Raw genomic sequence first — 288,358 nt, 5'->3', positions numbered from 1 at the left:
CGCGTGCATGTTACATTGGCGTAGCTCACGTACTCAAAGCAGGAAGAGGTGGGATATAATGCAACATAATTAATAGAATATATAAATATAAATGCATACACACACAGTATAGGTATATATACACAGTCGTCCCTTGCTACATCACGAGTCAAACATTGCTCCCTCACTCTATCACGGTTTTTCACAGATGAATGAATAAGTGATTGCTGTTTTGTGGTTCCTAGTGAGGATAAACGGCATAGAAAATGTCTTGTGGCCTATTAGTCCAAAAATTCAGAAAGACAAGTCATGTGTGTCACTGTGGTCAGTGTGCATCAGTCATGTTACATTGACGAAGCATTAGCTTAGACTTCATTAGCTTAACAGTGCGTGGAGTCAGCCATTGCATGTCCGACATGATGGAGGGGGAAAAAAAGTTCCCCTCTCATTCCTTGTGGAAGTGGTAAGTTTTTGGTTTCTTATTTTTTTCTTCTTCCCCACGCCGTTTGAAACCCTTTCTTAAATTTAGAAGAAATTAATTGGAGACTAACTAGTTAGCATGCTATGCTTACAGCGGCGGCTGTCTGGTGTCCCTGCAGTGATCCCTTAGCCTGCACATTAGCGTTGCACAATGTGCTGTACGCAATGAATAATAGGAGTGTAATGGTGACTATAGGGGTGTTATTTCATATCTCCAGGGCTCTAATCATGATAAAAAGCATATTTACAGGTTTTCTAGGCTCTAACTACAAAAATATTCTGTTTATTAGTATTGAATCCTACTTCACGGAAATTCACTTATTGTGGTCAGGTCTGAAACCAAATAACCGCCATAAATGAGGACAATGGCATATATTCTATATATAAAAACAGAGCAGTACATTTCAATGGAAGAAGACAGTGCATAGAGTCCCTTGAACAAAATTACATTTGGGAACAACATGCCTGAAAAGGAGGCGAAAGAAGCAAAGCTTTATACCCCTTCTCCGTGTCTCAGTGTTTAACATGTTCATCATATTACCAAAACTTGCATAGTGAATAACTATACATACACCACAACAAAATAACAATCCTACATTTTTTGGATCAGCCTTTGATATTTTATAGAACCTGTTGATCGAAACTTGTCCTGCATTGTTTTTTCCAAGTGCGTTGACCATTTTTTGTGGAGTTATACGCAAAAATGCCAAAAATGATCCTATCTCTCAATGTTAAAGAATCCTTTAAAAAAATCCTGAATCACCCCCAAAATGCAATCAGTTCTTCCAGATCCCATTGCCAACAGTTCCTGAGAATTGCATTCAGATCCATTCAGAACTTTTCAAGTTATTTGGAACACAAACAAACAAACAAACAAACAAACAAACAAACAAACAAACAAACAGATAAACACAAAAATATAACGTCCTCGCTGTGCTTGCACTTTGCACTGAGCTTGGGGGAGGCAATAAATAAACACATGAATTGAGGAATCTGTTTTTCAGCATTGTGCTTCTTGCATATTGCCTGTATACTGTGTGTGTGTGTGTGTGTATATATATATAAATAACATAATGAATCAAGTGTGTGGTCGTCATCTGTAATCTGTGATTCTTCAATCAACGCAACATAACCAAACACTGAATGTGAACTGAAATGTCAAGGAAATGCTGGTGGAAGTAGCCAAGTAGCCAAGTAGCCAAGTGAATGTAAGGTTTATTTTATTGAAATGGGTGTTGGGTGCCCACCCTGACGTCCTGTTTGCAGACAAGGAGCCAGATAGGAGCCCACCTTCTGTTGCTAAATGGCTTCTTAAATGTGATGGAGTGTATGCTCATAAACACAAAGATGTTCCAGCCTGCTAACCTCGCATGAAGCCATGGGGGAGTGCTTAGTGAGGTGGGCCAAGTCAGACCTCAAAAGGGGGACAAAGAGGTGGTTCTGCTCCAGCTCTCCCAATGCAAACACCATACCAGCGGCGACATGGAATGCACGAGCACCCAGGGAGGGCACGGCTTGGAATTAGGTTGAAGTACCCCCCCAACACACCACCTCCTGAAGTGCGGGCCCCTATCATCTCCCCTCTCATGAGCACACACACACACACACACACACACACACACCCACACACACAATGATGAGGCCATTATAGCTGTCTGCGCTGGGAGTGACGGCCTTTGATGGTGGGCAGTGTTGAAGCCAAGTGGTGATCACGTATGCACATGCACACATGCACACATGCACACATGCTGGGATGGGCTGGGGTGTCGTCTAATTAGACATAATCAATGCTGGATACATAAAAAGCATTTCATTTTTTTCCAATTGATTTTCTTCTTACTATTTCCGCTGTGAGTGACTTGTGAGCGCTCAGGGATTGACGGGATCAACAGAAAAAAAAGATGGTTGCACAAGGGGTGGGGTGATAATTATTTCATTCATTCTTTATTTATTTTAAAAGTTTCCCCCCGGGGTGTTGACGTGCTCCACGACTGTTACAGCAGACGGAAAATTACAGGCCGGGAGACAGTGAGTGACACGCCAACAGAGGCGGCGTGGGGGGGTCAAACAAAGTCAGTGGGCATGGAGACAGTGTGTGTGGGAGTGTTGGGCGTGCCAGCCAAACATGCCCGTGCCATGGCAACATCACCCACCCCTATACATCACATTCCATTTCAACTAAAGTGCCATATTATTCATGCGTGTGCGAGATGGGGGATGTGTGTGATTGGTGGTGGTGTGTGTGTGTGTGTGTGTGGGGGGGGGGGGGGGGGGCATTGCTCCATTCAAACTTCCAATTTTCCCAGAAACAATCCTCAAAATGGCAACAAATGACAGCCAATTTATCGCAGCAAGGGGGCCGAGTGTCCACCACAATGAATGCAAACTGCAGAAATATCTTCCCCCTCCTCCCATAAAACCCCCCTCTCCCAAAACCAATAAGTAGGGCATGCAGAGAGTAGGCCACTAAAGAGCGGGTCATTATTGATTTGACAAGTGAGTGAATAATTCATCTCCAGTTGAAGGCATCAGCTGGGACCAGCGGTCAAGCCCAACAGCACTCCAAACTTCGGGGGGCGTTTGCCCAAATTTGAGGTCGGCCTGCACCTCATTCTGCAGTCTGTTATGTTGTCTAGCGCCCCGTTAGGGAACAGTCCCAATGCTCCACCTCTGTGAGCCCCCAACACTTCTTTATGGGGACCCCTCTACTGCTCCCCAAATGCATCCATTTTTTTACCCCCCTTCCAGATTTTCTATGATTTTCTCAGCCAAGTGCTGCTTAATTTACGATCATTTCCAGCTTCCCTGAAGCACTTGGCCAGCGGGACACAAGGACAGCTTTATGCACGGGTGTAATTCACACACTCATTGGCGTCGGCCCCAGCAACTGCCTCCCTGCACGGGAACACTCATTTACACGCCGCCATTGCCCGCCAGAAGAAGGAAGATGTCAGAAAGCAGACACTTTGGAAAAGACAGATTTACTGAGCCATTTACTCTTTCAGGTTTAGAGTATGAGGACGCAGAGAAAACCAAGTCAAAACCCATTTCTTTCCACAGATGACAATGGATATCAGACAGATCTGCACAAACACCTGAAAGTTAAAAAGGCTGTAAGGAGCGAGGCAGATGTCAGCGCCTGCTTGTCCTGGCTTTGTCTGGAACACAACACAAGTTAGAGGCAAACTTAGGGAGTAAAGTTGTGAAAAAGGTCCTTTGGGCTGCTGGCACCTTACCTCCAAACAAGTCATGTGTTCATTTGTGACGCCACCTATGGGTTGTGCTCAGAATACTTTGGAAAACATGTTATCATACATGGAATACAGAGATATGATAACATTTATGGACAATTAGTTGCCTTTTTACAAACACGTGCTTGTCACTCCCTTAAACACATGTACCAAACACTCACAAACACAACTTATTTTACTTGACTTACTCAACTTTATGTGACTTTTACACTGGAACTTCACTTAGTAGCATCACTAATCCCTTCCACAAGGTCACACTCTAACCCAAACATAGTGGAGTCTATTGCATTAGTCTATATACGAGTATATACACACACACACACAGTATGTAATGAGCCGCAATGGAGCCAGAGAAAGTTGCAAGTGCCCACACCTTGATAAAGGTGACATGAAGAAATAACTGCTTAGCAAAACTCCAAGGTTGTATCAGTGTCTGCACATTCTTCATTGTTGCCTCGTATTACATACTGCTGCTGTCTTATGTGTGTATACATACTGTATATGCATAGACAATCACATCTTCAATGCAGATAAAATGACACAAAATGATCATTTATCTCTTTCATTCCTCATGTATATGTACATGTATACTGTAAATGTGCATATGTATATGTAAATGTATTTGTAAATGTATATATTGCTGCAAAATATCAACTATGGAATGCATGTTTCTTTGTTTTTCTTCCAGCCTATAAGCATACTGATAGATCATGAAGAGCAACATAGCCAGCATGGCAGTATCACCATACGGAAATATTCTGGTGATTGTGTTTTGTGAAGTACCCTGACATTCCCAGTCCTCCAGCACAGTGACATTGATGAGGTTTCTGTTTTTGACTTATTTATTTATTTCCATTGCTACACATAGGATAGGGGATATTGGTGATGCATAGGATAGGGGATATTGGTTATACATAGGATAGGGGATATTGGTGATGCATAGGATAGGGGATATTTGTTATACATAGGACAGGGGATATTGGTGATGCATAGGATAGGGGATATTGGTTATACATAGGACAGGGGATATTGGTGATGCATAGGATAGGGGATATTGGTTATACATAGGATAGGGGATATTGGTGATGCATAGGATAGGGGATATTGGTTATACATAGGATAGGGGATATTGGTGATGCATAGGATAGGGGATATTGGTTATACATAGGATAGGGGATATTGGTGATACATAGGATAGGGGATATTGGTTATACATAGGATAGGGGATATTGGTGATGCATAGGATAGGGGATATTGGTTATACATAGGATAGGGGATATTGGTGATACATAGGATAGGGGATATTGGTTATACATAGGATAGGGGATATTGGTGATGCATAGGATAGGGGATATTTGTTATACATAGGACAGGGGATATTGGTTATACATAGGACAGGGGATATTGGTGATGCATAGGATAGGGGATATTGGTTATACATAGGATAGGGGATATTGGTGATGCATAGGATAGGGGATATTGGTGATGCATAGGATAGGGGATATTGGTTATACATAGGATAGGGGATATTGGTGATACATAGGATAGGGGATATTGGTGATGCATAGGATAGGGGATATTGGTTATACATAGGATAGGGGATATTGGTGATACATAGGATAGGGGATATTGGTGATACATAGGATAGGGGATATTGGTGATGCATAGGACAGGGGATATTGGTGATACATAGGATAGGGGATATTGGTTATACATAGGATAGTGGATATTGGTGATACATAGGATAGGGGATATTGGTTATACATAGGATAGGGGATATTGGTGATGCATAGGATAGGGGATATTGGTTATATAGTACATAGGACAGGAAATATTGGTGATACATAGGATAGGGGATATTGGTTATACATAGGATAGGGGATATTGGTGATACATAGGATAGGGGATATTGGTGATGCATAGGATAGGGGATATTGGTGATACATAGGACAGGGGATATTGGTGATACATAGGATAGGGGATATTGGTTATACATAGGATAGGGGATATTGGTGATACATAGGACAGGGGATATTGGTGATACATAGGATAGGGGATATTGGTGATACATAGGATAGGGGATATTGGTGATACATAGGATAGGGGATATTGGTGATGCATAGGATAGGGGATATTGGTGATACATAGGACAGGGGATATTGGTGATACATAGGATAGGGGATATTGGTTATACATAGGATAGGGGATATTGGTGATACATAGGACAGGGGATATTGGTGATACATAGGATAGGGGATATTGGTTATACATAGGATAGTGGATATTGGTGATACATAGGATAGGGGATATTGGTTATACATAGGATAGGGGATATTGGTGATGCATAGGATAGGGGATATTGGTGATGCATAGGATAGGGGATATTGGTTATATAGTACATAGGACAGGAGATATTGGTGATACATAGGATAGGGGATATTGGTGATACATAGGACAGGGGATATTGGTGATACATAGGATAGGGGATATTGGTTATACATAGGATAGGGGATATTGGTGATACATAGGACAGGAGATATTGGTGATACATGGGATAGGGGATATTGGTGATACATAGGACAGGAGATATTGGTGATACATAGGGTAGGGGATATTGGTGATACATAGGATAGGGGATATTGGTGATGCATAGGATAGGGGATATTGGTGATACATAGGATAGGGGATATTGGTGATACATAGGATAGGGGATATTGGTGATGCATAGGATAGGGGATATTGGTTATACATAGGACAAGGGATATTGGTGATACATAGGATAGGGGATATTGGTGATACATAGGATAGGGGATATTGGTGATGCATAGGATAGGCAATATTGGTGATACCATGTGTTCATGCCGCTTATGACTATGAAGTTAACAAGCATAGCAAGACAACATAAGGGAAAAGCCGAAAGGAGAAGAAGAAGAAGAACAAGACAACATAAGAAACAAAAACAATATTTTTGGCCTTGGTAGATGTGAGCCTTGTGTGTGTGTCATTGATAGGGATGTCCGGATCCGATCTTCAGGATGGGATCGGCTGCCGATCTGCTGTAAGATCGGATAATATCGACTTCTGACATGAGATGGGGCCAATCCGGTTGCCGTATCACATTGGTAACTCTGGGCCACACTCCAACACGATAGGTGTGGCAATGCGCCTCATAGCTGGTTGCCATTCAACTCCCGCCACCCGCAAGAAGAAGAAAAGGCAACACCACCATGCAGACATGTCCGTGGTGTACCGTGTTGAACTTAGTTTTACGTTGGATGTTGAATATTTGGCCCCGTAGCTACAGCGGTAGTTCCCCCTCACTGTGCCTGGACTGCCACCCCACTGGCCATCGAGACATTTCAGGTATCAACTTATTGCCACCCCTATGTGAGTAATGGTTTCACCTTGGCCACCCCAATGAAACATTTCTGGTTCTGCCACTGCTTGCAAGGGAAGTGCTGCTCTAACCGCTGGTTTTTCATACTAGGGACCATCAATAAATTACTATTACACTAAAAGTCATATAGTATATTCTAAATCACACCACAAATTCATTCACTGATTTGTAACCATGTCAAATAAATAATCCTACACTAAAAGTATTGGCAAAGCTATAAAAAAATCAGATCGGATCGGAAGCCAAAAAAATCTGGATCGGGACATATCATTGAGATGAGAAAGACGTAGAAAGCAGGGCCCTATGTTTTTTGCATTAACGGAATCGTGGACGGATGGTGGAATTGGTCAATAAAAAAGGAATTTAATGTTAAACACAGAATCTTGCGGACTGCTTTAATGTAAGCCATTTATCCTCAACACACTTCTGGCCAACCATGTATTGCATCAATAAAAGTAAGGATTTTTGCATTTAAATCATGGATATTTTATTCACTAACCCAAAAAGGACACACTGGTAAAAGAAGTGCAAAAGGTAAAAATGAAATTAAAAACTCACAATTTGTAAAAAAAAAAAAAATAAAAATAAAAGGGATTTCACAGGGCTGTAAGAAATGTTTAACTAGGGAAGCTAAATGCAATGAATGATTGGTCCAGCAAGGAGTTTGTGATTCGAAATGAAAGCAGCATAAGAACAGGACAGCATCAACCTATCAGCACACAATGAAAGAGGACTCTTGCAATCTAGTCAACAATAAAAAGGAACTGGTGCCGCTCTTCAATGAAGCACTGGTGGTGTGCGTGAGTTACTTTCAATCTGCACTCCAGACTACCTGCTGTGTTAGCGGCAGACGGCTTCTGACTCAACACTGGCTGCCACCACCTCCACGCCGCGTCCTGATTTATATTCCGCAAAGATGAAGACCGGTGGCTTGCTGCAAGATTTGCTTGACGCTGTGTTGCTGCATGGAAACAACACTCACACAGCCACTTTAACCAGCACCTACTTGGATGAACACTCACTGACCGCACACATCAATGACATCCCAAATCCACCAACAATCATAGAGGTACTCATTTACAAATAGCTTTACTCTTTTTATCTTATCGTGTGTTATTTAGCTTTAGAAACATTGGGAACTGCTCAGCATGCATCAGCATGATGCAGCAAAACTTAGCCCTCTGGAACTATAACTAATAAAAATAATTGAATTTCCACTATAGACCGGATGTATAATTCTATAAATAAACAATTAAAGAATTAGATAGAATTCTATGAATTATAGCATTTTATATATATATATATATATATATAACTGTATGAAATGACAACAGTATACGCAACAATAGCTAAGCTGCAACACTATGTAACACTTGACCTTTTCAGAAATCATTGTGATGAGTTGACTGTACATCTATAGCATTTCATATTGGTGGACCAGCCAGGACATCTCTCAGGTTAGCATTATGCTACTGTTAAACAATGTTAGCTTGTAGCTTTAGTTGAGTCTTACATTTTCTTTCATATATCTTCAATAGTCAACAGCTTGGCTCAAAAGTATGCCATAGAACAACAACAAAGATACACAGCATATCAAACTGTAGCTGCACTTTTAATAACTTAGGTCATGAGGAGCTTTTAGAAGCAAATGGTCATCTTATCTTCGAATAACAGCAAGTAAATGACACTTCCAAAGTAGGGGGAGCGTAGGTGATAAAGCCAAACAACTTTTCCCTACTGCTGTTTTAATATGTGTACCAGGGCGACCATCATTCCACAAACGCAAACAGAATTTTATCTCATTTTATGTTCTCATCACTGCAGGCTTAACAAGGAAGCAGCTGTGTGGCCTTTCTTTCGTGCTGGTTTCCTTTCTTCCCCTTCTCTACAACTGCAAGCTCTCACATGCACGCGCGCGTACGCACGCACGCACGCACGCACGCACACACACACACACACGCACACACACACAAGGGCCAGAGGCAACGCCAAGTTTCCATTCATGCTTCTCATTATCAGGCCATGTCTATGCTTTACGAGGCCGTGTAAAGCAGTGAATAAGTGCACTTTAAAATGCATCCTGACACTATTACATGGCCCTGCTGATGGCCTGTGCTGCGGCGAGGGCCCCGAAACGCCAGCAACTCCACCACTCCTTAATTGTTTTTAACTGTTTTTAACTGGCTGATTTTGAAAAAATGATTCTGTAAAGCAAAGGGAAACAAATCACATCTACAGCCAAAGGTTAGAATAAAAGCAGGCAGTCTAAGTGGAGATAAACTACACCACTGACCTTGTACCCACACACACACACACACACACTTTATGCAGTCTGACTGATTTACATGATAAAGGTCAATCCTAAAACATAGTGTGATATCAGAGCAAAAAAGAAATAAATCCATGACGCTACGATTACATGCTGGTGAAAATATTACTTTTCTTTTCATTCATCATTCATTCATTCATTCATTCATTCATTCATTCATTCATTCATTCATTCGTTCAATCATTCACTCACACAGGCTTCATTTAATAACAAGTCAAAACATTATTTTATGTTTATTTCAATTAAATGAGGTGCGTTTCATATGCAACTTTACAAACGTGTGTGTGTACACATGCGTGTGCAAGCGTGTACAAGCCAAAAGGCATAAACTCCAGGCAGGAACAAGCAGAAATAGCTCCTGCCTTGTTAAATAAACCAACCACTCGCATACAATCCTCATCAAAATGTTAAGAGCAGTTTAAAAACTGCCAGAATTGACATTTTGCACTGTTGGATCTTAAAGAGGTTCTAAGTAGAGCTTCAAAATGCAAAAAGAAGAAATGGGAGGAGACAAAAAAGCAACTTATTGCAAAGAAGCATTCAAGTGAAATAGGCTGTTCATCAAAAGTGGAAGAGCACAGCCTTTAAATGTTGGTAAAAATGTGGATTGAATGTGATGTAGTGTCAGGTATTCACTCTGTCATCATCTCTTGATGGCAAAGGCAACAAAGCTTTCTGTCTTTGATTGTTGAGCTGCATAAGCAAGGCCTCTCTCTGGCAGCCACCATTGCTGCTGAGGTTGGACGCAGTAAGACACTCATTTCAACTGAACAAAAACATCCTGAGGCTGAACAAAAAAGTCAAGCGGTAGACCCAAAAAAATGAGCCGGAGGATCCCATTGGCTGTCCAACAGGACACGGGACCATCCTCGGTCCAAATGGAGGTTGTTACTGGTGCCGAGTGCAGTCCGATAACCATCAGACGTCATCTGCCAGAGAAGAAACAGCATCTTCAAAGGCCTCGTGTCCTTCAAGGTTGGAATTTGCAGGATAGCACCAAACATGGGACATTGAAAGGTGGAAGAAAGTTTGATTCTCCCTTGACGGTCCTGATGGCTTCCAACGTTACTGGCATGACAACCTGAGATGTTTTCCACCATCATGATCCTTCAGTGGAACAATGGAGCTTCAGGTCGCGCAGGGGCGTCAACCGGCAGCCGGCTATGTGGAGATGTTGCATCCCTCGTGACTGAAGGCCCTCGTCTGTGTGGTAATGACTGGCCTTTTCAACAGGACAACGCTGCACTTCACTCTTTTGGACCATCCTGCGTGTTCCCCTCATCCAAATCCAATGGAGAACATTTGGGGATGGATTTACAAAAGTGGACATGAGTTCCAGACAGTGAAGCCATCTTCAGCACCTGGAGCAACATTCCCACTAGCCTCCTGGAAACACTGGCATCAAGCACGACCACAGCCATGTTTCACCTCATCAACAAGAACTGTGCAGCTACTCATTACTCACTCCTTTTCTATACATGTTTTTTCTATGTCAGGGTTTTGGTTGAGCTCTGGTCTTAAACTTTTGATCAGCCGACGAACAGCCTATTTCACTTGAATGCTTCTTTGCAATAAATTGCTTTTTGTCTCCCTCCTATTTCTTCTTTTTGTATTCTGAATCTCTACCTGGAACCTCCTGAAGACCCAACAGTGCGACATGGACATTGTTGCATATTTCAACTGCTCCTAACATTTTGATAAGGACAGTTTGTGATGTTTCTTAGAACGCTGACATTGGTGAAATATTAGCTTCCAGATAAAGAAGTGGACACGGATGAGTTACAGTTAGATTTGAATAGATTAGATGGATTTGAACTCACATGAGATCTGCTCGGTAGAGAGACCCCTGTGAACGATGCTTGTGTTTTTAATGATTTATCTGCGTGTAATTTATTGTCTTAAACTTTCTTGATTTTTATTTCTGTATTTATTATGATGTGTGCTGTTGACCTCTTGGCCAGGTCCCCTTGTAAATGATGTCTTGATCTCAATGGGATTCATCTGGTTAAATAAAGGTTCAGCAGCAATAAAAACTACAAATATGATGAGAGTACATCTTAAGTAGTTTTACTCATCTTAAAAGTACAGTACATACTGCAGCTGCTTTGAAAGGGCTTTTGATTTGATTTTGATGACATACTATTACTTCAACTTTAGAGCTCCTTAGAGGACACCTTTGTGGCTTTTGGGTAAAAAGAAAACGTCCTGTTTTTCATTGAACTGTGAAATAAAGTATCAACAAATTGTTCAAAGCTGTACAAATGTCACACTTATTGGACCGGCTGCTCAATGAAAGCAAGAACGACCATACAGCAGGAATGTGGAAATGGAAACCTTTTCCAGCAAGGGCCGCATACAGGAAATGGATGTGGGGGGGGAGGGGGGGGGGGGGCACTTTGATACATGATGTACAGTAAAGATGCTAAACGCAATCCTATACACATGCTAAGCATCTTAGCTTTGTGAGTGTAATATGTAATAACATATCTTATTCATCATTAATTACTGTGGGGGGGTTAGAGTCATTCCTTTGAAACTAACTAAACTAACTATGGGTTTTTCCTCATATGAAATGATGGTAATCCAATTCATCCATTCAACACTTGTAATAGTTTTACATGCAAAAAGAATTGGATGAAAATGCATATGAACGTATTGAAATGCCCAATGAACATCGAACATCACGTTTACCATGGCTGCTGACAACGACGGCTATGAGGGACGAGCAGACATGGACGCCACCTTGGTGTTTTTTTATGGAATGCAGTAGTGTTTATCAAATGCTGGCACTTGTCAAAACTTTGGCTCCATTCTGGTAGTTAGCAAAGAATACAAAGTCGACCGCTGATGGCATCATAGATGGGCGACGGCGCTGAGGCACAGTGACTCCTGCTTCTGATTCCTGGTTTTGTATGAAAGACACATAACAAACACAGTTGGACTCATGCAGTGTATCAACAACACGACAAGATGTGCCATATTGCACGTGTGACATCTCCACCAGCTTCATTGTCTCTTCTTCTAGTCTGAAAGGTGTGATGATAGAGTGGAAGTGTTGCACGGACTGTATGCCACGCTGGCCATGGCACTTCTCTCACATCTAAGCAAGCAAGAGTTGACAATGCGAGGTGGCAGAACAGTCAAAACAAGGTCCGTTTCTTGCAGACTGGGCCAAAGTGCCGCTTGAAGAGGTTCTTTTGAGACGTTCCTTAATGTGGTTAAGTGATCTCCTCCACAATTGGGACACTCCAAGAGGCCATCCCCGACAAGCAGACCAAAGTAAACTCCCTCCTCTCTCGCTTCAGGCCTTGTCACTTTCCATCTCAGCGTGTTGGCGTGGATGCGGCTCAGCGACGGCAGAAACATCAAGTAACCCTGGAGGTAGGAGGTGATAGCACCACTCGTGTGCAATTGAAAAAAAGCCCTTTTCAAGTGGCACTTTTTAATTACCCCTCCCAACATCTAAGCGGCTCCTGTCTTGTTTATTGCGTGCGACGGGGACGTGATCCGGCACGGTAACCGGGCCAGTTTGCCAGGGTAACGTCAGGCGAGGTTGACATGAACAGCCTCTGACTTTGCAGAGGGAAGTGAATAAAGCAAAAGGGGGGCCCAGGTTGAAAGGAAAAAAGGCAGACAGTGCCCAGAACACGACGACAGCAGCAGCAGCAGGGCCCAGTTGGCTGCGGGACAATTTGGCTGGCGGTACCAGCAGACTTAGTACTCACTCACTTTTTTTTCTTTTTTTTCTTTTTTTTTTTTTATAAAAAAGATAGCCTCAAATTGCTTCTCTCTTGTTGGCACTGCCCAAAAATAAAAGACCAAAATGGGCAACTTATTGGTGCGCAAGTGATCCAAATGAAAGCAAACTTGGATGCTAACCCTCTGAAAAGCCTCCATCTAGAACTTTGGGCTCATCTCGAAAGGAAAGAGGTGGCAATGGTGTGGAATGAGGGTGCTGGAGAGGTGGGCGTCTTTTCTTTCTTCCTCCTTTCTCTCTTCTTCTTATCCTCGGTCTTGTCTGTTGAAACATGTGGTCAGCTGTTAGGCTTCCATGTGGTCAGATGATCAAAGCTGGAGCAGTAATTGTCCCCCTGCCCAGGCCCTGCCCCGGCCCGGGATCAGGATCCCAGCAGGTGGGGATGGGGATGGGGATGGGGGGCGACATCCATGAGAACGGAGGGAGGAACGCAAGAGGCCCAGCCTGGCAAAAATAAAGACTTCCTAAGGCTTGCCCGCCGCTGACAACACAGACCCAAAGGGAGAGTGAAAAATGAAGCCTACACACACGCACGCACACACACGCACGCACACACACACGCACACACTCTCTCTGGGAAAGGGGGTCGCCAGTGGGGTGAACATTAGGGAGAGGGGCAAGATGGAAAAGCATAAGAGAATGGGATTATAATATTTGCTCAGCGCAAAGAGGAACAATTGTGCGCCCATTTCACAGTATCTTTACAACTGAGCCTGTGTCCAATCCAAGAAGGGATTTCTCTTCTTTTTTTGGACGGAGGGGAACAGGGAGGGGGTGTGGGGGCTTCATGAAAAATGGATGCTGTTTGCTTCACCTGCTAACCTCGACTGCTCTGATCTTGTATTAGCTGAAGAAAAACTTTCTTGTCCGGCATAAAAGAGACACACTGGCGGCAGAAATGGATGTGAACACAACCTACATTAGCATACACAAACAAGAAGTAAAGGGGTGGGGGGCGCATACCTCCACCACTCAGTGTTTACCTGAGAGCCAGAGGGAGCTGTGAAAGCTCACAGGTTGGACTACTTTGCACGTACGTGGGAGCCCGCAAAACACCCCTCGCCGCTGTCCGTCATCTTGATTGCCCAGCATGACTCCTCCGCCCAGAAAACAACCCCCCCATCCACCCGCTCACCCCGAACACTCCCCCCACCTCACACTACACACATCCTCGACCAGATGGCTTTTTTTTGCAACTGTCTTCTTCTCTCTTCTTGCACCTCTGCTCCAACCAAACTAAATCCCTGCCATAGTTGGGGGGGGATTCATTGGACAAACGGCTGGAGGTAGCAGAGCAAATAAAATGGATTAAGACAAGGCTCTTCACAGATACTTTTGGCGGTGAGCCATGCACCCTCACTACCCCAAAAGCATCAAACATGCTTCCCCTTCTAAAAGAAACATCACACACTAGAAACATAGATGTGCAAGCAATAGAATATTCTGGCATGCAGCCAGACTGTGGAAGACTTTACTAGTCAGAATATATCCTCTTCCATTTTGCTTTGTTTTAATTGCACCTTAAAGCCACGATAAAATGCAACTAAACCTAAACAGGTGATCTTCAATGAAAATAAAGGTGCAGCCGCAGATACAAAGTACTGACAGCTAAGATGTCCCAAGCACATTGTCTCCCTAAAGAAGTGATTCTTTCAATGAAAACATCTATAAAGGTGCAGCCACAGACACAAAGTACCAACAGCTCTGTCTAGCTCGAGTAAAAAGGTGATTCTTTCAATGAAAACAACTCAAGGTGCCGCCGCAGTGCATGAAAAAATACTATGAAGGAAATTCAAATGTCACCTCTTGGCTCCATCCAGCCAAAGGTTAAATTCTTGACTCCCCGCTGTCTCCCATCATTAGGTTGCCTAGCAACCAGCTGCAAGCTATAATTAGCTTGGCAAAAATCAAGATTTCCATTTTGTTAACACAAAAAAACACTTTTTTGCAAAGTGTCACATGGTCTTTTGAAAGAGATTCCAAAAGGCATGTGTTGAAATATGAGGGTGTTTTGGAGTGAAATGTGCAGCTGTTACAACATATTTAAGTCATCAAAATCCCAAGATGGCAAGGCGAGATAGCAACCTGTGAGCATCCTTCAAGTATCATTAGCACACTCGCTGCCAACTTCTTTTTCACAGGTTTTTTCACTTCCTCAATTCAGTCGTCATCTTTGCAGGGGTAATATTCCTAAAGGGGTAATAAACGATGGACTTCTCTCTAAAACGACTGTATGCTTCCACCCACTCCGTCATTACGTCCCAGGCTGGAGTTGTGTCGCATCAAAGAATCAGATGCAGTTTGAATCATAGCAACAATTCAAAGTGGGCTATTTTAAAAAGGAGTGAAAGCCAATACTTTGGGTGCATTCATACTCTCCGTGTTTGACTGTGGTGCGCTTGCTCTGCTAGGACAGTTGAGACCCTGGTGTGGACCACCACTACAAAGACGGGGCTCGGTTCACTTGCAAGTAAATTCACCTGAGCTTAGGCCTGTCACCATGACACATTTTGATGGATGATAACTGTCCTACAAATGATTGTATAAACAATATTATTGTCAACATCCTATTCTCATGAATGAAATGATAATATCATAAAATATCCTAACTTTAATTTCTCAAGGGTATTTAACATAGTCATTTGGGATGTCAAGAGCTTTTAAACAAAGTGCGTGTAGTTCCCCAATGTGTAGTGATCAGAAAAATAGAAAACCAAAATGTTATTGTGATTTTGGTTACCGTCTGAATATTGACAAGTAAAAAGAAACAAGTTGGAAATACTGTGAAGCTGATGATGATTGACTTCTAGCAACACTGTATGAGGAATACGCTGTTTACCTTTAATGAGGTGGAACATTTGTGGGAGTTTGGTTAAAGTACATGTTTTGGCTGCAGCAAATTGTGTTTTTTTATGAAGCTGTGGTGGTGGGCTGCAAGGCACTGCTGCATTGAGTTGTGCTGCTGCTGCATTTTTTTATCATGACAAATCATTTTTATGACTTATTATTTATTTAACTTATTTAATGTTTTTCAACATCCAGCAGAACATTGCAAAACTGTTCATTTAATGGCAAAGTTGCTGAGAGCACTTAAAGTGAGAGTCTAAAATGTCCAGCTTCCTTTTTAGTTCAATAGTACTATGTGACTATCAGTACAAAAGTACACCATTTTGTACTATTTCACACAAACCTAAATTTAATACATGGGAAATGAATTGTTCAGTAATATCTTTTTAGTTCAAAACAACACAATGAAGAAAATACAAATAAATATGTGTGTACATATTTTTGTTATAGAAATGTGTGGTGTATAAAGAGATCAAGGTTATGATAGCACAGGTGTATCCAGCTTGCAGCATTATTAAAACTAAAAGAGGAAAGAGGTGAGCTATTTTATGTGACTGCCAACATTTAATTGTAGTAGTATAGTTACAAATACACAAATTGTAGTACAAAGCACGTCTCCCCTCAGTGTGCTCATGCGTCATTAAAGACAGGCGTCATGTTTGAATAAAACAACTAAGAGGCGAGGCAATCATTCTTTGGTGAACTCCTCAACATCAGCGGGTGATCCCTGTGATAGCATCACTGTCCAAAGCTGCTCACACCACAGGCACACAGCTAACGTTTTCAAGGCGAGCCATACGTATTGTAATGATAACCACAGCAAGACTGTTAAGTGACACTTTAAAAAAAATAAGTTAGCATGAATGTGACTTGGAGCTCGCCAGTCACGAGACAAAAACGAGCTAGCAAGCTGCCGCAGTGACAGGCGAAATGTGTAAACAAAGATGCCACAAAGTGGAATGAGATTGAAACGTCAGCAATGACACACGCTGGCTTTGCCTGTGATGAGCTGGCATCAATTCTCACAATAATAACATTGACACAAGACACGTACTTTATCTGGTCAGATGTGCACAAGTGCCAGCAAGGCAGACAGATGCATTCCGGTGGATGTGTCAGGAGTGGCGGATGCCACAGCAAGAACAATAGGATCCCAACGCAAGACGAGGGCAACTTCTAAATATAAAAATAAAGTTTAATAACAAAAGGTGACCAAACAGGCAAAGTACAAACAAAGAAAAATCCACTACGGGTAAGAAACACAAAACACTGACAGCAGAATGCCCTCAGGAAAAAACTGGAAGTAACAACGAAAAAACACTTTAGGCAAACCAACAGGAAAACACTACGAAAGTACAGAGCAGGTAAATGCAGGCAAAGGTAATGAGCCATAGAGCAGGGCAAGGGTAGTGGAGCCGGACTGAGCGGGAGCAAGAAACAGGAGGTCAGGGAGTACAATCTGGCAAGGATCAGGTGCTGCTGCCTTGCTTAAGAGGAGTCCAGATTGCTGATTGCCCGCAGGTGCGCTCCAGCGTCTCCGCCCACGCCGGCTGAGGTGCACTGCGGACAAATGGCAGACAGGCGGCAGCAGAGTGACAAGCAAAGCGTGACAGTATGTCCCCCCCTCATAAGACGCCTCCTGGCGGCTTACCTGGCTTATTAGGATGGAGATGGTGGAAGTCGCTTATGAGTGACGGGTCCAAGATAAGGGAGCGGGAGACCCAAGAACGCTCCTCAGGGCCGTAACCCTCCCAGTCGACCAGGTACTGGAATCCTCTGCCCCTCCTTCGGCAGTCCAAGATGGCCTTCACCGTGTATGCTGGATGGCCATCGATCAGGCGCGACGGAGGAGGCGACTCGACCGGGGGGCACAGTTGACTGGAGGACACAGGCTTGAGGCAGGAGACATAGAATACCGGGTGTACCTTGAGTGCTGGTGGTAGTTTAAGTCTGACGGAGGAGGGACTGATGATGGAGTCAATTTGGTATGGTCCCACAAATCTGGGTGCTATCTTCCGGCTGGTTCCGGCCAGTGGTAAGTCCCTGGATGACAACCAGACTTCCTGACCGACCTGGTAGACGGGTGCCGGAATTCTGTGGCGGTCGGCCAGGCGTCGATTGCGCTCCGCCGTGCGGTTCAGTGCGGCTACCGTCTTTCGCCATACTCTTCGGGCACGGCGAAGGTGGATCTGGACCGATGGTACTGACACTTCCGCCTCCTGAGACGGAAAAAGAGGAGGCTGGTATCCATTAGCGACCTTAAAGGGTGACATACCTGTGGCCGAGCTTACAAGGATGTTATGCGCGTACTCCACCCAGGGGAGGTGGATGGACCAGGATAACGGGTGTCGGTGGCAGACGCAGCATAGGGCGGCCTCGAGGTCCTGGTTGGCTCGCTCTGTCTGGCCGTTCGTCTGGGGGTGATGACCGGATGATAGGCTCACCAATGCCCCGAGCATTTTGCAGAAGGACTTCCATACCTTGGAAGTGGATTGGGGTCCCCTGTCGGAAACAATATTGAGTGGAATGCCGTGGATGCGGAAGACATGTCTCACCAAGAGTCGAGCTGTGTCCAATGATGTAGGTAGTCCAGGTAACGCTATAAAATGTACCATCTTCGAAAACCGGTCAACAATGTTCAGAATAGTGGTGTTTCCACTGGAAGGGGGTAGTCCAGTAACGAAGTCCATTGCTATATGTGACCAGGGACGGGTCGGGATGGGTAGAAGTTGTAACAAACCCGCCGGAGGTCGATTCGATGACTTATTTCTGGAGCAGGCCGCGACAAACTCCTTCACATCCGCCGCCATGGAGGGCCACCAAAACCTCTGCGCCAATGCCAACTGAGTTCGTCTGGTTCCTGGGTGATAGGTAACTCGAGATGCGTGACCCCACTGCAACACGTCTGATCTCAGTGTCTCTGGAACAAACAATTTACCAGCCGGGCAACCCTCTGGTGACTCCTCCCCTTCCGTTGCCTCCGACACCTTCCTCTCCACCTCCCACCAAACAGCGCCCAACACCCGGGCCACAGGTATGATGGTTTCAGGTGCTGTTCCCTCCTCTGTGGAGCTGAAGACTCTGGACAGGGCGTCAGGTTTAATATTGCGTGAACCGGGTCTGTAGGTGATGGAGAAATTGAAGCGTGTTAGGAACAGTGACCAGCGGGCTTGTCTGGCATTGAGTCTCTGGGCGGTTCTGATGTAGGATAAGTTCTTGTGGTCGGTGATAACTATAAAAGGATGAACTGCGCCCTCCAGCCAATGCCGCCACTCCCGCAGCGCAAGAACGATGGCCAACAGCTCCGTGTTGCCCACATCGTAGTTCCCTTCAGCCTGTGTGAGGCGACGCAAGAAGAAGGCGCAGGGATGCAGTTTCTGGTCGACCGGGGACCGCTGGGATAGCACGGCTCCCACTCCCGTATCAGAAGCATCAACCTCAACAGAAAATTGTAAATTAGGATCAGGATGTACCAGAACCGGAGCGGATGTAAACAAGGTTTTGAGTGTGTTAAAAGCAGAATTAGCCTCTGGGGTCCATACAAACGGAATCTTAGGGGATGTAAGCCTAGTCAGAGGTCCTGCTTTGCTCCTGAAATTACGTATGAATCGCCTGTAGAAGTTGGCGAACCCGAGGAACCTGTGCAGGTGCTTCCTTGATTTAGGAGTAGGCCACTCGACCACAGCCTGGATCTTGGCGGGATCGGCACACAGTTGACCCTTTTCCACAATGTACCCCAGAAATGGCACTGAAGTGACATGAAAGTCGCACTTCTCCGCTTTCACGTAGAGCCTATTCTCCATTAATCGCTGGAGAACTAGTCGGACATGAGTGGTGTGGTCTTGAAGGTTCCTGGAAAAGATAAGTATGTTATCCAGATATACGAAACAGAATTGATTTATCATGTCGCTGAGGACGTCGTTAATGAGATTTTGGAACACCGCCGGGGCGTTAGTGAGACCAAAAGGTATTACCAGATATTCGAAATGCCCCAGCGGTGTGTTAAATGCGGTCTTCCACTCATCTCTTTAAGTCATGGTACTCGCTAGGAATTCTTGTAAGCTCTATTACTTCCTCTGGAGATATGGAAGAGGGAACATCGGATCTAGCCGAACGGAGGCAATTGGCGTGGCAAAATGGACTCCAACTGGAGACGTGCAACTTGTTCCAATCTATGAGTGGGTTATGAAGCTTAAGCCAGGTTAGCCCCAGAACTAGTGGCGCGGACTGGGAGGGCATGACATAAAAACGGATGGTCTCGGAATGGTTACCGGAGAGATGTAGCATAAGCGGTTCGGTTTGGTGTGTAATGGCCGCCAGGAAGCGCCTATCCAATGACAAGACCTCTTTCGTAGCAGGTAACTTAATCATACTTATATTATGTTTGAGAACAAACGCTGTGTCCAAGAAACAGTCATCAGCGCCCGAGTCAATAAGGGCGGTTATGTTAATACTTCTACCCCTATTTATGATTACTCCTTTGATTTGGAGTCTCTTGAAGGGACCCTCCTTAGCTGTAGTGGCTGAATTCTGGGTATACTCACAGCTACCCATGGCTGAATTGTCCTCAGGAACCGGTTGGTGGCTCCTGGATCTTGGCTTGAGTTCCGCTGATGATCCAGGAGTCGATCCCTGGTGACGAAGAGGTCGGATGGGATATTGGAGGAGTCGATGCCCCGGATCACCACAGTAAAGGCAGAGGTCCAGCTTGCGACGACGTGCTCTTTCCTTGGCGGCGAGGCGGCGTCCTCCAAGCTGCATGGGAACCTCTGGCAGTGCGGTCACGGCGTCCCCGGTCCTGGTTTCGAGCGTCTGTCCCTCAGGAGGTGGTAGTGGTATCCTCGTAGGAATCGACACCCTGCCGTAGTATCCCTCCTTGGTGTATTCTCTCACTCTCTCCTTTATACGGTTATCTAACTCAATGGCTAAGTTTATAAGGCCGTCGAGGGAAGTAGTGTTGTCCTTGGCCACCAACTCATCCTTAATATGTACATCGAGTGCTTTGCGAAAAATACTTCGGAGGACGGTATCGGGATACCCACCCTCCACAGCAAGCACTCGGAAATCAATAGAAAAGTCCGCCATCGAGCGTCCTTTCTGCTTCATATCTAGTAGTTGACTAGCTGCTTCCATTCCCCGAATGGGATGATGAAACACTCGTCTGATTTCTTCAAGAAACCTGGGTAAGGAGGTGCGTATGACAGGCATAGATGTGCTCGCGGCCATAGCCCACGTAGCGTCTCTACCCGAGAGTAAACTCAAGATAAATGCTACCTTTGATTGGTCCGATGAGTATGTGGTGGGCTGCTGGTCAAACACGAGAGAACACTGGTGTAAAAACTGGTTGCAGGAGTCCGAATCTCCAGAGAAGCGAGAGGGGTGAGGGATATTAGGCTCTCGCGGCTGATGAGGAACAGGTGTATACGCAGCTGCGCCATTAGGTGTGTCTAAGGCGCGTGGGGACGTACCGACCTCTGGTGGCGGGAGAGAGGAGGTGCTGGCAAGTCGTTGGTTTAGGGCATCCATGCCAGCGGACAGAACCGAGATGGCCTCCATGATGCCTTGGAGAGTCTTCTTGTGGCCTCCGACTAATTGGCCGTGATGTGCCAGGGCCGATCGGAAGTGCTCCATGTCTGCGGGATCCATTTTGGCCAGATTGTTCTGTCAGGAGTGGCGAATGCCACAGCAAGAACAATAGGATCCCAACGCAAGACGAGGGCAACTTCTAAATACAAAAGTAAAGTTTAATAACAAAAGGTGACCAAACAGGCAAAGTACAAACAAAGGAAAATCCACTACGGGTAAGAAACACAAAACACTGACAGCAGAATGTTGTCAGGAAAAAACTAGAAGTAACAACGAAAAAACACTGAAGTCAAACCAACAGGAAAACACTATGAAAGTACAGAGCAGGGAAATGCAGGCAAAGGTAATGAGCCAGAGAGCAGGGCAAGGGTAGTGGAGCCGGACTGAGCGGGAGCAAGGAACAGGAGGTCAGGGAGTACAATCTGGCAAGGATCAGGCGCTGCTGCCTTGCTTAAGAGGAGTCCAGATTGCTGATTGCCCGCAGGTGCGCGCTGGCGTCTCCGCCCACGCCGGCTGAAGTGCACTGCGGACAAATGGCAGACAGGCGGCAGCAGAGCGACAAGCAAAGCGTGACAGGATGTTTCTCAAAATAAAGAGCAGTGAAACATTTTTATTTTATTTTCAATTGTTTTCAAAGTAATTGCTGCGTAAATAATAAGCTATATATGTATCTGTATGGCATAGACAGTATATCCATTCCAAAAATATAGTACTTATCATTGTTTCAAGTTTTAAAGAAAATAATTTTGAATGTGTGGCACGATCAATTACATGTAGCAGAAACCCTGCGTTTGGTGCACAGAGAGGTGTCGTACTTGGGGAATCACGGCAGCGGAAAGTAAGCTCCAGTTTTCTATTATTTATTTAATTGTCTTTCATGCTGACATTGACATCAGATAGCATTTTATACACAACAGAGACCAAGAAAGTATTCCATCATGTAGCAAACCATACACGCAGTTAGCAAGTAGTGCACTCCCTAGCGCCCCGCCTCTCCACACTGGCACAAACTGGTCATCCAGCCTGTTTGGTAGAAAGAGAGGAGGAAAACAAAATCACATGCACATGTCAATATATCCATTATCTACTTCCTTTTTAAGCCAGCAGTTAATTGACTTATTGATTATTGTGACAGGCCTACGTCAGCGCAAACATGAACACTGCATGGCCCAAAGTCAGGGACGTACTTTAAAATAGATGCACAAATGACATATCTGCTCTGCTCTTTCCGTCCGTGTGTGTGTGTGTGTGCGCGTGTGTGTGCGTCCCAACTGCACGGTTTAAAAACATAATTTAGAAGCTTTTGATGAAATCTTGACTGCTCGATACATGTGGTCCTCGGGTTACACATGCAAAGAATCCTGGGATACGTGTGGCAAAGACAGCTAGTAGCTATAGTTTATGCATCCTAAAAATACATTTATTTATTTATAAAGCACATTTTAATGGAAAAAGGAGGTCAGGTTTAAGTGAGCCTTTGAATTGGAGCAGCCTTCACATGACAACCTATGAAGGATGCAACGCCCTAAATTGGGACACTGGTACCATGCTGGCCCACTATGTCAGTTTTTACCAGGCTATCCCGCCCCCACAGCCTCCACAGCCTGAATAGGGTCTAACTGATCCAAACCGTACCGCTCATTGGAAACCCCACTTTCAGTGTTTTTGCATAAGCAAGAATGGCAGCTATTTTAATCAGGCTTGCTGCACCTCACCTCCAATATGTAGGCCAGTGGAAGCCAATTCTGATTGTAGGAGAATGCACACACACACACACACACACACACACACAGCAAAAGTAATAAAAATAATAAGACTTTAAGAAAAAAGCAGGCAACAACTCTAGTCTTTCAAAGCCTTTTGTCAGTGAGAGTGAGGAGGATTTTAGAAAAATCACACATGCACTACTTGCATTGTGTACGTGTGTGTGTGTGTGTGTGTGTGTGTGTGAAGTGTTTAAGGTAGCTCTTGAATCCTTAGAAGGGTTTTTACAAAGACGAGTCAAATTCTTTAAGCTTCCAGCGTGCTTGATGTTTTTCTATTCAACGTGGTTTTCCCTTCTCTAGATCTCTGCTACTGTCACTCAGCACAGACGCAGACATGTGCCATGAAGCTATTAGAACTCTCTGGAAAAGCCACAACAATACCAACAACAAGGCCCCAAACAGTAAAAGCTGCCTGTTGCTCAGGAAAATACCGTAAGATTTTCATCTCAACTAAAAAGTGGAGCAAAACAATTGGATTATTGCTTTGGGATATGTTTGAACAACAAAGAATATGTGGAAAGTTGTTATATAGTTGGAGAAATACTGTAATGTTCAACACTGAACACAAGACTGTTGATAACAGCCGTCTATATGCTGTATATACACGTTGTATATACGCTTACGCTGTATATACATGTATATATACTGTACTGTATATACAGTATGCTGTATATACACGTTGTATATACGCTTACGCTGTATATACATGTATATATACTGTACTGTATATATGCTGTATACAGTATATGCTGTATATACATGTTGTATATACAGGTACATGTTGTACTGTATATACATGTTGTATATACATGTTGTACAGTATATACATGTTGTATATATATACATGTTGTATATACATGTTGTATATACATGGTGTACAGTATATATATGTTGTATATACATGTTGTACAGTATATACATGTTGTATACACATGGTGTATATACATGTTGTACAGTATATACATGTTGTACAGTATATACATGTTGTATATACATGTTGTTCTGTATATACATGTTGTACTGTATATACATAATGTACTGTATATACATGTTGTACTGTATACACATTTACTGTATATACATGATGTACAGTATATACATGTTGTACTGTATGTACATGATGTACAGTATATACATGTTGTACTGTATAAACATGTACTGTATATACATGTTGTACTGTATATACATGATGTACTGTACATACATGATGTACAGTATATAGATGTTGTACTGTATATACATGTAGTACTGTATATACATGTTGTACTGTATATACATGTAGTACTTTATATACATGTTGTACTGTATATACATGATGTGCTGTATATACATGATGTACAGTATATACTGTACATGTTGTACTGTATATACATGTTGTATATACATGATGTACAGTATATACATGTTGTACTGTATATACTGTACATGTTGTACTGTATATACATGATGTACTGTATATACATGTTGCACAGTTTATACATGTTGTACTGTATATAAATGTTGTATATACATGTTGTACTGTATATACATGATGTACAGTATGTACATGTTGTACTGTATATACATGTTGTATATACATGATGTACTGTATATACATGTTGTACTGTATATACATTTTGTATATACATGATGTACAGTATATACATGTTGTACTGTATATACATGTTGTATATACATGTTGTATTGTATATACATGTTGTACTGCATATACATGATGTACTGCATATACATGCTGTACTGTATATACATGATGTACTGTATATACATGATGTACTGCAGGGGTCACCAACGTGGCGCCCGCGGGTACCAGGTAGCTCCCACGACCACAAGCCTGCTTTTCATTCAGGTTTTCAGTTAATAATGAAAGAACAGTAGAAAGAAATGCATTGTGAAATACAACATGTGAGTTGTGGACACCAGCATTTTGTTCATGTTCTGGTAAAACAAGCATATTCGCTTTGTTTGGGTTTAAAATAAGCTCTGAAAAGAAATGTTACAAAAATGCGTAGCTCTTGGCCATTTTCATTTTGTAAAAGTAGCTCTCACAAGGAAAAACATTGGTGACCCCTGATGTACTGTATATACAACATGTACTGTATATACAGTACATGTTGTATACGCTGTAGAGATGCAGCGTGTTAGGGCATCTTTGCTTCATTCACACCCAGACAGGCATCGCACGTCATTAATGGTCTCCTTTTGGTCCCCATGAAAGGTTCTGTCAACACGTCTGTTACTGGCGACACCACAGAGCAGACAAACTGGCCAATGAACTTTTGCCTCCAGTTGAGCATTATTGCAAAGAATCGCATTGTGATGAAAGAAGGGAAAAACTGAGCATTACCGGAATTGTAATGCTTTTCATTTTCACATGTGATTGTTAGTAGAATTAGAAAAAAGACGCATAATTAATCGCAGTGCTACTCGTTTCTGTGGCCTGATGGAGGACAGTGGTAAGCAGACAAAGACCAGGGGGGCCAAAGGGGAGTGTAGCACCTCTGTCTTTTGACCCTGTGGAGTATTTAATTAGCCATAATCCAATTGAGGCACATGGCTTCCTGTTAAGGTTTGAAATAAAGAGCTTATTGGACTATTAAAGCCTACAGATATAGCCCACAGCCTGGAAGGACAATAAAGCCCCAATGCTCAGGTGGGACCCAAACTCAATGCACTTGCATTTCAAATCCATAAGCTAAACGTACCATACAAAGTCAAAGAAGGGTGGAGACTTTACATGCAAATGCAAATTGTGCCAAGCTGAGATGCGTGCATGCACGACAGCCTCAATAGGTCAAGCACAACAAGGCCAGTGAAGAGGCTGAGAGGGGGCATCGTACCAACAGTGGCAGTGGAGATGGACATTAGGAACATCCATTTACATGTACAGTAGACTGGGACAATGCCAGTTGAAAGCTAAGCTTGACTAAATGGTCGCACGGATTGTAACTGGCTTGTTAGGATCCATTTCTGTTGAAGCTTTATCTCCAAAAGCTGCAATGAGCCAAAGGTGTCAGCTTGTAAAGATGCTCCCTCTCTCAAAAGCATCCAGACAGGCAGACATTCTCCCTCTCTTTGCAGATCAATTGGTGATTTGTAGCACAGTCAGTGCGAGGGGCAGTTGGGCAACAGTTGGTTGGTGCAGAAGGCACAGAGGGCTTTATTGCGGGAATAACTAAAGCTAAGTGGTCAAAACTGAAATGAATAAAAGCCTGATTGGAACATGGTTGACTGCCACGGCAACAGACGCCTGAGAAAACACTTGATGAAAGCCCAGTAGGGAACCCGGTGGTCGTGTAAAGACGGCCTCGTGCTAATCACCGCATACCAACACCTCCAAAGCACAAACCTCTGAAGTGCTCAGGAACGGATCGACCACCTCGGTGTTGTGCTTGGGGCCCAACACAACTGCATCGCTCAAAGTTGACGAAATGAAGTCTGTATGAACACAAACACTAGCCAATCAAATCATACCCAAGACAACAGTTGCATCTAAACTTCTGTCTTTCTAAAAGACAAGGAATGAATACGTGATATCTCCCAGTGACCTGATGGAGGAGTGGTAAGAAGACAAAGGCAAGGGGGCAAAGGGGAGTGTGACACCTCTGTCTGTTGACACTGTGGAGTATTTAATTAGCCGTAATCCAATTGAAGCGTGCGCCTTCCTGTTAAGAAGAGGTGCAAAGGGCTTGCAAAGCCTACAGATATAGCATACAGTCTGTAACGAAGATAAACCGCCATCATACTCAGCTGGCCAAGGGAAATAAAGAAGGACTTCAAGGTTCAAGTATGTTTATTAAGGGTAATACTCCCAATCAGGCACAAATCAAACAACAATATTTCTTTTCCAACAAGAGTGGAAAAATGCCACCTGAGGGAAAATCTGTATGAAAATGACATTAGCGAATGCATAAGCAATGTCCTCACATGAGCCAGTCTAAAACAGTGACATGAAGTTGGATGACATCCCCATCAGCAGTGTAGTACATCAACCGTGACTTCCCCCCCACTTTGTTCCGTGAGCGGAGTTCTGGACGGATTTCGCTGAGGAGGAACGTAGTTCCGGTTCGTTGCTGGGGTCGCTTAAGTAAAGGGTTTGGCTTCTCAAAACAAAAGTAATACATTTGAATCATAAATCCATTGCTCACAATAAAGTCAGTCCTCTCAGTCGCTCGTCGTTATTTCCTCTCCGTTCGTATGACTACGCCCTCTCGCCCATGCTCATGTGCGGATGGAGACTGCTGCGACGGCGTGTTCACCGCTGATGTACTACACTGCTGATGGGATGTCATACATCTTCATGTCAATAAGTCCTAACTACCCCTTGAAGCATATGTTACGTTCCTTATTGCTGAAATAAAAACATAAACCCATGAGATAAAAATGGATGAAGGCAGGTACATTGGGTGCAGTAGTACTGCAGTACATGCACTTATCATGAGAAGTCAACGTAGCGGTGTTGCTATCTGCCAATGTGGTTTTGGTTTGAATGAATACGCATTTCCTCCATTCCCACCATTGTTTTTAGACAAACTCATCTTTTCCAACAGCTTGGACAACCTGAGCTTCTGAAAACAAACAGCCCACTGTAAACATATTCAGTAATCATCAGCACTCTACAGGCCACGCAAACCTCAAATGAAGCAAAAAAACCCAACGGCACGGACATGTCTTCCTCTCCCTATCATTTAGCAAAATAAGCATTTACTTGGCGCAAATGGAGAAGGTGACACATGACGAGGTCATCAAGCCACAGTGCTGCAGAGCAAGGCAGCGTGTGTGAAGGATATGGTACAGCCTGCAGACAGACCGCCTTGCCTGAGAGCCACCAAAGCTGCCCAAGACTAAGACAAGCAGTTTCCATCACCCCTCCTCATCCTCTCCCTCCCATCACCATCTGTGAAGCGTGCACACACACACACAAGAAAGTCGAGTACAGTAGCGGGGACACTATGCCTTCATAGGAGGCTTGCAAAGACCACTGTGACCTGCAAGAGTCCAGGGAGCAGACCTGCTGAGGCAGATGGTTCCAGGTTAAGCTAAGATTGACAAGTGCAGACAGGTGATATTTTTTTGACAGGTGGGCAGAGGAGAGCCGTCTGCCATGTTTTCAGAGCTAAACGGTGCCGTGTGGCACGATGCTGGGACTGTTTTATATGTGCGTGAATATGGATGTGTATCTGCTTATGCGCGTCCATATGGCTGCAGTGTACACAGCCAAAATCACCCACTCCCTTTTAAGGTGATGGTTCTGTTCATTTTCAGTACCGAAAGGAAACAAAATGCAAAACAAAACCATCCATGATTTTGAAAGTGGCCTTATTTTGCTCATTTCAGAATCCCAGTGGGGCATACGCCTCTTTGAAGAGAATACTCCACAAATCTGCATTCTTCTCCTCTTGGCCTAAACGCTTCAATTCTGCAGCCTGCTCTCCCAACCACGCCGACTTTGTTCCCATTGGTCAGGAGTTGGCTCAAGCCCCACCCAACTCAACTTCCTCCGCCTGCCACCAGCTGCATAGAGATACTCCCCCCTTGACCAGGCGGTTATGTGCTAATATTTATCAGCAAACAGTAACCAAGTATTGCATACTGGATGAATATTAAACTTTGTTCATGAAACAGCTAGTCAGGGAGGTCTTTAGCTCCCCAAAAACAAAAAACGTCTTTCCTTGCTGCCTTACTCTGGTTTAAAAAAGCTTCCTGGCTGCCATTTTACAGACTAGTGCAACAGTAACAGCTGCACTAGTATGAATTATCATTTGATTTTTAGGAAATGAAAGTTGTTGATTGCATGGATTGCAGTGCAGTCGTCTCTACTGAACAAGGGCGTTACACTGCTTTTATCTTACCCACTTGGCTTTCTTCGTTTAGGTATTTCACAAGTGTTTCCAAACAGAAGAGGTTCAAGATGGAAGAGTGCTTTCCAGCTCGCCAAAGGCTGGGCTGCAGTCCATTTCTTTAGCAAGACTATGGCAGTTACACTTCCTGTCCCTCACTTCAAAGAAATGTGCACTTTTGGAATGTTGCCCATCATCCACAATCCTCATGTGAAACATGAGCACACGCGTCTTTCAGATAAAAAGAGGCAGGTAATGAATGTACGTAACGGGACACACTTATTCCGCCTATGAAAGCACGTCCAACAAGGTGTAGTGGTTTTCTATCCGTGCTGTGAGCGTGTAGTATCAGCTACATTCATCATAACATGGAATACTTGTAGCATTTTGGGAACGTCCTTCCTGGGTTCATTGATGTCACATAGCAACATAGAAAGGAACGCTACACCTAGCATCAAAAACAACAACACAGCAGCAGTGGCGGCAGCTCCAAAATGTAGCGTTACCTTTGGCTAGTGGCCTGAGGCTTTGTGAGCGAGTGTGTGGTGAAGCCAGTCGCTAGCCGCTGTGGTGTGGCGAGGTGTCACTACGCCAGTAACGGAGCTCAATCTATCTATCTATCTATCTATCTATCTGGGCGTAACAGTAATAACAGTAATAACAATGTGGGTCATACGCAGCTCACATTATGGAAACGGAGCCTGGTTGGCGCTTTTGGAGGTTTATTCAGAAGGTTTTATAGGCGGAATAGGTGTGTCCCATTACGGGCATTCTTAGCTGTCTCTTTTTATCTGTTTTTATATGTTTAGAAGGCACAGAAAACAGAACGATGTGTTCATGTATCATAAGGATTGTGGATGATGGTGCACTTTTCCTTGAATGTGTACAGTGCAAATGTTGTGTACCAAACCATCAGATTAGGTACATGTGCACACGTGTGCATGTGTGCATGTCAGAGGATGGTGGTACATTCAACATGAATGATGGACGAGTGAAATGAATGATGCCTTTGATTTGTCAAACAGGAGAAAAGCTTTACACTTTTCCTACTTCTTGAAGTTGCTTTCCTTTTCACCTGCCAGCTCGCTTGGCTCAAAGGCGGCAGCGCAGGAGAAAAAGTTCCTTTTTCGTGACTGCACAAGTTGAATATGAACTTCAATGGCGAGCTTTTAAGCTACTTCAACTCCAGAAACTCTTCATTGGGTACATTTGTCTAATAGGATCCAATAGAAGTGCTGTGGATTTGTGCCTCAGTGTGAAAAAGTGTTGAACAGAAATCCCTCCTTTATGGTGGTTCATTGGTTCCAGACCCGACCGTGATGAGTGAATTTCCACAAAGTAGGATTGCTTCTTTATAAATACAACAGTTGTTTAGTTATGGCATAGAAAACCTGTTTACAATCTTCTGAATACACTTTTTAACATGATTAGAGCCCTCCGGACATGAAATAACACCCCTATAGTCCCCTTTACACTAGTAGACAGTAGAGAAAATAAGACATATGAGACACTGAAAACCTGTTTACCACCTTCTAAATATGGTTTTTAACATTAAAGCCCTCTAGACTTGAAATAACACCCCTATAGTCCCCTTTACACTCGTATTACCCAATATAGTAGACATAATAAAAGAAAATAGACATATGAGACATAGAAAACCTGTTTCTGATCTGTTTATAACTTTATTATTATTGTGCCTGTGTGAGATTACTGACACGCTAGCATGGAATCTCATGTCATCCGGCAGGTCCACACATTTCTTCTAAATAAGTGATCATATTGGTCTTTGTTGTCATAGCAACCACGTTTACATTTTCCATTTGATGACTTAATCGCCGCTGACCCCTACCATCAAAGATCATTTATTCAAATACGTGCACACACACATGCTCAGCTATAAAGGCCATGTTTTACAGTCAATGTCCCAAATCACAGGCCTAAAAATCATCTCCTGTCAGCAGATTTCTACCCCCATAAATGACAAAGCTTGCGTGAGCACTAAAGACTTCAAACATCACGGAAATCAGTAGTTTGTCTATTTGGCAAAGCTAATATATTCAATTCTATTTCTCTGCTTCCTCCAAAAGGCTTTCAAAGGAAACTAATCATGAAATTTCAACTAAAATAACATTTTTATTAACATACAGTATAGCTTCTTTCAAATACTTAAAACTTGAAGGCAAGTTTGCAACTCGCTCCAAATTACATAACATAAAAACTATAAGCACGCCCCAGCTAGCGTACGCTCCCTTTAGCCGCTGAACAAAAACACTTTTCACAATTAGAATTCCAATTGGAAACAAACTGCTGTTTGACTCAAATAAGATGACAAGTGTACATGGCTGCCTCTTACGTGCACGCACGTACACGTGCATGGTCAGAGGAGCAAGTAACACTTCAGTCATGCTGTTTCTACAGGCTAACATTCATTGACGGCTAAAAACTGACAAATTGCTATCATTAGCTGACAACTATCATAATGTGTGTGGGGGGTTGGAGGGTAGGCTGAGGGCAGGAAGAGGGTGGGATATAACACTTGCAGCACGTTTGGCAGCCATTGCAAACACTACACATCTTCCACGACATAGTTTTATCATATTTCATACTTTTCATTCATTCCATTTCATGGTAACCTATTTATCTTTCATTGCTGATTGGCTGGAAGAAATCACATGGTCATGATGGAGCGCAGGGTGTCTATTTGGACTTTGAAGTACACCAAGTATGCATCATAGGTCTATAAAAGGCTACTAGAGTTAATAGCTCATGTAAATGTCATTACATATACGATCTTAACCATCAGTGGGCCGCCATGCCGCATCGATCTGGGCGGAACACCGGGAGTTAAATCTGCCGTTAATAATTAATTATTAGTCTGCCAGATGAATCCATTCCGTGATCACCTTGGCCAGTGGAGACTGTGCACATTTGCTCACAGCGGATAAACATGCTCTCGCACAGATGAGCAGTCCAGACACACACACACGCACACACACGCACACACACGTATACGTGCACACGGCTGCATTGGCTGTAATCCGAAATGCACCCGACGTGGAGCATCGGGCCGGCACTCTGGGAGGTGAAACTACACGGCAGACACACAAACCTGCACGCTAGTCTCCATTTATCCATCCAATCAGCATCTTCCATGGCTATGCTGCCAACAGGGCCAATCAAGTGGCCCAGCTACACCCAAGCCCCCCCCCACCACCCCAGCTGTTCATCTAAGCAGCCCTGTCAGACACAACTATGCAGCGCAAGGTGGCATGTGCTAGTGATAACATCATGGTCAACCCTGCACCATGACATATACATCCAGTAGATACGTATAGACATCCATACTGCATAGAACATCATGTTTGTCCTGCACCAGATTCAAGATTCAAGAGTTTTATTGTCATATGCATAGTAAAACAGGCAGTTATACTATGCAATGAAATTCTTGTTCTGTTCATTCTCCCAAAAAAAGAAAGAAAGAAAACACAAGAAAATGAATAAGAACAGAAGTAACATTAATACCAATAAATTAAGCAACAACAACAGAAGAGACATTAATACCGATAAATAATACAAATAAATAAATCAATCGATAAATAAATAAATAAATAAATGAAACATATAAATAAATAAATAAATAAAACAAATAAATAAATAATACAAATAAATAAATAAAAGTGCTATGAGTGTGCGTGTGTGTTGCGTGCGGCGTGTGTGAGTGCTTCATTGAGAAGCCTGATGGCCTGTGGGTAAAAACTGTTTGCCAGCCTTGTGGTCCTGAACTTCAAACTCCTGTAGCGTCTGCCTGACGGTAGGAGTGTGAATAATGAGTGTTGTGGATGTGTGCTGTCCTTGATGAGGTTGTGTGTTCTTCGTAGGACTCTAGTTTTATAAATGTCTTGCAGTGAGGGGAGGGCTGCCCCAACAATGTTCTGTGAGGTCTTGATCACCCGCTGGAGTGCCTTCCTATCACGTGTTGTACAGTTACCGTACCAAACAGTGATGGAGGCGGTAAGGACACTTTCCATAGTGCATCTGTAGAAGCAACTCAGGATTGTGGTGGACATGCCAAATTTCCTCAGTCTTCTCAGGAAGTACAGTCTCCTTTGGGACTTCTTCATAATTTGTTGGGTGTTGTGAGACCAGGTGAGGTCCTCGCTGATGTGTGTGCCAAGGAACTTGAAGGTTTTCACCCTCTCCACCTCAGTCTCATCAATAAACAGGGGTCTATGCGGCTCCTTTTCCCTTGTTCTTGGGTCAATGATCATCTCTTTAGTCTTATCTGTATTGAGAAGGAGATTGTTATCATGACACCAAGCTATGAGGTCCGCCACCTCTCTTCTGTATGATGTTTCAACACCACCAGTGATCAGACCGATGACTGTAGTGTCATCCGCAAATGTAATGATGCTGGTGTTGTTCTGGGAGGCCACGCAATCGTAGGTGAAGAGCGTGTAGAGGAGCGGACTCAGCACACACCCCTGTGGGGTCCCAGTGATCACAATTCTTGAGCTGGATGTGATATTGTGGACTCTGACTGACTGGGGCGTGCCTGTTAGAACGTTAAACACCCAGTTACAGAGGGAGGGTGACAGGCCAAGTGTGAGGAGCTTATTTGTGAGTTTGTGGGGGCTGACTGTATTAAAAGCAGAGCTATAGTCTATAAATAGCATTCTGACATATATGTCCTGGCCCTGTAGGTGAGAAAGGGCTGTGTGGATGGCAGTGTTGACTGCATCATCCGTGGACCGGTTCTGGCAATATGCAAACTGTAGAGGGTCCACAGTTGCCAGGATGCTGTTTTTGATGTGGGTCATGACTATTCTTTCAAAGCACTTCATTACAATAGGAGTGAGTGCTATAGGGCGATAGTCATTCAAGCAGGTCACGTTGCTCTTCTTGGGTACGGGCACTATGGTGGTGGACTTAAAGCAGGTCGGTACAGATGCTTGTGCAAGCGACAGGTTAAATATGTCAGCAAGCACATCAGCTAGCTCTGATGAGCAAACCCAAAGTGCACGTCCTGAGATGTTGTCTGGGCCTGCTGCTTTTCGTGAGTTTGTTTTGTTCAGAACCCTGCGCACATCAGCTGATGTCACCATGAGAGGTGAGTCCTGTGTGCTCCCCAAGTCCAGCCACCCTCTCTGCTCATCAGGAGTTTGGGTGTCGAAGCGGGCGTAGAACTCGTTCAGCTCATCTGGAAGTGTGGTTTGGCTGGACGTGGCTACGCTACTCCGCTGTCGATAGTCTGTGATGTGCTGGAGCCCCGCCCACATGCGCCGAGGGTCTGAGGTGGAATAGTAGCCCTCCAGCTTCTGTCTGTACTGTCTTTTGGCCTCTCGTATGGACCTCCTCAGGTCATATCTGGCCTTTTTGTAGTCCTCAGCGGTGCCCATGACAAATGCAGTCGAACGAGCACGTAGCTTAGCCCTTACATCACAGTTCATCCACTGTTTTTGGTTAGGGTATTTTCTGTAATACTTGGTGGTGGTAACAGTCTCTATGCATGTGCTAATGTAGCCAGTAACAGCAGAAGCATATTCATCCAAATCAACAGTACAATCTTCCCTCCCAGTTTGTGCAGCCAAAGCAGTCCTGAAGTACTTGATCAGTTTCTTCATTCCACACTTTAACTGCTATACTTACAGGGGGAGCTTGTTTAAGAAGTTGTCTGTATGTTGGATAAAGGAATATGGAGATGTGGTCGGCCTTTCCAAAGTGGGGTCTTGGAACAGCCTTCAAAGCACCTTTCATGTTGCTGTAGACTTGGTCCAGGATGTTATTTTCCCTTGTGGGAAAGCTCACATGCTGGTAATATTTGGGGAGAACAGTCCTCAGGTTACAGTGGTTGAAATCGCCAGATATAATGAATACAGCGTCCGGGTGTTTGGTCTCGTGTTTATCAATGATGTCATGCAGGAGGCCTTGTGCGTTAGCGGTGTTAGCTTGTGGTGGAATGTAAACAGCAGTTAAATACACAGCGCTAAACTCACGAGGTAAATAAAAAGGTCTGCATTTCACCATCAGCAGCTCAATGTCCTGCGAGCAGTGCTTTTCCATCGTTTGTACGACTGTGCACCACCGTTTCTTTACATAAACACAGACACCGCCACCTCTGTGTTTACCAGACGCTAAAGTCCGATCTCCCCGGTAAGCAGCAAATGTTTCCAACTGGATCGCCGAGTCCGGTATATCCTCCGTCAGCCAGGTTTCTGTGAAGGTGAGCACACAGCATTCTCTGATCTCACAATGAGCTGTAATCCTTGCTCTTAGTTTGTCCATCTTGTTTTCGAGGGAGCGGACGTTGGCTAGCAGCAGGCTTGGTAGCGGTGGCCTAGTCACTCTAGCTTTTAGCCTAGCATGCAGGCCGGCCCGCTTGCCTCGTTTACGCCTCAGATGCTTTGCTCGCCGGGTATTCAGCTCACCAGGCCCGCAGGCTGCTGCGTTCTCCCGGCGCAGAAGAAAGGCAAAGTCTGAGAGGCTAAATGAAAGTTCATGATGAACCCTGCCGATGTTCAAAAGTGTCTTTCTGTTGTAATGTACTGCATGAGTGTGTTGAATGTCCAAAATGAACAATAAAATAGCAAAAAATAGAAAAAAACGGGAGAGTGTCACAGAGACGTCTGCCACGGAGGGCGCCATTCGGACAGTTGAGTCGGTTCAACATTGGCCAAGAGAAGCAAGGCCATGGTCTGCTGGGACGTTTCTTATCCGGAAGAGGTCAAAGGCATAATAGCTTGTAATCTCCTTGAGAGCAACCTTCCACTGCTACGTCGAACAAAGACCTCGGACCGCCGCTCCTTAGCCGCCTGTTAGACAAATTCACATTTCACATGTCAGTGAAATGAGTGATTAGAAGATCCCACTAATTGTCCTCTCCCTCCTCCTTCTCCTGGTTCTTGCCTCGCTCCAGTCTTCCTCGGGAGGTTCTCCTGCCATTTTCCACATGGAGGAGCAGGGAATGGGGGCTTTGTACCGTCGGGCCCCACAAAACACCCCCTTCCCCACCCCCAGCCACGCTTCCTTGCTCATACGCTCTGATCCTCACCTTCTGATCTGCAGTGAAGTGGACACAGCATTAGGAACACCTGCCACAAATCTATATTGTAATAACGCCCAGCAGCCCAACTTTGGCTGGGTCTGAAGCACGTGACCTGCAGGCAACCCGTACGGCCACGTATGAGCGCGCACGGTGTGCGCATGCAAACATAAAATAGTTGAAAACAAGACAATGGAAAAGCAGTGAAAGCTGATCTCGCCATCAGACATCATGGCAATAATGATGCTAACGTGTCATTTGGCGTTCTTACAGCCAATCAGTGGGCATGAATACAATCTTGTATGTGTCCTTCATGGTTTGGCTGCAGTGTTTGAGCTCCATAGCCAACGTTTAGTCTGATTTGACACACTTTTCTAGACATTCTTCCAGGTAGCTACATTTCACATGCTCCACTTCCAACAAGGGTTGAACTTTGTAGGAATTGTGCTTCTCGTTGCCGACTGTAAACCGGTGCCACCAGAACCACACTATCTCAGTGATAGCGTGTTCCCAAACTCATACTGGAATGATTTCCACAGGCGAGAGCGACGCATCTATGCCGTCTTTTTGCTCTGATTTGACATGACTTTTAGTGACGAATAAGCTTGTTTGCCCCCCATCTCTTTAAGGCAGGGCTGACAACAAATGGATGTGACGTCATGTGAAAGCCAGCAATACATACAGTGGTCGTGCCCCCTTACTGATGTCTTATTTTTTGCGTGTTTGTCACACTTAAATGTTTCACATCATCAAACAAATGTACTGTACATATTAGTCAATGACAACACAACTCAACACTTGATGCACTTTTTGAACAAAACTTTTTATTATTAAGGGAGAAAAACATCCAAAGTGTGAAAAAGTGATTGCCCCCCCTGCTAAAACATAACTTAAGTGAGATGAATTGAGATCTATCAGTGTGGAAAAGGTTATAAAGTCATTTCTAAAGCTTTGGGACTCCAGCCAACCACAGTGAGAGCCATTATCCACAAATGGCCAAAACATGGAACAGTGTAGAACAGACTCATCCGAGAGGTCACAAAAACCCCACAACAACATCCAAAGAACTGTAGGCCTCACTTCACCTCACTTCATTACACCTCAGTTAAGGTCAGTGTTCATGACTCCACCATAAGAAAGACACTGGGCAAAAACAACATTAAGGCTCATATGAGTTTTTCCAGAAAACATCTTGATGATCCCCAAAACCTTTGGGAAAATACTCAAAATTTGTACTTTTTGGAAGGTGTGTGTCCCATTACATCTGGCGTAAAAGTAAGGCCACATTTCATAGCAACAGTAAAATATGGTGGTGGTAGTGTGATGGTCTTCAGGAACTGGAAGACTTGCTGTGATCAATGGAAGCATGAATTCTGCTGAAGGAGAATGTTGGTGACCTCAAGCTGAAAGCAACTTGGGTTCTGCAGCAGGACAATGATCCAAAACACACCAGCAAGTCCACCTCTGAATGGCTGAAGACTTTGGAGTGGCCTAGTCCAAGTCCTGACCTGAATCCTATTGAGATGCTGTGGCATGACCTTCAAAAGGAAAAGCCTCCAATGTGGCTGAATGACAACAATTCTGCTAAATTCCTCCCCAGCGCTGGAAGAGACTCATTGCAAGTTGATTGCAGTTGTTGCTAAGGGGGCCCAGACACTTGAAGTGCATGAAGTGTTGAGTTGTGTTGTCATTGACTAATATTTACATGAGTTTGATGACCTCAAACATTGAAGTGGGACAAACATGCAAAGAATAAGGAACCAGGAAAGACCAAACACTTTTTGACTGTGCATGATTGTGTGTGGTGGAAAAGTGCACTGAATCATATTGAGTGAGAGCTGTCTATTTGACCCCTAACATCAGGCCAGAATATTAGGAACAGCTCCCAGCGTGACGTGATGCAAACAACAAGCACAATATGTTCCTTGATTTTCCTATACATTCCCACCCTAGTCGTCTTTGCTCCAAATGATTGCCTATTACGTGAGTGACGCAGTCCAAGTAATTAGTGCAGGTGCTGCATGAATGCGCTGAAGTCAAGTGACTTCCTGCACGCACTTCAGTACCCCCACGCATGTGCCCCGCTCTGATCACTTCCAAAGGGTGTCATGTTGACATGGCTCTTCACTATTTGGGATGAGTTGGTGCTCCTCCAGTCTTAAGTAGGGTTCACTCCTTCCCTGAGCACAATGAAACCCTGCAGACAGCAACTTTAAACGCAGAAAATCATGTTCAACGTGAGCCTAGCCCACCCAGTTCACAGCATGGACCAGAACAAGACACACTACAGCAGGCCAGTACAGCCCAGATGGTAGTTTGGACTTTAGCAGAGCGTAGACAACACCTCAGTGAGCTGCTAGCTTCCTCTTCTGCAGGAGCACAACAAAACACGAGGGCAGCCTGGACTTCATTTCCATGCCAACGACACATATGCACACACACATGCACGCACACGTGCACACAACCACAGCAGAGGAAGTCAACAAACACTCCATACGCCATGTTTGCTCATAAATTGACGAGCAAATCACAGAAAAAGTGTATTTTTCAGCCACGGATTATAATCCAGCACTTTGCATTGCAGTTGTCTTTCAGTCAGTTACTTGCATGATTTATTTTGGCTTCATTCTCATGCCGGATGCCATCATTGCCTGATGCAACCCTCAACCCTGGCTGGAAATCCAAGCCGCACTGACTGCAGCGTGTACAACTACACGACCATCACTATTTGTTCACTCACTTCATCTATTTTTAGTTTGCAATAAAACATTGATTTTATAATATATGGTATTACTATGTAACAATTCCATTATTGTAGTACTGTTATTATATTATTTATTCATATCTGTTATTATTCGATATTTGATGACATTTGCAATATATTTTATTAAAATGTAAAAACAAATACAATTATTGTGTTATTATGTTTGCAATATGTTATTATTTTGTAATAATAAAATGATTTTATTATCTTTATATATGGAGTATGTTGTATTACTTTGTCATAAAAAGATTTTATTATATGATTTGCTATACAGTATATTTGAGTATTATTTTATAATACCATGTATTTATCATTATTGTTACATGATTTGGAATACATTTTAATGACAAAAATGGGGATAATAATGACTTGTGCTGCTTTTGTGTGTGTGTTTCTTTGAAATATCCTTTTTCTACAAATTTCAGTGCATCATTTTTTGTACAAAATCTGAGTTTGAGTTTAGTTTATTAGGGACAGTGTGCAATGTGTGCAGTGTGCAGTGTGCAATACAAATACAAGAGAGTACATATAAATACCAGGTACAAAAAATGCAATAAAGTGAAATACAAGAAACCACATCTAAATACAAGGTACAATCATTAAAAAGCTAAATCTGCTATGAAATGGTTTTCTTTTGCAATGGAAATGTTGGGTTTTGCCACACTTACACAGCATTTTCATCATGAAGCTGTCTTGCGCTGCACTGAAGCAAAGAAATGCGACCAGTTGGGAGCTGCAGCCTTCAGCTTGCATTCAAGTGCAACTGGAAGGTGACAGAATACACATTATTTAGGTACCCTTTACAATCTCTAAACAATGGAAATACAGAAAATAGTGAGCCAAATTGTGCAGCTCATTGCATGATCGAGGAAAAGGCTTCTTGAGACGTCATCTGTACTTCTGTGAAAAAGGTGTCGGACGTTTCGCTCCTCATCCGAAGAGCTTCGTCAGCGAACTAATAAGTGCTGGTAGCTTAGGCCTTGCATGATGTGGTGCAAACTGGGCTTAAAAGGTCTTAAAAGGTCATGACCTCCTGGCTGGGTCACAGACATGACAGCATTTAAAAAGGCCTTGGGGATTAAAGACTGGTGTTAGGGCAGCCAGTCCACTCTCATCTCCATCCTCTTTTCTTTCTACTACCACCACAGAGCATGAGCCAGTCAAGGTGGAGGTCCTGAGAGAGCGTATGAATGAGCGCCTCCTTGCCTCCTTGTGTCCTTGCCTCCTTGGCTCGTGCTGCTGAGGGAGGCACGAGTAACTCTAGCGACAAGGCCAGGCGTGTGCATTTTGGGGAGTTTGCACGCAAGACGGCGCGAGAAGGGGGGTGATGCAAATGACACGCTGATGTGCTGGAAGGATGCGGCCCAACAAGCAAAGAGCAAGCAGATGCTTTGCAATGCAGACATGAGACCTGCCTCATTAGCATACAAATCCACATCAAAAGACTTCCTCCGCATCGGCGCATCCGAGGCTTCCCTCAAAGAATTCCTTATCAGAGTCAAGTCAAGTGAGCCCCCCCACTTCCATCTCCTATCCTCCATCACCGTTGCACTGCAATTTGCAACAAGGGGAAATTATTTGCCCTGAAGATGCTGAAAATATTCCTGGATGAGGTTAGCCCCGCCCACCCCCATTCCATCCGACTCCACCCTCATTTTGCTGTGCCCGCCTTTTCAAACCGTTGTAGCTCATGCATCAATAAATAAATGACAGGCAACCATTTTATTACAGCGTATTTTCTCACGGGACAATAAATGATGCATTTTAGGGTAGTCAGTGTGCAGTTTGTGTGGATTGAGCCAACACAGACGTAGTTGTCTAAATAGTTGCTAGCGCAAGTGAGTTGTGTCTTGCCTACAGCCACGCACAGTCGTGGTAGCATCAGGGTTTGCTGGGAGAACTGTGGTCCATTTAGGGGTTTCCCGTGGTTTTTCCAAAATGCTAAAGAGTCCTAACACACCTCCAAGATGACAAGTGCATTGCTGAGGAAGCATAAGGTGAACCACAGCTTCCCAGTGCTGGCAGTACTCGTGCAGCCCTACATCATGATGCTCTGACTGTAGGCAAGACACATTTATCTTGCTACTCTCTTGCTGTGCTGCTAGTACAGCTATACTGCTATACAAGCTGTACACTGACTACTCTATATCCAGGTCTACACTGTCCCTTGGGAAGATATAATAAAAGTGCAGGAATGTGGGGGGTTAGCTAGTAAACAAGGCAAGATGGTGAAAGGTAAAAGGAGAAATGGGAGTATGTATTTGGTCAAAGGTTAGTCACTGTGTGTTGTCTGTCATCATTTTCTAGCTGGAAGTGATGGTTTGCAGTGACGACACAGCAGGGATACTCCTGGTTTGTCACATCATGGAGCCTTCCAAGGATGATGCCCTTAAGGTCAGGATTAGAAGTGCAGCGTTTAGACGGGACGACTGAGGACGGCGCACACGCGCTGCTTCCTGGCCAAGGGTCAAACAAGCGAGACATATCAGGTCAGCACCCATTTCCTTCCCTCCTTTCAAGCTGCCACATACATCTCAACGTCGCTCGGAAACACATCACCATGCATGATATCATCAAAAGCAGATTGGGTATCACAAGTGGATGGAGCGCCTGCAAAAGACAACATCAAAATGCATAAGCAGAGGACATCAATCATGGGAAGGAAATAGCTCTTCCATATGCAACCCCCCCCCTGCATGACAATAATCCATTACATCATCACTAAGGTAGGTAGGGTGGGCCCACCACGTAAACGCCACTTTGGAGAGCTCTTGCTCCCCACGGCTAACATGACGTTTCCGTCTGGACCTTTCTTTGTATATTTATAAACCTGACCCTCTCTTTGTCCGTTTAGTCCATCCATCATCCATCCATCATCCATCCACTCACCCATGCATCCATCCATCATCCATCCACCCACTCACCCATCCATCCACCCATGTGCCCACCACCCATGCATCCATCCATGCATCCATCCATTCACCCATGCATCCATCCATCCATCCATGCATCCATGCATCCATCCATCCATCCATCCATCCATCCATCCATCCATCCATCCATCCACCCATGCATCCATCCACCCATGCATCCATCCATGCATCCATCTTTCTCTGATAAAAATGTTGATGTGTTGATACTGCAACCCCCCCCCCCCCAGACCACCTTTGTTGCTCCCCAAAGTGAAATTAAGAGAGCAATTTACATTGTAAACACAAAAGTGCCGGCCTCCTTGACCTCCTCCAACGGGACTTGTCAAATACGATTCAACACCAGGTTCCCAAATTCCTTTGAGGTGATAATTATTGTAGCTGCTGACAGGGGTGGGGGCATCAGGCACTACGTAAACAAGCTGAAAACACAACACGAGTACCAGTGTGCTCGGTAGCGACCTGTGTAATGATGCCGTTAGGCTTGGTGTGACAGTGTGTCACCTACAGCGCCAACATTTTGGCATCTGGGCTCCCAGGTGGCACCGTTAAAATCGCTGATTCAATCCCCCCCCCCATCCAAAGAAAGATCAAGTCACTAGTGATGGGAATGTGGGCTCTTTTAAGGAACAAAACCATTTGGGGGCTGAGAGAGTCGGTTCTTTTTCTTTTGGCTCCCAAATGTTGGCAATGTTTCAAGAAAAGACTGCTTTGGGTTAAAGGTGAGAAAGACATCACATAGTCCTCCTGTTTATAACGTTTTCATTTGGTGCCATTAAAAGATAAGGCACGGGTTGCAAATGGCCCCCAGGCCAGACTTTGGACACCACTAGTACACTTACTTGACACTCCAATGAATAAGATGAGACTTTTTGTTTGCTATTGAGTCAATCATCTTGTTCATCATTGGGGTGATTTATCTTCATTCATGTTCAGCTTGAGAGCAACAGGACATAGTTTGCATTAGTAGAAAAGAAGCAATGCTCTATATCTCTATATCTACATCTGCATCTATATGTGCATCTTGTGTATTGTTAGTGGTGCTACGTTTAGTTCAAGGGTGGCTCTGGCACCGTGTCATTTCCTTGTCTTTGCCCACATGTGCTTGCACCCCCCAGCCACACACCAAGACTTGGGGAGGTTATAAAAGTGGAAGGGGTGATTAAGAGGCAGGAATAATGGCCCCCACAAACACAGGAATGTGTTTAACCGCCACAGCCACCAGGCTATATGTCTTCATCGGACTACCGCGGTCGGTATCGCAAATCATCTTCATCTTCTCAGAGATGGTAAAACATGAGAAGATGCGCTGCAGCTCCATGATTTATGTCCAAGGCTGACCCCCGAGGGAGGATTTAGGCTGGAGCTGCGCTTGACTTGTGCATTGTTGGAGTTGAGTGGATCCTTCTAAATCCCAGATTAGAAAAGTCCAATATCCAAACACCTTCACCTCGCCTCTCGTAGGCCACAGCCAGGCAGTCAGTGAATTGAGGCGGCCGTGCGCTAAGCATGCCCAAAACCTCATCACTTTCTCGTCACGCCTTCTTCCCGAGGTGTTTGCTGCAACTGCTAGCAATAGAGCAGGAAAGCAGGATGGGTTTATGTCCACTATTTGTCATTTTCAATGGATTTTGGCCTGGAAAACTACAAGAAAATTGTGTTCTACGTCTCTCAAAGGAGGATTTTGGGGAAACCAGCATGCCAGGGTGACCACTTTCCATGTTTTTTAGGCTTGTTTCCCACGTGAAGTTGATGCTATGATTCCATATTTGGAGCATTTGTGGGTTAACTAAGGGTTCATCTTCATTTGGTTTCTGGAACTGTGTGGTGGCTTGGATTAATTCATCAATGAAATGGGCCGTACATGGACCGTACTTGGTAATGCTTTAATTAATCTTGAACATGCACACAAATTACACTGGAGCACATCACATAACACAATGCACAACCGTACATCGGCTGTACAAAATGCTGCTATACTTGACTGTCTTGTGTTTGTTTTCGTAAACCAACTCGTCTCCTCCTGAACTGCTGCACACAAAAGGATGCAAGCATGCACCCCATAGTGTTGTCTGTGATATTATTTTCTAACAAATACACCACATGGTGGCGCTGTTATTGAACCCCAAAGTTTGACTCTTGAAGTCACATTAACTTGAAACTTCTCCTACAGCTCAATGACGTCAACAAAACAATAGTCTTCACTAAAGGTGAGCATGTTAAATGTTCATGTTGTCGTTTAGAATGATTCCCCAGTGTTTTATATGAAGAACTACAATGTCTGTGGGAGTCTCTCACCAGTCCATCCCATTATTTCTATTGTTTGGGTTTCATTTCATCTAAAGGTTTGGATGAAATGAATGAAAAGCAAAACCTAATCCAAACTCCTAATCCTAACTCCTAACCCTAACTCCGAATCCTAACTCCTAACCCTAACTCCTAATCCTAACTCCTAATCATAATCCTAATCCTAACTCCTAACTCCTAACCCTAACTCCTAATCCTAACCCTAACTCCTAACCCTAATTCCTAACCCTAACTCCTAACTCTAACTCCTAACCCTAACTCCTAATCCTAACCCTAACTCCTAACCCTAACTCCTAACCCCAACCCCAACCCCAACCCTAACTCCTAACCCTAACTCCTAATCCTAACCCTAATTCCTAATCCTAACCCTAACTCCTAATCCTAACTCCTACCCCTTACCTCTAATCCTAACCCTAACTCCTAACCCCAACCCCAACCCTAATTCCTAATCCTAACTCCTAACCCTAACTCCTAACCCTAACCCCAACCCCAACCCTAACTCCTAACCCTAACTCCTAACCCTAATTCCTAATCCTAACCCCAACCCCAACACCCTCCCACGGTATCATGCATCATACACTGGCCTGACATAGTGACTGGGGGGTCAGTGCGTGTGTGAATGCTGTCTTGTGTGTAGAAGTACAAATGAGTGTAGTTGTACACGTTGTACATTGTGTGTGTTTTAATTTCTAATTGAGAGGAAAGCAACAAAAAGCCTTTAAAGTTGTCCAATACGATGCTGCCAGTAGTGGTGCCCACCTGCCCTTACGCCCACAGGAGCGCCCGATGAAAGCCCTGCCAGATGCTGCCTCCTCGCTGGGTCCCAAGTCAAGACAGCAGATTAGGAATATCTGCAGGGATTGTTGCCTTCAAGCACAGCAGCCAGGAAGTGCAGGAAGTGCAGGAAGTACAGCAAGTACAGGAACACATCACACGGTCGCCAATAAAAACGGACACTACAATGCCTCGCGTCTATGTGTCTGTGTGTGTGTGTGTGTGTGAGATTGCACAGCAGAATCAATGTGACAACTTCGGCCATCAAACATGTCCAAGGCCATCATGGCAGCATTTCTTCAGCGCTGCTGATCAAAGCGCCTGACAGGGGGGCGCTATAATAGTAGTGGACACACAAAAAAGTGTCCCCAATGTTCTTTGTTTCGGCGTCAGCTAGACGTGGTACGACAGCTCAAAACACGCTGGTGACCCCCCAACAAACCACACCACGCACATGCCCATGCACGCTCTTCGTTAGCGTGCAAGGCAGGAAGAGGCTAGCGGTCAGGCAACATGTGACCTCCAGAATGTGGAGATGATGTGGCGCGGCCTCATCTCTGGTTTCCATTCCAACACAAGCGCCTGACGCTTCGCCTCGCTCCCCTTTTGCACCTGTCGGGTGCCAATAGACCCCTTGCTCGCGCCCTGTCACCACAGAGACTATACCGCCCGCTCCATTGGTCCACTCCGCTTTCAAGGCCCGCTCGTGCACCGTTTCCTCCCCAAAAACAGAAAGGCCTGAGCGGACAGTGAGAGCTTGCTTCCGGGCCGGCCCATTCATCCGCGAGATGAAGCGGCGGTGGCCCAGGCGGCGTCTACACGCACACGTGCCGCACCCACAGACAAACACGCATGTGCGCTTCATGCACTTTCTGACTTTGTACGCGAGTCAGCCAAGTGTGTATTATTGAAATATTAGAATAGAAATAAACAGAGGAGTGGTTTTGACATAATATTTGCTAACAATTATGAACTCAAGAGGCTTGAAGGCTATTTGTTCCATCATGTTTGGCTGTGTAACACACCCGTGTTATCGCTAGTTGCTACTTGTTCATGTAAGTTGATGTGATTTGGAAGTACGAGCCCTGCAGGCATCAAACACGAACAATACATGTGGAAAAAACACAAAACATTGCGGGAAAAAGGTGGCGAGAAAGTATTTTGCACATATTCTCGAGCACAATCAATGCAACTGGATAACGTTTTCATGCATCGTAGCGTGCAAAGCAACATCTCAGCAGCCTTGCAAGCAGTAGCCGTGACACCAATGATATCACAGTCTCTCGAAGGCCCATAAATAATCATTATGACCACTTGAATATGACCTCTCCAGCACCAGGCCTGCAGACCAGCAGGTGTTGAGGTTCCTGTTTAAAGTTCTTTCCATTTGTGTTTGTTCCACCGAGACACCAAAAGTGCAAGCGTTTTATTAAGACGAATGACCGAGGCTGACCGAGAGTGTAGTTCTTATTCAGAGCGGTGTTTTAAAACATGGAGGATGGTAACACAACTATTTGACCCCAAACTGCAATTGCCTTTGAAACTGCATATTATGCTATTGCTATAATGCTTGCTATTGCTCCTCCCACCGGTTATGAATGATAAACACCACCTCGCACAACGCAAATAAGCACAACCAGCGGAAACAAGCCACAAAGTCAGGAACACTTAAGTCATTCATTGTTGGAAGAAAACAACTTCACAAGGACAGCTTGGTTAAAAAAAAACAAGCAGGCTTTGCTACACGTCTCGAAATAAAGCTCTGCCAACTATACATCAGACAGCTACAGATGAAGTTTGATCATTTAGTATTTCTTCAGCAAATATGTTAACCTAGCCTGATGCTAAAATGTAATGTTATAGCTCTAGCTGCCATAGCTATGCTAGTGTCGCTAATGTTCTATAGCTATGCTACTGCTACTAACGTTTGCTAACTTCTTCATGTTGCTTCATGTTTTATAGCTATGCTAGTGTCGCTGACGCTGCTAACGTTGTATAGCTATGCTAATGTCGCTAACGTTGTTTAACTATGCTAGTGTAGCTAACATTTGCTAACTTGTATGTACACTGCGATTTTCAAACCTGTACAATTTCAGCAACTTAACAGTGCTTTTATTTAGCATCATTTCAAAAACATAGCAATAAAAAAAGATCAAAAGGATTTCTTTGTGTCTGCTTAACGCTCAGTACTTCTTTTTTTTTAACTTATTTTCTTGTTGTTTTGAATGTGATAATAATATTATTACAATGTTATTTAAAACATTGTTAGGATGAGCACAGATGATTTACATTTTTGGCTTCTACTGTTGTTTGATGGAATTGGACTGATTATGAATATTCATACCATATTGATAATGATAGGAAGGTGCATTTTGTCTTATTGTGTGTCCCTAGAGGCACAGTACAAGAGTATAATTGTATTTTTAACGAATGTGCTGATGTTTCCACACACGCACACTCCCTCCGTGCACATGGGCAGATGACCTGACGAGATGGAGCAGACACCACGTGACTGCAGCACTCTCTGTCTGGGTGCTCGTCGGGAGGAGGAGCATCGAAAACACGCCACTCGCATGCATGCACGGGCGGACATTTGACTGCCATGCAGCTTGCATGCTTGAAAGACGGTCGTGTTTGAAAAAATAAATAAAGTTACAAAAAATACGTGTAGGGATTATTCCCCCCTCCTTTTCTGTTCCCCCACTCCCGTCAGAACCAGAATCCCTTTTTTTTCTCATTGTGGCAAATACACAGAAGAAGGAGCAGAAATGACTAAGCAGACGACAGAAGAGAGAAGTTGCATGCAAAAAAAGCAGCCAGTCAGCGACTCACTCAGCCTCCAGTGCGCATCAGTCAGCCAGTCTGGCTGTCTGACTCCTGCATCCTCGCCTCAGCATCACTTCTTCCAGCGCATCCTCGCCTCAGCATCACTTCTTCCATCCCGCCACAGCATCACCTACAACACGTCTTCTCGTGGACGTCCACACACTCCATCCTGCCACAGCCTTGCTTTTGCTCTTTTTTTCCCACTTTTAGTCCTCGGTGATGTCACTTCCTGTGCTAGAGGAAGTGGATTTCCGGAGGTCAAAAGTTCATGAGGTCATGCAGAGGATGATGCAGGCGTACAGAGAGAGAGAGAGAGAGACAGGGATGCATTTCCAAAATGAAAATAAGAACAAGCATCATTGTCATCATCATTATCATGCATTCCAAAAATACTTGATATCAACGCTCTGCTGTTTTTAAGAATGTACTTACTGCAAAAACGCCAGTCAAAGATCCTCTATGTGACAGGAAGCCTCTGCTGCGCAGCCAGGACAAAGATGCATGTGATGCAAGTTTCATTTCCTGTTCTGTGGTTATCGTCACAGTTTAAGCCACAGGAGAGTTGGAACTCCAACATTTGAAACAAAGGCGTATTTCCACCTTGGACACTTTGAGGTCACGCAAGTGTACCTAATCAAGTGTCCTCTGTGCTGTGGGTCATGTGACGTGTTGGTGGTCAGCATCAGAAGCACTTCGACTACTGATGGCAGACTGGTGTCACAGCAGCATCTCCTGGGGGGGGGGGGGGGGGGGTGTCTCTTCTGATACTACAGTCTTGTGTTCTTGCATGTTTGAGGTCATCAACAAAAGTAAATGTTAGCCAATGACAACACAACTCAACACTTCGTGCACTTTTTATATGAAACTTTTTTGTCAGCTTGGGTGTGCATCCCAGAATGCAGAGAAACAGGTTCTGTAAAACAACAAGGTATTTATTAACAAAAAAACACAAAGACACTGCAAAAATAGCAAGCAGGGCAACAACAGTCAAAAGATAAGAACCAAGGACAGTGCTGGAAAAGCCCAAGCAGGAAATTGTTACCTTTAGCTGAACTGAGGACACCGCTGAGCAACACGTGGAATCGGGGGGTACAACCAAGCACGGGTCAAAGCCAGAAAGCCAGGACAGGATCGGAGGCGAACACACAAAGCTGGACTACTGTGCGGAGAACCTAGCAAGCATGGGAGTACTAGTAACCTAGTAGTACCAGTAATCAGTGTCTTCTGCCGCCATGCCAGGTGATTAATGGAGGCTCCGTCTCAGTTGGGCAGCAGCGCACCGCTATGAAACAGCAAACAGGCGGCAGAACATGACATCTTTATCATTAAGGGAGAAAACAATCCAAAGCTACATGGCCCCGTGTGAAAGAGTGATGGCCCCCTAAAGCTAATAAGTGGTTGGCCCCCCCTTTAGCAACAACTGCAATCAACTTGCAATGAGTCTCTTCCAGCGCTGGGGAGGAATTTAGCAGAATTGTCGTCATTCAGCCACATTGGAGGCTTTTCCTGTTGAAGGTCATGCCACAGCATCTCAATAGGATTCAGGTCAGGACTTGGACTAGACCACTCCAAAGTCTTCAGCCATTCAGAGGTGGACTTGCTGGAGTGTTTTGGATCATTGTCCTGCTGCAGAACCCAAGTTGCTTTCAGCTTGAGGTCACCGACATTCTCCTTCAGCAAGTCTTCCAGGTCCTGAAGACCATCACACTACCACCACCACATTTTACTGCTGCTATGATGTTTTTCTTCTGAGAGACACACACCTTCCAAAAAGTTCAACTTTTGAGTATTTTCCCAAAGGTCTTGGGTCTTGTTTTCTGGCAAATTTGAGAAAAGACTTAATGCTGTTTTTGGCAAGTGAGGCCTGCAGTTCTTTGGATGTTGTTGTGGGGTCTTTTGTGACCTCTCGGATGAGTCGTGGTTGCACTCTTGGGGTCATTTTGGTTGGCCAGTCACTCCTGGGAAGGTTCACCACTGTTCCATGTTTTGGCCATTTGTGGATAATGGCTCTCACTGTGGTTGGCTGGAGTCCCAAAGCTTTAGAAATGGCCTTATAACCTTTCCCACACTGATCTCAACTCATCTCACTTAAGTTATGTTTTAACAGGGGAGCCATCACTCTTTCACACAGGGACATATAGGTTTGGATTGTTTTCTCCCTTAATAATAAAAAAGTTTCATTTGAAAAGTGCATGAAGTGTTGAGTTGTGTTGTCATGGACTAATTTTTACATTAGTTGATGATCTCAAACATTTAAGTGTGACAAACATGCAAAAAAAATCAGGAAGGAGGCAAACCCTTTTTCCCACCACTGAAGATGAGCATCAGCATACTGTATGACCAATACTCAATTATATTTCTATTTGATTTATTATTGATTATATTTCAATCTGGTGAAGCACAAAGAGGGACTTTGGGGGTCTGGTGTGCTGAGGACAAGGCCCAGACCACAAAAGCAAAAACAAAAGGAGGAAGTGGGGGAGAGAAGGATGTTGGCTAAGCTGACATCCATCATGGACAACACCTCTCACCCGCTACATGACACTGTTGTTTCCCTTAGCAGCTCCTTCAGCAGCAGACTGTTACACCCACGGTGTAAGAAGGAGAGGTTCCGCAGGTCCTTCATACCGACCGCTGTCAGGCTCTACAACACCTGCACCACCTGAACCATGTTGTAGTCACTATGTATTCTTTACTTGTGTATCTTGCTTGCTGCTGTAACAAGTGAATTTCCCCGCTGTGGGATAAATAAAGTACAAATACAAATACAAAAAAGGAGCTAGAGAACATTCCACAAACCCGAGTTGAGTTTCTTCCTGTCCGTGTCAGCTTTGAAGACCCCCAACACCGCCGCCCCCCACCAAGATGAGAGCAAAGTGAGTTATTTCATATTTTTATTATTTGACAGGATTATTGCTAACTATTCCAACTTCACACAAAAAGCAAACAATGATTAAAGAATCAATAATAATAATCGTATTTATCATTGATTTATTAAATATCACGTGATCAGGTTTAGAAAAATCATCTGTGGATTTTAGCATTTTATTTATGAAGAACATGAGAAATTAATCCATATTGAAATTCCCCCCCCCCCCCCCCACCCCCAACCCCCAGGCGATGTCATTCATGATGATGATTTATTGCAACACAAAAAGATAAACATTCATTTCGTCACTTTTTTACCAAAAAAGAGAAATGAATGAATTTTGGCGTGAATGAAATATGAATCCACTTTATTTATCAATTTTGAAATCTATTTTATTTTGGTAGCCAACAGTTGGTTTAGTTTTTAATAATGATTCATGTTCTTTCTTATTTGGAGTGTTTCTACATTTGCATTTACAATAAGCTAATATTTTGTATGCATTCATTGTGCTTGCAAAGCTTCGTTTCAGCTTGTTTCATTCTCGTCGTGTGAGTGTGAGAGAACATTTGTGTTTTTTATTTTGCAGATGTATTGTATGCTTCAGTCGGCTCTGCTCGTGTGCTTGTTTATTGTATTTGATTGTACTGGGGGGGGGTTAGGAACATAACGCAGCCAAGGTTGCAGCCAACATGCTAACATGCAGGAGATGATCGCGTGTATTGCGTGTTTGTGCTGTATTGTCTATGTGTCGCGTAAGACGGCATGCGTAGATAAGAACACAGGGCAGCGTGTGCAGTTTAGTACTTTCTGATTGGCTGGGCCTCGGATTTGAAGGCTTGCCATTGGCTGGCTGAGTGAGTGGGGGCCTAAGAGAAAAGCAGGCAGTGAAGCGAGGCAGGGGTGGCGGGCACTGCAACCTAGTGTTCAGGGAAGGGAGTGTGTGTGCGTAAGATAAACATAAACACACGCCTTGTATCTTAATGATAAATAGTGTAGAACGTGCACGCACATGTATGTGGACCAAACACACACGCTCTTATGAAACATAACCTTCTATGATGTCATGCATGACAAGGAGCCCACATGTGAAAATAAATAGATCATCAGCAGAACACGTCATCCTGAGCAACATCGCGCCCACGCGTATGACACACACTCAACTACGTATTTCTTGTTACATCTCACACACACACACACACACACACACGATCCATGTTGTTACATCCATATCATCCATATCATCCATATTGTTATATCCATGTGATCCATATGATCCATTACATTGTTACATTCCTTCTTTAAATGTTGTGTTGAAATCCGCTGCAGGGAAAAAGAAATGTAGCATAAATGATCTGTGGGCCACACTTTGGACACCACAGCTCTACTGTATGCTTTTTTTGTTGCTATTAGAAATGCTCATATTTCAAAGCAGGAAGTGAAATAAGTTATAGAAGTATAATACTTCTATAAGTTATAGAAGTATAATACTTCTATAACTTCTATAACTTATAGAAGTATTACACTATTACTATTATACTATTATACTATACTATAGTATAATACTATAGTATAGTATAATACTTCTATAAGTTATAGAAGTATTATACTTCTATAACTTATAGAAGTATTGTACTTCTATAACTTAGAAGTAGAAGTAGAAGTATTATACTATAGTATAGTATAATAGTATAATAGTAATAGTATAATACTTCTATAAGTTATAGAAGTACTATACTTCTATAACTTATAGAAGTATTATACTTCAATAACTTATTTCACTTCCTGCTTTGAAATATGAGCATTTCTAATAGCAACAAAAAAAGCATACAGTAGAGCTGTTTGTCAGTAGAGCTTCATACAGTTATAGAAGTATAACACTTCTATAACTTATAGAAGTATAATACTTCTAATGTATTATACTTCTATAAGAAGCAAGGAAGGAAACAAGCTGTGCTTCTTTCTACTCCTGTTCACAGTGGAACCATGTCATCTTCCAATGCCCCCCTCCCTAAATAAATCGAATGATTACCCTTCTAGATGTATTGCAGAGGAGATTGCAAGTATTGATGGCTGATGGGAGGGGGGTTATGCATTGGGATGGTCACCAAATTTGGTGGCTCCATCAGAGCCCATTTTGCCTTGAAGGGGATTAATAATGAATTAACACACACCCCCTCCCTATATCCATGCATGTTAATGCATGCATTATTTATATTGTGATAGAGGCAAGCTAGTGGTGGCCTCATGCAAGTAGGGGGTAGTGGGAGGGGGGTGGGGGGTGCCTCCTCCTCAACACTTCAAGGCCTCACTCTGTGCACCCCAGCAAGTAGGATATAGTTGGGGGTTGTTGTGGGCTGGTGCATGGGGAGGGGGGGGTCTTCTCTGCCAGACAGGCAGCTCGTGCATCAGGAGAGTGGCCGCCAAGTGTCGTACAGGGGGAGGGGTGGATTAAACAAATAAATACATGATAAGAAATAATCAGGAGACAAAGAGCCTAAAAGGGGGAGGGTGTACACTAAGTCGGGATTTACTGTCTGGACCAAAATAAAGACTTTGGGGGAAAAGAAGAGCAGGGGTCCCCAAACTGAAAATATTTTTTATTTGGTCACCAGAGTTATTTTATTCACAATCAAGCAGGAAAATACTCTCAGCAACCTTTGTCAAAGAAATCATCCTGAATCCATAAGAAACACTCATGCAGTATCGCTCCACCTTATTGGAATACACCTCCACGTGACCTTTGGTCCTGGGTTGGTCTCAATTCTCATTTGGAGCTGAAAAAGTCAAAGAACTTGTGGTTTTCTACGAGCACCATCAATATCTTTGCAGAGCTCTTTTAGGGCATAATTCCAATATCACACCAATATCATTCCAATATCATTCTAATATCATCCTAATATTCCAATATCCATCCATCCATTTTCTATGCCGCTTCTCCTCTTTAGGGTTGCGGGGGCATGCTGGAGCCTATCCCAGCTGACTTGGGGCGACAGGCGGGGTACACCCTGGACTGGTGTCCAGCCAATGGCAGGGCACATATAGACAACCAATCACATTCATACCTATGGACTATTTAGAGTCTCCAATGAAGCTAACCTGCTTGTTTTTGGAATGTGGGAGAAAACCGGAGTACCCAGAAAACCCACACACACAGGGAGAACATGCAAACTCCACACAGAAATGCCCAAGGGAGAATCCAACCCAGGTCTTCCCATCTCCAGACTGTTACTGTGTGGCCAACATGCTAACCACTAGACCACCGTGCGGCCATTCCAATATCATCCTGATATAATCTGAATGTCATTATAATATCATTCCAGTATCATATAATATCATTCCAATACCATTCCAACACTATTCTAATATCGTTCCAATATATTCTAATATCATCCTAATGTTCCTAATGTAGATATTCTAATATCTAATATCATTCCACTATCATTCTAATATAATTCCAATATCATTCTAATATCATCCTAATGTCATTCCAATATTATTGTAATATCATTCTAATATCTAATATCATTCCAATACCACTCCAATATCATTCTAATACCATTCCAGTACCATTCCAATATCATTCCAATATCATTCCAATATCATTCTAATATCATTCTAATATAATTCCAGAATCATTCCAATATTCCCATGTATGTAAAATGCATGTATGAATGAATGTAAGCGGTGTGATTTCCAGCCAAGTGAAATGAAAAACATCAGTTCAGTGTTCCTATGAATACGCGTCCTGGGACAGCAAGCGTTTCCATTGTGTTTGTGACGTCGCCAGCTAGTGGCCTGGCATGCATACTACAACATGTTCACGCATTTTTGTTTTTGATGTTTTGAGTGTAGGGCCGCAGGGTGGTTAAGCATGTTGGCCACACAGTCGGGAGATCAGGATGCGTGCATGTGTGGGTTTTCTCCGGGTATTCCGGTTTTCCTCCCACGTTCCAAAATCATGCATGTTAGGTTAATTGACGGAGGATATACCGGGCTCGGCGATCCACTTGGAAACATTTGCCGCTTACCGGGGTGTTCGGACTTTAGCGTCTGGTAAACACAGAGGTGGCGGCGTCTGTGTTTACGTAAACAAACGGTGGTGCACAGACGTACAGACGATGGAAAAGCACTGCTCGCAGGACATTGAGCTGCTGATGGTGAAATGCAGACCTTTTTATTTGCCTTGTGAGTTTAGCGCTGTGTATTTAACTGCTGTTTACATTCCACCACGAGCTAACACCGCTAACGCACAAGGCCTCCTGCATGACATCATTGATAAACACGAGACCAAACACCCGGACGCTGTATTCATTATATCTGGCGATTTCAACCACTGTAACCTCAGGACTGTCCTCCCCAAATATTACCAGCATGTGAGCTTTCCCACAAGGGAAAATAACATCCTGGACCAAGTCTACAGCAACATGAAAGGTGCTTTGAAGGCTGTTCCAAGACCCCACTTTGGAAAGGCTGACCACATCTCTATATTCCTTTATCCAACATACAGACAACTTCTTAAACAAGCTCCCCCTGTAAGTACAGCAGTTAAAGTGTGGAATGAAGAAACTGATCAAGTACTTCAGGACTGCTTTGGCTGCACAAACTGGGATGCGTTTAAAACTGCAGCGGGGAGGGAAGATTGTACTGTTGATTTGGATGAATATGCTTCTGCTGTTACTGGCTACATTAGCACATGCATAGAGACTGTTACCACCACCAAGTATTACAGAAAATACCCTAACCAAAAACAGTGGATGAACTGTGATGTAAGGGCTAAGCTACGTGTTCGTTCGACTGCATTTGTCATGGGCACCGCTGATGACTACAAAAAGGCCAGATATGACCTGAGGAGGTCCATACGAGAGGCCAAAAGACAGTACAGACAGAAGCTGGAGGGCTACTATTCCACCTCAGACCCTCGGCGCATGTGGGCGGGGCTCCAGCACATCACAGACTATCGACAGCGGAGTAGCGTAGCCACGTCCAGCCAAACCACACTTCCAGATGAGCTGAATGGGTTCTATGCCCGCTTTGACACCCAAACTCCTGATGAGCAGAGAGGGTGGCTGGACTTGGGGAGCACACAGGACTCACCTCTCATGGTGACATCAGCTGATGTGCGCAGGGTTCTGAACAAAACAAACTCACGAAAAGCAGCAGGCCCAGACAACATCTCAGGACGTGCACTTTGGGTTTGCTCATCAGAGCTAGCTGATGTGCTTGCTGACATATTTAACCTGTCGCTTCCGCCAGAACCGGTCCACGGATGATGCAGTCAACACCGCCATCCACACAGCCCTTTCGCACCTACAGGGCCAGGACACATATGTCAGAATGCTATTTATAGACTATAGCTCTGCTTTTAATACAGTCAGCCCCCACAAACTCACAAATAAGCTCCTCACACTTGGCCTGTCACCCTCCCTCTGTAACTGGGTGTTTAACTTTCTAACAGGCAGGCCCCAGTCAGTCAGAGTCCACAATCGCACATCCAGCTCAAGAACTGTGAGCACTGGGACCCCACAGGGGTGTGTGCTGAGTCCACTCCTCTACACGCTCTTCACCTACGATTGCGTGGCCTCCCAGAACAACACCAGCATCATTAAATTTGCGGATGACACTACAGTCATCGGCCTGATCACTGGTGGTGTTGAAACATCATACAGAAGAGAGGTGGCGGACCTCATAGCTTGGTGTCATGATAACAATCTCCTTCTCAATACAGATAAGACTAAAGAGATGATCATTGACCCAAGAACAAGGGAAAAGGAGCCGCATAGACCCCTGTTTATTGATGAGACTGACGTGGAGAGGGTGAAAACCTTTAAGTTCCTTGGCACACACATCAGCGAGGACCTCACCTGGTCTCACAACACCCAACAAATTATGAAGAAGTCCCAAAGGAGACTGTACTTCCCGAGAAGACTGAGGAAATTTGGCATGTCCACCACAATCCTGAGTTGCTTCTACAGATGCACTATCGAAAGTGTCCTTACCGCCTCCATCACTGTTTGGTACAGTAACTGTACAACACGTGATAGGAAGGCACTCCAGCGGGTGATCAAGACCTCACAGAACATTGTTGGGGCAGCCCTCCCCTCACTGCAAGACATTTATAAAACTAGAGTCCTACGCAGAACACACAACCTCATCAAGGACAGCACACATCCACAACACTCATTATTCACACTCCTACCGTCAGGCAGACGCTACAGGAGTTTGTAGTCCAGGACCACAAGGCTGGCAAACAGCTTTTACCCACAGGCCATCAGGCTTCTCAACGAAGCACTCACACACGCCGCACGCAACACACGCACACACTCATAGCACTTTATTGATTGATTGATTGATTGATTGATTGATTCATTGATTCATTGGTATTAATATTTCTTCTGTTGTTGTTGCTTAATTTATTGGTATTTATGTTTCTTATGTTCTTATTCATTTTCTTGTGTTTTCTTTCTTTTTTTGGGAGAATGAACAGAACAAGAAATTCATTGCATAGCAGAACTACCAGTTTTACTGTGAATATGACAATAAAACTCTTGAATCTTGAATTGGAGACTCTATCCATAGGTATGAATGTCAGTGTTTGTCTATATGTGCCCTGCCATTGGTTGGCCACCAGTCCGGGGTGTACCCCTCCTCTCGGCTGAAGTCAGCTGGGTTAGGCTCCAGCATACCCGCGACTCTAATGAGGATAAGCGGCATAGAAAATGGATGGATGCTTTCAGTGTTGTTGTTTGAAAAAGCCAGCGGGTGTTAAAGTAACCTAAATGATGAACTATACAGCCGCAGCAGATAAATGCCATGTGCCACGGTGACTGGTCGGAAGAAGTGCCACCTTCTTCCCATGTGCACAGCATGGCAGGTACATGCGGCAGGGAGCGGGGAGGCGCGTCGTCTGATAAGATAAAGAAGTAGCACGAGCCAGATGACTTTTCCAGCCGACTGATCCCCGTATTAGCATAGATACGTCGGTGACACCTCATCCCCATAGATATGACCGCATCAGCCTTATCTTTGCTATGTCTGCCAGCTAAACTTACAGCAATCCCTTAAGGCGGGGGCGGCTGGGCAAACTTTGTCACCAAAGGCTGCATACTGACAAATGTAAGGATTCAGGAAGCATTTTGATATTTGTAGTTTTGTAATAAACTTCTTTACTGCCATCCTTTTCAAAAAGATATTATTTATCAGTCATCACTGTTTCATGGTACAATACAGCCAAGCAGTAGCCCCAGATTATGCACATTTAAGAATAATTTTTGCCTAACGTAAGCATTTTCAAGCGTCAAAATAGAAATATAGGACATTAACAAGATGCATTCAAATACATTGTGATGATATGTAGTATTCTACACTGGTCACTAGGTGTCAGTAATGTTAATGTAATGTTGATAAGGCAATAGCCACTACAGGAAGTACTATACCGAACAGGAAGTAAAAAGAGAACAACAACAAGGAACTCTCCCCATGCCAACATGTGTGAATCTATATTATGTCTTATTTGTGTCTTATGATGTCTACTATATTGTGTAATAGGAGTGTAAATGTGGCTATGGGGTGTTATTTCATGTCTGTAATAATGTTAAAGAGTGTATTTAGAAGGTCTTAAACATGTTTTCTATGTCTTATAGGTTTTATTTTCTCTTATTATGTCTATATTAGAGTGTAAAGTTGGCTATAGGGGTGTTATTTCATTTCTAGAGGGCTCAAATGGGGCCTAAGGAAGTTGAGTTTGACAATGACAGTGAGAAAGGCCATTGAATTTGACCTGGCCATTCGACATTTGTGATCATTTTGCTTTGTTTTCTGCATGTAAAGCTATAATTACTCCCTAAAAATGTATTTTTTTTCACATTTGTGGGTGTCTGGAACAGATTAATATTGACATTATTTCCTTTGGGAAGTGGTTTTTGGTTGTTTCTGTTTCTCTCTGACCTTTTGGATTGAAATAACAACCAATAACAATACCAATTAATAAATTGATTAAGTCAATTAAGCCCCAAGACAGCCCCAGACATTACCAATTAATCATCACTTTTTCCTTGTTACATCACGCCTTTACTTTTTCTTGCTGAATTGTATGTTTTATTTTTTTGGAATGCACCACAGGCACCATGAACACTCCCGTCTTAATGCGTAAAACATAAAGAATAAAAAGGTTTTTGTGGTGTAATTGTAGCTAATCCTACGGAGGCTACTTAGGCGTCATTGTTTGTCTGGTGCTTCTTGCGTGTGCATGTGGATGCAGTATCTGGGCTAAGAGATTATCAGTGTGGCTTTGCAAAAACCAGTTTGACCAGGATTGCAAAGTGCAGCCCTGGTATTTCATCCACGACATGCTCCGCAAGTAAATCCCCTAATATGGTGGTTATGGATTTTGGGTTATGAGCGGATCACATCATCTTACATGAAGCTGTTCAGCAACAAGGCAGGTAACACTCAGCCCCCCCTCTGTGCACCCCCTCATCTATTTGATATGTTTCCCATGCAGAGGCTAGACCTCCCAGAAGGGAATGAAGCAGTGTTGCAACCTTTGTCACCCCTGCAAACACAGCATGAGGCGTTTATTTTAATAGCCAAAATGCAATAAACATGAAACATCACAAATAAACATTACAGTGACGGTCAGCTTGCTTTTATGACAAATACAAGCACAGCAGCTTCATGATGCATGCCAGCCCCAGCATTAACAAGCACCTTGTAAACACAGCACGTGCTTGGCTGGCATTTTCACTTAGCAGCTGTCTGATGTGGCACCATTTACAGCAAATACTGGCCACTATCAGCTACTGCTGTATTTGCACACAAAGACGACTGCAGGAGGAAAAGCATCTCCTCCCGCGTCCCTGACCCGCCGCGGTGCACCCAAAGAGGAAACTTCATCCTTCGTCTACCGGTCAACTTCCAGTCTTTCCACCAAGAGCCTTTGCTTGTGCTTCAAAGGCTTCCTGGTTTCACCTTACTGGCCAAACACAAAGCGCCCACTCTCGCTGCCATCGGACGGCAGGCAGAGGGAGATCAGGCACCCCCGCAAAGCCAAACACACCGCTTAAAGCAAAGATACTGGGGGTGACAACGTCACACCACCCCTGCATCAAACTCACTCTCATCCTTTTTTGTCACGTGTTTTGTCACCTTCCACACAGCTTCTGTCATATAGAGCAGGGGTCCCCAACCACCGGACCTGGGCCCAGTACCGGTCCGTGAGGGGGCCCAACTGGGCCGAGGAAACTTTTCAGGCGCAATGACAAAAAAAATACACACACAAAAAAAAAACGTTTCTAAATAACTCAATACAATTTTAAGTAAATGCATATTAATTTTGAAATATGGGCCATTATTTTAGTCCAAAAAATAATATAGTTAATAATAATATAGCATGTTTATGTTGTTTGTTGCGAGTGTCCCATTTTGTTTGACAGTCCTTGAACGCACCACCGTACGTGCGCCAGTCTCCCCCACTCTGCACAGATTGTCAACTATACTGTATTTTAAAGAGGGGGTTCACTTCATATTTGCTCCCAAATGCTGATACTCTGTGGGAATGCATCAAGGTAACGTTTAATGGCGTTATTGAGTGCTAATGTGTATTTGTTGTGTGCACAGCTTCAAGGTAGTCCATGCTAGCACGCTGCCTGTTAGCACACATCAAGCAGCGGTGCTAGCATCTTCAAGCTCCAAGCTTATAGTGGTGATGGTGGCTCTGGATCCACTTTGTGCTTTTCATTCATGTTGTTCCTGTCTTACTTTTACACAATACACACTAAATGAGATCCATTACATCGCTATACGACCCCCCCCCCCCCCACCCCCCACCCACCCCCCACCCCCCCACCACCACCCCGGTCCACGGAGATTTGTGGGAACACGAGCCGGGCTGTAGGTCCAAAAAGGTTGTGGACCTTATATATATATATATATATATATATATATATATATATATATATATATATATATATATATATGTATACAGACCCTTTCCAAAAAAATAGAATGTCATGGAAAAGTTGTTTAATTTCCATAATTCCATTCAAAAAGTTAAACTTTCATAGATTATAGATTCAGGGCCCAAGTATTTAGTATTTATTTGTTTATTTGTACATAATTTGGGCTTCCAGCTCATTAAACCCACGAAAACAGGAATTCAAAAAATTAGAATACTGTGAAGAAATCAGCCCAAATTTTGCAGGGCATGAATGTTCTAAACTGAGTGTCACACACTAATCATCTACTAAACTCAAATCACCTGCACAGGCTTCCCCAGGTGTCATTAAATTGCTTCAGTTTGGTTCAATTGTCTCAGTTGGGTTCAATATGGGGAAGACTGCAGACATGACAACTGGCCAGAAGACCATCATTGATACCCTCCATAGGATGGGTAAGCCACAAAAGTTCATAGCTAAGGAGGCTGGTTGTTCACAGAGTGCTGTGTCCAAGCATATCAATGGAAAGTCTAGAGGAAGGGCAAAATGTGGCAGGAGAAGATGCACCAGCAAAAGAGATGACCGTGGGCTTCAGCGGATTATCAAACAGGGAAGATTCAAGAATCTGGCAGAGATCCAGAAAGAGTGGAATGAGGCGGGAGTCACAGCTTCAAAAACCACCACATTCAGACGCATCCGGGAGATGGGCTACAACTGTCGGGTTCCTCGGGTCAAGCCACTTCTGAACCTGAGCCAACGTAGGAAGCGTCTCCACTGGGCCAAGGAGAAGAAGGACTGGACTGTTGGCCAGTGGTCCAAGGTCCTCTTTTCCGATGAAAGTAAAGTGTGCCTTTCATTTGGGAATCAAGGTCCAAGGGTTTGGAGGAAGACTGGTGAGGAACAGAACCCAAGCTGCCTGAGGTCCAGTGTGAAATATCCACAGTCCGTCATGATTTGGGGTGCAGTGTCCGGTGCAGGTGTTGGTAAACTCTGCTTTCTTAAATCCAAGGTCACCGCAACAGTCTACCAGAATGTTTTAGAGGACTTCATGATTCCTTCTGCTGAGGATCTGTATGGAGATGCAGATTTCATCTTCCAGCAGGACCTGGCCCCTGCCCATACCGCCAGAAGCACCAAAACCTGTTTTGATGCCCATGCCATCACAGTGCTTGACTGGCCAGCCAACTCACCGGACCTAAACCCCATTGAGAATCTATGGGGTATTCTCAAGAGGAAAATGAGGGGCACCAGACCCAACAACAAAGAAGAGCTGACAGCAAGCATCAAGGAAATCTGGGCTTCCATAACTCCCAGGCAATGCCACAGGCTGATTGCTTCAATGCCACGTGGCATCGAGGCAGTGATTAAGGCAAAGGGATTCCCAACCAAGTATTGAAGATTGACATATCGTTTTGAAAGTACCATATTTTGATTGATTTGATGTGATCCTAATTTCTTTCTTTTTTTTCCTGCAAAAACTGAGAAGTAAATGGTGATTTCTTCACAGTATTCAAATTTTTTGAATTCCTGTTTTCGTGGGTTTTATGAGCTGGAAGCCCAAATTATGTAAAAATAAACACTTGAAATCGTTTAAATTGTGGGCCCTGAATCTATAATCTATGAAAGTTTAACTTTTTGAATGGAATTATGGAAATTAAACAACTTTTCCATGATATTCTAATTTTTTGGAAAGGGGGTGTGTGTGTGTGTGTGTGTGTGTGTATATATATATATATATAGAGGATCTTTGACGAGTGAAAACAGAGTGCTCTCGTCACCAAAAGGATCTTTGACTTGCATTTTTCCAGCAGGTCCTTAAAAACAGCAGGGCACTCCTGTTATACAGTATAGAAGATCTTTGAATTGCCTTTTTAGCCGGCTGTTAAAAACAACAGAGCACTCCTATCAGTGGTTCTCAACTGGTTTGTCTGCGAGACCCTTGTCAGCCCTCAATGACAAGCGATGATCCACATTGTGGATGTTTTTCAGCTTGTGCAAGATGTTGGACTTAAAGGGACTGTTAGCAACACAACATGAGCTGCAGCAGTGAGACGCTGTCTCGCTTGATGGCGTGCTCTTCTGCAGCTGTGTGTCGCCCGATGTCCTTCCCTTCCCGCTCAAGCATGACAAAGTCGGCCCTGAATGTGGCGCTCACCGCATGGTGGCGCAGCAAGCCAATAGCACAGGCAAGAACGCATGGTGCATTCATGGACATCAGGTATTTTTTCCCAGGCAAAGACCCGTGACCCACTGAAAACGGCTCCTTGACCCACTTTTGAGTCATGTTGGAGATGAAATGCTCCACAACGTACGAAAGGTCAAAGGGCCACTTTAGAAATGAATGAATCTAATGTCACCTCCCCCTTACGTGTTCTTCATGTCCAGTTACGAGAAGGAAAGAAGACTCACACACCAGATTAAGTCAGAATTGTATTGACAATAAATCAGACAGAATATTTTAACAGTTTTATGGAGCCCTGGACCCCGTCTCATCCACCGGACCTCCTGCTCCTCGTTTTGCTCAGACCCGTCTCTCCAAAGATAATTTTCTCCTGAATTCCTTGACAAAGCTTGTGACGCCAGCAGATGATAGCCAGCTCCTTCGCTGACCCGATAGCACTTGTAACACTTGTCCTTGCACGTATCAGCACATATTTTTTCCCAATCATCTCAAGGCTCAAGTTCGTTCTGTCTGTTCCCTTACCAGTTTGTTGACCCCAGCTGGCCTGCATGTGTGAGCTCTCAGTCTTGAGCCTTTGACACACTTAAAGAGTTGTCATCTATGTGGCTGTCATTTCATGTGGCATCACTTCTACAAACTACTTGTAATCACTCTCAGTAATTACATTCATCGATTTAACAGTTATATCTACACTGTACTTATTTGAAGGCACTCAACAACAATTCAATCAATGCAACCAGTTATGTACTTGGAATCATTACTTACCCACTCAGCAAATTCATTTTTTCCAACAGTCACAACCCACCAGCTAAGAATCACTGACATAAAGGATCTTTGACTAGCGTTTGTGCAGCAGGGCCTTAAAAACAGAACAGCAGCTTGCTCTTGTCACATAGAGCAGTGATCCCCAACCCCCGGCCGCGGCCCGGTACCAGGCCGTGGGTCATTTGGTACAGAAAAAAAGAAAAAATAATTTCCATGATGTTTTATTTTGAAAAGTGACCGGATTCTCTCTGTTACATCCGTCTCACTTGACGCATGTCCATTGTGGGTGCGCTAACTTTATCTCATGCTGCAAATACGTATAGACTGCTACTGTATTTGTTGGTGTCAAATGCTGATACCATGTGGGAATGCATGAAGGTAAGTTTGGATGACTTATTGAGTGCTAATGTACACATTTGTCTCAAGTGAATTCATGCTAGCACACTGCCTTTTACCACACACGTCAAACAGCCATGTATCTCTCTGGAAAAACTCCAGAGAGATGATAAATTAGATCGATATAATGTACGAACCCAAACACCCCCCACCCTCGGTCCACTGGAGATTTGTGGGAACACAAGCCGGTCCGTGGGTCATAAAAAGGTTGGGGACCACTGCCATAGAGGATCTTTGACTAGCGTCTGCTGGAGCATGTGAATATTTCATAGTCTTTGATCCAGGTGAAGATATACGTACGTATAGCATACGGACGTGATAGCACTTGTCAATCTTCACTGACACAATGCAAGCCCCCCCCCATCCCATCCCATCAAGGGGGGTTTGCGTGGTCCAATGTTAAGCAAATGCTTGCCTACTGAATACATGAGCTCTCCACCGCTGCTCGTTGTCTTAAAGGCTGCTTTGCGTCGGAATGAGCGGAGCAACTGGCAGGGCGCTCTTTAACATGTCAATGGCGCTCGGCCCGCATGCATAATTCTTCTGTGTGATTGTGGCGGCCGCTGACAAAACAGGCAAAGTGGAGGCACGGGGGCCTATTGTCACGGGCGCATCCATCTGGATCAAGGCCATTAGAGGATATTTGCACTTCCTCTGTGGCTCCTGGCTTTTTTTTTTTGTTCTGTTTGACATGCGGCAGAAGGAGCACGCCTCACCCACCAGTACCGGACCCAATTGAGGTGCAGATTGAGCAGGAGGGACAGTGGAGAAGGGGCAGCGCTCCTGTCAAATCCGGTGATGGACACCCACGTGGGGGCCCGTTGCTGCATGGCCTGCGGTTTTCGGAGGTCCTACGGCAAATGATGGGACACGGCGAGGGAGGCGCGCTGGTTTTCATTCTTTTGTCCCTGGAGATGCTGGAGGGTGCATTGCCATGCTTTCAGCACACTTCTGGTGTCAAGTGCTCGAGATGTACAACCAGCACACAAAGTCACTGGGCCCAAAGTCTCTCTCTGCAGCACTAATTCCTAAAAACCTATAGAAACCTTTCTTTTCCCTTTACTGCACTTTACTGACTTTTTATTAAAGGGGCTGTTTGCACAGCGTAAATGCTTAGCTTAGCTTAGTTTAGCTTAGCTTCGCGTGTGTGTGTTTCTTGGGCTTGTGTGTTTCCTTTTCTTGTGCTCGGCACAAGAAAAGGACGGGACGTCAAGCTTGCGACACCTTCAAAAGTTAGCGCCCTCTGGGCAGTCGCTTAACCGTCTCTTTAAATTCAACAAATGTCATTTATGAAATAAATATGATATTGGAGAAGTTTGAGTGGGTGCTGGTGGGTCCCGCAGCCAAATCAGCCGAGGAGAAGAATCATCTCGTGACATGTTGAGCTACGTTAAGCTAATTCCATCCGAACACAATTACTGCAATGAAACAAGAGTTCAGAACATTCCTTAATCTCTTTTGATTTTTAGTCCACATGTGGAGAAAGACCTAACCCTTGGAGACGTGTCCAATAGCAGCACTTGAGCCCCCACACGTACACACGGCAGCTGTCAATCTAAAGTTGCACGCATGTAACGTATACGCTTGCTGCTGTGCGGGAATGCTGACATGTCTCTCTTTATTTGATTAAGACTTGAGGCTCCCACAATATCTGGGGGCTGACACCAAGGGGAGGGTGCAGAGTTTGACAGCAAAACCGGGAAGGGTAAGTGGGGAGGGGGTGAGTTACCTGTGGCCCTGGTTCTCCGACTGGGCGTAATTTGGAACAGACTGTTCCCAATGTGTTCATTAGGTGCTGATTGGACAGTGCGCAGGTGGGGAGGGCTGGGGAGGGCTGGGGGAGCTGCTCAGCCTGACGCTCAGCCTGAATAGTCGTGATTGTGCCCAGCATAAAACGCCATCTGTTTCAATGAGGGGGGAGGGAGCCACTGATGAGGAGTCATGTTTTATGATTTTTACTGTACTCCACATTGCCAGCAAGTTCAGTACTACAGTACTACAGTACTACAGTACTACAGTACTGCACCTCTCCACACAGGCAATCAACAAATATGTACAGTATTACATAAATACACTTCCTATTTCATGGCTTCACTCCATCACCGCTTTTAGAAAATATACTGATGAATCAATGGTGCTGTTCTATTGGATGCATGAAGACATCAATATGTAGTAACGTACACTGGCCACTAGGTGTCACTAATGTTACTGAAATGTTGGCTTTTTCTGCAGCTTTCAGTGATCTCACAACAGCTGCAATAATTCTACTGTTATTGCTACTGCTGTGGCCGTAACCCACCCCAAGCTAAAACTCAACTATGAACCCCTGACGTCACTTCCTGTCTGTGCCACTGGAACACATTTACAGCAGCACACACAAGCAGAAGTCTTATTTATGTCGTATATGTCTGATTATGTTTACTATATTGAGTGTAAAGGTGACTATGGGGTGTTATTTCATATCTAGAGGGTTCTAATAATGTTAGAAAGTGTATTTAGAAGGAGGTAAACTGGCTTTCTATGTCTTATATGCCTTATTTTCTCTTATTATGTCTAGTATATTGAGTGTAAAGGTGACTATAGGGGTGTTATTTCAAGTCTAGAGGGCTCTAATCATGTTAAAATGCATATTTGCTGTACAACGTGGTAAACTGGGTTTCTATGCTCGAACTACACAAACAAAAAATTGCATTTATAAATCAGCAATACTGCTTCGTGGAGATTGATTTATCATGATGGGGTCTGGCGCCATTTGTGCTAGTCAGTCCTCAAAAGATGCTTAAGAAATGTTATAATGATTCGACTAAGATTCACACTGCCCGTGCCGGGGCTCGAACACAGGACCTTTGGAATGGGAGACGAGAGCGCTAACTATTGGGCCAAAAGCCCGAACTGTCAATGTGGCGTTCCAGCGGTCAATCCTCCCCCTTAAGGCAGAGGGAGTGACTTTTACCAATGTACACTTGCACAGCCGCACTGGCTGGCATCCGGTACACATGTGATGCATGGCATTGATTAGACAAGCGCATCCTTACAGGAAGTACGTACTTACAGTGTATAAAACGTGGATCAAGTACACCAAATGTTTCGTAGTTGTATGTGATATTTAGCATTGTAACTGTGCCCTTGTGGAGTAGATGCCATATATCACATACAACTAGGTACTGTATGTACGTACGTATGTAACAGTAGCTGTGTAATATCTATTACACAAGTGCATACTTACAGGAAGTACGTACTTACAGTGTATAAAACGGGGATCAAGTACACAAAAAGGCATGTTAGAGACACACACTCTGCTGTGGATGCAGCTCATTAGCGTTAAGGCTACAAACACACACGCAAGCTTAGCTTGAATTGTATTCTTCATATTGTACTGTGCAGTTCCATTTCCTGTTCTATGGTTATCATCACACACTTCTAGAAGTTTTCCAGAAGCTCACTGAGATCCCAAAGATCAAACATGGGACCGGACCACTGGCAGCATCCGCCTGTCATCTGAACAAGGGTTAGTTCGCGTTGATGTTTTGTTGTTTTGGAGATGATGCTGATGATGTTTGGGATGTGCAGACGTCTCGATGTTAATCTGCGTGTTTGCTTACTTTCCAAATACCCTCCAGCTTTTTCACTCCCTGGGAAGTAAAAGGCAACAGTGTTTGTTTGTAGGCCCACTTTGAAGCGTCTTTATCGGGCTTGGCAGCACGGTCTCTGCGTGTCCAAAAGCCTGGTCGTGATTTTCCACCCGTTGTGCTCCCCAAGGTGTGTCCAATGCACTGGGCTTTGTGAGGCCCGCCGAGATGACACATTGCATTCCCTCTTGTGTCTTGAGCGAGTCTCGAGGCCGTGGGGTTATACAACAGAGGGAGGGGTGGACAAAAGGGGGTAAACTTCTAGATCTTCAAAGCCGGGATGCACAAAGGCTTCTTAAAGCGTTACTTCATGCATAGTCGTGCCAGATGTAATTGCGTGATTCCGGGACATGCGGCCGAGGAGGGAGGGTGTCGGAATTGTCTTGCGTAAATAAACCGGCGGGGGAAGAATGCCCGTCCAAACTGGACTTGGGGTCTCTAACGTATTTAATGGAGGTGGACCCCTACGCCTCCCATCGTCCTGACTCATCCTCATCTGTTCCCACCCCCCGCTGAGACGGGACAGGTGTTGAGTGTGCATTGTTAAATCTGTTCTCCAGGCACCACCGCTGCCACTGGCTCGTACATTCACTCAACCACTTCTCAGCGTGCACGCCAAAGACGATGAGCGGTGAGGGCGGAGGAAGGGGCGGAAGGAGCGGAAGGGGCGGGGACGTCACTTTAAGGCCCGCAGATGGGGTTCCCACGGGAGGGACACGCCCCGGCGTGCTCTGAGATGGAGATTGTGGCAAATTGTGGCCTATTTATCTTTGCATCTTAACGGTTCAGCTTGTTTGTTTTTTATAGACAACAATAAGGTGACTTGAGATCATCGGTGCGTTCTTGTAGCAACACCTTAGCATTGCAATACTGGCATGTATAGTATACTACGGTATGTATCACTCAATGCAGCATTACTATTTGTTACAAATACACTATAGAGCATTCCTTTTTGTGCTAAATCCTACTAAACTAATGAAAATGGAGCATCTGACATCAACACTAACCAGTGCAATAGCAATATTCAACACACAAAACAACAACAAACATTTACTGTTATTTGCTGTAAGTACAAATGTAGTCGTTCACTACGAAAGGAGCATATTCAAAGACCCCCTGTTTTATGTCTCCTTATATGTGTCTTATATGTGTCCACATGTCTTATATGTGTCCTTATATGTGTCTTATATGTGTCTACATGTCTTATAGGTGTCTTATATGTGTCTTATATGTGTCTTATATATGTCGGCATGTCTTATATGTGTCCTTATATGTGTCTTATATGTGTCTGCATGTCTTATATGTGTCTTATATGTGTCATTTATGTGTCCGCATGTCTTATATGTGTCTTATATGTGTCCACATGTCTTATATGTGTCCTTATATGTGTCTTATATGTGTCTGCATGTCTTATATGTGTCTTATATGTGTCCACATGTCTTATATGTGTCCTTATAGTACATGTCTTATATGTGTCCACATGTATATTGAATGTAGTACAAATACATTATGTGCATGCACATGTACACTTTCAGGTGGCACAACAAAGGGCGAGGGAAAGTGAGCAGGTGATCTTTCTTACATGAGTCTCCTTCAAGAGTCTCCCTTTATGAAATATTTCATAAAGGATTTTTCATTGGGCTCAAAGCAGCTGCAAGGGAGGTTCCACCCCATGAGAGGTCATTACCGGTGACCTCCGTGGCCTTGTTAGCTTGGGTTTTTGTACACGCACGCACACGCACGTTTGAGTTAACGTCCCACGGGGTGTGGATAAAGTGATGCATTTAGAGCCACCGATCGCCTCAACAGTCAACACGTACCCCCTGGGGTTTGGGTTCTTAGCCACTCATTGTCGTGTTGCAGCAGAAAAGTCCCACAGAAGTTAAGGTGCTCTGTGTCTCTGTGAGCAGATTCCATTTGATCCCACATCAAGGCCTGGAAAGAAGGCGGCGTGTTTCAGTCCAAGCAGCTCAACGACAGAGAATTAAGATGTTGCAGCCTCGTGGAACCCGGCAGTTATGCATATATTACATGTCGAGCACCCCACCCCACCCCCACCCCCAGCTGTGCCGAGGCACGACAAAGCCGCTCTAACTGCAATACCTCTGGGACAGCTAATGATTAATTAGCTTGTGTGATTAAGTCGGGCTAATGTCAGCACGGCTTCCTGGGAAGCTGTCACACCATCTCACTGGTTTGCCCCCCTCAGGTCCTACTAGCAGCAGTAGTGCTGCTGGGGGGGCGCGAGAATACGAAGCGGGGCTTTATTACGAAGGCAAATCCTGACATCTTGTGGACGAATAAGGAACTCACCTGAAATCCATTCAACACGCAAATCAATCCAACATGTGCTTCTTCTTCCACGTGCATACCCGACCACTTGCTCTTTTACACACAGGCGCACGCACGCACGAACACAGCAACATCATTTCCACTTATGATAATATAAACATAACTTACTGACAAGTAACATGTTACGTGAAACTAACGTGAAATGTAATGTGTTGTTTGCTAAGTCTAAGTTGTTGTGTAGCGATGACAGAAATGCAACTGAATTTAACATGCAATCAATATTCACACAATGAGGTGACCTCATCTAACATGGCGCTGATGTCAAATTAAAAGCCTTCTTTCCACGTAACCAGCACAATACGTTTCAGGAAAATGTCACTTTTCTTAACACATGTAATAAAGCCACAGCAAATACTGCAAATACTTGCAAATACATGTGGCAGCACTTGTTTCATTTCATTTCAGGGAAAAGTAAATTTATGTTTAGGGATCAAAATTAGAACAAAAAAAACAATGAAGTTAGGCTGACCTTTGACATTCAAGGGTCACCCCCCGCTGATGTGAAAACAAACAACAAGTCATGCACCATATGTTTCAGTTATGCAGCAAAAGCAAAAAAATAAGTAACTTTTCTTACCAGATATCCAAAAGTGAAGGTGGTTTGATGAGTTTTGTGGCAGGTAGGGCTGTGTGCCCCCTCCAGATGGACGACTAAACACCCAAACGTCATCCTTCCTTGCCGTGCACACCTTATATTATTATTATTATTGTTATTTTTATTATTATTATTATTGTCTTTGTTGCTAATGCTAGCACTCACTGCCAGCACCAAATGTTACAAACCAGAAAGAGGAAGAAGAAGAAGAAGAAGAAGAAATGAGAAGGGCCGTCACTTCAAGCAAGCAGGGAGTGTGCAGTGTAAAACACACACACACACACACATGCACACGCACACACACACACACGCATGCACACGCACACACACACATTCATATCTGCACTCCCATAGACTTATAACCATACAAAAGCACACCTGTCAGGGTCTTTCCACTGTGTGAGCAAAAAGTAAAGAAGTGTGGCCTCCCTCGCACACACACACACACACGCACACACACACACACGCACACACACGCACACACATGCACAGAGAGAGAGAGGGAGAGAGAGAGTATGTGGTATCACGTGTGCTATTTTAAAGCCAAGCCATTCAGCTCCTTGTTTCACTGTGAAATGAAGGAATGAGTGATTTTCACGTTAGGACGCATGCAGTTTCTCTCTGTGGCCATAATGAATGGGCTGGGCTGGGGGTTGGGGGGTCTAATCTGCCTTTGATGGTGAATGGTGAAAGTGAGGAGCTAAATAAGTTTGGTGTATTTGCACGTGTGATTGCAATGGGGTGTGCTGATTGGAGGAAAACGAAAGGCGTGTTCTCCAACACGTCATTGGCCGGAGGCCTTCTGACCTGGAGCGTGTGCTGAAAAGAAGGAACGAGCCATGTGCTGCTGGAAAAGGAAGCACCATGTCTTTACACTTGAGCTTTGTTGTGTTCTGTGAGCCTTATAGCCATTGGCCGTTTGGGTTAAGAAATAAAGGAGGTGCTCAGGTTGCCTTATTGCAAGGTCACCTCTGCAAAGAAAACCCTCAAATTACCCCCTCCCCTCACACTTCGTCAGTGGAACACTTGTCTGTTGTGGGTGGAAAGAGAGTTGGTGACAATGGCGCTAAGTGTGGCAGAGTAATCACCTTTCTGGAGGAAAACACCAGTAATGACCTGGAAACTGTTTGTGCTCCTGAGACAATAAAAGGCTGTTTTCACGCTTGCTCCCAATCTCTGTTTGCTATCACTTTTTCCTCCTTTTCATGCAACTGTACACTACCATATATACCTTTCCATTTTCCTCCGCTTCCGGGTCCGGTCCGGGTCTGGTGGTGCACGATACCATTAGTGGTTATGGCACCACACCTGGTAGCATTTCCTTCACGTTGGCCCGGGACATTGCCAGATGATATTTCTCCCTCTCCGTCTTGACTCGGTGAGGTTGAATCCCAGCTCATCCGCACAGGTACACCGTATTCATGCAGGATGGGGTGGGCATCCGTCTCCAATGTTATCACGATGGATCAGGATGTGCGCATGTGGCATTTTCATTGGGTGTGTTTGAAGTAGGAAGTCAAGTTGCTTCCTGATAGCTTGTTGTGTGTTAGGTAGAGAATTGTGAATAAATGAAAAACAATTAGCTCATGGTGTTGCTGATTTGATGTGCAGTTGTGAAGTTTGAGTCAAAGATTTTATAAATTGTGTGCTACACAAATGTTTTGTGTGTAAGCAATTGAAAAAGCTGTAAAATGTTAATGAAGTCTTGAAAGGGGCCTCCCCAGCCTGCACACTGTTTAGCATGTACATAGCATGTATACTGTACATACAGCGTTGATGTGAAGATTGAAGCGTAAAAACAAGCAAAGCATTGCTATAGTAAGTATAGTAAAGCATATTGTGTGCAGTATTGATTTTGTGTACTGATAAGTCCTTTGTTTGAAATTGGATGCTACTTTACTGTGAGGGCGTGGCCGATGTAGGGTCAAGTTGATGTATCTTTGTTGTGCCAATTGTTCATCCACCAATAGACTTATTCATTACACGAGGCAAATAATGACGCCTTCAACATGGGGTAAGTGTGTGCTCGTGCAGAAATAAAAGTGTAGTAGTGAGCCCTGCTGCGTGTCTTTGTGGTGACCAGTAGGTGGCAGTCAATGGCAGGAAATGAAGGGGGAATAATTCATGTCATACGTTGTGTGTGCTTGTGTGTACGCCCGCGTGTGCGTTAATGTAATAAGTCCATAATGCAGCACGTCTTTGAAGCACAACGGTGGCACTGAGCAGAAAAAAGAGACAATTTGCATGTCCTTTTGTGTGAGACCTGCATGTCATTTACAATCTAAATGCATCGCACGCACACACGCACACACACACACACAGACACACACACATGAAAAGGCTTTGGGATGGACTTGTAATCATGACAAAGTGTTGCTTCGTGCCGCTGATTGCCCACACGACGGGGGCACGGCTTTGCTTTGTTTCCATATGCAATTTCAATGTGTAGCGTGACAAATCAAAATGCATAAACCCACGGTAGGAAGGCAACGCTGTTATTTTGACATTTGAACCTGCTAGAATTAGTTAGTTTGGTGTTTTCTGCATGCTAAAAACTACAAACTGTTAGTTGAGTGCTCAATGGACCAATGTGGTTGTTTTTGACAATCAACTGCGACTAAAATGTGTCAAACGTGTCTCATGATGGAGGTGTTTCTAATATTTTGGCCAGTCTACTTGCCAACATGAACGGGACAAATCCTTTTTCTGGAATAATTTACTTGAAACGGCAACCCAACCTCACAAGACTTCATGTCACTGCGAGTGTACAATAACTCCACACGTGTTTGCTGCTACAGAAGATGACCAAGAGTGTGACGCTAACCATAGAACAGTCATGGGGAAGGGTCTGGATAGCTCCCATATTATAAGACTTCTCAACGGCTTGTTGAGTTGAATGTAGACAATGCTAATGCTGATGCTAATACTAATACTAATGAGCTGTGTTTGTCCACACCTGTCTGCAAATTTGTGTTGTATAATGTTGAGTTTGCAGGCAAAGATATTGAGCAGGCATCTCGTACTTTAAAGGCAAATGATGAACTCCAGCAGCACCCATAAATGACCAACTGGTGGTCACTGCTGGCCACAATAAAAGGCCCACGGTGAATGTGCAGATGAATGATGGAGCACAATGCCACAGATGTTGTAAGTGTTGAGGGGGCGTGTCGAGTGCATCCATTCCAAACCACATGGACCCACACCAGCCCAGGACCTCCACATCCAGCATCTTCAGAGACCAGACACCTAGACAGCAGCTGCAGCGATGGCTTTGCAGAAGCAAAGGATTTCTGCACAAAGTCTCATGGAAGCTCATCTGCATGCCATCCTCATGTGGCTCTCAACCTCACTGCAGTTCCTTCTCCTAAACCACTTGAGTGGGCGAATGCTCACATTGGATGGCGGCTGGCACCCTGGAGACGTGTTTTCTTCACACACCCATCCCACCTTCACTCTTCAGGGCAGATGGCACACAGCCTGGGTGGTGTCGTGGGGGTGACTGCTTTGCTCATGTCAGCGTCGTGGATGGCCCACGGTCCATGGTGGGGCTGGGGTTGCGGTATGGATGGATGGTCCATGGTGGGGGTGGGGTCGCGATATGGATGGATGGTCCATGGTGGGGGTGGGGTTGTGGTATGGATGGATGGTCCATGGTGGGGGTGGGGTTATGTTTTATTATATTTAAATATTTATGTATTTTTATTTTGCTTTCATTAATCGGTGCTTTACTTTTTTTTACGGCTGTTGAGGGTGTTAAAATGTTACTTGAAAGGTTTTATGAGTCTGCATCTTAGCCAGTAGTGTCTTTGTAAAGGCATGCAGGCATAATGCATTGGAAGCTATCGAGTAGTATTATTAGGAGTGTATTTAAAGTACCTGTGATAATACTACTCAACATCACAGCTACTTTAGTAGTAGTACTACTTTTAGTAGTACTGATAATACTACTCAACATCACAGCTAATTTAAATACACTCATAGGTTGACTTTTGTGGACCAGGAAGTAGCAAAGATTAGTCAGGATGAAGTGAGGAGGGCATTGAAGAGGATGAAGAGTGGAAAGGCCGTCGGTCCTGATGATATACCTGTAGAGGTTTGGAAGTGTCTAGGAGAGGTGGCAGTAGAGTTTCTGACTGGGTTGTTCAACAGGATCTTAGATCATGAAAAGATGCCTGAGGAATGGAGGAGAAGTGTGCTGGTGCCCATTTTAAAGAACAAGGGAGATGTGCAGAGCTGTGCCAACTACAGAGGAATAAAGCTGATGAGCCATACAATGAAGTTATGGGAAAGAGTAGTTGAAGCTAGACTAAGGGCACAAGTGAGCATTTGTGAGCAGCAGTATGGTTCCATGCCAAAAAAGAGTACTACAGACGCAGTATTTGCTTTGAGGATGTTGATAGAGAAGTACAGAGAAGGCCAGACGGAGCTGCATTGTGTTTTAGTAGATGTGGAGAAAGCTTATGACAGGGTGCCCAGAGAGGAACTGTGCTATTGTATGAGGAAGTCTGGAGTGGCAGAGAAGTATGTTAGAGCGGTGCAGGACATGTATGAGGACTGGAAGACAGTGGTGAGGTGTGCTGTAGGTGTGACAGAGGAGTTCAAGGTGGAGGTGGGACTGCATCAGGGATCAGCTCTGAGCCCCTTCTTGTTCGCTATGGTGATGGATAGACTGACAGACGAGGTTAGACAGGAATCTCCATGGACTATGATGTTTGCAGATGACATTGTGATCTGCAGTGAGAGCAGGGAACAGGTGGAGGAGAAGCTAGAGAGGTGGAGGTTTGCCCTGGAAAGGAGAGGAATGAAGGTTAGCCGCAGTAAAACAGAGTACATGTGTGTGAATGAGAGGGACCCAAGTGGAAGAGTGAGCTTACAGGGAGAAGAGATCAAGAAGGTGGAGGATTTGAAGTACTTAGGGTCAACAGTCCAGAGCAATGGAGAGTGTGGAAAAGAGGTGAAGAAGCGTGTACAGGCAGGATGGTACGGGTGGAGAAAAGTGTCAGGTGTGATGTGTGATAGAAGAGTTTCAGCTAAAATGAAAGGAAAGGTGTACAAAACTGTGGTGTTGTTTGGTCTAGAGACAGTGCCCATGAAGAAAAGACAGGAGACAGAGCTGGAGGTAGCAGAGATGAAGATGCTGAGGTTTTCTCTGGGAGTGACCAGGAAGGATAGGATCAGGAATGAGTACATCAGAGGGACAGCACACGTTAAGTCAGAGAGGCCAGACTGAGATGGTTTGATATGTCCAGAGGAGAGATAGGGAATATATACTGTAGGTAGAAGGATGCTGAGTTTGGAACTGCCAGGCAGGAGGCCTAGAGGAAGACCAAAGAGGTTTATGGATGTAGTGAAAGAGGACATGTAGGTAGTTTTTAAAGTAGCTGTGATGTTGAGTAGTATTGTTAGGAGTGTATTTAAAGTAGCTGTGATGTTGAGTAGTATTATTAGGAGTGTATTTAAAGTAGCTGTGATGTTGAGTAGTATTGTTTGGAGTGTATTTAAAGTAGCTGTGATGTTGAGTAGTATTGTATTTAAATAGCTGCATGTTGATTAGTATTACTAGGAGTGTATTTAAAGTAGCTGTAATGCTGAGTGGTATTGTTAGGAGTCTATTTAAAGTAGCTGTGATGTTGAGTAGTATTATTAGGAGTGTATTTAAAGTAACTGTGATGTTGAGTGGTATTGTTAGGAGTGTATTTAAAGTAGCTGTGATGTTGAGTAGTATTGTTAGGAGTGTATTTAAAGTAGCTCTAATGATGAGTAGTATTATTAGGTGTGTATTTAAAGTAGCTGTGATGCTGAGTAGTATTAATAGGAGTGTATTTAAAGTAGCTGTGATGTTGAGTAGTATTGTTTGGAGTGTATTCAAAGTAGCTGAGATGTTGAGTAGTATTGTTAGGAGTGTATTTAAAGTAGCTGTGATGTTGAGTAGTATTGTATTTAAATAGCTGCATGTTGATTAGTATTACTAGGAGGGTATTTAAAGTAGCTGTGATGCTGAGTAGTATTGTTAGGAGTGTATTTAAAGTAGCTGTAATGCTGAGTAGTATTGTTAGGAGTCTATTTAAAGTAGCTGTGATGCTGAGTATTATTATTAGAAGTGTATTTAAAGTAGCTGTGATGTTGAGTAGTATTATTAGGAGTGTATTTAAAGTAACTGTGATGTTGAGTGGTATTGTTAGGAGTGTATTTAAAGTAGCTGTGATGTTGAGTAGTATTGTTAGGAGTGTATTTAAAGTAGCTCTAATGCTGAGTAGTATTATTAGGACTGTATTTAAAGTAGCTGTGGTACTGAGTAGTATTATTAGGAGTGTATTTAAAGTAGCTGTGATGTTGAGTAGTATTGTTAGGTGTGTATTTAAAGTAGCTGTGATGTTGAGTAGTATTGTTAGGAGTGTATTTAAAGTAGCTGTGATGCTGAGTAGTATTGTTAGGAGTCTATTTAAAGTAGCTGTGATGCTGAGTATTATTATTAGAAGTGTATTTAAAGTAGCTGTGATCTTGAGTAGTATTATTAGGAGTGTATTTAAAGTAACTGTGATGTTGAGTGGTATTGTTAGGAGTGTATTTAAAGTAGCTGTGATGTTGAGTAGTATTATTAGGAGTGTATTTAAAGTAGCTGTGATGTTGAGTAGTATTGTTTGGAGTGTATTTAAAGTAGCTGTGATGTTGAGTAGTATTATTAGGACTGTATTTAAAGTAGCTGTGGTACTGAGTAGTATTATTAGGACTGTATTTAAAGTAGCTGTGGTACTGAGTAGTATTGTTAGGAGTGTATTTAAAGTAGCTGTGATGCTGAGTAGTATTGTTAGGAGTGGATTTAAAGTAGCTGTGATGTTGAGTAGTATTGTTAGGAGTGTATTTAAAGTAGCTGTGATGCTGAGTAGTATTATTAGGACTGTATTTAAAGTAGCTGTGGTACTGAGTAGTATTATTAGGAGTGTATTTAAAGTAGCTGCGATGCTGAGTAGTATTTTTAGGTGTGTATTTAAAGTAGCTGTGATGTTGAGTAGTATTGTTAGGAGTGTATTTAAAGTAGCTGTGATGCTGAGTAGTATTGTTAGGAGTCTATTTAAAGTAGCTCTAATGCTGAGTAGTATTATTAGGACTGTATTTAAAGTAGCTGTGGTACTGAGTAGTATTATTAGGAGTGTATTTAAAGTAGCTGTGATGCTGAGTAGTATTGTTAGGTGTGTATTTAAAGTAGCTGTGATGTTGAGTAGTATTGTTAGGAGTGTATTTAAAGTAGCTGTGGTACTGAGTAGTATTATTAGGAGTGTATTTAAAGTAACTGTGATGTTGAGTGGTATTGTTAGGAGTGTATTTAAAGTAGCTGTGATGTTGAGTAGTATTATTAGGACTGTATTTAAAGTAGCTGTGGTACTGAGTAGTATTATTAGGAGTGTATTTAAAGTAGCTGTGATGCTGAGTAGTATTGTTAGGTGTGTATTTAAAGTAGCTGTGATGTTGAGTAGTATTATTGGGAGTGTATTTAAAGTAGCTGTGATGTTGAGTAGTATTGTTAGGAGTGTATTTAAAGTAGCTGTGATGCTCAGTAGTATTGTTAGGAGTGTATTTAAAGTAGCTGTGATGCTGAGTAGTATTGTTAGGAGTGTATTTAAAGTAGCTGTGATGTTGAGTAGTATTGTTAGAAGTGTATTTAAAGTAGCTGTGATGCTGAGTATTATTATTAGAAGTGTATTTAAAGTAGCTGTGATCTTGAGTAGTATTATTAGGAGTGTATTTAAAGTAACTGTGATGTTGAGTGGTATTGTTAGGAGTGTATTTAAAGTAGCTGTGATGTTGAGTAGTATTGTTAGGAGTGTATTTAAAGTAGCTCTAATGCTGAGTAGTATTATTAGGAGTGTTTTTAAAGTAGCTGTGATGCTGAGTAGTATTGTTAGGAGTGTATTTAAAGTAGCTGTGATGTTGAGTAGTATTGCTAGGAGTGTATTTAAAGTAGCTGTGATGCTGAGTAGTATTGTTAGGAGTGTATTTAAAGTAGCTGTGATGTTGAGTAGTATTATTAGGACTGTATTTAAAGTAGCTGTGGTACTGAGTAGTATTATTAGGACTGTATTTAAAGTAGCTGTGGTACTGAGTAGTATTGTTAGGAGTGTATTTAAAGTAGCTGTGATGCTGAGTAGTATTGTTAGGAGTGGATTTAAAGTAGCTGTGATGTTGAGTAGTATTGTTAGGAGTGTATTTAAAGTAGCTGTGATGCTGAGTAGTATTATTAGGACTGTATTTAAAGTAGCTGTGGTACTGAGTAGTATTATTAGGAGTGTATTTAAAGTAGCTGCGATGCTGAGTAGTATTTTTAGGTGTGTATTTAAAGTAGCTGTGATGTTGAGTAGTATTGTTAGGTGTGTATTTAAAGTAGCTGTGATGTTGAGTAGTATTGTTAGGAGTGTATTTAAAGTAGCTGTGATGCTGAGTAGTATTGTTAGGAGTCTATTTAAAGTAGCTCTAATGCTGAGTAGTATTATTAGGACTGTATTTAAAGTAGCTGTGGTACTGAGTAGTATTATTAGGAGTGTATTTAAAGTAGCTGTGATGCTGAGTAGTATTGTTAGGTGTGTATTTAAAGTAGCTGTGATGTTGAGTAGTATTGTTAGGAGTGTATTTAAAGTAGCTGTGGTACTGAGTAGTATTATTAGGAGTGTATTTAAAGTAACTGTGATGTTGAGTGGTATTGTTAGGAGTGTATTTAAAGTAGCTGTGATGTTGAGTAGTATTATTAGGACTGTATTTAAAGTAGCTGTGGTACTGAGTAGTATTATTAGGAGTGTATTTAAAGTAGCTGTGATGCTGAGTAGTATTGTTAGGTGTGTATTTAAAGTAGCTGTGATGTTGAGTAGTATTATTGGGAGTGTATTTAAAGTAGCTGTGATGTTGAGTAGTATTGTTAGGAGTGTATTTAAAGTAGCTGTGATGCTCAGTAGTATTGTTAGGAGTGTATTTAAAGTAGCTGTGATGCTGAGTAGTATTGTTAGGAGTGTATTTAAAGTAGCTGTGATGTTGAGTAGTATTGTTAGGAGTGTATTTAAAGTAGCTGTGATGCTGAGTAGTATTATTAGGACTGTATTTAAAGTAGCTGTGGTACTGAGTAGTATTATTAGGAGTGTATTTAAAGTAGCTGTGATGCTGAGTAGTATTTTTAGGTGTGTATTTAAAGTAGCTGTGATGTTGAGTAGTATTGTTAGGAGTGTATTTAAAGTAGCTGTGATGCTGAGTAGTATTGTTAGGAGTCTATTTAAAGTAGCTGTGATGCTGAGTATTATTATTAGAAGTGTATTTAAAGTAGCTGTGATCTTGAGTAGTATTATTAGGAGTGTATTTAAAGTAACTGTGATGTTGAGTGGTATTGTTAGGAGTGTATTTAAAGTAGCTGTGATGTTGAGTAGTATTGTTAGGAGTGTATTTAAAGTAGCTCTAATGCTGAGTAGTATTATTAGGAGTGTTTTTAAAGTAGCTGTGATGCTGAGTAGTATTGTTAGGAGTGTATTTAAAGTAGCTGTGATGTTGAGTAGTATTGCTAGGAGTGTATTTAAAGTAGCTGTGATGCTGAGTAGTATTGTTAGGAGTGTATTTAAAGTAGCTGTGATGTTGAGTAGTATTATTAGGACTGTATTTAAAGTAGCTGTGGTACTGAGTAGTATTATTAGGACTGTATTTAAAGTAGCTGTGGTACTGAGTAGTATTGTTAGGAGTGTATTTAAAGTAGCTGTGATGCTGAGTAGTATTGTTAGGAGTGGATTTAAAGTAGCTGTGATGTTGAGTAGTATTGTTAGGAGTGTATTTAAAGTAGCTGTGATGCTGAGTAGTATTATTAGGACTGTATTTAAAGTAGCTGTGGTACTGAGTAGTATTATTAGGAATGTATTTAAAGTAGCTGCGATGCTGAGTAGTATTTTTAGGTGTGTATTTAAAGTAGCTGTGATGTTGAGTAGTATTGTTAGGTGTGTATTTAAAGTAGCTGTGATGTTGAGTAGTATTGTTAGGAGTGTATTTAAAGTAGCTGTGATGCTGAGTAGTATTGTTAGGAGTCTATTTAAAGTAGCTCTAATGCTGAGTAGTATTATTAGGACTGTATTTAAAGTAGCTGTGGTACTGAGTAGTATTATTAGGAGTGTATTTAAAGTAGCTGTGATGCTGAGTAGTATTGTTAGGTGTGTATTTAAAGTAGCTGTGATGTTGAGTAGTATTGTTAGGAGTGTATTTAAAGTAGCTGTGGTACTGAGTAGTATTATTAGGAGTGTATTTAAAGTAACTGTGATGTTGAGTGGTATTGTTAGGAGTGTATTTAAAGTAGCTGTGATGTTGAGTAGTATTATTAGGACTGTATTTAAAGTAGCTGTGGTACTGAGTAGTATTATTAGGAGTGTATTTAAAGTAGCTGTGATGCTGAGTAGTATTGTTAGGTGTGTATTTAAAGTAGCTGTGATGTTGAGTAGTATTATTGGGAGTGTATTTAAAGTAGCTGTGATGTTGAGTAGTATTGTTAGGAGTGTATTTAAAGTAGCTGTGATGCTCAGTAGTATTGTTAGGAGTGTATTTAAAGTAGCTGTGATGCTGAGTAGTATTGTTAGGAGTGTATTTAAAGTAGCTGTGATGTTGAGTAGTATTGTTAGGAGTGTATTTAAAGTAGCTGTGATGCTGAGTAGTATTATTAGGACTGTATTTAAAGTAGCTGTGGTACTGAGTAGTATTATTAGGAGTGTATTTAAAGTAGCTGTGATGCTGAGTAGTATTGTTAGGTGTGTATTTAAAGTAGCTGTGATGTTGAGTAGTATTATTGGGAGTGTATTTAAAGTAGCTGTGATGTTGAGTAGTATTGTTAGGAGTGTATTTAAAGTAGCTGTGATGCTCAGTAGTATTGTTAGGAGTGTATTTAAAGTAGCTGTGATGCTGAGTAGTATTGTTAGGAGTGTATTTAAAGTAGCTGTGATGTTGAGTAGTATTGTTAGGAGTGTATTTAAAGTAGCTGTGATGCTGAGTAGTATTATTAGGACTGTATTTAAAGTAGCTGTGGTACTGAGTAGTATTATTAGGAGTGTATTTAAAGTAGCTGTGATGCTGAGTAGTATTTTTAGGTGTGTATTTAAAGTAGCTGTGATGTTGAGTAGTATTGTTAGGAGTGTATTTAAAGTAGCTGTGATGTTGAGTAGTATTGTTAGGTGTGTATTTAAAGTAGCTGTGATGTTGAGTAGTATTATTGGGAGTGTATTTAAAGTAGCTGTGATGCTGAGTAGTATTGTTAGGAGTGTATTTAAAGTAGCTGTGATGCTGAGTAGTATTGTTAGGTGTGTATTTAAAGTAGCTGTGATGTTGAGTAGTATTATTGGGAGTGTATTTAAAGTAGCTGTGATGTTGAGTAGTATTGTTAGGAGTGTATTTAAAGTAGCTGTGATGCTGAGTAGTATTGTTAGGAGTGTATTTAAAGTAGCTGTGATGCTGAGTAGTATTGTTAGGAGTGTATTTAAAGTAGCTGTGATGCTGAGTAGTATTGTTAGGCGTGTATTTAAAGTAGCTGTGATGTTGAGTAGTATTATTGGGAGTGTATTTAAAGTAGCTGTGATGTTGAGTAGTATTGTTAGGAGTGTATTTAAAGTAGCTGTGATGTTGAGTAGTATTATTGGGAGTGTATTTAAAGTAGCTGTGATGTTGAGTAGTATTGTTAGGAGTGTATTTAAAGTAGCTGTGATGCTGAGTAGTATTGTTAGGAGTGTATTTAAAGTAGCTGTGATGCTGAGTAGTATTGTTAGGAGTGTATTTAACGTTGTTGCACTGACAGCCATACTGCTGTTTGACGTAAAGATGACATAAACAAAGCAAGATTCCCACCAGCTCCTGAAGCACTGGCATCAAGCATGCCCACAGCCATGTTTCACCTCATGAACAAGAATGGCACAGCTACTCATTACTCACTCCTTTTCTATACATTTGATTTCTATTTTAGGGGGGTGTCTGGGTATCTGTTGCGCTCTGGTCTTAAACCTTTGATCAGCTGATGAACAGCCTATTTCACTTGAGTGCTTCTTCTTTTTTGTGTCACTCCCATTTCTTCTTTTCGCATTTTGAAGCTCCTTAAGATCCAACGGCGTCAAATGAACATCGCTGCGTTCACTGGCGTGTGCATGAGCAGTGAATGTGTCTTTGCTGTATGTTCGTACAGTGGAGTAAAATGACGAGAATGTGGAGAATGTGTTCTGTCAGACAGGCAGAACGGTGCACAGCACACAAAAAGGAGGGGGTGGATGTTGCATGTTGATGATGATGATGATGATGGGAGGGGGCTGGTGACAAATCTCCAGCGGGTGCTTGCATGCAGGTGTCCTCGGCGACAGAAAAGCAGACCCCCTAAATCGGATGCGAGGGTTAAAGCGGATGTGGTCTGATTTTGTTTCATGAGGAAAATCCATGAAGGAGCAAGGCTGATCTTGTCTGGATGAGAGGAGGACCCCCCACCGGGTGAAGACGCGCAGCATCTGCTCTAGCTGCCATCGACCAGAGAGGAACACACACACACCCCACCCCTCCCGAAATGAAACTGTGACGAGGCGGAGGAGGATCGAGGAAGGATCGTCCTGTGTTGCGCCAAACCTCTTTTTTTCTTGTCTTTTTAGCACCAATCGTCCGCCGATGTTGCCGTCTTTGTGTGCGCGTGCTGGAGCATCCTTCGTGCTCAACGTTTGCGTGTGTGACGCTGCAGATGTGAGCTGCTAGAACAATCAACAGAACCTTTTGCATCTGGACTTCATCATGACCCTAGCTGGACCATCATGAGGATCTTATTTCTTCTCCCCACGAGAAGCACATGTTCCTCCAGTATGTTACGTTCATCCTGCTAGTGGGGCCCATCACGGCTGCTTCTGTGTGACGGGAGGCGGGCACACCTTGGACTCATCACCTGTCAATCACAGGAAGTCCTACATAGTTTTGTAGGGTATGTTGCCATGCAAAAAACACCTCATTGATGTACGTAGTGTAATATGCATGCCAAGCCAGCAGATGCAGGGAAACACGTGCTTCCGTGGAAGGTGCAGGAGGACGCGAGTAGTACAGGCGTATACAAGTAGTATAGGAGTACAGAACTATACGAGTTGTATACTAGTATACAAGTAGTATAGGAGTACAGGACTAGATTCAAGAGTTTTATTGTCATATGCATAGTAAAACTGGTGGTTCTGCTATGCAATGAAATTCTTATTCTGTTCATTCTCCCCAAAAAAGAAAGAAAACACAAGAAAAGAATAAGAGCATAAGAAACATAAATACCAATAAATTAAGCAACAACAACAGAAGAGACATTAATACAAATAATTAAATAAATAAATAAATAAAGTCTTATGAGTGTGTGCGTGTGTTGCGTGCGGCGTGTGTGAGTGCTTCGTTGAGAAGCCTGATGGCCTGTGGGTAAAAGCTGTTTGCCAGCCTTGTGGTCCTGGACTTCAAACTCCTGTAGCGTCTGCCTGACGGTAGGAGTGTGAATAATGAGTGTTGTGGATGTGTGCTGTCCTTGATGAGGTTTTTTGTTCTTCGTAGGACTCTAGGTTGACTATACGAGTAGTATCATAGTATACAAGTAGTATAGGAGTACAGTCCTATACGAGTAGTATACTAGTATACAATTAGTATAGGAGTACAGGACTATACGAGTAGTATACTATTATACAAGTAGTATAGGAGTACAGGACTATACAAGTAGTATACTAGTATGCAAGTAGTATAGGAGTACAGGACTATACGAGTAGTATACTAGTATACAAGTAGTATAGGAGTACAGGACTATACAAGTAGAATACTAGTATACAAGTAGTATAGGAGAGTTACTCCTTTTTGCAACATTTAATGTCTTAGTTTATTTCGAGCCAAACTAAGCCAGCATGCTTGTTTTACCAGAAGATTAACAACACGCTGCTATCCACAACTCATGTTTGCTATTTATTTCTAGTCTTCTCACATTAGTCACTGAAAACCTGAATGAAAAGCAGCCTCATGTGTTCTTGGGGGGCTACCTGGTGCCCGCGTTGGTCTACACCCTTGGTGTAAAGCAGGGGTGCCAAACTCATGCCATGGAGGGCCGAGACGCTGCAGGTTTTCTTTCCAGCCGGTCACTAAAGCAGGTGATTTTAATGATCAACACCTTCAGTTTGAGGGAAGGAGCTCATCAGTTAAATCACCTGCTGAAGAAACTGGTTGGAGAGAAAACCAGCAGCGTCTTGGCCCTCCATGGCATGAGTTTGACACATGTGGTGTAAAGCATAGCAGTACAGGAGGAGAAGGACTATATAGGAATATAGTAGTATAGTAATACAGGAGTACAGTAGTACAGTATAGCAGTATAGGATTGTAGTACTATAGGAGTATAGCAGTTTAGGGGTATAGTATAGGGGCATAGTAGTACAGCAGTAGAGTAGTACCCCAATACAGTGAGGTCCACCTTTGTTGTTCTGGTTGTGAGGCTCATTAGCATTAAAGCTACAGGCACATAATAAAGAATGTGTAAGATTTGTAAAGGTTATGTTTTAGGTTAGGTTTTAGGTTATGTTTTAGGTCATGTTTTACGTTATGTTTTAGGTTATGTTTTAAGTTATTTTTTTAGGTTATGTTTTAGATTATGTTTTAGGTTAGGTTTTAGGTTAGGTTTTAGGTTAGGTTTTAGGTTAGGTTTTAGGTTAATCTTTAGGTTATGTTTTAGGTTATGTTTTAGGTTATTTTTTTGGTTATGTTTTAGGTTATGTTTTAGGTTATGCTTTAGGTTATGTTTTAGGTTAGGTTTTAGGTTATGTTTTAGGTTAGGTTTTAGGTTATATGTTTTAGGTTATTTTTTAGGTTATGTTTTAGGTTAGGTTTTAGGTGAGGTTGTAGGTTATGTTTTAGGTTAGGTTTTAGTTTATGTTTTAGGTTAATGTTTTAGTTTAGGTTTTAGGTTAGGTTTTAGTTGAGGTTGTAGGTTATGTTTTAGTTTAGGTTTTAGGTTAGGTTTTAGTTTATGTTTTAGGTTAATGTTTTAGGTTAGGTTTTAGGTTAGGTTGTAGGGTTTTGGACAAGACTACTGTGGGGCCTGTGAGGCTTATTGAACTTTGTGGAAAAGTCGTATAATAACTTGCATTTTCAGACTGAAGTACGCTGTGCTCCTGTAAAGCAACAGACCAACCTCCAGCGTTTATCAGTGGCCGTCAGGTTTTGGACCGCTGGAGAAAGGATCTCTCGTCCTAAAGAAGCTAAGGAAGTGAAACATCTCCGTCGTTCTTCACAATGAACTGAGCATCCCAACAATGCCGACCTCTCAGGCACCCACCCTGGTCCCGAACGTAAGCGACACTCCCTGGGACGTGCAGTACGACTTTGTCAGCCGGGGTCCGGCATGGACCAACAGCGTCCTGAAGATGGCACTAATCTCCCTCATCGTGTGTGTGTCCTTGTTTGGGAACGTCATCGTTCTGCTGGTGTTCCAGCGGAAGCCTCAGCTCCTGCACGTGGCCAACCGCTTTGTCCTCAACCTACTGTTGGCCGATCTCCTCCAGACCGTGTTGGTCATGCCCTTTGCCATCGCGGCCGCCGTGCCCGGGGTGTGGCCCCTGGATGCCCGGCTGTGCCAGGCTCTGGTGGTGCTTATGCATCTCTTCGCATTTGCCGGCGTCAACACCATCATCGTGGTTTCTGTGGACCGCTACCTTGCCATCATCCACCCTCTGTCCTATCCCACCCGCATGACCCCTCACTTGGGCACCAACCTGATCGCGTGCACCTGGGTGCTCAGCTTTCTGCAGAGCACGCCCCCGCTGTACGGCTGGGGCGCCATTGATTTTAACCGGCATCACAAGATGTGCTCGGTGGTGTGGTCCTACAGCTTGTCCTACTCCATCGTGGTGGCCACCTTCTCCTTCTGGCTGCCAGTTCTCATCATGCTCGGGTGCTACTGGATGGTGTTCCGAGCTGCTCGGAGACAGAACGCGCTTGTGCACCCAATACAGACAAGATCCTACTCCCAGCCTTGCCCCCAGGATTTCCAGGGAGCCCAACCCCAGCAGGCAAGCTCACCGAACAACCCGTACTCGTCCAAGGGTTACCCCGCTCGTGTGAGGCACCGACGCTTCCACTACCACTGCAAGGCAGCACGTGTGGTCTTTGTGATCATGTCCTCTTACGTCCTCAGCATGGGGCCCTACAGTGTCCTGAACACCATCTCCATGAGCGCCAGAGCAGATGTCCCCTCTTGGTTGTCCTCTCTGGCCCTGGTGCTCTTCTTCCTACAGTGCTGCCTGCACCCGTACATCTACGGATACATGCACCGCAGCGTGAGGAAGGAGTTCCTCGCCTTGCTCTGCGGGATGCTCTGCAAGCAGGGTCGCCCCAGCCAGAGCTCAGCTGCCGAGACTTGCCTCACCACTGCGGCAGGGGAGGGGCGTGGATCTGGGGGGCGAGCTCACCTGCCCAGCCTGGCCGCCGGGGTCTTTCCGCTCCAGACGTGGGAGGAGTGCACCACGTCGTCTTCGCCCGCTTTCGAAAGGAGGTCCAAGGACAGCCGCAAGGAGCCCACCTCGACCAGCGTCAGCTCAGACAGGGAGCCCACGGCTCACGGGAAGCCAAGTACATAGAACTCCTTGAGGACTGACAAACCCGACCAAGGTAGCTATGGGACTGTCTGTGTCAGAACGTTGGAGGTGCCCGTTGTTGCTGAGGGTCTGAAGTACATTCTTGTACCTTTTGGGGTTTTGGAGTCCAGTAATAAGCCTTATATTGTAAACTAGTCTAGACTGTACTACTACTTCTAAAAGTGTAGACACTACTTATGGTGGGTTCACACTAGTCATGTTTGATTTGGCTGAAAGGAACTCTGGTGGTTTTGGTGTCACACGATTCATTTGGTTGAGTGGGAACACAATCATCTGAACCCTGCTGCACACCAAACAAGCAAATCAAGCCAAATGGCAGCAAAAACACAGTGGAAGTCCTCCCTCTTTGTGTGTGTGTGTGACAACACCAATCTTTAAAAGTATATTTTAGAAGCTATTTGTGAAATCTAAGATGCTAAATATACCAGAATATAAAAATATCTTACATATCCCACCCAGCAGACGGCATTGTTGTTTGGAATATTGGAGTTAGGTCACGTAATTTGTCAGGAAAGCTGCCCAACCAAGTCCTTACGTTATTCATTTCTTCTTCTTCTTCTTCATTGGTCCCATGACAAAAATACCAGTGTAGACGCTAAGTGAACCATACCACAGCATCTAGTTTAGTGAACGCAGCCTTACAATCTGCCTCTACACCTGTTGCTGTGTAGCCTCTACCAAGCAGTCATTCTTTGCTTTTCTATGTTCTTTGCTGAATTCAGGGTATTCAGGCAGAGTGACGCCATGTGGCATTTGAACTCTATCTGGTTGAGCAAGAAAGCAATGAAGAATTGTATTTCATTGATGTTAAGTGGTGTCAAAGGGATGATTCATTGTGCCTGTCAACACACAAAAGGACTTTGCCTTATTTTGTGTCTTGAAATCAAGATGTTTCTAACATTTCCCCAATACCCCAAATTAGACCAACATGTGCTAAAATACACTATACATTTCTATAAAACACACACACATCCTGTACATAAACTAATGGTGAGGTCCCAATCAGCAACCCATTTTGGGCCCAACCTTCAGTTTGGACAAGCTTGTTTTTCTATGTAAGGTGTTCCCTACAGACAGAAATATTATAGATTTTTTTTCTACTACCCAAAGCAAGAAGCCTATTGATTTTTAAAGAGATTAACTCAAGTGGACTTAAGGAGCTGTGGTGAAAGATTCAAATGGATTACTTATATTTATTTCATGATGTGCAAGATTCCAGATGATTTTGCCACAGGTCAACTTGGAAACCGAAATGTCTTTTTAGTGCACATCACAGCAAGGTCATGCAGTCCAAGGTAAAACGAACTTATTTCAAGTGCACCAGAGGTCCTATCACAATTGTGGAACATTCAGGGGTTTTACGGCTACATCATCCCAAAGTTTTGAATATCTGGCCCATGTCATTAGGCAAGGCATTATTGCATCTTTGTACGAACTTGCTACTGAGGTTTCCCACAAGTGTTGTGCTTGGTGACACCTGCTAACATTATGAGCTGCTTATTCTAGACAATTCCATTGTAGTGTTGCTAAATTGGAACAGCATCATCACACACTTCTTTGCTTTAAAGGTGATTTTCAACTTTTTTTTGTAATTTTTTGGTTATTATTCCCCCCCCCCCCCCAAAAAAAAGTCTTCTTGAGTGTGATTTCTATTTATGGTTACATGTTATATGTACTTTTATACTTAACAAATGTTGATTAAAAAAAAAAATCCTTGAGGCACTGTTTTGCTTTTTGGATATGCAGGACAGTCAGAAATAAGACGCTAGATGAGGCGTGTCCAAGGGTCACTCTTTTCAACTCCATTAGTGGAAGCCAAAATATGCCAAGCGGTTCAACAAATTTAAATAGCACTACAGGGAACAAAGCATATAGTTGTGATTATTGATAATTCACAATATAACAATAGCAGTAATAATAATAAAGCTACACTTGGACACGCCCGCACTAGCTTGTGATGACAAAATGACACCACTTGCCAACAAGGAAGAATCACATAGTGTAGAAATGTTCATCATATACATTCATATTATTCATTGGGTATATTTGCAAAACATCAGAGATTGAGTGACGAGCTGCCACTCAGTGTTGCAAACGAATGCAATAATAAGCAGCAGTCAATCTGGAAACACCCCCTCCCACTGGATTGAATGATGAAATAGAAAAGGAAAAAGCAACAATGTCAGTGTTTATGTCTCCACTACAATACACGCTGATATAAAGCCCAGTTTTTTACCTAAAACAAGCCTTCTTTGCATCTATACAACATATGTACAAGTACTTTCCCATCTTTACAGTACATACAACACAAAGAAAAGCCCAAAACATTTGACATGTCATGGAATAGAAAATCTAAATAGACATCTTTCCAAAAAAAACAAACTTTAACCCCACCAAACAAACAATCTGTTCACTATGACAAGAAGATGATCAGCTCAAAAAGAAAAAAAAAAAAAAAAAAAAGAGCAACAGAGGTTTAAAGCACAAAAAGAGGACGGGCTCGACTCTTCGGGTCTTGTGATTTAATGATGTCTCAGCTCTGGTCCTTCAAAACACATTGCTGTTATGCCGACGCCTCCAAGCAGGGGCGGCACTCTCACAGCTGCGATTCAAGTCTCTCTCTCGCTCCACTCGTCCTCTAGTCCACCTTGACCACGCTGTAGATCTTATTTACAAACCAGAAGCACGCAAAGAAGCCAATTGTACCTGAGGAAAACAAGAGATGAGCAAACAAACAACAACAATGGAGGACAACAAGTCCAAGTGGAGACAAAGTAAAGTAAAAGCAAAGTACTCCCCCTCCTTTATGGCACTTCATTGGTTCCACATCAATTTCCACTAAGCGGAATTCCTTCTTTTTACACGGAATATTTTGGTAGTTAGAGCATAGAAAACCTGTTTACCACCTTCTAAATACATGATTAGAGCCCTCTTGACATGAAATAGTTACCTTTACACTCCTATTAGCCAATATAGTAGACATAAGACAGAAATAAATGCTCATGCGTGTTGCTATAAATGTGTTCCCTCGAGGAGCAGAATGAGTGGCAGACAGGAAGTGACATCGGGGGTTCAGAGTTGAGTTTCAGTTTGTTCTGGTTTACAGCCACGACATTAGACCGTGTTGTTATTAGTGATTTTTTTTATTAGGTATGATTGTGATTTCATTCAAAGCTGCAATAAAAGCTATCAAGTCTGGTGCTTGTGTGTCTCAGCCAACGTTATTACTGAAATAGGAAGTGTGAAGTGGTGACAGATGACCATACTAAGATAGCCTTTCCATTGTGTGTTGGTCAGATGACTTTTATTATACAGTGGGTCACGTGCGTGTGTAATAAACTAAGATAGCTAAGCTTTTATGTGTGTGTAGGTTGCGATTGACAGCATCCACAACAAGCTACATGTCACATGCAGCACCAAGTTGGAAAAGTTGAGGGGAGAAGCAGCCAATAAAAATGACGTCGTCAGCAGACATTGTGCTAATGTTAGCAAGGCAGTTAGCAGACATTGTGCTAATGTTAGCAAGCAGATTGGTCCTAATCTGTTCTGCGACGATCTCCCCCCTTACTGTGGTGAATTAAGTTGACATCTAAGTTTGGGAACTGGGTGAAAGAGACAAAAATAAGGGGGGTTAGAGGGGTGAAATAGTGGAGATTAGGATTATTTAGCTCAAGAATGAGGATAGTTTTTCTTGAATCCTTGGATTATTTCCTCTACGATAATCTTTTGACATCTCGCCCCTCACGGCTTGCGGCTTGGTGTTTAGATAACGTCCACATGTTTTTGGCAGCTTTACTTGATCTATCTGAGAAACATTAGTCTTCCTGGGTTATCTATGCTCTCTGGAGACACTTGGAGGGTGTGAACGTAGCGTGGACCCAGACTGAGCCACACAATCCCGTGTTTGGTGTTGGGTTTAGGATTAAATTCCGACTATTTGAATCTAGCTAGAAATACTGACTTACACTCCAACTGTCATACAAATGCAACTTGTATGTTGACCTTGGACCTCCTGTAGTGATTCTTTTAAGTTGTACAAGTCAGTTTTCCAACCCTTCAAATCCTCACTGTTCACAAATTGGGCACAGCTGCACAGGCCAAAGCAGAAATTCGGCTCGCTTGCATGCACACGCACGCACAAAATAATGCTAAATCCAAAATATTAGCAACACATGTCAACTTGTACATCACATGCAGTACATCAAGAAAGGAATACCTGACAAGTGACAATGATTGCATTTTTAAAGGCTGAATTTTTGCTAATAATCTGCGTGAGTGTACCTAATGTAGTGGCTTGTCTGTGACTACTTCCTGGTGGTATTATATGGATCTGGTAGTAGGATGGAGGACACCCCCCTTTGAGGCTCACCTGTGAAGAGGAAGAAGATGAGGACCATGATCATGGTGTATCCGAAGTAGAGGAAGGTGCTGGCCGCTCCAATGATTTGCAGCTTGGAGAAGAAATAATGCACAGCGTATATGAAGAGGTAGACCGCAGTGAAGCCGCTGGTCAGGAAGGAACGCCACCACCAGTGATAGTCCTGCACACAAGAAGAATGCCCATTGAAGATGGAGTATGTTTATCGCTGGTAGATGACCATCTTGTACCTCAGCACATAGGTGGAAGTAGCAGAGCAGAATGGTGGCCTCCGAGCATGTGATGAGGAGAATGATGAAAACCAGGAACAGGAAGCCAAACATGTAGTACATCTGGTGGGACCTTTCAATACAAACATTGGACAAGACCAGTGAGACAAGAGAGTTGAGGATTCCTACCAGGAAGGCTACTTACCAAATGCTGTTGAGGATGAAGAAAAGCTGAATGAAGATGCATCCAAAGGGCAGGATGCCGCCCATGACTATTCCAGGGATGGGCTTGGTGAAGAACGATTGCTCAGGAATTTGACGAGGGATTTGATTTGTTCTCACCGGCTGCTCGATTGCCTGCATGGGAGCAAAAAGGTGATGTTCCTGTAGTACAACCTGAAAACTGACAATATTGACACTTGGATGGTTTTAGTTCCCACATGGAGAGCGATGAATGACCTTTGTGGTAAGCACCTGCTTAACACGCACGGTTTGGATAAAAGAATTTATTTCATTCCAACTTAAAAAAAAAAATCTTTGTGTACTAAATATCTTAAGTCCAGACATGGACACCTGCGGATTATAGGGTTAAGGTTGTGGTCTATATACTGTATGTGTGTACAGTATATATAGCTTATAGGGTTGGGGTATGTATGTACGTATATGGCTCTTAGGGTTGGGGTCTATATACTGTATGTTTCTATTTATATGTTTTAGTGAGTAAGGCTAAAATACCGATGTGCTCTATAGTTCCATACAGCAAAGCTGTGACTTGCTGAATGTCTAACGATGCTAACATGTTTACACTTAGGAATGCTACACAAAACACTGATATTAATAAAAAGGTTATACACTCCTGATCAAAATGTTAAGAAAAATGTCAAGAATGTACATGTTGCACCGTTTGGATCTTAAGGAGGTTCTAAGCTGAGCTTCAAAATGCAAAAAGAAGAAATGGGAGGGAAACAAAAAAAGAAGCATTCAAGTGAAATAGGCTGTTCATCAGCTGATCAAAAGTTGAAGACCAGAGCGGCAAAAAAACCCAGAATGAACAGCCTGTCTCAAAACATGTTTGTCTCCCTCCCATTTCTTCTTTTTGCATTTTGAAGCTCTACTTAGAACCTCCTTAAGATCCAACAGTGCAACATGGACATGCTTGCCATTTTCTCTGGCTCAGGAGTGCATGATGGCAATAGCTTCACCCCACGCCACACGTACAGCCTTCTTGAATCCAAAGTAGGCACCAATGAAGGTGAGCGGCACGGAAATTCCAAACCACAGTGCCAGGATTGCCACCAGGGTCCCGAAGGGGATGGCTGCCGAAGACCCTTCCACCCAAAGGATCAGGTTCATCAGGAAGAAGTCTGCAAACACAATACTGAAGAAGAAGAGTCAGCAGTTCTTAGGAAAAATGGCAACACATAGGACACTTTGCAGCAGTCAACAAACCCCGGGCACAACAGCGCTGTCAACAGGACATTTGTCTTCCACTTTTCACCTCCAAAAGCTGAAAAATATGTTGAGAAAATTAACACACGCCAACTTGTCTTTTGCACATAAAGCTTCCCCATCTCACTTTTGTAAAGGCGCGCCGACACATAGCCAGCGGGGGTGCCCAGCAAGACCCACAGGACCACGGCGCACGTCATCAGGGCACCTCTGTTGGCTGGGGACAAGAAGCCCAGGCAGGCCAGGACTACGCAGGGAGAAGAGTGTTATCATCGCTGCCACACTAATACTACGCTGCAACTACTCTTCTTACAAAGAGTGATGAAGGTCATGATGAAGATCTGTGTTCCCTGTCCCAGGAATATGGAGAGCAGCATGCCTTTCCTGGGTGGCCGGAACACATCCCCATGCACCTGCTTCCACCCCGACTCCTCCTGGGCGTCTTCCTGTAGGAAAAAAAAGAGAAAAACCCACAAAGCGTTGAACCATCCACCACAAACTGGATTAAGGTGAGTAAATGTTGGGAAATGTGGTATGCAGTGACCCCAATGAATCCTTCCATTTATTGCTACATGCTTCAGACCTTCACACCAGATTTGACATTCCTCTCCCATGTGCGTGCTTGCTATCACACACACACACACACACACACACACACACACACACACACACACACACACACACACACACACCTGATTAAAGTAGCACAACAGATGTACGCTTACATAAATGGGAGAGGATTTCAGCATGGTCGGAGGAACCTTTATCACGTCTGCCTGTGAAATGTGACAAGACGTTCAGGACTTTCCTCTAAGGATATTTATTATGCTTCTAGTCAATCTAGCTGGGAATTTCCCACAGCCAAGACATTGCTGCCAATGGACGCTTGTGACTGCTACCGTGGAAATGAGACGTGCCAATGTAGCTCATTGTGGCTAATGCTTCTACCTGGTCCACCTGGTTGTATCTGGCGATGTCCTTGTGCAGCGTTCTCAGCATGATCATAGCAACCATGCCGGACAAGAAGAGGACGATGACCAAGGAGTTCATGATGCTATCAGAGACACACACATATTTGTGTTACAACTACAAACACTAGTGTGGGAATGTGTTGTTTTGATGGCAAACTGACCTAAACCACTGAATGTTTGTGTGGGGCATGGAGACCAGGATGTAGTCCCACCGGGAAGCCCACTTGATTTTATTGTTTTCCTGGGAAAAGGAGGTGAACATTTACCATTATGACAAAATTCATCAACACATGCTTCTGTTTTCCCTTTAAAAGACATCCGGAGTACAAAGGCTTTACCTCAAAAGTCACAGAGTAGCTGTAAACAATGGAGACATCGCTGTCAAACTGGCCGGGTACCTCCATCGGGGTGACACCGTCACAATTTGGGTTCTTCTCATCTGGGTGTTTGATGCTGTTAAAATGTACAAAAACTTTGAAAAGGATCTCCATTGATTTCTTTTTAGCCATGGTCTATTTGTCCTTTTTTGTGATGCTGTCAGAGTGATGGAGATGGTAACTATAGAACCTTAAATCTTGCACATTATTAAAGTATCATTATTTACCTCCTGGGCTCCAGGGTGGCAGCAACCAGCCGAGCTCCTCTCCATCCATCGGCCTCTCCGCTGTGGTAAGTGATCTTGATGTCTACGTGGTTGAACACGTAAAATGTGTTCCCGGTTTTGAACTCGGCCTGAAATGCATACATTCATAACTTAACTCACAAACACCTTTTGGCGTCTCTATCAGGAATTGTATGAGTGTACTAAAGCAAAAAGCATGCAAATTGATCAAACTCACATTAATGACACAAGCATCCTTAGGTCTGCCTTCAGCAGTAACCAGGCAGCCAATAGGGAAGCCCGGGTTGCAGTATTTCTGATTATTTTCCACATCATAGCACCATGTGACGGGCATGTTGTCTACAATCCTGAAACAATGGTGCGTGCCACTCAAGCCAAAGTCCTCATTTTTCCTCACGTCTGTCATCCTAAGAGTAAGCAAGTAACTCACCAGTGGTGCTGGTAGTTGAGCTGCATTCCCATCTTAAGGAAATCCAGCTTGGTTGTGTCGTCTTGGCTGTCCTTCTTGTAGGTCTTTGTGCACACAGACTTGCACTTGACATCTTGTTTGAAGTTGAACTGCAAAAGAAAAGGAGACGGTCACACTGAATCAACAGCATCCTGTTCAACACAATGGAAGATGAATGAATGGTGGAAATAAATACAGAATTCCGGAGAGCTTGGTTTGACACCCACCTTGTACCGCGAGGACTCGATGCGTTCTCCAAACAACACCTGTCCAAGATTCTCAGAAGGTCTCATTTCCTTTGCATCCTTGCAAAAGTCAAACCTTTAAACAATTCAAGACTAGGGATATAGGAGCACTGAATCTTTACAAAGGTGCCAAAGACATAAAAACAATTCAAGATTAGGAATATAGGAGCACTATATGTTTACCAACGTGCCAAAGACATAAAAACAATTCAAGATTAGGAATATAGGAGCACTGTATGTTTACAAAGGTACCAAAGACAAAGACGTCACTTACACGTCATATTCATAAGGCAAGACTGACTCCACAGAATCCAAGCGATTGACAAACAGCTGTATCTCGGTCTGTTGACAAAAACATATAAATGGTATGCTTTATTTGGTGCAGACGTGCTACACGAGTTACATAACGCCATTACATTTGCACAATCAACTTGTCCGAAAAGGAGTACAGTTGTCTATTACTGATCATTCAACCCGCATCTTTTACACGTCCATACAATATTCTGTTGGCCGACAAACCGACGATGCTATAAGCGTTTATTTTCATCAGGTAAATGTATTTAGTAGCACACCAAAAGCACAGACAGCTCAACGTCAAAACGTGCAACAAACACAGGTAGCATAACGAGCACAATGCTCATGCTGTTTGCAGGCGATTGACGGGGCCTAGGAGGAACGGCTAATGTTAGCTAGCAACACAAATCACCACACAAACACAAGTTACAGCTCCTAAATTCAAAATATCAAACAATAATTACAGAGTCTTATCGAGTGTTCATACCTGGCAATCTTCTCCACCTTTGCCTTCTTCACAAAAACTAACAGGGGCTAAACCCGGAAGATAGAACGCCGAGCACGGACACAAATGCCAAACTAGCGAGCAAAGCAGCCCCAAACCAAACTCGATTCGCCTTCTCATCCTATTGTCCAGTCGTCAAATGTCGCCTCGCGTTAAATTTCAAGTCTTCTTCTGGATAAAGACGACGATCTGATTCTTTCACTGCTTCAAAATGCAGCAACGTCAGCTAACTTCTTCTTCCTCCTCTTCTTTATCGTTTAAGGGCGGTTGCAAGCTATGTTAGTGCACTACCGCCACCCTCCGAATGTCAATGATCGCTATGGTTTACAAGCTGTATCGACAATATATAAAAAAGAACATACAACTAAAATTGGATTATATTCTAATGCTAATTGTGTGAATGCTTTCGTTTTACATATACCATTACATTTTTGACATGTAAAAAAAAATCGGTATCGGCAATACCGTTATTACATGGTATCGAGTCGATAACAACATTTAAATTGCGATGACATTGAGATGACGTCTCAAGAAGCCTTTCCGTCGAACAACATTTAAAGTATCGCTCACCCCGACTGCCTGGTGACGTTCTTCTATGAAGAAACGCGGAACTGATTTGATCAGCAAACGGAAGTCGAAAATATACGCCATTCACAACGAAAATAACAATTTTGCCTTTAAATATTTGAAACTCCTGTGTATGTATGCGTAGTTAAAATAGGAATGCTTGTGACCTTTCCATGCTTGTGTTCCGAAACACCAAAACCGAATCCCGCTGTCAAAGCACCACTCCCAGGGTTGATGATTTCTTTGCAAAAGGCGTTCAGCATTTTTTGACGCACGTTAGTAAGGATCACTGTTTTCTTTGTGTATAAAATAAATGTCATTATCGATGTCCTGCTGCAATGCGAACAATAAAATGGCAGAAGACCAGGACAACGGCTTTTAAAGGCATAAAGTATGGATATTATTTAAGTGCCACCTGTGAAACATGCATTTTACAAATACTGTAAGTGGCAGAGTTTATATGACAAGAATCATGTTGGGCAATGTAATACTTCCTCGTGACTGGTAGGTGGCGATAGACAGCTTCTGTATTTGTTTGCTATTACACAAAATAACAGACGACTTCAAGGGGTGGAGATGGATGAATATTGTATTCTTTGACATTGAAATGGATCATTACACCATGTTTACTAATTAAGATGAATTTGATGCCAATTAGAAGTAGCTTTTATAACTGGGTTCTTGACTTCTTATCTGACAGAACATTTAGAGTGAAAGTTGGATCAGAAATGTCTGATGAATACTGTATAGAAAATGGTATTCCACAGGGGAGTGTAGTTAGCTCAGTTTTGTTTAATGTAATCATTAATGATATGTTTATGAATTTGGACAGAATGATTGGTAGATTGGTAAAAACCTGAGGTAGATGTAGATACAATAGAGCTAAAAAGTAAGTGGGAGGTTGGTGAAAAAGGACCCAAAACAAGTCAATATATATGAAACAAACATTACAGTTATTTAGGTATGTATACAGATGGATGAAAAAGTGAAAAAGGGAAGGTTGGGATTGGAGTCTATGTACCATCAATGAGTTATAGCATTGCTAAAAGATTTCAGTTTGTACAGCAGGAATGATGGCAATTATCATTGGCCTGCAATGGCTAGAGGAAATACTGTAAGAGGAGATAGAGTTGTATGTTGTGTGGAATCTGGCATCCTTATACAGTATAGCATTAAAATATGGAATCAAGTGTAGAGTATTTATTATTGGAAATACACTAGGTCCCCAACTTACGAACACCCGACTAGCGAACATTCGCGGATACGAACACAAGCCGACTGGTCTATATTTTATTTTATTTTGCCTTGTAGTCGCTCAATCAGTATTTATACTGCTACTGTACATGCTTGACCAGTAGAGGGCACTGTGACACTGCTAATGGGACCAACAGAGGCAGCATTAGAGCTAATGGGACCAACAGAGGAAGAGTTAGACGCTGGGGAGATAAAGCTAAATGGAAAGCTAAATTATACAACCCGGACAGAGCGTGTGATTAAAGTTTATGAAGAGTTAATAGGCCTGCTTAATTCTACACCACCCACAGAACACTACCTCTTTTAGAAGAGTCTAACGACAACGATTTGTCCTTTTTTTCAATAACTCCCCCTCCAACTCTTCCACAACGACGTATGCTCGACCACTCCTCTTCAAAGGTAAATAACATTTATCATTACGTATTATTATATCACTTTTATTATTGTTTTTTTCATTAATTATCCTGGTTTAATATTACTACTGCACCCAAACTCATATTTACATACATACACATATACTGTATATGTATACACGTACATGTAGTACCTATATCATTGGTAATATTACCTTTTCCCCGACTTAAGAACAATTCGACATAAGAACGGTCGTCTGGAACCAATTGTGTTCGTAAGTTGGGGACCTAGTGTACAACAAAGTCTACAAATGATGGAGAAATGGCAAAGCAGGTGGAACGGGGATACTAGTGGAAGGGAATATTACAAAGTACAAAAATCAATCAATGCACGAGGGGTGAAGAGGAAAAACAGAAAAGAGGAAACAGTTTTTAACTAGACTACGGTTCGATCACACTGGGTTAAATAAAACAATGTTTTTGGTAGGTAAATGCAAATGAGAAGTACGTGTGGAGTGTAAAACTATAGAGAATGTGGAACATATATTGTTACATTGCAAAAAATATAGGAAAGAGAATGTAAAACTAAGGGAAAGGAGTGATAAGATAGGAACAGAATGGAGCATTGAGGGTATTTTAGGAACAGTCGGTGAGGGAGTTAGTGATACACAGAGTATTTGAAGGACACAGGACTATATCATAGAATATATATTATTAGTAGTATATTTTATACTATTATTATTATTATTATTATTATTATTATTATTATTATTATTATTATTATTATTATTTCTCTCTCTCAGTATCTGAGTTAATATCAAGTCAGCTACAGTACATGGCCCATCTTGCATACTCCGGTTCAGCAGGTGGCGGTGTGCACGTTTGAAGTCATGGTTGCACAACGCCATTGAAGAAGAAGAAGAAGCAGAAGAAGAAGAAGAAGAAGAAGAAGAAGACGACGAAGGCGGGGCGGAGAGCTGTCCTCTATGCAAGTGTGGTCTCTTGTGGCTACATTCGTCTTGTTACACTTCAGCGGTATTCTACAGCCATTTTGGCGTCATTATAAATATACGAAGTGGTCGAGTGAAAGGTATCTTATTGTTAAATAATTGCCTGGTACGATTCGTAAGTCGAGAAGAAAACAAGCTGCGATTCAGGGGAGCGCGGTAATCGCCATTTTGCGCATTCAACAATCGAAGGTACTGTGCCAAATATCTCGATAAAATAACTCTGTAACACAGTATCATACGCTGCTTTCTTTCTGCACAGTAATGCTTGGCTGACTCAAACAGTGTTGTGTTTCAGGAGGATTTTATTTTGCAACATGGCTGAAGCAGACCGACCGGGGAAGCTGTTTATCGGTGGGCTGAACACCGAGACCACCGAAAAGGCCCTCGAGCAGTACTTCAGCAAATATGGCAGAATTGCTGAGCGTAAGTAAAAAAGTATTCTACTTTCAACTTAATAAACTGCTACAAACTAAAGACAAATCTAATCAATTCAACGGAACGCAAGTATAACGCACTTGTAGGATATCGTCTTGTCCGGCTAGGTGGCAAAGCTAATTGTGGATCCATTTCACCCGCTGTTGAATGAACACAACACAGGTGAAGAAGTCCAAACTACTGAGCCTCATTTTGAATCGTCTTGAGGAATCTCCTTATCAGCCTGTGATCTGACTTTCCTGTTTTATCTTTTAACATGATTCTGAATCCAGACGTCAATGAGTTAACTTTGATTTCCATTTACGCATTCCATTATTTAATATTTGTAATTGAACTCTCGGATTTTTCATGTTCTCTTTTAGTTTAGTTTTTAGCTATTTAATTGGTTCACAACTTAGTGCAGCCGTGATTTAACATGAATACTTTTATTTCACGATTCGCTTTTAAAGTCAATTATCAAAAGCTATTTGTGCTTCATATCCAGTGTCCAAATGCCGGTCACTATGAAAACATTGGGTCTCATGGAAACTTATCCACATATTAGCCACAGTTAAGGTTGTAAATACTTTTATGTTCTCTTTATACTTTTCCAAAACGGCCATTTTGAGTATCAGCACTGTTGCAGTTTGTGGTTTGAAGAAAAAAACAAGTCAAACAAGTTAACCATGGATGTATTACAAATGATGATCCAGAGCTGTCTGCAACAGCACCAGACATTGATTTGTACAACCAAGCTTTGTATTATGTGATTTTATAGTAGGGATGTTCGAAAACATCGACCAGCCGAACAGCCACCGTGAAGTTCGGGAGGCACTTTTAATTAGCACACATCCTTGTCTCGGACGCACAACACAGCCATCAACAGCTCAGACAGACGGCACACTTTCAGCCTATAAAAGCACTCTTAAGTTACATTCTGTCAGATAGCATTTAACAAAATAAGGGTCTCAGGAAAAATGTCTATACTATGCAATAATTGCTCTGGTTATGTAAGTGGGAAGTTAGGAGTCTTTTAATTGGTCACGATTTTATGACTTTTGATTAAATGTTAAATAAACATGGCCCATTTTCTATAATTGACGTTTGTCTTATTTTGCTCAATGCTTATTTGTGAAATGCTTCTAGTGGCATCACAGTAAAAGAAGCATAATGTGGTAATTGATGGCACATTTAATCCAATAGAAGTATTAACATCGATTAGAGTACAGGATGTTATTGATAATGAATGCTGGAAAATATGGGATCAGTAAAAAGCCTATATCCAGCATGTCTGCTAGAAAGTGTTGAGTAGCATGGTCCTTTTTCTGTTCTTACTCTTAATCTCTTGGTTCCAGTTCTTTTGATGAAAGATCGTGAAACCAACAAGTCGAGGGGCTTTGCCTTTGTGACGTACGAAAGCCCAGCTGACGCGAAGGACGCGGCACGTGAGATGAATGGAAAGGTAGAGGTTTTTACAGGACACAAGTATAAAAAGAAAAACTTGTCTTGATTGTCATTGTGCCACCGCCATCTTCCTCTACAGTCTCTTGATGGCAAGCCTATCAAGGTGGAGCAAGCTACCAAACCTCAGTTTGAGTCGGGGAGTAGACGAGGACCACCCATGCACTCCCGCAGTCGTGGCCTGCCAAGAGGCATCCGTGGTTCCAGGGGTGGTATGAGGGGCCCTCCATCCAGAGGTAAGAGTATTTTTCTTAATCACATGCTGGATGTATAAATGCATTTGTTGTGCTTGCAGACTACTATGATGATGGTGGAGAACCCTTCTTTAAAGGGATGAAGAGAGGACCCCCTATGCGCAATGGAGGTCCCCCACCTAAGATGAGCAGACGTAAGACACCCCCCCACCCCCACCCCACCCCACACACACACACACCATTTTCTTAAATATTTTTTGGATGACCTTTTCATGTCATGCGTTACTGTCATTTTTCAGCCCCCATGTCAAGGGACAGGGACCCCTATGGCCCCCCCCCACGCAGAGACTCTATGTCCAGGAGGGATGACTATCCATCACCTAGAGATGACCACTATAACTCAAAAGACAGGTAGGGCCCTCAAATGTTTTACTGTGGTAGTACATCTGGCCACCAATTCCAATCCTGAATTGAATATGTTTTTGACAGCTACTCGAGTCGAGATTATAGCTCAAGAGATTCAAGGGACTATGGACCGCCTCCCAGAGATTTTTCATACCGTGACTACCCCAGTTCCAGAGATGATTATGGCTCAATGTCAAGGGGCTACAGGTAGGAGTTTCAGTGCATCAAAAAGCTTGGAAGAAATCTGATCTGATTCACCACCAACAATTGCACCTCTTCCAGTGACCGTGATGGAGGCCGGGAGTCCAGGAGCTACATGGACCGTCCAAGTGGTGGTGGCGGCTCATACAGAGATTCATTTGATGGTTACGGTAAGATATTTCCACACAGGTACAATTCAGTAAGACAATGGCACGAAGAGGAGCTGCAAAAATAACCAACAAAGACCAACCCAAAGGAAACTGGCTTTCAGTAAACTTGTCAAATGTTTTGTCCCGAAACTGGTTGTTGAAACATTGGCGTCTCTTACCCCATATGACCACTATTTGCCTCAAAAGAATAAATGTGCCTCAACAATATTGCAGACTAGTTAGTGGCCAAAGTAGGCTACAATTAAGAAGCATCAAGTCCTTGGAAGTGTCCACAGACCACAATAAGCACTCCCTCAAGGAGTTCCTTCACAAATAACCACCAAAGGACACTTGGAGCTCTAAAAGGAAAAGTGGCTTCTGAAATCAATGATATTGCTCCAGCACTCCATGTACCTGGATGTTTAGCAGCCACAACTATTTGCAACAAACGTGTTCCGTATAAAAGCACCCCCAACAAAATCTGTTGAATTGAAATCAACAATTGAAATCCCCCATCTGTTGAATTGCTTAGTTACACAATTCCATGTAATGACAGAGCAGCAAACCCTGCAAGAACAAAAACAATGTGTCAAATTGAACCTTTCCAATTACCTGACCCGTTGACCCTGCAGGTAACTCTCGCAGCGGCCCACCTTCACGGGGCCCCCCACCGTCCTTCGGTGGGGGCAGCGGAAGCAGTCGTTACGATGACTATGGCAGCAGTTCCCGGGATGGCTATGGCGGCCGTGACAGTTACAACAGCAGTCGGAGTGACCCGTATCCACCTCCCCGAGGCGAGCGAATGGGTAGGCAGGAGAGGGGGCCCGCTCCCCCTGTCGAGAGAGGATACCCTCCTCGCGATTCATACGGCTCAAGCCGGGGAGGGCCGCGCGGCAGCCGTGGAGGCAGTCGAGGCGACAGAGGCATGGCTCGCAACAGATACTAAAATGGACATGGAGGTCTCCCTAAAAATACATGTTAAATCTTCGTGCACCGGTCACCATGTCTAAACCTGTGAAATATGAAGCTTAGCTTTCAATTGTATCGTTTGACTTCCCCCCCCCCCCCCCCCCTTTTTTTTTTTTTTTTTTTGGTTTTAACATTTGATTTGCATTTCTTACTCATAACAGTTCAGTAACCGAGTGTTTTTGTACATCCAATGATTTTACAACCTGCAATGCCCTACAAGTCTGGCTTTTCCTACTCCAAATAAAGCTTTTAGTTGTACCCTGACCACTGAGCAATGGCATCAATATTCCGACAAGACCAAAGACCGGGACCTTAATGAATGTTGACAAAGTGAACTATCCCGTTAAACAAGTTTTCTGTTAAGTTGGTGAGTCTGTGCTCTGGAGCCTGAGTTGACTCTGAAAAACAAATGTGCTTCCCACTCGTCACTTCTGTGTTAGGCGAATGTCACTGTCAAAATGTTCCAATGTAGTTTCCTCGGAAATGGATCCATCATCCTAGAGCCATTTGATGGCATGCAACGACATAACCAAAGGCAACAGCAGCCAAATGCAAGGTCCTATCCTACAAGAACCCATAGTCCACAGCTGGTAAGCAAAGCAAACCTCTTTGTTTCTCATCTGTAAACTGACTTTGACTGTCATGTATTACAATCGTCACTCAATTCAAGACACGTTTTTCCCCTCAAAGGACTTAAGACAAATGGAATGTGCCTTTTGGTTATAGCTAAATTTGTCAAAAAGGAAACCAACTCCCTAGGCAAGACCTTTCGTCCCTTGCCTATCAAAATGTAACAATTTTTGCCAGCTGAGCCTTTTTCCCTACGTAAGCAATTGTCTAAGCAGCTTTGACATACAATAGAAAAACTATTAAGACCTTTGTTGTCAATGTAAAATGAAAGGAAAAATGAACATCCATTCTCAGTCTGAAAACCTTTTCCTCAAGCATGCCAGTACAAACAAAGGAGACCTCTGGAAGACACTGCAATTGCAAGCATCCAACTGGAAATCGTTCAAGCAAACTGGACCGAGGACTTAACAAAATCTCCTTTTTTCAATGTTTTTTTAATACAAAACAAAGCGAAGGGCATGGAAGTAAATGTGTGTTGTCATTGCAGGATGAACACTCTTCAAACAACGTCTCTTGCAGCTAAAGTTTGTCCTAAAGGTTCTAAAATACATTTGGACCAATGATGATCACAGCACAATCTGTACAGGTAAGTAAGCACAATAACTATTGTAGAAAGCATTGTGTATTGATAAGGGTTATCCATGTATATGTCTGCAGATTGGTAACCACTTGTTTTGAATGCCTGTTGTCTTTTAGGATGTGCTGCAGGCCCAAGACGGCTGCTAGAAAGACTCACAGGCTGAGAATTGGCTTGAACAAAGAAGTGTTAAATAAATACCTAAAACTAAACCCTGGTTTGTGTACTGTCTTATCAAGACTTGAAAAAAATTCATTGCATGGTTGTCTCACTCCCTTCTGTGCTGCAGTACTTTTGTAAGTTGTTGGGCTTCTGCTGAGTATTTCCAAATGTTGTCTTCTGTAGCTTTCAGTGCCATATAGCATTTTCCCAACAGAGCATTGGTAAAAGGTTGTACAGTGTTCTAGAGAATTCCGAAGACAAAACCGGCTGTTACTCCGTTTCTGCAAGTTAGGATGGAGGATGAGCATGCCTACTTTTGGAGCGCAAAACAAATCAATTGTCTTTTGTTCCAATGTTACTATTGGTGCTTTGGAACTATGAAGAGTAAACATTCTCACATCAAGGACAGAAAAATATAACATTGCCGCAAAGTGCCACTGCTGTATTCAAACACTGCACCGATGTTAAAAATCTTTATTTGTGCTTATGAAGGTTTTTTTTTTTTTTTTAAAGAATTGATCTCTCATTGGGGTGTTTCGGGGACCGTTGCTAAAAAGCATGGGCGTTTTTCCCCGCCCCTTGTAAGACACATTGTTTTGAAAAGCACATTCGTTACCCCGAACCATGACTAACCCATATGGTTTGTTGCTTTATAACAGTACCTGGGAAGTGCAGCCGTTTGAAGAGCTAATTTCACTTATGTTAATATCAACATTATTAGCAAATTCCGTAGCAAGATTTCAGTATCCTAGCAAGTGTAAAATGAGTGTTAAAGCACACAAATGAGCACTAATCATCAGTCATGAACTGGCTTGATGCAACAGTATTTGGTGTATTGTGCAAAAGATGCTGACACTCCCACATTGGCTTTCTATTGAAACCCTTGCTCACAAATCTTCACATGTTGCTATGTGAGGAAGACACCCGGATGTGCAATACTTCGTTTGCATGGAACTCATGCTCTAGTCTGCCTATTGTTGAGGTGCCTACTTGCCAGTAGGGGTGATCAGCACTTTTTGGCATGTAGTAACAGCCCTCCTTCCTTCCTTTCCACCCCCTTCTTTCCTCTGACGCCTGTAGCCGAACTTGAAGCAGAAGTGCGGGCTGCGAGTTGCATACTCCCAGGCATGAGTGCTGTTTAGGCGATGACCGTTGTGACGGCGCCATGAACCCAGAGGAGCAGACCGTAACGTGGTTAATATCGCTGGGGGTGCTCAGCTCACCCAAGAAAAACGTCGCCGATCCGGGGGAGTTCTTGAAAACCTCCCTGAAGGATGGCCTCGTCCTGTGCAAGCTGGTGGAGCGACTTGTGCCTGCCTTCACTGCCAAGGTGAGTTATGGAGAAAAGTTATTGCAAAAAAGATCTATAGCCCACTATTGACTAGGAGCAGAAGGGAGGGGTCTGATGTCAACACAGACAACAAGTCAGCGTAGGCCGCCTGTTTTTAAAGTTTAAACTAGCTATCTTTTTCATGACTTAATTATTATAGCTGCTTAACTAAACTTTGAGCCAGTTTTCAACTGTTTAAAGAAAATGTTTCGCATTCTTGACACGAGTGTGACTTGCCACCAAAAAAACAGGAAGTCCTTTCCTTAAAAGGAGTATGCATGGGTAAGGACAGTTTATTTACAGTGTATATACATTATGCAGTGTGTTTTTTCGATGTAAAACGTGCCTGGAGATGGGTAAGTCGATAGCAGTTTACAGGGAAGAGTTCGTCACTTCCTCCTTGAAACTGCTTCCCGATTCGACCTCTTGTTTTGTAAAGATGGCGTCACAACAGGAAATCGCTTTTTTCAGTGCGTAAAGTGACTTTTAAAAACAGTGCTTGCATATCTCTAACACGCAACGGAAGCATCAATTCGTACAAAGACAAATCGCGCCATTTCACAGAGGGACAATCCTCACAGTTTTCCATCCCAGAATTCGAACTGTAATATTTTATTTTGAAAGTCGTCCGCATAAGCGGATGTTTGTGTCTGTCGGCGGTAATTTGGCGCTTCAGCGGCATTAATCGTTTATGTCTCCATGAAGGGGACGCTGATAGACACCATGTTTCATAAACTTACATTACAATAACCACGATTGCCGAACTTTAAATGCTATTGAGTTATACTAAATGCCACAAGGTTCGATTTGGGGCGTTTAAAAAGTGTCCACACATATATTTGTATTATTTCGTGTGTTTGTGCTCTCAGTACTGCCCGGATCCCCGAACCGAAGCTGACTGCATAGGCAACATTCGAGAGTTTTTAAGAGGATGTTTGTCCTTGAAAGTGGAGGTAAGTTATACATATTATATATGTCCATAACCACCTTTTCGTTATTGTTAGCCCTATTAGCCCAGCGCATGTCTCCCCTGAGTGGACTTGTGTGCTTGTTGTATCGTGTTTCCCTCCATGTCTAGTGAGGTGAGACACGAAGACAGAAGATAAGCAGAAACAACAGCTTTGTGTTTGAAATGACTAGAAAACGTTTCAGTGTTTACTTCACTGACTATTACTGCTTGTTTGCTGATACTGGCCAAAATCCTTCCAGATCAGAGTATATGATAGCAACACCTGCACCAGCAGTTAGGAGCCACCTGACTGGACGCTCATGTGCTACATTCAAGACTAGCTGTAAAGTAGGAAATATCCTACTTTGGGCTTACAAGGTCCCAGTAAAACAAACATGAGCGACCATGATAAGTTATTTTGTAAGTACTTTTGTGTGTGAATAGATTTGACTTTATAATTATCATAGTTGAGAGCTGAGAGTCTGGTTTTAGTAGGAACACCTCACTGTTCTATATCGAGGTTGGAAATGTCCAATTTCCAATTTTTTTCCAAGCACCATATAGTTTAGTTTAGTGGTATACTATCTAGTATATTGGGGCTCAAAATGTCGTACAATCTAGTTAGTAGGTTGCAAAACCTACTAAAGCTAACGCGTGACAGCAAGCAGTGGTACTTCTGTAACGGGCGCCAGCCATTGAGGCTGTGCAGACATACACTGGTAAACCCCAATCCCTGAGTCACGCTGGACGTCGGGTTCACAGTCTGGGTTTTTAGCTCGATAGCTAGTGCTCTCGACTCTCATTCTGCTGACCTTGGTTGGAGTCCAGGGCAGAACACGCAGTCGGCTGAACCACACACATGTGTGACTCTTGCAAAGGTAAATATTTTTGAGGTGGCACTTGGTGTAAAAAATTTGGTCTAGTTGTTGGTCTACTTGTGAAATATTCATATTTTGGAGTGGAAACACCCTGAACAGTGCTGAATATGTCTAAATGTTCACTAATATATACAGCAAAACTGCATTTATTAAAATATATTTGATGAATTCCTCGTCCTCACCTGCTATACGGTGTCACAAGATCTTGCCAGATTAAAATGTGACAAGATTTCTCGTTCAGAAAAATATCAGAATAATGTCTCGTGGGCACTAGGCCTGGGATGAAAATAAATAAATAAATCAATGAATTAATCACACAGTAAATGTAATTGAACACAATAATTTTGCCAGCATCAATATACTGCCATGTGCGTGCGTGTGTTTTCCTCTCGGCTCCAAACAGGCATTGCTTTCCGCACCTTGGCACATTTGTTCCCGAGAACAGCAGCACAAACGGAGTGAGCCCTTTGTCAGTCATACAGTTTCTTTGTGTCAGTGGGTGGAGGCGGGGCCGCGAGCATACACACAGAGTGCAGAAGAGTGTAACGGTACAAATGATGTGAGTGGATTGCAATTTATTCTCATATTTTTTTAGATTAGTATTTTTCTTAAATGTAATCTCGGACACCCAGTCCCGTGTATCATCTTGTCTCATGAACTGAGTGTCTCATGACAACCCTAGTCAATAATGTAGAAAATATTGTTGAATTACGTTGGAATAAGCCCACAGTGCATCCTGAACCGTGCTGGAAATGTCTAAATGTATGCCAAACTGCGTTTGGTAACAGAGGATTTTGCTATATGAGTGAAGAATATTCACAAAATAGTTCATTACATAGGGATATGATATGGTATCCTACAGTATTTAATTTCTTTTTTCCTACAGCATCAAAATCCAGAACAATAGGATATTAGCGATGGCATTGGTTAGGGATAGATGTACTCTTGTTTAAGTTGAGAGAGAATGTATCGGAATATAATGGGCTTGAATGTGTGTTTATTAACGAATGGTAATGTTTCTTTTTCCAAAAACAATATTTAGGCGCACATCTTCCAATATCCTGTACGTATTTCGGATTTTCTCTTTTTTACACAGGGTCAGAAATACTGATAAGGCCATGTTCTATTAACTTCTCATCAGTGATCATGATTGGCTGCAGCTGGTAGTGTCTCTCTGGCTGCATAAAAGGTTACATTGGTGTATGTAAACTTCTGAGCGGACTGTATGTCCTCTGGTGCTGTATGCTTCCATTATCATGAAGGGAATGTGTAGCAGATGTTGGGAGTGTCACACCGGACAGTAATGTCTCCCTCCCTTCCCTTCCATCGTTATAAATAATCTGGTCTGGTTTGGAGTCACATCATCTGGTTTGTGCCAGTGGTGAAGTACTCGCTGTTGCCCAGCTGGCTTGTTATGTCTGGGAGGTTCCCCCCTGGTCCCCCAAGCCCATAATTAGACCTTATGAAGCCAGAAGCTCATGGCCAGCCAGTCTGAGGCACATCTTTTACTCACTGATGTCCCATCCCATCCATCCATCCACTTTCTATGCCACTTATCCTAATTAGGGTCGCGGGGGTATGCTGGAGCCTATCCCAGCTGACTCCGAGCGAGAGGCGAGGTACAGCCAATGGCAGGGCACATATAGACAAACAACCATTCACACTCACACTCATATTCATACCTATGGACAATGTAGAGTCACCAATTAACCTAACATGCATGTTCTTGGAATGTAGGAGGAAACCGCAGTACTCGGAGAAAACCCACGCACGCATGGGGAGCTCACTGATGCCATCATGCCTTTTTCTTTTCTCCTCCTCCTTCAATATCGCAGCAAATATGATGACTGCTCAAAGAAGACGGTCATACTGTTTTCACTTCTGCACTTGGTTGAAAAAAGAGGAAGTAGCAGTAACAGCTCAAGGCTCCTCTTGTCTTCTTGAATGAGAAGATTTATTAGTACGTGGTCACGATTGAGCTTCAGTTTGTCTTAAATCTGGCAAAATAGGGGCTGCTGCTCGTTCACCAATATGTCATGTGAGCTGCTGCGGTTATGGATTGCCCCAGTTTGCATGGAGACACAAAAACACATGTGGAGGTGAGCCAAGGCCAGGCAAGTGATTCTAAATAGAACATGGAGATAAAGCACTGCAAGGATATTGATTTGGACTTCATGCCTGTACGTTCCGTTAGCTGAATGGTAATTAACATTTTTTCATGTGTTATCTGTACATTGGCTAGCCACCAATCCACTCCAGTACCCCGCCTCTTGCCCAACGTCAGCTGGGATAGGCTCCAGCATACCCTAGTGAGGATAAGCGGCATAAAACATAGATGGATGGATGACAACAGAGAGGTTGTCTTGGCAGGATGTAATGATGCTCATGAAGAGGATGTGATGGTCTCCACTCTCTGAGACCTGACAACTAGCTGCAGCACTCCAACTCTATATTTAAGATGTTTTATTTAAAATGTGCAACCATATACGCTGAAGGAAAGCAGATAGCTGTGTGAGACGCTGCAAGACAGCAGCAGTGTGTATGTGTGCGTTTGTTGTGTATGCATGTGAGCAGTGAGTGTGTTTTATTATGGGCTGCTAATTCGCAGAATGTAGGTCATGCTTAATATGTCTGTCGTTATCAGCGTGAGGGCCATTTGTGCTTCATTGTTCGTGCAGCCCATTGAAATATTTTTTCTGTTCACGATGTTTTGTGCAGGGGTTTGAGCCTGAGTGTTTGTACAGCGGAGAGAATTTTGGCAAAGTCCTGACCACTTTGGTGGCTGTCAACTTCGCCACCCAAGGTAAGAGCTGGACCGTCCTTCACCGACCTTCCCCGACCTTCTCATAATGCCTTGCAAACAAGGGGGCTGCGGTGATTTTACACTATTGATCGCTCTAACAGTTTTCCACATTTAATCAATTATTCAGGTGGGCTGTGTAATTGTCAAAGGAAAAAAAAACTCATCAGCGGTAACGGTGACTTCTAACTAATTTTTGTGGACTTTCCATCCTCAAGCACAAAGTTGTTTCTGAATAAGAAGTAAAAGCCAGCACAGACCTTACATTTCACCAGGCTTGGTTATTACAGTACCATATGGATATACTTTGGAGTAGCCGGTGTACAGCTTGTAGAGCAGCATAGATTTGAAAATGACTCGACAAGCACCAATACACTAGGTCCCCAACTTACGAACACCTGACGAGCAAACATTCGCGGATACGAACACAAGCCGACTGGTCTATATTTTAATTTATTTTGCCTTGTAGTCGCTCAATCAGTATTTATACTGCTACTGTACATGCTTGACCAGTAGAGGGCACTGTGACACTGCTAATGGGACCAACAGAGGCAGCGTTAGAGCTAATAGGACCAACAGAGGAAGAGTTAGACGCTGGGGAGATAAAGCTAAATGGAAAGCTAAATTATACAACCCGGACGGTGCGTGTGATTAAAGTTTATGAAGAGTTAATAGGCCTGCTTAATTCTACACCACCCACAGAACACTACCTCTTTTAGAAGAGTCTAACGACAACGATTTGTCCTTTTTTTCAATAACTCCCCCTCCAACTCCACCACAACGACGTATGCTCGACCACTCCTCTTCAAAGGTAAATAACATTTATCATTACGTATTATTATATCACTTTTATTAGTTTTTTTCATTAATTATCCTGGTTTAATATTACTACTGCATCCAAACTCATATTTACATACATACACACACATATACTGTATATGTATACACGTACATGTAGTACCGATATCATTGGTAATACTACCTTTTCCTCTACATAACAATTCGACATAAGAACGGTCGTCTGGAACCAATTGTGTTTGTAAGTTGGGGACCTAGTGTATTGTCTTAAGTGAGTACCATGGGAATGGTCAAGCATGGGGGGGCTGCATCATGGTCATGGTCTAGGGCTACACGAGTGCTGGCTGCGTTTCAATGAGAGCAAACATGAATTCCAACATGTACCGTGACATTGTGATTTGTTCCCTTGGGAAAGTTTCTAACTTTTCTAACATGAGGAGCCCAAACACACCTCCAAAATGATGAGTGTCTTGCTACCAAGGTTGAAGGTGATGGAGTGGCTGAGTATGTCTCCTGCAGACCTCAACCCAATCCCCAAGCAGAATTGTGGAGGAGTGCAAGGTGTCTAACATCCATCAGCTCCACCAGTGATGTTATCTTAGAGGAGTGGAAGAGGATTTCAGCAACAATCTGTGCAACTCTGGTGAATTCCATGCCCAAGAGGATCAAGGTAGTGCAAGATAACAGCTTTGAAGAAGATAAATGAAGTGTACTGAAGTGTAGTGCTTGGTAAAACAATGCAATATAGTCCTTTGTTCCTGTTGGTCAATATGTCCCATGCAACACTTGATCATGGTGATTGTCTTTACTAGTTGTGGCCAGCTGGCATGACAGCGTGCCATCTTTACCTCCTGAGCTGGATACATCCTGACATCCTTTGTTGATAAGTGTAAATGAGGGCTTGGTGTTAGACAGAATGACTATGTGAAACTTAGTATGAGTTTATGGCCTTGAGAGACAGCACACAACAACCCTTCAAGGTTCTGGACCTCATTTCTCTACTCATGAATCGTTTTTTTTTTTTTTTTTTTAATTGGAGCAAACAGGCAGAAGAAGTCTCTGTTCATTTTCTTGTTCCAGCCTCAAAATGATTTTGTCAGCGCTTTTTCCCCCTTTTGTCAGCTTCTTATGCCCGTCACTGAATGCTGCTACCAAGTCTAAGCTATGCCGACACACTTTACCCACCTTCCTGTTTGTTTTTGTCTGTCTCATGCATGATGTCCACTCTTAACACTTGAATTATTTGAATTATTTTGTGGAATTCTTGAGTCTCAGACCAAATGGCTATGACCTGTGAGGTTCCCCAGGGGTCAATCCTGGGATCCCTATTGTTCAGTCTGTACATGCTTCCTGTAGGCCAGCTAATACACGCCTGCAATGTGTCCTACCACAACCATGCAGACCACACTCACATCTACGTGTCACTGAAGGCGGTGAACATGGTCCTGTAGATTTACTTTGTCACTGCATCAAACAAATCAGTGTGTGGATGCAAAACAATTTTCTCCAGCTAAGCCAAAACTGAAATCATTGTCTTTGGCCCACAGAAGCAAAGAGAAAATGTTATTAGCCACCTTGAGATGCTTTCTCTAAAACCCATCATCAGGTTAGAAATCTAGGCGTAATAATGGACTCAGATCTGAACTTTAACAGCCAAATTACACAATGCTGCTGCTGGAGTCCTGACTAAAAGCAGGAAATATGAGCATATTAGTCCAGTACTCAGGTCTCTGCACTGGCTTCCTGTGGCTCAGAGAACAGCTCTGCTTGTGTACAAGTCTTTCCATGATCTAGATGGCCAAAGTACATCTGTGACATGTTAGAGCCACATGAACCATCTTGGACTCTGAGAAGCTCAGGGACAGGTCTACTGCGGGTGCCCAGAGTCAGGACTAAACACAGTGAGACTGCGTTTCAGTTTTATGCTACCAAGATGTGGAACAGTCTTCCAGACGATCCTCAACATTGGCAACGTTCAAATCCAGGCTGAAAACAATTGTATTCAACTTCACAACTCAAACTATTTCATCTGCACTATTCACTTTTATAGTCATTTGACATTTTTTATATTTTGTGGGATGATTTTAGGGAATTTAATGTCATGGTTTTTTGATTTATGGAATGATGTTATGAAGTGATTGTACCCTTCTTTTCTGTAAAGCACTTTGAATGATCTTGCGTGTGAATTGTACTGTAGAAATAAACTTTCCTTGCCTTACAAATGTAAAAACAAATCATGATGAGGACAGTAATGACGAATGATGTGAATGTTAGTTTGTGCATGTCTCATTCTCCTGAAAACATTGTAGACATTTTTACATGTGCTTGGATAAACCCTCATGGAAAAGTCACACTGTGCTCTCTTATTTATTAGCATTTATGATGGCGAGGCTTTGTCTGTCTTCCCTCAATGAACCGCAGCTCTGTCAGTGCCAGAAGCACTCGTGCCACCCCAGACCATGCCACGGAGGCAAGACGCCATGATCTTGCTACTCACTTGTGTTGCCAGCTATTTAGAAAAGAATGCCTGTGTGTTGTCAGTGGATGGTAAATCGACACTGCTATACGGGTTGTACACTGACTGCTCTAAAGGAAGCAATTGACTCTGCTAACACAAGTATTGTATATGTTGCAGGATTCTGTGTGAAAGCGGCAATACTTGACTTGATCGGGTTGTGTGTAAAAGGCAAAGACAAATAATGTGCTAATTAGCTAACACTAATTCATGTGCTAATGTTGCAGCAAAGAATAAAAGAGTGTGCATATTGTGCATCCACAGACAGTGCTGCAGAGAGGTCATGTCAACAACCCGGCACCCAATCTCTTAGTCAGTCCTTGCACACGACCTCCTCTGCCAAATCCAAAGGCTCTCTGCGGCGGCAGTCCAAACCAGTGGTATGCACCGCCGCCTCTCCTCTCCTTATTCAGCCATTAGGCTCCACAAATGCATGAGGTATAAGTTTTTAGCATTTATTTAACCAGGTTAGTCCCATTGAGATCAAAGATCTCCTTTACAAGGGAGACCTGGCCAAGAGGGCACCAGCATAGTCACATTAAAAACAATAAACAACACAATATTAAAAAAACTTGCTCACATAAAACACTGGCACACAGACAAGGTAGACTGTAATGATTTCACCAGAGCTTTAAACTCATTCAGTGTAACAAGGGCTTGAAATCGAAGTTCAGATTGTAAATTATTCCAAGCATTTGGTGCTGAAAACCTAAAAGCTTTCTTGCCCAGTTCAGATCGTACTCTGGGGACGACAAATTGTAGAGTATCCATAGATCGGAGATGGTGACTTCCATGTTTCCTTGTTAAAAGACAAGACAAATAGGAAGGAGTAATGCCCACAATGCTTCTGTAAATAAACACCTACCAATGACTGAGGCGTCGGGCACATAAAGATGTCCAGTTAACTTTGGAATAGAGTATGCAATGGTGAGTAAGGGGACCATATTTGGTGATGAACCTCAGTGCCCCGTGGTACACACTATCCAGCCTGCTAAGACAGCTAGCAGAAGCATTCATATACAACACATCTCCATAATCAATAACAGGCAAAACGGTTGTTTCCACCAATTTCCGTTTCACACAAAAAGAAAAGCAATTTTTGTTTCTCAAGTAAAATCCTAATAAGAGTTTCAGTTTTTTGACCAAATACTGAATGTGCTCCTTGAAAGACAAGTCACACCTTTTCAGGAGATGTCTGAGAACGGCGGGGGCGGTGGTGTTGGGGGTAGTGGCGGCCAGCTGGTGGTGAAGGCCCGCTTCAACTTCAAGCAGAACAACGAGGATGAGCTATCCTTCAACAAAGGGGACGTCATCGCTGTGACGCGGCAGGAAGAAGGCGGATGGTGGGAGGGTACTCTCAGTGGGAAGACGGGCTGGTTCCCCAGCAACTACGTGCGTGAGGTCAAGTCCTGCGGTGAGTTGATACAAAATACAAACACAAGACTGCTGTTGGACTGTATGATCTTTATTGCCTCCTCTGTAGACAAACCAGTGTCTCCTAAAGGAACCCAGCTGACCAAAAGCTACTACAGCGTGGTGAGTTCACACTGGATGCTTTCTTTTTATTAGCATACAACACCACTTGATATCTCAAAATGGACAGAAATTGTCTCTTCGGTCAGTTTTTCTCATTCTGGTAATGTACAAAAATCTCCACTGGGCTGAGAAGCTACACATCTTTTTGGCTTGTTGTGATTTCATTAACATCTTTCATTTCATCATTATTATTATTATTTATTATTGAAATGTATTATTTATTTCAAATGTTACATTTGGATTAAAATTAGAAGAAAAAGGACAACATTTTTAGTCTTTTCTTTGTGTTTGGTGCTTGCTTATTGTTTTAAAATGCTGGTTGTATTTATTTTTTGCAGCAAAATCAGACATTTTCAGTCAAATTAGAAGCAAAATTTGGTTTGGTGTTCTGGTAGTGGTTTAAAATGGACATTTAGACTTATTGTGTGTGTTGCAGGTGGTACAGGACATCTTGGAACACGAGCGAGAGTTCGTCAAAGAGCTGCAAACGCTGCTGAGTTGTTACCTGCGACCGTTACACACCAGTGACAAGTAAGAGACAGCCTTAAAAAAAAACAAACAAAAAAAAACAACAATTTGATGATTATAATCGTTAGCAAGTCTTTGCATGTAAATGCATATAGACCTTGTGTTAAATGTGAATCTAATAAACAGTCCACTGCCTCTTTTATACACTTAATCTACACATGTGGAAAAACTGAATTTGTATATAATCTTGGCTTTATGTCTTCTTCTGTGTAACCTTGTTATTATTGCGTCTGCAGGCTGAGCAGTGCAGACAGCGCCACCTTGTGTGGAAACCTGGAGGAGATACTCACCTTCCAGCAGGGCTTGTGTGCCTCATTGGAGGAATGTGCAAAGTAAGTCTGACTGAATATTTATGCAGCAGGTTCATCATTAGGCACACCACCAATTAGATAACCAAAAGTGTTATGCAGTCCATTTTTTTTAATCCTGGGAAAGGCAGGTCGTAGATTTGATTGTCCAGGTGTGTTATCTTAATAGACATGTTCCTCTCTCTTGACCCGAGCTTGACTTGAGCTCCACTGTCACCACAGAGTACCAGAGGGTCAACAGCGTCTGGCGGGATGCTACTTGAATGTGATGTGTCAGATCAAGTCTCTCTACTTGTCCTACTGCTGCAGCCACCCTTCGGCCGTCTGCATCCTCACTGACCACAGGTAAGCACACGCAGCAGCGTAGGGTAGCATGTCATTGAACATTTGGAACATTGGCTCTCAGATTGTGCAAGGGTGCCTAATGTTGTGTCTGATGAGTGTGCACAGGAATGTTTTTGTCCCGTTGCAGTTAGTCTTAACGCCACTGGGTGTCAGGCTCACATACAATATGGTATACTCTCATGGCATAACTTGTATTGGATGGTGCCCATGCTGTCACGAGGACCGTAGTAGTGGCTCCATCACTATTAACTTTGCATATGCACAGTGGTGGTTATGCCGCCATTTTATAACACATCTGTCTTGGAAGACACTACTTGATTGCGCAGTGTTACCTAATGTTGTGTCTGGTCAGTGTAGAAACAGGTGGGCTTTTTGGTCATCATGACTCCATAGCATATGAAGTAAGTTCACACCCTATGTAGCATAAAAGGTCATATCCTTTGTGATTTACTATGTTAATTAACTCTCATAATGAAGTTATGTATAGTCTGTCAAAAAGGTGTTTTTATTAGTTGTTCTGTGGGCTCTACGTTGCTTATAGCAGGTGTCCCCCCAAGACCCACATTGGAAATGTGGTGTATACATAAACTAATGCTAAACAACACAACAAACATGAATGAAAAAGCCCTTAGCCAAGAAATTGTAGGACTGGCTGATGATCAATAAACTTTTCATCATGAATACAGTATGGTTGACAAATGACATACAACAATGTAACATTAAGCAGTGGGACATGAGGACACGAATGTTAGCAACACTAGCTAGCATAGCCAAAGTGCTAACATTGCACTCCCATTTGAACAGCAACATAATGTTAAGTTAGCCTATTTGCCCACATCTGTAGCTGACTGACAGTTGGCAGAGCGCCAAGCTGTATTGTAAGATATGTAGCGAAGCGGTCATAAGTCGTGTTTATGAATAGTCGCGAAAAGCCAAAACCTGAAAAGAGAGTGTTTGAACGCATCAAAGGTGGCACAAACAAGTGAGGAAGATGATACTGTAGATATTTCTCACATTTGTTTTTTATAAACAGGCTGTAAGGAGACTTATGACTCTTAGAACATCATTAAAAAGACATTTTTATAAACATTACCAGCGAGGACCTTGACAAGTTCATGGAGATCCAAGGAGCCAGCGCCCCAGGCATCCTTACGCTGACCACCAGCCTCAGCAAGCCCTTCATCAGGCTGGACAAGTACCCCACCCTGCTGCAGGAGCTGGAGAGACATGTGGAGGTATGTGTCATATATGGAGGAGGGCAGTGGTTCCCTAACCTTTTACAGTCTGGTAGCCTTCAGACATGATGTACCCCTTCTCCTGCATTCTTCAAAAAAAAACATGAACCTTTTATCTTTGTTTACTTAAGATATTCAGCATCGTGGAATGGTTCATTCTTTTTATAGTCATTTCAGGTGAAAAATGTATACTTCCAAGGTGACATTTTAATGAAGTTAGTCATGAGCACTGCTAAATAGATATGATAGAATAGATTTAAATAGAAGTTATCATCTTACAGATCTTTTATAAATAGATACGTAATCATCCTTTTATAAATACATAAGCAATCATCCTACATGTCTTTTATAAATAGATACATAATCATCCTTTCATAAATAGATAAGCAATAATCCTATGTAGCTTTTATAAATAGATACGTAATCATCCTTTCATAAATAGATAAGCAATCATCCTATTCACGATTCAAGATTCAAGAGAGTTTTATTGTTATGTGCATGGTAAAACAGCAGTTATACTATGCAATGAAAATCTTATACTGTTCATTCTCCCAAGAAAAGAAAGAAAACACAAGAAAGAATAAGAACATAAAAAACATAAACATATATACCAATAAAGTAAGCAACAACAACACAAGAGACATTAATACAAATAAATAAATAAATAAAATGCTATGAGTGTGTGTGTGTTGCGTGCGGCGTGTGTGAGTGCTTCGTTGAGAAGCCTGATGGCCTGTGGGTAAAAGCTGTTTGCCAGCCTTGTGGTCCTGGACTTCAAACTCCTGTAGCGTCTGCCTGACTGTAGGAGTGTGAATAATGAGTGTTGTGAATGTGTGCTGTCCTTGATGAGGTTGTGTGTTCTTCGTAGGACTCTAGTTTTATAAATGTTTTGCAGTGAGGGGAGGGCTGCCCCAACAATGTTCTGTGAGGTCTTGATCACCCGCTGGAGTGCCTTCCTATCATGTGTTGTACTGTGCCTGGCTGCTTGGCCACCAGATGGTGGCCCGACATCCATGGCCGTAGGCCAATGAAGTGCTCTGCTGGGAATAATGCATTATGGGAAGATGTTTTTTATTTGAAACTCGTATTGGTACTCTCTGAGGTATACCTTTTAGAGTGTTAAGTTGCTGTGTGATGATTTTAGCCTTATATCTAAGATGACACCATGAGTCAGACAGTTATACTGACTAATGTCCACCTGCGGTTTCTGATTTCCGTTGACAAGCTTGTTGTGAGTTTAGTCATAGCTCATGATGGCCACTGTCAAAGAGCTCCCTGGTCCTCACGGATTCGTGCGTGCCACAATATGTCTTTTTTATGGCATAGACATGCCATATGTACAAATTTGTTTTTTCCTCTAAATCTAGTGGGTGTGGCTTAAACACCGGAATGTACGGTATTTATTTATATGATGCATGCAGAGAAATGAACAACTTAATACTCTGTCTGCTGTCTGCTCCATTCTCCTTGTGCCATGAGGCGTTCAGGCATACTCGTAATTGTGTGTGTTAGGTGTTAGGAGTGTTAGGTGTTAGGTGCTAATTGTTTTTTATTTTTATTCATGTACCCCTGTCACAACTGGCGTAGCCCACCCAGAGAAGAAGATAGAAAGGTATCAAATGTACTTGCAACACTGGAAGTGAACAAATGTATTGCAATTGATGTGGAACGGATGGGAAGTCGGAACATGTACAACTGTGACTTGTGCTATGTGATGTATTCCAATGTAACGTATATGCACGTTGAAAATCAATGAAACCATGACCATTATCCAATGCTAACCTCTTTGCCTTGTGTTTTATGTGCTGGCCACAGGAAGCTCACCCGGACTTCCTTGACATTGTAAAGGCCACGGCAGCATTCAGGAGCTTAGTGGTAAGTGTGTGGTTCCCAATTCTGAAATGAGCAATCAAATAGAGTTTCAGCTGTCCTGTCAAAGCGAGTTGCTCACTGTGTCGGTGAGAGAGATCTGTAGACGTGAGCAAAAGAGGAAAAGCTTTTCAATTTCCTCAGCGAAGCAGCACACGTCCTCGTAAGAATACACAATGAGGTGATTCAGGCAAGGGGAAGGAAAAAAAACATCATTGTGACTGAAATGTGCACATCTTGTTTAAACTTTGCAGGTTCGGAAGGTGTGGTCGGGTGGGCCGGCTTGAAGTGTGACTTTGCATGTCCTTACGTGTTCTTTTGCAGTGGAAAATGGCAACTTTTACTGTGTCGTTTTTCCTTTTTGAGTAGGAGGTGGCCCTGTTAAATGTCTGAAAATGTCACCAAAATTGAAATACACTGAATATGATATATTCAATATTGTGTTGTGTAGAATGACTTTTCTGGGAGGACCTTCAAGTCTGACCAAAATAGACACCAGTGAAAGCATCTTGTACAAGTTGTAAGGAGGCGCAATTAATGCCACATCACAGCCTCTGTCGGCATGCCCAGATCTCTCAATTTGGCTCAGTATTATTACATTAAGCAAGCACCACTTTAGGTGTTTGTTTGTTTGTTTGTTTGTTTGCTTATTTATTTATTTATTTATTTATTTATTTATTTATTTCAGTGATTGTGAGTTAACATTAGGTCAACCTCAATCAAAGAACACAATGTCTTTTTCCACAAGAAGATCAAAGATTAGGCAAAAAAGCAGGATCATAGGATTGACTAATCATGCAAATTGCTTTTATTTATTCACAATGTTGCTTGCTAGGGGATATAGTACATGTGCAATCCAAATTATTCAACCCTCATTCTGAATTACATTTATTTGCAAACAAATGTCATTGAAGCTATTTCATTCAACAATTTCAATATCTTTCATATTAGAATTTCTAATATTAGAAACTTACAAAAAGCAAGGTAATGGTACAAAAAAGCCATTTAAATTGGTAATATAAAGATAAAAAATCTGAAAGATTTGATGTATAATCTCATCTTTCGGTCATATTGACATCCATAATGAATTAAAAAGACACATTGTTGTTGTACTGTGCCAAAGCATTCCATGATATACTAACATAAGAACATTTAGGCATCTCAAGTGGATGCCAGTATCCCTCAGACTTGCCATTCATGATCTGATGATGTTTTTACTCAAGATGCAGAGCCAGGACCTGCGAAAGCGCAAGAACCTGGAGCTCCAAATTTTGTCAGAACCGGTCCGCGACTGGGACGGGGACAGTATGAAGAGCCTGGGTCATGTGGTCTACATGTCCCAGGTCCACGTGAGGAATGGCTCCAGCAAGGTGAGCGAGAGCCATAGATGAAGGTCACCCGGCCAAACCATTTGTAAGATTTAGCTTCAAAAGGCTAATTGGCATTAGCATGAGCAACTACTTTCAGCTCTTATGTTGCTTGATAATAGCAGGTTAAACATATGATGGTCCAATTAATACTACAAGGTACTTAATTACCTAAACTGCAAACAGGATGCGTCTGTGTAGGCTCTCAGTCATGCAGGAGTTGTCCAACGAGGGAAAGGCTTCTTGAGACGTCATCTCTACTTCTGAGAAGAAAGTGTCAGATGTTTCGCTCCTCATCCAAAGAGCTTCGTCAGCCCACTCTTACTGTATTGAAGGCCTAGGCTACCAGCACTTGTTAGTTCGCTAACGAAGCTCTTCGGATGAGGAGCTTCACTGTCTGGAACTCATGTTCATTTGTGTAAATCCATCCCCAAATGTTCTCCATTGGATTTAGATGAGGGGAACACACAGGATGGTCCAAAAGAGTGAAGTGCAGCGTTGTCCTGTTGAAAAAGCCAGTCATTACCACACAGACGAGATTCATTAACACTGACGTGTCTCTTTCAGGATAAAGATGAGCGCTACTTGATGCTTTTCCCCAATGTTCTAGTAATGCTGTCCACCAGTCCACGGATGAGTGGCTTCATTTATCAGGCAAGTGGTGGTTTCATCACCTGACTGAACCTTGATGGATTGCACTGAAAGTTAGGTTAGGTGAGGTTAATGGTACCCAAAGGTAAAGTTGTTTTGCAGCCAGCAAGATGAGGACCTCCCTTAACATACAGGGAAAAACACAGACATGCCATAAAAAGAGGTGAACTTTGACATAATATTATTATTATGTTTGTCTAGGGAAGGCTGCTGCTGACGGGCACCACAGTGACGAGACATGCAGAGGATGCAGACAGTGCACACTTTGCATTTGACATCACAGGTTTGGATCTGAAGCACCGCTGCAGCTTCTACAAGACACATGCAGCCTTGCCAGAAGCGCTCTGTCTTGACTCTGATTACCCTGAAAGGAAGTGTGTGTGTTGTGCAGGAAGCATGATGGAGCGCATCACAGTGTTCTGCAGCAGCGCCGCAGAGCTGCAGGAGTGGCTCGAGCACCTGCAACCATTTAGCAAAGGAGGCAGCCCAGCGGGCACCATCTTAAAGGTTAAAAGACACATGAGCACATAAAGCACCATGGATCCCACACCATACATAACCCAGTGTGTTGTGGAAAACTGTTATCACTGACTTGGTTTATTCCATGCAGAATGTAGAGGGCAAGTCAGTGAGCATGGTGGGTGCCCCTACCCATATGTCTCACCTTGGCAGTCTGGGTGGCCTCAGCCGTGGGCCCCTGGAGCCGCCAAAGATCAGCAAGCCCTGGTCGCTCAGCTGCCTGCGCCCAGCACCGCCCCTCAAACCCTCAGCTGCACTGGGCTACAAAGAGGTAGGAGCAGAACTAGCGGTGCCTGAGGTGTGATTACAGTAGTGAAGAACATTCAGTTAACTGCACTTATAACCTGCTCTGCTCTTATTATCCTCCCTTTAGTGGTTAGGCATGTGTTATGTTAGGGCTGGGCGATATCAAAAACGAGCATATCGTTCATATCGATATAGACTGCATTTGATACGGAGGTCTCATGTTTCAAGATGGCGCCGCCCGAGTGGCAGCTAGTTACAGCAGCTCTGTATTTTCCGCAGCGTTTTTAGTGGTTAATAGTGCATTATTTGTACTTTCTTATTGTTTTTTTGTGCCATTGTGTGGATGTTGAGAGGCTGTCTTGGTTGACACGTCTCTTCAACATGACGTGGAAGCCAGGAGGTACCCCTGGATTGGCAGACCAGGGTGGTCCCCCTTTTCAAAAAGGGTTGAGCAGAGGGTGTGTCTCAAGTACAGTATAAGGCTACCTGGGAACAGGAGGTGCAATGTGGATTTGGTCCTGGTCGCAGAACACTGGACCAGCCCCTGTGACCCAGACCCGGATAAGCGGAAGAAGATGGATGGATGGATGGATGGATGGATGGATGGACAAAATAAATGCCTTCAGTCTAATAGGTGCCTGGTACCTTTTGCAGTTCAGTACACACGTCTCCTGGCCCCAATATGAGCAAATGCTGTTGGTAATTCTTGCTGTTGTAGTGATATCGAGCTCGTTACTGGTTACTGTTGGCAACATATTCGGAGAATATTTATTCCGCCTAGAAAGACTGCTTATGAAAACACCTCCAAAAGGCTCCAACAAGGTTCAGTGGTTTTCTATCCATGCTGTGAGCGTGTAGTAACAGCTACATTCATCATAACATGGAATACTTGTAGCATTTTGGCAACTTCCTTCCTGGGTGCATTGATTTGGCCTGAGGCATTGTGAGTGAGTGTGTGGTGAAGCTAGTTGCTAGTCGCGAGGTGTCACTACACCAGTAGCGTACTTCTTGGGTGTAACAATGCTAATAACAATAATAATAACAATGTGGTTCATATGCAGCTGACATTGTGGAAATGGAGCCTTGTTGGCGCTTTTTAGAGGTTTTTTTCAGAAGGCTTTATAGGAGGAATAGGTGTGTCCTATCACGTGCATTCTGAGCTAAGTCTTTTTGTCTGTTTTTATATCTTTAGAGCGCACCGTAAAGTGTTCATGTCTCACATAAGGATTGGGGGTGATGGATTAAATTTTCCTTTAAATGGCGCTCATTAGATTATGCAGGTGTACCTAATATAGCGACCATTGACTTTAGACTTGTATTTCTTTGCTTTTTCAGAGAAAAGTCTCATGTTTGGTTTCTCTTATTCCATTTGTGTACACTGAATTCCTCTTGTACGTACTTATAACTACTTGCATGACTTTACTAAGCCACTGCTGTTCATTAATAAGCAGTAACCTTAAATTATGTTCTAATCCCACAATTCATTGCCTTTCTCTCCACCACACAGATCATAGAGGATGTTTCTAGGGTGTGATAATATTATTTTATTTTTATTTTATTTTATCTCCATCACATCCTTCTCCTGTCATATTTTCATGCACTTTTTCTTCTTTCTCCACTTTTTGTTGTCTGTAGAGGATGTCTTATATCATGAAGGTAAGGTTAGAATTCTGTGTGTGTCTCTCTTTGTGTGTGTGTGTGTGTGTGTGTGTGTGTGTGTGAGAGACTTCACATTGTGGTTTCCTGTTAAAACTTGCATGTCTGCTATATTCTGGGTTTCCTGCACTAAATGTTCCTTGTTTCATTAAAAAGAAAAAAAAAAACAGCAGCTCCACTATTCAGATTGACACAGATAGACTTTGTTCTGTCAAAACAAGAACCTAACAACCTGTAGATTTTCTTAAGCCTATCTGATGCCAGATGACGAAGGTTGAAGACCTTTTAAGCTGAAATAGATTGAACTTTTAGGTGTGGTTTGGTTGGTTTAGAGCAGGGTGGACAGCCTACAGGGCAAGAGCCATATATAAGAACATATGATCCCACCCTTATTGCTGAAAGTAAGGAAGGGCCTTGTTTAAACCCACTAAATGATAATAATACCTTGGATCAAAGCATTTCCTATGGCCGTTGGAGGACTTTATATAAAAAAAAGCAGCATTATATCTAGAACTTATATACTCTGCGGTGTATCAGTTAACCGTTTTAAGTCTTCACTTTTCAGCTTTTTAAGGTGCTTAGAGAGGAAAACTGCACAAATACTAGGAAACCCCTCCCAACTGGTTGATGAATTTATCAATCAGCTGGGCTTTCATCATCTTAGTTGGGCCTTTTGGACTTGTATGCGTCCCATGTGGGAAATGTTGGGGGACATCCCCTTTTCTATGTTCATCAAGCTCTGGGTGGATGAGTTTGGTGTGGAAGAACTTCAGAGCCCTGACTGCAACCCCATCAAACTAGAGCTCTCTTAGCTGAGGTCTTACCTCGGGAATATTCCCTTCAGTATCTTGTGGATTGCTACATGACCCAATACTTTTGTCCATACGGCCATAACTCCTGTAATGATTTGAGTGTGAATAGCTGCATCTCGGTGGGAATACCTGCCTGCTTTGTGTTTGCTGTGTGTTTGTTTGGAGCCTTGGCTTTCAAGAGGAGCGTAGCGTCGCTAGGAGACTCACTGGCTGTATTCCTGCTCTTCCAGGACTCCAGCAAGAGCCCACGGCCCATGAAGAAGTTCCTGCCTGGAAACAGGAAGAAAGAGAGGAAGCCATCTGATGATGAGGTTCACACCAGGAAAAGTAGGACTTACTTCCTCTTACTGTACAACATTGGCAACTTCTGATGTTTGTTTGTGATGACGGGTTACATTTAGAGGGTTTTAAACCACACTTGACCCTTCAGGACTCTTTCAAGATAATTCCTTTTCCCCATAGCAGAGAATACAAATACAGATGATCCGTCTCTGTTGTGCCATGCAGAGTGTTGACCTGAAGAGTTAGCTGGTCTATGTTGTGCCATGTGCCTGCTCAGTGGCCGCTTGCTTTCCCTAATGTAAAAATGTGTGCATGCCTCCGTGCACATTGCCATTGCTTGCACATTTACTTCTTAAGGCCGTCACACCTTGACGAATTAGCCAGCTTACGCCAACGTATGAAAAATTTGGCCAATACGCTGGCGTACGTCGAATAAGTTATGTGTAAGTTTTGTATAAGTTAAGAGCACGCGGAAGCACGCCGGCATACGTCGTAGTACGTCCAAGTCGTCCCAAAATTTTTCCAAACTTTTTGACGTATGTCAACGTATGATTCATACGCCCCGCATCCACGGGCAATAAGTGATGCGATTGTTGATGCTCGTTCACACACGTTATTTGTAAGTTACACACAAGTCGTAATACGTCAACATACCTTGAGACAAAACTGAATCTTCTTGCCTCTCTTACGTTGGCTGAGAGGAGATAGAGACCGCTGGGGATCTTCAAGCAAGCGTTGGATGAGAGGAGATGGAGTGCTGTTGTGTTTGCATTAGCGCAGGGGTCTCAGACTCGCGGCCCCCGTCTTAATATGAAAGATTAATATTCGTGTGGCCCACAAGTTTGATATGAATGACACTTGTTGTGTGCGGAGCTGAACGAAACAATCACGGTGAGGTATATGGTTCTCGAGGGCGGGACCTCGGCTGAACGAACCAATCATGGTGAGGTATATGGCTCTCAAGGGCGGGACCTCGGCCGGGCAGTAAGTCCAACGCCTCACCGCCTTTCGCTCATTCATTCATTCCTCCACTCAGCTAGGCAGAGGAGAAGCCGTGAAGCCGCTGATTCCGCTCGGCGCCGCTACTTCTCCGCCGATCTATTTATTGGTATTAATGTTTCTTCTGTTCTTATTCATTTTCTTGTGTTTTCTTTCTTTTTTTGGGAGAATGAACAGAATAAGAATTTCATTGCATAGTATAACTTCCTGTTTTACTGTGCATATGACAATAAAACTCTTGAATCGTTGTGAGTCGAGTCGTTGTGATCTGTGATGCAGCCTATGTCTGCCTGTCGCGATCTCCATCATGGCCGATGGCGCTCAGAGAGCTGCTGTGCGTTTGTTCTTCTCCGAAACTCCGACCTATGTAACAGTGCACTTTTAATTTCTCCTTTTATGTGCAATTACACAAAGATGGGTTTGTTTTGATACACCTTTACAGTACATTACTTCATGGATGTCTTTGGCGCTTCCTGCCCCCCTCCTCCTATCCCCCTTGTTTCTGCTTTTCTTCATTCATATTTCATATTCATATTCCTTCTTGCCTGTTTCTGTAACCCTGGGGAAGAACGTATGCTTTCTCCATATTCCACTTTTCATAATCTATCATTAATCTCCTTTACATACTGTCATCCATCCCTTTTTGCGGCCCAGCCTCAACCAGACTCTGCCTCCAGCGGCCTCCAGGCAAATTGAGTTTGAGACCCCTGCATTACAAATTACACTAACAGTGCATCAAACCATGGGCATTAAGAATTAACAGTTGGATAACAAAAACACGGAATGGAACCAACCTGAGGGAAAGGCGCTTCTGATGGAGATGACGCAGGTTCTAACGCCTTTCTAACGCCTAATAATAATTAAAAAAAAAGTTGGTTCCATTCCCACTGTCACAGTGTCCTCTACTGGTCAAGCTGCTAATGCAAACACAACAGCCTCCATCTCTTCTCAACCAAACGCTTGCCAAGAAGATACAGTTTTGTCTCAAGGTATGTTGACGTATTACGACTTGTGTGTAATTTACAAATAACGTGTGTGAACGGGCGTCAACGATCGCATAACTTATTGCCCGCGTATGCGGGACGTATGAATCATACGTTGAAACATACGTCGAAAAGTTTGGTTCATGCACCAAATTTTCGTACTTTGACGTACTACGACATATGCCGGCGTGCTTCAGCATGCTCTTAACTTATACAAAACTTACACATAACTTATTTGATGTACGCCAGCGTATTGGCCAAATTTTTTATATTTTGGCGTAAGCTGGCTAATTCGTCAAGGTGTGACAGGCGTTGGGCACGTTGGGCTGTGAGCATAACGTGAGCACGTTTTTATGATGGTAGTTATGTTTCTTTAGCGCAGTGGTTCTTACTTATTTATTTTCATGAAATACTACTGAGAACCTGATGATATTCCTTGATTTATCTGTACAAACTACTGTATGGGTTGCTGACACCAGCAGTCTGCATACAACCACCTAATTATCAAAACAGATGAATAAAATGAGCTGATGACATCTGCAACAACTGAAACCAATTTCCAAGTTTTAGTAAGTGTGTTGTGTTGTGTACAGGCACGGTGGCTCTGGAGGAGGATGCTCAGATCCTGAGAGTGATTGAGGCCTACTGCACAGGAGCCAGCCTGCACTCCACTAGCACAGGTTAGTCCAGCGGGCAGTGCCCATCCATTTTCTTCAGTGTCATTGGGGAGTTGGAGCCTATCCCAGCTGACCTGTCAATCATAGTCAGACAACCATTCAACCAGTATTAGTCATGTTTTCAGACAACATGGAAACAGTCCGTCTGAAATGGAAAGAGTCAAAGCAGCTACTGTGAGGCTTGACCGTAAACCATATGCACCACCGTTCAGCCTCCAGGGCATTTCTGACTCTCACATCTCCACACGTTAATGTTTGAATGGTATGTTTATGTTTTCAGCAGTGCGTAAAGAGTGTGTGCCTCAGGTGCTCCTTCCAGAGGAGGAGAAGATCATTGTGGAGGAGATGAAGAGCAACGGGCAGACTGTCATTGAGGAGAAGTAAGAACACCAACGCATCACTGATGTTCCTTCCACTAATAACCTTGAATAGGAAGTCAGATAATAATGCTGACACTGTCAGATACAGTACCACAAGTAAACGCAAGTACTGCAACAGTCAGGCAAATATGAGAATATTGATTGTTATTGTCTGCAGGGCTGTTTCCAATATTTTGGTTAAATGAGAGAAACAGCTTATAGGCCACTAGAAACAAAGTAATAAACATACTACATACATGTTTTTATTGAAAGGTACGTTAGTTTGCATTCATTTGTCCTGTTGTGTCCACTATTTGAAGTACAGTGCTTAGGGATGAATGATATTTATTTTTAAAGTCCATACCGATCACTTCCTGCTTCTCAAGACTGATACGGATATTTTGTATCTTATATTCTATTAGTTTTTACATTTGGATTTCTTTGTAGCTTGTGCACACCTGGTGGTAGGAAGGACTCAAACAAGTAGAATTTGACGAAGTGGAGCTGTATATTTGTCCTGAGTAGGCCTGTCACCATAAAACATTTTCCTTAACAATAATTGTCCTACATATTATTGCAGATAAACAATAATATTGTCAACCTTTTTTGTGGGCATTTTTTTATGAATGTAATGATAATATATGGCATAATAATGCCAGTATACCGTATCTAAAGCAATAGGCTTTAATTTCTCAGGAGTATTTAACACTGTAATTGGAATGTCAAGAGCTTTAAAATCAGATCAATTTAACAAACAAACAACATAATAAAATAAACCAACCAAAAAAAAACAGTGAAAATAATATGGACTCACAGTCTCTTTTAACAAAAATTGCACTTAAATAAAAATCACGATCACAGCCAAAAATAAAATGGAGTATCAAGTCTGTGTAAATAAAATGGAATGTGAATAAATAATGAACATTGGGTATTATTCTTGAACAGGGACATGAGTAAATGAAGCTATGGGGTGATGCCTGCTGTTGCGCGGCGTCATGCGGGACACAGAGGGACCAAGTAATGCTGGGGCTCCTTCATGGATGCAGGAAGTGGTGACAGTGCATACCCATGCAGGAACAATGCACGTCATCTATACTATTGCCGTGCACTAGACGTAAACACTACTTGATGAGGTGTAAATAAGTGTGGTCAGTTTGTGCCAATGCGCACCATTTTCAGTGCCGGGTGTGTAATTTATGCGTAACCAGAAGGCAAACAGTGCACTAACTCATCTTCACGCTGTTCAGGCCATAAATACATAAATAAATCACACACATGCAGAGGCAAAATGCTTGCAAGCTTAAGCACCACTTTACTTGCACCACTCTGTGTGTGGACTGGCCAGCAGCCCCACCTCCACCCACAGTTGGGTGTGGAAGCAATGAATTGAAATCAAATAAACAACATGAGTAAAGGCATCATAAAACCGAGTTGGGAGAATTCTAATGTATAAAAGTAACATTTCAATCTTTGAATTGATTGGTCAAATCCTGATGTCATGCAAACAATGGAGGATTGGCCAAATGAAAAGGTGTGTGGCAAGTGTCACTTAGTATCACTTGAAAGCTGAGAAGCTCCTCTGCTCCGTGCAGATCCTGCATGATTGTCCCAATATGTCATCCAATTTAGCTAGCACAACAAATACCGCTTTTCTACTTCCACTATGCTGTTTGAGCCTATCCCCATGCTTCTGTGAACTCACTAGTAAGAAATATTCCTAACGCTGTTGGCATGAACTTTATACATGCAATTAGCTCCATTTTACCCACCGCTGGGCAAATACGCTCCAAGAGGTTAAAGTTCAGGTAGCAACATGTTAAGTGCTAAATATCTTCATCTATTTTTCTTCTTCCAGGAGTTTGGTGGACGCGGTTTATGCTTTAAAAGATGAAGTTCACGAACTCAAAAAGGTATTATGTTAGCATGCACCAATGGCTCTAATATTGTTTATCTACACGCAAATGATTGCAATCACTGTGGTATTACAGTATGTTAGCGTGTATGAATGTTTATTATCATGCTTGTACTGAGATGTTTGTAAAAATAATAATAATACTATAGTGGCCACTAGAGGGAGTCTGCAAAAGTGGCCGCTATAGACAGGTGGCCTCTATAGACAGGTTGCCATCCAGTTTGAATGTTGATCAGTAGAGAGAAAAAAAAGGGGGGGGAATAATAATGTTGACCAGTAGAGGGCACTGTGGGACTGCGGATAAAAGTTGTACAGCACTACTACGCTTGTTATTATTATCCACGACCCACAGAACAAAGCTGTGATAGTAATGTCTTACGCTTGTTTTTAATATTTTACTTTTTATACGGCAGAGTGACATTACAGCTTTAGTTCATCAGGAAGTGACAGTGGGCGTCCCGAGCAGGAGAGCTAGGCTCAGTTCTAGCTGTGAGTTTGGAGAGAGTTGGGAAGTGTGTTTATGTTGGCGTGGATGTAAAGTCCTGCAGTGTTCTCCGCTGTTAATAAAGCCATTAAAGTGCATCGGCGACGTGAGTCTCTCCTTCCCCACAACAAGCAGCATTACAGTATTGACACACATTGTGCACATTGTCTCACACCAGGAAATAAACGTTGTCACTTGTTACAGGCATTGCCTGGACAGCTATGTAGTGGGGCTTGTTTAACCTTTGCCTTGTGGGCAAGCAGGAAGGAGAGACGAGACGTGTGTGTGTGTGTGTGTGTGTGTGTGTGTGTGTGTGTGTGTGTGTTCTGTGTCCTCTCTGGTGGCCGCGTTCAATAAATAAAGTTGGCAGAAGCAACAGGAGAAGTTTCCTTCTTTGCTTCGGAGCTGAATAACACCGACAAGTTAACAGACTAGTAGCGAACGGAAAAGAAGACAGCTTTTTTTTGTGTTGGATACAGAAGATGAGGACTTTGATGGATTTGTGGATGAGGATTGATCAAAAATAACGTGAGTACATTCTAAAATACTTCAATTAAGGACAGCCGAACTCAGTTTTGCTCCTTTTTTTATTGTAGCGTCGCTGGGAGCACGTCCTGTTCCCAGCCTACTTTGCGGTAATGTTTTGGTGCAAATGCTCTTAAAGTTACATGTTTGACCAGGAAATAGCAAGCTCAAAAGAAGACGGCTTTTTTATGTGGAACAACTGACAGTTTGTGTGGATCTTGTGAATGATTGTGACTGAGCTAGGACTCAGTAATTAAAGTCTACACACGACGGCTTCATTGATTGAAAAACAAAAGTTTTTCGTGCATGAAGCTTCTACTTGAGTCGGTAATTTGGCCGCTATATGCGGTCAGATATTGACCAAGGGAGAAAAAATGGGTGGCCGCTGGCCGCGTTGGACAGGTGACTGCTATACACAGGATCTATAACATGTACATTTGCTGCAGGGGATTTTTCAGTGGCCGTTCTATAAAGGTGGCCGCTAAGACAGGTTTGACTGTATTAATAATAATGACCGTGTGTGATTTGCAGGAGAACCAATGGATGAAACATTTCCTGGAGGAGGAGCAGAAGTCTCGCAAAGAGCTGGAGAAGGTGGTCCGCAAACTAGCCAAGCAGAAGAACGACTGCACGTGGGATGATGGGGTTGGTCATTGAACACATCCAGCAGCCAGACTGTGTGTGTGTGTGTGTGTGTGTGTGTGTGTGTGTGTGTGTGCACGTAACACACACACACACACACACACACACACACACTTGAAATGCATATGGACATGATTCTAGCATGTCCTTACATATGTCCCATGTTATTAATATAAGCATAATGGTAGCTGTCCAATGGAAAGCATGCATACTTTCCAGCTGGACAGTTTTACTTGCTTGTGATTGGACGCTATGTCATCACCAGAACGTCCACTTGCATTTTTAAGCTTAAAAGCAGGACGCTATGGAGTTCTGTTACCATGGCAACTATTTCTACACTCTTAGCGTCATTTTTTTTTTGCTGCCAGGACCCTCATAATGGGAATAATAATCAGCTTTCATAGTGTTTAGCTTTTCAATTCATATCAAAAGCAGCAAGAATGTTCCTTAAGAGGGGTGTGCAACCTGTGGCACATTGGGGCTTTTTGGCTGGACCACTATGCAATTGTAATAAGACATGCTCACAATGTATAATAGGAAACATTTGATTTCATTGTTTCATTGAGATACATTATAACCAAGAGAAAAATAATGCTTCTTACTTACTGGAAAAATCAATATTCAATAATTATAACATATATACTATAATGATTTTTGGATTTTTTATGCATTATTTATTTATTGTTTATCCATTTGTTTGTGCTCACTCTGTGGGAGGTGCAAAGAACCACAGGAAATATTCTTAAGTAGGATTGGAGGTGGTGCAAAGGTAATATTATGAATGGTTAGCTTCAATATGTAGCTTTTAGCAGATGCAACCTTGAGGTCTTCCATGGAGGATAAAAGAGGGGGTGTGTAATAAAGCCTAAAAGGTGCCTGCAGATGAGCTTTTTCAGAGCAGTGCATGTTTTCAGTGATAGTCCAAGGATGCAATAATTGACCTTCTCACTGCTGTGCATGACTTGTTATACTGCACAGCACATCGTAAGAGAGCAGTGCAAATACACCTGCTAACAAAGGTTGTATGCACTTGTACCGTGCACGTGCAAACTTGCAGCTAATAAGAATAATAATTGTGGGTACGAGGCAGCATGTTTTCAGGTGTAAAGGCAATCTTACTTCCTGTGTAAATACTTTCTTAATACCCTACAGCCTCACTGAGCACTTGTCTTCATCTCCACCTATTCTTTGAAAAATTCTATGCAATTATGATTATTATTATTATTATTGTTTTTTTTTTTTTCTAAGCACTCTGTACTTTACTGTGTCATTCTTTTATTAAAAATTTCCTATTCTAAACCGAGCAGCGTCACTGAAGGTGGAAACATTCCTATGGTAGACGTGTTGACGTGTGTTTTCCCCGCAGCATCTCTCAAAGCAGGAAATGCTTTTTTTAACCCAGTGTGGAAGGTTGTGTGAGAAGACGACGCTCACACACATCCTGTCGGCGTGCGACAATCTTTCCAAACTGTCATAAGTCAAAGAAACACCTTTGCTGGCTTGGTGCAGGCTGTCAAAATGTGGACACAATATTCGGCACACCTACACGATCTCATGACAGCTCTATCAAAAGTCTTGTCTTCTTTATTCAACATTTTTGTTCAGTTTAAGGAAGCATTTCTAGATAAGCTGTAGGGGTGGAACCATTCCTTCACTACATGGATTTATATTCCTACCATTCAACCACATCCACCTTGGTTCTCAAGTTTCCATTCAGGACCACATTAAGTATATATCCATCTCACATCGTTTAAAAGGCAATCAATCGATTGAATGGATACTAGCAAGTAAAGCATTGGATTTAAGCACGGCAGGCTTTATATGGATGTGTTTTTCATCACTTCTAATGATAAAGACGTTAAACGTTACACGAGTCACTCTGCCTGTCTGCTGCTGCTGCTTATGCTGAGCCGTACTCAACGTTGCTGCCATATTGGATGTGGCAAGAGTAGGAGCGGAAAAGACGCCTCATTCATGTGCTGCATGGAAGTGTACGACTCGTTTTACTGCCCAAATTAAATCCCAGGAAATAACCTTTCACAGGTAAGACTTAACAATGACCTTTGATAGTGTTTGGCCCATAGACTGCATGATTTAGCCATTAGAACATCCTTTTGGGTGCATCATTTGCCTGCACTCTATTCCCGTGCACAATTCATTCATTGTCATCTCCCACTCTGACTATTTTCAGACACACTCGCATTGTATCCCTGGCACACGCACACACGCGGTGCTGGCAGAACAAATGTGGAGTGGAGTGATGAGATGAAAAATGTGGGCTAGTTGACATGACTATTACATGAGTGTAATATAAGCATGAGTTATGTATAATATGTTGATTGAGCCTGTACGGGTGAGGAAGTTTCAACACCTACTTGAAGATACCATACCGCATTCATTTGCATGATGTTGGGTGCAAAGCGCAGGGTTGGATTGCACTATTTAATGTCAGTAATTCACCATGGCAAGCTATACCACCCTCTGTTCATCCTGGTTTTCTATTGCATTTTTAAGTCATTTGTTCTACTCATTGATCATTTATTCTTAAGTACGTCAGCATTATTAATCATTTAAACGTGATTGCCTAAAAAAGCAACTTCAACTAAAAGTCACTGAATCCATGTAAAGTTGCTGAATCGTTTCCGATCCTGTCATTCTAAATGAACCAAAATTGTTTTTCACTTGTATCGGCAACCACGGATCGTGATACAAAATGAATTGTTGCACCCCTACTAATCTGTATTCACACTTCTCATTATTGGAACTGCTGAGAGCAGCTTGTGCGTGCGTGCGTGCGTGCGTGCGTGTGTGTGTGTGTATATAGTGTAGGTTATTGAAATTCCCTCTTAAAATAAATGATATTTAATGATGTTAAACTCTTGAACTATAGATTTGCTAGAAATAATATAAGAATTGCTTTCTGTAGTAGTGAGCATACTCACGGCTCATGGCATAGTTTTCATTAGTCATAATAGTTGAATCGTGAAAATATGTCACATTTGAAGACTCCATTCAAATGTATCAACCAATTCTCTCATCCTAAAGATGTTTAGGATAATATGCAAAACTAAAAAACTTATGTGTACAGTACATTCTTTAAAGTCTATATGATAACATGGTGTGAAAATAATCCAAATTGATATAAATACATGGATAAATAGGATGATAATGAATGTGCTAAATACATTTTAAAACATGTAATGTAGGGGGTTAAAATGTGGATTCCGTTATTAAAAGGTTAATAGAGCTGCACACCTCATGACTAGTCTGTGCTGTCAAATATGCATCCATCCATCTTCTACACCACTTATCCTCACTAGGTTGGCGGGGGTACGTTAGAGCCTACCCCAGCTGACACCGCCTCTCGCCCCAACTCAGCTGGTATAGGCGCCATATGCCTCTTTAAAAACTGAGGTATGAAAATAATTGTGTGTTTGAAAGGTGTAATAACTTCATGTAATGATGAGGAAGTAATGATCATATAATATTTATTACATAAACATTTTAAATATACGTTTTAAAAATACAGGAAATAAGGATTCAAGAATAAAGCATTTCTTAAATTTTGAAAAATAGACTATCTAAAAACAAATCAAGTGATGTGCTAGAATAACTGAAAGGCATTAAGATTATAATCTTTAATAGGAATTATTAAACCTCATTGCATTGCTTTTTTGCTGCTTGGTTGCATGAAGCATTCCAATGCAACAGTCTACCGCAGGGGTCACCAACCCGGCCTTCGTGAGCTACCAGTCGATCTTTGGGACTTTGCCGGTCGATCGCGAGAACGGTTGAAAAGCTGTATTATCATATCAGTCCACTGAACACACCCGTACTCCTTGCTGCTATCCAGCCAGCAACCAGCGAGCCCCAGCAAGGAGCCCAGTCCCCACCATCACTGCATGAACAAAATTAAATTCTAAAAACAGCAAAAATGATAAAAATACAGCAAAAGGCTCAATTAGAAAATAATACCACAAAGCATATATTGTATATCCATATCCTGCTTGTTTGGGGGGGGGTTGGTAGATCTTGTGCAGGTTTACGGCCGAGATCTTGGTCTCAAAAAGGTTGGTAACCACTGGTCTATTGACTTAGTCCTCATTCCAATCAACAAATGCACAACTATCTATTGACTTTGTCCACAGAGAAGACGTTGAAAAGAATAAATACAGAAGAATAAATTAAGAGTTGATCCAAGTCTACTTTGTTCATGTCAAAGTTTGTACATCCCAAAGCTTGTGGCGGTGTCGCTGTAGTCCACCAGTGACAGGTCCGCCACCCACACACTCAGCTGGTTCCCCCTCTCCAGTGACAGCACCTCCTCCTGTGAGGCTGTGCACATCTGGGGGATGGATCTGGACCCGCTCCCCCACCCAGACCTGGTCTCTGTCCCACTCAGGCTGCAGTAGGCCTGCATGGCCACCGTCTCCTCGGCCGTCTCACTCCGCTTTAGCTTGACCATGCTGGCCAGGGGAGCCTGTGGGTCTCCCTTTGAGAAGGTCACCCGGGAGACCACCAAGTAGTCTCCAGGCTGCAGGATGGTCAACCAGTTGTTCTGGTGGAAGTAGTTGATGTTCCTCCTCACCGAGTGCTTCAGGTCCCACTGGAGGTAACCTGCTGGGGGAGGAATGGCGAGTCTTTTAAAATCCATTTCATGATAGCACTTCCTGTATTCTTTAGGGTGCGTTCACACTTGTCATGTTGGCTTCGCTTCAGACCAGTTCTGCTGCCTTTCCTCTGCTAGTTGTTTGGTCAAGTGTGAACGTTCATCTGAATCCTTGCAGGTGTCACATAAAATGGGCTGAGACCGCTTAATAAATGGGTCTTGGTGCACTTGCAAGTGAACTCTGGTGTGGTTCACTTCACGTGAGCTCAAATTTGAACGCAACATGTACCAAAATTTAAAAAATTGAAAATTTTAACATGTTAGGAGCAGTTGAAATATGCAACAATGTCCATGTCGCACTGTTGGGTCTTCAGGAGGTTCCAAGTAGAGATTCAGAATGCAAAAGGAAGAAATGGGAGGAGACAAAAAGCAATTTATTGCAAAGAAGCATCAAAGTGAAATAGGCTGTTCATCAGCTGATCAAAAGTTGAAGCACAGACAGCCCCCCCCCCCCCCCCCCCCCCCCCCAAAAAAAAAAAAAAAACTACACATAAAATGTTGCAATAGCTGCACAGTTCTTGTTGATGAGGTGAAACATGGCTGTGTGGTCGTGCTTGATGCCAGTGTTTCCAGGAGGCTAGTGGGAATGTTGCTCCAGGTGCTGAAGATGGCTTCACTGTCTGGAACTCATGTCCACTTTTGTAAATCCATCCCCAAATGTTCTCCATTGGATTTGGATGAGGGGAACACGCAGGATGGTCCAAAAGAGTGAAGTGCAGCGTTGTCCTGTTGAAAAGGCCAGTCATTACCACACAGACGAGGGCCTTCAGTCACGAGGGATGCAACATCTCCACATAGCCGGCTGCCGGTTGACGCCCCTGCGCGACCTGAAGCTCCATTGTTCCACTGAAGGATCATGATGGTGGAAAACATCTCAGGTTGTCATGCCAGTAACGTTGAAAGCCATCAGGACCGTCAAGGGAGAATCAAACCTTCTTCTGTGCTCTCCTGCAAATTCCAACCTTGAAGGACACGAGGCCTTTGAAGACGCTGTTTCTTCTCTGGCAGATGGCTTCTGATGGTTATCAGACTGCACTCGGCACCAGTAACAACCTTCATTTGGGCCGAGGATGGTCCCGTGTCTTGACGGGCAGCCAATGGGATCATTTTTTTTAGTCTACCACTTGACTTTTTTGTTCAGTTGAAATGAGTGTCTTACTGCGTCCAACCTCAGCAGCAATGGTGGCTGCCAGAGAGAGGCCTTGCTTATGCAGCTCAACAATCAAAGACAGAAAGCTTTGTTGCCTTTGCCATCAAGAGATGATGACAGAGTGAATACCTGACACTACATCACATTCAATCCACATTTTTACCAACATTTAAAGGCTGTGCTCTTCCACTTTTGATGAACAGCCTATTTCACTTGAATGCTTCTTTGCAATAAGTTGCTTTTTTGTCTCCTCCCATTTCTTCTTTTTGCATTTTGAAGCTCTACTTAGAACCTCTTTAAGATCCAACAGTGCAAAATGTCAATTCTGGCAGTTTTTAAACTGCTCTTAACATTTTGATGAGGATTGTATGTCAGCGAAAATGCTTTGGGAGTGTGTGAGACTCTTTGGAAGTGTGCTCTTTAAAAGTATATTTTAGAAGCTTTTTGTGAAATCTAAGCTGGAAAAAAAGAATAAGGGGTGTCATGGGACAGTACACAAGATTGGGTCTACGATTTTAACTTGACTTGCAAGAAAAGTAGAATGAAAATATCTATGCCACTGTACTGCAATCTACTATTTTCATTTCTACAACGTTGCACTCTTCTGCACTCTGTGTGTATGCTAGTGGCCCGCCTCCACCCACCAAGACAAAGAGACTGCATGAGTGACGAAAGGGCTCACTCCGTTCGTGCCGTTGTTCTAGGGAACAAACACGCCAAGGTGCTGAAAGCAATGAACCCTCTTCTGCAGACACGCATGCACATGAACAAGAAATCTTGTCACGTTTTAATCTTGAAGCTCTTGTGACCCCAACCCCCCAAACCAGAATATAAAAGGAACTTGTGTGTTCAACATTTTGGTCTGGAAATTTGGCTTTTGTCACATGTCATAAGGTGGCCAATCAAGTGGTTGCGTTCCGCGTGCGATCTTTCCTGCACAGCCTTTGGTCACATGACAGAAATACCAGCGTGAACCGCAACAAAGTCTCTTTTCTTTTTTGGTGCGGTAAGTGTAAAAGAAACTTACATCTTTTGTGTGCAGAGTGCGATGGTTTGTGCACCAGCATGCGGGCCAATGTTCTGGAGGAACTTTGCAGGTTCTCTGATGAGTGAAGAGCAGCTGGAAACAAAACACAAAACGTGTATGCTTGTCTGTCTTTTGACAGAAATGAAGGTACAACATACCTTTTCCTTTTCCTTCAGATAATTGCAGCATTTCCTGCAGGATAAAAGAAATATGTCATAACAGATCCGACAAGGGCTTTATCCAAAATGTTGACATCATAAGAAGGTAAAACTGCTCAGTTTACAGCAGTGGCAAGCAAGTTGTTTCCATGTTAAATATAAAAATACACCATCATAATAATAAATATACATACAGTACTTTCCTCATTGCTTCAATTCAACCTGACTAGCATTAGCGTCTTCCTAAGAAACCCATTTTCGAAAGGATATTTCACAATTTTCTGTTGATGTGCTAGCATAATGTAGTGGGGCTATTAACGTCATATAAATGTGCTAGCATAATGTAGTGGGGCTATTAACGTTATATAATGTGCTAGCATAATGTAGTGGGGCTATTAACGTCATATAAATGTGCTAGAATAATGTAGTGGGGCTATTAACGTCATATAAATGTGCTAGCATAATGTAGTGGGGCTATTAACATCATATAAATGTGCTAGTATAATGTAGTGGGGCTATTAATGTCATATAAATGTGCTAGCATAATGTAGTGGGGCTATTAACGTCATAAATGTGCTAGCATAATGTAGTGGGGCTATTAACGTCATATAAATGCTAGAATAATGTAGTGGGGCTATTAACGTCATATAAATGTGCTAGCATAATGTAGTGGGGCTATTAACGTCATATAAATTCTAGAATAATGTAGTGGGGCTATTAACGTCATATAAATGTGCTAGCATAATGTAGTGGGGCTATTAATGTCATATAAATGCTAGAATAATGTAGTGGGGCTATTAACGTCATATAAATGCTAGAATAATGTAGTGGGGCTATTAATGTCATATAAATGTGCTAGCATAATGTAGTGTGGCTATTAACGTCATATAAATGTGCTAGAATAATGTAGTGTGGCTGTTAATGTCATATAAATGTGCTAGCATAATGTAGTGGGGCTATTAGCGTCATATAAATGTGCTAGCATAATGTAGTGGGGCTATTAACGTCGTATAAATGCTAGAATAATGTAGTAGGGCTATTAGCGTCATATAAATGTGCTAGAATAATGTAGTGTGGCTGTTAATGTCATATAAATGTGCTAGCATAATGTAGTGGGGCTATTAACGTCATATAAATGTGCTAGCATAATGTAGTGGGGCTATTAACGTCATATAAATGTGCTAGCATAATGTAGTGGGGCTATTAACTTCATATAAATGTGCTAGCATAATGTAGTGGGGCTATTAACGTCATAAATGTGCTAGCATAATGTAGTGGGGCTATTAACGTCATAAATGTGCTAGCATAATGTAGTGGGGCTATTAACGTCATATAAATGCTAGAATAATGTAGTGGGGCTATTAACGTCATATAAATGTGCTAGCATAATGTAGTGGGGCTATTAACGTCATATAAATTCTAGAATAATGTAGTGGGGCTATTAACGTCATATAAATGTGCTAGCATAATGTAGTGGGGCTATTAACGTCATATAAATGCTAGAATAATGTAGTGGGGCTATTAACGTCATATAAATGCTAGAATAATGTAGTGGGGCTATTAATGTCATATAAATGTGCTAGCATAATGTAGTGTGGCTATTAACGTCATATAAATGTGCTAGAATAATGTAGTGTGGCTGTTAATGTCATATAAATGTGCTAGCATAATGTAGTGGGGCTATTAACGTCATATAAATGTGCTAGCATAATGTAGTGGGGCTATTAACGTCGTATAAATGCTAGAATAATGTAGTAGGGCTACTAACGTCATATAAATGTGCTAGAATAATGTAGTGTGGCTGTTAATGTCATATAAATGTGCTAGCATAATGTAGTGGGGCTATTAACGTCATATAAATGTGCTAGCATAATGTAGTGGGGCTATTAACATCATATAAATGTGCTAGCATAATGTAGTGGGGCTATTAACTTCATATAAATGTGCTAGCATAATGTAGTGGGGCTATTAACGTCATAAATGTGCTAGCATAATGTAGTGGGGCTATTAACGTCCTACAAATGTGCTAGAATAATGTAGTGGGGCTATTAACGTCATATAAATGCTAGAATAATGTAGTGGGGCTATTAATGTCATATAAATGCGCTAGCATAATGCAGTGGGGCTATTAACGTCATATAAATGTGCTAGAATAATGTAGTGGGGCTATTAACGTCATATAAATGTGCTAGCATAATGTAGTGGGGCTATTAACGTCATATAAATGTGCTAGCATAATGTAGTGGGTCTATTCATATAAATGTGCTAGCATAATGTAGTGGGGCTATTAACGTCATATAAATGTGCTAGAATAATGTAGTGGGGCTATTAACGTCATATAAATGTGCTAGCATAATGTAGTGGGGCTATTAACGTCATATAAATGTGCTAGAATAATGTAGTGTGGCTGTTAATGTCATATAAATGTGCTAGAATAATGTAGTGTGGCTGTTAATGTCATATAAATGTGCTAGCATAATGTAGTGGGGCTATTAACGTCATATAAATGTGCTAGCATAATGTAGTGGGGCTATTAACGTCATATAAATGCTAGAATAATGTAGTGGGGCTATTAATGTCATATAAATGTGCTAGCATAATGTAGTGTGGCTATTAACGTCATATAAATGTGCTAGAATAATGTAGTGTGGCTGTTAATGTCATATAAATGTGCTAGCATAATGTAGTGGGGCTATTAACGTCATATAAATGTGCTAGCATAATGTAGTGGGGCTATTAACGTCGTATAAATGCTAGAATAATGTAGTGGGGCTATTAACGTCATATAAATGTGCTAGAATAATGTAGTGTGGCTGTTAATGTCATATAAATGTGCTAGCATAATGTAGTGGGGCTATTAACGTCATAAATGTGCTAGCATAATGTAGTGGGGCTATTAACGTCATACAAATGTGCTAGAATAATGTAGTGGGGCTATTAACGTCATATAAATGTGCTAGCATAATGTAGTGGGTCTATTCATATAAATGTGCTAGCATAATGTAGTGGGGCTATTAACGTCATATAAATGTGCTAGAATAATGTAGTAGGGCTAAAATAAGAGTATATTGATGTTAAAGTGATGTTGGTAGCATTCTTACCGTATGGTAGAGTAATGCGAACCCCCCCACAGTGATGAGTAAATGCAGCAGCAAGATGCTACAGAAGATATTAATGCTGCGTCTTCCGCTTGATGGCTGGATGAGGACGGGGGCCTGACGGGGGCCATGTTGACGTGGAGGCAGTGGCGGCCCCAAGCTGCTGTGGTACGTGTCGATCATGGTGGTGGATGGAGATGAGCGTTCTGTGACATCCCGGACGCTTGATGCTCTGATATGTTGGACACCCTTGCACCGCACTTTTCCCTCCTCTTTTTCACCCAACGTTCTTTCTTCTTTGCATTTCCTCCCACTGAGGTCACGCTTACATCCTCCACAGAGGTAAAAGAAAAGTCTTTTCATTTCTTCCAGACTCATGAAAAAGCTTGATTAATGTAACATTGTTACATGTAACATGTAACACAATGTAACATTCATAACTGTATAAGTTAATAAGTGTAATAAGTGTAATAAGTGTAAAAAGAAGTTCACCACTGTTGAGCAATACTACTTTTTATAGGTATTGCTTGAATTGGCACGTGTATGGTAAATGTATTTACACCGCATTCATGCATGGAATTGTTATTAAATTCATTGTATTGTCCTATTGTACTGCCCTATGTCTATTCTCAGTTCTATGGTTATCATCACCCCAAGCCAACAACAAAGCAAAAGGCTATTGTGTCTTTATGGGCTATTTTCTCCAAAGAAAATAATACACAATCTTTGTTTCCTTGTCTTTATGGACTACTTTCTTACAAGAAGATAGATGACACATGGAAAATAAGACAGGCTAGGAGTAAAAGACAAGTTCCGAGTGTTGTTGTCATTTTATGTTTGCTTCCATGGAATCTAAGAATTGGACTTTATCGCCCTTGCGTCCGGCACACACTGCTTCTATTTTGCTGCCCGGAATCTCTTTGGCTTCTTTATCTGACACATCTCAACACTTTTACTTTCTTTTTTTCAAAGGTTGTTAGTATGATTCTTTTGTTTTATGGCAGCAGTGTTCATGCTTACTCAGATTAGCATTTGTGTGATTTATCCTTTGCAAGTTCTTTCTTGATTATTGAACACAGCTTTTCTGGAGCTCACGGAACGACGTTCATCGACATTTGAGACATTCTAAAGTGTAGCACAGGAACCAGGAACCAGTAACCAGGATGATGATGGAAATACACTATTATTTTGCATTATTGCATTAGATTTTGAATGCAGGTCTACACTACAGAACGCCAGCGTCTCTGCTGCCAGTTCTTTGCTGTAAAATGAAGAAACACAGAAATGCTGACTCTGGGTGTCATTTCATGGAGGGCTCTAATAATTTTAAACAGCGTATTTGGAAACAGGTTTTCTATTCCACATATTCATATTGATATTAGCTATTTGATAGAACTGTACTTAGCAAAGACGCCGCCATAAAGCAGGGACGGCTGTACCTCACCAAAGCAGTCATTCTTTCACATGCGGTGCACCAATTCACAGACAATGATGTACAGTAGTCGTAAGAATGAGGCCACGCGTTGTTTGCACTATGCTGCAGAAGATGCAAACTGCACGAGAGCCACTCTGGTGGCTCCGTGTGCCCGCACGGCCCAAACACGCTAAACAAATGTGAAACCTTGACAATCGGCACACCCGGCTTGGCACAGCCTGACTTCTACTGTGGATACCTCCATTCATCACGCAAACGTTGCTTCACCTTTTATTTGTTCAAAATCATATTCTTTGCTTTTCACTCACTTGTTTGCAACGCGTGTAGTGAACAACGAGGGTGTGGCGCCTGCTCTGCAGTCCATTTCCTGTGCTATCTCTTGGCGAGGCTCGTCTGTTCAGTCGCACAACCTTTGTGACCTTGGTCTTAATATTAACAGGGGTTAACTTATTTTTACACTTGTGTGACCATTTCTAGTAAAAACTCAAATATGCAACAGTAAATGTGACGCAGTGAACGTGGGGTGGAGCCTATAGCTTCCTGGCATCCGTACATGCAACAGAAACTGTCACGAGCGCCGTGTGACACGGTGGGAGGTTAGGATCCCAATGCAAGACAAGGAGCAGTTTGTAGATAAAAAGATTTAATAAACAAAAAGAGTCCACAAGAGCAAAGTACAACAAAGGAAAATCCACTACGGGTAATACTAAAGAAAAGCACTGACAGCAAAAGGCTGTCACGAAAAAAAACACTAAAGTAACAACAAAAGACACTGAAGGCAAACCTATTAGGAAATACAAAAATGCAAAAGAGCAGGTAATGGTAGCAAAGGGTTGAGCCAGAAAGCAGGGTAAGGAACAAGGAGCCGGACTGAGCGGGAGCAAGGAGTGGGTGGTCAGGAAGTACAATCTGGCGCTGGTCTGGAGCTGCAGGTGTGACCAATTAAGTCCTGGGCAGGTTCAGGGATGTGCTGCAACACATGAACGACAGAGGGCAGCAGAGCAGCACACAGAACATGACAGTATGCCTCCCCTTTATAAGACGCCTTCTGACGGCTTACCTGGCTTATCAGGATGGAGATGGTGGAAGTCGCGTAAGAGGGACGGATCCAGGATAAGGGAGCGGGAGATCCAGGAACGCTCCTCAGGACCATAACCTTCCCAGTCGACAAGGTACTGGAATCTCCTGCCCCTCCTTCGGGAGTCCAAGATGGCCTTCACTGTATATGCTGGGTGGCCATCGATCAAGCGCAGCGGAGGCGGGGACTCGACCAGCGGGCAAAGGTGGCTGGATGACACAGGCTTGAGACAGGAATTGTGGAACACAGGGTGAACTTTGAGTGCAGGTGGTAGTTTGAGTCTGACAGAGGGGGGGCTGATGATGGAGTACACCAGGTAAGGACCCACAAATCATGGTGCTAACTTTCTATTCGTCCCTGCCAAAGGTAGGTTCTTGGACAAGAGGCAAACTTCATCTCCGACCTGGTATGCAGGGGCTGGGATCCTGTGACAGTCTGCTAGACGTCTGTTGCGTGCTGCTGTGCAGTTTAGTGCAGCAATTGTCTCTCTCCAAATCCTTCGTGCCCGGCGTAGGTGAACCTGCACGGACGGCACTGCGACCTCCGCCTCCTGAGAAGGGAAAAGTGGAGGCTGGTATCCGTTAGCTACTTTGAATGGTGACATACCTGTGGCTGAGCTGACAAGAGTGTTGTGTGCATACTCCACCCAGGGGAGGTGGATGGCCCAAGACGATGGGTGCCGGTGACAGACGCAGTGTAGGGCAGCCTCCAGGTCCTTGTTGGCCCGCTCTGTCTGGCCGTTGGTCTGTGGGTGATGACCAGAAGAAAGGCTGGCCGATGCTCCAAGCATCTTGCAGAATGCTTTCCATACTTTGGATGTGAACTGAGGTCCTCCGTCAGATACGATGTTGTAAGGTATGCCATGAATGCGGAAAACATTTCTCACCAGTAGTCGGGCTGTGTCTAAAGAAGTAGCTAGACCAGGTAAGGCGATGAAATGTGCCATTTTGGAAAAACGATCTACTATATAAATATATATATAAATATAAATATATATAAATATTATATATTTATATAATATTATATATTTATAAATATAAATATTCAATAAGGTGGTGTTCCCGCGTGAAGCAGGTAATCCCGTGATGAAGTCCATCGAAATGTGTGACCAGGGCCGGGCAGGTATGGGAAGTGGTTGTAGCAGTCCGGCCGGGGGCCGATTAGAAGACTTACTTCTGGCGCAGACAGAGCAGGCCGCAACGAACTCCTTAACGTCCGCCGCCATGAAAGGCCACCAGAACCCTTGCGCTAGGACCAGTATTGTCCGTCTGACTCCTGGATGACAGGTCACCTTGGAAGCGTGCCCCCACTGAAGTACCTCCGATATTAGATCTTCTGCAACGAACAGTCTTCCCGGAGGACAACCTTCTGGTGGTTCCCTCCCCTCTGTTGCCTCCGACACCTTCTTTTCCATCTCCCACTGGACAGCACTCAACACCCGGGCCACAGGTATGATGGTCTCTGGCGTCCTTCCCTCCTCTGTGGGGCTGAAGACTCTGGATAAGGCGTCGGGCTTGATGTTGCGGGAACCGGGTCTGTATGTGATAGAGAAGTTGAAACGGGTAAGGAATAGTGACCAGCGGGCTTGACGGACATTGAGTCTTTGAGCTGTATGGATATATGACAAGTTCTTGTGGTCGGTAACAACAACAAATGGAAGAACTGCGCCCTCCAGCCAATGACGCCACTCCCGCAGCGCCAGAACAATGGCCAGCAGCTCCCTGTTGCCCACATCGTAGTTACTTTCCGCTTGCGTGAGGCGACGTGAGAAGAAAGAGCAGGGGTGCAGTTTCTGGTCGACCGAGGATCGTTGGGACAGGACAACTCCCACTCCCGTATCCGAGGCGTCTACCTCTACAAAGAATTGTAAATTAGGATCAGGATGAATGAGTACAGGTGCGGAAGTAAATAATGTTTTGAGAGTTTTGAAAGCTGCCTCTGCCTCCATACAATGCGAGTTTTGGGGGATGTAAGCCTAGTCAGAGGTCCTGCCTTGCTGCTGAAATTACGGATGAATCGCCTGTAGAAGTTGGTGAACCCTAGGAACCTCTGTAAGTGCTTCCTTGATGTAGGAGTAGGCCATTCGACCACCGCCTGAATCTTGGCGGGATCAGCACGTAACTGACCCTTCTCCACGATGTACCCTAGAAAGGGCACTGATGTGACGTGGAAATCACACTTCTCTGCTTTAATATAAAGTCTATTCTCCAATAGGCGTTGGAGGACGAGCCTGACGTGAGTGGTGTGTTCTTGCAAGTTCCTGTAAAAAATTCAAGATTAGTAGTAGTAGTAGTAGTAGTACTTTATTAATCCCACAGCAGGGAAATTCATCTGTTACAGCAGCAAGCAAGATACACAAGTATGTACACAAGTAAAGAATGCATAGTCATTGACAATGCATGCAATGCATAGACATAGTGAATAAAAAATGGTTCAGGTGTTGTAGAGCCTGATAGCGGTCGGTATGAAGGACCTGCGGAACCTCTCCTTCTTACACCGTGGGTGTAACAGTCTGCTGCTGAAGGAGCTGCCCAGGGAAACAACAGTGTCATGTAGCGGGTGAGAGGTGTTGTCCATGATGGACGTCAGCTTAGCCAACATCCTTCTCTCCCCCACTTCCTCCACGGAGTCCAAAGGACCGTCCAGGACAGAGCTAGCTCGCCTGATCAGTCTATTTATCCTGCTCCTGTCCCTGTCCGTGCTGCCCCCTCTCCAGCAGCCCACAGCGTAGAAGATGGCTGAGGCCACCACAGAGTCATAGAAGGTCCGTAAGAGAGTCCTGCACACACCAAAGGACCTCAGTCTCCTCAGCAGGTGGAGGCGACTCTGGCCCTTCTTGTAGAGGGCGTGGGTGTTGACGGACCAGTCCATTTTGTTGGTAAGGTGAACACCCAGGAATTTGTAGCTGTCTACCAACTCTATGTCCGTGGGATGTTTTCCTCTGGAAGTCAATGATCATCTCCTTTGTCTTGCTGGTGTTGAGTTGCAGCTGGTTAAGCTCACTCCAGCTGACAAAGTCCCTTATGACCGTCCTGTATTCCAGATCATTCCCCTCCGAAACACAACCAACAATGGCTGTGTCATCGGAGAACTTCTGGATGTGACACTGTGGGGAGTTGTGTGTGAAGTCCGAGGTGTAGAGGGTGAAGAGGAAAGGGGAGAGCACCGTACCCTGAGGGCCACCTGTGCTGCAGAGCACCATGTCAGACACACAGTGACGGAGCCTCACATACTGTTATCTGTTGGTGAGGTAGTCTAAAATCCATGCAGTCAGTTGTTGGTCCACTCCCACACTCTCCATCTTCACTCTGAGCAGTGACGGCTGGATAGTGTTAAAGGCACTGGAGAAGTCAAAAAACATGACCCTCACAGCGCTCCCGCTGTCCTCCAGGTGTAGCAGTGATCTGTGCAGCAGGTAGATCACTGCATCGTCTACTCCGATCCTAGGCCGGTAAGCAAACTGCAGGGGGTCCAGCTGAGTGCCCACCAGGGGTCGCAGGTGCTGCAGGATAATCCTCTCCATGGTCTTCATCAGGTGAGAGGTCAAGGCAACAGGCCTGAAGTGGTTAGGCTCCTTGGGACGTGGTGTCTTTGGTATCGGGACCACACAGGAGGTCTTCCACAGGGCCGGGACTTTCTCCAGGCTCAGGCTGAGATTGAACAAGTGCCTTAACACTCCACAGAGCTGGTCAGCACAGTCCTTGATGATTCTTGGGCTGATGCCGTCCGGTCCCGGGGCCTTCCTTGCCTTGATCTTCTTTAGTTGACTTCTCACCTGATCATCAGTTATGGAGAGGGGGGTAGAGGATGGCTGGGATGTGGATGTAGGGGTGAAGAGTGGTGAGTGGGTAGGGGATGGAGGGGGGGCAGACTCAAATCTGTTGAAAAACAGATTGAGCTCATCTGCCCAGATTTTGTCCCCACTGGCTTGGTCCTTCCCCTTCCTGATCTTATGCCGGAGTTCCCTCTGGACTCTGCGCAGCTCCTCCTTGTCCCCCGAGTTGAAGACCCTCTTCTTCTTGTTCAGCAGGGCCTTGATCTCAGAGGTCATCCAGGGTTTGTTGTTGGGAAAACACCGCACCACCTTGGAGGGCACAGTGTTCTCCACACAGAAGTTGATATAGTCTGTGATGCAGTGCGTCATGCTGTCAATGTCACTGCCATGGGGACTACAGAGCGCTTCCCAGTCTTGTCTGGAAGCAGTCTCTGAGCCTAGCACTGCTCTCCTCAGACCACTGCTTCACAGGCCTCTTCACAGGGGGTTGTCTATTCACTACTGGAGTGTAGACGAGATGGACGAGGTTGTGATCAGAACGACCCAGCGGGGGGAGGGGGGATGAGGTGTATGCATCCTTGATGTTTGCATACAAGAGGTCCAACGTTTTATTGTCTCTAGTGTGGCATTTGACATACTGGGTGAAGGTGGGGAGAGCAGAGGACAGGGAAGCATGATTGAAGTCACCGGAGATGAGGAGGAGGGATTGGGGGTGCTGGTTCTGAAGTTGAGAGACGATGGTGTGGATCTGCTCTATAGCTGCAGCAGCGACCGCTGAGGGGGGGATGTACACAGTCATAGCAATAACATGTGAAAACTCCCTCGGAAGGTAGTACGGCCGCATGCTAACCGCTAACAGTTCCACATCTCTGGTGCACAGTTGCTCCTTCACACAGATGTGTCCCGGGTGGCACCATCTATCATTCACAAACACAGCGATTCCCCCTCCCTTCTTCTTACCGCTCTCCGTTGCATTCCTGTCCGCTCGTACCAACTGGAATCCGTCCAGTGCGACATGTGAATCCGGAGAAAGCTCACTCAGCCACGTCTCCGTGAAGCACATGAGGCTGCATTCCCGGTACTCCCTCTGCAGTCGGGTCAGCGCCGTTAGCTCTTCCATCTTGTTGGGGAGAGATCTTACGTTCCCCATGATGACAGACGGTAGACATGGCTTGTACCGTCTTTTCCGCTTCTTACACTTCACTCCCGACCTGCATCCTCTTCTCCTCCTCTGCAGCTCCTTGGGGGTCTCCGGCCTCTCCGTGCAGAGAGGGGGTGTGTGGCACAGGGCTAACAGCTGATCCCGGGTGTAAACAATGGAGCCTTGGTTGAATGGGGAGCTGTGGCTGAAGAGGTTTCCCACAGTTGAACTGAAAAGTTCAAAGAGCATCAAGGCGCAGATTACAAAAGTAACAATATTAACCTCCATAGCTGCACACTCGACAAAATGCGACCAAAAAAAAAGTAAAAAGAAAACTACAATACTATACAAAACCCTAAAAGGTGGAAGAAAAGTACAGAGCTGCTGTAACTGGCAGCCACTCAAGCGGCGCCATTTTGGAAAAAAAAAAAAAAAGATTCAAGAGTTTTATAGTCATATGCATAGTAAAACAAGCAGTTATACTATGCAATGAAATTCTTATTCTGTTCATTCTCCCAAGAAAAGAAAGAAAACACAAGAAAAAGAATAAGAACACAAGAAACATATGTACCAATAAATTAAGCAACAATAACAGAAGAGACATTAATACAGATAAATACGTAATACAAATAAATAAATAAATAAAGTGCTATGAGTGTGTGCGTGTGTTGCGTGCGGCGTGTGTGAGTGCTTCGTTGAGAAGCCTGATGGCCTGTGGGTAAAAGCTGTTTGCCAGCCTTGTGGTCCTGGACTTCAAACTCCTGTAGCGTCTGCCTGACAGTAGGAGTGTGAAGAATGAGTGTCGTGGATGTGTGCTGTCCTTGATGAGGTTGTGTGTTCTTCGTAGGACTCTAGATTTATAAATGTCTTGCAGTGAGGGGAGGGCTGCCCCAACAATGTTCTGTCAGGTCTTGATCACCCGCTGGAGTGCCTTCCTATCACGTGTTGTACAGTTACCGTACCAAACAGTGATGGAGGCTGTAAGGACACTTTCAATAGAGCATCTGTAGAAGCAACTCAGGATTTTGGTGGACATGCCAAATTTCCTCAGTCTTCTCAGTAAGTACAGTCTCCTTTGGGACTTCTTGATAATTTGTTGGGTGTTGTGAGACCAGGTGAGGTCCTCGCTGATGTGTGTGCCAAGGAACTTGAAGGTTTTCACCCTCTCCACCTCTGTCTCATCAATAAACAGGGGTTTATGCGGCTCCTTTTCCCTTGTTCTTGGGTCAATGATCATCTCTTTGGTGTTATCTGTATTGAGAAGGAGATTGTTATCACGACACCAAGCTATGAGGTCCGCCATCTCTCTTCTCTATGATGTTTCAACAGCATCAGTGATCAGGCCGATGACTGTAGTGTCATCCGCAAATTTGATGATGCTGGTGTTGTTCTGGGAGGCCACACAATCGTAGGTGAAGAGCGTGTAGAGGAGCGGACGAGATAGACGAAGCAAAACTGGTTTATCATGTCATTTAGCACATCATTAATAAGATTCTGGAACACCGATAGGGCATTGGTGAGACCGAATGGCATAACTAAATATTCAAAGTGCCCCAGCGGAGTATTGAACGCGGTCTTCCACTCGTCCCCATCCTTAATACGCACCAAATGATAAGCGTTACGAGTTTGGAGAAGATATGTGCGGAATGTAGAGCGGAGAAGGCCGAATCCATGAGAGGAAGTGAGTAGCTGTTGCGAACTGTAATGCTATTAAGGCCATGGTAGTCGATGCAGGGCCGTAAGGATTTGGCTACAAAAAAGAACCCTGCCCCAAGAGGTGAGGAAGAGGGTCAGATAAGACCGGCGGCTAGTGAAGAGGCAACGTATTCCTTAAGGGCTTTCTGTTCTGGACCGGAAATGTTATCAAGTTTGGCGCTAGGTAGAGTGGCACTGGGTAGGAGCTCAATGGAGCAGTCATAAGGACGGTGAGGTGGAAGTGTTTGGGCGCGGTCCATGCTGAAAACCTGTCTTAGATCATGATATTCAGCGGGGATACCCGTGAGGTCAATGGTTTCTTCCGGAATAACGGGGGCTGGATTGTCGGAAATAGCAGAACGAAGGCAGTTAGCATGGCAAAATGGGCTCCACTTTACAATGTGCATCTTGGTCCAGTCAATGGAGGCGTTGTGGAGTTTTAGCCAAGGTAGTCCTAAAACTAACGGAGCTGATTGAGATGGCATAATATAAAAGCAAATTGTTTCAGAATGATTAACGGACAGGTGAACCGAAAGAGGTTCAGTTTGGTGCGTGACTGCCGCCAGGAAACGCCCATCCAGGGATAATACCTCTTTAGGAGAGGGTAATTTCCATTCCATTTTCCTCCGCTCATCCGAGTCCGGGTCGCGGGGGCAGCAGTCTCAGTACCAGACTTTCCGGTCCCTGACCACCTCCTCCAGCTCCACCGGGAGGACACCAAGGCGTTCCCAGGCCAGCTGTGAGACATAATCCCTCCAGTGTGTCCTAGGTCGTCCCCGGGGCCTTCTCCCGGCTGGGCATGCCCGAAACACCTCACCAGGGAGGCGTTCGGGAGGCATCCGGACTAGATGTCCGAGCCACCTCAGCTGGCGCCTCTCGATGTGAAGGAGCAGCGGCTCTACTCTGAGCTCCTCCCGGATAACCGAGCTCCTCACCCTGTCTCTTAGGGTGAAAACTCATTTCAGCCGCTTGTATCCGCGATCTCGTTCTTTTGGTCATGACCCAAAGCTCATGACCATAGGTGAGGGTGGGAACATAGATCGAACGGTAAATTGAGAGCTTTGCCTTCCGGCTCAGCTCTCTCTTCACCACGACGGTCCAGTACAGTGACCGCATTACTGCAGACGCTGCGCCGATCCGCCTATCGACCTCACGCTCCAACCTTCCTTCACTCGTGAACAAGACCCCGAGATACTTGAACTCCTACACCTGGGACAGGATCTCATTCCCAACCCGGAGGGAGCAATCCACCCTTTTCCGACTGAGAACCATGGCCTCGGATTTGGAGGTGCTGAGTCTCATCCCAGAAGCTTCACACTCAGATGCAAATCGTCCCAGTAAACGCTGCAGGTCACAGCTCGATGAGGCCATCAGGACCACATCGTCTGCAAATAACAGAGATGAGATCCTAGTGCCCCCGAACTGGACTCCCTCGACACCTTGGCTGCACCTAGAAATTCTGTCCATGAAAATTATAAACAGAATTGGTGACAAAGGGCAGCCTTGGCGGAGGCCAACTTTCACCGGAAACAGGCTTGACTTAACACTGGCAATGCGAACCAGGCTCCTGCTCCGGTTGTACAAGGACTGAATGGCACGTAGTAACGCGGCACCAATCCCATACTCCCGGAGCACCCCCCACAGGACACTGCGAGGGACACGGTCAAATGCCTTTTCCAGGTCCACAAAGCACATGTAGACCGGTTGGGCAAACTCCCAAGTACCCTCCAGTACCCTTGCAAGGATGTAGAGCTGGTCCAGTGTTCCGTGACCAGGACGAAAACCACATTGCACCTTCTGTAGCCGAGGTTCGATTAACGGTCGTACCCTTCTCTCCAGCACCCTGGAATAGACTTTCCCAGGGAGGCTGAGGAGTGTGATCCCCCTATAGTTGGAACACACCCTCTGGTCACCCTTCTTGAAAAGGGGGACCACCACCCCAGTCTGCCAAACCAGAGGTACTGTTCCCGACTTCCACGCAATGTTGAAGAGACGTGTCAGCCAAGCCAGTCCCGCAACATCCAGACTCTTGAGGAATTCAGGGCGAAACTCATCCACCCCCGGAGCTTTGCCACTGGGGAGAATTTTGACTACCCCAGATACCTCAGCCACGGTGATGGAACTGTCCACGTTCGTGTCCTCAGTCTCTGCTTCCTCTATGGAAGGTATGTCAGTGGATTGAGAAGGGCCTCAAACTATTCCTTCCACCGCCCAACTATATCCTCAGTCGAGGTCAGCAGGCCCCCGTCCCCACTGTAAACAGTGTGGACCGGGCACTGCTTCCCCTTTCTGAGGCGCCGGACGGTTTGCCAGAACCTCTTCGAGGCCGACCGAAAGTCGTGTTACATGGCCTCACCGAACTCCTCCCACACCCGAGTTTTTGCCTCGACCACCGCCGAAGCTGCGTGCCGCTTGGCCTGCCGGTACCTGTCAGCTGCTTCAGGAGTCCCACAAGCCATCCATGCTCAATAGGACTCCTTCTTCAGCTTGAGGGCAGCCCTGACCTCTGGTGTCCACCATCGGGTTCGGGGCTTGCCGCCACGACTGTCACCGACCACCTTGCGGCCGCAACTCCGATCGGCTGCCTCAGCAATGGAGGCACGGAATAGAGTCCATTCGGACTCGATATCCTCGTCCTCCCCCGGGATGCAGGAGAAGCTCTGCCGGAGGTGAGAGCTGAAGACTCGATGAACAGGAGACTCTGCCAAACGTGCCCAGCACACCCTCACTACACGTTTGGGTCTCCCGGGTCTGTCCGGCATCCTCCCCCGCCATCTAATCCAACTCATCACCAGGTGGTGATCAGTTGACAGCTCAGCCCCTCTCTTTACCCTTGTGTCCAAAACATGCGGACGCAAGTCTGATGATACGACTACAAAGTCGATCATAGACCTGCGGCCTAGGGTGTCCTGGTGCCATGTGCACTTATGGACATCCTTATGTTGGAACATGGTGCTTGTGATGGACAAACTGTGGTTCGCACAGAAGTCCAACAACATTACACCGCCGGGTTCAGATCGGGGAGGCCGTTCCTCCCAATCACGCCCCTCCAGGTCACATTGTCATTGCCCACATGGGCGTTGAAGTCTCCCAGTAAAACGACAGAGTCACCAGTTGGGGTGCTCTCCAGCACCCCTCAGATGGACTCCAGGAAGGCTGGGTACTCTGAATTGCCGTTTGGCGCGTACGCACAAACGACAGTCAGGACCCTTTCCCCAATCCGAAGGCGTAGGGAAATGACCCTCTCGTTCACCGGGGATGACTCCAACACAGAGGCACCGAGTCGGGGGGCTATTAATAAGCCCACACCAGCTCGCCGTCTCTCCCCTGCAGCAACTCCAGAGTAGAACAAGGTCCAGCCCCTCTTGAGGAGTTTGGATCCAGAACCCAAACTGTGGGTCGAGGTGAATCCGACTATATCTAGTTGGAATGTCTCAACCTCTCTCACAAGTTCGGGCTCCTTCCCCGCCAGAGAAGTGACGTTCCATGTCCCAAGAACCAGATTTGGCCACCGAAGACCAGGTCGCCTAGGTGCCCGCCCTCGACCGCCACCCAAAACGCAATGCACTGGACCCTTATGCTTGCCCCCGCAGGTGGTGGGTCTACGGGGGGGAGATCCCATGTGGCTTCTTCGGGCTGAGCCCGGCCGGGTCCCACGGGTGAAAGCCCGACCACCAGACGCTCGCCTGCGAGCCCCTCCCCCAGGCCTGGCTCCAGGGTGAGGCCCCGGTATCCCACTTCCGGGCGAGGTGCGGTCTCTCCTCGTGTGTTTGTTCATACGAGTCTTCTGAATCACTCTTGGTCTGGCCCGTCACCCAGGAACTGTTTGCCTTGGGAAACCCTACCAGGGGTATATAGTCCCAGACAAGATAGCTCCTAGGATCACTCGGGCACACAAACCCCTCCACCACGGTAAGGTGGTGATTCACGGAGGGGGAGGGTAATTTAATCATCTCAATATTATGCTTTTTCACAGAGTGTCCAAAAAACAATCATCCGTGCTGGAATCAATGAGGGCGGTTACAGTCACATTTCTACCCCCGCCGGTAATAGTCCGTTGATTTGGAGTCGTCTCAAGGGCTCCTCCCTCTGTGTGCAAACTACTTCTTGTGTGTACTCAGTCACCTGACGCCGAACACCCTCTGGTGGCTGGAGGATTAATACTGGATACCGATGGGCGCTCCGGCGCTTATCCCGAGGTCGACCCATGATGACGAACAGGGCGGATAGGACAGTGAAGGAGTCGATGTCCCGGGTTGCCACAGTATAGGCACAGGTGCAGCTTGCGACGACGTGCTCTCTCCTCGGCGGCCAGGCGTCGTCCTCCAAGCTGCATGGGAACCTCCACGCTTGTAGCTTCGGTGTCCTTGCTGGTGGTGCTGGTAATCCGTTTCTCTATGGGTGGATGTGGTATCGACGTTCGCTCGTAGTATCCCTCCTCAGCATAATCCCTGACTCTCTCCCTCGCTCGGTTGTCCAGACAAATAGCTAGATTAATGAGGTCGTCGAGGGATGTAGTATTGTCCTTGGCCACCAATTCGTCCTTAATGCGAGCGCTAAGCGCTTTACGAAAAATACTACTGCAGCAAGCACACAAAAGTCAATAGAAAAATCTGCTACTGAGCGTCATCTCTGTCTTAAATTTAACAGCCGACTAGCTGCTTCCATACCACGAATGGGGTGATGAAAAGCCTCTCTTATTTCTTCCAGAAATGAAGGCAAAGAAGAACGAATTGTGGGCATTGAGGTACTTTTGGCCAAGGCCCATGTAGCGACTCTACCAGAGAGTAAGCTCATAATAAACGCTACTTTGGATTGGTCTGTAGAGTAAGACATAGGTTGTTGGTCAAAAACAAGCGAGCATCGGTGTAAGAACTGATTGCACGAGTCTGTCTCACCAGAGAAGCAAGGAGGGTGCGGGATACTAGGCTCATGGAGATGATGAGAAACAGGTGTGAGCACAGCTGCAGCATTAGGTGCGTTACTGCTGATTGGGGGTGTACCGACCTCTAGTGGTGGAAGCGGAGGTGAACTCCCTAGTCGCTGGTTCAGGGCCTCCATGTTGGCGGACAAGATGGATGAAGTGTCTTTTCATGGCTGCCAACTTGTTGTCCATGATGTGACAGAGACGAACAAAAAAGCTCCATGTCCACAGGATCCATGTTGGCCAGATTGTTCTGTCATGAGCGCCGTGTGACATGGCGGGAGGTTAGGATCCCAAGACAAGGAGCAGTTCGTAGATAAAAAGATTTAATAAACAAAAAGAGACCACAAGAGCAAAGTTCAACAAAGGAAAATCCACTACAGGTAATACTAAAGAAAAGCACTGACAGCAAAAGGCTGTCAAGAAAAAACACTAAAGTAACAACAAAAGACACTGAAGGCACACCTATCAGGAAATACAAAAATGCAAAAGAGCAGGTAATGGTAGCAAAGGGTTGAGCCAGAAAGCAGGGTAAGGAACAAGGAGCCGGACTGAGCAGGAGCAAGGAGTGGGTGGTCAGGAAGTACAATCTGGCGCTGGTCTGGAGTTTGGCTGCAGCTTAAGAAGGCAGGTTGTAATGAGCTGCAGGTGTGACCAATTAAGTCCTGGGCAGGTTCAGGGAATGGCAGAGGGCAGCAGAGCAGCACACAGAACATGACAGAAACACAAGTACAATAATAATACAATAATAATAATGATAATAGTACAATAATAGTTTGGACTGTTTCAGCTCATTTATTTTATCTGATACTTTGAACATCCAGCACAGCTTACTAAGATATTATCATTATTATTTTTCCTATTAAAAATGCAACATTCATTTGTTCTTGAACATTTTGGCCCTTGGAGGCCACTCGCTCCTGAAAAGTTATGCAAGGTCACAGCTGCAGCGCTGCAACAGACATTATTTGCATATTTACATGCACACAAAACATGCAGTACTGAGCTACACACACTGTAGTAATACCGGTCCTTTTTCTGGTGACGATAGTTGGCAAGAAAATAATCAAAGCAATACAATTTCCTCCGTCTACTCGGCTGCAAAAGGAGCAGTGAAGGAGCAGAGGAAGGACACAAAGTAGCACAGCAGGTTTTCCTGAGGTCGTATCACTGCCGTGAGGAAGACAATCAAAGCTCCTGCTGGTGATGACGATGACTCCTAGTCAGGTGGAGCCTCCATCGCTGCCCTACGTCGTCCCCTCAGTACCAGTACAAGTCTTTCTTGTCCACACGTTGTCCTGGAAGAGAAGACATGATTTCTTAGTGTATGCTGTCATGACTCAAACACCATCAGTCACGATGAAACAATGTCGGACGAGGAGTAGGGAGGTGCTGCGTGACCGTGTCGGATGAGGAGTAGGGAGTCACCAGTATTTTGCTTGCTTGGACTCATGTAGTGGACCAGCCAGGAAACCAGTCCTGTTGTGTTACCTGTGCTCCTATTCTGTAGAGCTGTGCGGTGCGTGTACAAACTTTGTGGCGTCCTAAAAATGATCAGTCAGTGTTTATTTAAGAAAAAAAAACAACAAAGCTTTGAACTTGCGGATATCACTGATGTTGCCTTTGTCCAATCAAAAAAATGCCCAAATAAAAAAGTCTAGTTAGATATACAGATAGATAGATTTTCTTCGCTGTACACTGACAAACTGCAAGTTTTTATATGTTACTAAATTTTTTTTAAATGATACTACTTTGTCAAATATATCATTCAGCCTTTGGAATGTGAGGTTCACTTCCCACCTGTAAGGGGGGGCCTGTGAGCTGTGAGCGAGCACTACTTCTAAAGGTGTGGATGAAATGACACCAAACGTTTTCTCATTCCTTTGCAGTAGAACGCGCTCACACACACTTACCGTGAAACTGGATATGCGGTGAAGCTCCCCAAAGACTTTATGATTGTAGAGTTTTCATTGTTTTTGTGGGCCATTTAAGAGCTGGTTTAGTTTGCACCCCAAAAGAAAGTATGCAAATATCCGAACATATTCTGTACATATCCAGGTTTGCTCGTTGAATGACTTACCAGACTCAAAGCCTACAGCGGGCTCCACGGAGTCCCTAAATCCTTGGTGCACCATCCAGCTGGGCACCAGTTCTGTCTTTGAGCTGGAGGCCATGCCGGGCCCCATCTCGCTGCGGTCGCTGTGCAGGAGGTTCAGCAGGGACGAGGCATACTGCTGCCCCGTCAGACTCAAGTCTTCCGGCGACATGGAGTACGCAGCAGACGGCAACCCAGAGGCTTCTTCTCTGGTCCTGGTGATGAAGGAGGGCCACGGCCTGCAGGGATCGTCCATGGCTTTGAAAGCCACGTGACAACCCGACGCTGGAAGAGGCTCAGTGCCGTTGGCCTGACAGGAGCCACTCTCCTCTTAAGGGAAACAAGCATGACATTATTTGTAAGATAACTCTTCTACTCCTGAACCCCCGCACACAAAAGAATGAACATTTGTCAAAACATGCACCGCTCCTGTGTTGCCTGTGCTATTATTTTTCGGACAAAAATGGCAAGTGGTGGTGCTGTTATTACACATAAACATAATTTGGATTGACTTGAAATTTCTCACAAAATGTTTCTACTAAAAACACACTGTGCCCTTAGCATGTTTCACCAAATCACCACAACATTTGGTCACACCTTTAGGGGACTGACAAGCACATGTTTGTGAAATTTGAACAAAATAGTTTGAAAAACATGGCTGCCGTAAAGCACAACATTTTACAGAGCATGGCGGCATTTAGACAAGCAATTGTCCAGAAGTCGTTGACCGTTTGCCTCACGATGATAAAGCTTTGAGGATATCTGTACTGCATGCTAGCATACATGCAGTACAGATATCCTCAATCACTTTCAACACAACCCAGAGGGAGCGCCACAATGTCAGCCATGTGGCAAAATTGACTCTTTGTTCACTTACCTAATTTAATGGTTTTGCGTATTTTCTTAGCCTTGCCTGCCGGAGTGTTGGCCTTGCACACTCTGCTGAGAGCACGGCTGAAGTGAGCGTCCACCATGCTCCCGATGTCCCCCCGGAAGTACCTCAGGATGATGCATCGAGAGTGGCCCTCCACCTTCACGGCCACTGGACTGTCTGTACCGTTCTCGTCCATGGGTCAGTCTCACTGAGAGGACAGGATACACGAGATGAAATTAGAACTATGCCATAATAGGCCATAGAACCATAACTACAGTATTGTGCTGGTGTAGCGTTATTGTGATCGTTTCATTTGGATTAAAAAGCATTAAAATGTGCTCAAGTCAAAAACAAAAATCACATGTACTTGATTATAAACATTTTGTCACGTTAGGATTTTGAATTTCCAATTTGCACCAAATTCCAACATCCCTATGACGTGTAAATACACCATACACTGCTCATCAAAATGTTAAGAGCAGTTGAAAAACGTGAAGAATGTCCATGTTGCACTATAGGGTATGATTGTATGTCTCAGACTAATCTAAAAATGTTGGCAGTTTCTAAAGGATGCCTGAAAATGAGCTTAATTAGGTGCAGTTCCTCAATGTAATTTTGTTATGCAAGTCCGAAACAAATCAAACCAGCTTGAATTTATAACATTCACCCGTTCTAAATAAAGGTGTCAAGCACAATAATGTCTTACGCTTACTGTGCATAAATCCCACTTTATAGTGACATGGTAACTCACCAAAGGCACAGTAACCTTGACAAAGTCAACAGTGGGAAATAAAGTGTGAAATGAATCTGCAGGATGTTTGAGTAAGAAATGATTATCTCAGTAATTTGATGTAAATAATCTGATATAGTATATTGCACAGTGCAGATAACAAATATATCTATCTATCTACAGTATATGTATACTAAATGTACCTTTGAAGAGTTCTTACCTGACCTGATGACCAACAAGTGTCTCCTTGCTTTGACTGCAAAAGCTGACGTGCTCACCTATACATGAATTAGTAGCTACCAAAATTTTGGAAAAAATATCACTGGGCTTCTCATTGATCGTTCATTTATTGGGTTAAAAATAACAAGACTAGGTCTGCTTAGTGAAAAGACCAAACATATCCCTCTCAGCCTTGGTATGTAAGACTGGAAGGGTGTGTGAGGCCTCTTGTACACACACAGCTATGAGCAGAATGTCATTCAGCAAGTTCATCCACAATCCCAAAGACTTACATGAAAATAAACATGTTGCCTTCAAAAAGTTCCAAAAACCTGTACACACAGAGGAATCAAACAATCAGTGAACAGCCAGTACGTTAGGAATTGGGGAATAGTAAATACGTCTAATCAAGAATCAGGAAACAATTAGCTCATGAATAATGATTATAACTTTGATGTTTCCAGGTCTCGAAAAGTATGGAAAATGGGAACTCAAGTATGGAAGAATGTTCATGTTTCCAAGGCTGCTACCACTGTTCTGTTTTCTAAAAGAGAAATTATGAATAAATAAATAAAGAACCAAGGCCAGCTAACATAAGATGTTTGTGTGTGAGCACGCGGTGGGCAAGGCATCCTGGAAAACATTTGGGAAGATTGACAAGTTGAATGGCAAGCCCTCTGCTCTTATCCTCCTCCAAGCCTTTGTATAATCTCCTGGAAATGATATGCTGATCTTCACAATCAGGAATGATTCCATACCGTACTACAGGCAGTGCTGCAAGTAACCATTGTTTTCTTCATCCATTCATCTGAAGCTTATAGTTTGGCTTAATGGAGTAATTAAGTCATCGTTCAGGGCATCAAATCAATATGAAGTAAACACAAACAAGTTAGTGGTTTAGTTTGCAACGCAGCAGAAAAGAGGCAAAAATGTGATGTGTGTGAATATTTTCTTTTGCCTCAAACACAAACACGATAGCTGCCATGTTCTGCTGGCACTGCTCTGCTGCCATCTGTCTGCTCTGTCTTGCGGTGCACTGCTGGGCCTGAGCCACCTGCACACGCCTGAGAGCCATCCTGATCAGGCCTTGTTAAACCGTGCTGGGAGACTCGCTCATTGCCGACACTTTTCACAAGAAACAAGTCAGAAAGTGATAAGCGTGAGATATTCCACCTTAGAGAGATGGAGATTAAAGGTGAGGATTGTGGAAGCAGGTAGGGAATGGAGTTTAGGAAGTGTTTTAGGCTGAGAAGAGAACCAGAGGCGGGTATGGGAGCCCGGCAGTTTTTGAGTTGTAGTTTGGTTTTTGGTTTTGCTTACTCCGTTGGAGGACACTTTGTTTTGTATTCAACTTTTCTCGACAATTGTGTTTCCGTCTCTCTGCTATGGCGGTTCGCCAGTCGTAACAATAGCTCTGATTTCACGGGTCAGTCAGGAAATCTAAAAAAAAAAAAATCATTTGAGAGGCTGAAATCAGAGGATCTTTAATTGTCTTAAATCAAAAAATAATTCATAGAATACCAAGATAGTAGTCGATTAATTGGATAATCACTGATTTCATTTGAAAGGTTTTCTGTTTTACATTTATTACTGAGTCTGGAAAAGGTATGGAATTTTCAAATATCAAATTGGTAGGAACCCTGTAGTAATGGAACGAAAAGACATGACCCATTGTTGTGAATATACATGAAGACGGGTAGCAAGCAACACAGAGATGGAGAAATACACAATACATCTTTTCATTGAGACACTATTTCATAGATTAGGACAGAACAGGCTTTACACATGGAGAAACATTTGCAAGTCACTTGTTTCATTTCAAATCTAAAGAGAACACTGTAGTTTGACAGTATGTGCTTTTTCAAAGCTAAGTAGAAAGTTATTTAGAATTTAAGAGCCATGCTTACGCCGCCTTGTGGCTGTTGGATTCAGTAGAGGATTCAGAAATGTTCCTGAGAGAGGAGGTGTTGACAGAGTCGGTGTTAATAAGATGGTCTTTTGTGCAGCGACCGCCCGGCATCATGGTGCGGCTCCAGTCTAAATGCACGGAAGCAGACGTCATGTGTCACTTCATTAATCACACATCTGCCCCGATGAAGACCTACCTGAATGCTCACTGAGTCTTAAAGCGCCACAACAAACGTGCATCCTCCATTGTTTCCTCACATTTTCTTTCATCAGGCAGTGGAAGAGAAAGACGAGGAACCCTGTGGCAAACACACTTCTCACCGTCTTGACACCACCTCGACAATACAGTACGTTCGTTATTGTTCAAATTGAGCTTTTGTACTCCACAAACGATGAATTCATTTACTCAGTCAGTAGTTTGCAAACCTTTACGCCAAGTGAGCTTTGAACGTGTGACTTGTATTGGCTTGTGCCGTGCAATCATTTCATACATATGCCGATGCAATGATGCAACCCCCATTGTAAATGGCATGTATTTGCTAAATGTACACATTTCAATTTAAAAAAAAGGGATTAGTCATTTTTTACAGGTTTTGTCGTGTTCTGTGTTGTCACTCTGCTGTCGCCTGTCTGCCGTTTCGTTACTGTTCTGCAGAGGCAGACACCTGCTGCCAATTACTCATCCGTGCTTCATATGCTGGACTCCGGCACTCATTGGGCACCAGATTGTTCCTTGCTCTTCATCTGCCTTGTGCTTGCATTCGTGTGTTTCACTATCTGGTCGGTCCTGCGTGTTTTTGCGTATTTTTTTCCTTTGCTTGGCTTCTCCAGCAGCGGCGTATTTAGCACTTCTGGCTACTATTCTTTCCTGCTCGGTTTTCAGCAGCGCCTTCGTTACCTAGTAGAGTTTTTTTGTTTCTTCGGTTAGTAGTATTTTTTCCCCTGCTATTGCTTTACTAGTAGCGCTTTGTGTTTCTTCTTTTGGCCTTTGCCCTGTCTTTTTATTATCGGACAATTTACATTGTTTGTATTGTTGTAGCTTTCCCCCCTGTGGAGGGCTTTTTGTTTTAAACCTTTTTTTGCTCACTCTGAGTGAGTTGCCTCTGCACCCTGGGATCCAAACTCTTAAGTTGTGTTGAATTGTTTTTGTGTGTTTAGTATTAACACTTCAACTTTCAAAAGTGACAAAAATGCCTTTTTTGTCTTTTTTCCATATTTGCTGTTTTTTTTGGTAGTTTTCTTGTTTAATTAGCTTTTAGAAAGTGCAGAGGGCCACAAATGGCCCCCGAGCTGCACTTTGGACAGAGTGCCAAAAAGCTGTACAGTAAAACCTTGTTTCCACCTCTCGGTATGGGCCAGCTCACGAACGTTCCTATCATTTTGGATAAAAAGAGGTAGGGTGTTTTGGTTATGAGTCTAATTAGGATTTATTGTTAAGAAGTAATGTGATACAAGCCACATAAGGGTTCATTGATCCGATCCGTACCATGCTGGAAACTTCTTTAATGTTCAGCTTTCTTTGTTTTGTTTTTGAATCTAGCTTCTTTACCCTGCAGGGTGTTGCAGATGGTGAACAGATACATCATGACCACTCTGCCCGGTCCAAAGGAAAAGAAGCCCATCAGCCAGGTGAGGCCCAGCAGCACTGTGAGACTGGCCACCGCCCTCAAGTCCTGCAGGGTGCCACGGCTGTTGACCGACGTTTTTTTGGCACCCATCCGTCGGATCTGAACCAGGACCAGCACAAACACGAAAGTGTTGCCTAGGAGGATGAGGAGCACGAAGGCCACCACCGTCACATAGAAGAAGATGTGGTTCTGCAGCCAGCAGCTAGGAGGCATAGCAAATTGGTATGTGCAGTGTGAACAACTTCATGTGTTATTAGAAATCCTCACAAAGGGTCAGTGGAATGAAGCGCCATTGCAGACTGTGTGGGTGCGGTGCTGCCATAGGCATCTTTATCGATGGCCAGCACCAGGCACACTAGAAGCAGTGGAACACCTGCAAGGACACAACACTTGATTGACAGTTCAAGAGCAGATTAAACACCTTCACTACAGGATTTTAGTGTGAGGCGGCTGTCTGCCTCGACCGCTTTGGTTGCGATTCAGAGGCATTGTAGACGGAGAGAGTAGATCAAACTGAGGTCTTACCCCATCCGACAACGCAGAACTTGAGGATGTAGGAGGGCACATAGGTGTTGAAGACCTTGACCAGAGCAAAGTACATGTGCACGGCTTCCAGGCCCATCCAGGCGAAGGAGGCCAGCAGGAAGTAGTGCAGCACGGCAGCGGTAACAATGCACAGGCTGTAGTTGGAAAAGGACGAGAGCCAGGAGTCCAGAAGGAAAAACATGCTCAGTCCCAGCAAGGCGGCTGACAGGTTAATGAGTATCTTAGATGGGTAGTCCCCACGCAGCTTCCTGGATCGGATACAGGTCATAGAGTTTTCAAGTAATATCTTATTGGGAATGAAGTCATTATGTTTCAAAATGTCCAAATTCCTTACCCAAAAGCCAGATATGTGAGGAGTGTGATGCCCAGAAAGATGGAGGATAAACCACAACCCATGTAGGAGATGACTGTTAAAATCTGACTGTCAGCTTCACTAATAGGTTCTCTGGACACATCCTGAAATCAATACACAGGAAAAAACGATACTTTTCTTATGTTAAAAGCCATATGGGACATTTTAGACTCAAATAACTTCACTTAAAATATGTGTACATCTATAAAGTCTAGCTACTAAATACTACCTAATATCTATCTACCTGTATATGTTACAGCTCTATTGGACCTGAAAATTTGGGCGGTTGGGGACCCCAACTTTACAGCCTGCTTGGGGATATGTGCTCTTTTGCACATTTGGAAATACCGTAAAAATGACACTTTTATACAATTGGCTTTTATCATGTAGAAAGTCTACATCAACAAATACTAAAAGTAGAATTGAATATCATTTGTACCCTGTATCGAATCGTGCTGTTGTTACAATATACCGATTTTGAATGGCATTGCAATCTGTGTGTGTAGATGACAATTGAAGAATTGAATCGTCCGTCACAAAGACATTGACTTATATTTATTAGGGATGCTGTGATGGATCGGCCACCGATCTCTGTAAAATACACGTGATGGGTGTATGCCGATGAATGCCTTTCAAAGCCGATCACAAAAATCAATCGCTGTGCGGCGGCGACATGACAATTCATGTCATGTCATGAATGTGCATGCGTGCGGTGTCACGCAGGTTTGACACCCGTATTGAGCCAACAAGGAATGCACTTTGTCCTGTATTGCTGTGAGAATCAACACTAGTTTGTAAAACCTGAATGGCTTCAGTTTGACAACTTGACACAGACGACTCCAATTCATGCCAGCATGTTCGATCACTCCCTTGTCAAAGCTATTGGCTTTCGACTTCTCTTGCATCTTTCTAGACACGCTTTGCCTAGCTGTCCACAGCTAGCTAGCTAGAATTATCTGCCTAACTTCTCATCTTCAGACTCCAAATGTGACATTTTGTTGTTAAAACAAACAAACAAGCAATGCTGTTAATTTGGAGCTTGTTTTTCTCCCACGGGGAAGTCGCTATTACATCCATCGGGTATGTACAAACTTTTTCAAGTGTCTATTGTCATTATAATCTATGTCTTGTCCTCCAAACACTATTTGTGTGTTGTTGTTTAATGAACATTACCTATTTGCCAGGGGCCCTTGGAATTGTCAAATGGCAGCCATGGCCAATAGCACTCATCATAAATACATTGACACGCACTTATCTTCTCCAAGTGGTGAAGATATATATACACACACACACACATACAGTCAAACTTGTCTATAGCGGCCACTAGAGGGAGTCTGCAAAAGTGGCCGCTATAGACAGGTGGCCTCTATAGACAGGTTGGCGTCCAGTTTGAATGTTGACCAGTAGAGGAAAAAAAAGAAAAAAAAGGAGAAAAAAATAATAATAATGTTGACCAGTAGAGGGCACTGCGGACTGCGGCTAAAAGTTGTACAGCACTACTAGGCTTGTTATTATCATGGTTTATGGTTCATAGTTTTAATTCATCCTGAACATGCATATGAATCAAACAATAACACATCATATAGTACAATTCACAATTTTGCATGTCCAAAAAGGAGTAGGAAGAAGCAAAGCTTATTTAATCCTACCCCTCATCAGTTTCACATCAGTTGCAATACATTTATTCACCTCTTGTTCTTCCAAGTGTACTTTGTAGGTCTACATGACAATGTAGTGCAATCATAGCCAAGGTTTTTACTTACTAAAAGGAAGCTACAGGCTTAATAATAACTGATAGAATATATCCACGACCCACAGAACAAAGCTGTGCTAGTAATGTCTTACGCTTGTTTTTAATATTTTACTTTTTATATGGCAGAGTGTCATTAAAGCTTTAGTTCATCAGGAAGTGACGGGAAGTGACGGTGGGCGTCCTGAGCAGGAGAGCTAGGCTCAGTGCTAGCTGTGAGTTTGGAGAGAGTTGGGAAGTGTGTTTATGTTGGCGTGGATGTAAAGTCCTGCAGTGTTCTCCGCTGTTAATAAAGCCATTAAAGTGCATCGGCGACGTGAGTCTCTCCTTCCCCACAACAAGCGGCATTACAGTATTGACACACACTGTGCACATTGTCTCACACCAGGAAATAAACGGTGTCACTTGTTACAGGCATTGCCTGGACAGCTATGTAGTGGGGCTTGTTTAAAACCTTTGCCTTGTGGGCAAGCAGGAAGGAGAGACGAGACGTGTGTGTGTGTGTGTGTGTGTGTGTTCTGAGCTGCTGTCTGGTGGCCGCGTTCAATAAATAAAGTTGGCAGAAGCAACAGGAGATGTTTCCTTCTTTGCTTCGGAGCTGAATAACACTGACAAGTTAACAGACTAGTAGAGAACGGAAAAGAAGACGGCTTTTTTTGTGTCGGATACAGAAGATGAGGACTTTGATGGATTTGTGGATGAGGATTGATCAAAAATAACGTGAGTACATTCTAAAATACTTCAATTAAGTACAACCGATCTCAGTTTTGCTCCCGCTGCCGCATGCGTGCTAGTGTATTTTTTTTTTTTTTTATTATTGTATTGTATTTATGTTTTGGTGCAAATGCTCTTAAAGTTACATGTTTGCCCAGGAAATAGCAAGCTCAAAAGAAGACGGCTTTTTTATGTGGAACAACTGACAGTTTGTGTGGATCTTGTGAATGATTGTGACTGAGCTAGGACTCAGTAATTAAAGTCTACACACGACGGCTTCATTGATTGAAAAACGAAACTTTTTCGTGCATGAAGCTTCTACTTGAGTCGGTAATTTGGCCGCTATATGCGGTCAGATATTGACCAAGGGAGACAAAATGGGTGGCCGCTGGCCGCGTTGGACAGGTGACTGCTATACACAGGGTCTATAACATGTAAATTTGCTGCGGGGGATTTTCAGTGGCTGCTATAGGCAGGTGGCCGTTCTATAAAGATATATATATATATATATATATATATATATATATATATATGTATATATATATATATATACACACACGGTCAAACCTGTCTTAGCGGCCACTAAAGGGAAATGCCAAAAGTGGCCGCGATAGGCAGGTGGCCGTTATAGACAGGTTGGCGGCCATTTTGAATTTGTGCACGCACATATTATTATTATTATTATTATTATTATTTTTTACCACTGTCCTGTCCAGCCTTTACAGCAGATAGAATTGTAGATCTAAATGCCGTCAAGTGCTCAACAGATTTACTCTGCCAGGGAGAAGTGTGATATACAATTCCCCTGTTATACAGAATTTATTTACAGAATTAACACTGCTTCAGAGTGAGGGGGAAGTGACGTGATGCTGTAATCTCGCGAGAGTGTGCGTGACGCGCGGAATACAGACAAGCGGAACATAGCGCTCTGGGAAAAAAAAAGACAAACAATCAACTACTAAAACATCCGCAAAGTATCTCGACACAAAACCAGCATATTAAACACCTTAAACGCCTAACCAAGCCAAAAACTGGAAGATCTGGAGGAGTACATCGACAGGTGCTTCGAACGCGTAGTTATGGGAAAATCACCCAAGACACCAAACCCCAAGGGGAGCCGCCCGGAGGACTCACCTGGAGAAATATCTCTGCCAGGCACTGACATCAGAGACATCCTTGAGTCCATCGACAAGAGGCTGATTTGCTTGGACGGCCGCCTCGCTCTCATCGAAGTGCTTCACAAAGAATTCCAGGCCATCCGTGAATCTCTGGAATTTAGCCAAAACCAGATCGTCTCCTTGGTTACGGAGAAGCCACCCTCCGCGACTCGGTGAAGTCCCTCACCGACGGAGTTTCACAACTCGTCCAAGAAAATAACCATGAAGGAGACGATCTTAGACCTCCAGGCCCGGAGGATGAGGGACAATCTGGTCTTCGCGGGAATTCCCGAAAAATCTGAGGAGGACCCGGAAGAATCGTGAGGGCCTTCATGGCGCAATAACTCAAACTCCCAGCGGACGCCATCCAAAAACATCACTTTTCACCGCGTTCACCGGCTGGGAGCCAAGAAGCCAGAGAACCGTAGGCCGAGACCCATCGTGGCGAAATTCGAACATTTCAAGCAGAAGGAACAGGTGAAGGGCCGAGGCCGGGAGCTGAAGGGGACGGACTTCAGCATCAACGATCAATTCCCCCGAGAAATCCTCGACAGGCGCCGACGCCTATTCCCTGTTCGGAGGAAGTTCATTAACGAGGGATGCCGAGTTGTCATCACGGTGGATAAACTCTTCGTCAATGGACAACTTTACCGCAACCGGGAAGTAACACCGTGGCTGTATTGATATGGTAACTAATGATCTATCTCAACCAGGTAACTTTTCTTTCTATCTCGCAGCGCGCACACTTGTAGCCTTTACAATGTTACTGTCTGCTCCCACTTTACCCCGCCCCCCTTGTTTTTTTTTTCTCTCTCTATCCCACTGTATGTATGCACAGCCTTTCTTCTTTTTTGTCCTTTTTTTTCTTCTTCTCTTTCTTCCTCTTCTATTCCCCCCTCTGTCTCACATTTTCTCCCCTCCTCATATTGTCACATATCCTCTTGTCTGCCAGCTGTCTCCTTCAATCAGCATCTCTTCACAGTGACATCAGACACCCTCAAAGTCCAAACCCAACCAAATTCAAGCTATTCACACAAATACACACACGTGCACACATTCTCCTACACATACACATCATATTCTACTATTGATATGGATATCACAACTACTCACAAGCACGCTCATCTCACTTATGCATAAACCCACATCACGTCCTCACTTTAGTTGGCTTAGTTCATTCAGGATTACTATGTTACACTTTGCCTATGTACAAATTAAGCATACATTTAAATGTACTGTATATATTCCCATGATTTTTACTTCCAGGTACATGTACTTCACTTTTGATCTTGTTTACACACACATCACCAAACGCTTGTGTAGGATGAACTCACTACATACAGTTTGTCACTTGGAATGTCAGGGGAGTTGGGTCGATAGAAAAAAGACAAAACATTTTTAATCATTTGAAGAACACCCAAGCAGACATTGTCTTATTACAAGAGACTCACATGTCCAAGTCAGCTGTCCATACACTTCACTCACCACAGTTCCCACACACATATTTAATAAGTTACAACTCCAAACAGAGTGGGGTAGCTATTTTAATTAACAGGAGGGTGAATTTTACACTCCACAACACTATTACAGACACAGAAGGGAGATATATAATAATTAACATATCTGTTGATAATGTACATTTCTGCATTGCCAACATATATGGTCCTAATGTTGACGACCCCTCCGTCTTTCATGCCTTCTTTTCTTCTCTCTCTGCACATTTGGATACAAGTATGATCTTGGGAGGGGACCTCAACTTAGTATTTAACCCAGAAGTGGACAGATCTAGCCCAGCTGGGAGACATTGTGAGTCTCAATCAACATCGATACTGAAGAAATACATGAATGATTTTGGTCTTTGTGATGCTTGGCGCTCTTATCACCCTACTCACAGGGAATATACTTATTTCTCACCAGTGCACCACACCTACTCTCGTATTGACTACTTTTTGACAAGCAACTCAATCATATCTGACATTTCAAACATTCACATACACCCTATCACCATTAGTGATCACGCCCCAGTCTCTCTTTTTCTCACTAACCAAACTATAAGCGCTCCTACTAGATCCTGGAGATTAAATCCATTACTAAAAGAGTCAGACTTCCTAAAATACTTTGAAAGAGAGTGGACAATGTTTTTAGACTTCAATGACCAACCCGGTGTCTCGGCTAGTATTCTGTGGGAGGCAGCAAAAGCAGTAATGCGCGGAAAAAACATTTCATATTCATCACATAAGAAAAAGAGAGAATACTAGAATCATAGTTGGAGAAAAAAATCCAACTCCTTGAAACAGCTCATGCTGACTCACAAGATGAGCATATTCTAAGTAACCTAAGGAAACTGAAACTAGACTTAAAAGAAATTACTGACAAGAAAATTCAGTTCCAACTACATTTGGAAAAGTTTGAGCATGGCAATAAACACGGAAAATACTTAGCTAACCAACTAAAAGTCAATAAAGAAAAAAGCTCTATCTCCTCCATTAGAAACTCAGTAGGTCATATCACTCACCTCCCGGAGGAAATTAATTCCGTCTTTAGGAGCTTTTATAAAAATCTATGTACACCTCAGATTAAACCCTCTCTCCCAGATATCGAAGCATTTCTCAACACCATAGAATTACCAAAATTAAATGACGAACAGGTGACAAACTTAGATGTACCCATTTCATTAATAGAACTCCATAACGCTCTACACCGGTTGCCGAATAACAAAGCACCAGGACCTGACGGTTTCCCTGCCGAGTTTTATAAAACATTCTGGTCATTAGTATCTCCAATATTTCTTAGAATGGTTTTGGAAATTAAAGACAGTTCATGCTTGCCGCCAAACATGAACATCAGCTACAAGCAGTCTCCTGCTGAAACCGGATAAGGACCCAACACTACCTTCCAGTTATCGTCCAATTTCACTGATTAATGCAGATCTTAAAATAATATGCAAAGTGTTAGCTATAAGGCTGGAAAAAGTTACCCCTCATATAATACACCCTGATCAACCAGGATTTATCAAGGGGAGAAACTCAACTAGCAACGTACGCCGTCTAATCAATCTGATTGATTACTCTATCATCCATAATTTAGAAACCACAATTGTCTCATTATATGCTGAAAAAGCATTTGACAGAGTAAACTGGAAATTTCTCTTTGCAACACTACAAAAATTTGGCTTTGGAGATTCATTTAGAACATGGATTAAAATACTATATAACACCCCGAAGGCCTTTGTTCTGACCAACAATCACATCTCTCCAGAATTTACTTTACAAAGAGGTACTAGGCAAGGGTGTCCACTCTCTCCCTCACTATTTGCTATCTTTATCGAACCTCTTGCAGCTGCAATTCGACAACATATAAATATTAAAGGGATCCACACCACAAATGTTCATCATAAAATGAGCCTTTATGCTGATGATGTATTACTCTTCCTAGATAATTCACATTCTTCACTTTACGAATCTATCTCACTCATTAGCAATTATAGCACCTTCTCAGATTACTCCATTAACTGGTCTAAATCCAAAGTACTGCCCATTAACTTTGGTTTCCAGAGCACCCCCTCTATACCACTGTGTTCAGGGAACATTAAGTATTTGGGTATTAACATTTCCTCCAACCTGTCAGACCTAATCCGCTTGAATTATACTCCACTATTGAAGTCAATAGAGGATGATCTTGCACGTTGGAGAACCTTGCCCATCTCACTTACAGGCAGAGTATCCACCGTGAAAATTATGATTTTACCAAAGGTTAATTATCCATTTTCCATGATCCCCACCAAACCATCTATAATTTGGTTCAAGTCATTAGATTCATATATAAATAAATTTCTTTGGAAAAATAAGCCAGCACGAATAAGTCTCAAAACGTTACAAAAATCTAAAGAATATGGGGGCTTAGAACTCCTAAACTTCTCCAACTACTTCCTTGCAAACAGGTTACAGTATATCTTAAAATGGATCAAACCTAACCCATTGGATTATTTATGGCTAGACATAGAACAATCACTTAGCCATGAAATCCCAATTTGTAACCTGCCCTTCATTAGCCAAATCCTCCGGAAAAATAATTGTTTTAAAAGTATAAATATAAGCACCACTCTGACAGCTTGGTGGGAATTTCTAAAAATAACTAAATTCTCGCTCACTCCTTGCCAATACACTCCCGTCTGGAATAATCCTGACATCTTGCTTAAAAACAAACCATTCAATTTCCCAACATGGCATGAAAAAGGAATAAGTTTTATGAAAAATATAATTATAGGAAACAACTTTATCTCATTTAACGACCTTGTTACACAGTATGGAATAAATCATAACAAATTTCTTGAATACATACAAATTAAAGCAAGTTTCAGGACTATATCATGGGAAAGCAATACCACTATTGACCAATTTTTAAAAATATCTGCCCCTAAAACATTATCTAAATTGTATGTTTTACTTTCAAAAAATGACAACACAATCGGAGTACCAATCTCCAAATGGAGCTCAGATTTATCTACAAGCTGTGACCCTGAATTCTGGAAGCGAATATGTCTCAATGCTTCCCGGTTAATCAATAATCCCAACCTACAGCTGATTCAGTTTAAAATCCTTCATAGAGTACACTACAGAGGACATATAATGTTTAGAATGGGCTTAACTGACTCTAACATCTGTACACACTGCTCAGACCATAGAATAGATGACTACTTACACTCCATGTGGACCTGTGCTCCCATTAACAATTTTTGGCACCGAGTGTGTGAGGACCTATCTTTGGCACTTGGGTTCTCCATTCCTACCTCCCCTTTACTATGCCTGCTGGGCGATCTCTCCACAATTGATGTAGAAACAAACCAAACACAGCTTCTCATCACTGCATTAAGCATCGCCAAGAAAACCATTCTCATCAATTGGAAATCAAGGAAGAAACTGAACATAGCTCTTTACAAAAATCTTTTGTTAGATCATATAGCTATGGAGAGAATGTCTGCTGAATCTAAGGAACAAATGTCAGAATTTCAGTCTATATGGGCACCAATAATTAATTCCCTGACCTGACTCTCGGGAGGGTGAGGGCGTTTGTCTCTGCCCCTGGTGGTCTCGTTCATCTGGCATGGGGTGTGGTCCTGGTCGCTGGGTGGACCTGGTACCTCGGGGGAGGGCTTGGTGTCCCCGGTCTTCTTTGCTGGGCTGCCTGCCTGGGGACGCTGGTGGGTGGGGGTGGGGAGGGGTCCGGGTCGGGTGATGGGGCGGGGGCGGGGTTGGGGGGGTCGTCCAGGGGGTGGCGTTGGTTGACCTCCGGGGTGGTGGGTGGGCGGGGTGCTGTATCCTGCGGGTGCCGGGCGCCTACTGCTGCTGGGGGGGCCCGTGTGCGGCTGGTGGCGCTGGCTCCCCCTCGCCTCCTTTGCCTCTGGGGGTGGGGCGGGGTCTGCCCTGGGCCCTCCTGCTTGGCTGCCGTGTGGGGTCGTCCGGTGTGGGGGCCGGCCTCTCCCCCTGGTGGGGGCGCGGGTGCCTGAGCCCAGCTGCCCCTGCGGAGCTATCGCTGCTTTGGGGGGTGTGGCTGTCCGTGGTGTTCGGCGGTTTGGGGGTCGCGCTGTGGACGCTACCTCCTGTGGGGCTCCGGTGTTGGGGGGCACTGGGGGTATCGCCTCTGGGGGGTTGGGTGGGCCGGACTGGGCATCCTGGCGGGCCGGGTGGGGCCTGTGGTGTGTCCTGCGGCCTGTGGCTCGCCCGAGCTGTGGTGGGTGGCCGGTTGGTCATGTGTCCTTGGTCCCCCCCTGCTCGGTTTAGGCGGCGTTGGGGTATGGAGCCCCCGTCCTTCCTGTGCCACTGCACCACCTCACATACATATAGGAGTTTGGGGGGTGGCCTACGGTTGGGCGTGGTTGGGGAGGGGAGCTGCCTTGCGGGGCTCCTTTGCCCCTGCCGTGCCACTGACCTGTTGCCCCCCAATTTTAATCGTAGAGTAGACACTTAGGGTTTGGGGGGGCTGGTCAGGTGAGGGGCCCTCCGAGCGGCAGCTGTCCCCCGATTTTAATTGCATCATTAGCTATCATCCACATACACCCCTATTATATACATGCACACAGATACACCCTTCATGGACACAGAGACCAGCTCTTCATAGCTTGTCCTCTTTTATTTTATTTTATTTATTTATTATTATTTTTAATTGCATTATAGACACAATCACACCTTATCACATACACGGGTGGGGCAGGCTGGATTGGGGTGCCTCGTACCTGTTCCGCGGCGCCTGCCCGCCAGGGTCGGCGGTGTGGCCGGGGGCCTGGCCGTCATGATGGCTCGCCCGGGGTGGCCTGGCTTGTGGGATGCCTTTGTCTGGTTCACCTGCCTTTCCCTGGGGTGGCCCTCTGGGGCCTGTTGATGCCGGGGCTTGCGCCGGGGAGGGGGGGTGGCTTGCAGTGCTTCCCCTGGTCTGACACGTGCTGCGGGCGCCTCTGCGCTCTTGGGGCGGGTTCGACGGTCTCCGGGGGGCGGTGCCGGTGCTGCGGGTGGCTGATGGGGCGCCAGGCCGGCTGGTGGGTTGGGGCTTGGTCATGCTTGCGGGTACTGTGGGCCTGGGTGGCGGGGGGGGGGGTGGGGGGGTGGGGGGGGGGCGTGTGCCCTGGGGCCGGGCCCGCTGGGGGGGGTTGTGCTCTGCCGGTCTGTCTGCGGGCTTGTTGGGGGTGGGGCTCCGGTGCGCGGGTGGTGCGCTGTCAGCTCTGGTGGCATGTGGCTGGTCTGGCTTCTGGTGGTTGGTGGGGTCCGTCGGCTGGTCTGCTGCTGGTCTCACCTTCTCGGCTCTGGTTCTTGGCCTCCCTGCGGCTTGGGGTGCGTGCTCCCGCTCCCTCTTCGGGGTTTGCTGGCTCGCGGGTGTCGGTTGGCGCTGTGTGGTGGTTCGCCTGGCTGCTCGCCCGTTTTCCCGCCCGCTTGCTCAGTTTCCCGCTTTGCTCCTCGCTGGCTCCTCTGTCTGCCTTGCTGGCGGCGTCGTACCCTTGGGAGGGTGTGGTCTGGTGTCTTCCTGCTCCCCGGCAGTCCGCGCTCTCCACGCCTGGGTTCTGGATTGTATGTCTGGGACCCCGGGGTCCCCGGCTCTGCTGCTCCTTGGGTTACCAACGGGGGATAGGGTGAGGCTTCCGGGTGTCGGGCAGTTGATCACTGTGTGTGTGCGAGTGTGTGCGTGCGTGTGTGTGTGTGCGCGCTTGGGTGCGTAGGAGTGTGTATGTGCGTGCGCGTGGGGGCGTAGGAGTGTGTATGTGCGTGCGTGTGTGTACTTTTATTTATTTATTTATTTTAATTATTTATTTTTTGGGGGGGGGGGGGGGGGGGCATACAGGGGTTTGCTCCGTGGGGTCGGGTGCTGGGTGATACATCTCTGCCGCCCGTGCCTCCGCCGGGTGGGTGGAGGGTGTGCCTCCTGCATCCCTGGGCGGGGCGGCCCTGTGTCGGGGGTCGGGCGGGGGTTGGCCCGGGGCGGGCCGGGCTCCGCTCCCTGGGGGTGGGGGTGGCGGTGGGGGGATTGGCGCTTCCGGCGTGGGCGGGCTTCTTTCCGGTTGTGGGGGCGTCTCTGGGCCTGCCGGTTTGTGGCCCCCAGTACTCGTCTGCCTTTGTGGGGTGTGATCTCTCCCTGGTCTCAGGGGTTGGCTGTCCTCCGGCCCGCCGGCGCCCTGTCTTTGGCTGGGATTACCTCTCTTTGGCCCCTTGCTGGTCTTCCCGGGGGGGAGGGCTCTCTGGGCTGGCTCTTGGGGCACTGATCTTTGTGCTGCCTGCCCCTGTGGGCCTGTTGGCCTTCTGGCGGCGAGGGCTCGGTTGGAGGGCGGCCCCTTTCCTTTCATGCATTCTCAGTGACAATTACACGCCCATACATTCTTGCATGTTTATATACAGTATATGAAGTCTTCCCCACATACAGAGATACCTGTACATATGCACACTCACAGTACATACGTACTTCCCCACATTACTCACTGAGTTAACCAGGGTGTTATTATGTTGTTGGTTTTATTACAGCAACGGTGATATCAGCAGCATGACTATAGTTTTTTTTTTTACAATGATGTGCATTACAGTAATTATCATTCTGTTCACTAGATAATTCATAGATAATCATTTCATTACTACAATTATGTGTGACTGTTTCAATGCAATATTATCATTGTGATCACTATTTATTTATCCGTAGTCCCATTAGGAGCATGCCCTGACGATGCCCCGAAGATATTCAAGATCATTTTTCCCCCAGTTTAGATTATATATATATATATATATATATATATATATATATATATATACACACATACATACAGTATATACATATATATATATATATATATATATATATACACACATATATATATATATATGTGTGTGTGTGTGTATATGTATGTATATATACTGCTCAAAAAAATCAAAGGAACACTTCGAAAACACATCAGATCTAAACTGGGGAAAAATAATCTTATATATCTTTCCTGATAATACGTGGGTGATGTATTAGTAACAAAAGGATGCCACATCATTTGATAGAAATGAAAATGATCACCCTGTAGAGGGGGGAAATCAAAGACACCCCAAAAATGAAAGTGAAAAAATGATGCAGCAGACTGGTCCATTTTGCCAAAATGTCATTGTAGCAACTCAAAATGATTCTCAGTAGTTTGTGTGGCCCCCACGTGCTTGTACGCATGCCTGACAACGTCGGGGCATGCTCCTAATGAGACTATGGATGGTGTGCTGGGGGATCTCCTCCCAGATCTGGACCAGGGCATCAATGAGCTCCTGGACAGTCTGAGGAGCAACCTGGCGGCGCCGGATGGACCTAAACATAATGTCCCAGAGGTGTTCTATTGGGTTTAGGTCAGGTGAACGTGGGGGCCAGTCAATGGTATCAATTCCTTCATCCTCCAGGAACTACCTTCATACACTAGCCACATGAGGTCGGGCATTGTCATGGACCAGGAGGAACCCAGGTCCCACTGCACCAGCGTAGGTTCTGACAATGGGTCCAAGGATTTCATCCCGATACCTAATAGCAGTCAGGGTGCCATTATCTAACCTGTAGAGGTCTGTGTGTCCTTCCAGGGATATGCCTCCCCAGACCATCACTGACCCACCACCAAACCGGTCATGCTGAATGAAGTTGCAGGCAGCATAACGTTCTCCACGGCATCTGCAGACCCTTTCATGTCTGTCGCATGTGCTCAGGTTGAACTTGCTCTCATCAGGGAAGAGCACAGGGCACCAGTGGTGTAGTTGCCAATTCTGGTGGTCTATGGCAAATGCCAATCGAGCTCTACGGTGCTGGGTAGTGAGCACAGGGCCCACTACAGGACGTCGGGCCCCCAGGCCACCCTCATGGAGCCTGTTTCTGATTGTTTGGTCAGAAACATTCACACCAGTGGTCTGCTGGAGATCATTTTGTAGGGCTCTGGCAGTGCTCATCCTGTTCCTCCTTGCACAAAGAAGCAGATATCGATCCTGCTGAGGGTTGAAGGACCTTCTATGGCCCTGTTCAGATCTCCTGGAGTAACTACCTGTCTCCTGGAATCTCCTCCATGCGTCCAGGTACCGCAGTGATGCCATGGTCCAGATCTGGGAGGAGATCCCCAAGACACCATCCGTAGTCTTATTAGGAGCATGCCCTGACGTTGTCAGGCATGCGTACAAGCACGTGGGGGCCACACAAACTACTGAGAATCATTTTGAGTTGCTACAATGACATTTTAGCTAAATGGACCTGTGTGCTGCATCATTTTTTCACTTTCATTTTTGGGGTGTCTTTGATTTCCTCCCTCTATAGGGTGATCATTTTCATTTCTATCAAATGATGTGGCATCCTTTTGTTACTAATACATCACCCACTTATTATCAGGAAATATATTCAAGATCATTTTCCCCCCAGTTTAGATCTGATGTGTTTTCGAAGTGTTCCTTCCGAAGTGCAGTGTATATACAGAGCCATGTAAAAAAATTAGAATATTGTGTAAAAGTTCATTTTCTTCTGTAATATAATTCAAATTTTTAAACCTTCATATATTCTCAAATCAAAAATCTCAGATCAAAATGTGGGAGGAAACGCTGCACAAGCAGTAGAGGTGACAGGAAGCTTGAGAAAATTCTGAAGCAGAGCCGCTTCAAAAATTTGACTGAGCTCACAAAGCAGTGGAATGAGGCTGGAGTGAGGACCTCAAGGAAAGCAGTCCACAGACGTATCCTAGAAATGGGCTACAGAAGCCGGATCCCTAGGGTCAAGGCACTCTTCACCACAAAGAAACGTCTGAGCTGGGCTTTGGATAAAAAGAATTGGACTGTTGGCCAGTGGTCCAAGGTCCTGTTCTCTGACGAAAGCAAATCTCTCATTTGGAAATCAAGGTCCTAGGGTCTGGAGGAAGACTGGAGAGGCACAGGAGAGAAGCTGCCTAAAGTCCAGTGTGAAGTTTCCTCAGTCTGTGATAATTTTGGGTGCCATGTCATCTGCTGGTGTTGGTCCACTCCGTTTCATCAAGTGCAGAGTCAATGCAGCTGTCTACCAGGAGATCTTTCAGCACTTCATGCTTCCATTCATGCTTGCAAGATGTCGCCCTCCGCGGCAGACGTCTCTGTGACACTCTCCCGTTTTTTTCTATTTTTTGCTATTTTATTGTTCATTTTGGACATTCAACACACTCACGCAGTACATTACAACAGAGAGACACTTTTGAACATCAGCAGGGTTCACCATGAACTTTCATTTAGCCTCTCAGACTTTGCCTTTCTTCTGCGCCGGGAGAACGCAGCAGCCTGCGGGCCTGGTGAGCTGAATACCCGGCGAGCAAAGCATCTGAGGCGTAAACGAGGCAAGCGAGCCGGCCTGCATGCTAGGCTAAAAGCTAGAGCGACGAGGCCACCGCTACCAAGCCTACTGCTAGCCAACGTCCGAAAACAAGGTCCCTTGAAAACAAGATGGACAAACTAAGAGCAAGGATTACAGCTCAACGTGAGATCAGAGAGTGCTGTGTTTTCACCTTCACAGAAACCTGGCTGACGGAGGATATACCGGACTCGGCGATCCAGTTGGAAACATGTGGTGCATAGATGTACAGACGATGGAAAACCACTGCTCGCACGACATTGAGCTGCTGATGGTGAAATGCAGACCTTTTTATTTGCCTCGTGAGTTTAGCGCTGTGTACTTAACTGCTGTTTACATTCCACCATGAGCTAACACCGCTAACGCACTGGGCCTCCTGCATGACATCATTGATAAACACGAGACCAAACACCCGGATGCTGTATTCATTATATCTGGCGATTTCAACCACTGTAACCTCAGGACTGTTCTCCCCAAATATTACCAGCATGTAAGCTTTCCCACAAGGGAAAATAACATCCTGGACCAAGTCTACAGCAACATGAAAGGTGCTTTGAAGGCTGTTCCAAGACCCCACTTTGGAAAGGCCGACCACATCTCCATATTCCTTTATCCAACATACAGACAATTTCTCAAAAAAGCTCCCCCTGTAAGTATAGCAGTTAAAGTGTGGAATGAAGATAATTCATCATTTCATGGCTACTATTATGTGTGATTGTCATTGACAGCGTTATCATTGTGGTTGTTGATATTATTTTGTCCTTTGTCCTTAAGTCCTTGTTCGTCTTTATAGTTGTCACAGACATTTATTTGCTGATGTCGTTCTGTATGTTACTGTTGTTCTGTTCTTGTTGTCACAGTTGTTGTTGTTGCTGCTATTGTCCTTGTCTGTTGTTGCTGCTGTTGTCCTTGTCTCTTGTCTCTCTTTTTTTTTTTTTGTCCCCCTCTCATCCCCGCACCCCCCCCTGTTTCCTTTTCTCTTCTTCTCTGTCCCCTCCTGCTCCGGTCTGGTCACTCCAAATTTGCTTTATAACAAGCATCAAAGTCAATTAAATTTTGTATAACAGGGGAAGTGTATATCACACTTCTCCCTGGCAGAGTAAATCTGTTGAGCACTTGACGGCATTTAAATCTACAATTCTATCTGCTTTAAAGGCTGGACAGGACAGGGGGAAAAAAAAAAAAGTGTGGAATGAAGAAACTGATCAAGTACTTCAGGACTGCTTTGGCTGTACAAACTGGGATGTGTTTAAAACTGCAGCGGGGAGGGAAGATTGTACTGTTGATTTGGATGAATACGCGTCTGCTGTTACTGGCTACATTAGCACATGCATAGAGACTGTTACCACCACCAAGTATTACAGAAAATACCCTAATCAAAAACAGTGGATGAACTGTGATGTAAGGGCTAAGCTACGTGCTCGTTTGACTGCATTTGTCATGGGCACCGTTGAGGACTACAAAAAGGCCAGATATGACCTGGGGAGGTCCATACGAGAGGCCAAAAGGCAGTACAGACAGAAGCTGGAGGGCTACTATTCCACCTCAGACCCTCGGCGCATGTGGGCGGGGCTCCAGCACATCACAGACTATCGACAGCGGAGTAGCGTAGCCACGTCCAGCCAAACCACACTTCCAGATGAGGTGAACGAGTTCTACACCCGCTTTGACACCCAAACTCCTGATGAGCAGAGAGGGTGGCTGGACTTGGGGAGCACACCAGCTGATGTGCGCAGGGTTCTGAACAAAACAAACCCACGAAAAGCAGCAGGCCCAGACAACATCTCAGGACGTGCACTTCGGGTTTGCTCATCAGAGCTAGCTGATGTACTTGCTGACATATTTAACCTGTCGCTTGCACAAGCATCTGTACCGACCTGCTTTAAGTCCACCACCATAGTGCCCGTACCCAAGAAGAGCAATGTGACCTGCTTGAATGACTATCGCCCTATAGCACTCACTCCTATTGTTATGAAGTGCTTTGAAAGAATAGTCATGACCCACATCAAAAAGAGCATCCCGGTGGCAACTGTGGACCCTCTACAGTTTGCATATCGCCAGAACCGGTCCACGGATGATGCAGTCAACACTGCCATCCACACAGCCCTTTCGCACCGACAGGGCCAGGACACATATGTCAGAATGCTATTTATAGACTATAGCTCTGCTTTTAATACAGTCAGCCCCCACAAAGTCACAAATAAGCTCCTCGCACTTGGCCTGTCACCCTCCGTCTGTAACTGGGTGTTTAACTTTGTAACAGGCAGGCCCCAGTCAGTCAGAGTCCACAATCGCACATCCAACTCAAGAATTGTGAGCACTGGGACCCCACTGGGGTGTGTGCTGAGTCCGCTCCTCTACATGCTCTTCACCTACGATTGCGTGGCCTCCCAGAACAACACCAGCATCATTAAATTTGCGGATGACACTACAGTCATCGGACTGATCACTGGTGGTGTTGAAACATCATTCAGAAGAGAGGTGGCGGACCTCATAGCTTGGTGTTGTGATAACAATCTCCTTCTCAATACAGATAAGACTAAAGAGATGATCATCGACCCAAGAACAAGGGAAAAGGAGCCGCATAAACCCCTGTTTATTGATGAGACTGAGGTGGAGAGGGTGAAAACCTTCAAGTTCCTTGGCACACACATCAGCGAGGACCTCACCTGGTCTCACAACACCCAACAAATTATGAAGAAGTCCCAAAGGAGACTGTACTTCCTGAGAAGACTGAGGAAATTTGGCGTGTCCACCACAATCCTGAGTTGCTTCTACAGATGCACTATCGAAAATGTCCTTACCGCCTCCATCACTGTTTGGTACGGTAACTGTACAACACATGATAGGAAGGCACTCCAGCGGGTGATCAAGACCTCACAGAACATTGTTGGAGCAGCCCTCCCCTCACTGCAAGACATTTATAAATCTAGAGTCCTACGAAGAACACACAACCTCATCAAGGACAGCACACATCCACAACACTCATTATTCACAATCCTACCGTCAGGCAGACGCTACAGGAGTTTGAAGTCCAGGACCACAAGACTGGCAAACAGCTTTTACCCACAGGCCATCAGGCTTCTCAATGAAGCACTCACACACACCGCACGCAACACATGCACACACTCATAGCACTTTATTTATTTATTTGTATTAATGTCTCTTCTGTTGTTGTTGCTTAATTTATTGGTATATAAGTTTATGTTTCTTATGTTCTTATTCTTTCTTGTGTTTTCTTTCTTTTCTTGGGAGAATGAACAGAATAAGATTTTCATTGCATAGTATAACTGCTGTTTTACCATGCACATGACAATAAAACTCTCTTGAATCTTGAATCTTGAATGGCTTCACCAAGGGCAACAACTGTCTGGAACTGATGGCCATTTTTAGAAACTTCCCTTGCCATCCATCCCCAAATGTTCTCTATGGGATTTAAATGATGGGAACATGCAGGATGGTCCAAAAGAGTGATGTTATTCTCCCTGAAGAAGTCCTTGGTCAAGCAAGCATTGTGAACTGCAGGGTTGTCCTGTTGAAGAACCCAGCTGTTACCACACAGACGAGGGCCCTCGGTCATGAGGGACGCCCGCCGCAACATCTGCACATCAGCATCTGCCGTTTGACGACCCTGCACCACCTGAAGCTCCGGTGTTCCAATGAATGAAAAAGCACCCCAGATGATGATGGACCCTCTCCACGGTGCCGGGTAGAAAACATCTCAGGTGGGATCTCCTTGTCATGCCAGCAACGTTGGAAGCCATCTGGACCGTCAAGGTTCCTTTTTTCTCATCAGAGAATAAAAGTTGTTTCCACCTTTCAATGTTTGATGCTACCTGGCAAAGTCTAAACGGGCACTTTTGTGGCCTTGAAGGAGACGAGGTCTTTGAATTGTTTTTTGGTTTTTTAAAGCCGTCTGATGGTTATTGCGCTGCATTTGGCACCAGTAAGACCTTCATGTGGGTGGAAGACCGCCCTGTGTCTTGATGGACAGCCAATGGGATCCTCCGGCTCAGCGCAGGTGTGATGTTTTTGGGTCTACCACTTGAGTTTTTTGTTCCATAATGCTCAGGATCTTTCCAAAACTTAGAATGACTGATTTCCTGCTTCCAACCTCAGCAGCCAAGGCACGCCGCGAGAGGCCTTGCTTATGCAGCTCCACAATCCCATCACGTTGAAAAAGAGAAAGCTTCTTAGCTTCTTCTTAGCTTCTTAGCATCAGGAGGGCATGACAGTGGGAATTTGGAGCACATTTGGGCTTTTATAGCCTGTGGTCTTAAACTTTTGATCAGCTGATAAACAGCCTATTTCAGTTGAATTGTTGTTTTCAATCAATGACTTTTTCAAAATGCTTTTTGTCTCACCCCCCCTTCTTGTTTTTGCATATTGTAGCTCTACTTAAAACCTCATTAAGATCCAAATGTGCAAAATGCTAATTCTAGCAATTTTTCAGCTGGTCTTAAGATTTGGATCAGGAGTGCATTAGACTCACCAGGAGCACAGCAAAATGTGTGAGATGTTCACACAAACAGCTGGTCTGATAAGGAGAAATGCTGCGTGTTTCACAGCCCATGCTGCTCCATCCACCCTGGCCACCTGATAGACACACACCTTTATTCAATCATTCCATGTATCCAACTGCAGACATTAGTGATGCAATACAAGCTCACCATTGTGCTGGAAATCCCAAAACACACACAGCACCTTGTCATCCGGCTACAAAACAGGCAAGCTCATTAAAATCTTATCTTGACTTCTTGACACGAGAAAGCGATGAAGTCTCACCTGTTTGGCTTTTGGATGGCGGAGCGTGACCACCACCCTGTCGCCATCATTCAGGTTGCTGACATGGCTGCCGTTGATGCTTGCAGACACGATGTAAGAGTTCAACGACAAGCCGCTGTGTGTTGATGTGCTGGTTGTTTGCGGGTCCTGTTGAAAATATGAAAAAGCTGATTCATAAATGGATATGGCCATCAAGTGTATACAATGGAAGGAATGCATGAGTACCCAATTGGTCTTGGTATTGGTCAGGTATTTTGTTGATATCACAGACAGCAGTAGAGTTCAATATTCTTACAGTATGTAGTATACAGTTTTGATCATTTATTGTCTGCACATACAGCAAAGCTTTCTCTCCTGGCCTCAACACAATCAGAAGCACTACATTTACAACTTCAATTCAAGTCTTTTTTTCCATGAAATTGTATTCATTTATCCCAAAAGCCTGCATTGCTTCCAGTAGAGTATGTGTATATTCAACTTCTTAAGGATTGTGGATGATGGGCAAAATGTAAGTAAATGCATCACGTAGGTCAGTGCTTCTGCAGCCGAGAAAGCTTTGCTGGTCCAGACTGCACACCACTGGTAAAAACGCTCGTCAAAGATCCTCTATTTGTGACGGGGGGTAGTAGGGTGGAAAGAAAGGAATTTCCCTTATTTTCTGCAGTGTTTACCTCATTTTCACATGCAAATGCTTACAGGCAAAAACACTAGTCAAAGATTCCTCTGCTGTTTTTAAGGATCTGCCGCAAAAACACAAAGATTCAAAGAGTCAAAGATTCTCTGTGTCATGCTCCGCAGGACAGGAATGATCATTTCCTGTCCTGTGCTCTTATTTTAGAATGCTGCACTTCCTGCTGGGGAAATGTGTGCAGCTGTTGGCAATTGCAATCAGGTGGTTTTATATGCCCAGCGTCATCAGAGGGACGGTGCTGGTTCATCGACTCTGTGCTGTCACCTTTCTGTTGCTGCTGCCAAGTCTACCGTTTGTGTTTTCACAGAGCCTTTTTCTCTGCCACCTTTTGTTGCCTTATCCTGCACTACTGTGAGTATGTGCGTTTGTCTCTGCATACCGGGGGACAAGCATTCGACAGCCTCGCCTCAAATCTTAACACTCTGAACCTCAAAATGAAAAGAGCACTCTGCTGTTTTTAAGAACCGACTGCAAAAACACGGATTTAAACGGGGTTTAAATGGTTGGCTCTCCCGCCGTGGGCGGGCTCCTTTCCGGTTGCAGGGACGTCTCTGGGCCTGCTGGTGTGTGGCCCCCGGTGCCCGTCTGACCCTTTTGGGTTGTGATCTCTCACCGGTCTCGGGGGTTGGCTGTCCTCCAGCCTGCCTGTGCCCTATTTCTGGTCACGGTTGCCTCTCTGCATCCCCTCGCTGGTCTTCGTGAGGGGGTGTGGGCAGGAGGCGGTCCCACTGGGGACACCTGTAACTGCAGTGACGTAGGCTTACTGCTGTCAGCTGAGTGTTGCTGGATTATTCCTGCCTTCCATGCATTGAGACGACCTCATTTTGGTACTTTCTCCTTATTCCACCATGTCATTGTACTGCTTTTTGTCTTGTTGTTGTGCACAACATGTTTTTGGCCTCAGCTGACTCCTGCCCAGGAGACCACAGCCTCCTCCTGCCGTGCTTGGGAATTCTTTGTTTTTGGATCGCTTCATGGTGTGCCTGTCGCCCCATCGGCTTGTGTTTAACCTTTTTGGACTACATTGAAGACTAATCTATCCATCATCCTATCCATCCATCTTCTATCATGCCTCTCATCTCTGCATCTGGGGTCCACCAAAGTACACAACATAACAAGTCAAAGATTCTCTATATGACAGGAATGCTTTGGTGGTTTTCAGGACCTACAGCAAAAGCGCTCGTCAAAGAGCTTTTATATTTGGCTAGCAGTTAATTAAGTCAAAGATCCGCCAGATATGACGAAGCACTATTCTGTTTTCAAGGACTGACAGCAAAAAACGAGTTAAAGATTCTCAATATGGTATGAAAGCTCTGCTGTTTTTGAGGATCTACTGCAGACACACAAGTCAAAGACCCTCTTTACAACAGGAGTGTTATGCTGGCTTAGAACTCCATTCTCATTTGCATACCTGGAAGAGGTCTTGTGTTCCATAAAACTGGAACTGGATCCGAGTTTTATTTCTCTCTCCGGGTGGAAGGAAGTTTTGGAGAGCAGAGGGCAGAGAGATGGTCACATTTGCACCTGAGATCGGCTTACCCTCAAAACTCTGGTTGACAAAAACCTAACAAAAAATACCGTTTACTCGGGTAGTCATTGACTGCACTCTCTGGTTGCTTATTAGTGCGATTAGAAGTCATATGACACTCATGAAGCAATGAGAGTGAATTACATTTGGTTCCTGGAATGATGTAAGGGAGGACACTCCGAATGTGAGGCCTCCAAATCTGTCGAGATGCACGTCGATCATGGACAGAGCCAATGAAGGAGCGGTCAAACTCAATAATTCTCCTGGAAAATCCATTGTGTTTCCCATCCTATCGGTCATGGTAAGGATGCTTTTTTTGCACAGGGAGAGATAAATGAAAGAAGAATGATGAGTACATATTATAATGAACCACATGTTAACAATTAGACAAGCTATATTAGTAGTAACTGTAAGTATGATCATTGTACTCAATGTAATCAGTCTTCATTTATAGTATTATACTATAGCTACACCATATACAGTATATATATATGGTGTACAACTAAAGGTACATTTGTGTGGACAAATATAACGATGATACCAAATATAGCTCATAAAAGTTTCATTTAAGAGCTGATATCAAGCAGCTTCCATGCTTTTCTTGATGATCACCAAAATCACTTAAGTTCTTACATGAACAACTATAGCATTGTACTGCCATTCCATCTCATTTTCCTCCGCTTATCCGGGTCCGGGTCGTGGGGGCAGCAGTCTTAGTAGGGAAGCCCAGACTTCCCGGTCCCCGACCACCTCCTCCAGCTCCCCCGGAGGACACCAAGGCGTTCCCAGGCCAGCTGTGAGACATAATCCCTCCAGCGTGTCCTAGGTCTTCCCCGGGGCCTTCTCCCGGCTGGGCATGCCCGAAACACCTCACCAGGGAGGCGTCCGGGAGGCATCCGGACTAGATGCCCGAGCCGCCTCAGCTGGCTCCTCTCGATGTGAAGGAGCAGCGGTTCTACTCTGAGCTCCTCCCGGATGACCAAGCTCTTCACCCTATCTCTTAGGGTGAGTCCAGCCGCCCAACGAAGAAAACTCATTTCAGCCGCTCGAATCCGCGATCTCGTTCTTTCGGTCACGACCCAAAGCTCATGACCATAGGTGAGGGTGGGAACATAGATCGAAAGGTAAATTGAGAGCTTTGCCTTCCGGCTCAGCTCTCTCTTCACCACGAAGGTCCGATACAGCGACTGCATTACTGCAGACGCTGCGCCGATCCGCCTATCGACCTCACGCTCCAACCTTCCCTCACTCGTGAACAAGACCCCGAGATACTTGAACTCCTCCACCTGGGGCAGGACCTCATTCCCAACCCGGCGGGAGCAATCCACCCTTTTCCGACTGAGAACCATGGCCTCAGATTTGGAGGTGCTGAGTCTCATCCCAGAAGCTTCACACTCAGATGCAAACCGTCCCAGTAAACGCTGCAGGTCACAGCCCGATGAGGCCATCAGAACCACATCGTCTGCAAATAGCAGAGATGAGATCCTAAGGCCTCCGAACTGGACTCACTCGACACCTTGGCTGCGCCTAGAAATTCTGTCCATTAAAAATTATGAACAAAATCGGTGACAAAGGGCAGCCTTGGTGGAGGCCAACGTTCACCGGAAACAGGCTTGACTTACTGCTGGCAATGCGAACCAGACTCCTGCTCTGGTTGTACAAGGACTGAATGGCACGTAGTAGCATGCCACCAATCCCATACTCCCGGAGCACCCCCCTACAGGACACCGTGAGGGACACGGTTGAATGCCTTTTCCAGGCATCGGGTGATCCTAGGAGCTATCGAGTGATCGGAGGAGCTATCAAGTGATCCTAGGAGCTATGTTGGCTGGGGCTATATGCCCCTGGTAGGGTCTCCTAAGGCAAACAGGTCCTGGGTGACGGGTCAGACCAAGAGTGATTCAGAAGACCTTCATGAGCAAACACACAAGGAGAGACCGCACCTCGCCCGGCTGTGGGATACCCTGGAGCCAGGCCTGGGGGAGGGGCTCGCAGGCGATCGCCTGGTGGTCGGGCTCTCACCCGTAGGGCCCGGCCGGGCTCTGCCCGAACAAGACACACGGGATCTCCCCCCCGTAGACCCACCACCTGCGGGGGCAAGCATAAGGGTCTGGTGCATTGTGCTTTGGGTGGCGGTCGAGGGCGGACGCCTAGGCGACCGGGTCTTCGGCGCCAAATCTGGTTCTTGGGACATGAAATGTCACTTCTCTGGCCGGGAAGGATCCCGAACTTGTGAGAGAGGTGAGACATTCCGACTAGATATAGTCGGACTCACCTCGTTCTGGATCCAAACTCCTCGAGAGGGGCTGGACCTTGTTCTACTCTGGAGTTGCTGCTGGGGAGAGGCGGCGAGCTGTTGTGGGCTTATTAATAGCCCCCCGTGCTGGAGAGCACCCCAATTGATAACTCCGTCGTTTTGCTGGGAGACTCAACGCCCATGTGGGCAATGACTGTGTGACCTGGAGGGGCATTGTACTGCCAAAAAATGGAACTCTTATGATCTATTTTTGTTGTCATTGTTGTATTTGTCCAAACAAAGGTACCTTTAGTTGGATCAGGCATTCACATGAACAAGAAACACAAGCAACAAGGGGCTCTATAATCATTGTTTCCATGACTGTGTACAGTAGCCATAGCATATATTTACATTATTTTATATGACAGTAATATATACAGACCCTTTCCAAAAAATTAGAATGTCATGGAAAAGTTGTTTAATTTCCATAATTCCATTCAAAAAATTAAACTTTCATAGATTATAGATTCAGGGCCCACCATTTAAACGATTTCAAGTGTTTATTTGTTTATTTTTACGTAATTTGGGCTTCCAGCTCATAAAACCCACGAAAACAGGAATTCAAAAAATTTGAATACTGTGAAGAAATCACCATTTACTTCTCAGTTTTTGCAGGAAAAAAAAAGAAAGAAATTAGGATCACATCAAATCAATCAAAATATGGTATTTTCAAAACGATATGTCAATCTTCAATACGTCTGTGTAGGCTCTCACTTCACTTCTGTGAAGAAGGTGTCGGACGTTTAGCTCCTCATCCGAAGAGCTTCGTCAGCGAACTAATAAGTGCTGGTAGCTTAGGCCTTAAATACAGTAGGAGTGGGTGGAATTGGTGTGCCAACACCCTCCTCCTATTGGTTCCTTACACTAAGCCTGGGCGGAGTAGTGGTATAATCCTATCCTGCTATTAACACCTCCGATAAAAGGGGAAGTGTCGCTCCCTGAATTGGGTATGAACGACTCTGATACTGGCTCGTTAGCTGGCTCGGCCCTGGCTTCACCTCATTTGCAAGACTAAGAGCTGTGGGTTTTGGTCTCAGTAACCTGCTGAACACAGGGTCCAAATTAAACCTCAAACCACCATTCCGATTCAATGATGGGTTCTGTTGTTTGACAAAAATAGCTTCCTTTACTCCTCTTTCAAACCATCTGTTTTCTTTGGCCAAAATCTTTTTTTTTTTTTTTTTTTTTTTTACCCCTGTCTTGTCCAGCCTTTAAAGCAGATAGAATTGTAGATCTAAATGACGAGAGGGGGACAAAAACAAAAAAAGAGAGACAAGAGACAAGGACAACAGCAGCAACAACAATAGTGACAGAACAACAGAAACATACAGAACGACATCAGCAAATAAATGTCTGTGACAACTATAAAGACGAACAAGGACATAAGGACAAAACAATATCAACAACCACAATGACAAAGCTGTCAATGACAATCACAAATAATAGCAATCATGAAATGATGAACTATGATAGTGATCACAATGATAATACCGCATTGAAACAGTCACACATAATTGTAGTAATGAAATGATTATCCATGATAGTGAACAGAATGAAAAGTACTGTAATGCACATCATTGTAAAAAAAAAAAAAAAAAAAAAAAAAATATATATATATATATATATATATATATATATATATATATATATATATATATATAGTCATACTGCTGATATCACCGTCGCTGTAATAAAACCAACAACATAATAACACCCTGGTTAACTCAGTGAGTAATGTGGGGAAGTATGTATGTACTGTGAGTGTGCATATGTACAGGTATCTCTGTATGTGAGGAAGACTTCATATATGTGTAAAGGTGCAGAAATGTGTGGCCGTGTAATTGTCACTGAGAATGCATGAAAGGAAAGGGGCCGCCTTCACCCCCCAGAGAGCCCCGCCCCAAATAGCCAGGCCGGACCCCGGCCGCCAGAAGGTCACCAGGCCCATAGGGGCAGGCAGCACAAAGATCAGTACAAGGGCACCCCACAGGCCAGGCCGCCCCGGGTGAGCCACTGCGACGGCCAGGCCCCCGGCCACACCGCCGACCCTGGCGGGCAGACGCCGAGGTGCACGAGGCACCCCAATCCAGCCCGCCCCACCCGTGTATGTGATAAGGTGTGATTGTGTTTATAATGCAATTAAAAAAAAAAATAAATAAAAATAAATAAATAAATAAAATAAAATAAAAGAGGAAATAAAATAAAACAGGATGGTGTATCTGTGTGCATGTATATGGGGTGTATGTGGATGATAGCTAATGGTGCAATTAAAATCGGGGGACAGCTGCCGCTCGGAGGGCCCCTCACCTGACCAGCCCCCCCAAACCCTAAGTGTCTACTCTGCGATTAAAATTGGGGGGCAACAGGTCAGTGGCACGGCAGGAGCAAAGGAGCCCCGCAAGGCAGCTCCCCTCCCCAATCACGCCCGACCACAGGCCACCCCCCAAAGTCCTATATATATGAGAGGTGGTGCAGTGGCACAGGAAGGACGGGGGCCCCACACCCCAACGCCGCCCAAACCGAGCAGGGGGGGGACCAAGGACACATGACCGACCGGCCGCCCACCACAGCCCAGGCTCGGGCGAGCCACAGGCCGCAGGACACACCACAGGCCCTACCCGGCCCGCCAGGATGCCCAGTCCGGCCCACCCAACCCCCCAGAGGCGATACCCCCAGCGCCCCCCAACACCGGAGCCCCACCGGAGGTAGCGCCCGCAGCGCCACCCCCAAACGCCAAACACCACGGACCAGCCACACGCCCCAAGGCAGATCCGACCGCCACCAGGACAGCGGGAACTGCGCCCACGCGCCCCCCGCATACCACCACGGCCGGCAAGGGAGCAACACCACGACAACCACAAGAGCACCGGACCCCACATAGAGCGGAGCACGGCCACACCCACGAAGCACGAAGGCCAGAGACGCCAGGGAGGGACAGAGAAGCAGGCACCGCACGACCGGGCCCACGAGAGGAGCGGCCCCCCGCCCGGCACCCAAGCAGATGCCCCCACCCACCCCACCCCCCGCACATCCACCAACACGCCAAGGGAGAAACTCCGGAGGGAGGGAGACAACCGCCGGTCCGGAAGCAAGGACCAGCCAGACACCAGCAGGCAGCAGGGACCGCCCGACAGCCCCCCGCCAGCCCCACCCCCAAGCCCCCGGCCAAAGCCACCCCCCGACCGCCCCACCCCGGAGCAAGCATCCCCCCGCCAATCCCGGGAAGCACCACGCAGATGGACACCACGCCGCCCGCTCCCACGCGCATCCACCCACCCACCCGCCCACGGCCCCCACACGCCCCACTCCCCAAGCCACAGCAGCCCCGTCCCTGAAGGGAGAAAGCAAGGGATCCCCCCCACCCCAGCACCACGCACCCCCCACCCCGAGCCCAAACCGCACATCCGCGACCCCCACCTCCGTGCCCCCAGTCACCCGGGGGACAGCCACAGGCGCCGGAGGATAGCAGGCAGCTCCCACCTATCACACATACACCACACACATAAATTGGTAAAATAAAATACTGTAAAATAAAATACTGTAAAATAAATAAATGAAATAAAATAATTTAAAAAATAAATAAATAAATAAATAAAAAGGGGCAACCCAAACCACCCTCCCACCCAGGGGAGATAGCCCCGTGGGGGCAGCTGGGCTCAGGCACCCACGCCCCCACCAGGGGGAGAGGCCGGCCCCCACACCCCACACCGGACGGCCCCACGCGGCAGCCGAGCAGGAGGGCCCAGGGCAGACCCCGCCCCACCCCCAGAGGCAAAGGAGGCGAGGGAGAGCCAGCGCCACCAGCTGCACACGGGCCCCCCCAGCAGCAGTAGGCGCCCGACACCCGCAGGATGCAGCACCCCGCCCACCCACCACCCCGGAGGTCAACCAACGCCGCCCCCTGGGCGGCCCCCCCAACCCCGCCCCCGCCCCATCACCCGACCCGGACCCCTCCCCACCCCCACCCACCAGCCCCCCCAGGCAGGCAGCCCAGCAAAGAGGACCTGGGACACCAAGCCCGCCACCGCCCGCCCCCGAGGTACCAGGCCCACCTAGCGACCAGGACCACACCCCATGCCAGATGAACGAGACCCCCAGGAGCAGAGACAGATGCCCTCACCCCCTTGAGAGTCAGGTCAGGGAATTAATTATTGGTGCCCATATAAACTGAAATTCTGACATTTGTTCTTTAGATTCAGCGGACATTCTCTCCATAGCTATATGATCTAACAAAAGATTTTTGTAAAGAGCTATGTTCAGTTTCTTCCTTGATTTCCAATTGATGAGAATGGTTTTCTTGGCGATGCTTAATGCAGTGATGAGAAGCTGTGTTTGGTTTGTTTCTACATCAATTGTGGAGAGATCGCCCAGCAGGCATAGTAAAGGGGAGGTAGGAATGGAGAACCCAAGTGCCAAAGATAGGTACTCACACACTCCGTGCCAAAATTTTTTAATGGGAGCACAGGTCCACATGGAGTGTAAGTAGTCATCTATTCTATGGTCTGAGCAGTGTGTACAGATGTTAGAGTCAGTTAAGCCCATTTTAAACATTCTATGTCCTGTGTAGTGTACTCTATGAAGGATTTTAAACTGAATCAGCTGTAGGTTGGGATTATTGATTAACCAGGAAGCATTAAGACATATTTGCTTCCAGAATTCAGGGTCACAGCTTGTAGATAAATCTGAGCTCCATTTGGAGATTGGTACTCCGATTGTGTTGTCATTTTTTGAAAGTAGAATATATAATTTAGATAATGTTTTAGGGGCAGATATTTTTAAAAATTGGTCAATAGTGGTATTGCTTTCCCATGATATGGTCCTGAAACTTGCTTTAATTATGGATTTAATTTGTATGTATTCAAGAAATTTGTTATGATTTATTCCATACTGTGTAACAAGGTCGTTAAATGAGATAAAGTTGTTTCCTTTAATTATATTTTTCATACAACTTATTCCTTTTTCGTGCCATGTTGGGAAATTTAATGGTTTCTTTTTAAGCAAGATGTCAGGATTATTCCAGACGGGAGTGTATTGGCAAGGAGTGAGCGAGAATTTTGCTATTTTTAAAAATTCCCACCAAGCTGTCAGAGTGTTGTTTATATTTATACTTTTAAAACAATTATTTTTCCGGAGGAAAGGGCAGGTTACAAATTGGGATTTCGTGGCTAAGTGATTGTTCTATGTCTAGCCATAAATAATCCAATGGGTTAGGGTTGATCCATTTTAAGATATACTGTAACCTGTTTGCAAGGAAGTAGTTGGAGAAGTTTGGGAGTTCCAAGCCCCCATATTCTTTAGATTTTTGTAACGTTTTGAGACTTATTCGTGCTGGCTTATTTTTCCAAAGAAATTTATTTATATATGAATCTAATGACTTGAACCAAATTATAGATGGTTTGGTGGGGATCATGGAAAATAGATAATTAACCTTTGGTAAAATCATCATTTTCACGGTGGATACTCTGCCTGTAAGTGAGATGGGCAAGGTTCTCCAACGTGCAAGATCATCCTCTATTGACTTCAGTAGTGGAGTATAATTCAAGCGGATCAGGTCTGACAGGTTGGAGGAAATGTTAATACCCAAATACTTAATGTTCCCTGAACACAGTGGTATAGAGGGGGTGCTCTGGAAACCAAAGTTAATGGGCAGTACTGTGGATTTAGACCAGTTAATGGAGTAATCTGAGAAGGTGCTATAATTGTTAATGAGTGAGATAGATTCGTGAAGTGAAGAATGTGAATTATCTAGGAAGAGTAATACATCATCAGCATGAAGGCTTATCTTATGATGAACATTTGTGGTGTGGATCCCTTTAATATTTATATGTTGTCAAATTGCAGCTGCAAGAAGTTCGATAAAGATAGCAAATAGTGAGGGAGAGAGTGGACACCCTTGCCTAGTACCTCTTTGTAAAGTAAGTTCTGGAGAGATGTGATTTTTGATCCGAACAGAGGCCTTCGGGGTGTTATATAGTATTTTAATCCATGTTCTAAATGAATCTCCAAAGCCAAATTTTTGTAGTGTTGCAAAGAGAAATTTCCAGTTTACTCTGTCAAATGCTTTTTCAGCATCCAATGAGACAATTGTGGTTTCTAAATTATGGATGATAGAGTAATCAATCAGATTGATTAGACGGCGTACGTTGCTAGTTGAGTTTCTCCCCTTAATAAATCCTGATTGATCAGGGTGTATTATATGAGGGGTAACTTTTTCCAGCCTTATAGCTAACGCTTTGCATATTATTTTAAGATCTGCATTAATCAGTGAAATTGGACGATAACTGGAAGGTAGTGTTGGGTCCTTATCCGGTTTCAGCAGGAGACATGTGGACATGTTGTGTCTCCTTTTTCTTTCCCTCAGCACTAGTTAGGACCCTCCAACATAGAGCGGAACAAATACCAACTAGTGCCGAGGGAAAGAAAAAGGAGACACAACATGTCCAGAGAGCGCTCTCAACCTGTGGGTACCCGCGGTGGGCTTTTAACAAATGTCAAAAGAAGAGAGTAGGGAAAGAAACCCAAAAGCCCACAGAAGCAAAAAGGAGAGGAGTGGTAGTCCCTTATGTAGCGGGGGTCTCCGAAAAACTCCAGAGGATCTTATGGCAACACAAAATTCCTACCTATTTCAAACCAGTAAATACCCTGAGACAAAAATGAGTGCATCCTAAAGACAAGACTCCAAACCAGAAACAAAGCAATATGGTCTATTCCATCCACTGTAAAGATGAGGAATGCAAAGAGCACTACATTGGGGAAACTAAGCAATTGCTCCAAAAAAGGCTTTATCAACATCGCAGGGACAATTCTAGTGGTCCTCAATCAGCAGTACATCTACACCTTAAAGCTACCAATCACTCTTTTGAGGACAGCGAGGTAAAGATTTTGGCCAAAGAAAACAGATGGTTTGAAAAAGGAGTAAAGGAAGCTATTTTTGTCAAACAACAGAACCCATCATTGAATCGGAATGGTGGTTTGAGGTTTAATTTGGACCCTGTGTTCAGCAGGTTACTGAGACCAAAACCCACAGCTCTTAGTCTTGCAAATGAGGTGAAGCCAGGGCCGAGCCAGAACAATAGATGCTAACGAGCCAGTATCAGAGTCGTTCATACCCAATTCAGGGAGCGACACTTCCCCTTTTATCGGAGGTGTTAATAGCAGGATAGGATTATACCACTACTCCGCCCAGGCTTAGTGTAAAGAACCAATAGGAGGAGGGTGTTGGCACACCAATTCCACCCACTCCTACTGTATTTAAGGCCTAAGCTACCAGCACTTATTAGTTCGCTGACGAAGCTCTTCGGATGAGGAGCGAAACGTCCGACACCTTCTTCACAGAAGTACAGATGACATCTCAAGAAGCCTTTTCCTCAATCTTCAATATTTGGTTGGGAATCCCTTTGCCTTAATCACTGCCTCGATGTGACGTGGCATTGAAGCAATCAGCCTGTGGCATTGCCTGGGAGTTATGGAAGCCCAGATTTCCTTGACGCTTGCTGTCAGTTCTTCTTTGTAGTTGGGTCTGGTGTCCCTCATTTTCCTCTTGAGAATACCCCATAGATTCTCAATAGGGTTTAGGTCTGGTGAGTTGGCTGGCCAGTCAAGCACTGTGATGGCATAGGCATCAAACCAGGTTTTGGTGCTTCTGGCGGTATGGGCAGGGGCCAGGTCCTGCTGGAAGATGAAATCTGCATCTCCATACAGATCCTTGGCAGAAGGAATCATGAAGTCCTCTAAAACATTCTGGTAGACTGTTGCGGTGACCTTGGATTTAAGAAAGCAGAGTTTACCAACACCTGCACCGGACATTGCACCCCAAATCATGACGGACTGTGGATATTTCACACTGGACCTCAGGCAGCTTGGGTTCTGTTCCTCACCCGTCTTTCTCCAAACCCTTGGACCTTGATTTCCAAATGAAAGGCACACTTTACTTTCATCGGAAAAGAGGACCTTGGACCACTGGCCAACAGTCCAGTCCTTCTTCTCCTTGGCCCAGTGGAGACACTTCCTACGTTGGCTCAGGTTCAGAAGTGGCTTGACCCGAGGAACCCGACAGTTGTAGCCCATCTCCCGGATGCGTCTGAATGTGGTGGTTTTTGAAGCTGTGACTCCCGCCTCATTCCACTCTTTCTGGATCTCTGCCAGATTCTTGATTCTTCCCTGTTTGATAATCCGCTGAAGCCCACGGTCATCTCTTTTGCTGGTGCATCTTCTCCTGCCACATTTTGCCCTTCCTCTAGACTTTCCATTGATATGCTTGGACACAGCACTCTGTGAACAACCAGCCTCCTTAGCTATCAACTTTTGTGGCTTACCCATCCTATGGAGGGTATCAATGATGGTCTTCTGGCCAGTTGTCATGTCTGCAGTCTTCCCCATATTGAAACGAACTGAGACAATTGAACCAAACTGAAGCAATTTAATGACACCTGGAGAAGCCTGTGCAGGTGATTTGAGTTTAGTAGATGATTAGTGTGTGACACTAAGTTTAAAACATTCATGCCCTGCAAAATTTGGGCTGATTTGTTCACAGTATTCTAATTTTTTGAATTCCCGTTTTCGTGGGTTTAATGAGCTGGAAGCCCAAATTATGTAAAAATAAACAAATAAATACTTGAAATCATTTAAATTGTGGGCCCTGAATCTATAATCTATGAAAGTTTAACTTTTTGAATGGAATTATGGAAATTAAACAACTTTTCCATGACATTCAATTTTTTTGGAAAGGGTCTGTATATAGTCATATATATTACTATAGTAATATATGATTATAGTAACATATGACTTTTATTGCTGTTAATAAAATATTATTCATAATACTATTATATTATATTATACTACTTCTTCTGACTAAATTGGCCCACTTTTACAGTAATTTCATAGCTTTTTATGTAGGAGTAATCAACGGTCAGTAGAAAATAATTACTCAACCTGTTGTCAGGTATTATATCCCTGGTAGTGTGCAAAATAACACTTCTAAAAACACTGGCTGTGGCTGTAGGCAACTCTCTGATGGAGTTTTTAAAGTGAACTCCACAAGATAGAAGTAGCTGCATTGGAAGTATGAGTGGTCAGCATGTAGCAGCTTTACAGTATCTACCTCTGTATGCGCTTTTGAGATGATAACTCATGCGTGTTACACTTGCCGTACTGTGGTTTACAATGACTTCATCAGCATTATTAATGCTGACTGAGCACTTTGCTCCTTAGTGTTATTACAACATTGGTTGTGTTGTACAATGTACTTGTTAATAAATGACCATGTGGTTAAAGAGAGCTTCATGTTTATGCATTTTGGAAATAACTGTCTCTCTCCAATTATGGTCTGTTTACAGTTAACGCAGCATCCTCTTTGCGGTTTAGGTAAATGTATGAAAAGAAACCCCCTCATTGGTTGTTAAGCTACACAAAGTTTAATACAGGTACATTTTCTTCATCCATCCATCCATTTTCTATGTCGCTTTTTCTTACTAAGGTCGCGGGTATGCTGGAGCCTATCCCAGCTGACTTTGGGCAAGAGGCGGGGTACACCCTGGACTAGTGTCCAGCCAATGGCAGGGCACATATAGACAAACACTCACATTCATACCTATGGACAATTTAGAGTCTCCAATGAAACTAACATGCATGTTTTTGGAATGTGGGAGGAAACCGGAGTACCCAGAAAACCCACACACACACGGGGAGATCATGCAAACCCTAACCCTAACCCTAACCCTAACCCAACATTTACATTTTGTAAAGGTTACCTGCCAGCCACCAGAGTGACATCTGTCTCTGAAATCAGGATGTTGGCGAAAATGTGGAAAACTTTATTGCTGACTGCCGGCTGGGCGGCACCTACGTCCACCACCTGGTTGAGTTTCTCCACCACCGTGCTCAACTCGGCAGGCGGGATCAGTGTGGTGTTAGCTAGCTGGACGTTCACCATGTCCTCAATGATGCCCACCACTTCATCTGCATTATCTGGACAGAAGAGGTAACGGGTATGGTTTCTTTTATTTCCAGTGTGCTTCAAGTGCTCGTGACACCAAAACACAAGTTCATCTTATCATTTTCACCGTGAAAAATAACATTGAAAGGCATATTTCCTGGATTAGATGTGTGCTTGAATGTTGAAATTTTTCCTGACACTCCTTTCAGAACTGGAGGAGGAGGAGGAGCAAGTGCTTTCTCCATTGTTCTGGTCCAGTTCTGGATGAATTTCTGTTGTTTCTTATATATATTTTTTATGTTATGTCCCCTCGTTGTGTTGAAAGCTTTTTTGGAACACGCGAGGAGACGGAGTCAGCGTGTTCACATTTCAAAAAGACGCCATTCACCGCATCAGATGCTTCAGCATTTTGGCAAACTTCCTCGCAAATGGAATCTAAAAAGTCAAAGTCAAAAACCCACCAAACATCAGACCACGGAGAAGCGTGCCAAGGTGGTAGTATTTTCTACAAATATTCTCTATAGTAGCCGGCCTGATGCTGGCGGCTAATGAAGTGCTGATTCCTAACTGGCTGGGTTAATAATATGGCTTTTCCTGCCAAACCGCTAGCTAAACAACAATGGCTGTCACTTATTGTCTTCAGGTCTGTAGCATCGAGCTAGCTGATAGCTGTCAGTGGCTATCACTGCCAGGTAAACATATCAGCAGGATGACAAACAAATGTTTCATGCAGTGAGTACTTTCGTTTTGTTATTGCTTTTTTATTAAACCTTTTTTTGGTGTCATGATCACTTTATCAAAGTCACAGTGAAGTACATGACATTTCTACACAGACACAACGTGTCTGAAAAGGAGTAGGAAGAAGCAGAGCTTATTGAATCCTACTCCTAAGAGTGGACACGTTTGTGAACCAAGGCCTGTGATTCATGCGCTTACCTGTGGTGACGGTGATGTTTTCCAGGTCTGGAATGCTCATTGGGCTGCAGTTTGTCATGTCTGGGTCAGACCAGCTGGTTGCGTCCGTTTCAATGTGTAATTTACTGAACAGCAGCAGAAAAAAAGGCTATTGATCATATACGTCTGTGTAGGCTCTCAGTCGTACAGGAGTTGTCCATGGAGGAAAAGGCTTCTTGAGACGTCATCTGTACTTCTGTGAAGAAGGTGTCGGACGTTTCGCTCCTCATCCGAAGAGCTTCGTCAGCGAACTAATAAGTGCTGGTAGCTTAGGCCTTAAATACAGTAAGAGTGGGCGGAATTGGTGTGCCAACACCCTCCTCCTATTGGTTCGTTACACTAAGCCTGGGCGGAGTAGTGGTATAATCCTATCCTGTTATTAACACCTCCGATAAAAGGGAAGTGTCGCTCCCTGAATTGGGTATGAACGACTCTGATACTGGCTTGTTTAGCATCTATTGTTCTGGCTCGGCCCTGCCTTCACCTCATTTGCAAGACTAAGAGCTGTGGGTTTTGGTCTCAGTAACCTGCTGAACACAGGGTCCAAATTAAACCTCAAACCACCATTCCGATTCAATGATGGGTTCTGTTGTTTGACTTTCTTTCTAAATACCAACTAGTGCTGAGGGAAAGAAAAAGGAGACACAACATGTCCAGAGAGCGCTCTCAACCTGTGGGTACCCACGGTGGGCTTTTAACAAATGTCAAAAGAAGAGAGTAGGGAAAGAAACCCAAAAGCCCACAGAAGCAAAAAGGAGAGGAGTGGTAGTCCCTTATGTAGCGGGGGTCTCCGAAAAACTCCAGAGGATCTTATGGCAACACAAAATTCCTACCTATTTCAAACCAGTAAATACCCTGAGACAAACATTAGTGCATCCTAAAGACAAGGCTCCAAACCAGAAACAGAGCAATGTGGTCTATTCCATCCACTGTAAAGATGAGGAATGCAAAGAGCACTACATTGGGGAAACTAAGCAAATGCTCCAAAAAAGGCTTTATCAACATCGCAGGGACAATGCTAGTGGTCCTCAATCAGCAGTACATCTACACCTGAAAGCTACCAATCACTCTTTTCAGGACAGCGAGGTAAAGATTTTGGCCAAAGAAAACAGATGGTTTGAAAGAGGAGTAAAGGAAGCTATTTTTGTCAAACAACAGAACCCATCATTGAATCGGAATGGTGGTTTGAGGTTTAATTTGGACCCTGTGTTCAGCAGGTTACTGAGACCAAAACCCACAGCTCTTAGTCTTGCAAATGAGGTGAAGGCAGGGCCGAGCCAGAACAATAGATGCTAAACAAGCCAGTATCAGAGTCGTTCATACCCAATTCAGGGAGCGACACTTCCCTTTTATCGGAGGTGTTAATAACAGGATAGGATTATACCACTACTCCGCCCAGGCTTAGTGTAACGAACCAATAGGAGGAGGGTGTTGGCACACGAATTCCGCCCACTCTTACTGTATTTAAGGCCTAAGCTACCAGCACTTATTAGTTCGCTGACGAAGCTCTTCGGATGAGGAGCGAAACGTCCGACACCTTCTTCACAGAAGTACAGATGACGTCTCAAGAAGCCTTTTCCTCTATTGATCATATAGGTCAGGGGTGTCCAAAAATGGGGCCTGGGGGCCATCTGTGCCCCACGGCTGTTTTTATTGGCCCATTGCATATTCTAAAAATGTAATTTAACAAAGAAACTAAAACAAAACAAAACAACAGCAGCAAAAAAAGGTCAATTGTGCAGTAATTTAACAAGAATAAAGTCAAAATATTAAGAGAATAAGTTGTAATGTAACGAGAAAATTCATAATTTTATGAGAATAGCATTGTAATATTACAAATAACAACAAATAACTTAATTTTAGTGGCATACCGTTGAAATGTTGACAAAAAGATGTTTTTAAAAGTTATACTGTATTACGAGAAACAAACAAAACAAAATAAAGTTGTCATTTTTGGAAAAAGTTATAATATTGTGGGAATAAGGTCAAAATATTATGGGAATAAACCATGACAAAAGTCCTAATATTACGAGAAGAAACTTTACAAGCAAGTTGAAATAGTTGGATAATTAAAAAAAAAAAATGCAGAAATGAAAAACAGCTGTAATTTGCATAGAAAATGGATGGATGGATAAAGTAATAATACTAAGAGAAAAAAGTTGTAATTTTATGAGAATAAAGTCAAAATACTAAGAGAAAAAAAGTGCTATTCTAACGAGAATTTTGTTTTTATTTTACAAGAATAAACTCCTAATATCATGAGGAGACATAATGTATTTTAGTAGCACAGATGTGAAATATTCAAGAAAAAATGTTTTTTAAGTTTGCATTATGAGAAAACAAAATTAAGTTGTCATTTTTGGAAAATAAAGCTGTTATTTTATGGGAATAAAGTCATAATATTACGAGAAGGAAATTGACAAAGATTATTTAAGAAGAAAGTTGAAATATTTGGAAAAAAACAACAAAAATGGAAAAAAAAGAACAAACACTGACGTTCATAGCATTAAAACACTTCTTCAGATATGTGACAGGACTTCTTAGCATTTCTACATGTGTCTACATGTGTTGCTGTGCAAAATATCACAGTGGCAAAGTTGCATCGATGTGGCGCACATTGGAAAAAGTTTGGACACCCCTGATTCAGACTCTGGTGTTAGGTAATGAATATAACGGCCTCATTCCATTCATTGATGAAGGAGAATGTGTTGAACATAATGAATGGATCGATGGATGTCACACCTACCGTAACAATTCTGGACTGTTCGTATCTTTGTAAGGGAGTAAACTTACAAAATCAGGGGGTCAGATACTTGCTTAGCCCACTGTAATACGTCGCAAAATCTGTCCAATCAAGTCCGTATGGATGTTCTTTACTACGTAGTCTTTGGTCCTATGACAGAAACACCACCCTGAACGCTTAACAATCCGCACCAAAATGCATCAAGCATCTTTTTAAACTTTTTGTACCAGAACATACTGTAAGTGTAACGCGTGCTTGGTCATCACGCCGTAGTGATGTAAGCGTGGCAAATGAGTCAGAGATGATATAAGAGAGATGAAAGCCCCTCTTGACATCAATAACTCGCCTTGTTTGCCCATGTTAGCCGAACGGAACAACGGGAAGGTGCGAGACTTTTCTCATCTTGCAAAGCCGTCTCCATGGAAACACATTGCTTGGCCAGAGGTTCAGCAGACACGTATGAAGTAAATAAAGCAATATAGAAAGCCACACTTGTGGGATGAGATGACTTAGCCTGACGTTGACGTAGATGACTCCCCCTTGTGGCATTGATATAAGAGTATCTACTGTGCAGTACTGTATCTTTTCTGTCTCCGTGCCCTTTAAACATTTCAAACATAAATATTTTTGCAGTTGAATTGAAATCTTACTTACCAAAGGCGGAAGGCTCGCTGCCAGTTTGGCTTTCGGCATCCCATGACTTGAATGACTTGAGGGAACGTTTCAGGCCAGAAGTATTCTCCATAGATTGTTGGCGTAATTTGCTCCACACAATTCTGTGGCACTGAAAGAGAATAAAAATAGGACGGTGATATTTACAAACACTGTACAGTGGAACGTCCCTGAAGTCTTCTCATCCTATTTTGTTTTCCTAAGACTAAGTATTTGTTTGTGTCAGTCAGATCTTCTACTCCTGAACTGCTGCACACAAAAGGGTGAACATTTGGCAAAAGGTGCAGCCCTATTGTGTTGCCTATGCTATTATTCTTCTTACAAATACACCACATGGTGGAGCTGTTTTTAAAGCCCAGAAATCAGATTGACTTGAAATTTTCTACACAGCTCAATGCAATGTACAAAACATTCACTGCAACTTTAGGCTGTTTCAAATTTGAGCAAGATCGGTTGAAAACATGGCCGCCATCAAGCGATGCGTCTTTGCTTGTTAGCAACTAATTGGCCATCAGTCCTTGACCGTTTGTAGAATGATTCCAAAACTTCAAGGATATCTGTATTACATGGATGCTAGCATGTATTCCAAAGCATGAATACACCTCCAAAATTGTAATGTGTGACATAATGCTTAAAGTATTGTAGCGTCGCAGATGGCACCTCCTGCTTCCCAGCATGCTTTGCTGGACTGCATTGTAAATAATGGTAGGTGTAACATGTTTAATGTTTGTCATTCCCCACAGTATTAGCAGTCGCACTGTGTGTGTCTGCTTATCTGTTGCTGTTAAGTCTGCCGTGTAATGCTTCTGGTTATTGTGCTTATTGTTGTCTGACACCATGGCCATGGTTAGTGTCCCCCCTTTCATTCCAGTTGTGTGCCAAGCCAATTGTAAGTTCCTTCCTGATGATTGTCTGCCCAAAATAAAGAGCAATTTCCTTTCAAGCACCTGAAACGCTTGATAACACAAAGATATCAGGCCCATGGACAGTCCATTTTTGTAAGTATGTTACCAAACATTGACCTTTGAGCACAGTAAAACACCAACCATATTAAACATTCTATTTCCAATCTCTTCACATCACTGCACCTTATTTGCACCACACACGTGCACACACGTGCTTTTGGAGCATTAGACCTGTACTGTATCTTTGGTGATATGCTACAAAGCATTCCTGGTCAAGGCCGGTCATAAATCGTAGAAGTTAGAACGATACGAGATTTCAACATGAAGTACAACAAAAAAAAATATTACTGGAAAAACAAACTTTGTTTTATCCTAGTCAATAAACAGTGCAGGTGCATGTTTGTTCTCCCACACATTGACACTCAAAGACATTATTGTCAACATTCTTTGAGACCATATAAACCACTGTTATGATAATACAGTATATAATAATAATAATAATAATAATAATAATAATAATAATAATATAGCTCCCTGTTTCTGTCCTTTGATATTTATATATATAACATATAATAAAGAAAACATTATACATAGATTTAAAGACAAATCGTTGTGTTTCAACACTTGATGTTTTTTCTAGTTACAGTGTGCATTTTTGCTTTATTTTGATATTTTCTTTCTGCAATGAGCCACATTGCACAGATGGCTCCCACGCCACACTTTGGCCACTCGTGCGTGTTTTTCCAGGAAGGCGAGTGTGTTGAGTGTGTGTTCAACCTCTGCCTTCTTGGCGATGTTGGTCAGGGGCTGGGTTGCATTATGGACAGTTTATAGTTTTACAGCTTCCAGGCGTACATACGTGAGCAAAGGGGACCAGTTGGGAGCCAAGGGATGAGGAACAGAAAGCAGGGTTGGCAAGGGAATAACTGGCAACTAGGTAGTGGCTAGGCAGAGGTATATATGGGGAGCAGAAGATTGATCACAGGTGTCCCTGATTACTCATCAGTGCAGCCATGACACTGCAAGGACAAAACAGAGGCGGCAGCAGAGTGCAAAACAAACACAGAACATGACACCTAATAGCCTGTGGGTAAAAGCTGTTATGAAACGGAACCGGTGCTTGCTCCAAATGCAATGAGAGAAGCAGTAGACCCACTCCGTAATTAGGGTGCGGACATAAAGTATCCGAACATCAGGCAGGAGGCCTGGAGGAAGACCAAAAAGGAGGTTTATGGATGTAGTGAAAGAGGACATGAAGATAGTCGGTGTGAGAGAAGAGGATGCACAAGACAGAGTTAGATGGAGGCAATTGATTCGCTTTGGCGACCCCTGAAGGGAAAAGCCCAAAGGAAAAGAAGAAAGAAGACATATCCGAACATCTACATGGGTTAATCTGACAAACCTTGAAATCAAGTTGATAAATGTATTGAATTACTACAGCTTCTGCTTAGACATCAACAAGTGGCAAGCAGCTGTTTCACTCTGATGCCAAAAAACAGGCACATGTCATTCACTGACACTGACGCTGGGAACACCAAGGTAGGTTGCATTGCAAGGTGTGCGTAAAGCACTTAAGGTACGCTTCCAATAATGCCATACATACTGCCACTTCCACCTTATCATTCATAGTAGCCATGTCATACTTCACAGTCTGATTGGCTTCTGGCTGCCCTGTTCTCACCATGCAGCTTTCTTCTTCTCTTCTCGCCGTACAGTTTTCTTCTTCTGTGTCACCATGCAGCTTTCTTCTTCTCTTCTGTCTCACCGTGCAGCTTTCTACCTTTCTTCTGTCTCACCGTGCAGCTCTCTACCTTTCTTCTGTCTCACCGTGCAGCTTTCTACCTTTCTTCTGTCTCACCATGCAGCTTTCTTCTTCTCGCCGTACAGTGTTCTTCTTCTGTCTCACCATGCAGCTTTCTTCTTCTCTTCTGTCTCACCGTGCAGCTTTCTACCTTTCTTCTGTCTCACTGTGCAGCTTTCTTCTTCTGTTCTCGCCATACAGCTGTTTTCCAAACAAGAAATCTTGTCATGTTTTAATGTCTCGCGATCTCATGTGACGAGCTCTTGCGACACAGCAAATGATTAGTCATTTCTACAGTACTGGTAGATCTAGATGGGTATTTTATGGCAAATAATGAATGACATTAGATTAATTCCACTACACACACCATAAAGTGACAAATCAACCATTTGGTTGATGATGTTTTTTAAAAAATGATTCCACATAGAATTTAACTTGTTTTCTGCTATCAAGTAATGTGTTCCTCTATCAATACTAGCATGTAAAAAAACGTCCTACCTTTGAAATGTTCATCAGAAAAGGTGAAAATGTCTTGAATGATTTTCACTTTGCGACATCCTAGCTGGTGGAGGGTGAAGCATGAACAAGCATTTACAGCCGCAGCGCCATCTGGTGGCTTTCTTTAGCTTTGCATACCTCTACCAAAGGTAGAGATGGCTAAAGCAGTTTAGAGTTCAGTTAGGTACTGTTCTCATCGACATATAGCGACTCAAAATGTGCTAAAGCATTAGGTCGAGCAGGTAGTTAAAGGGTTAAGGATGATGGCTACAGTTTGATGCTGGAATGCACGTTATGTCCTACCGAAACAATTTGTTGCTGTTCCTCCAGTGTAACTGCACTTGTGTCTTTGATTTGAATGGTGTTATTACCCAACAGTGTACTTACATATACGTTTGATCTTCACATGAGTAGTTTCAATAACTATGGAGCCATTTTCATGTGCTGCCATCAACGTGGCATTGACAAAAATGATAATTTCTTCAATGGTCTTCGTACTGTAGTCCTGAACATGGAAGGCACAGCTGTATCTGCTGATGAGATAACAGCAGATTCACATATCATTTTACAATTGGTGTGTCAGTTAATCACAGTTCATGGATGACGAACCTGCAGTCGTCCACCTGCACTACGATGAGATTCAACACCAGCGTCGTGCCGGTTGTCTCCAGCTTTTCTCTCAACTTTTGACACAAGACAATTCAATGAGAAGGCAAGTGCGTCCTGATAGATTTGTTCGTGCAAACTCTTACCCATTCTTCAATGATCGGTTCTGGTTTTGTGTGGTTGCCCGTCATAATCAGTGAGAGGTTGACTCTCAGGAACACGTCAGCTTGAACTGCATGGACATATAGGATATGGATCAATCCATCTGTTCACAAAAATGTGCTTGCATACGTCATAATTCATCCACTGGTGTGGCATATGAGGATGCTGATTAGACAGCATAATTACTGCACAGGTGTGCCTTAGGCTGGCCACAACATAAGGCCCCTCCAAAGTGTGCAGTTTTACTTTGACTGTATTTACTGTATTTTCCGCAGCATGGCCAAGGCTCAGATGATGTTTAGCACAGTTGCTAAGCGTTCAATCACATTGCACTGATTTGACCTGCTATGCCAGTGACAACCACTGTGTGGGTTTCTACACTGTATGCAAACTATGGCTGTGTCTCTATTATAGTAATGTGATGAAATACATCCATACAAAATATTGTAATGTATTGATTTCAATCAAACTACTATGTCGAGAACTTTATTATTATGAGTTGTATTAACTTAATAATGCAGGTGATTGCACAAACTAATATTTTACATTAATTTAAATACATTTTCTGCATTTATTAGTTAAAAAAAATCAAGTTATCAAGAAATTTGCTAAATGGACTTGGATAACAAATTTTCCAGCTTGCCTGAATTTCTGAGGTCCCCCAAGCCAACATGCCTGGGCAAGTTGAAGCTGAAAAGTTATTATTTTCAAGTGAGTATCTTTTCTTAGAAATAGATTTTGCTACGTACAGGTACATGTTATGACGGATTTATGTTAGAACATGCAAGTAGACTAGTGTTAAGTACATTCTCGACTAGACGAGATAGCATTAAGCTAGTGCTAATCTTTAGGGTTTAGCATTACATATGATCAGCTAGTTTGTCACAGTACCAATAAAAAATAACATTTCTTTTGACAATTCATCTAAAGGGCTATCATTGTGTTGTAGTAATCATTGTACTACCAATATGATGGATGTAGTATCATCAAGGAGAGCAACGATACAGGAGTCCCAATCAGACAGATGAAGGATGCGTCTTCAAACCCAAATCCTATCCAGTGGCTAGGCAGAATCCAATTGCTAATTCTATGTTTTCTTGGTCAAGGAATCTAAATATGTCGATAAAATGAATGTAGGACTAATATTTATGCTGTAAATCACAATATAAGGGGACCTATGGCACTTGGCGGAGGTCTGCGCTCTCCGAGTGCTTTTCTAGTTTCAACTTGTGTCAACTGACATACCAGCAGTCAGGTTGAGATCCAAAGGCTCCCCTGTTGTTGACATATTAGGCAGGTGAGCCGGAACCCTTTGGGTCGGACCTACTTCTGTAAAAGTAAGTCAAATTAAGTACATGAACAGAACCATAAATGAACATGGCAGTTATTGTATGCAAAGCTTACCTGGAGAGACAGTTGGTGGTGTTAGTGTCATGGCAGGCAATGACTCTGTGTAGAAAGGTCATGTCATTGAATTAGGAACCTTGTGTCACTAATCCTAAAGCTGACCTCATATTTAACTCACATATTATATACAGTATATATAATATATATAAAATCCATCCATCCATCCATTTTCTATACTGCTTATCCTCATTTGGGTCGCGGGGGTATGCTGGAGCCTATCCCAGCTCACTTCGGGCGACAGCCAATTGCAGATATATACAAAATATATCATAATAAATATATTAAAAACTACACACTAAAATAAAGGCGAATACTTTTTTTTTACTTGTACAGTCCAATATGATTCTTTAATCTGCGTTTTTAAATCATTATTTTAGTTATAATTTGCCAAAAAAAATCCTAATTAATGTTATTTGTTTAAGTTTTATTAAGCTAAAAATACATGTCGATGTCAGATTCCTTTTTTTAAAATGGGGTTATCTACACTTTACTGTAAATGAATATGTAAACACTGTTCATTCATTTTCTATACCATCCATCCATAAATCCACCCCTTTTCCATACCGCTTGTCTTAATTAGGGTAAGCTGGAGCCTATCCCAGCTGACTTTGGGTGAGAGGCGGGGGACACCCTTGACCGGTCACCAGCCAATTGCAGGGCACATTTAAACAAACAACCATCCGAGTCAAATAAATTCTGTATAACAGGGGAAGAGTATCTTACACGTTTCCCTGGCAGAGTAAATGTGTGGCGCACGTGAGGGCGTTTATATCAACTATTGTATGTGCCCAAATGGACAGAAAACAACCATTCACGCTCACATTCACACCTATGGACAATGTCTAGTCTGTCATTAACCTAACATACTATATGTGTTTTTTGGATGTGGGGGGAAACCCACACATGCACGCACAAGGAGAACATGCAAACTAGAGATGCTGCTAGAGAATCAAACCTCTCTGACCGTACGCCCCTCCAAATATTATATTAATACTATACCAATACCATACTGTAGTTCTCTGTGATTTTTTTGGACAGTTCCGGCCAATGTAATAGTATGACAACATTTTTTAATGTATAATTTTTATCAATTTACAACTGTTTTTTTTACAGTTAATTAAAATCCCACAAATATTTAATTATAATTTTGGAATAATTACTGATGAATGCGTGTTTTTTTCAGCGCAAGTGCCGAGAAACAAGCTTATTTTTCAAAGGATTTAACAGCAAAGTACCACAGCGTAGCTTGTCATCAGGCTGAGGAGGACAGTCGTGTTTCCATTGCCGCAGATCCCACCTCACCACGTCCCCGTCAGCACACTTCCGCCTCCTCAGCTCCTCCTCGCTCCATTCCCTTGCCCACATCCTGAACTGGCTGATCTCTCCCAGCAGGTTCTTCCCATTCTCCACTTGCACGGCACCATTAGCGTCCACATAATGAGACACCCCCAGAGTCAGGGTACCATTTTGGGCTAAATGCTGCTGTTGCTCAGTGGCGTTCGCACTGTGCATGGTTCCGTTAATGTATAGCCGCAGCCTCTGGTACCCTCCAGACCAAGTGATGCAGATTGGGTACCACTGGTGCACCTTCACCTCCAAGTCCAGATGCCATTCTTGTCCAAAGAGCCACACCAACAACTGTGCTCCCGTGCCAGCAAGGCCCAGCTCCACTTGTCTGCTCCCTGGAGCTTTGTAGACAAACGCAGTCCATTCCGTGTCATAAGCGCGTTGCAGGAGCATGCACACACTTAATTCCTCAAGGGAGGGCAGGTCAGCGGTCGGCTGGAGCTGCCACAGACATGGACGAACCCCAAAGTGGACCTTCTTGCCCCACAGGCTTCTGCTGATACTGCCAGAGGCTGACACAGACAGTAAATCCGACCATTACTTCACACTCATTCAATCATGAAATGTGAATGCTGAGACTCCAGCGTTGCTTTCTCTGACTGGATTAGAACCAACGTACAGTATGTCTTTTATTCAGAACATGCAAGCCCTTTCTTTTTGTCAGCCTAACACTTGGAACTTTGTCTTGAAGCAAATCATGCCAATAGAACTCCTCTGTTGCTGGGTCAAACTGTTGCCATCGTGCTAACCCTAACCCTACCCCAACACGTATAAGTTTCACACTAACAGCTGAGTTGCAACATTTTACTGTAAAGTGTATGCAGAGGCAGATAAAGCTGCTGGATGCTGACCACTCATAACACATCAAATGCAGCTACTGCCATCTTCTGGAGCTAATTCAAAAAATACATCAGGAGATTGCCTACAGCCACAGCTGTTCATGCTTATTCTTCTGACCCGTGCTAATTGGAGACCCCAGGGGTTATTTAAAGACCACGTACCCACTAACTACCCTAACCCTAACTACAGTACACTCTGCAGTTAATTGAGGCCTTTACAGTAATTCTCTTCATTGTCACAAATGTGGAAAAGTTACAGTTAAGTGCTTAAAATAAAAATAATAAATAAAAGTGCTTAAAACTTTCTGTGTTTCGTCTTCTTCTTATCACTTATTAATGACATTTTTGTTGCAAAAAATCCAAAGAAGCAAAGCAGGTTTGAATTTGATCGTTTTGTGTTACTTTAAAGGCAGATTTTTTTTTCCATTCTGACTTGTACAACATCAGAGACGCTCAAGCCAAGGTTCCACTGTGTCTAGTCCTTGCTATGATATGCTGTTATCCATTCCCCAGCATTATAACCCCCCAATTCATTGCTTGTTTTAGCTTAGCAAGCACATGCACATTGGTTGTACAACAACTACCCTAAGAGCTTTTGAAGAGTCCAAACGAAGAAAAAAAAACTCTTACGTGATGCAAGTAGACACACTGAGAGCACACAAGCAGTCAGGGATGATAAACTTGTCAGCGGGTACATCGCAGCAAAAAGCATCTAGAACACCCCTGCTGGTTAAGTAAACGCCTGCTGCAGCAAAAATAAAGCCGTGAATGCTAAAGGTTATTACAGAACGTATCGTCCTAGCCTGACTCTGACTTACCATGATGGCCTCCTCTGTGGCGCTCAGACTAAGAAGAGATTAAGATGGAAAATCTGAATTTGAGTGTAGCGTGTAGGCGAGTGTCACTTCTTCATGCCCCCCGCACCCTTCCTTGTGATGAGTTACTGATTCATCTACGGCAATATAAGCACAGTAAACCCTGTGGACTGTTCCCCCTCTGTACATCATAAAAGTCTGTGTAAACAGCCAATGTCATAGTCTGACGCTTCACAGTTATTGTTAAACAACAACTTGTCAAACAAATCTAATTGGACCTTCTGTGTGATGTTTGCCTTTTACTTTAGAATGAAAGCAGATACAGTATGTGGAACAGTAAGGCTCCGTATCGCCACCTGCTGGTCAAGCAGCACATCCTGTATACTATTTTACATACAGTGTTGCATGCGGCCAAGTCAATTCTTTAGGTACGTCTGCACACATACAAGGGGGTCATCCAAAATTCTTTACTTTTACAAAAAATGTTCTTAAAGGTATTGTCATGTGCTGTGTTGCTGCTCTGCTGCCACCTGTCTGCTGTCTTTTGCAGAACACTGCCGGTCCAGCAGAGGCGGAGCCACCGGCATACACCTGCAGGTGGAACGGATACCAGCCTGTTAGGTGTGCAAGTGTACGTTGGTAAACCTCTAACTCCCTCTGCCTTGAGAGCTTCTCTGAACACACGGTCGATCATCGTGGCTTTTGGTCGTGTGGTCAGCGCTCTCGTTTCCCATTGCGGAGTTCGTGTATTCGAGCCCCGGAGCGGGCAGTGTGAAGCAGGGCGGGTTACACCGGCAATTACTCACCTGGCTGTTGGTCTCTTTTTTTGCCGGATTGCTCCTCGTTCTTTGCCTGCACTTCGTTCTTCCCTCCCTCGTGTATTCCTTGTGTGATTTCGCTTTCTGGTCATTGCCTTGCCCTGTCACTGTGAGCACTCCAGCAGCGGCGTGTTTTTGTGCTTCATTATTAGTGTTACTTAACTGCTTGTTTTTTTCAGCAGAGCTTATAGTTACCTTCCTTTTATTGTACTTTTCTCCTGCTAGTAGTTTTTACTAGCAGCGTTTTGTGTTTGTCCTTGTTGTGGCTTAGCACTGATTTTTGCTGTTGGACTCTGCACAATTTTGTATTCTTTTTGCATGCCTTTTTTCTCCTGTGGAGGTCTCTTTTTTCTTCAACTTTTTGTTCACTACATTGTGTCCTGTCTGCTTTTGGCATCCAAACACTGGCTTATGCCGAATCGTGACAGGTATCAGTGCACTCTTCTGTGCGGTTCACTTAGCGCTCACACTCTTATTTTATTTTGGTCATGGGACCAAGGCTGCACTAGAAAAACATCTGCAAACTTCTGGCTTGAATGACAGATGACTAGAAGAAGAATGAATATCATTATGTAAAAATATATTATTAATGACATAAATATTAATGTAAAAATCTAGCAATAAACATGCCAAAAAAATGAAATACAAAAATAGAATGGAAAATTATACATACAGTCAAACCTGTCTTAGCGGCCACCTTTATAGAACGGCCACCTGCCTATAGCAGCCACTGAAAAATCCCCCGCAGCAAATTTACATGTTATAGACCCTGTGTATAGCAGTCACCTGTCCAACGCAGCCAGCGGCCACCCATTTTGTCTCTCTTGGTCAATATCTGACCGCATATAGCGGCCAAATTACCAACTCAAGTAGAAGCTTCATGCACGAAAAAGTTTCGTTTTTCAATTAATGAAGCCGTCGTGTGTAGACTTTAATTACTGAGTCCTAGCTCAGTCACAATCATTCACAAGATCCACACAAACTGTCAGTTGTTCCACATAAAAAAAGCCGTCTTCTTTTGAGTTTGCTATTTCCTGGTCAAACATGTAACTTGAAGAGCATTTGCACCAAAACATTACCGCAAATTAGGCTGGGAACAGGACGTGCTCCCAGCGACGCTACAATAATAAAAAAAAAAACATACGCTAGCATGCATGCGGCAGCGGGAGCAAAACTGAGATCGGTTGTACTTAATTGAAGTATTTTAGAATGTACTCACGTTATTTTTGATCCATCCTCATCCACAAATCCATCAAAGTCCTCATTTTCTGTATTCGACACAAACAAAGCCGTCTTCTTGTGACACCGTTTATTTCCTGGTGTGAGACAATGTGCACTGGTCAATACTGTAATGCCGCTTGTTGTGGGGAAGGAGAGACTCACGTCGCCGATGCACTTTAATCACTTTATTAACAGCGGAGAACACTGCAGGACTTTACATCCACGCCAACATAAACACACTTCCCAACTCTCTCGAAACTCACAGCTAGCACTGAGCCTAGCTCTCCTGCTCGGGACTCCCACCGTCACTTCCCGTCACTTCCTGATGAACTAAAGCTTTAATGACACTCTGCCGTATAAAAAGTAAAATATTAAAAACAAGCGTAAGACATTACTAGCACAGCTTTGTTCTGTGGGTCGTGGATATATTCTATCAGTTATTATTAAGCCTCTAGCTTCCTTTTAGTAAGTAAAAACTTTGGCTATGATTGCACTACATTGTCATGTAGACCTACAAAGTACACTTGGAAGAACAAGAGGTGAATAAATGTATTGCAACTGATGTGAAACTGATGAGCGGTAGGATTAAATAAGCTTTGCTTCTTCCTACTCCTTTTTGGACATGCAAAATTGTGAATTGTACTATGTGATGTGCTACTGTTTGACTCATGCATGTTCAGGATTAAAACCATGAACCATGATAATAACAAGCCTAGTAGTGCTGTACAACTTTTATCCTCTACTGGTTAACATAATTATTAATTTTTTTCCCCCCCCTTTTTTTTTCTTTTTTTTCCTCTACTGGTCAACATTCAAACTGGTCGCCAACCTGTCTATAGAGGCCACCTGTCTATAGCGGCCACTTTTGCAGACTCCCTCGAGTGGCCGCTATAGACAAGTTTGACTGTATTAAATAATAATAAATGTATTGCAACTGATGTGAAACTGATGAGGGGTAGGATTAAATAAGCTTTGCTTCTTCCTACTCCTTTTTGGACATGCAAAATTGTGAATTGTACTATGTGATGTGCTACTGTTTGACTCATGCAAGTTCAGGATTAAAACCATGAACCATGAACCATGATAATAACAAGCCTAGTAGTGCTGTACAACTTTTATCCGCAGTGCCTTCTACTGGTCAACATTATTATTTTTTTTTCTTTTTTTCCCTCTACTGGTCAACATTCAAACTGGACGCCAACCTGTCTATAGAGGCCACCTGTCTATAGCGGCCACTTTTGCAGACTCCCTCGAGTGGCCGCTATAGACAAGTTTGACTGTATATATATGTGTGTGTGTGTGTGTATATTTGTATGTATATATGTGTGTATATATATGTGTGTGTATATATATGCATATATATACTGTATATATGTGTGTGTGTATATATATATGTGATATATATATATATATATATATATATATATATATATATGTATGTATATACTGTATATATAGTGGCAATTTCTCTCATTACCCTAATTCCTCCTAAAACCAAAGTTAGGAATTTAGGTGGTACCTTATTCTGTCAAGCAGAAACATTCTAATTGTGTCGGTCAGAAGTGAAGGCGAGCTATGCGGGTCAGTGGACAGTGCTTCATTCTCAGGCTGTCAGGTGGTTCTGCTCATTTCTAATAAGAGAAAAAGACGTCAGTACAGTCTTAGCCGCAGCAGCGCACATACAGGTACATACATAGTCATATGTGTCTGCTTTCAATCATTCATGGCAATTTAAGTAAAGTTACATTCAATGACTCAAGAGCTTTTGTTATGATCGCCTGCTGTTGTGCCTTGTGGTGCTCGCTCTTTCTTTTTTTCGTTCTTTTGCGAGTGTAGCCGGTTAGCGAGCTGTGTTGAGTGGAAAGCTGGATTTGCGTGTTCAGCGAAGGTAGCTCTCTTTTTAAAGCAGCTGTATCACCATGGTAACTTGGGCTAAACTCATAACCTGGTCCCCATGATGTTTTGTCCAGACTTTCAGCTTCAAATCAGCTACGAAAGTGCCAACTGTTTTACAGTTTAGCTGATTCGGAGTTGGCGTCACCATTTTAAAACCTACAGTACACGTAGCCCCCAAGGGGACATGGAGAAAAGATTAGAAAAAAGGAGCATTCCCTGATGATATTATCCATCTATAAACCAGATAGATTTTCAGCCAAGGGAATACGCTAGATATGCTCACACGGGCACCAATATGAAATATGAATAATTAGGCCAATGTTAGCAGACGTATATGTCACAGCAGTCCTTGCGTGAGTACTCAGCCCGTTAGTCTTCTTATATTCAAATATTTGCTGGAGGAATAAGCACTCTGACAATCAATCAACTGGAAGAAAACACCTGTTTATAATAAGGAAAACATTGTAAATTAAAAAGGTCACCACAAAACATGTCAACACCGTCATCTAGTGGTCACAGTGAGATACAAGACATTTCAAAGATGGAAAAAATAAGTTGCTCCAATGTATTTATTTTTTTTAATGGATCAATGTCGACGTTGTGCAATGTTGAGCGTTGCTAAAAGAAAATACTAGTAGGGTATAGTTAGTATAATAAACGAGTGTTAACTTGCCCATTACATGCTCAGCATTAATGGGATAAACATCCCATTTCACACTGGTGAACATCCAGGGAGCGGACATAGAGTTGGTAGACAGCTACAAATTCCTGGGTGTTCACCTTAACAACAAACTGGACTGGTCCGTCAACACCCACGCCCTCTACAAGAAGGGCCAGAGCCGCCTCCACCTGCTGAGGAGACTGAGGTCCTTTGGTGTGTACAGGACTCTTTTACGGACCTTTTATGACTCTGTGGTGGCCTCAGCCATCTTCTATGCTGTGGGCTGCTGGAGAGGGGGCAGCACGGACAGGGACAGGAGCAGGATCAATAGACTGATCAGGAGAGCGAGCTCTGTCCTGGACGGTCCTCTGAACTCCGTGGAGGAAGTGGGGGAGAGAAGGATGTTGGCAAACTCTCACCCCCTACATGACACTGTGGGTTCCCTTAGCAGCTCCTTCAGCAGCAGACTGTTACACCCACGGTGTAAGGAGAGGTTCCGCAGGTCCTTCATACCGACCGCTGTCAGGCTCTACAACACCTGCACCACCTGAACCATGTTGTAGTCATTACTTGCGTGTCTTGCTTGTTGCTGTAACAAGTGAATTTCCCCGCTGTGGGATAAATAAAGTACAACTACAAATACAAATACAGCGGTACCCCCTCGCTCTATTGGCGGCGACGGTGTTGCTTTTAGCAGTGCTAATCTTTTGGGAACTCCTCATAACGCTCCATAATAATTATTTACTCCTTTTTTGTAAAAGACACTAGCTGGGTTGGCTACTATACATATGACGTCAAACACGGCCTTTCATGCCAACACCTACTTAGCACAAAGCTGAGAACCGGACTTGACAAAACTAGCTGATAACCACTGTTGCAGTACCGTTTAGTTCTGTTTGGGGAATTTAGGTTTTGTTGAGCAGCATCTTGAGCACAAAGCCTGGGTTGGTTGAGCCACTTTCGCAAAATACCCCCCAAATCGTCATCCCCGCTTAACTGGCAGTCAAGGCTAAACCGATTCATATTCACGACCAATTCCCTCGTTTTTATTTAACATTTTGATAGTAATAACATATGTTGGCCTGCGATATATTCAATGTTTTACAATATTAAGAATGAAATATGTTTTAGTTTTGAGCAATTCCTGTTATAATTGACTTTTGACCCTTGTAATGAATGTGAGGGCTGAGGCCCAGTGGTGAACTCCCCTTCGACGCCGCTCAGGTTGGTTTGATCCACTACTGCGTCTGAGCCGCATGCCGCCTTAGACGCTCATCTGACACACACATCCCGACTTGATGAGCAAATCAGCACTGAGCACAAATGAATAGGATTTTTTTCTTTCTCCCTCATGCTCGCCCCACAGGGAATGCCCATAGATGCTCATAGAACTGCCATGTCCTTTTGCTTTCATCAGATGAAAAGATAAAAAATCATGGAATTTGAAGACACATTGGACACATATTGAAATTTGTATTTATGCGTTTTGTTATTCAAAGCACAGACATTATTTTGTCCCTTTTGTTGGATAACGAAAGAAAATGGCAACATTTGGGGAGCTGCAGTTCATTGGAAAAACTTGTATTTGCATGTTCAATTTGTTTTGTTTAGTGTTATTCCAAATAAAGACAACATATTTGTCCTTTTTTTATAAATAGAAAAAAATAGATAAGTCCCAAAAATTCGGTGATACATGATTTTCAGTAGACACTGGAAAGCGTGTTTTGTGTGACAGGTCGTTTTTATTTTTGGTATTTGACCAATACAAAAAAGCCTCTTTGTTATTTTTTGGGGGGAGAAATAAAAAAAAAAGGAGACACATGCTATTTGTTACCTCCGCCAAGCGCAGCACAAAGTGCAAGCGCAGCACAGAGATTACGTTTTTTTGTTTGTTTGTTTGTGTTCAAAATAACTTGAAAAGTTCTGAATGGATCTGGATGAAATCCTAACTCTAATTGAACTGATTACATTTTAGGGGTGATCCAAAATTCAAAATGTTCCCAAAATTCACCCTTTTCCCCAAAAAGTAATTACCTACTACTATTGCCACATTTCTCAAACCATTCACCTCGTTCCAACATCAAAATGTTCAACGTTAAGGACATTCAGGATGCCTACATTTATACTGAAAAAAATTTCAATATTTTCCCCAAATTCACGCTTTTCCGTAAAACTGCTATACCCTGCTACTACTTCCACATTTCTCAACCGATTCACCTCATTCTAACATCAACTCATTCAATGGCAGGACATTTGGAGCGCAAAATGCCTTTGACCTATTTCTAAAGCATTCTAGCTACTTCCACATTTCTCAACCCATTCAGACCATTCCAAAGTCAAAATTCTTAACTCATTTGGGACATTTAGCCTACCCGGTACATTGCACTATCATGCTAGGTGTTAGCAAGCTAATGTTAGCACATTAGCATTGCTAGCATGCTAAGATTGGCATAGTAGCATTTTAAGCCATTTTCATGGGTAAACACTTCTATAAAGACTGAGCACTATCATGCCAGGTGTTAGTAAACTAATGTTAGCACGTTAGCATGCTAACATTAGCATAGTAGCACTATTATGCTATGTGTTAGCATGATAACAGTAGCATGGTAGCATTATTAGCCATTTTTATAGCTAGACACTTATATTTTCAGTTTTTACTTTTTTTCTTTGTATCCAAAAAACAAACAAAGACTATACTTAACATGTTTCCTTTTTCGGTTGAAAGGCACGACTGTATTTCATTGTTTTTTACTTAATTTGCCATTTGTTCAGCCTTTCTTTGTTTTGGTTTCTGATCATGGAACATCAGCTTGGGCCTGATGGTCAATGTGGACAACTGTTCAGGGCCAGAGGGTTTGTTTTGCAACTCCTGTGTCCTGGCCTTCCAAGAACCATGTGAGTGCCCATCGGAGACTCCTGTTGAAGATGCTTTAAGCCGCAAATGTATGATTGCCACATTGCTTATAATTCTTTTGTCTTATTACGTCTACACAAAGATGCCTGACTCCATCCAGGATTTGCCCCTGCAAGTCCCAGGAAGTTGCTATAGGGAAACTGGGTGGTCCTTAGGCTTCTGCACTCTTGCCCTAATGTTTGTTGCCAGGATACAAGAAGCTGCAGAGAACACGTGAGCAATAAAACATCTCTTTCCAGCTAGTGTGACGATTTCTGACCCTCTGTGATTGATGACGGTGTCGCAGCTTGGCCCACCAAATAAAGTGGAATAGAAGTTTTAAGCTCTTTCAACTTGAACCCCACATTTGGCTTTACTTCCTGTTTACCATGTCTAATAGATGAAAGGCCCTGTGGCCAGAGCATGTGAGACCACCAGAACAGAGGCAGTAGTGTTCATGGTGAGAGAGGAGGAAAAAAAAACACAAAGCTATGAGAAAATGTGATATTCTCTCATTGGGAAGACTTCTTCAGCCAACCGGGTGGACATTTTGCCCAATCCTCAACAATCCATACGGGTAAGATTTCTCTTCCCCCACCCCCTATTGGAACCTTTTAATACATAACGGCAAAGGCAGTCAACTGACATTAAGATAGTGTCAAATAGCTGTATACATTTAAAAGATAAAATATTGTAATTCTACAAATACTTTCTTTAATACAGTTTACCATTCTTATTGACAGTAACAGCAACTTTGATGCATTTTCCATATATATAAAAAGGAATTATTACTGACATTCATGACTGGTCAATTCCATCGTTATTGCTTTGGGATGCAATAACCCTATATGAACACTAAAGGGTGCGCTAGGCTCGCCTTACAATTCTACTCCGTGCAATTTTGTTTTCTACATAATGTCAATGCAAGGCCTTGTCATACCTTCATCTTGTACTTCACCAAATGGCTAATATACCCATAAATAAAGTTAGAAATTAAAACACAAGCAATATGTTTACACTAGTCAAATGTCCTCTTTAGCCAGAAATGTTTCATTGGGGGTGACAAGATGAGACCATTACTCACATAGGGGTGGCAATAAGTTGATACAGGAAATGTCTAGAAGGCCAGTGGGGTGGCCGAAGAGTGACCAATGTTAGCTACAGCTACAGCTACAGCTACAGCTACAGCCACTAGCTGCGCCACTGTGTATAACAGGAGCGCTCTGTTGTGTCTAAGTACATACAGTACTGCAAAAAAAGGACACTAGTCAAAGATTCTCTATCTGAAAAGAGCACTCTTTTGTTTTGACAGAAACACTCTCACGTACCGTTTTGATCTGAACTTGTGGGCCGGTCTGTCATTCATAGGACGAATTTTGCCCACAGGCCTCCTATTGAACAACTTCAATTACCGACCTCCTTCCCCTAAAGTGATCGTCTATTACAAAAAGAATATTCACACATGACTCAAATATAGTTTGTACAGTAGTTGTTGAAATGTTTGCGAATGAAGAGGTATAAAATAGTTGATTATTTCTGCTTGTCTACTTTATACATTTGAGTTATAAAAATAAAATGTTAAATATGTTTAAATATTGATTTTGTTTTAATCTATTATGTGTTTTCTTCGTCGTTCAACTGTGTTTAAATACTTATCTATTTGTGTTCAGCTTTCTAATGTCATTCGATTTTGTTATCAATTATATTACATCATTTTGAGTCTCTTGATTTACGACACTTGACAATGTTTCGTTTCCGGAAATTAGGCACACAGTGAGGCCTCTTGATTTAATTGGCGCTCTTTGACGTCCACGTCCCGGCGTTGCCTGATCCCTTGCTGGTCGGGATGTGTTACGCGTCCCCGCTCTATAACAACAACAACAAAAATAGAGAAAGAAACTTATAGAAGAAATGGCAGAGGGCACAGTTACGCTTAAGGGATTGCGAGCTCAAATGGGTAAGACACAAGCTTTTTTGTTGTTTTTTTACCACCGTTGTTACTTTCCACCGAGTTGTTGCGTTTATGGTATCACTTTGCCGTGTTTGGCTAATAACCCCGACCGGCTATTTGAACGCGGCCGGCCAGTAGCTTCTTCTTTAACTTCTCCCTCTGGCTAGGTACCGTTAGCTCCCCCAGACTGGCAGTGCAATTGAAGCGGTTAAAAGTGACACTTTCCCACACGTAAAATGTAAACGATAAGGTTATATTACACTGGTATATGTTACTGCTTTATCCCAGTTGAACTTAAACGCATCGGTTTAAGAGCACTAGCGGCTAACTAGCTAAAGTTGTAACATTATCTTGTCGCGCCGGTTGAAATGTAACATTTGACGTTGACTTAACTCTTGTGTCGTCTACACAGAGAAAATTTGAACTTATTTTAAGGTTGTCGTTTCTGCGTTTTTAACTTGAGAGGAACTAAATAAAAATGCAAAGGCTTCTGCTATGCTAACTGCTAGCACATACTGTCAGCCTATCGATTGAGTTCATCCTATCACGAAGAGTTTCGGGCTGCATGTCACGGTCTTGTGGACTCAATATAAGTTGATTTTTGCTTAAGAAACAACTTTGTTACTTAAGATTTGAATGTGTCGAGTCTCTTTTGTTCCATCGTCATATCCTTTGGTGGACAGTGTGACTGTATCTGTTGACATATGGCATAACCCCCCTCCTTTATCTCTGCAGGGTTACCATAACAATGTCTGACCTGAATTTCAGATAAAGCATCAGTGTAACACACAGAGGTCTGATGGGAGCTGCAAAGTGAATCATATAGATGCACTGATACGTTTTTTTGTTGCAATACGCAGTCCCAGTGTTCAAAAAGCATCTGCAGGGTTTTACCGTGCATAGGCATGAATGCACAGTGTGTTTTGACCCTTTTTGGTGTATTTTTGGGATAAGAGAGAAAGGGCTTTCATGCATACCTGTATGGGCGTAGGCATGTGTTCCTGATGGCAACAAGCAGTCAATTTAGTGTTGATCTTCTTCCTCTTCCCCCCGGTTCTCATCCACCCAGGTCTGTGGTTTTTATGAAAATATATACAACGTTCAAGGCCAAACTGACTGACCGTGATGTTGAATAATGTCAGGAATCTTGGGCTCACACATACAACGCAGTGTTCAAGTGAGGGGTTCCCACCACGGCAAGGTTATTGTGGATCAAGCGATACCAAATTGTTAAAAGCATGAGAAATATTTCTGAAATGGTTGGACTGAGGCACCACAGCGGAACAGCTTCGATTTGGCTTTGCTCACGTTCCTGTGCTTTATGTAAAGTTGCTGGTGTAATGCATTCCATCGAGAAGGTCACACAAAGAACGAGCATTTGAATAGCAAAACATATCCATGTGTAATGGCTTTCACCAGAGTTAGGTAGGGTTTCGTATACAGTGTGTAGCTTTACACCTTTGTAGGTGGGGTGGGGTGGGGTGGGGTTGGAGCTGTTTTTACCAGCACATGCACAGCAACTATAACCCAGTCATATAATGACAGTAAATATATGAGATCTATGAAAACCGTCACCACAACATTGTTTTTCTATGGCTTGTCCCGCAGTGCATTTTAATCACATGCTGCAGACCATCAACACTACATAAGCTTTGCATCAAGCCCCATCGTAAAGAGTAAAATAGCAGTCAGAGAAGCACATCCATCTGGAAGACTCCCCACGTTTGTGTCACCGTGCCAAGACTGCAAATAGCCCAGGCTTACCTTTTGCATGCCAAGGTCTAGAGTAATCCCGTGAAAGCTCTGCTGTGTTAAAAGTATGCGCATGCGTGTGTTAGAGAAAGGCATCAGGTGTGCTACTTGAGGGCCTTCACGTTATGGTCAAACGTCGTGGGTCAACATGTCTTCTTTCCGATCACAGTGCCTTTATCCAGACAAATTAGGGTTTCAGTTTAGACCGTTGTTGTTGTTATTCTCAAGATGGCGCCCTCCGTGGCAGACGTCTGTGTTTCACTCTCACGTTTCCTATTTATTGCTATTTTATTGTTCATATCTTGAATCTTGTAGTAATTGAGTGTGGTTAATGGTTGCGTTCTTCCTCAAATAATGGCTAAGGTAATTTATTATCAACTGCAGAGCGTACAAGGCATGTATTTATAGGGGTGTCTCGATCCGATATTGAGATTTGATATTGGGCCACTATCAGAAAAAACGAGTATCTGATTATGTCAGCCTGCATCTAAAATCTTCATTATAAAAGCAGTCAATTCCAGTTTCTGCTCCAGTAAGTCTATCCAGCAGCGGCTGGATAGAGCCCACGTGATCACAACAGCGGCGCGTGCTAACTAACGTGTTAAGCAAGGAGTAGGAGTGATGTCACCCATGTGTATTTTTTGTTAAAGTCTGAAAAAGCCTTTGAGACTGAAACTTGTCATGCACAAGTTTCCCGTGGTGGCACAGAACCGGGGAAGTTTAATACCAGCAAACACTCCCACGGGACAATAAGTCTATAACAGAGGTGACCAGTCCCTGCCAGTGGTGTGTTGAGTCGGGTTGAAACAACTGAGTGCCTGGAACCTCGCTATATTATTACTAGCTGCCACTAAAACTAAACACCACACACATGTATTGTTTTTTGTTTGACTAATATCACTTGAGGAAGCTTTTTCTAACATTCCACACTACAAAATAAGTCATAAAAGTAGGTATGATTCTTACTAATATCGGATTGATATCGGCATTGGCCGATATTGAAGGCTGCAATCCCTAAAGATAAACATAAAATGCTCTTGTTGTAAACATGTTCTTCTTCCTCACTGTGATGTTCACTACCATGTTTTGGCCAGCAACCTGTTTTATTTGCAGCCAATTGCGCTTTTTGCCAACCAAGAGATGCCATATGTTTGCGAATGTAACCACTCGCCCATGTAAAACACGATTGAACCATGTGTATTAGAGAAGCTGCTCAACTGCTAGACATTTAGAGAAGTAGCATCTTATTATGCTTGGAGCAGACATTTTTATGGGGGCTTGCCGGCCTCATCTTCATCAACTTAATGCCAAGCCCCCACTGAGGTCTGCGCTGCTGCCATAAGTAGCCTGCAGCACCAGACTGGACTGACTGGTATCTAAACTAATGACTGCTGTTTTGATCCCACTAACCCCTTAAAGGAAAACTGCACTTTTTTGGGAATGTCTTTTTTCTGTGTGTTCTAAAAATGAAAAAACGGATAAAAGGAGGCAGGTCATGGGACACACCTATGCCCCCAATAAAGGCCACTATTAAAACACCTCCAAAAAGCTCCAACAAGGTTTACTGGTTTTCTATCCATGCTGTGAGCGTGTACAGTAGTAACAGCTACATTCATCATAACATGTCATACTTACAGTATTTTGGATCTTTAAAGCATTAGCAGAACTTCCTTCCCAGGTGCATTGATTCTCATAGAAACGAACCCTACACCCAGTGTTAACTTTTCCAAACTCAAAATTAAAAACACAGCAGCAGTACTCCTTACCTTTTTGGTAGTGGTGTGAGGCACTGTTAGTGTGGCGCTTACGCGCGGCGGGCAAAGCTAGTTGCTGGATGGCTAGTAGCTAGCCTGTGTGTTATGGCGAAGTGTCAATGCAGCACTAACGTAGTTCCATCGGCGTAATGATGTTGATAATAATAATGTCACTGTATCTTGGTTAATATGCATGTCACATTATATGGAAATGGAGCGTTATTGGTGCTTTTTGGAGTCTTTTTTTAGAAAGTTTTATAGGCAGAATAAGTTTTTCCCATTACATGAAGTAATGAGCTGTTTGTTATATCTTTAATAAGGCACAGAAAAGAGAAAGACGTGCGTTCATGTCTCACATATGGATTGTGGATGATGGGCAAAATTCCCCCAAAATTGCAGTTTTCCTTTTAAAAAGGCCTCTAAAAACATGTTGACGCCGTGACCAATGTTGATTGTGCAAAATATACTCTGGGATGGAGCTGTGAGAGACGTCCTCTGATTGGCTCTTGCTTTCAATGAGCACACCTGGCTCTCTTGAGGTTTGAGGCCCTCTTCTCCACTCTACGGTAATCAGAGCACTTTAACACATCAATGTCCCACTCCATAGCGACTCTCCCTGTTCTTATTTTCTTTACAGTCATCCCCCACTACATCGTGGTTCAAACATCGCTTCCTCCCTCGCGGTTTTTCCAAAATGAATCAATTAATAAATTATGTATGTTTTGCGGTTGACTACGCCCTATTACTGTATTAGTCCAAAAATATTGAAAGACAAGTCATATGTAGTTTTGTGGTCACTAGGCGAGGTAAGTAAGTAGTACATTGATGAGACATGGAGTTATGACATTACCCTAGCAGTGCATGGAGTCAGCCATGGCATGTCCAACATGATGGACTAGGGAAAAAAGAAGTTATCTTCCATTCTTTGTGGAATTGGTACGTTTTTGGCTTCTTACGTTGTCCTTCTTCCCCACTCCGTTTGAAACACTTTCTTAACTTTAGGTCAAATAAATTGGTGGCTAACTAGTTAGCTCGGTAGCTTTCTGTATGGTATGAGCAGCGGCCATCTCTTTATGTCCCTGCAGTGATCCCGTAGCCTGCGTATTAGTGTTGAGCAATGTGGTGTAAACAAAGAATAGGTGTGCAAAGGTGACTATGGGGTATTTCATGTCTACAGGGCTCTTATAAGGATTAAAAACTGTATTTAGAAAGTAATAAAGACGTTTTCTGTGCTCTAACTACAAAATATTCCGTTTATTAATTTTAAATCCTACTTGGCAGAAATTCACTGATGGAGGTTTGGTCTGAACCAATGAATTGTGATAAGAGGGATATGAGCGATGACTGTGTTTATCTTTACAACAGAAGCTGAAGCAAGTGGCTATGAGCGGGTGCACTTAATGAAGTGTTTATTACATCCCAAATATAAATTGAGTTTGTGAATTTGGTTTTAGTGTGACATTGTCTTTATGCAGCCATGAGCCACTTCTCCTCAGAGTCCACATTCTCTTTTCATGTGTGCCTAGCTTATCTCTTAGCAACAGTTGCTCTGTTACACAGTGCTTGGCATCTATTTACTCATCTTGTCTTTTAGGTCGAGAATACCTTGATTGATTTTAAATATGGGAGGTTTTGGGAGAGTGCTGATGTTTCCTTCTAAATGTAAATGAGCTTGCTCAGCACACATGGTGCACTGTAGCTATGCTAGTGTTGCTAACATTTGTGTCATAATGTTGTACTGTTGAAATGTTAATACCCAAATACTTAATGTTCCCTGAACACAGTGGTATAGAGGGGGTGCTCTGGAAACCAAAATTAATGGGCAGTACTGTGGATTTAGACCAGTTAATGGAGTAATCTGAGAAGGTGCTAGAATTGTTAATGAGTGAGAGAGATTCGTGAAGTGAAGAATGTGAATTATCTAGGAAGAGTAATACATCATCAGCATAAAGGCTTATCTTATGATGAACATTTGTGGTGTGGATCCCTTTTAATACGTGCATGGCTCAGATCAAGGGTACCCTTTGCTGTCTTCAACTTCACTTGAGTAGTATTTGAAATTGTTGTTCTAACAATGTGTACTATCCCTATCACTCTGACGTTTATAGAGTGAGGAAGCTTACCAAACCATAAATTAAGCCTGTTCATGTTTTTATTTTGCGCTAGCACGGCTATGTTGTAAAAAGTGTCTATATTTGGACATTGAAATGTTACATGTAAACATGTCTACTTTTGTTGTGAAATTAACAATATTTTCTCTGATAATTTTGTCATGATTTCTACTTATAATTAAAGAATGATGTCTGAAATTGGTTTCTAATGTGTTTTATTCAAATATTTTCAGTGTAAAAAAAAATAACTGTCGTGTAATCATTAGTGAAACGTACATAACCTTTGTGTCCGCCTGCTGATGAAAATTTTGAAGAACATAATTCCACGGAAAAACAAACCCCATGATGATTACAATGGTATATATTCATGGAATAATTACTCAACTCTGCAACTAAAGTGATTTTTTTGTGTATAAAAGAGTAAAAAAAGATTATTTGAACAAAAGTCTAACACACCCAAATTTCGTGTCCAGCCAGTTATGTACGTACACTTCGAGCTCACAGCATAAATTGCGTATTGCTAGTAAATATTGAATTAGAAAATAAAAAGTGCCTTCTTGGGCCAAACAAAACTTGTATCCTTCCGCCGGTAATTCGCCAAATACGCGTTCAGCAGGGGAATGTGTTGTTGTGTCCACCATTTATTGTCAGAGTTATGTACAGGAAATGTGATAAAGGCAGATAGACAGAACATGCAGTCTAATACACTACTGATATTTATTTTTAAAAAATTATTATTGATGATGCAACATTTTTGCAGGAAGGGTAGGGTTGATTTCAGCAGTGCAGCAAGCAAACTTAATGAACGAATAAGTAGAAGGAAAATAGATTAAGGTAGAATAGATTAAGTAGAAGGAAAATAGATTAAGGTGAAAGGGCACTACTGCAGTTACCTCCACCATCCAGCTATGTTATTAACTAGCAAGCATGCTGAAGAGGGTGGTTAAGAACATATAGGTGCATAAAACATTCAAGGTTGGGGTGTAAACACAAATTACTAATTACCATAACAGCAGGGTTAGATGTGGATATATAGGTTTAAGTTTATTTTCTTTGCTTTATATTTTTTCAAACCTGTAGAAATATGCATGAAAATTGTAAGTGTTATCTGTTCAAAGTTACCAGAGTCCCAGAGAAAAAATGTGCGGAGAAAAATATGGTGGTTGAGAATGGTAAATCTTTCCATGTAATGTACATAACTAGTGTCTGCATTTGTTTTTTTTTTTTGCAATATGTTTATAGTATTTGCACTATATATAAGTTTGTGGTTGCATATTTGTTACATTTACCTTAATTTTGCTATACAATTCTATTTACCTACAAAAGATTAATTTCTAGAGTGATGTAAGGCATAAAGTGAACACTGAGATATGTACATTACAGTTTGTGATGAATGACATTTCATGCAAATATATAGAAGTTGGGTTGTTTTAAGTTGAAAAAACTACTTTCTGCATGTGTGTTGTATTGTCCTTTGTAACATAAAACAGTAGTGGGGTAATGTGTTCACAGATTACAGAATGGCAAGAAAGTTTGTGTGCCACTATGGAAGCTGTAATGTACATAACTCAGTGTCCGCATTTGCTTTTTGCCATATTTTCAGAGCTTTAACTCAAGATCTAGATTTGTCACTTGTTTTTATTTACTTTCGCGATGCGGACATTGACGATTATTAATCGATTCATAAATGTCAATAGTTGATGCTGACGGAAAGATGGAAAGTGGAAGTGTCGCCTGGACAGTTTATGTTGGTGCACCTAAGTGTAAGACTCTACCAAAATGTTTGAGCGTAAACTCCGACCCGCACCTGCTGGATTTAAAACAAGCGTCTGGAAGCACTTTGGCTTTCATGTAGTTGAAGGTAAAAATGAACTGGACAAGAGGAAGACAATATGCAAGCTTTGTCATACAAGCTTCAAATATTTTGGGAACACAAATTTGAGAAACCACGTTTTCACCCCAACCAGGAGGAGAACAGCCAGCTGAAGTTGCTGCCGAGAACCATCGAGCAGGTGATAACAAATTTTCCACCCAACTCGGAAAAGGTGAAGTGAATTACAAAGTCAATCACAACTTTTATTGCAAAGGATTTGTGGCCGCATTCGGTTGTTGAGAAACATGGCTTTTGTGCTTTGTTGCGCACTTTGGAACCCAGATATGTCCCATTGCGACGTTATTTCACTGACACTGCAGTTGTGAATAAGGGTAGACTATTTTTTTTTGGTTCTTATGAGAGCTGCTGGTACAGAAATCCATATTTTGTATGAAAGCTGTTTTTGATTTTGCTATACAGCAAAAATATTATTTTGTCAGAGATTCTATGCTCAGGGTGGTATATGTAGGGTCGCAGGGGCATGCTGGAGCCTATCCCAACTGACTTCGGGCGACAGGCGGGTTCACCCTGGACTGGTTGCCAGCCAATGGCAGGGCACATATAGACAAACAACCATTCACACTCACATTGATACCTATGGACAATTTAGAGTCGCCAGTTAACCTAACCTGCATGTTTTTGGATGTGGGAGGAAACTGGAGTGCACAGAGAAAACCCCCTCCCACACGGGGAGAACATGCAAACTCCACACATACAGTAGATGCCCAACGGAGGAGATACGAACCCAGATGTTCCAGATCTCCTGACTCTGTGGCCAACATGCTAACCACTCGGCCACTGCGCGGCCCATAAAAAGAAATTATATGTCGAAAAAAAATTATGCTTGAATAAATGGACAAAAAAATGCATCGATAGTTGTTTTATCATCGTGAGGTGGCCAGGGGTTCCCACCCCTACTGGTTCCCTTGTTTATTCAATGTGTGTGCAGAATATATTTATTTAGTTATACTGTAGCTACAAATCACTGTAGTCATGCCCCTTCAAGTGATGGCACCTTCTGTGGTACCCATTTCAGGAGACTGACCCTCTTGTCTTGGCTGCAGTAGAACTTGAATGAATGAATGAATGAGGTCAGAGGCAACCTTGTTTGCAGTTTGAAGCGGCAGAACTGTGAACACTGAAGACCTAATTTGCCTACTTGTCAGCAATTCTGTCGTGCTGACTGAGAGCACACTGCCAAGAAGTGCAGTCGGGACAAGGCCTGATAGGAAGGCCCATAGAGCTTGATCATGTGCTGTTTCCTTCCTTGTACTTCTGCTAACCACCACCTCCGCTTTCCCTCTGAAAGGGAAAGTGCTTTTGAAATTATTCGAAACAACATTTGTTAGCTTCCAGAGGCTTGAAGATTGAATACACAGTCACAGTTTCGCTGTCTGTGGTGCCCGGATGACATTAGACCACTGCCCACGCTGTGAGGGTAGTTGCATTTCAGTATTTGGAAATGTGTCCTTTGACTGAATTGTCTAAATGCCATGCACCATGTTTTAATAGCAGACTGTAGCTCTCTTTTGCCACTTTCTTATAAATTGGCTCAAAAAGTGGCAAATGCAGTGTGCAGGGTGGGCCATGGGCTGGGTGTGATGGCTGAATAGCTGGATTGTTCTCCTTCAATACCAGTGAATCTCTCTCTAGAACCAGCATTCCTTTGCAGCGCAAAGAAAGCCCAGAGAAAACAGCTGATTCGCACTCAGGCGCATGCTCTGTCAGTCTATTACATAATCTTAACATTTCTAAAAATAAGAATAATGAAATACCATTTTGCCCCTCCATCCAATGCAGCTGCAGCTGCACAGGCCCAAGCTGAGGAGCGGCGCAGCCAGGCAGTGAGTCCAGCACCTTCAACAAACACAACAGCTAAACCTCAGGGTTGTCGACCAGGTACGTAAATGCTGTCACACCTCATACAATACACCCACTCATCTGAACCATTTGATTCTATGCAATCCAATTGTAGCCCACCACTGAGCATGGCTTACTGCAGTGAGGCTCTGAGTCATCACCTTATTACTTGACAAGCTTATTAATGCCAGAGCCCCACCTCTCACTCACAACAAAACTGTCGTAATAGTATGTCGGTGTAAGCTGCAACCTTAACCATGTTTGCAGTCATCGACGGCGCTGCACTTCGAGTCGACGACCGACTGCGAGTAGCAAAAGAGAGGCGAGAGGAGGCAGAGAGGAAACAAGGTAAAATTGTGGTATTCTTGGTTGCTTTCTGTGTAAGGCTTCTAGAAAATACACTGTATGGACAAAAGTATTGGGCTCATACAGCGCTTACATTTTTGAGAGAACCACTTGAAACCATCTCTCAGCATTGGCCAAATCCAGTCTTGTCCATAGGACTGCCACAGAACACGGTTCCACGCTCCAGTTGCAGTGGCGTGGAACCGTGTTCTGTGGTGATATAATTCTTGCATGCAGATGCTTGACCGTGGAAGTTCATGTTCATACCAAAGGAGATTTGGATCCCATTGGCGACTTTTACACATTTCTACACAGCCCTCTTCTATAACTTTGTGGCCCAACGCTTCATGTAGTATCTATGATGCAAGAACTGTTCAAATCCTACATGTAAAGGCAAACTAGATGGTGAGGTACTTGATTTTCTACAACATCTCAATGTGGTCCAACGCCTTTACAAATGCAAACATGAAAATTAAATAAACCGTGTCTTTTGTTTCTCTGATGTCAGCTCTGCGTGAGTCTCAGATAATGGAGCGAGAGCGCAAGGCTAAGATGCAAGTAGAGCGTCAGCTGGAGGAACGTCAGAAGAAGGTTGTTGAGCAGCGAAGGAAGGAGGAGCAGAAGCGAATGGCTGTGGAGGAGAAGAGGAAGCAGAAACAGGAAGAGGAGAAGGTAGCTGATGGAGGATTTGGGAGCCTCGCTGGCCTTTTTGCGTTTCCTTATCCTGCTCTTTTGTGGCAGGAGCATTACGAGGCAGTGATGAGACGGACGTTAGAGCGGAGCCAACGTGTTGAACAAAGACAGAAGAGATGGTCATGGGGAGGATTGTCAACAGACTCAGACGGACGAGGTAAAGGCCCCTTTATTTTTGCCATCAGTGGCTCCACTGGGCTCAAACATCTCACTTCCCCTTGAGATAAATAATTTACATTTCATTTTCAATTTGGAAGCATAAGATTGTCTTGCTAAGATGAATGAATATGAATTAATACAGTGGTGTGAAAAAGGGTTTGCCCCCTTCCGGATTTCTTATTTTTTGCATGTTTTTCACACTTAAATGTTTCAGATCATTAAACAAATTAAAATATTAGTCATTGACAACACAACTGAACACAAAATGCAGTTTTTAAATGAAACTTTTTTTTCTTACGGGAGGAAAAAAATCCAAACCTACATGGCCCTGTGTGAAAAAGTTTTTGCCCCCCTGTTAAAACATAACAGAGATGAGTTGAGATCTATCAGTGTGAAAAAGGTTATAAAGCTATTTCTAAAGCTTTGGGACTCCAGCCAACCACAGTGAGAGCCATTATCCACAAATGGCCAAAACATGGAACAGTGATGAACCTTCCCAGGAGTGTCCAGCCAACCAAAATGACCCAAAGAGTGCAACCACGACTCATCCGAGAGGTCACAAAAGACCCCACAACAACATCCAAAGATCTGCAGGCCTCATTTGCCTCAGTTAAGGTCAGTGTTCATGACTCCACCTTAAGAAAGACACTGGCAGAGTTCCAAGACCAAAACCACTGCTGAACAAAAAGAACATTAAGGCTCGTCTCAATTTTGCTCGAAAACATTGATGTTCCCCAAGACATTTGGGGAAAATACTCTGTGGTGTGACGAGACAAAAGTTGGAACTTTTTAGAAGGTGTGTGTCCCATCAACTGTGGCGTAAAAGTAACGCCGCATTTCAGAAAAAGAACATCATAGCAACAGTAAAATATGGCGCTGACAGTGTGAGGATCTGGGGATGTTTTGCTGCTTCAGGACCTGGAGGACGTTTGTGTGAAGTCGGAGAAGTCGGAGAAAAGGTAATACACTAAGTCCCCTACTAACGAACATCCGACGTGCGAACTTTCGGAGATACGAACAAAGCCGACTAGTCTATATTTTCATGTGTTTTGCCTTATAACGTACGTGTATACATATACAGTATATGTGTATGTATGTAAATATGAGTTTGGATGCAGTAGTAATATTAAATGAGGATAATTAATGAAAAAAAAAATAATACTGATATAATAATACGTAATGATAAATGTTATTTACCTTTGAAGAGGAGTGGTCAAGCATACGTTGTTGTGGGGGAGGAGTTATTGAAAAAAAAGGACAAATTGTCGTGGTCGACTCTTCTAAAAGAGGTAGTGTTTTGTGGGTGGTGTAGAATTAAGCAGGCCTGTTAACTCTTCATAAACTTTAATCACACGCTATGTCCGGGTTGTATCATACAACTACAACTTAGCCTTCCTCTCTCCTCTTCCTCTTCTCCTGCTACATGTTGGTACCATTAGCAGTGTCACAGTGTCCTCTACTGGTGAAGCATGTAGCGGTATAAATACTGATGGCGTTACCACAAGGCAAAATACATGAAAATATGGACCAGTCAGCTTGCGTTCGTATCTCCAAATGTTCGCTAGTCGGATGTTCGTAAGTTGGGGACCTAGTGTAGATTGTAGCATCCTCCACACCTAAATCTGCTTCCTTCCCCTCTGACAAGCAGTCATATCACTGACTGATCTAAAACTGCTGATTTTGACTGAATAACTCTGCCAAAGTATTTATGAGGAGACATTGAATGTGAAGAAAGACCATTGGCTGCCTGCCCTGTTTTCACCTCCATCTCACTATGCTGGAAAGTGAGTTCCTCATGCCTCCCTCATGTGGTATTGCCTACTCTCTGAGTGCTATCTTTCCCCACAGGAGACTCAGATGCCAGTGCCTCATCTCCAGTAGCTATAGTAATCTTCCCCGCCTCGCCTGAAAAGCCACCCAGGATCCAGCAAGGTTTTTTGTTTTGTTTGTGATTTGCCCGCCATTTTCTAGAAATGCAGCATGGGTGAGCGCACACTGGTGCTACGGACACTTCCTCCTCTTCACACTGTTTCTGCGGCCTAACACTATTCATGATGGGAGCATTTTCTGCTTTCTACTTGCAGGCAGTGTTGTTTTTAGGTCTTTGACTGTCATTCACACTTTTGAGCAGGTGCAAGAACAAATGAGCTACTTGGCATGGAAGCTGAACTAATGTCACATCACATCACACCATGATGTGGATGATCAGTCTGCAGTACTACTAACTTCACTGCACGACTGTTGAAGCACAATGTGGTGGTTTTGTAGCATGAATTGGTTACACACTGTACTGTCTGTAACTTGTTGATGCAATAGTGGATAAACCTACACAATCTAATGACATCCAATACAGGAGCAATGTCTTCTTTTTCAATTAGTAGAACAGCACATTAAAGTGAGATGATATATGTATATATATACTGTATATATTTTAATGCTGTTCTTGTATTAGATCTCAATAGACGGTGCACTTAATGTTGTGGCCACATAGTTTATATAATACAGCATTGACCCGAATATAAGAAAACCTCTTTTTCAAGGCTTATTACCTGACATAACTCAAGTATTCTGAAGTCTGCTCTGTTGAATATATATACATTATTTTTATATTCCTGATATTTGTACCAGTTAAAAAACGATTGCCGTTGCCCTGGTGCATGTCTGGAGCAATCTGTCTTTTTGAGATTTTTTTTTTTAAAGATAAATAATGCTACCTTGTATTCAGGTCAATACGGAATATGAAACTAGTCTCACTTTTCAGTGCCACTGCAGAACCCTTTAGCACCCTCATTGTGTGCACCCATCACCCGCCTGTGTCGGGCTGCCTCTAGTTTAAACCTTCCCTTGTCTTGTCTCTCCTCCTCCCAACTAGTGGACAAGCGCTCCACATCCACCATGAACCTCAAACAGCCATCAGAGACTAGCATCAGCAAACGCCTATCCTCCTCTTCTGCCACCCTCACCAAATCTCCTGACAAAAGTAAGTCTCATTACTCCACAGCCCCTACTTCGCTCTCCTTTGTATCTAACCTGCTGTCATCCCAGTGCTTTGTTTTGCACTATCTAGTATGCGTGTAGTTTTTATGCCAAGCTAAATGCTTGTCTATGGGACAGCAAAGCTGCCTTCCAAGCAGCCTAGCATGAACTGTGACCTGTATGCCAACAGCAGAGATGTGTAATACAGCATGTTTCATATGATTATACTGCAATATTTCCACTTCCCGTGAGTAATTCTTAGTGAATGGCGTTTTGTACCATTTGCCAGATAACGTGGGGTAACATTCACCATTGTCATTGTTTCTCAGGTTTTAAACCAAGGAGTTCGTCTCGTAACCGTTTGCCTTGCAAAGGCAGAGCTGCTCAGGTTGCAAAGGAGGAAGGCAAAAAGCAGACAGGTGCTTAGTCGCCTCTGCATGCAACACTATATTCCTCCACTGTACTCTGTCTCAGTCATGCAGGTGACTTGACTTTACACCTTTCATTATCAGTCTCAGACAGGTTTTATATAATATGTATTTTAGTTGTTTTCAGCAGCAACAGGACACACAAAAACATGATTTGCCTTAACAGTACACGGTACAAAGGATGTAAAGGTAGATGTGTCCGCAGTCATGTCATTCACTACGGTACAGAGTTCCCACGCGGTACACATCGAGTGAGGGAAGAAACTGTAAATTCCTTGCGTCATACAGTCGTCTCTTGCCATTTGGCAATTCGAACATCGCGCTCTCCACGTCAGTTTTTCAAAAATGTGTTCATAAATAGCCGCTTTTTTGTGGTTGACTATGGCCTATTATTATTATTATTATTATTATTATTATTATTATGGCCTGTTAAATATGCATATTAAGCAATTTGTACATATTCCTGGTCTAAATTTGTCATTTTCAAGCATAAAAATGACTAAATGAACTTAAATACGAATACAGTTTAAGGCATGGGTGTCAAACTCATGCCATGGAGGGCCGAGACACTGCAGGTTTTCTTTCCAGCTGGTCACTAAAGCAGGTGATTTTAATGATCAACACCACCTTCAATGTGAGAGAAGGAGCTCATCAATTAAATCACCTGCTGGAGAAACTGGATGGAGAGAAAACCAGCAGTGTCTTGGGCCCCCATGGCACAAGTTTGACACGTGGTTTAAGGGATTAAAGGACATTGATGAGCTGCAGCCTACACTGGCCACTAGTTGTCACAAGTAACATGCACCAGGCTTGATCGTTGTCAACAACAATTATTGCAGGTTTGAATTATCGGACAATAGGCACAATAATAACAATAACAGTCTATCATAATCCTAATAATAACATCGGATAATGTTTGGTTGAGCTCTGATGTCACTTCCTGTCCACACATCCGTTGAAACACACACAATCACAAGTTTTATTTATGCCTTAAATGGCTTATTTTCTCTGCAAATATCTACTGTATTGGGTAATAGGAGTGAAAAGGTCCCTGTGGGGGTGTTATTGTATGTCTAGAGGGCTCTAATAATATGAAAAATCATATGTAGAAGGTTGTAAACAGGAATTCTATGCTCTAACTACAAAAATATTTAAGATATAAATAAGGAATGCTACTTTGCAGAAGTAGTCAAGTCTGGAATCAATTAACCGCCATAAACGAGGGATAACTGTGGATGCGTCTATCCTGTAAACAAATATAGTGAAGCTTGGCCCAAGCTTTTTTACTAGCGATAGTGTCAAGGAGAAGCCAGAACTTGAAAATCCACCTCATGTTTACAAAAAATAAAAATAATAATTCATGTAATTATTGTCGCATTTGTCTGCATCATTGCACCTTTTCTAAAAAGAAATGTTGTAAATCGTGATATTATTTCAGATTTATTCATTTGACACTCATAATTATGGGAGATTTTTCCTGTTTAATTTAAAAAATCATTAAATCTAAGTGACACAAAAGTTAAAGTTTTAGGTTTTACATTTTGTTCCCTTACTGTAGCGGACAAATAACTGAACTGTGACTGGAAAAACTGAGCTACACACCGACGGTGGTTGTGGGTGAAATGTTACACAAGCAGCAAAGAGAGGCTTAATTTTTCAATCTAATCACAGAACCTAACCCTAACCTTTTCAGCCTAGCCCTAACCCCAATTCAGTGTGATAAAGACTTCTTCTCTGTCAGGTATAATACCAGTTTATTTTACTGACAGATTTGGAAGTCTAGTCAAAGTCATCCTGGAACCACTAGCTAGACAGTAGAATAGCTCTTATATGTGCCTCTGCTTGTGTCTCACTTTAGACAAAGATCACCAGTTGAACATCAGCTGCTGTCTCTCTCTCTCTCTCTCTCACACACACACACACACACACACACAGACACACACACAAGACTACCTGTATAGTGCATATGACTCCTTCTAAAAACTCTGTTGGGTTGGGGGGGGGGGGGGGGAATTTTTGACTCACGTCCATAGGTGCTTCCATGAAGAAGAGGAGTGCGTCCCTCACACGAGTAAGTGTGGGCAGAGTACAGACTCCTGCCAAGGCTGCTAAGGGGACAGCAGACGATCAAGGTGGCTAGCATGGAACAATCCTGATCTCTTTTTTTTTTTTTTCATGCTTCAATTCGGGATCTGTATTTTGGAATAACAGGCATGATGCTGTGAAGTTAACATCTTGCTCATTTTGAATTTGCTTGGTCATTAACAGACTTTATTTGGCTCAGTTAAGCATCATGAAGGTGTGTGACTGTTAAATCAGGCCAACCTATCTTTACAGTCACGTAACCTATCTTTTCTTTCCCCCCCAAAACTCACACATAATCCTGAATGACATTTTTGTCTGTGATTTGCTCATAACACTATGCTTGCATCTTTTTTTTTTTTACCATTTTTATATCATTTACCAGTGCTCACTGACATAACTCAACCCTTAACCTCATTTCACAATTGTCAACTACAGCAGTGGCCTTGTTTTGTGTCTATACTAACACCATGTATTCTTTTTGTTTTGTCACAAAGTGTAGATTGTTGTGTACATCACCCCTCCACGTGACATCCTCCGTGCTGGTCTTAAGTTGCTGTTTGTGTGTGTATTTGTGCATCAGTGCCATCCCCATCAGAGCACCCACAAATCCCTTCAAGAGTGCAGTAGCCTGTCAGTGTATTAACCACCAAAGCTTTTGTCTGGAGCCTCCTTTTGTGGGACTACTCACTCTTTTTCTTTTTCTAACTATACTCCAGCAAGGAAGTTATAATAATTATAACTTGATTAGTCAATTAAGAATCTGGTCCATTGTGTGGAATTGACTGTGTCTTAATTGTCTTGAAGCAATTGAGGCAAATGTGAGTGCATTACTTGGCTCCAGGCAGCAAAGGTGCTGTTAATTCAGTCTCCACTAATTTGTTGAAGGGCGGAAAGCTGTGATTCCCAACCACTATGCTGCACACACACACACACACACACAGTGTGCCATTAGAGATTAGGTGTGCTGCGGGAAATTATCCAATTTCACTTAATTGGTCAGAAAATAATGTATTTACTACAAAAAAAATGCATATTTGTTCATCTATCTGTGCCAGCAACCTGCAGTGACAGGCGGAACAATTAAATGCTGCCCCACTAAATGACAGGAGGTACATACCTCTAACTTGTTGCCATTCATACAACATTTTTGTTTGGTGGTGTGCTGTGAGTGTTATTTCATGTAAAATATAGTATGTGCCTTGGCTGTACAAAGGCTGCTCTAAACAAGAATATGATGTCTGCTACGGAAATCAGAACAAATTGGTGTTGATTTTCTCAATCGATAAAGGAAATTCCCATCCCTATTGCAGACATGGGTAAATGTGCGGGTACGCATGTTTGATTTGGCAAAATTTTACGTCGGATGCCCTTCCTGACACAACATCATTTTACATCTTTTTTTTTTTAGTACATCAGAGGGACAGCACATGATAGAGTAGGGGTGTCAAACTCGTGCCATGGAGGGCCGAGACACTGCAGGTTTTCTTTCCAGCCAGTCACTAAAGCAGGTGATTTTAATGATCAACACCTTCCGTTTGAGGGAAGGAGCTCATCAATTAAATCACCTGCTGAAGAAACTGGTTGGAGAGAAAGCCTGCAGCGTCTCGGCCCTCCAGGGCACGAGTTTGACACATGTGTGTTAAGAGTTTTTGGAGATAAAGTCAGAGAGACTGAGATGGTTTGGACATGTCCAGAGGAGAGATAGGGAATATATAGGTAGAAGGATGCTGAGTTTGGAACTGCCAGGCAGGAGGCCTAGAGGAAGACCAAAGAGGAGGTTTATGGATGTACTGAAAGAGGACATGAAGGTAGTTGGTGTGAGAGAAGAGGATGCAGAAGACAGGGTTAGATGGAGGCAATTGATTCGCTGTGGCGACCTCTGAAGGGAAAAGCCCAAAGGAAAAGAAGAAGAGAAGAAGTAAATGTGCGGGTACGAGATTTTCATGTCTTGAAGCGATTGAGGCTAATTTGAGTGCACTGCTTGGCTTTATAAACAGCAGAGGTGGTGTAGTTCTAAAGACAAACAGCATGATGTCAGCTATGGAAAGTAAATATAATTTGAGTTAATTTTCTCCAGTTGATCAAGGAATTCCCATTGCTTTTGTGGGTATGGATACATGTGAGAATTAAGGATCTTTTTGCCGCTTCTTTCCTTAGTGTCTCATTGAATAATGCATGGATTTCGGCACATGCAAGATGTGCAATTTGGTGATCAATTCAAACTAGGATTGTTAGTCCTTGGTTTGGCTATGCACTCTACCGACTGCCACTCTAGGCCTTTTTAATACCTCGCTGAAGAGCAGCAGCACTCTAGCACTTAAAACCTCAGTAGCGTCTGTTGGTAGCAGATGTCTGTTTGCGCCACCAAGATGTCTGACTCCGCCTCTTGAGCGGCAACACTTGAAACTGGTTTGATTTTTATGTAGCACAGGTGGTGACAATGTCCTAAGTTATTCTGTTTCATGGGTGCAGGAGTTTCTTAATTCTGCTGTGAAATAATGCTGGTATATTTGCAAACATTCAAGTTTTTGACCGTACAATTAACTTGGACACCTTTCATTATGTATTCGTGGGCACTCTTTCACAGCAGAAGACCAAGGTCTTACTCAGACACTCTGTAGCCTCCCTGTCTTTCTTGTTCAATAATACTTCCTTTGCTCTGCACTAATGGTCCAATGTGTTTTCTCCCCATCAGCACATGTTGCACTGCCTTTAAGGAACCATTGATTTTGTCTTGTCTCAGTACTCTTCCATGCCATCGTTTCCTTGTTCTCATTCATGATTATGACTGAAAGTGGAAAACGCTGTGTGAGACTGAGACATAACCTTCTTGGTTGTTGTTGTTTCTCTCCTGTTGCTTAAATCACATGGTGACTTATCTAATTCTGACACCCCACCCCCTGTCTTGCACCCTCTTTTTTTACATTTTTTTTTAATCTTGGCTGTTTTTCTTTCTTCCCATGTCCCCCCCTTTTTTGTTCTCTTCTCTTTTCACGGGGATAATTTTTCGGTGCAGCTCACAAGCCACCAACTAGCACTGTGGACGGAGGGGTCATTAGTCGCCTGCTCACTCCCACCCAGGCCTCACTAGCTAGGAGCAAAAGTGCCGCCGCTCTTTCTCCTGAAGGAACAAATACTCCAGGTAACCCCCTGCTTGCTTTACGCGTTTTTTATTTTGAAGTGTAAAACCGAGAGCAGATCGAAAACAAGCCCATACAGTGCAGTTAAAAGCAACAGTTTTTTTTTTTGGTTGTTTTTTTTTTTTTTTTTTTTTGCTTTTCCTTGACTGGCAAAGGAAAAGGTCTTTTGACTAAGAGATACCCTCTCATCTGTGCTCCTTTTCCACTGCACGGTACCTACTACGTTCTCCTAGCGATTGATGCTTTTCCTTGGTTGCACATCATTGCTGTGTGCTGCCCTCAATCTCCTCATGGATAACATTTGTTCCTTATCATGACCAACCAAGTAAATACACTTAACCTCCATTCTTTTCCATTGTTTTTGTACTTTGAAGTGTAAAACTGAAACAAAGCAAGCTCATACCAGTGACACCATGTAGAAAAGGAGCATTTCTCTAATTTTCAACAGTAACGCACTCCAATAGGACTCACTTTTATGCCGCTCAAGATTTTCCAAAGTACACTGCTCAATTTTTCTGGTGTTTACAGTCAGCTGCAATTTGTATCACCCACAAATAGCAGCAGCAAAGTAGACTCATGAGAGAACATAGTGTGGGCTTATGGACCAAAAGCTCACATGCGTACTTGTGACACAATTGCCTGGCATTGTGATGTGCCCCGGGGTTTAGCTTATCAGGCCCGACTTGGACAGCAGCATTTCTCCGCATCTGAGGAGCTTCTAGATCCATGCTTGGAGATTTGCTCTAAGCTGCTTACTTGATTTTGGTTGTATCAGAATGAAATTGTTTTGCAGGTGTTCTGGGACCAGCATCACAGAGCCGGTGGCACCAGTTGGCTTTAACACCCATTAGCAGATATAGATCGTGCACTAAGTATAGCCCCAGTGGAAACATGACACATCTGTAATCGTGGCACTTGCATTGGTTGCAGTACATGCTCAGAATGGAGTCAGTGAATTACAGAAGAGTCTCCTGCGACTGCGCTTTGGCAGCAAGGGTCCTCAAGGTCGCTGGATTATTATAACTAATCCCTCCATCTGACACAGCAAGTCGATAACCGGCCAACATCAAGATGTCCTGACCTGCGAAAAACTCACTTGCAGTCGAGACTGGCTGTCATTTGGCTGCTCAGCATTGATGGCTAAGATGGCAGGAGTTTACACTTTGTTGTCTTGTTTGGTATGGGAATTAATACACAGCGCTGTGCAGAAGTCCTATTCCACCACTTGGGTTGTTTTATTAATATTCCTTCACTTACACAAAGGAAAACTAGTACATTATTGAACAGATGTTGGATACTGCAATGATTTAGGTTAGGGTTCCTTTCAGGTTTAATGAAGGCAAGTGAATTGCTAATGCTCAATTATGGAGAGAGGTCCCACTGACTATTGACTATTATTATAATTGCAAAGGCTAAAGCATGGGTGTTCAGAGTGTGGCCCAGGGGCCATTTTTGACATGCAGCTAATGTGTTTGTTTTTTGAATGATCAAATATAGTTAATTATTTGATATACACTAGTTTGCTTTGTCACCTGTAACACAAAGCTAGTGATGTTGTGTTCTATCTTGGCATATATTGGATGAGTATTAGCACCTTAAGGTAGTGGGACAGACATGCTCCCCCACCACCACACACACACACACACGTGCGGGGCTCACCTGCCTTATAAATATAAAACGTATCAAAGTGGCCCCTGCATCCTTCATTTTTTCCTGATGCAGCCTTCTTTGGAAAAGGTTTGGACACCCATAGGGTAAAAACAGTAATTATGTATGGTCACTAGAGCATGAATAAATGAACAACTCTTAATTATTGCCAAATACATCTGCACATTGCTGTGAATTAAATGCTTACTTTTGAGCAAATGTTAACTCTAGCACACACCGTTCTGTTACTGCTACTGTTCTGTTACCCATCTTCTAATATTGGAGTGGCAATGTGATTGTTCTCTTGTTGTCATGTTTGGGTTTTCTGGGGGGAGATTGCTGCTTGTTACCCCTCACAAACACAGACTAAAACTTTCCTGCTTTAGCGCTAAATCTAACAAATGCAATTTTTGTTGTCCCTTTTTTAAAAAAAATAATTAAAAAAAAAGTTCTCCTGCCTTTCAACCATTGTCCTATATGTCTCCCTGTTTCTAATCTCTACCCTTTTTTTGTTGTTTCTTTGCAATTTTTGGTTCTTTTGCTGCTTCGCTGCCTGGCCCTGCTTATCACCCCTCCCTGCTGGTTGTGCTTCTCCCTGGTTCTGCGATGACTGTGTCCTTTACCAGAGTGTCACCTGTGTCCTCGCTCAGCCTCCGCCACCCCCCTACACCCGCCACCGCGCGGACCTGTGCGCAGCCGCAGCATTGACCGACAGAAGAACGGCATGACCACCTCTGTGTCGGCAGACGAAGCCCTCGACCCCTCGCAGGTACGCAGAGAAATGACACCAGAGGGTAAAAAGTGCTTGAAAATGTAGTCTAACAATATATACAACATGACCTCTTTCTCCCTGTATGCACACATATTCACTGAGTGGACACACTGCTACTTTATACTGCTCAGTGCAACACTGGCATTGAAACAGGAGTTTGGAACATTTAGAGAAAAAAAATCCCCATCCCATTACAATAGTTTCACAAAAAATGCCTCCATAGTCATTCACCACAGCTCATCTACAGCTCTAGAGGCAGGAGCAACCACTGAAAGGGAAAAAAGAGTTGGTGGCATACACAAACAGGATAGTGGAAAACTACTGACTGGAGTGAGGAGAGCAATGGATCATGTGAAATGTCTCCTGAGTCCAGGTTTATGCAAGAATATTTAAAGGGATGATTCAGGACTAGCCTAAGCAAGCACTTTGAAGTTTTTATCAGAAAGGAAAGTACTTGTTGGCACCAAAAGATGTGATTCATGCCCAAACTACATTTGCCTGTCAAAGCTCTTCAGCAGGATGCTAACCACTGGGAAGTGTTCCTCCTGCTGTCAGAGGTTGTTAAATGACTCGGTGACACTAAATGAGACAAACTGGTGACCTGATTACGGACAGATCACACCATGCAAAGTAGCCACCACTCTAAGCTTTGGGCCTTTTTGATTTCCCATCTCTTGGTTTCTGCACTGGTTGTTGCAAAGATAACTTTATCACCGTGTGGTTAGAGCTGTGAGATGATCCATTGTGAAAGTGTATTTGATGTGCAAGCTTATGTCAACTTTGTTATGAAAGGACCTCCCAAGGTGTGTAGGTCATCATTGTTTTAAATTGCTTCTTTTACAGTGGGTCCTTGTCTCAATATCACTTCAATATTTGTCCTTGTGCTGTCTCATTTTTGCTTCCTGTCATCCACAGCCTTGAACCAAAGCTAATATGGTTTGCATTTGTAATGGTCTTAAACCTCCTTTGTGTCCAAATCTAGCTCACTTTGTATTGTATGTACTTTATTTATCCCACAGCGGGGAAATTTACTTGTTACAGCAGCAAGACAAGTAAAGAGAACAGTGTAAAGAAAGCATAGTGTCTACAACATGGTTCAGGTGGTGCAGGTGTTGTAGAGCCTGACAGCGGTCGGTATGAAGGACCTGCGGAACCTCTCCTTCTTACACCGTGGGTGTAACAGTCTGGTGCTGAAGGAGCTGCTCAGGGAAACAACAGTGTCATGTAGCGGGTGAGAGGTGTTGTTCATGATGGATGTCAGCTTAGCCAACATCCTTCTCTTTGCTGAGTAGGATGAGATGACATCTTTCATTGGTGTCACATTGTACTGTACTTGTACTGTAGCTTTACTGACGTAATCCTTGTTGTGTTTAATACTTTCTCCATCTCTGTGCCGTTTGTGTGGGGGAAAAACAGAGCAAGCAGGAAAGAACATTTACCTCGCCTGGACGGCAACGCCCCCCCTCCCCATCCATTCCTCTGGGACGGAACCGCTCACCATCCCCCGCCCCCAATCCTTCCCCAAAGAGGACGCCTTCCCCAGCAGCAGCAGCAAAGTAAGAAAGCAAACTTGTAATGAATGCAGCCATCCAGTGACATGCATTTTCTTATAACAGGCAAAATGCAAGGACACGTCCACCCTCGCCTGGAATGAAACAGCATCCTCCATCCCCTCAGCCGATGACAGCTAAGCCCCCTCCAATCCAGAAACCAGCTCTCACCCCAACGGGACCCCCCACTTTACGAAAGAGGGACTCCCGGTCCAAGGATCTGGGTCCTGTACAGACGGGGTCGCCACTGTCCTCCGACTCGAGCAAGTTCAAAGACAAAGATGGTGAGCACCCTTGAGTGGAAAAGCACGATTTGAACTTGCATTTAAGAATGTATTCATTGGAGAGTGACAGGTTGTTGATGATTTATTACTGTCAGTATTTCATTATTTTACTGCAACACAAATGCATTGTCATAGGCTGTCCATTTTTAGTTAACTATCAAATAAGGCGCAAAAACTACAAGCAGAAAAATGCCCTATTCGTTTATTTTCAGCATATTACTTGACTAGTACTTGTTGGTTTTCAGTACAAAGTGATTTGGCAGCAGCTCAGTTAGCAGTAAATGACAATGGAGCTGATCTATTCTAAAGTCCTATGCTATGGAATCACAGGAGTGCCAAAATTAAAAGGGAATACGTGTGGAAATACAAAGAGAATCAATAATACAAAAATATACAAATGTGGTCATATTCTTTTTCCATTTTGTCATTGTTTTTTCTGTATTGTCTTCGTTTTTTCCAATTTACCGTTGTTTTTCCTGTTTTGTCTTTGTCTTTTCTATTTGTGTTTTGTCATTTAGTAATGGCAAATGCAATACCAAGCAAATGCGAAAGAATGACGGTCAAAAGTAAACGGGAGAAATAAATAAGATAAAGCATTTACCTCCTCAAGATTGCGTTACACGACTTCATCCAAATCTGCATTCATCAACGTAGATATAGTCTTTAAAGACTTTTTTTTAATCAAAACTTTCCATGACATCTTCCACCAACCGAGCAATTGCTCATAATTCTCGTTGAACACCTCTTCTCAATTCGTCCACGTCCACCATATTTAAATTTCCCCGTTTACTTTTGATAAACGTGTATTTGCGTCTACTTTCTGTCCGTGGCATTGTTTCCGGGCTCCCGAATTTCCATATCTACATAACCACTACAAGCAGAAATCGTGTAATCACGTATGGAGTAGTCATCATCCTGGCAGAATTGTGGGCGGGTCATTCCTTCGCAAATGACGAAACCCAAATGGAAAAGACAAAGACAAGACGTTGACACCCGTTCACACACATTATTTGTAAGTTACACACAAGTCGTAATACGTCAACATACCTTGAGACAAAACTGTCTTCTTGGCAAGCTTTGGCTGAGAGAGGAGATGGAGGCTGTCGTGCATTGCATTTATTAATGACAAAGACAAAACAGGGAAAGCGACGCCAAAATGGAAAAAACCAAGACAATACAGAAACCATTCTTTTGTCTTTGTCATTACTAAATGCAATGACAAAACGCAAGTGGAAAAGACAAATACAAAACAGGAAAACAACGGCAAATTAGAAAAAACAAAGACAATACAGAAAAAACGATGACAAAGTGGAAAAAGAATATGACTACATTTGTATATTTTTGTATTATTGATTCTCTTTGTATTTCCACAAGTGTTCCCTTTTAATTTTGGCACTCCTGTGATTCCATGCTATGCTGGCCCACATTAAGGGTTGTTAATGGTGCCACCTCCTGGAAAGAATGGTGCTCTGCAGTGTCTTCTGTAATTGTGTGTTTAACGTTGCATATAAAAACAGTCAAATGATCTCCTTACAGTATTAATGTAACAAATATGTACTCTATTATGTTGTTAGATTCTAAGACGGGCACCAACTCTGCTGCTGAGGCTGCCAAGATTCTGGCGGAGAACCGTAGATTAATGCGGGAGCAGAAGGAGAAGGAGGAGCAACTCAGGATGCTGCGGGAGGAAGAGGAAAAGTGAGCATCTCCATTTACTCTCATTGTTGATTCCCTCACAAGCACAGGTGGCAAGCAAGTATGGAAACAGATACTGTATTAAGGATAAATCCTAGTATGGCCTTTTGTCTCCAGGCTCAGGAAAGATGAGGAAGAACGCTTAGCAGAGCAGGCCCGACTGAAGCGTGAAGAGGAGGAGAGGAAACTGGCAGAGGAGAGACAAGCGAAGGAAGAGGAGGAGGCCCGTATTGCAGAGGAAGAGCGGGTGAGACTGGCAGCTGTGGAGGCGCTGAAACAGGCGGAGATGCAGAGGGAACGGGAGGAGGCCGAGGCCAAGGCCTTGGAAGAGGCTGAGAAGGTCCGCCAAGAGCGAGACCGCATCATGCAGCAGAACCAGCAGGAACGTATGGAAAGGAAGAAGGTATGACAAGCATTTATCTTTACACTGGGCACCATTATATATGGATTATATGATAAATATATGTTCAACTGTGTTGGTTCAGAGAATTGAAGAAATAATGAAGAGGACCAGAAAGGGGGAACACAATGATAAGGTGAGACTTTTTAAATTGGAAAATGTGGTGGAAATAGCAATAATATCTAATATTCTGTCACTCTTACGCAGAGAGATGAAGACAAATATCTGCAGGACAATGAAGACGATGGACAGGACCAGATGGGCTTTGATACCAAGAGTATGTTCTCGTTACTACCGCTTGTTAGGCCTTAATGTCACACATCTCGGAAATGCAAGATTGGTCTTGTTGATAGGTGAAGAAGGTCAGATGGGTGACATCACCATAGAGACGCATGAGTGCGGTGATGGAGTGGCGCGATGGGAAGAATCACTTGGTTGCATGAATGGACAAGTGGGGACGGACGACAAGGAGAACGGCCCAGAGGACACTCAGGAAGTCAGGTAAGACGGACTTGGAAATAATAATGCGTTCACATTTTAAACTCAAAGACAAATTCAACTGGGTGACACTCACAGCATGGATTAGGAGCTACAGTTGTCCCTTGCTCACTCCCTCACTCTAGCACAGTTAAAAAAAAAAAAGAGGGCTTTAATAATATTAAAAAGTGTATTTAGAAGGTTGTAAACAGGTTTTCTAAGTACCTCAGGGCCTTGTTCACAAGTGAGGGAAGGATGGAACGCGACATGGACAGGTGGAGTGGTGCAGCGTCTGCAGTGATGCGGACTCTGCATCGGCCCGTTGGTGCTGAACCCAATGGCAAAGCTCTTAATTTACCAGACGATCTACGTTCCTTCCCTCACCTATGGTCATGAGCTTTAGGTAGTGACCAAAATGACAAGATTGCGGGTACAATTAATTTTTTTTTGTAGGGTGGCTGGGCTCTCCCTTAGAGATCAGGTGACAAGCACTGTCATCCGGGAGAAACTCTGAGTAGAATGGCTGCTCCTCCGCATTAAGAGGAGCCAAGTGAGGTGGCTCGGGCATCTGGTTAGCGTGCCTTCCGGACGCCTCCTTGGGGAGGTGTTCAGGGTACATCCAACTGGTAGGATGCCTCGGGGAAGACCCAGAATACGTTGGAGAGACTATGTCTCTCAACTGACCTGGGAACGCCTCGGAATCTGCCGGGAGAAGTTGGATGAAGTAGCTGGGGAGAGGGAAGTCTGGGCTTCCCTGCTTAGCCTGCTGCCCCCGTGGCCTGATCGCAGATAAGCGATAGAAGATGGATGGATGGATGGTATGTAAATACAAGTGATATTTTGTGTTGTGGTCACGAGGGGGAAGTAATGACACAAAACATGGAAACATTCGCTTACATGACATGACCTTAACACTGCATGAAGTCAGCCATGGTGTGTCCCACATCATAGAGTGAAAAAAAATTCTCCTCCCATTCTGTGTTGAATTGCTAATTTTTTTGGCTTAATTTTAGAATAAATAAATTCAAGGCTAACTGGTCAGCTCGCTAACTCGCTAGCCATTGGCCATCTTGAGTCCCTGCAGCATAAGAGTTGTGCAAGGTGTTGTAAACCCTGAATAATAGGAGTGTAAAGGTGACTATAGGCATGTTATTTCCTGTTTAGAAGGCTCTAATCATGTTGAAAACCATATTTAGAAAGTCATAAACAGGTTTTCTATGCTCTAATCACAAAAATATTCATTTATTAACATTTACTCTTATATCGCAGAAGTTTATATACAGCAGTTGTGTCTGGAAGCAATTAAACGCTATAAACGAGGGATGACTGTACTGTACTTGTTCGGTTGTCCTTTCCACATTCTCATGCACCCATGCAAATCATTATTAAAGTACAGAAAAAATGAACATGTTGTACAGACCCTTTCCAAAAAATTAGAATATCATGGAAAAGTTGTTTAATTTCCATAATTCCATTCAAAAAGTTAAACTTTCATAGATTATAGATTCAGGGCCCACAATTTAAACGATTTCAAGTATTTATTTGTTTATTTGTACATAATTTGGGCTTCCAGCTCATTAAACCCACGAAAACAGGAATTCAAAAAATTAGAATACTGTGAAGAAATCAGCCCAAATTTTGCAGGGCATGAATGTTTTAAACTGAGTGTCACACACTAATCATCTACTAAACTCAAATCACCTGCACAGGCTTCCGCAGGTGTCATTAAATTGCTTCAGTTTGGTTCAATTGTCTCAGTTGGGTTCAATATGGGGAAGACTGCAGACATGACAACTGGCCAGAAGACCATCATTGATACCCTCCATAGGATGGGTAAGCCACAAAAGTTGATAGCTAAGGAGGCTGGTTGTTCACAGAGTGCTGTGTCCAAGCATATCAATGGAAAGTCTAGAGGAAGGGCAAAATGTGGCAGGAGAAGATGCACCAGCAAAAGAGATGACCGTGGGCTTCAGCGGATTATCAAACAGGGAAGATTCAAGAATCTGGCAGAGATCCAGAAAGAGTGGAATGAGGCGGGAGTCACAGCTTCAAAAACCACCACATTCAGACGCATCCGGGAGATGGGCTACAACTGTCGGGTTCCTCGGGTCAAGCCACTTCTGAACCTGAGCCAACGTAGGAAGCGTCTCCACTGGGCCAAGGAGAAGAAGGACTGGACTGTTGGCCAGTGGTCCAAGGTCCTCTTTTCCGATGAAAGTAAAGTGTGCCTTTCATTTGGGAATCAAGGTCCAAGGGTTTGGAGGAAGACGGGTGAGGAACAGAACCCAAGCTGCCTGAGGTCCAGTGTGAAATATCCACAGTCCGTCATGATTTGGGGTGCAGTGTCCGGTGCAGGTGTTGGTAAACTCTGCTTTCTTAAATCCAAGGTCACTGCAACAGTCTACCAGAATGTTTTAGAGGACTTCATGATTCCTTCTGCTGAGGATCTGTATGGAGATGCAGATTTCATCTTCCAGCAGGACCTGGCCCCTGCCCATACCGCCAGAAGCACCAAAACCTGGTTTGATGCCTATGCCATCACAGTGCTTGACTGGCCAGCCAACTCACCGGACCTAAACCCCATTGAGAATCTATGGGGTATTCTCAAGAGGAAAATGAGGGGCACCAGACCCAACAACAAAGAAGAGCTGACAGCAAGCATCAAGGAAATCTGGGCTTCCCTAACTCCCAGGCAATGCCACAGGCTGATTGCTTCAATGCCACGTGGCATCGAGGCAGTGATTAAGGCAAAGGGATTCCCAACCAAGTATTGAAGATTGACATATCGTTTTGAAAGTACCATATTTTGATTGATTTGATGTGGTCCTAATTTCTTTCTTTTTTTTTCCTGCCAAAACTGAGAAGTAAATGGTGATTTCTTCACAGTATTCTAATTTTTGGAATTCCTGTTTTTGTGGGTTTTATGAGCTGGAAGCCCAAATTATGTAAATATAAACAAATAAACACTTGAAATCGTTTAAATTGTGGGCCCTGAATCTATAATCTATGAAGTTTAACTTTTTGAATGGAATTATGGAAATTAAACAACTTTTCCATGATATTCTAATTTTTTGGAAAGGGTCTGTATATAATGACTTTTGACATTTTGGAAAGAACAGCCTCTCTCCAAGTTACTGCCTGCTTCCAATTAGGCCCCATCCTCTTTGTGCTTTAAATGCCCCAGCTACAACTACAATATTGAAACTCTTTCAATATCCAAACCCAGAGGTTTGTTTCATTCTATTGTCCTACAAAGCCCATTTCAAATGTTTACACCCGCATAATGGAATGAGATCCAATGCAAGGGCTGTATCATTCATTTCTGCCATTGGCTCACTTTCACATAAGCTGACTTATCTAATGGAATGCAAGCAAGCCACATTAACTCTCCCAACTCGTGATGGAACACTGGATAACAGTACAACATTGTTAGATTGTCCACATGCCTGATTTCTCTTTAGCTCCTTGTAGTCGTCAATTTCAGTCCTCCACACAACATGAAGCCTTGAGTACTCGTATGGCATTACATAAGACTTACAATATAGTGCAGCTAATAGGGATGTCACCATAGGCCGTACTGTCTGCTTTGCATGTGACAACCCACCTTATGCTCCAGCAGTTTTGTAGTACTTTTGTTGTGTGTTGTTCTCCTTACGCACAAAAAACGTACAGAAACTGGACCAAAACCGTCGCCCAAATACTGAGGTACCGACCGTACCGTGGGTTACCTGTACTGTATCACTCTTAGTAGCTAATATTCTCACACACACTTTTCTTTCTCTCGTCCAATTCCAAGAGGCCGCCTAGTTGAAGGCTCAGAGTTCCTGAATGAACAGGACTCGGCCAAGGTGGAACTGGTGTCAGGCCGAGGCAGTAAGTCCAACCAGTGGAGCTTTGAGGAGCTCATGGATCTCAACGTCCACTCCAAGACTCACGCCCTCATCGAGGTAGAGGACTGTGACCCAGTTTTGATCAACTGTGATGAGCCGGACAGGACCAAAGGCAGCCCAGTGAGCTCCCTGCATTCCTCCAGTCAAGCCATAGAGGCTCTGTCAGGTGAGATGATGATTCCAGTGGATGCTGCTACTTCACATTCTCCTTCAAAACATTCTTCTTCACATGTCTCTGCAGAGATTTGACGCTGCACTGCGACACCAGGAGGCCTCTGCACTGTTGTCCTCCTCATCTTCCTGTCCAGCTGAGCTCCATTTCAAAGATTCCAAACAGTTTCCTCCTCCATTTATTCCCTGGGGAGGAACAGACCAGCCCCCATAAGAGCTAGGTGTTTCATCTGCAAGATGATAAAAGCTTCAGGGAAATTCCATGTGTTCCTTTTTTGAGCGTCATCTTCTCTGGTGCCCTTTTTTCTAAGTTGTGTCCATGTTATGTTTTTTGAAACTTTTTGTCTTCATCAGGGTTGTGCTGTTGTTATAATTTATTCATTTTGGCTTTGTTATTGTACTTACCTTGACATGTTTAGATGTTTTCCTCTTATCTAAGGGCGTTCCAGGGTGTGTTTCAGACTTATCTCTGGAATTCCGCAGTGTGGCTCTTCTAAATTTACTTGATCAGCCGTTTTTTTAAAATTTTGCAGCATCCAGCAATTATGGCCTTACCAGTTTGTTCACAGCCTCAAATTTTGGTGTGAATAACAGAATCTGTGCTTGTGCGCGCACAGCTTGCTGTCATGTGAAGTGAACGTTTGTCTCCCTTGGCTTTAGAAACCCATGCACTGCGCTCCCTTCTGTGGCCACTAGGGAGCATCGCAGGCACAGTGAACTGTTAACGTACAGCACAGGTTCTTCGTTCAGGGCTTATTATCTTTAGATTTTCTGTATGGAGCGTATGTTTACTAACCAGATGGTTGTAGTTTACATTAGTCTGTAGTAAAAATCTATCTCTGTGCGATGTCCCAATACTCCAGCTGCTACATCTGACAACATGCATTTCAATTTGGTATTGAATATAACATGTGGTTGTTCATATATGAATATACAGTTCTGCATATATTTAAGTGTTGTATATTAAAACCAGTGTTAGGCCAATGAAGCCACGTTGAGGGCGGATGGATGTCTACGTGTTTGTGACCTTTTGGGCTCTACCAACACTATAGCTGGCGGACAAGTTTGAGCCTTCAGCTTGAATTCTTTTTTGCTTTAAAGAAAGTACAGTAGTTGGACCTCGATTTATGCTTTGTTGTTGGCGTCCAAGCCCTCTCGATGACTAAAATGTGAGGACCTCAGAGGGCTTTACTTTTCTTCATAATCTCCAAGAATGTAAGAGACTTCATCAAGCCGTCCTTGATTCATTCTTCTTTCATCTACTGCAGCTACTGTTGTCCGTTTCAGCAGATGAACTATAGCTAGCTAGATAGCGCCGTGCCTTAGATGCTGTGTTACTGTTAACTAAAGAAACTTAAAAAAAAACTCAACAGTGTCCTTACCTTGGCCTCTGACAATCAAGTCCTTTGTGAATAATGCTCCTGCTTATTCCCCAAGTAACATTTGTACTGTAAATATATATTCAAAAGTGTTTGGAGATGAAATAAACTGTTAATAAAGTCTCGCAAAACTAGACTTGAGATTGCCACCGTCTTTTATTCTTCATCACTCAAGAATACATCTGTTGGTTATATTTCAACATTGGCCACTCCAAAGCTAGAATACGTTTCAAAGCAAGTGTGTTGCATCTCTACTGTACGTTATATGCAGATACACAATTCAAGCAAGACAACCTCTCACTGTAAAGAGATGGCTAAAAAATGGTTGTAAGCTGCAGTTAAATCTTTTATGTTGCTTTCTCTCAGGTGGGGATCTCATGAGCAGCTCACAGCTTCTTAGCGCAGTCGGGACAGTAGACGTGATCTCCGTTGATGACAAAGCGCTTGTTGGCCAAGGTTAGGCAGCACTTCTTGCAGTTGAAGCAGTAGTCATGCCAGGAGTAGCCCTCGTAGTTCACCACGTTGGTGCCACGGCCAAACCCTAGGACGCGCAAGGATGTTGGGGTCAGTGGACGGCACCAAACATTCCAAAACTCTGCCCTTTTATTAGAAAACGAAAATTACTCCATTTTCTTTGTGATTCTTCTAATCTGCTCTGCATCATCAAGGTTGCAGCTATGTCTGTATGCGTATCTCATGTTTCACGTCCTTGCCCCCTAAAACTTTGAAATATCCCTTTATTGTTGGCACTAAGACTAAATTCTTCAGCTTTTGAAAATGCTCCCCAGTCTGATGAAACATCTCAAACTTGGAGTTATAGATATGCCAGCCACATTCCCTGTATGAATATAATGCTCATTGTCTTCCCAGCAGGTTTGAAAGGAAAAGTGCACTTAAAAAAAAAAATGTGTTCATCATCCACAATCCTTCTGTGAAACATGAGCACACATGTCTTTTGCTTTTCTGTGCGTTCTAAAGAGAAAAAAAAACAGTTAGCATGAGGGAGCTAACAATGCACGTCATAGCACACACTTATATTGACTATAAGTCAGTGCACGGTCACGGCATATATAAAACTAGCAGGTACATTCATGATAACATGCAGTGCTTACAGTATTTGCCTTATTTTGATCATTTTAAACATTACCGGAACTTCATTCCTGGGCACATTGATTTCACATCTAGTGCTGCCGTCAACAACAGCATGTCGAGCTTGTGTCTGTTTGTTACTACTAATCATGGCAGACTGTGAGAGCCGCCAACGACGACTACTTTTGGACAAATGAGGATCCAGAACCTTATATTTTTTTTAGCCTGGATATACTGAGGGTGAGCTACAGGTTTAAGAAGCTGAGTTTGCAAGAAGAGAGAGTGAAACCTCGAATGTAGCAGATGGGGCCCAAGTCTTTACACAGCCATGACTTGCGGTGTAAATGTGGAGCTAGTCAAGCTATGCTGACTGTACAAGACAAGTTATAAGTTTGTCTGTTTAGGCTGCATGAGTGTAGAGGGGCGTGGTCACCTAGGCACAGGTGGGTGTGTGTGCTTATGCACACGGAAGACATAAATGGTGAGAGGAGAGAGGAAAGGCTAGGAAGCCGTAATTTGACCATTTTGTTATAAATTTGTCATTTATATTACCACAATTCCTTACACTGCTGCACACCATCTGTAACCACTTCACATGCGAAGTATCTGTTTGCTCTTCCGGTTTAAGCTCGTCATTCATTTTCTATGCCGCTTTTCCTCACTAGGGTTGTGGGGGTATGCTGGAGCCTATCCCAGCTGAGGTCTCATCATTATCAAATGTTATAATAAACCCACTACACCACGGTATCCTGTTCAGTGTCTTTGTTAAGCGTGTCATCAACGCGCCATACCCATCCCCATCCTCTCAGTGGCAAAAAGTACAAGGAGGGCGCAATACCGACAGAAACGGAGGGTGGCATACTGTTACCATGCATGGCAAGGCTTCGCGTGGATGGCGAGGAGGACATTGCGCCAAGCGATTGCATCACAACTGACAAAGAAATGTTAGTGCTAACAAACGCTGCAGTGATAGAAACTTTTTTCCACCTACCCAAAATAAACTGGAGAAGATGCCCCAGATCAGTTGGACCAGACGGACAAGTGTCCATGGAGTTAGTCACCGTGATACTGATTGTGATACATGGAGCACATAGCACATGATATCCGATCACAATCCATCTAGCAGCGTATAAACAACACATGGAATGGGGGCTAAGAATTTACAGATAATTTGGTCTTTTTGTAGTTGTTCATAAGTTAGCTCATATTTCCTATTGCGTTATTTTGAACAGCGCTCGGTAGTGGCGTGAGCCGATGCACAACTACAGAGAAATAGTTCTTTGTGCCAGCTGCTACAATAAACAATGTTGCTGTAGCTTGGTTTATATACAGGTCAGTTACGTAAATAGAACATTGTTGGCGTTTTTTAAGTTTTTTTTTATGGCTTTATTGTTGAAATAAATGTGTCCTGTTACATGCATTAGCTCCTGTCTTCAGAATGCGCAGAAAAGAGAGACGTGTGATCTTGATTGTGGATGATGGACATTCTTCCTTGAATGTAACAATGTTCATTAGTGTAGTTCTCGATGTTGTGATGGGTGATTTTAATGGAGCTAGGTAAGGATATTACAACTATATCTCAGTATGATGCCTATAGGTGGGCATCGAGGGAAAGGCTTCTTGAGACGTCATCTGTACTTCTGTGAAGAATGTGTCGGACGTTTCGCTCCTCATCCGAAGAGCTTCGTCAGCGAACTAATAAGTGCTGGTAGCCTAGGCCTTAAATACAGTAAGAGTGGGCGGAATTGGTGTGCCATCACCCTCCTTCTATTGATTCCTTACACTAAGCCTAGGCGGAGTAGTGGTCTAATCCTCTCCTGCCATTGGCACCTCCGAACAAAGGGAAGTGTAGCTCCCTGTAGTTGGGTATGAACGACTCTGATACTGGCTCGTTAGCATCTATTGTTCTGGCTCGGCCCTAGCTTCACCTCATTTGCAAGACTAAGAGCTGTGGGTTTTGGTCTCAGTAACCTGCTGAACACAGGGTCCAAATTAAACCTCAAACCACCATTCCGATTCAATGATGGGTTCTGTTGTTTGACAAAAATAGCTTCCTTTACTCCTCTTTCAAACCATCTGTTTTCTTTGGCCAAAATCTTTACCTCGCTGTCCTCAAAAGAGTGATTGGTTGCTTTAAGGTGTAGATGTACTGCTGATTGAGGCCCACTAGAATTGTCCCTGCGATGTTGATAAAGCCTTTTTTGGAGCATTTGCTTAGTTTCCCCAATGTAGTGCTCTTTGCATTCCTCATCTTTACAGTGGATGGAATAGACCACATTGCTCTGTTTTTGGTTTGGAGCCTTGTCTTTAGGATGCACTCATTTTTGTCTCAGGGTATTTACTGGTTTGAAATAGGTAGGAATTTTATGTTGCCATAAGATCCTCTGGAGTTTTTCGGAGACCCCCGCTACATAAGGGACTACCACTCATCTCCTTTTTGCTTCTGTGGGCTTTTGGGTTTCTTTCCCTACTCTCTTCCTTTGACATTTGTTAAAAGCCCACCGCGGGTACCCACAGGTTGAGAGCGCTCTCTGGACATGTTGTGTCTCCTTTTTCCTTCCCTCGGCACTAGTTGGTATTTGTTCCGCTCTATGTTGGAGGGTCCTAATAACCCCTAGTTTATGTTGTAGTGGATGGTTTGATTCAAAAAGCAGGTATTGGTCAGTGTGTGTGGGCTTTCTAAAGACCTCTGTAAGTAGCTGTCTGTCCTCTCCTATAATTACCTTGCAGTCTAAGAAGGCTAGTTGGTTCTCTTTAGCGTCCTCGCGAGTAAATTTGATATTGATACAGATGTGAAAAGTGAAATCACATCATAAGAGGAAACTTTGGTGTCTTATGATGTGACTTCACTTCATAAGAGGAAACTTTGGTGTCTTATGATGTGACTTCACTTCTCACATCTGTCCCCACCTCAGCAGCAGTGTCGGTGGTGAGGAAGAGACTGCTCGAGGACTCAACTCTGCATTGGAGAACAAAACTTAGTGCTGACCACATCTGCCAATTATTGGAAATTTGCCTTAACACTACATATTTTCAGTTTAGAGGGAAATTTTACAGACAAATTCATGGTTGTGCTATGGGCTCACCAGTCTCACCCATAGTGGCGAATCTGTACATGGAAGAGATGGAGAAACAGGCTCTCACATCCTTCTCAGGGACAAAACCAAGGCACTGGTTTAGATACGTGGATGACACCTTTGTCATAATCAAAAAACAAGAAATTCAGTCTTTCACAGATCATATCAATGCGGTGGACACCAATATCAAATTTACTCGCGAGGACGCTAAAGAGAACCAACTAGCCTTCTTAGACCGCAAGGTAATTATAGGAGAGGACAGACAGCTACTTCCAGAGGTCTTTAGAAAGGCCACACACACTGACCAATACCTGCTTTTTGAATCAAACCATCCACTACAACATAAACTTATTATTAAGTTATTAGGGTTATTAGGACCCTCCAACATAGAGCGGAACAAATACCAACTAGTGCCGAGGGAAGGAAAAAGGAGACACAACATGTCCAGAGAGCGCTCTCAACCTGTGGGTACCCGCGGTGGGCTTTTAACAAATGTCAAAGGAAGAGAGTAGGGAAAGAAACCCAAAAGCCCACAGAAGCAAAAAGGAGAGGAGTGGTAGTCCATTATGTAGCGGGGGTCTCCGAAAAACTCCAGAGGATCTTATGGCAACACAAAATTCCTACCTATTTCAAACCAGTAAATACCCTGAGACAAAAATGAGTGCATCCTAAAGACAAGGCTCCAAACCAAAAACAGAGCAATGTGGTCTATTCCATCCACTGTAAAGATGAGGAATGCAAAGAGCACTACATTGGGGAAACTAAGCAAATGCTCCAAAAAAGGCTTTATCAACATCGCAGGGACAATTCTAGTGGGCCTCAATCAGCAGTACATCTACACCTTAAAGCAACCAATCACTCTTTTGAGGACAGTGAGGTAAAGATTTTGGCCAAAGAAAACAGATGGTTTGAAAGAGGAGTAAAGGAAGCTATTTTTGTCAAACAACAGAACCCATCATTGAATCGGAATGGTGGTTTGAGGTTTAATTTGGACCCTGAGTTCAGCAGGTTACTGAGACCAAAACCCACAGCTCTTAGTCTTGCAAATGAGGTGGAGCCAGGGCCGAGCCAGAACAATAGATGCTCACGAGCCAGTATCAGAGTCGTTCATACCCAACTACAGGGAGCTACACTTCCCTTTGACACTTCCCTTTGTTCGGAGGTGCTAATGGCAGGAGAGGATTAGACCACTACTCCGCCGAGGCTTAGTGTAAGGAACCAATAGGAGGAGGGTGTTGGCACACCAATTCCGCCCACTCTTACTGTATTTAAGGCCTAGGCTACCAGCACTTATTAGTTCGCTGACGAAGCTCTTCGGATGAGGAGCGAAACGTCCGACACATTCTTCACAGAAGTACAGATGACGTCTCAAGAAGCCTTTCCCTCGATGGACAACTCCTGTACGACAGAGCCTACACAGACGTATAGGTGGGCATTTTTATAAATTACAATTTTTTTTATTTTTTTTAAACAATTTTTGTTAAGGTAGTATGCTTAATATTTTCCACATTATTTTAAAGACATCATAAATGCTCTAATTCATGTCTCTATTCAGTTAACAGCCAAGTCTCCTATAGTCACCAGGTGCGTGGTCTACTAAAGAAAAAAAAAAGCAGATTTGTCAAGTTAGTGCCGGCTCAAAAAACATTTGCTCTAACAGCTGCGGCTATAGACGACCTCCTCGTGTAATTCTTTTTTTTAATGATTAATTCCACAAGATAGCAGTAGCTGCATTTCAAGTATCATGCATCCAGCAGGTTTATCTTCTTTTGCATACACTTTCAAGTATTGCTCCTCAGTTGTTCTCAACTCATGCGTGTTACACTTGCTGTATGCTTGTTGACATTAATGGTGGCCGAGCAGCAGTTTGCTCCATATTGATATCACTACATTGGTTGTGTTGCTGCTGTGCTGTTCAGTAAACGTGTTAATTCAAGTCATCCCTCGATGCATGTACCATAATGTTTGTGCATGCTGGGTCACACCTGTGATAGGGTTCTTGCAGCCATGGCACTTCTTGGCCACGTCACTCTTGAAACAGTCCACGCAGTAAAAGGCGTTCTCGTGGGAGGTGAAGCGAGTGCCTGACAGTGGCTTACTGCAGCTACGGCACACGAAACACTCGGAGTGCCAGGGCTGGTCCTGGTAGCTGATCCCTCCGGAAGTGATGGGCTAAGATACAAAGTTTTATATTTGTATACAGTCGTTTTGCAGTTTCACCAATTCTAATAGCAAGACAGGAAACTCTTTCAACTTGTACCTGCTTGCAGTGGAAGCACTTCTTAGCAAACTTCTTGTCATGGCAGGGTGCACAGTAGATGTCGTCACCCTTGGTCAGGAAGCTCTGCGTGCGGATGGGCTGCTTGCACTCGAAGCAGGTGAAGCAGTCCTCGTGCCACACTTTGTTCTTATACTCCACGCTCTTGGTGCCTGGAACACATGTAGGAAGTGTTGGAACAGAACCCTGACCTCAACCTGAACACTGGAGATGGGTCGTGGATTGTGCCTACAGCATGACCCACAAATGACCCAAAACAGTCAAGGCAACAAAGAAGTGGCTCAAAAAGAAGAACATTACGATCCTTCAGCGATTTTGACATCAGCTTAAGTGTGAGGGTGTCATGCAGTGCTTCACAATGTCATTGTACATGTTGGAATTCAATTTTCTCTTCATGAACTGCAGATCCCCAGTTTCGGGAGCACTCATGCAGCCCCAGACCATGATGCTACCACCACTGCGCTTGAGTGCAAGTTGACTCAATACTGCTATACACGCTGTACACTGAATAATGTACTGTACAGTATATACAAGTTTACTTTCAATAGTACTGTATTGTGCAGATGTAGCTCATATTTGATACAGTATACTGGTCTTGAATTTCCACATGGAATGACTTCCAAGTTGTCTCCAAAGACCCACCTGGCATGACCACCTTGTAGCATCCCTGGCAGCGGTTGCCGTCGGTTACCGAGCTACACTTGCCACACATGATCTTGCCATCATCCCTGGGCATGAAGGGCTCGTTGGCCAGTGGCTTGTAGCACTTGGTGCAACGGAAGCAGTCCTCGTGCCAGTGGCGGTTCTTGTGATGCAGTTCCTGCACAGGGAGGGAGTCGTGAGGAAAAGGTCAGCGAAGGCTCCGGAAAGATCTGCGATGCTTCGAGGCTTCTTTATTGCTTTTGCCAAGCAGCAGGCGAGAGGTATCACTCTAATGGCAGTTTGTTAGGTCACAGGGCCGTTCCGTTAAAACAGTGCTTCTCAATTAATTTCTGTCATGCCCCCCATCAAATCTGATGTTCCTTATTGCTGCTCAGTGTTTCAGTGAAAACTTTGGCAAGAGATGTCAGTTCAATACCAGCTTTTGCATGTGTTTGTTTGACAATCCACTTCTTACCTTGGAGTCGGCACCGATGGGTCGCCTGCACTCAGCACACGTGTTGGCGCACACTTTGTCAAAGCACTTGGTGCACACGTGCTTGTCATCCTTCTTCACATACTTCTTCCCATGCAGGTTGTCACGACAGTAGAAGCAGTCGAAACGGTCCGTCATGGTGGAGGTTAAGTAGCTCCTGGGACCTGCGATATAGGCAACATTTAGAACTTTGTCCTTACATCCCAAATGGGGAACATTTCAATACAAGGCCACTAGTAAGAACTTTATAATAAGACTGATAAACTCTCCATTGTAATGTAATACATACAGTACTGTATATACTCGGGGTGCTCCCATCGATCGGCCACAGATCTGTATCGGACGATTGCCGTCAAAAAGCATGGTATCGGCATATCCCGATACTTGCTTTAAAACGCCGATCCCCTACGCCCCCATTGCAGCAGCCAGCCTATAGCGACCGTCTCCCGCCCATTTTGCCTCCACAAAGCCGAAACAAGCATGTCTGCCTTGTGGGACTTCCTGTCGTTGTGAGATTGGTGTAAGTTTTGCACCCTGAAAAACACGCTTGAAAAAGCTTTAGTTTGGGGTGGCATTTGGGGCACTGGCACTTGGCAGGGTCTGATGAATTTTCACGGCTTGCGATGTGATCATCGGCCGGTTGGGCAACGGCTAAGTAGGCAAGACATGGGACACGCGCCTGATATAGCCCAAAAAAGTGATTGGATTTGTCGGACCTGTGGATGAAACAGGGTTTGCCGACTGACTGGGTGCTGCTGGAGTGCCATCAAGCTGCTCTTGCATCCAAAGTCTCCTTAAAGAAGGCGTCTGATCCTCAAATATGTTTTTGTCTAAATGTATTGTTCCCCTTTCATATCATACAGCCTAGGAGCCCTCCACGACGACATGACAGGTTTTCAGTTAATAATGTGAGAACACTAGAAAGAAATGCAAGTTGTGGGTTGTGGATACCAGCATTTTGTTCATGTTCTGGTAAAACAAACATTGGCTTTGTTTGGGTTGAAATAAGATATAAAAATAAGCCTTGTTTTAAATGTTTTTATTTTAAAATGTACACTTAATCTATGTGATTGATGATTTCACTCATGGATGATTGGTATCGGCAGCATAAAGACCTGATATTCATAAACCTGATATATGAATCTGTATCCTGCTGTGTGGGGCAGCAAAGCCCTCAGCCCAAAGTTGCTAAAGACACAGTGTGGTGATCATGACAAGTGTGTGCCATTTTTGGGGCATTGTCATGCTACACATGATTGATGGTGCCCCCAAAATTCTGCCTAGAAATAAGCGACCACTATAATGTGAAATTAATTCTGTTGTTGTATATTGTTGCTTAAAATTGGTTTTATAATCAGTTAAAATTAAACTAGATGAAAACAATTTTCATCATAATCCGCAGTGAATTCCTTGTCGGTCGACTATCCCTGTCCTTTTCCCGACTACGCGGTGCAGCAAGGACACAGCGTGGCAAGTGTGTGATATTTAAAATGTTTTTTTATGCGGCTTGGGGGTACCAACGATTGATGCAGACTTACCAACTCTGCCTAGCAACAAGCAAACTATCAAAGTGCTCAAAAAATTCTGTTGATGTGGAAAATTTGTTGTGAAGTTTTGTAATGAAGGACGTAAACTAATTGTTACAATTTGTCAGGTTTTTTTTTTATAGTAGTGATTCATTTGCGATTTAATTATTTGCTGACATTCTCTTCTGTATCAGGCAGCAAGGAAATAGTTTAGTGATTGTGGTCAAGTGTATGCTGCCTTTGTTTATTTGTAAGCTTTTTGAAGAGGCTTGGGGGCACCCATGATTGATACTACACAGCAAATTCTGACTGGCAACAGGCAGTCACGATAACACAAAATTCAGTTGACTTTGTTGTTTGTAAAATTTGTTGTAACATTTTAAAATGAATAAACTAATTAGTGTTTTTTTCTGTAGTGTAGTGTAGCTTCCGTAGGATGTAGCCTACCCAATGGTTGCTGCCCTACCCATATTAAAATCCCATTCAGTGATATAAATCACCAAGGAGCAAAAAGAAAGTCTCCATGCAAAGACTACATCTGCCTCAGAGAGGTCCAACCCAAACTTAAGGCTACGTCATATCATTGGGGTGCTGCTTTGTAGCTGTCAGCGTTCCTGCTCTACCGTCACAGGAATGCAGACAGACGGCGGAAAGAAAGTTTGTATATGTTTGTGTCTGGGGAAAAAAAGGATTCACCCACTTAATTTTAAAACAGCTACAACGGGATTAATGTGGTCAACGAAGTCATGGCATTTGGCTTTAGTTGCCTTGGCAACAGGGAAAACATATAACACGGGTGCAGCTATTTAAGTGGGATGTGCTTAACATCCCTCTCAGAGTGTGTAATGCCGCCCCGGTGCTGTGCGTGGGTGTGTGTTTGAAGCATGATATCAATGTGCAACTGTGTCCAGAGGAGATAAAGTCGGGACTTGAGCACTGACTCGTGGGCCTCCATCAATCCTCACATTCATTGCGGTGCTGTAAAGCCTCACGCAGCAGCAAATCACACAGTCGGGCCTCATTTGTTGATCTTTTATAGACCAAAGGTTCTATTTAATGCCCCCAGCCCTCCTCAGGGGTGTGCAGGGCGGGTGGTGCCATGCAGCTATTGTGTCTCCAGTGGGGACGGCTTCCAGTAGTTTAGCTTTAATCTTTGTTCCAAAGCGCATGACAGCTGACCGCTGCTATGTGTCTGGACTAAGCTGAGGGGTGCAGTGGTCCTCTCTAGTTAGAAAGGTCAGAGCGAGACCAGTTTGTGTGGTGAGTCACGACAACACAATGTTGGAGTTAGACTTTTGTTATTAAATGAAATGAAACATGATGTGATCTCATCTGGTCTTATGTGCAGCAGTCTTATGTTCCTGACTTCTTGTGGTGTTGGGCAGATGTTCTTGCATGAGGTTGACCTTTCCCTCATCAGCTTCTCTATTCTTGACCCTGGGCCAAAATATTTGTTTTGAAAGGTCACAATGACCTTCTAATCAATCCGCTCATTCTCGAGTGCGGAGTGGCCTGCATTGCTTCTAGAACTGTTTGAACATTGGTTACAAATATTACGTCCTAATCTTACTGCTGCAGGATGACACTTTTATCATGATACAACACATTTGATCTTTTTAAAGTGCAAGAAGAACATCAAACATTTATTTTAGGCAGACACAAGACACAGAATAGCATTGTTGTGAACGCCAGTCTCTTAGCATTCATTAAAAAGTCAGATGCTGAATACTCATGCTCACTAAGAACAAATCAATCATCAATGGTGTGGATGTTCGTTTCTCAGCAGTAATACAAAAATAGCATTTCATTAGTGGAAATGATGAAGTAGCTCATGTGCTGACAGTGTATTGGTTTACTGAATCTTATCCTACAAGAATCAATGCGTGTCTCTCAGCATTCACACATTCAGTCATTTCATTCATTTTCGTCACATTAAATCAGGGGTGTCCAAAGTGCGGCCAAGTGGTCATTTGAGGCCTGTGGTTGTTTTTTTTTTCTTGGCCTGCAGCACATTCTAAAAATATAATTTAACAAGAAAACTAAAAGGAAAATATCAAAAATGAAGTAATTTTACAATAATAATGTGAAAATATTAAGACAAAAAAAATTTGTAATCTAGCGAGAAAAAAGTTTCAATTTTTGCAAGAATAAACTTTTAATATTATGAGGAAAAATAATCATTTTAGTAGCATAGAGTTGATTTTTACATTTTTTTTTTATTTAAGCCGTAATCTGAGACACAAACAAAACAAAATGAAGTTGTAATTTTTGTAAAATCGGGTTGGGGATGAAGTTATAATATTATAAATGTTACGAGAATAAAGTCAATATTAAAAGAAAAAAATTTACGAAGATTATTTCAATTTGGAAAATTCAGTTCATACTAGGGCCGCACGGTGGCCTAGTGGTTAGCATGTTGGCCACACAGTCAGGAGATCAAACCTCTGTTGGGGAATCTCTGTGTGGAGTTTGAATGTTCTCCCCGGGCGTGGGTTTTCTCCGGTTTGTCCTAACAAGGGTCGCGGGGGCATGCTGGAGCCTATCCCAGCTGACTTTGGGCGAAAAGCGGGGTACACCCTGGACTGGTCGCCAGCCAATCACAGGGCAAATATAGACAAACAACAATAAACATTCACACTCACATTCATATCTATGGACAATTTAGAGTCTCCAATTAACCCAACATGCATATTTTTGGAGTGTGGGAGGTATACAAACTACTTCTGCACACTATAAAGCCATCACATTCAGTATCTATTGTCATTAGTGTCTGGAAGCATTCACAAAAAATTTCCCAGCAAAATGAAAATAGCGAAAGAGGTTCCAATTTTCAAAAACTTTTAATTTACAAATTATCGACCAGTTTCCTTGTTACCCCCATTTTCCACAATGATGGAGAAGCTATTTAACAACAGGTTGGACAAATTTATGAATACAAATGAAGTACTAGCAGGTAGTTAATACGCATACAGAGCTAACATTTCAACTTCTATGGCACTGATGGAAATCACGGAGGAAATCACTACTGCTATAGACCACAGAAGGTGTGCAGTTGCAGTATTTATGGATCTTACAAAAGCCTTCCAGACAATTCATCACAATATTTTAACAACGAAGTGAGAAAGTTACAGAATCAGAGGATTAGTCTTGAATTGGGTTAAAAGCTACCTAGAAAACATGAAGCAATTTGTAAAGCTAGGAGAATACACATCTGGGAGTTTGAATATTACGTGTGGAGTACCCCGGGGGTCAATACTGGGACCAAAACTGTTCAATTTGTACATCAATGACAACATTTGTAAAGCAACAAAGGATTTAAAGTTGGTATTATTTGCAGATGATGCCACTGCCTTTTGTTGTGGGGAAAACACACAAGAACTCATTAAAAAGGTGAAAGATGAAAAGGTCATATTAAAGTCATGGTTTGACAGAAACAGATTATCTTTGAATTTAAGTAAAAATAAAATACAGTAGACGCCCCTACAACGTAAATAAACCGTTCCAAGAACCTTTATGTTATAGGGATTTTATGTTATACGAAGCGTAAAATACATGTAAATAACCTAATCCGTTCCAAGATCTTCTCAAACTCACACCTTTGGGCCTTCAAAATATTCAAAGTCCACCAAATATGGTGGGAAAATATAAGAAAACAGCATAAACATAGTAGAGTAACATTCCAATATAAAATAAGGTAAATAAGGTATAATGTTCGATGGGGAACGGCCGTATAGTCTAGCAACATCACTTCATTTCATACCACCATCACGCTTCTGGATCATTTCCTGCTTTGTTTCGATCGACAACTTTTCCCTTTTTTTCTTCTCACTTACACTTGGTTTAGGGCCCATGACTCCGGTAATTTTAACACAAATAAAAGTAAACAAATTAAGAAGAGATTTCAATGCATGCAAACTAGTTTAAGGGCGACTAAGATGAGGAAGGGAGCTCACACACAAATATGGATGCACTGGATAAGTCAGCCAATGAGATAAGAGCGTAGGCGGTGCCCCGATCATCAGCCAATGAGATGAGAGCGTAGGCGGTGCCCCGATAATCAGCCAATGAGAGCATGAAGCGTCAGAATTTGTGGATAACTTCCTGCTTCCTTTCGATCGACAACTTTTCCCTTTTTTCTTACCACTTACACTTGGTTTAGGGCCCATGACTACGGTAATTTTAACACAAATAAAAGTAAACAAATTGAGAAGAGATTTCAATGCGTGCAAACTAGTTTAAGGGAGACTAAGATCAGGAAGGGAGCTCACACACAAACTGGACACGCTGGATAAGTCAGCCAATGAAATAAGAGCGTAGGCGGTGCCCCAATCATCAGCCAATGAGATAAGAGCATAGGTGGTGCCCCGATAATCAGCTAATGAGAGTGTGAAGCCAGAAGGCGTCACCAAGTGTACTCTGTTAGTCTCTCTGTCGCTTGCACGGACTTGACGCTTTACGTTATATGGAATTCCTTATGTAATACAATGTGAAAAATTTACATAAATTCTTTACATTCAGTGGAATTTATGTAAAAGGAGGTTTACGTTATGCGAGGTACTACTATAATGCTATTTGGAAATAGCAGAAAGGACACGTACGACCAAATACAAATAGACCAAGTGGACATTGAAAGGGTGAATGAAAACACATTTTTGGAGATCATAATAGATTAAAAAATGAGCTGGAAATCTCACAACAAAACAAAAGGTGGCGAGAAACACTCCAGTATTGAATAAAGCAAAATGTGTTCTTGATGAAAAACCAACTGTTCTTTGGTGTGAGCATATCTAACATATTGTGTGGAGATATGGGGCGATCATGAGAGAAGCAACCTTCCCTCACTCACTGTACTGCAAAAAAGATGGGTGAGGATCATTCATAATGCCAAGTATAGAGAACATACAAATCCTTTATTTTTAAAATCACACATTTTCAAATTTGCTAAATTGCTAAAATAATGCATAAAGTCAACGATAACTAGCTACCCAAAAATGTCATACAATACTTCTCTACAAGAGAGGAGAAATACGATCTTAGGGAAAACTCAACTTGAAACACTTAGAGTAAATGCGAGAACAAGGCTGAAAAGCCACAGCATTCCAGAATGTGGAATTAAATGATGGAACGGATTGAGTAAGGAACTCAAACAATGTACCAAAACAAAACAAGCAGCTGATGTTTGCTCAATACAAGGCAGAAGAGTCTTGAACTTGCTTTATTATTCTTGTCTTATTTGATTTATGGATTACTATACTGATGATTATATTCTGTTCTGCTTGTTTCTATTTATTATTATTAATTGATTATTACATGGATTATATACTAATTGTGAAAAAATGTTGTTGTCACATTACCTTATTATTATTCTATGTATTAAAAATGACATATGGAATACAGGTAGTGAATAATATGTACTGCACTGGGGGGTAGGACTAAATAAGCTTTGCTTCTTCTGACTCCTTTTGGACGTGTGGAAGTGTGAAAGAATGATTCATGAGATGTATTCCATTGGAACCTTCATGTTCAAATAAACTAAACCAAACTAAACAAACTGAAACTAGACTAAAAGAATTATTTTCAGTGCAGAATGGCATTAGTGTAGACTCTTATCTGCTAGCATTCACACAACTACACTAAACCTTCATATTCTCACTATAAAGTAATCCCGCGAGCATTAACACTTGTTTAGCAGTCATACTTTGGACACCAAATAGCACTGGTGTTGATACATATTTGCACAACTATTAGAAGTCATTTGCTAGATATTCCTATGTTTACCTTGAAGAAATCATATGCCCACGTGTGTGAGTGCTGGTCTCTCAGCATTCACACAAAACAAAAGTTTGATGCACATTAACGTTAATTTGAATGTATGTCTCTCAGAATTGACAAAGTACATGTGTTCGAGATACATTAATGTTCATTTGAAGCTTGTCTCTCAGCATTCAAAGTAAAATGTGTTTGATGCACATTAACATTCATTTCAATGCTTGTCTCTCAGCAGTCAAACACAATAGCGTACATTCATGATCTCTCCTCCGATCTACTTCACCTATAAATGCACTAAAAGTGTTGTCTAGCATACCTGAGTGCCTGTAGAATGTCATGTTGCTTCCCGACCTAGGAAAAGCGGAGTTGAAAAAAGATGAAAGCACCTACAGAGCTTCAAACCTGTAGAGAATGCATGTGCTTTGGTTAGAGGGGGCTGTATATACACCCCTGTACACACACCCACCGAGCCCCCAGCCTTTACCCTGTGCTCCTTTTTAGGCTATGCTTTGGAGAATAGAGTGGAGAGATTAGCTGTTGGTGATTGAATTCTACGGCTGTAAGAGGTTAAAAATAACAGTCACTCTGAAAGGTTTTGAATGATGGCCCTGAAGGACAACAGATACTCCCAAAGCCTTCCCATCAAATGTTTTGTTTCTCCTGGACCACATCAACATCACAACTCATCCTGATGACTCATATGGGGAACACGTTTATCTCTCTCACACACACACACACACCTGCATGCACAAATTTTAGTAGCGCATGCATAAATATACTTGTGTGTGACGGGTGTCATGCTCTCTGAACTATTTAGTCAGCATTCACTTGAAAATATGTGAAACAACAAATATGGTGGACACACTGTGCTACACAGTAAAATGTTACTAATGCTATCAACATTAAGGGGTTAGGTGTCATGTTCTGTGTTCTGCTCTGCTGCTCTCTGCCGTTTATGTGTTGCAGCACATCCCTGAACATGACCCGGACTTAATTACACACACCTGTGGCTCATTACTGCTGGCCTTCTTAAGCACCTGCCTGACAATCTACCAGTGCCAGATTGTACTCCTTGACTCCCTGACCACCTGACCACCTGACCACCTGACCACCTGACCACCTGACCACCTGACCACCTGACCAACTGACCACCTGCTTCCTGCTACCGCTTTGTCCGGCTCCCTCCTCCTTACCCTGCTCTCTGGGTCCCTGTTTACCTGTAGCTACCTGTAACTACCTGCTTGGCATTTTTGATCTGTTCCTGTAAGGTTTGCCTTCAGTGTTTTTTGTTTCATTCTTGTATTTTTCCTAACAGCCTTTTGCTGTTAGTGTTTTTTGTTGTTGCTACCCTTGCTGGATTTTCCTTAGTTGTACTTTGTATTTTTGTATGGACTCATTTGTATATTAAATCTTCCTTTTTGGACTTGCTCTACGCTCATTCTACTCCTTGCCGTGTCCCACGGTAACTCATGACATTAGGGCTGGATTATTGAAAAGATTTATTTTTCTTGAGTGCCATTCTACTTATCTTATGTCTAGTTGCATTGCTCTACAAAATGGATATTCTAGTGTTTGTGTCATGTGGAGGCTCTTTGACTCATGTTTTTGTGGTAGATTCCTAAAAACAGCAAAACACTTTATATTTTTAGATTTTATTCATTGGAAAGATATGTGATTAATAATATGTGAACCTAACCCATTGGATTATTTATGGCTAGACATAGAACAATCACTTAGCCATGAAATCCCAATTTGTAATCTGCCCTTCATTAGCCAAATCCTCCGGAAAAATAATTGTTTTAAAAGTATAAATATAATCACCACTCTGACAGCTTGGTGAGAATTTCTAAAAATAACAAAATTCTTGCTCACTCCTTGCCAATACACTCCCGTCTGGAATAATCCTGACATCTTGCTTAAAAAGAAACCATTAAATTTCCCAACATGGTACAAAAAAAGAATAAGTTGTATGAAAAATATAATTATAGGAAACAACTTTATCTCATTTAATGACCTTGTTACACAGTATGGAATAAATCATAACAAATTTCTTGAATACATACAAATTAAATTGATAATTAAAGCAAGTTTCAGGACTATATCATGGGAAAGCAATACCACTATTGACCAATTTTTAAAAATATCTGCCCCTAAAACATTATCTAAATTATATGTTCTACTTTCAAAAAACGACGTTCGGCGTTCCAATCTCCAAATGGAAATCAGATTTATCTACAAGCTGTGACCCTGAATTCTGGAAGCAAATATGTCTCAATGCTTCTCGGTTAATCAATAATCCCAACCTACAGCTGATTCAGTTTAAAATCCTTCATAGAGTACACTACACAGGACATAGAATGTTTAGAATGGGCTTAACTGACTCTAACATCTGTACACACTGCTCAGACCATAGAATAGATGACTACTTACACTCCATGTGGACCTGTGCTCCCATTAACAATTTTTGGCACCGAGTGTGTGAGGACCTATCTTTGGCACTTGGGTTCTCCATTCCTACCTCCCCTTTACTATGCCTGCTGGGCGATCTCTCCACAATTGATGTAGAAACAAACCAATAACAACTTCTCATCACTGCATTAAGCATCGCCAAGAAAACCATTCTCATCAATTGGAAATCAAGGAAGAAACTGAACATAGCTCTTTACAAAAATCTTTTGTTAGATCATATAGCTATGGAGAGAATGTCTGCTGAATCTAAGGAACAAATGTCAGAATTTCAGTCTATATGGGCACCAATAATTCATTCTTTTGTTAGATCATATAGCTATGGAGAGAATCTGTGCTGAATCTAAAGAACAAATGTCAGAATTTCAATTTCATTTCATTTCTGGCTCTGTCCCTGAGCGTCTCGCTCATCTGACTTGGGGTGTGGTCCTGGTTGCTGGGTGGCCCTGGTACCTCGGGGGCAGGCGGGGGCGGGCTTGGTGTCCCGGGTCTTCTTTGCTAGGCCGCCTACCTGGGGGGGGCTGGTGGGTGGGGGTGGGGAGGGGTCCGGGTCGAAGATGGGGCCGGGTCGGGGTGGCCGTCCAGGGGGCGGTGTCGGTCAACCTCCGGGGTGGTGGGTGGGCGGGGTGCTGCATCCTGCGGGTGCTGGGCCTGGGGGGGGGCCCGTGTGCGGCTGGTGAAGGATCTTTGACTCGTGTGTTTTGCAGTAGGGCTTAAGAGTCCATCACACAGTGAGGGTTGTTTTCTGCAAAAAGGGTATCACATGACCTTAAATCAGTGGTCTCAGACTTGCGGCCCCCGGGCCAACTGCGGCCCCTGGGACGATAGTTTGTGGCCCCCGTCTTAATATGAAAGATTAATGTTAGTGTGGCCCGCAAGTTGTCGTGTGCAGAGCTGAACGAATGTGAGGTATAAGGCTCTTGAGGGCGGGATCTCAGTCGGGTAGTACGTCCAACGCCTCACCACCTTCACTCACTTGCTCATTCATTCATTCCTCTACTCATCTGGGCGAGGAGAAGTCGTGAAGCCGCTGACTCCGCTTGGCGCCGCCGCTTCTCCGCCAATCTTTGCTCAGAAATGAAGGAGACGCTGTGATCTGTGATGCAGCCTATGTCTGCCTGTTGCGATCTCCATCATGGCCGATGGCGCTCAGAGAGCTGCTGTGTGTTTGTTCTTCTCCGAAACGCCGACCTATGTAACAGTGCACTTTTAATTTCTCCTTTTATGTGTAATTACACAAAGATGGGTTTGTTTTGACACACCTTTACAGTACATTACTTCATGGATGTCTTTGGCGCTTCCTGCCCCCCTCCCCCTCCTATCTCCCTCTAGTGTTTCCGCTTTTCTTCATTCATATTTCATATTCATATTCCTTCTTCCCTGTTTCTGTAACTTCCCTGTTTCTGTAACCCTAGGGAAGAAGGTATGCTTTCTCCATATTCCACTTTTCATAATCTATCATTCATCTCCTTTGCATACTTTCATCCATCCCTTTATCACTATAACTTTGTACATGATTTCATTTTTTGAACCCTTTTATCACAATACAGTGATAAAAGGGTTCCAAATTGAATAATGTACAAAGTTATAGTTAATTATATTTAATTATAATTATAATTACTTAATAAGAAAATAAATGAACTATTCGGTTACTGATTGGTTCATTTATTTTCTTATTCTTAATTACTTTTTGTTCATCTTATTTTGTGTTAAAAAAAAACAAAGATATGTGAGAACATTGGAATGTTTTTATGTTCGGGCCTTTTCTTGTGGAAATCCTGATGCGGCCCAGCCTCACCCAGACTCTGCCTCCAGTGGCCCCCAGGTAAATTGAGTTTGAGACCCCTGACTGTGTGGCTTGTGTGACTGTGTGACTCTGTGCTAACCACTCAGCCACCGTGTGGCCCCCATTTTTTATATCTTCTGTTATTTTTCACTTTTAAAGTCACACCTGGTTTTAAGTGAAGTTTTGGCCAAATACCAAACTGATGAATAATATAAATCAAATTAATGGCAATAATTTGTGGTTGTAACAGCGTAGGGCCGCACGGTGGTCTAGTGGTTAGCATGTTGGCCAACACAGTTACAGTCTGGAGATGGGAAGACCTGGGTTGGATTCTCCCTTGGGAATTTCTGTGTGGAGTTTGCATGTTCTCCCCGTGTGTGTGTGGGTTTTCTTGGTACTCTGGTTTTCTCCCACATTCCAAAAACATGCATGTTAGCTTCATTGGAGACTCTAAATTGTCCATAGGTATGAATGTGAGTGTTTGTCTATATGTGCCCTGCCATTGGCTGGACACAAGTCCAGGGTGTACCCCGACTGTTGCCCCAAGTCAGCTGGGATAGGCTCCAGCATGCCCCCGCCACCCTAATGAGGAGAAGTGGCATAGAAAATGGATGGATGTAACAGAGTAGGTGTATTTTCATACTCATTATATACTGTATGTATGTACTGTATGTATGCATCCATATCAACTTAGTGCACAAGGCCCTGTCACACCTGAACAATTTAGCCAGCTTACGCCAACGTATTAAAAATTTGGCCAATACGCTGGCGTACGTCGAATAAGTTATGTGTAAGTTTTGTATATGTTAACAGCACGCGGAAGCACGGCGGCATACGTCTAAGTCGTCCAAAAATTTTGTGCCTGCATAAAACTTTTCGACATATGTCAACTTATGATTCATACGTCCCACATCCGCGGGCAATAAGTTATGCGATCGTTGACACCCATTCACACACGTTCACACATGTTATTTGTAAGTTATGCACAAGTCGTAATGCGTCAACATACCTTGAGACAGAACTATCTTAGCTTGACCAGTAGCGGGCACTGTGACATTGGGAATGGAACTAACATTTATGTTTTATGTTTTTGCGCTTTGTCTGAGAGAAACAATGCACGTTTTAATCAAGCATTATTGATCACGTCAACATAAAGTGCATAGCAGTATTTACATTCAAAAAGAATGGAGAGATACAGGATGTTACTGTCCAAGTTAGCGTTAGGTTTGATGCAGTTAGTACTGGTCAAGTATGGAATCACAGGAGTGCCAAAATTAAAAGGGAATACATGTGGAAATACAAAGAGAAGCAATAATAAAAAAAAATACACAAATGTAGTCATATTATTTTTCCATTTTGTCATTGTTTTTCCTGTTTTGTCTTTGTCATTAATAAATGCAATGCACGACAGCCTCCATCTCCTCTCTCAGCCAAAGCTTGCCAAGAAGACAGTTTTGTCTCAAGGTATGTTGACGTATTACGACTTGTGTGTAACTTACAAATAATGTGTGTGAACGGGTGTCAACGATCGCATAACTTATTGCCCGCGGATGCGCAACGTATGAATCATACGTTGACATACGTCGAAAAGTTTTGTGCATGCACAAAATTTTGGGACGACTTAGACGTACTACGATGTATGCCAGCATGCTTCCACATGCTGTTAACATATACAAAACTTACCCATAACTTATTCGACGTACGCCTGCGTATTGGCCAAATTTTTCATACGTTGGCGTAAGCTGGCTAAATCTTCAAGGTGTGACAGGCGTTGGCCGTTGGGCATAAATTGCGAACACCGGCAACACGCTACGCATTCGTTGATATAAGTTGTCTATAAGTTATAGAAACGTTCTATATATGTCCTGTGTAGTGTACTCTATGAAGGATTTTAAACTGAATCAGCTGTGGGTTGGGATTATTGATTAACCGGGAAGCATTGAGACATATTTGCTTCCAGAATTCAGGGTCACAGCTTGTAGATAAATCTGAGTTCCATTTGGAGATTGGTACTCCGATTGTGTTGTCATTTTTTGAAAGTAGAACATATAATTTAGATAATGTTTTAGGGGCAGATATTTTTAAAAATTGGTCAATAGTGCTATTGCTTTCTCATGATATAGACCTGAAACTTGCTTTAATTATAGATTTAATTTGTATGTATTCAAGAAATTTGTTATGATTTATTCCATACTGTGTAACAAGGTCGTTAAATGAGATAAAGTTGTTTCCTATAATTATATTTTTCATACAATTTATTCCTTTTTTGTGCCAAGTTGGGAAATTTAATGGTTTCTTTTTAAGCAAGATGTCAGGATTATTCCAGACGGGAGTGTATTGGCAAGGAGTGAGCGAGAATTTAGTTATTTTTAGAAATTCCCACCAAGCTGTCAGAGTGGTGCTTATATTAATACTTTTAAAACAATTATTTTTCCAGAGGATTTGGCTAATGAACAACAGGTTACAAATTGGGATTTCATGGCTAAGTGATTGTTCTATGTCTAGCCATAAATAATCCAATGGGTTAGGTTTGATCCATTTTAAGATATACTGTAACCTGTTTGCAAGAAAGTAGTTGGAGAAGTTTCAGAGTTCTAAGCCCCCATATTCTTTAGATTTTTGTAATGTTTTGAGACTTATTCGTGCTGACTTATTTTCCCAAAGAAATTTATTTATATAGGAATCTAATGACTTAAACCAAATTATAGATGGTTTGGTGGGGATCATGGAAAACAGATAATTAACCTTTGGTAAAATCATTTTCACAAGATTGGCAAGGTTCTCCAACGTGCAAGATCATCCTCTATTGACTTCAATAGTGGAGTATAATTCAAGCGGATCAGGTCTGACAGGTTGGAGGAAATGTTAATACCCAAATACTTAACGTTCCCTGAACACAGTGGTATAAAGGAGGTGCTCTGGAAACCAAAGTTAATAGGCAGTACTGTGGATTTAGACCAGTTAATGGAGTAATCTGAGAAGGTGCTATAATTGCTAATGAGTGAGATAGATTCGTGAAGTGAAGAATGTGAATTATCTAGGAAGAGTAATACATCATCAGCATGAAGGTTTATCTTATGATGAACATTTGTGGTGTGGATCCCTTTAATATTTATATGTTGTCGAATTGCAGCTGCAAGAGGTTCGATAAAGATAGCAAATAGTGAGGGAGAGAGTGGACACCCTTGCCTAGTACCTCTTTGTAAAGTAAATTCTGGAGAGATGTGATTGTTGGTCCGAACAGAGGCCTTCGGGGTGTTATATAGTATTTTAATCCATGTTCTAAATGAATCTCCAAAGCCAAATTTTTGTAGTGTTGCAAAGAGAAATTTCCAGTTTACTCTGTCAAATGCTTTTTCAGCATCTAATGAGACAATTGTGGTTTCTAAATTATGGATGACAGAGTAATCAATCAGATTGATTAGACGACGTACGTTGCTAGTTGAGTTTCTCCCCTTGATAAATCCTGATTGATCAGGGTGTATTATATGAGGGGTAACTTTTTCCAGCCTTATAGCTAACGCTTTGCATATTATTTTAAGATCTGCATTAATCAGTGAAATTGGACGATAACTGCAAGGTAGTGTTGGGTCCTTATCCGGTTTCAGCAGGAGACTGATAGTGGCGGAGTTCATGTTTGGAGGCAAGCATGAACTGTCTTTGATTGCCAAAACCATTCTAAGAAATATTGGGGATAGTAATGACCAGAATGTTTTATAAAACTCGGCAGGGAAACCGTCAGGTCCTGGTGCTTTGTTATTCGGCAACCGGTGTAGAGCGTTTCCTCCGGGAGGTGAGTGATATGACCTCCTGAGTCTCTAATGGAGGCGATAGAGCTTTTTTCTTTACTGACTTTTAGTTGGTTAGCTAACTTTTTAGTTAGCTAACTTTTTAGTTAGCTAAGTATTTTCCGTGTTTATTGCCATGCTCAAACTTTTCCAAACGTAGTCTCTGCAGTTGGAACTGAATTTTCTTGTCAGTAATTTCTTTTAAGTCTAGTTTCAGTTTCCTTAGGTTACTTAGGATAGGCTCATCTTGTGAGTCAGCATGAGCTGCTTCGAGGATTTGGATTTTTTTCTCCAACTCTGATTCTAGTATTCTCTCTTTCTTTTTTTTATATGACGAATATGAAATGGTTTTTCTGCGCATTACTGCTTTTGCTGCCTCCCACAGAATACTAGCCGAGACACGGGGTTGGTCATTGAAGTCTAAAAACATTGTCCACTCTCTTTCAAAGTATTTTAGGAAGTCTGACTCTTTTAGTAATGGATTTAATCTCCAGCATCTAGTAGGAGTGCTCATATTTTGGTTAGTGAGAAAAAGAGAGACTGGGGCGTGATCACTACTGTAATGGTGATAGGGTGTATGTGAATGTTTGAAATGTCTGATATGATTGAGTTGCTTGTCAAAAAGTAGTCAATACGAGAGTAGGTGTGGTGCACTGGTGAGAAATAAGTATATTCCCTGTGAGTAGGGTGATAAGAGCGCCAAGCATCACAAAGACCAAAATCATTCATGTATTTCTTCAGTATCGATGTTGATTGAGACTCATGATGTCTCCCAGCTGGGCTAGACTTGTCCACTTCTGGATTAAATACTAAGTTGAGGTCCCCTCCCAAGATCATACTTATATCCAAATGTGCAGAGAGAGAAGAAAAGAAGGCATGAAAGAAGGAGGGGTCGTCAACATTAGGACTATATATGTTGGCAATGTAGAAATGTACATTATCAACAGATATGTTCATTATTATATATCTCCCTTCTGTGTCTGTAATAGTGTTGTGTTTTGTGTTTTGTAGTACACTAAGTCCCCAACCAACGAACACAATTGATTCCAGACGACCGTTCTTATGTCGATTTGTTCTTAAGTCGAAAAAAAAATAATATTACCAATGATATAGGTACTACATGTACGTGTATACATATACAGTATATGTGTATGTATGTAAATATGAGTTTGGATGCAGTAGTAATATTAAACGAGGATAATTAATGAAAAAAACAATAATAAAAGTGATATAATAATACGTAATGATAAATGTTATTTACATTTGAAGAGGAGTGGTCGAGCATACGTCGTTGTGGTGGAGTTGGAGGAGGAGTTATTGAAAAAAAGGACAAATCATTGTCGTTAGACTCTTCTAAAAGAGGTAGTGTTCTGTGGATGGTGTAGAATTAAGCAGGCCTATTAACTCTTCATAAACTTTAATCACACGCTCCGTCCAGGTTGTATCATTTAGCTTTCCATTTAGCTTTATCTCCCCAGCGTCCAATTCTTTCTCTGTTGGTCCCATTAGCTCTAACGCTGCCTCTGTTGGTCCCATTAGCAGTGTCACAGTGCCCTCTACTGGTCAAGCATGTACAGTAGCAGTATAAATACTGATTGAGCGACTACAAGGCAAAATAAAATAAAATATAGACCAGTCGGCTTGTGTTCGTATCCGCGAATGTTCGTTAATCGGGTGTTCGTAAGTTGGGGACCTAGTTATATATATATATATATATATATATATATACACATATAAATAATCAGGGACAAAGTGTATTATTATTATTTTTATTATTATTATGGACTGTTTCTCCTTACATTACTTTTTGGTTGTGTTTTTTTTCCAAATACTAACGTTCTACTCGTACGTTTTCTTCTCATACTAACATGGCTTATTGTCATCATATTTTCACTTTATGATCATAACATTATAGCATTTACTCAACCTAATTTTACTAAAATGTCAAATTCTTGTTTTTTTTTCTTATATTACAACTTTTTTTTTAAATTACTGCTTTTTTTCCCCCATTTTTGCTGGTTTTTTTAAATGTTATTGTTTCATCGTATTTTTAGAATGTGCCGAGGGCCAATAAAAAAAAGCGGTCACGGGCTGCATTTTGGACACCCCTAGTATATACAGTAAGTGTCGTCATCTATGGCCTATGAGAACAGCCAATAGCTACTCGTCTGGCTGAGGGGTTGGCAACGTTGATGCCAACCGCCTTAATACAGAAGACGACGACATTTGCAGACGGTCCCTGCGCTCCGGTTTCGCTGCCGGCTTCTCCTAGAGATCAATAGAAGTCAGACTGCACAGAAGACGGCTCGTTTTGATCAAAAGTGGCTTGTAGCTGTTTGTCTGTGTTGCACGGTGGGAAAGAGTTATGTTTGCTGTCTTTGAACCATTCAGTCGGCTCAGAGCTCTTCTCCGCTCCTGTACGGCTTCTTCTGGCGTCCACTCGCCCGGTCGTCTTGATTCAGGGCCTGCAAGGAGAGATTCTTTCATCATAAACATCATTTAAAGCCATGGCATACAGTATACACTATATATAAACATACAGGCGGCATTTGCATCACTCCTATACAGTAAGGCAGTCAAAAGACTTTTATATGCTAATCATTGTGGTCTAATAAGGACCTGTGTTTTTTTTTCTCAGCCTTAACGAAAAGTCAGTTCTCCAGAAGCCGCTGAAGACACTCCTTGGGACTAGTTAACTTAACCTTGGGTAAACCATACTTCTCAACTAGGTTAGCATCTAAAAAATTGGCGCCTGAGTCAATGAGAGCAGAGACGGCTACGCTCCTACCCCCTCCAATAATAGTCCCCGAGATCTGCAGTCTGAGTGGTGTAGTCTCCTTACTTCCTCCCTCAACTCGATACTCACAGTTGCCATCCGGAGATCGACTCCTGGTCGATACCTGGCCATCTTTGAATAGGACCTTACTGTGCTTTACGATGTCTGGTCACGTTTGAGTGCGATGAGGCGGCTTGATGGGGCAAAAAGCGATGCGATGACTTGCTGCGCCGTAGCATAGGCAGAGACGAAGCCGATGTCGATGTGAACGCTCGGCTGCGGGTAGTCAACCTCCTCCCAGCTGCATTGGTTCCTCTGAAGTGAAGATGGTGTCCTTCGTGGTGGCGAACTCCCGGCTTGCCCCTCTGGGATGTGTGAATGCCTCCTGGCGTTGAGTCGTTGTGGAGGTTGGGTTGGACCTCCTTTCCGTCAGGGAAATCACTGTAGATAACCAAGACAAGTACTGGACTGTATATCTACTCAAACAAACAGACTCAACCCAGCCAAGATTGTCTTTTCACTTACGAGGAGAACAAAGGAACGTACCAGAGTTACCTTCCCACTCCGCTCTGAATACGCTCTCCGAAAACCTCTCTCTTTATTTTCTGTTGGCCGTTCTCTAGTTACAGGAGAGTCCAGCTTTCTCAAGGAAGGGGCCTACTACAGCTGGACTCTGTGCCTTTGGCTATATGTGTGCGTCAGTGTAGTGATATCATACATGTGTGGTTTAATTAATTTTCTAACATCATGTTGTGGAATAATAAGAGGCACAACACAACTCGTATGTAGTTGAGGGAAAAGGGATACCCCGTTTATTCCGTTCACCCTTAAATAAACCCAGTGAACAATAACAATGACGTGGATTACCAAACCTCGTCCTTCCTTGGACCTGTTGGCAGGACATTTTGAAATCACATAACATCTGGAACACATCTTGTATAACTTCGGTCACGATGACCTCCCCCTCAGTCACGTAGGCCTGAGTTCAACTGGCTTTCACAGAAGAAAAGGTACTCTGGAGTTCACAGGACAAGAATCATTTTACAATATATTCCCCCCTTTTGGGGGTCCCAAACACCCAAAACAAATAATAATGTCTCTTAGACCCGTCATTTCACCGTCTTCATCTTCCGAAAGAAGTTCAAAGATTAAGTTCGTGGGGATTTTGATGCATGCTTGTCCTGAAGAATGGGCACGGGGAAGTGGGTGGTGACTTGGCACGTCACATGTTGGAGGAGGGCGCTCAGGATGTGAACAGGAGCAGAAGGCCTTGTGCAACTCAACCTTATCCATGTCTCTGAGTCACACAAGACTGGTCCCTTTGTTCTCCCTCACGGGGCCTGCTTGCTCCCTTCTATGCACAGCAATTTAATAAACAATAATATTTCTTCAAAGTGGGAGATAACGTACATGCTTGTAGATGTCTCTAACAAGGCTCTTGTTTGAACTGGTGGTGCAAATTGCAGTTTCTCGTGTTCATGGTCACAGCACATTCTCTCACACGGGAAAATGTGTGAGTGTTTAGTACATTTTCATAACAAAACCTTCACAACGATAGCTCTTAATTAAAACAAATTCTTTCACACCCTCCCCTCCACCGTGTGCTCCCGATCATGCTCATGTAGTTGGTTATCCAGGCGTATAGCGAGATCTATAAGCTCATCTAGAGATTGTGTCTTATCTCGATCAACTAATTCGTCCTTAATATGAGTATGGAGAGCTTTGCAAAAAATGTCCCATCGGGTGTTCTCGTTATAACTGCTCTCTGCGGCTAGCACTCGGAACTCAATAGAAAATTCCGCTACAAAGCGGCTACGTTGTCTAAAGTCCAAAAGTCTGCTTCCTGCCTCTCGACCTCGAATAGGGTGATCAAAAACCCTGCGCATATCACACAAAAATGAGGCGAGTGAGGCGCGAATGGCGGGATTAGCTTTGCTAATGGCTAAGGCCCAAGCCGCGGCGCTATTGCTTAGCAAACTCATGATGAAGGCTACTTTGGCTGAATCTGAGGCGTAAGTACCCGGCTGCTGATCGAATGCCAGCGAACATTGATGTAAAAACTGTTCACAGGAACCCCAGTCCCCAGAAAAACGCGTGGGATGTGGAATGCTAGGTTCCCTAAGGGTCTGAATAAGAGGCGGGCTAATGCTAGCCAAATCTGGGGAGACGCGAGTCTCGTTCTGTGTTTGTGGGACAAAAGTTTGTCGATCTAATGATCTAATGCTGAAATGTTCATGGTCAGTGTGTTAAGTACCTCCATAATATCCTTTATGGTCACGAGTTCCCACTAGTTGTCTGTAGCGCCGACCGGAAGTGGTCCAATTCCACGGAATCCATATTGGCCAGATTGTACTGTCACAGGCAGGCACAGGGCCGGTAACAAGATTCCAGAATGCAGAGTGACACAAACTTCCGTGTTACAAAAAGATATATTTATTTACACAAAAAGTCTTATTAATACGACAGTCCAATAACAAAAAGCGCTGGGTCTAGCCACGGGAAAGATACAGCAAAAAATCACTGCACTTGCAGGAAAAAAACAAAAACACAAAAAAAATAATATAACTACAAAAACACAAGAACTAAGGTAGCAGCTGAAAAACTAGGCAGAAAAAACACTAACGAAAAATCACTGTGGCAAAAGTGCACGCAGGAGCAGAACATGAGTACTTACAACGTGGAAGGTTTGACCAGAAGCTAGAGAACAAGGTATGCCAAAAACTAGATGTGAACAAGCAACAGGTGTGCATGAGGAGACAATCTGGCAAAGAATGAGCATCAAGACAGGGTATAAGTAGAGCATGGTAATTGACAGCATGTGTGTCAGAGCTCCTCTCCAAGGTAGGTGGGTGTGCTGCAACAAAGAGACATTTGATGGCAGCAGAGCAGCACCCAAACTCATGATACTGTGTTCCATGCCAGGCTGTGGCACATGACTGTTCCTTGTTATTTTGTTATTTTGAAAAAATAATTGCTGTATTACTCCAAAACATGCATGGAACTCAACTCAGTTTGGAGTCAAAGAGCATAAATGCAGCATTTAAGGGGCAGTTACGTCCGAGAGGCCAAAAGGAAGTGTGCTGTTTTGGCTTGATGGCCGTGTGGTGTGATGGTGAGACGACGCTGCGTGCGAATAACAAGTGCCTCCCCAGCTTCACGCCTGCCAGCCCACGCTTTTCGTACACCCCGTACGTACATTTTCATTGAAAGTGTCACTCATCCTTTGCCTCAGCGTTGGTACAGTATTTCACGTAACAAAGTACAGTCAAATCTGTCTTAGCGGCCACCTGTATAGAACGGCCACCTGCCTATAGCGGCCACTGAAAAATCCCCCACAGAAAATTTGCATGTTATATAGACCCTGTGTATAGCGGTCACCTGTCCAACGCGGCCAGCGGCCACCCATTTTGTATCCCTTGGTCAATATCTGACCGCATAAAGCGGCCAAAATACCGACTCAACCAGAAGCTTCATGTGACGGTCACCTGCTGCTGCGCCCCTTTTTCTAGCTCTTTCTCTCTCTCTCTCCCACAGCTGGGTGTGCAGCAGGAGCAGGGACAACTGGATTCGCCGGAAGCTAATTAATCCTTCCCCTACTTAACTCGGAGTAGGGGCAGCTGTGAGACGCCGGTGTTGTGCCGAGTTTTGCATCTATGCCGAGATCTGCATGCAGGTCACGGGAGCGCGCACGCTCAGCTGAAAACGAAACCGTGTGACTTCGTGCTATTCTTACGGCACAGTACTTCATGATAATGTAGCGATGGTACATTTTCAAGAGATTCAAGATTCAAGAGAGTTTTATTGTCATATGCATAGTAAAACAGGCAGTTATACTAAGCAATGAAATTCTTATTCTGTTCATTCTCCCAAGAAAAGAAAGAAAACACAAGAAAGAATAACATAATAAACATAAACATATATACCAATAAATTAAGCAACAACAACAGAAGAGACATTAATACAAATAAATAATACAAATAAATAAATAAATAAAAGTGCTATGATTGTGTGCGTGTGTTGCGTGCGGCGTGTGTGAGTGCTTTGTTGAGAAGCCTGATGGCCTGTGGGTAAAAGCTGTTCGCCAGCCTTGTGGTCCTGGACTTCAAACTCCTGTAGCGTCTCATCAATAAACAGGGGTTTATGCGGCTCCTTTTCCCTTGTTCTTGGGTCAATGATCATCTCTTTGGTCTTATCTGTATTGAGAAGGAGATTGTTATCACGACACCAAGCTATGAGGTTGTATTTTGTCAGCTTTATGGGTAACTATACAGCACCCGAAGCACACACTATATGAAACCTGTTCCTTCCATGACAACTCAAGTCTACGCACTCGCGGCTCACCAAATCGCTCAAGCCCTTCCAGATTCGGCGTTTCCACAGCTGGGTGTTACCTCCACGCTGAAAAGCAATTAAAGAACTGCCATCCACTTACCTTGCTTCCGCATTCTGTGGTCCTCCGCACATGCATCCGTAACACTTCATGCACAAAAAATAATCAACTCACATTTGAAACAAGAAACATGTAATAATGTTTTAAATGTGAAAAGATTATATTAAAACTTTTTTTATTGAAACTTTTTTTCTTATTAAAAATTCACTCTCTCTAATGTTGGTCCCATCCGCAGTCCCACAGTGCCCTCTACTGGTCAACATGTAACAGTATAATTACTGTATAGGTATCTGCAAACATAACAAGCTTCTAATCCCAGACATGTTAATATGTGCGCGTGCAAATTCAAAATGGCCGCCAACCTGTCTATAACGCCCACCTGTCTATAGCGGCCACTACTGCCGTTTCCCTTTAGTGGCCGCTATAGACAGGTTTGACTGTAGTCCCTTTAGCCTGTACTGGACGGTTCCGTCAACTGGAGCGGCTGTCATGATCTGTGTGCTGCTCTGCTGCCCTCTGGCTGTTTTCTGTTGCAGAACACGTGTACCGGCAGAATGAGCTAATTTGACACACCTGCAGGCAATTAAGGAAGCTCTTCTTAAGCTGCAGTCAGACACTTGTCCAGTGCCGGATTGTTACTCAGCCTACGCCAACTACCTGCTCTTTCCAGCATCTAGTTACCTCGTATTGCTACTCTCTGGTCTTTCACTACCTTGTTTGCCTGTTCCTCCTGCAGGGTCCTTGGGTTTTTCCCTGCAGTGCTGAGTCATTATCCTGCTTGATTGTTCAGCAGCGTTTTCATTTCTACTCTGCCTACCTTTTTGTGCAGCTTTTTATGTTTTTGTATTTTTGTCTCTGCTAGTTTACGCAGCACTCTTAGTTCTCTTACTTTTTTTCCCTGTGACTAGGTCCAGAAGTTTTATGTTGTACTTTTTAGTTTTGTTGTATGTTTTTCCCCACTTGTGGACAACTTTTGTTAATAAACCCATTTGTTACGATTGTGCTGTCTCTGCATATTGGAATCGAAGTCCCGGCATAGCCGTTCCTAACAGAACAATCCGGCCATAGCATGGATTCCGCAGAGTTCGAGTAGTTTCGTTCCACTTTGTCTCATCAGGGACACCTGCTCGGTAACCATGAGCAATCTCTTAAAGAGATAATGGCGGCGTTAACGGCGTTGAACAAAACTCCTCATGAAAACAGTATTTAAAAAAAAAAAAACAACTTAAAACACACTGTTCCAAATTATTATGCACAACATAGTTTAAAGACGTTTTCTAGTTTGTAAAGAACTGAAAATAGTAATTTGTTGAATTTACAGCAATATAAGGTCATGTTTACTAAAATAAAAAGCTATTCCAATCCAATACATCTTAACAGGTCAAGTTACATGTTAACATAGGACCCCTTGTTTGATAGCAGCTTCACAATTCTTGCATCCATAGAACTTGTGAGTTTATGGAGAGTTTCTGCTTGAATGTCTTTGCAGGATGTCAGAACAGCCTCCCAGAGTTGCTGTTTGGATGTGAACTGCCTTCCACCCTCATAGATCTTTTGCTTGAGGATGCTCCAGAGATTCTCAGTAGGATTGAGGTCAGGGGAGGAGGGGGGCCACACCATGAGTTTCTCCCCTTTTATGCCCATAGCAGCCAATGAAGCAGAGGTATTCCTTGCAGCATGAGATGTGCATTGTCGTGCATGAAGATGATTTTGTTACGGAAAGCACGATTCTTCCTTTTGTACCATGGAAGAAAGTGGTCAGTCAGAAACTCAACATACTTTGCAGAAGTCATTTTCACACCTTCAGGGATCCTAAAGGGGCCGACCAGATCTTTCCCTATGATTCCAGCCCAAAACATGACTCCACCACCTCCTTGCTGACGTCGCAGCCTTGTTGGGACATGGTGGCCATGCACCAACCATCCACTACTCCATCCATCTGGACCATCCAGGGTTGCACGGCACTCATCGGTGAACAAGACTGTTTGAAAATTGGTCTTCATGTATTTCTGGGCCCACTGCAGCCGTTTCTGCTTGTGAGCATTGTTTAGGGGTGGTCGAATAAAAGGTTTATGCAGAACTGCAACCCTCTGGAGGATCCGACACCTTGATGTTTGTGGGACTTCAGCGACACCAGCAGCTTCAAATACCTGTTTGCTGCTATGTAATGGCATTTTAGCAGCTGCTCTCTTAATCCGGCGTGTTTGTCTAGCAGAAACCTTCCTTATTTTGCCTTTATCTGCACAAACTTTGACTCAGCCACAAATCTCTTAATGGTACGATGATCACGCTTAAGTTTTCGTGAAATATCTAAGGTTTTCGTACCTTGTCCAAGGCATTCAACTATTTCACGCTTTTCAGCAGCAGAGAGGTCCTTTTTCTTTCCCATATTGCTTGAAAATGGTGGTCTGCTTAATAATGTGGAACATTCTTCTTAAGTAGTTTTTCCTTTAATTGGGCTCACCTGGCCAACTACTTATCACAGAAGTATGTGATTGATTTCAGTGATCCACAGAGCCCTGAGACACAATACCATCCATGAGTTTATTGGAAAAACACAGGATTTAATCTTTATGATACAATTTGCATAATAATTTGGAACGCAGTTTACTTCCGCTCCAGAGACTCCTGTTAACGCTATCACTCATACCACGGCTACCACGGATGATACACTAACTACTTCCGCTTCGCTCGCTTTGTCTCAGCGGGAGCCAAGCATTCCTCACCCCACACGTTACACGGGTGAGTCTGAGTCATGCGAGCAATTCTTACATCAATGTTCCTTGGTTTTTGACCCGCAACCCTGCACTTATTCTACCGAGGTTGCCAAGATAGCCTTTATCATGAGTTTACTTAATGGCCAGGCGGCGACCTGGGCTATGGCGGTAAGCAAGGCCAAGCCCGCTGTACGATCTGAGCTCCCCTTTTTTCTGTCTGAGATCCGGAGAGTCTTTGATCACCCTATTAAAGACAGGGAGGCAGGCAGTAGGCTTTTGGACATTAGACAGGGGGCCGCTCAGTTGCAGCTTTCTCCGTGGACTTCCGGGTGCTCGCAGCAAAGAGTGGCTATAATGACGCGGCATTGCGAGGTATTTTTTGCTGAAGCGCTGACAAGCGGATGAACTTGCTGTTAGGGATGATACCACCTCACTAGACCAGCTCATCGACCTGGCAGTTTGTTTGGACAACCGACTAAGGGAACGAGACCGGGAGATTACGATGGGTGCTGAACGAGCGGGCGCATCCAGGACCCTCAAGCGCGGTCAATGGCCGATACCAGTGGACGCCTCTGGACACCGAGAGAGCCCCATCCAGGAGTCACTGGAGTCAACCTTCGACGAGCCGATGCAGCTGGGGGGTCGGCGTCTGTCATCCGCCGAACGTTCCCGCCGTCGACGACTCCGTCTCTGCCTGTATTGCGGGGGGGCGGAGCACAGTATCGCCAAGTGTCCAGATCGACCTGCACGGCGCCCTGGATCACCCGCACACTCAACAAGGCCGATACTGACTCAGGATCGACTCCACGTCAGGGATCGATCGCCCCAGCCTACCTGTGAGTATGTAAAGGAGGAGCAGGTGCACGAGGCTCAACCTAAAGACATTCAAAGACTTCAGCTTCCTGGGAAGATTTCTGGTGATGGTGTAAATCTTTCTATTATTGCCTTAGTGGACTCAGGGGCCGACGACTGTTTTATGGACTCTGATTTTGTGAACAGCATGGGATTTTCAAGGGTGGAATTAGAGAGCCCAAAGGTGGTCCATTCTCTGGACGGCAGGTTGCTAGCTAAAGTCACCCACCAAACTGTACCACTGTCACTTCAGTTATCTGGAAATCATCACGAGAACCCTAAGTTCTTTATTATACCTTCACAGTCGGCACCAGTGGTATTAGGATTAACATGGCTTAAGATACATAACCCAAGTATTGATTGGAAGAACAATCAGGTGGTTAGTTGGGGCACTTTTTGTTACCAGAGCTGTTTGCGCTCAGCGGTACCTCAGGGTTCAGTGGTGCAACCTGTCAATGAAAGGATAGACTTATCCGGGGTTCCTAAAGTTTACCATGATTTGCATATGTTTTTTAGTAGAGACAGAGCACAGAGTCTCCCGCCCCACCGACCCTATGATTGTGCCATCAAACTGTTACCTGAAGCACCTCTACCGAATGCTAAGTTATATAATGTATCTGGCCCGGAGCAGCAAGCTTTAAAAGACTACATCACCTCGGCACTCGCAGCAGGTCTTATTAGGCCGTCATCTTCGCCACTTGGGGCGGGTTTTTTCTTTTCTCTTACCTTTTTCCCTGTGACTAGGTCCAGGAGTTTTATGTTGTACTTTCTAGTTTTGTTGTATGTTTTTCCCCACTTGTGGACAACCTTTGTTAATAAACCCTTTTGTTACGATTGTGCTGTCTCTGCATATTGGAATCCAAGTCCCGGCATAGCCGTTCCTAACAGCGGCCATGCTGACTCACCATTCGTGCACTTTTTACTGAATGCTAAATAACATGCCATGGGGCCAAAGAAAGTTGGGAGTGGCAGCAATTTGATGCAGAAGGTGAGAAACGCTCTTCAATTCAATGTCATCAGGACGTAGTCCCATCCATTCCTCATTTGTGAGATGACAATTATTTTCTATCAAATGTAGCTCTTCTTCATCTTCTTCATATTTCTGGCTGTCTGGAACAGAATAATTGGACTGACATTCTTTCCTACTGGACAAATTGGCTTGTTTTTTTGTACCTTTTGGTTGTGGTGGTGCCTTCAGGAACAAATGAAAAGTGGAAACGAAGGTCGGACTGTATTTGGCTTATATTTATAGAACAGCCTGCAAGTCAGCCATGTGTTGTAGGAGACAAAGCCTGCTATTTTTATTATTAGCAAGAACATTTCAAGTTTTTCTCCTCGTTTTGTTCATTTTTTTTCAACTTTAAGTGTATTTTAGCTGTATTTTTAACTCAGGGGTAGGGAACCTACGGCTCGGGTGTCAGATGTGGCTCTTTTGATGACTGCATCTGGCTCTCAGACATTTCTTAACACCATAAAATGTGTTTACTTGAATTTGTTTTCCTGACATTTTAAAGTAAAACATTACAGAAATCACAATGTCAAAAATAACATTCAAAATATGCATTGTCCATCCATCCATCCATCTTCTACCGCTTATCCGAGATCGGGTCGCGGGGGCAACTGCCTAAGCACGGAGGCCCAGAATTTCCTCTCCCCGGCCACTTCGTCAAGCTCCTCCCGGTGAATCCCGAGGCGTTCCCAGGCCAGTTGGAAAACATAGTCTCTCCAACGTGTCCTGGGTCTTCCCCGAGGCCTTCTACCGGTCGGACTTGCCCTGAACACCTCTCCAGGGAGGCGTCCGGGAGGCATCCTGACCAGATGCCCGAGCCACCTCATCTTGCTCCTCTCAATGCGGAGGAGTAGCGGTTCTACTCCAAGTCTCTCCCGGATGACAGTGCTTCTCACCCTATCTCTAAGGGAGAGCCCAGCCACCCTACGGAGAAAACTCATTTCGGCCGCTTGTACCCGCGATCTTGTTCTTTCGGTCATTACCCAAAGCTCATGACCATAGGTGAGAGTAGGAACGTAGGTCGACCAGTAAATTGAGAGCTTTGCCTTTTGGCTTAGCTCTCTCTTCACCACAACAGACCGATGTAGAGTCTGCATCACTGTAGACGCCGCACCAATTCGCTTATCGATCTCGCGTTCCATCCTTCCCTCACTCGTGAATAAGACCCCAAGGTACGTAAACTCCTCCACTTGAGGCAGGATCTCATCCCCGACCTGGAGATGGCATTCCACCCTCATCCCGGCCGCTTCGCACTCGGCTGCGAACCGATCCAGTGAAAGTTGAAGTTCACGGCTTGATGAAGCCAGCAGGACCACATCATCTGCAAAAAGCAGAGACTCAATCCTACAGCCACCAAACCGGAACCCCTCAACGCCCTGGCTGCGCCTAGAAATTCTGTCCATAAAAATAATGAACAGAATTGGTGACAAAGGGCAGCCCTGGCCAACCCTCACTGGAAACGGGTCCGACTTACTGCCGGCAATGCGAACCAAACTCTGACACCGGTCATACAGGGAACGAACAGCTTGAATTAGCTGGTCTGACACCCCATACTCCCGGAGTACTCCCCACAAATTTCCTCGAGGAACACGGTCGAATGCCTTCTCCAAGTCCACAAAACACATGTAGACTGGTTGGGCAAACTCCCATGCACCCTCAAGGACCCTGCTGAGAGTGTAGAGCTGGTCCACACTTCCACGACCAGGACGAAAACCATACTGCTCCTCCTGAATCCGAGATTCAACTATCCGGCGGGTCCGCCTCTGCAGAACCCCTGAATAGACCTTACCAGGGAGGCTGAGGAGTGTGATTCCATGATAGTTGGAACACACCCTCCGGTCCCCCTTCTTAAAAAGGGGAACCACCACCCCGGTCTGCCAATCCAGAGGCACTGCCCCCGATGTCCACGCGATGCTGCAGAGTTGTGTCAACCAAGACATGCCTACAGCATCCATGGCCTTAAGGAACTCCGGGCAGATCTCATC

General features: G+C 43.4%; 9 protein-coding genes across 39 annotated transcripts; 4 read left to right on the top strand and 5 right to left on the bottom strand.

Moving 5' to 3' along the window:
- Nucleotides 1–82,897: 82,897 nt before the first annotated feature.
- gpr101 (G protein-coupled receptor 101) lies at nt 82,898–89,500 on the top strand. Its single transcript, XM_054792845.1, has 2 exons — nt 82,898–83,538; nt 85,714–89,500. Exon 2 carries the CDS (start codon nt 85,874–85,876, stop codon nt 87,194–87,196), a length of 1,323 nt encoding a protein of 440 aa, XP_054648820.1. The 5' UTR covers nt 82,898–83,538; nt 85,714–85,873; the 3' UTR covers nt 87,197–89,500.
- On the bottom strand, nt 88,388–96,610 carry LOC129190271 (transmembrane 9 superfamily member 2). 2 transcript variants are annotated; one of them, XM_054792840.1, is made up of 18 exons: nt 96,318–96,610; nt 95,811–95,878; nt 95,519–95,612; nt 95,274–95,401; nt 95,061–95,190; nt 94,826–94,953; nt 94,560–94,674; nt 94,383–94,462; nt 94,199–94,304; nt 93,976–94,026; nt 93,564–93,696; nt 93,378–93,497; nt 93,251–93,308; nt 93,020–93,179; nt 92,007–92,158; nt 91,823–91,934; nt 91,584–91,755; nt 88,388–89,920 (listed from the first exon to the last, which is right to left on the bottom strand). In XM_054792840.1, the coding sequence occupies exons 1-18, from the start codon at nt 96,453–96,455 to the stop codon at nt 89,853–89,855; spliced, it is 2,013 nt and encodes a 670-aa protein (XP_054648815.1). In that variant the 5' UTR covers nt 96,456–96,610; the 3' UTR covers nt 88,388–89,852. The 2 variants fall into 2 exon arrangements, with proteins under 2 accessions (XP_054648815.1, XP_054648816.1); XM_054792841.1 differs by lacking the exon at nt 93,976–94,026.
- Nucleotides 96,611–99,450: 2,840 nt separating this feature from the next.
- On the top strand, nt 99,451–104,746 carry rbmx (RNA binding motif protein X-linked). 2 transcript variants are annotated; one of them, XR_008572969.1, is made up of 10 exons: nt 99,451–99,708; nt 99,815–99,942; nt 101,289–101,395; nt 101,477–101,630; nt 101,690–101,782; nt 101,888–101,999; nt 102,078–102,200; nt 102,276–102,364; nt 104,430–104,528; nt 104,639–104,746. XR_008572969.1 is itself a non-coding variant. In XM_054792847.1 (9 exons), the coding sequence occupies exons 2-9, from the start codon at nt 99,834–99,836 to the stop codon at nt 103,287–103,289; spliced, it is 1,101 nt and encodes a 366-aa protein (XP_054648822.1). In that variant the 5' UTR covers nt 99,451–99,708; nt 99,815–99,833; the 3' UTR covers nt 103,290–103,576. The 2 variants fall into 2 exon arrangements, 1 of the variants encoding a protein (XP_054648822.1); XM_054792847.1 differs by lacking the exons at nt 104,430–104,528; nt 104,639–104,746 and adding an exon at nt 102,976–103,576.
- Nucleotides 104,747–105,599: 853 nt separating this feature from the next.
- arhgef6 (Rac/Cdc42 guanine nucleotide exchange factor (GEF) 6) lies at nt 105,600–133,189 on the top strand. 9 transcript variants are annotated; one of them, XM_054792832.1, is made up of 23 exons: nt 105,600–106,011; nt 106,881–106,964; nt 110,557–110,641; nt 114,216–114,331; nt 115,140–115,365; nt 115,435–115,487; nt 115,924–116,018; nt 116,252–116,347; nt 116,546–116,668; nt 117,765–117,903; nt 119,719–119,778; nt 120,996–121,142; nt 121,707–121,793; nt 121,992–122,073; nt 122,182–122,297; nt 122,401–122,580; nt 124,191–124,211; nt 125,254–125,350; nt 127,881–127,967; nt 128,245–128,344; nt 130,179–130,233; nt 131,776–131,906; nt 131,988–133,189. In XM_054792832.1, the coding sequence occupies exons 1-22, from the start codon at nt 105,847–105,849 to the stop codon at nt 131,899–131,901; spliced, it is 2,340 nt and encodes a 779-aa protein (XP_054648807.1). In that variant the 5' UTR covers nt 105,600–105,846; the 3' UTR covers nt 131,902–131,906; nt 131,988–133,189. The 9 variants fall into 9 exon arrangements, 8 of the variants coding, with proteins under 8 accessions (XP_054648807.1, XP_054648808.1, XP_054648806.1 ...); XR_008572968.1 differs by lacking the exon at nt 130,179–130,233; XM_054792833.1 differs by lacking the exon at nt 131,988–133,189 and having other exon boundaries at nt 128,248–128,344; nt 131,776–131,969.
- A 2,229-nt stretch (nt 133,190–135,418) lies between these two features.
- cd40lg (CD40 ligand) lies at nt 135,419–142,249 on the bottom strand. Its single transcript, XM_054792849.1, has 4 exons — nt 141,992–142,249; nt 138,891–138,924; nt 138,733–138,825; nt 135,419–136,506 (listed from the first exon to the last, which is right to left on the bottom strand). Exons 1-4 carry the CDS (start codon nt 142,169–142,171, stop codon nt 136,103–136,105), a joined length of 711 nt encoding a protein of 236 aa, XP_054648824.1. The 5' UTR covers nt 142,172–142,249; the 3' UTR covers nt 135,419–136,102.
- A 14,135-nt stretch (nt 142,250–156,384) lies between these two features.
- vgll1 (vestigial like family member 1) lies at nt 156,385–160,166 on the bottom strand. Its single transcript, XM_054792850.1, has 4 exons — nt 159,956–160,166; nt 159,009–159,213; nt 158,117–158,461; nt 156,385–157,334 (listed from the first exon to the last, which is right to left on the bottom strand). The coding sequence occupies exons 2-4, from the start codon at nt 159,199–159,201 to the stop codon at nt 157,297–157,299; spliced, it is 576 nt and encodes a 191-aa protein (XP_054648825.1). The 5' UTR covers nt 159,202–159,213; nt 159,956–160,166; the 3' UTR covers nt 156,385–157,296.
- Nucleotides 160,167–160,339: 173 nt separating this feature from the next.
- On the bottom strand, nt 160,340–219,754 carry adgrg4a (adhesion G protein-coupled receptor G4a). Of its 7 annotated transcripts, none has more exons than XM_054792807.1 (24): nt 219,652–219,754; nt 214,393–214,504; nt 212,872–212,968; nt 209,069–209,692; nt 207,831–207,875; nt 207,672–207,755; nt 206,411–206,496; nt 206,268–206,341; nt 206,046–206,191; nt 202,437–202,566; nt 199,022–199,125; nt 197,901–198,117; nt 186,000–186,165; nt 185,739–185,891; nt 183,637–183,783; nt 183,522–183,567; nt 183,344–183,447; nt 164,371–164,492; nt 164,016–164,284; nt 163,758–163,863; nt 163,412–163,692; nt 162,060–162,161; nt 161,862–161,991; nt 160,340–160,498 (listed from the first exon to the last, which is right to left on the bottom strand). In XM_054792807.1, exons 4-24 carry the CDS (start codon nt 209,571–209,573, stop codon nt 160,369–160,371), a joined length of 3,147 nt encoding a protein of 1,048 aa, XP_054648782.1. In that variant the 5' UTR covers nt 209,574–209,692; nt 212,872–212,968; nt 214,393–214,504; nt 219,652–219,754; the 3' UTR covers nt 160,340–160,368. The 7 variants fall into 7 exon arrangements, with proteins under 7 accessions (XP_054648782.1, XP_054648783.1, XP_054648786.1 ...); XM_054792808.1 differs by lacking the exon at nt 219,652–219,754 and adding an exon at nt 219,408–219,622; XM_054792809.1 differs by having other exon boundaries at nt 160,368–161,394.
- Nucleotides 219,755–220,113: 359 nt separating this feature from the next.
- map7d3 (MAP7 domain containing 3) lies at nt 220,114–253,321 on the top strand. Of its 15 annotated transcripts, none has more exons than XM_054792816.1 (20): nt 220,114–220,280; nt 229,565–229,663; nt 229,892–229,972; nt 230,478–230,641; nt 230,711–230,819; nt 232,670–232,753; nt 233,694–233,801; nt 234,127–234,216; nt 236,259–236,357; nt 239,327–239,452; nt 241,748–241,866; nt 243,286–243,425; nt 243,486–243,703; nt 245,278–245,401; nt 245,516–245,801; nt 245,884–245,934; nt 246,006–246,075; nt 246,152–246,299; nt 250,072–250,331; nt 250,407–253,317. In XM_054792816.1, exons 1-20 carry the CDS (start codon nt 220,235–220,237, stop codon nt 250,412–250,414), a joined length of 2,430 nt encoding a protein of 809 aa, XP_054648791.1. In that variant the 5' UTR covers nt 220,114–220,234; the 3' UTR covers nt 250,415–253,317. The 15 variants fall into 15 exon arrangements, with proteins under 15 accessions (XP_054648791.1, XP_054648789.1, XP_054648793.1 ...); XM_054792814.1 differs by having other exon boundaries at nt 241,724–241,866; XM_054792818.1 differs by lacking the exon at nt 236,259–236,357 and having other exon boundaries at nt 241,724–241,866; nt 250,407–251,913.
- fhl1a (four and a half LIM domains 1a) lies at nt 251,863–267,067 on the bottom strand. The gene is made up of 6 exons (XM_054792848.1): nt 266,906–267,067; nt 259,277–259,458; nt 258,802–258,979; nt 258,142–258,311; nt 257,867–258,053; nt 251,863–252,256 (listed from the first exon to the last, which is right to left on the bottom strand). Exons 1-6 carry the CDS (start codon nt 266,925–266,927, stop codon nt 252,102–252,104), a joined length of 894 nt encoding a protein of 297 aa, XP_054648823.1. The 5' UTR covers nt 266,928–267,067; the 3' UTR covers nt 251,863–252,101.
- Between the last annotated feature and the right edge of the window lie 21,291 nt (nt 267,068–288,358).

This window comes from Dunckerocampus dactyliophorus, chromosome 11 (genome assembly GCF_027744805.1).
Source record: "Dunckerocampus dactyliophorus isolate RoL2022-P2 chromosome 11, RoL_Ddac_1.1, whole genome shotgun sequence".
NCBI classification, from domain to species: domain Eukaryota; kingdom Metazoa; phylum Chordata; class Actinopteri; order Syngnathiformes; family Syngnathidae; genus Dunckerocampus; species Dunckerocampus dactyliophorus.
The sequence above is the reverse complement of the archived record's forward strand: the minus strand, read 5'-3'. Positions and strand labels throughout refer to the sequence as shown.

Bases quoted from the DNA above. Each gene is read 5' to 3' on its own strand.
- cd40lg (XM_054792849.1), bottom strand. From the start codon at position 142,171: ATGATCGACACGTACCACAGCAGCTTGGGGCCGCCACTGCCTCCACGT. The intron at 138,925-141,991 runs GTAAGAATGCTA...TTTATCCTGCAG, and splicing joins TCGCATTACTCTACCATACG to GAAATGCTGCAATTATCTGA. The intron at 136,507-138,732 runs GTAAGTTTCTTT...TTCCTCCCCCAG, and splicing joins GCACTCTGCACACAAAAGAT to CAGGTTACCTCCAGTGGGAC.
- vgll1 (XM_054792850.1), bottom strand. From the start codon at position 159,201: ATGGACGAGAACGGTACAGACAGTCCAGTGGCCGTGAAGGTGGAGGGC. The intron at 158,462-159,008 runs GTAAGTGAACAA...GTTTCCCTTAAG, and splicing joins ACGCAAAACCATTAAATTAG to AGGAGAGTGGCTCCTGTCAG. The intron at 157,335-158,116 runs GTAAGTCATTCA...CTTCTCTTCCAG, and splicing joins CGCTGTAGGCTTTGAGTCTG to GACAACGTGTGGACAAGAAA.
- rbmx (XM_054792847.1), top strand. From the start codon at position 99,834: ATGGCTGAAGCAGACCGACCGGGGAAGCTGTTTATCGGTGGGCTGAAC. The intron at 101,396-101,476 runs GTAGAGGTTTTT...CTTCCTCTACAG, and splicing joins CACGTGAGATGAATGGAAAG to TCTCTTGATGGCAAGCCTAT. The intron at 102,000-102,077 runs GTAGGGCCCTCA...TGTTTTTGACAG, and splicing joins CACTATAACTCAAAAGACAG to CTACTCGAGTCGAGATTATA.
- adgrg4a (XM_054792807.1), bottom strand. From the start codon at position 209,573: ATGCTCCTGCAACGCGCTTATGACACGGAATGGACTGCGTTTGTCTAC. The intron at 186,166-197,900 runs GTAACCTTTACA...GTGCAAAAAAAG, and splicing joins GTCACTCTGGTGGCTGGCAG to CATCCTTACCATGACCGATA. The intron at 185,892-185,999 runs GTAATTCACTCT...ATTTTTTGTTAG, and splicing joins CATCATTCCAGGAACCAAAT to GTTTTTGTCAACCAGAGTTT.
- fhl1a (XM_054792848.1), bottom strand. From the start codon at position 266,927: ATGACATTCTACAGGCACTCAG. The intron at 258,312-258,801 runs GTGGGTCTTTGG...CATGTGTTCCAG, and splicing joins CTACAAGGTGGTCATGCCAG to GCACCAAGAGCGTGGAGTAT. The intron at 252,257-257,866 runs GTGTGACCCAGC...TGCGCGTCCTAG, and splicing joins CTGCAAGAACCCTATCACAG to GGTTTGGCCGTGGCACCAAC.
- map7d3 (XM_054792814.1), top strand. From the start codon at position 220,235: ATGGCAGAGGGCACAGTTACGCTTAAGGGATTGCGAGCTCAAATGG. The intron at 234,217-236,258 runs GTGCTTAGTCGC...TCACGTCCATAG, and splicing joins GGAAGGCAAAAAGCAGACAG to GTGCTTCCATGAAGAAGAGG. The intron at 246,076-246,151 runs GTATGTTCTCGT...TCTTGTTGATAG, and splicing joins GATGGGCTTTGATACCAAGA to GTGAAGAAGGTCAGATGGGT.
- gpr101 (XM_054792845.1), top strand. From the start codon at position 85,874: ATGCCGACCTCTCAGGCACCCACCCTGGTCCCGAACGTAAGCGACACT.
- arhgef6 (XM_054792832.1), top strand. From the start codon at position 105,847: ATGAACCCAGAGGAGCAGACCGTAACGTGGTTAATATCGCTGGGGGTG. The intron at 116,348-116,545 runs GTAAGTCTGACT...CTGTCACCACAG, and splicing joins TCATTGGAGGAATGTGCAAA to AGTACCAGAGGGTCAACAGC. The intron at 124,212-125,253 runs GTAAGGTTAGAA...CTGCTCTTCCAG, and splicing joins GGATGTCTTATATCATGAAG to GACTCCAGCAAGAGCCCACG.
- LOC129190271 (XM_054792840.1), bottom strand. From the start codon at position 96,455: ATGAGAAGGCGAATCGAGTTTGGTTTGGGGCTGCTTTGCTCGCTAGTT. The intron at 95,613-95,810 runs GTAAGTGACGTC...AATTGTTTAAAG, and splicing joins TTGCCTTATGAATATGACGT to GTTTGACTTTTGCAAGGATG. The intron at 95,191-95,273 runs GTGAGTTACTTG...CCATTGTTTCAG, and splicing joins CTCAACTACCAGCACCACTG to GATTGTAGACAACATGCCCG.